Raw genomic sequence first — 288,358 nt, 5'->3', positions numbered from 1 at the left:
AGGAAAACATTGAAAAAGTTACAAAAACAAGACATGTCGTTTTGTATTATGGCGAAATATTGGAATGAGTGACACAGATACGCTACACGACTTAGGGTGGCAATCGATAAGACAAAGGCATTTTTCGTTTTGACAAGGTTTTTCACGAAATATCAGTCACCAACTTTCTCCACTGAATGCGAAAATATTGTGTTGATGCCCACCTAGTTAGGTAGAAATGATCATCACAATAAAATAAGTGACATCAGAGATCTCTCTGAAAGATTTAAGTGATTTTCCTGTGTGCTGGGCAAGACTGGAATGGTAGAGAATCATTCTAAATGTGGTTCGATGCACCCTCTGCCATGCAGTTGCATGAGAATTGTAGAGTAGTCATGTAGCTGTAGATCAGTCTGAAGTCGTTTCAGAGATGTCCATTACGTCCAGTTCGTTTGTTATCCAGCTGCGAACCCTTCTGATGGCTTGGCTCTGCGTTACTGTTATCAGCAGTTGATAATGGCCAAAGTGGCGGAATTGCAGACACGTATTGAAAAGTAAAACATAAGAGTCAAAGAGTCAAAAATGATTTCTTCCAAAAAAGGATTTAATAGTGTGCTCTTCAATCGAGAGGTGACTTTTTCGTTGAAGCCTGTAGTGAATTTAAAAAATCTGTGCTTGGTATATTTTGTCGTGGAGCGGTTACGTCAATGCTGTGAAGAAACTGTCGGGTGGATGTGCGTAGTTTGGGTCTCTTTGGGTCTGCTGCCGTACCCTTCTAATTGGCATAGGTGCGAATCCAGACAGGTAAGAAAATGTCTTACTTGAATTTGTTTGTAGACAGCCCGTACTCAGTCTGCAGCTACCATTTAGGACCGAGTAAATTTTCCTGAGACGTTGTGACTTACACCACACATGCAGAGTTAATTAGTTAATAGAAAACCATGTCGCTAAAGTTGTAATGTTGACAACCGATGATTTAGCTTTCGAGTTGTGCTCACTGCTTTCCACAGTATGATATCTCCGTGGCTGATCTTCAACCTCGAATTGGAACAATGTTTCTAGAAATTTATATCTCGGTCAAAAATAACTCCCGAATAAGAGCGATTTCTAGTTGCTAATATGAAATGCAAGAACGATCATTTTAGTTTTTGAGTGAGCTTTTTCTTTTTTATCGACTCAAAACTACAAATTTACCTGTGAGATTTTGTACCATCCACTCATTTTATGTTCCTTTAGCGTTTATCGCTAAGTTCTCAGTGTAGAAATAGCTGTTTCTATCAGTGAGCGAAGACAGATCGTTAGAGTTGATGTTAAACATAGTAGAGTCTGTTTATGTCTCTTACAGTAATTTTACGGACACCGTAAGCGTAGTGTGACGCACATGCTCGAAGAAGAACACAAAGTAATTAACAGATAGAAAATACCAAACTGCAAATTTACTTATTACTTGCCTAAAGTTACGAATTCGTGTCAAACTTTTTGTAAATTTTCGCAGGCAATGAAAAGTAATGAACAAAATTGAAGGAAGCTTAATACACGACCTATGTGTAGTTGACCACCTATAAGGATATAAAAGAAGTCCGAAACTTCTTTCTTTTACTTACCATTAGTAGAGGGTCAAGTAGGCAACGAAATATCCTTCAAGTGACCTTTGTTGTCATATTACAACTGATGCAGTTGTGCATATCGGCCAGTCGCCTAAACTTGGTGTCATCATGCTGTCTGCCAATCACTGTTGGACCCTGGAACACTGACGTCAGGACCAAAGACGTGCAAACTGAGGCCAACAACCTTTCACAGGTTTTAATTTTTATAATTCTATTGAATGACCATAAGTTGCTCTCTGAACTTCATGTTGTTGAGAGGATATGGGGATCGCAATTCAGTCGTAAAATATCTACTCCATGACAGCTCGGTGCTCTTCACTGAGAGGATTTGGGTGTGGGTATTTCCTACGACAAAGTAGTTTTTTATCATTACTCCAATTACCTTACACTGTAGTGAGAAGAACACGTCATAGCATAGTCTGCCGAGATAATATATAAATGTGTAACAAATGACGTATGACATGTGTAAATACAGTACATAGACTGAAATGTGAATGTGTGCCTTCCTGACGTTAGTATAGGAAATTGATTTTAAACCCACAAAGACAATGAGTTGCAATCCATGTCAGTAAGTATTAGCCCACGTCTAATTATTTATGTGTGACAGAAAATACATCAGAACTAAAAAAAAACCTGCTAAGCTAAGCAGGCAAACACGCAAGAGGTTTAACAGTCTATATATATTTAATTAGGCCTATTCTGGATGTAAGTCACAAAACATCCTTAAGTCAAATGATGCAAGCTTACTGGAGGATATGTACAATCGAAAATTCGAGCAGCAATAACTTAGCTTCATTTCTTCGTCAAACGACTTATGTTTATATATTTAGCCTGTTTCATATCTTTCAATTCACTGGAAGTCTTCAGGACGATTTCTATGTTAAGCAGATTGAATCAGTCCTTCATAGGTAGAAAGCTGCTGTTTTCACAGCAACATACTACAAATTATTTGAATTATGCGTCAAAGCATCTAAACTGCATGAAGAAAATGCCAGTAAGAGCTACTTACGAAATAGGGGGCTTATCGTATGGCACGAAAATATAGATGTTCCCGCCTACTGTGAGCTCTCAGCACTCCATAATGCAAAACAACCATCCTGTGGATATTGCGAGAAAAGCAATATATAATTATCTAATAATAATTTTTTCCCTCTTGCAACGAAGAGTGTGACGGTAACTGACATTCGTCTGGTACTAAGTAGTACTCTAGTTTGTCTAGAAAATGACTGTTATATATGTGTAGTGTTTGCTCCTATCAAACATTTGCGCCAGAGAGTTTCCCGGCCAGACTAGGTTTCTGCCAGCCACTGGGGGATTTGAACTCTCCTCCAACAAGAGTATGTGCAAAGTGTGTAATTCGTCCTCTAATAAAAAAGAAAGATCTACATCATAATCACATATGGATGGCCGACTTTGGTTTTGCCCTGCCTAGCAACGTCATACAGATTGTCGCACTATGTACTGATTTTGCCCGTTGCTCTGCCTATGAGGCACGCGACCGTGGCCTTGGTACATGCCGGTGACATCCGATTCGTGCAAACCACTACTGTTAGCAACTCTCTCAGTTTCAGTACCGTGCGTCGATTGGAAGTGAGAAACCATGCAATGTAAAACCACATAATTTGCTTTAACATGTTCTGTGCAAAACACCCGAATTAATAACGCACTGTGGGGAGGATATCAATGTAATTCGTTAAATAATGCACTGCCGTATTTATATATGTGCCAGCAGTTGGCCACCTTCTGTGCCGCAGCACACACACACACACACACACACACACACACACACACACACACACACAGACCTCACGTGGACGTGGCTGGAGCAGTCGCTCTGTGATACCTGGCACAGGCGGAGAGAAGAGATGGGAGAGTCACAGCACGTCTCTTGGTAGCTGCAGCGAACAGGCTGTACTCAGAAAAATTATTCGACAGTTCACATAAAACTACATATATTCACAAATTATCTCTACATTAATAAAGACACAATTTCTCAGAAGTAAGCCGCCAAAAATAGAGCTCATCTCGCGTGTAGTGCTATCGAAGAGCACTGCTTTCTTTCCTCTTACTGACACTGATGCAAGCCAACAACGCAAGAATTTCTGAACAACAAAGTTAATTTGTATTCGATAGGATTTTTCCTTGATTAAATTCTGTTATGCTAACACTATCAAAGAGAGTGGAGAATTATAATCAGCAATTAATCTACAGGTGTGTTTTAGCGGTCTCCACTATGAAAAATTGTCGAGATAGACGTCGCTTAGCAATATTACACATACAGAACAACGAGATGTGTAGAGGGTTACCTGGAAGTAATTTCTTTATGGGGGCGATTTGTCTATTACAAACATCACCAAATAGCAAATTAGTCTTGTCCATAATCGCATAATGGAGATTCATTAACTGAAAACATTATAACACTAAGGCTAGCCATAGAAATGTTCCAAATTATTAATTGACAAAACAGTTTCTAATTGCAGTGCGTGGTTTTTGGAGATTGTAGAAAGTCGCTTCCACGTTAATCATTTATCTGGAGTTAGAATCTACACTGTGTTACGGATTTCACTGGCAAAAGACCATCAGCTACTTTCCCCCCACCCCCTCCCAGCTTTTATCCTAGGTACTATAATTATGGTTCTTGCTGTGCGTGTCTCTTTATTCACTTGGAAGGAACAGTTGCCAATAAAAAGTCATCCAGCCGACAGTTATTCACCTTATACATCTTGACTTCCTTGGTGAAAAGGTACACAGGTAATTTACGTATGCAAGTAATGAACTTTAACATCCGTTTACATTAACTAGCAAACACAGCAGTACTTCGCATTTACTAAATATATGAAGGAACTGATCATACGTCCTGAAGTCCACCTCTCCTCCTCTCTCTCTATTTCCCCCTCCCTCTCTCTTTTCCCACGGCCTCACCCTCTCCCTCACACTGTCCATCACCTTTTGCCCTCTTTCTTTATCTATCTCCTCCGACCACTTATCTCTCTCCAACGGCCCATCTTCCCCTCTCTCTGTCCACCTCTTCCTTTCCCACCCCTATGCTCATTTCCTCCCCCACCACCCTCTGTCTACCTTCTCTTTGTAAGGTGTCAGGCAAATCCAACACCTTCCATGAAAACCCTGACATTATAAGCAAATCCAGTATTATGTCACATAGGTCCGAACAAATCATGACATTAAATTAACCAAAGTAATACGAGTAACGAGTGAACAAATGGAATACCACAGACTAACGCAAGAATGCCTAAATGCATGTCATACCTTCCCACCGTGAGACAGACGCAGTTCCGAGGGGAGAAACGAGAACAGAAGCCGAGAGCAGAACCGTGTTAAGCTGGAAGGCCCTACGATAAGGGACAGACACCCACGTCGCCAGCTAACCGCTAGGACCACCCCCCAGCCCATGTTAAAATCTAGAGCCCTCCAGAAGAACAGTATAGATCTTACGATAACACTAAAAGGACCACACCAGCTGCAAGTTTTAGCGTGAGACTTTTTCGCGTCTCTGTTACGTTGCAAACTTTAAAAACATTGCCCCACCACGAAAAGTATAACGTTTCTCATTGAATAGACAGAATTTTTGTAGGTGGAGCTTAAGGTTAACATTGAGACCCTGATTGGTCAGATGAAAACACAGCCAGATAGTTTTTTTAAACCAACTTCGGTAAATTGTAGTAAGGAGAAGTTAGGAGAGAGTTGATTCCGAGACGGCGAGGTGAGCGGAGCTGTGCTGCCCGCAGTCCCCTGACGAACACCGACAGGGTAATGAACGCACGCGATGCCGCATAACAGCGCATAAAGCTTCACTCAGAACTGCAGAAGTAACATCTGTTACATCCCCTTTTTGCGTAATACTAGTGTCGATCTTCAATTAAAGCTCATGGTGTTCACATTTGCCACTTGAAGTAAAAATCTGAAACGCGATGATTTTTATGTTATATAGTTATTGAGAAGCCACATCAGCCACTGTAATTTACGACAAGTTAGATAAGTAATTAAAGATAATTGAGGGTCACTGTAGACCATTTTGATAGTTTTCTCTCTTGTGAAACTTAATTTAAACCTAGAATATAGATGTGATATGGCTTAGGTCATCCTTCGATCCATTATAGAACTTGGAAACCCATTCAGGCAATATTCGTTCACATTTTTGTTGAACGCAGTTGGTTTTTACCATCCTGTATTAAAACATTTCCTTTTATCAATAGTGCAATTTATAAACAATGTTTTGTGGGTAGAATAAAATTTCCAATGGTAAACTTAACTGCTTTTTTCGACGTTAGCTTACAAGCTAACTAAAAATGGGAAAGCCTTGAACCCCTTCCACTAAATTTAGTTAGTATTAAGATTCTTTTACAGGGAGTGCAGTGGAGCTGACGCTGAAATCATTAAGTATTTGGTTATATCATCGCTAGTCTCACTGAAGTCTTCTGAACTCTACATGTCATGTGTGGTCTGGCGTCTCCTTACCAGCAACCGGTCCCAGGTTCAAACTAGTCAATTCCCTAAAAAAAAAAAAAAAAAAAAACGCTCAGAGCGTCGTTGCGCGAAAGTGGTAGGGAGACACGATATAGAACAGACACCACGCAGACTGTTAGATCTTCACGCTCGCTCTGACCGTGAGACTTGCTTATCGTTATTGCCAACGAAACAGTGAGTTTCAATTGAAGATGCTTAAAATTAATGGTTAAATCAGCTGGGATTATGGCATATGGGGTATCAAAGAGCTCCATTACTGCTGGATCTGTGAGATACTAAATTCAATGACGCCATTTCGCATATATTTAAATCTGAAATCGATAAATTACAAAGTTTAGGATTCGGTAGTAGCATTCTAATCATAAGCCAATGTGACATAAACACTACTTCCTCGATTTCTGTTAAAACTGACTGTGAGAAAGAAAATAAAACAGCAAGTAGTTATGCATATAGTTTTTGTTTAAAATTACGTGCCATACAGAGAAAAACATAATATATCAGAGAAACAATTTATCTGATGGTTCAAATGCCCAGCTATAGTTGTTAAAACAGATTGTGAAAAAGAAAACAGGAAACCTTTACATTTTTGTTTAATGAAATATGTAGTACATGTCCATATGAACGTTTATTGTTGTACTACCAAAATATTTAATGTAAACTGGTTAAGAGTTTGTGAATATTTTTGCTAACAAGTTTCCTCTTTGTACATACAGAATCTTCTTCTTCTGCTTATGCCTTTGTCCTGCAGTTTTCACAGGGTCGGCGTGGTTAATTTGAAGGGGTGGCCAGTCACCCTACCTGCCACCAACCCGTAGCCCCCAGGACGGAATCAGTGTGCCGCAACTGTCTGCATCTAGTGTAAATCATGAAATGGCGGGACGTGGGGACCAGCCCCATATTCACCTAGTGGGATGTGGAAAACTGCCTAAAAACCACATCCAGGCTGGCCAGCACACTGGCCGCCGTCGTTGATCCGCTGGGCGGATTCGATCTGGGGCTGGTGCGTCTGCCCGAGGTCAGGAAGCAGCGCAATAGCACTCTCAGCGAACCTGACGAACTTTGCACATACAGAGTGAATATTAATAAAACCAAAAAACTTCACGGTCAGACTCCTGACTGAAAATGGAGGAAAAGAGGTCCTATGAACATATGTCGGGAAATGTATCGTTGCCACAAAAGATAGCGCTGTCGAATGACAGTTTCTCTGACCATGTGTCATGTGCTCCTTGTGCGTTGCAGGATGTGTGCTTGATGCAGCATACCGTAAGCAGCAGAATGGTTTAGTATTGACGTTCGGAACACATGGCACATGAGATGGTGTTTCTGTATGGTCAAGCAGATGGAAACAATCGAGAGGCAGCACGGTTATGCCATAACAAGTATCCTCACAGACATCAACCACATAATACAACATTTGAAGGGCTTATTCGGCGTTTTCGTGATCACAGGTCCTTTCAGACAGAAGAACGTGCATGGAGGCAGCAGACTGTGTGTACAGAAGATTTGGAGGACTGAGATCTCCAGGATGTTGAGACAAGCTCCATGCAAGTGGCCCTCCAACATGTTATAAGCCATATTACGAACATATGTACCCTGTATGACAACTGCTACTTTAACTGTCATATGCAGTACCATGTAGGCCACTTTGAACATCTGTTGTGACATGGATGCGATGCTGTTCTGTGCTGTCTTCTGAAATGATTTGTTCTCGTTGCACGCACACTGTCCATTTCTGGGTATATACTCATAGGATCAATTTTCCTTCATTTTCATTCAAGTATCCGTCCCTGCGGTTTGTCGGTTTTATTAGTGTTCAGCCTGTTTGTCTATATGTATAGTTTATTAGCAAATCGTTCAAGCACTTTCCAAGACTTTTGGTAAAAAATTTCCTCTTTCTATATTATTAGATCCATGTTATCAAAATACCATATATTTTTAAAACATATAACTTACGTTCATCCCAATGTTCATTAGAGTATAAGATAAAAATATGAAGTAAATCGGTCAGGAATATATGGAGATTTTGGCAACAGTATTAAATATTATCTTTTTTTTTTACACAGTTTTATAAATTTCTAGCTGTGTTCAGTGAATGGGTGAATGTCTGCCATACAACAATGTCAGAAATACACTACTGGCTATTAAAATTGCTACACCAAGAAGAAATGCAGATGATAAACGGGTATTCATTGGACAAATACATTATACTAAAACTGACATGTGATTACATTTTCACGCAATTTGGGTGCATAGATCCTGAGAAATCAGTACCCAGAACAACCACTTCTGACCATAATAACGGCGTTGATACGCCCGGAGTCAAACAGAGCTTGGATGGCGTGTACGGGTACAGCTGCCCATGCAGCTTCAACACGATAGCACAGTTCATCAAGAGTAGTGACTGGCGTATTGCGAAGAAACCAGTTGCTCGGCCACCATTGAACAGACGTTTTCAATTGGTGAGAGATCTGGAGAATGTGCTGGCCAGGGCAGCAGTCGAGCATTTTCTGTATCCAGAAAGGCCCGTACAGGACCTGCAACATGCGGTCGTGCATTATCCTGCTGAAATGTAGGGTTCCGTAGGGATCGAATGAAGGGTAGAGCCACGAGTCGTAAGACGTCTGAAATGTAACGTCCACTGTTCAAAGTGCCGTCAATGCGAACAAGAGGTGACCGAAACGCGTAACCAATGGGACCCCATACCATCACGCCGGGTGATAGGCCAGTATGGTGTTGACGAATACACGCTTCCAATGTGCGTTCACCGCGATGTCGCCAAACACGGATGGGACCATCAAGATGCTGTAAACACAACCTGGATTCATCTGAAAAAAATACGTTTTGCCATTCGTGCACCCAGGTTCGTCGTTGAGTACACCATCGCAGGCGCTCCTGTCTGTGACGCAGTGTCAAGGGTAACCGGAGCCATGGTCTCCGAGCTGATGGTCCATGCTGCTGCAAACGTCGTCGAAGTGTTCGTGCAGATGTTTGTTCTCTTGCAAACGTCCCCATCTGTTGACTCAGGGATCGAGACGTGGCTGTACGATCCGTTACAGCCATGCAGATAAGCTGCCTGTCATCTCGACTGCTAGTGATAGGAGGCCGTTGGGATGCAGCACCGCGCGGGATTAGCCGAGCGGTCTTAGGTGCTGCAGTCATGGATTGTGCGGCTGATCCCGGCGGAGGTTCGAGTCCTCCCTCGGGCATGGGTGTGTGTCTTTGTCCTTAGGATAATTTTGGTTAAGGAGTGTGTAAGCGTAGGGTGTGATAACCTTTGCAGTGAAGTCCCATAAGATTTCACACACATTTTTTTGGGATCCAGCACGGCGTTCTGTATTACTCTCCTGAACCCACCGATTCCATATTCTGCTAACAGTCATTGGATCTCGACCAACGCGAGCAGCAATGTCGCGATACGATAAACCTCAATCGCGATACGCTACAATCCGACCTTTATCAAAGTAGGAAAAGTGATGATACGCATTTCTCCTCCTTACACGAGGCATCACAGCAACGTTTCACCAGGCAACGCCGGTCAACTGCTGTTTGTGTATGAGAAATCGGTTGGAAACTTTCCTCATGTCAGCACGTTGTAGGTGTCGCAACCAGCGCCAACCTTGTGTGAATGCTCTGAAAAGCTAATCATTTGCATATCACAACATCTTCTTCCTGTCGGTTAAATATCGCGCCTGTAGCACGTCATCTTCGTGGTGTAGCAATTTTAATGGCCAGTAGTGTATGTTTAATCAAATTGTGGTGGTATGGCATCATTAGGATTCAGTCATATATGTCATTTTGGCCATTCGGTAACGAAAGAAATAGCTGAAAATTGTAATATATGAACATGGAACAACGGAGGGCACCACACATCTGTATCACACTTCAGACGTCCTATATAAACATCACGAAGTACATATTACTAGATGATACAAACCAAAATACTTTCAACAGTAGCACATGGCATAAACATCATCTACTTCGCCAAATACAGTTATTATTTTCAGTTCTACGTTCTTAACACTTACATCATAACTCCTCTTTGTCGACCAAAGGTACGAATGGAAAAGCTTCACATGTGTGCTATGTAAGAGCTGTAAGATCTACATAGCACCTGTCGAAGATGGAAATAAGGAACACTATTTGTGAGCTGGTAGTTGATACAAACTCTCAGCTGCTGGCGGTGGTACAACGAAGTTATAAGATTCAGTATCTGACACCTAATGCCACGCTATGGCACATACAGTGCCTAATCCAAAGCACCTGTTGTATGGGCACATCGTATCACTTGTTCGCTTTGTTCCGATCATAATTTAATGACATTAAGACGTTCTCTGTAACCACATCATTGTATGGCCACTTTGCATTGCAATATATGCTATACAAATACTGCAATAGCGTTTCTGACATCGTTTGATGAAATGACGAACTACAGAACCTTGACCATGTAGCTGGTGTGAAAAATACGATACGAGGGTTATTCGGAGAGTAAGGAACGATCTGTCACGAAGTGGAAAATACAGTGAAAATCTGATGAAGCTTTGCACATATGTGTTGGGCACTGTGTCCGTCGATCGCATCATGTCGGCTTTTTCAGTTCTGAGCTCACAGTGAAAACGGAAAGATGGCTAGAAATTATCGTCTCATGCCAAGTGTGACGGTCTGACGAAAGATTTCGCCTGAAGAAATGTAATCCACATAACATAGCTGTCATGCCGTTCGTACTACACAACACTCGCCCGCATTCTGCAGGGGCAATGAAGATGCTCCTGAAGCGTTTTCGATGGGAAGTGTATGATCACCCACAATAAAGCCCGTATTGGGCTACCCCTGAGGTTCATCTCTGCTCAGATGAACCGCTGGTTATGAAGACAATATTTTGACATAGACAACGAGCTGCAGTCCAGAGCAGAAAATTGTCGAAAAGCATGGCCTTGTCTTCTATAATGTGGGAATTGAAAAGTTGGTACAACACTACGACAGATTTCTAAGTCTGAGCGGCGACTGTATAGAGAAGTAGCTGGAAGTTGTAGCTAAGCGTTGCAAATCGAACAGTTTTGATTTTTACTGTGGTTTCCATTTCGCAAACAATCGTTCCTTACTTTCTGAATAGCCCTCGTATTTTGCTGACAACCAAACTTTCAGTGGGAACACACCGCAAGATCTATACAGGGCTCAACATTAATAGAACCGAAAAAGGCAGGGACAGATTCCTGACTGAAACTGAATGACGAAAGGTCCTATGAACATGTGTACAGAAGTTGATGGTGTGTATTCAACAACAACAAATCGTCCCAGAATACAGTACAGAGCTGCATCGCATCCACATCACAACAAATGTTCAAAGTGGCCTCCATGTAAGTGCAGGTGATAGGGATAGTATCGGTTGTCATGCAGAATTCACATTATTGTACTTTTGGTTCACACTATGCCAGGCCAGTTGCCTGGAGATTGTGCTAAGGTTAGTCTCAATATCCTGTAGAACCTCGTCCTCCAAATCTGATGGAAGCACAGTCCATGGCCTCTCGGCAGGTTCGTCTGTCTGAGAGGACCCAAGAACACACAAACGCCCAAAAATGGCTTGAAATGTTGTGTGATGTGATTGACATCTGTGAGTGTACGTGTTTTGGTAACATCGTGCTGCTTCTCGACCGTTTCCATCTGCTTGGCTATGCACAAGCACCATCTCAACTTTTCTCGACATGAATTTCAGACCATTCTGCACACAACGAGCACATGGCGTACGGTTAGAGGAACTATCATTCGTTAGTGCAAGTACTGGAATAAAGTTCGTTCTGGCACACTTTTGATGTGAAATTGATATCAAATTAATTTTGCAACTTAATTAATTTATCTATTAATTTCCCCCCCCCCCCCCCCCCCCCCCGATGACATCATGGGTTTTTCCTGGCCGACATGTGTCTCCTTTCCCCATCACCCCTGTGGGAAATCCCTGGCCTGCCCCTCCCCTCATTCCTTCCCACACCCACTCGGAAAAAAATGGTGGAAACTTCCAATTTTGGCTGGAAAATAGGGCAACAGCTAGAAATGGCGATAAACTGTCAGACCTGTCCAGCTGTAGGAGAGGAACGTTAGGTTAGTGTACTTTATTTATTTATGGTAGGAAGCTGAAGTAGAGATTTATCGTAATTACGTAATTAATCATAAAGATAGTTCCTAATTACACATCTATACGCATAGTGCTGCACAACGTGTGCATAAAATCGCAACACAGCTCAAAATTAAAGATACCATACACTACTGGTGTTGTCCCACTGGAAAAAAATCACAATACCACTCGAAACTGGTAACAAGAAGATTTAAAATAAAAATAGTAACTCTACAGAGGACAACCCCCTTCACCTACAAGTCGAAATAAAGACCTCTCCTTCAGCTACAGGGTGAAATACATCTAAAAATACTCTTACACTCGAAAAACATATCTAAATTCATATCGTAAACCAACTAAAGACATCTGCACATAAGGCAAATGGACTCTAAACCACTTCCACACCCAGTAAAAATACCGTTAAATATGTCACGTAATTAATCTAAATGTTACCTACAAAACCCTTGTTCATAATAAATCCATTCACTGAAGAAAGAGAGCTGTAGTTTGCTTTGCAGATGACGCAAAAACTAGCCTTTTTTTCAGATGTTTGAGATGTGTCATAAGAAATACATCATCTCAATAAGTGCTGGATTTCGGAGCACTGTCAACAGACAGTAAACGTACACTCTTTGACATAAAACTTGACCGGCGGCCGGCCGCTTCAGAGGCTAAGTCCGCGCCGATCGCGACATGGGACAAAAAAACTGGCCAACTCGCTAATTTTCTAAGTCCGGTTATCTGCACAATCTGGCAACACTGTAGACTGCGGCACTTCCTGGAGGAAAACTTGTCCCATGATAGAGAAACTCTAGGCAGATTACGCCTGTGGTCTAGCGGTAGCGTGCGTTGTTTCTGTTCATAATGTCAGTGGATCGAGAGCAGCTGGCATAAAATATTTTTATAGCCTCTTCTGTCTGAATGCTAAAGACGTGAATGTAATGGTAGCGCAGATTCAATCTATTTCGCTTTGTGACACACCGATATCAAAATTTTATCCAGTAACGATTTCGCGGCAGATTTCCTGCAGACTGTCCTCTGGACGCCGTATGCGGCAAAGCTCCGGGATCCATTTGCTGGCTACTGGCAGCGGCCGTGGCGACAGCAGCGGCGCTGCACTCCCCCGTTCTTTATCGAAAGCGCCTGCTACCGCTCATCGCTTTTGATGATTTAAAACGCTTTATTATTAAATGTTGCTCCACAGAAAATTTCTACGATTTCCATTCACGCTCAAAAGCAACGGAGACAGACGCCCTGATTAGTAGGCGGGTATTATATTACATTAATCGGCAAGAGCTGAGTATGGCCCGAAATTAATTTTATAGACTGGGACGAAATTAAACCACCTCACTACATTGGATGAATTTATAAATGCTTCATACCTCGTTTCTTTTCCTTTCAAACTCAATTATTTGTGCAACTTTTGGTCAATGTTTGGATGTTTTCGTCAAGCCAGAGTGAGCGTCTGTGGTGTAAAGTGTATTACAGTTCTTGTTTCATTCCTTATGGTAAGTCTATGCGATAAACTGTGTGAATACCTTGCAATGCATGCTCTGTAGCAGTGCAGGAACACTGCACATTTGGAGTTCCATGTATGGGTTCATGAAGTATTTATTGTTGATCGGAAGTGATAGTTAAGGTCATCAGATTTAAACCAGAAAAATTTGTCGTTTTGAAGGTTTCAGAGAACGGAAAGGAATTGCTAACGCCGGTGTTCGAAAACGTCTACAGTTAAATGCTATTGCAAAAATTTAGAAGAAGGGAACTACATTAATGAACATGTGCACTTCATAAACAACCTTCTGACATGTTAGACCTATATGACGAACAAAGCTCAAATTTATATCGTTGACAGTCGGTTTGAATCTTTTCAGTGTCTATTTTGCAGTGAAGCACCTTGGAATTTGCAAAGCAGAAATCCATGATATTAACTTAATTTACTAAGTCGAAATCGGACGAAGATTGATGTTTAAAGGCATTCTTCAGATTTCGCATAAGAAATTTTTACTAGCAGTTTGCAACTCCATTAATTAAAATGGAAAATAAAAGGTTGTAGTCAGCGGCTTCTACCGTGATTCGAACTGCTATGTCATAGTACAAGCACTGCAACGCACAAGGGAACCTCTGAGCTAACGACACACTGGCGGCCACAGGCGGAATATAGTCACTGCGATGTTGCCTGAGCCTCAAAACGCAACCTTAAACACACGAACAGAGGAGGTGGAGATTATTGTTTTAACGTCCCGTCGACAACGATGTCATTAGAGACGGAGCACAAGCTCGGATTAGGGAAGGATGGGGAAGGAAATCGGCCGTGCCCTTCCTAAGGAACCATCCCGGCATTTGCCTGAAGCGATTTAGGGAAATCATTGAAAACCTAAATCAGGATGGCCGGGCGCGGGATTGCACCGTCGTCCTCCTGAATGCACACACAAACAGGTGTTACTTATGTGAAGAACGCCGTTCTTGGAGTCCAGAAATTAAATATACTTTCTAATTGTGTCATCTTGCAGTGGATTATATCGTACGAGTCTTCGATGTGGAAAACGAATGTCAAGTGAATTTAGCGAGGTAACGCCGACCTACACCCGGAAGTAAATGCACTATCAGAGTGTTGACAAATACTTGCTACGACGCTGCCATTTCTAGGCTCTCTGACGAGGCAGCTCTTCAGCCAAATGCTTGCCGTGATTCTCCGATACGGTTCTTCAGAGTGGAGACGCGCGCGCACGTTTGGTTTTTATGCGGCGTTCTCCCCTGATGGTTTCTGACGTCGCCTTGTGGGCTATGTATACATATGAGACATTCAATTATCATTAATCCAGAATGATACAAGTTTCAGCTTCCGGCGTGGAAGAAGGCTGTTGACGCCGACATTATATCATTTCAACGTAGGGAAAGCAAAACGGATCATTCAATGTTTCTCATTCAACATAAAGCATGTGAGATAATTTTCCGTAACGTTCATAATCATCTAAAAATACAAACGAAGTAAAAATACACCGGAAGCTTATTCGAATTGAATATAACGCTTTGCACCTCGATGTCGAATTTGTCCACTTGCAATCTTTTGCAGCATACACATAGAATGTCATGATTACCACGAGAATGAAGAAATATGTTGGTAAGGATGGAAGCAAGAAGAGACGCAGTCAACAAATATTCTATTCCTCATGGCATTCATTTCATTTGACACGTAAGAAGAGGTAAAGCGGGAATTTACTTTCGTTAACACGAAAGAAATGCCGCACATATTGATAACGAGGAAGTCTGCGTCTTCATACGTTTCCTCCTTGAAATCTGTATGCTCTATTATATACTAAGTAGCCCGATCATTGTTTCAGTAATGTTACCCTCTTGTTTGACCCCGTAACGATGAACAGATTCCAAATGCATCTCTCCCTTCCTGGGTTGTTTTTTGTGTTTTATTGCCTGGAATTCCTGAAGCAGACCACTGTGCCTTCCCCCCTCGTGGGTTAGGTCTCAAAACTAAACCGCTTTGTATCCAATGGCATAATTTATTCAGACAGCATCAGCATAGGACTATCAAACAAAGCCTTCCATTTACAGTTGCAGCACTAACCAGCACTGACCAAAGTGTAATCCACGGTCATGGTCCTAAATTACCAGCTGTCTGCTACTGTGGCAAAGTCCGTACTACACTGTCGATTCCGCAGCACCATTTTATCTGGTAACACTGTGTAGTTGCACAGTTGTGCTACCAGGTCTGTCCTCAGACTGTCAACTTTATGTATCTCACTTCTCCTGTAGCGTAGATCACGAGGAGCCGAAGTAAATGAGTGTATTCTGCATGACGTAACATTCAGTATTCCCTTCTTTCATAGCCACTCTTCATGTGCATCGATACCAAATAGGAATGCGAAAACTCTTGCGAGTGAGAGAATGACAATAACAATCGTAACAAGAACAAGCAAATAATGAATGATGTTTATTCCAACGCAGAACGAGAATGGCTTTAAATATAAAAATCTGTATCTATATCCATATCTATTGATCTTTGAGTTGGCACAATGCAAATATATTCTTAGCATTTAGTTACTGAATTTAGTTCTGGATGTTTGCAGAGAAAAGGAAAAGTCGGTACTTCTCGCTAGTGTAATATAATGTGAACCAGCAACTACCCTTTCTTTAGAACACGACTCAAGCAGGTCCTCAAGTAGGTAGCAAGGCACTGCTGCATTCTGTTCCCTGACATTGCTCTGATGACGGTTAATGCAGATAGTTCCGATTATGAAATACAAAACGTATTGCAGGTTAGTTCCTAGGATAGTAACATTAAATTTGCGTTGTAGACGGCACATGAACGTGACGACTATCCATATTACTCATCAATATAAAAAGACAATATTTTGGGAATTTAGCAGGATTACTCAAAATGAATTCTGAAATTGGGTGACTGACTGCACAGGTGCTAAACGTCGTCAAGAGTATACGATGTCGTAATCGCATTAGGAATATGAAGAACGTCTTCGACAGCTCGCAACTTTCACATTGCTATCTCCACCCTACTCCAGACAGCCCTCGGTGGAGTTGCACTACGTTACCGATGTTATGGAAGGCCTTCAAACCGACAACAGACCACATATTGAAAAATACAAGCGAATTCTCTTGCAGCGTAAGCTTATTGTAACTAATCTAAAAATTATTGGAAAGGAACATTGTCCTATTCAAAAAAAGTAAAATGTTGCACACTGTTGACGTCAAACGGACATTATCTATGTCCTGTCTTGTGTCCTACTCATCTATAATATCAAGTGTACTATGAAAATGATTATATATAATGGATGATAGGGTAATGCATTGATACCAGATGGTGGGTACCGGCCGGTGTGGCCGTGCGGTTCTAGGCGCTTCAGTCTGGAACCGCGTGACCGCTACGGTCGCAGATTTGAATCCTGCCTCGGGCATGGATGTGAGTGATGTCCTTAGGTTAGTTAGGTTTAAGTAGTTCTAAGTTCTAGGGGACTGATGACCTTAGAAGTTAAGTCCCATAGTGCTCAGAGCCATTTGAACCATTTGAACTATTTAACACAAAATGACATTAAAAATTAAAGTTATTCACGAGCAGCTAGTTGAGAATATGTATGAACATTAAATGAACTGAAATAATATGACGAAGAGTTCAGCGCTCACTGGGAATAGAGCCCCACACATATCGTTGTTGACTACACACAAAGAGACGTCAGCTACCGAATTTTTCTCCACCAGCTGCTCAGAATAGCATCTTGAACTTACAGTCATCTCGCAAATAGTTCTGTGTCTCACTGGGAGTTAAAAACGTCAGATATCGTTAGTGTTGACAACGAATGAAAATACATTAAAAATCAAAATTATTATCCACCAGCAGATAGGTGTTCTCATGATAGAGCTTGATAATACATAATTAAATCTTTAGTGCCGGGCCAGGATTCGATCCCATTCACGCGTAATATGTGAAGGTGTTGAGGAATCTGCAGTTTTGAACAAACAACAAATTGTAGCCGAGCTGTATTGCCACGAAGGGATCAAATTCCGCGTTAAGGGCGGTCTGAGTTGCATTCCCAGTTTAGAACCAATTTTATCGACATACAGAAGCTCAAATAAAAGATGGAATAAGTGTCCTGTGACCATACATAGCGTTTGTGTCGTCACTTTAAATAAATAACTAGTATAAGAAAGGTTACTGGTGATAGAGTTTCTACATGTCGCCACTCCAGACTTTATTGTGGTTCAACCTACCGTCTACTTGGTAAAGAAGGAATATAATCTTTAATGTGAATTTTCAGACCACGCAGCCATTATATCTCCTTCACTGGGTGTAGCCAGGAGAGAATGGAATCTGTCTCTCCCTGTCTAAAATCATTGACGGAAGTGGGAATCGAACCCAGACCATAGGTATAACAACTTACCATCCGTCCAACAGACCACGAAATCCTCTTCTCTGCGAGTCATTTTTCTATCGTAACGCAGTTGCGCCACACTGGATGAGAATTCTGACACACAGGCTCCCTGTAGTAATTTGCAGCATGTTCAGTAAATTCATTTGCTTGGTTGACCGAATCACCATGAACTAGCTGCCTCGGCTACCCAGTGCATACATTCGACTATTTTGTAATCACAGAAATAAAATCACGTAACTGCCACCTACACACAACTGCCAACAGTGTAGGATGCAGAAGTTTAAATAGGAAGTGTTCCTTTCCACTTGAGCTGTTCTATTGCGCTATCTGTTACTAGAAAACGTCGTTCAGTCCAAAAGAAAAGCTGTAACTGTTTGTCTCTCAGAAGTCAAGACCTGGCCATTTGCATAATCTCACAGTGCTGTGGAATCCAAAAGTTCTGGAGGAATAGTTGCTGAGCTCTGGAGCTTATGTAGCTACGTGTCAGCTTGTAGCATAGATAAGATGTCGCGAGTTCGAATACATTCAGTGCTACATTTTTTAAAACGCAATTCTGCTCTCTGCTGAAGGTATCAGTCTAATGGAACTTTGAACATAATTCCCTTCACTTCTCAACCCGAAGTAGTCGCATGTGGAAAAAGGGCTAACTACTGTGACATTTTGTTCTATTCAGGTTTAATAGACAGCAGGCAGCAGATGCATCTCGAGGATGTGCAGGGAGAGCGCATCGTGCCATAATATGTCAGAAAAGTATTTTCTACATTAGCCGGCGTGTGGTAGTGATATTTTATTCTTCTTCAAACTTTGTTTGACAGCTTTAACTCAGAACAAGTTTTCTACATGCATGTAATCAATAAACTGCATGTGCATTGTCAGACTGTCATAGGTAACATCTGAGAATTCGCATATATCGTCGATGATTAATTTCTCTCTCATGTTTACTATTGTTTTAACAACACTAAAGGAAACCTTACGAAAATGGTGCACTGTATTATAAGAAATGAAATAAAACTAACCATGATAACCTTACGACGAAAGTATCTGTACACAAGCATGCCTCTATCGACACGAATTAGTAAAATACTACTCACTTAGATTTTGATTGGGTCTGTGTTTAATTGGTATGCTGTGTCATACTCAAGAGGTATGCAAATGTGGCATTTCAGAAATATAGTTACGTATTCCTAGAAACCCAAAATTCGCTTGTCAGCAGCGGAAAGAGGCCTTACCTGTTGTGCAGCATTGTAAGTTTTTCAACATTGCACTATGAGCTGAAAGCATTTTCTTGCGATTTCCTTATTGATGTTTGATCTGACTGCTTGTAGCTCTTTCACAGAAGGGATAAAAACGTTACAGTCAGTGAGACTGGAACTGCGAACCGTAACAGACGCTTTTTCACAGGTCAGCACGTTACCACAGAGCTGGCGAGGAGGTATGGGTCTTACCATCCTATTACGAGGGCAATAGTAACTAGAACTTGTAAACCGCTATTTGAAGGTCGAGATTAGTTGCGGTTTCCACCTGCAACGACTTTCCTGGGCTGAAAACCGTAAATTTTCTATCTTTTGTTACCCTTCAAGCGATAATAACTCAGATTATTCAATGGAAATGACAAGTAAAATCAAGTGAACTTTGAGGCTTAATTCCGTGTACACCAGGAAGTAACTCGTCGATCACAGAGTTGCCAAACATACGTTGCCTTGTTGCCAAATCTCAGTTACAGTACCAGCAGGAAGAAGACGAACCGATGTGATCCTACAGCGGTCTGGGAAGTGACCATAGCTGGTGTCTCCAAGTCACGGCTGCTACGGCCTGGAATACGTAATGCGTCTGATTCGCTTTCTGTAACTAGGTTTAGGGACTGGAGCGTAGTTACTAATAATACTCAGAACTGACTGCAAACTGAGCATCATAAATCAGTAACTCTCATTGTTGTTTTTATATTTCTTTCGTAAGTGTACTCAAAACTAAGAAAGTCATTCACAGGTGTTTTCGTGCCTCGCCGATAGTCGAGCACAACATACAAATAAAAATAAAAAAGAATGTGTGTGTGTGTGTGTGTGTGTGTGTGTGTGTGTGTGTGTGTGTGAGAGAGAGAGAGAGAGAGAGATAAATAAAAAGCAATGAGAGAGTGTGTAAAAAATTGTTGTAAAGAAATTGAATCATGGTATTTAAAGAAATCTTTCATTAAAATGACACGTTCCACATCATTACGAAATGTCGTATTCATGATCTATGGAACAAGAGTTATTCTAATGTAATCTAATCTAATCTAATCACATCATATTGATGATTAGCCATGAAGAGTCATGAATTACCGAAATTTTGGCCAATATCAGTAACCAAATCTAAACTTGAAAATAAAAGACGACAATTTTTGTAATAAACCGTGACTCCTATCAAGACCCTTTCGTCCCTGTTATCTATCCACGAAAGATGTCTGATATACCTCCATTCTGAAGTAACAAAGTGTGCATGCATTTAAAGATGAAGTGCATGATGTGAAGTTCTGTGACGGAGATACGAACCCAACACGTAATCCGATTGTTAACTAAGAAAAATCAAATGTTACGTATCGGTTTTTCTTACGAGCCGCTAGGTGTCTGAATCTAAAATAAGGATACAAACTTTTGTGCCTAAGCGACAATCGAACTGCACACCTACCGTGCATCCACGAATATAGCTTAAGTATCAGTTGCTTACTCATGAACAGTAAGATGTGTGCGTGTTTGACCAGAAATAACGACACCTGTTGCGATTGTTGGAAACACATGAACAGACATTGAAATTGCGCGTTAATTTTCACTAGCAGGTGGGTGTGCACTTGATAAAGCTAGAAATGAAATTATGAATATTTTTGTACTGGATCAGGTTTCAGACCCACATACTTACCTTTGGAGGAGACCTAGAGAAGATTGCAGTCTTGGGAAAAGGAACGAAATGACTGAACTATACTGTTCCGAGAGATTCAGATCCTCGAAAGAGGAGATACGAATTCGAATCACAGTCCAGCACCAAATTTTTAAACATCTCTAGTTCAATTACTTTTGAATGCATTATGGGAACAGCAGTGATCAATGTCTTAGAGTTGTGATTCTCCAACAGAAAGGGGTTCCTACTCAATGGTCTGAAGATGACCACAGTAGTGGTCGAAACCGGTCACCTTGTAAAATAAATCGTGATCAAGACTGTTTTTAATAGTAATTATCTCTAGTTCAATCAAGTACAAGTAAAATAAGAGCCCTGTCCCTTTAAATGGCTATCGGTTCATCAAATAAAATAAAATTTTCTAATGTAAGTAAGCTTACTGGCGACTGTATTTCTGTTTACCATGACTTCCGCTGTGTCATTTCCCAACGTAAACCGGCTCTGCCCAGTTGGTAATGAAGGAACGTGATGTTTAATGCGGATTCTGGATTATAACGTCTTTCTCTTGAGGTTACCAGAGGTAAAATAAATCTGTTTGTGCCTCTTAAAAGTAAATGCCTGAACCCACGCATTGCACCTGTGATAGCTCGTTCCACCATACCATTGTGGCCACATTACCCAGCCCCAAGAGTGTGCTGTAACGGATGATGTGCTTAGCTTACAAAATTAGTCACGGTGGAAAAAATGCGAGTCTATTAAATGGTCAAGTAGAAGCAAGCTTCTGACGCAGAGATTATGCTATTCTCATGTCAGCAGGATGTAAAGACTCTTCTAGGTATCATAGGCTGGATGTGAAGCCATTTTGATTTTTCACAAATTCAGCAAATTTCTTAGTTCGAGAAAATCCACTGTGAAGTGTGAAGTTGCCGGATAATTCGATTATTACTGTTATTATTAATATCATTCTATTCATACCACTGCTGTAACACAAGTGCTTGAACATCATTTAATTCCTTTTGATCACTATAGATGTAGTTTCCCAAGAACAGGTTCTTTTCCTGTCTACGGAATCCTTTTCATGTTAATATCAAACACCAGCAATTACTCGTAGATTACTTTAAAACTAAAGTAATTGACGAAGACGTTACTTGGTAACAAAAACGCACTGCCTTTCTTCATTTCCTTTCGCCTAGAAATGGCTATCGAGTACTGACAAACCAAAAGGCAAGAGATCTTACTGCCTTCCGATATACGTTGCTGTTAGTTCTTCCACATGATTTGGTCGACATGACCTGTTTCAAGTTGTGTATGACAGACAGTGTTTTAGAAAATCTATTGTTTCCCTTTGAAATAAACAGAGGTATTTTCATTCTAAGCTGTCCAAGTACAAAATTTTCGCAATATTAGTTCAAATTTAATATTCGCTTCTATAATGTAGGAAAGTATTTCACAGTCGCAAAACTCGCATCCGAAACGTTGACCTTACACTTAGTCGCTGACCATAAATTCTAGCTCAGAGTGACACCAGTTTAAATAACCTAATGTAGCGAAGACTGTTTGCCAGTGCTCTTTCTCACCGGAAAATACGCAATTCACTCATTTAGCTCCATAAGTACACTGTAACAGTAATTTCTGTGTGAAATTTGTCAGTAAGCTTTTGCCTTCCAACCGGCAAAATACGGCAGAGTACGGCCGGTAAACAATTCACAAACCACGATTTAGTGCCAATAAGACGATTTCTTTAAACATTGTCGAAGCTGAGGGAATTTAGTTTCTGCTTAAATCGTTTTAAGCAGCAACGTTCACAGATATCTCAAATAGGAAAAAGCTGAATATCCAGGTACGAAGGTTGTAAAACAAACTTCCCACAGTTTGTGTCAGGTTGATCTTTTCGTCTGATAACACTGCTTAAGTATTTTGTCTAAGAGGTATCACAAGTAGTATCCCTGTAGCTGTGGGAATCATTGGTTGAAAACGAGTTTAACACCAATGGGTACAGTGCTGCTAAATTTTCACAATTATTATCAACCTAAGTCTGAGTTCATCCACAAACTGAGGCGTATTTATAATATTGGAGCTAGACTGTGTATCCTTGTCTTTCTTGAGTGGTCATTGGAAGGCGTTTACACACACGTATACAATACTATGAATACTTCGAACGCTATGGTTAACGTTGCTCTCATAAACTACTTTTTTTTTAAATTCTTCTGGGTCTTCAGCGTGCAATATGTGTTGTAGATACAGTCTCAGACCAAAAAATTGACCGCCGAGTCGTTCACGTAAGGTGGACAATACAGTCGTGCTCCTCTCAGAATTCTATGTCTGGCAATATGCTCGATCTAGCAACATGTAGACTGCGGCACTTCCCAGAGGAAGTCTTGACTCCTGTCTTAGTACATTACTCTTGACTACGACCGTAGTCTTGAGGTAAAACGCGAGACCAGCTAATATGATATTGTAGATTCGCTTGAATTACACTCATAGCTTCAGCACCGAGAGGAAAGGGGCGACAAATATTTTGTCGATATGTGCTTTCGGTCGCCAGACGTCATATTAGCTGGTCTCGCGTTTTACCTGAAGACTACGCTCGTGTTCCAGCAGCGGTATGAATAAAATGATAGTAATAATAACAGTAATAATCGAATTATCCGGCAACTTCACACTTCACAGTGGATTTTCTCGAACTAAGAAATTTGCTGAATTTGTGAAAAATCAAAATGGCTTCACATCCAGCCTATGATGCCTAGAAGAGTCTTTACATCCTGCTGACATGAGAACAGCATAATCTCTGCGTCAGAAGCTTGCTTCTACTTGACCATTTAATAGACTCGCATTTTTTCCACCGTGACTAATTTTGTAAGCTAAGCACATCATCCGTTACAGCACACTCTTGGGGCTGGGTAACGTGGCCACAATGGTATGGTGGAACGAGCTATCACAGGTGCAATGCGTGGGTTCAGGCATTTACTTTTAAGAGGCACAAACAGATTTATTTTACCTCTGGTAACCTCAAGAGAAAGACGTTATAATCCAGAATCCGCATTAAACATCACGTTCCTTCATTACCAACTGGGCAGAGCCGGTTTACGTTGGGAAATGACACAGCGGAAGTCATGGTAAACAGAAATACAGTCGCCAGTAAGCTTACTTACATTAGAAAATTTTATTTTATTTGATGAACCGATAGCCATTTAAAGGGACAGGGCTCTTATTTTACTTGTACTTGATTGAACTAGAGACGTTTAAAAATTTGGCGCTGGACTGTGATTCGAATTCGTATCTCCTCTTTCGAGGATCTGAATCTCTCGGAACAGTATAGTTCAGTCATTTCGTTCCTTTTCCCAAGACTGCAATCTTCTCTAGGTCTCCTCCAAAGGTAAGTATGTGGGTCTGAAACCTGATCCAGTACAAAAATATTCATAATTTCATTTCTAGCTTTATCAAGTGCACACCCACCTGCTAGTGAAAATTAACGCGCAATTTCAATGTCTGTTCATGTGTTTCCAACAATCGCAACAGGTGTCGTTATTTCTGGTCAAACACGCACACATCTTACTGTTCATGAGTAAGCAACTGATACTTAAGCTATATTCGTGGATGCACGGTAGGTGTGCAGTTCGATTGTCGCTTAGGCACAAAAGTTTGTATCCTTATTTTAGATTCAGACACCTAGCGGCTCGTAAGAAAAACCGATACGTAACATTTGATTTTTCTTAGTTAACAATCGGATTACGTGTTGGGTTCGTATCTCCGTCACAGAACTTCACATCATGCACTTCATCTTTAAATGCATGCACACTTTGTTACTTCAGAATGGAGGTATATCAGACATCTTTCGTGGATAGATAACAGGGACGAAAGGGTCTTGATAGGAGTCACGGTTTATTACAAAAATTGTCGTCTTTTATTTTCAAGTTTAGATTTGGTTACTGATATTGGCCAAAATTTCGGTAATTCATGACTCTTCATGGCTAATCATCAATATGATGTGATTAGATTAGATTAGATTACATTAGAATAACTCTTGTTCCATAGATCATGAATACGACATTTCGTAATGATGTGGAACGTGTCATTTTAATGAAAGATTTCTTTAAATACCATGATTCAATTTCTTTACAACAATTTTTTACACACTCTCTCATTGCTTTTTATTTATCTCTCTCTCTCTCTCTCTCACACACACACACACACACACACACACACACACACACACACACATTCTTTTTTATTTTTATTTGTATGTTGTGCTCGACTATCGGCGAGGCACGAAAACACCTGTGAATGACTTTCTTAGTTTTGAGTACACTTACGAAAGAAATATAAAAACAACAATGAGAGTTACTGATTTATGATGCTCAGTTTGCAGTCAGTTCTGAGTATTATTAGTAACTACGCTCCAGTCCCTAAACCTAGTTACAGAAAGCGAATCAGACGCATTACGTATTCCAGGCCGTAGCAGCCGTGACTTGGAGACACCAGCTATGGTCACTTCCCAGACCGCTGTAGGATCACATCGGTTCGTCTTCTTCCTGCTGGTACTGTAACTGAGATTTGGCAACAAGGCAACGTATGTTTGGCAACTCTGTGATCGACGAGTTACTTCCTGGTGTACACGGAATTAAGCCTCAAAGTTCACTTGATTTTACTTGTCATTTCCATTGAATAATCTGAGTTATTATCGCTTGAAGGGTAACAAAAGATAGAAAATTTACGGTTTTCAGCCCAGGAAAGTCGTTGCAGGTGGAAACCGCAACTAATCTCGACCTTCAAATAGCGGTTTACAAGTTCTAGTTACTATTGCCCTCGTAATAGGATGGTAAGACCCATACCTCCTCGCCAGCTCTGTGGTAACGTGCTGACCTGTGAAAAAGCGTCTGTTACGGTTCGCAGTTCCAGTCTCACTGACTGTAACGTTTTTATCCCTTCTGTGAAAGAGCTACAAGCAGTCAGATCAAACATCAATAAGGAAATCGCAAGAAAATGCTTTCAGCTCATAGTGCAATGTTGAAAAACTTACAATGCTGCACAACAGGTAAGGCCTCTTTCCGCTGCTGACAAGCGAATTTTGGGTTTCTAGGAATACGTAACTATATTTCTGAAATGCCACATTTGCATACCTCTTGAGTATGACACAGCATACCAATTAAACACAGACCCAATCAAAATCTAAGTGAGTAGTATTTTACTAATTCGTGTCGATAGAGGCATGCTTGTGTACAGATACTTTCGTCGTAAGGTTATCATGGTTAGTTTTATTTCATTTCTTATAATACAGTGCACCATTTTCGTAAGGTTTCCTTTAGTGTTGTTAAAACAATAGTAAACATGAGAGAGAAATTAATCATCGACGATATATGCGAATTCTCAGATGTTACCTATGACAGTCTGACAATGCACATGCAGTTTATTGATTACATGCATGTAGAAAACTTGTTCTGAGTTAAAGCTGTCAAACAAAGTTTGAAGAAGAATAAAATATCACTACCACACGCCGGCTAATGTAGAAAATACTTTTCTGACATATTATGGCACGATGCGCTCTCCCTGCACATCCTCGAGATGCATCTGCTGCCTGCTGTCTATTAAACCTGAATAGAACAAAATGTCACAGTAGTTAGCCCTTTTTCCACATGCGACTACTTCGGGTTGAGAATTGAAGGGAATTATGTTCAAAGTTCCATTAGACTGATACCTTCAGCAGAGAGCAGAATTGCGTTTTAAAAAATGTAGCACTGAATGTATTCGAACTCGCGACATCTTATCTATGCTACAAGCTGACACGTAGCTACATAAGCTCCAGAGCTCAGCAACTATTCCTCCAGAACTTTTGGATTCCACAGCACTGTGAGATTATGCAAATGGCCAGGTCTTGACTTCTGAGAGACAAACAGTTACAGCTTTTCTTTTGGACTGAACGACGTTTTCTAGTAACAGATAGCGCAATAGAACAGCTCAAGTGGAAAGGAACACTTCCTATTTAAACTTCTGCATCCTACACTGTTGGCAGTTGTGTGTAGGTGGCAGTTACGTGATTTTATTTCTGTGATTACAAAATAGTCGAATGTATGCACTGGGTAGCCGAGGCAGCTAGTTCATGGTGATTCGGTCAACCAAGCAAATGAATTTACTGAACATGCTGCAAATTACTACAGGGAGCCTGTGTGTCAGAATTCTCATCCAGTGTGGCGCAACTGCGTTACGATAGAAAAATGACTCGCAGAGAAGAGGATTTCGTGGTCTGTTGGACGGATGGTAAGTTGTTATACCTATGGTCTGGGTTCGATTCCCACTTCCGTCAATGATTTTAGACAGGGAGAGACAGATTCCATTCTCTCCTGGCTACACCCAGTGAAGGAGATATAATGGCTGCGTGGTCTGAAAATTCACATTAAAGATTATATTCCTTCTTTACCAAGTAGACGGTAGGTTGAACCACAATAAAGTCTGGAGTGGCGACATGTAGAAACTCTATCACCAGTAACCTTTCTTATACTAGTTATTTATTTAAAGTGACGACACAAACGCTATGTATGGTCACAGGACACTTATTCCATCTTTTATTTGAGCTTCTGTATGTCGATAAAATTGGTTCTAAACTGGGAATGCAACTCAGACCGCCCTTAACGCGGAATTTGATCCCTTCGTGGCAATACAGCTCGGCTACAATTTGTTGTTTGTTCAAAACTGCAGATTCCTCAACACCTTCACATATTACGCGTGAATGGGATCGAATCCTGGCCCGGCACTAAAGATTTAATTATGTATTATCAAGCTCTATCATGAGAACACCTATCTGCTGGTGGATAATAATTTTGATTTTTAATGTATTTTCATTCGTTGTCAACACTAACGATATCTGACGTTTTTAACTCCCAGTGAGACACAGAACTATTTGCGAGATGACTGTAAGTTCAAGATGCTATTCTGAGCAGCTGGTGGAGAAAAATTCGGTAGCTGACGTCTCTTTGTGTGTAGTCAACAACGATATGTGTGGGGCTCTATTCCCAGTGAGCGCTGAACTCTTCGTCATATTATTTCAGTTCATTTAATGTTCATACATATTCTCAACTAGCTGCTCGTGAATAACTTTAATTTTTAATGTCATTTTGTGTTAAATAGTTCAAATGGTTCAAATGGCTCTGAGCACTATGGGACTTAACTTCTAAGGTCATCAGTCCCCTAGAACTTAGAACTACTTAAACCTAACTAACCTAAGGACATCACTCACATCCATGCCCGAGGCAGGATTCAAATCTGCGACCGTAGCGGTCACGCGGTTCCAGACTGAAGCGCCTAGAACCGCACGGCCACACCGGCCGGTACCCACCATCTGGTATCAATGCATTACCCTATCATCCATTATATATAATCATTTTCATAGTACACTTGATATTATAGATGAGTAGGACACAAGACAGGACATAGATAATGTCCGTTTGACGTCAACAGTGTGCAACATTTTACTTTTTTTGAATAGGACAATGTTCCTTTCCAATAATTTTTAGATTAGTTACAATAAGCTTACGCTGCAAGAGAATTCGCTTGTATTTTTCAATATGTGGTCTGTTGTCGGTTTGAAGGCCTTCCATAACATCGGTAACGTAGTGCAACTCCACCGAGGGCTGTCTGGAGTAGGGTGGAGATAGCAATGTGAAAGTTGCGAGCTGTCGAAGACGTTCTTCATATTCCTAATGCGATTACGACATCGTATACTCTTGACGACGTTTAGCACCTGTGCAGTCAGTCACCCAATTTCAGAATTCATTTTGAGTAATCCTGCTAAATTCCCAAAATATTGTCTTTTTATATTGATGAGTAATATGGATAGTCGTCACGTTCATGTGCCGTCTACAACGCAAATTTAATGTTACTATCCTAGGAACTAACCTGCAATACGTTTTGTATTTCATAATCGGAACTATCTGCATTAACCGTCATCAGAGCAATGTCAGGGAACAGAATGCAGCAGTGCCTTGCTACCTACTTGAGGACCTGCTTGAGTCGTGTTCTAAAGAAAGGGTAGTTGCTGGTTCACATTATATTACACTAGCGAGAAGTACCGACTTTTCCTTTTCTCTGCAAACATCCAGAACTAAATTCAGTAACTAAATGCTAAGAATATATTTGCATTGTGCCAACTCAAAGATCAATAGATATGGATATAGATACAGATTTTTATATTTAAAGCCATTCTCGTTCTGCGTTGGAATAAACATCATTCATTATTTGCTTGTTCTTGTTACGATTGTTATTGTCATTCTCTCACTCGCAAGAGTTTTCGCATTCCTATTTGGTATCGATGCACATGAAGAGTGGCTATGAAAGAAGGGAATACTGAATGTTACGTCATGCAGAATACACTCATTTACTTCGGCTCCTCGTGATCTACGCTACAGGAGAAGTGAGATACATAAAGTTGACAGTCTGAGGACAGACCTGGTAGCACAACTGTGCAACTACACAGTGTTACCAGATAAAATGGTGCTGCGGAATCGACAGTGTAGTACGGACTTTGCCACAGTAGCAGACAGCTGGTAATTTAGGACCATGACCGTGGATTACACTTTGGTCAGTGCTGGTTAGTGCTGCAACTGTAAATGGAAGGCTTTGTTTGATAGTCCTATGCTGATGCTGTCTGAATAAATTATGCCATTGGATACAAAGCGGTTTAGTTTTGAGACCTAACCCACGAGGGGGGAAGGCACAGTGGTCTGCTTCAGGAATTCCAGGCAATAAAACACAAAAAACAACCCAGGAAGGGAGAGATGCATTTGGAATCTGTTCATCGTTACGGGGTCAAACAAGAGGGTAACATTACTGAAACAATGATCGGGCTACTTAGTATATAATAGAGCATACAGATTTCAAGGAGGAAACGTATGAAGACGCAGACTTCCTCGTTATCAATATGTGCGGCATTTCTTTCGTGTTAACGAAAGTAAATTCCCGCTTTACCTCTTCTTACGTGTCAAATGAAATGAATGCCATGAGGAATAGAATATTTGTGGACTGCGTCTCTTCTTGCTTCCATCCTTACCAACATATTTCTTCATTCTCGTGGTAATCATGACATTCTATGTGTATGCTGCAAAAGATTGCAAGTGGACAAATTCGACATCGAGGTGCAAAGCGTTATATTCAATTCGAATAAGCTTCCGGTGTATTTTTACTTCGTTTGTATTTTTAGATGATTATGAACGTTACGGAAAATTATCTCACATGCTTTATGTTGAATGAGAAACATTGAATGATCCGTTTTGCTTTCCCTACGTTGAAATGATATAATGTCGGCGTCAACAGCCTTCTTCCACGCCGGAAGCTGAAACTTGTATCATTCTGGATTAATGATAATTGAATGTCTCATATGTATACATAGCCCACAAGGCGACGTCAGAAACCATCAGGGGAGAACGCCGCATAAAAACCAAACGTGCGCGCGCGTCTCCACTCTGAAGAACCGTATCGGAGAATCACGGCAAGCATTTGGCTGAAGAGCTGCCTCGTCAGAGAGCCTAGAAATGGCAGCGTCGTAGCAAGTATTTGTCAACACTCTGATAGTGCATTTACTTCCGGGTGTAGGTCGGCGTTACCTCGCTAAATTCACTTGACATTCGTTTTCCACATCGAAGACTCGTACGATATAATCCACTGCAAGATGACACAATTAGAAAGTATATTTAATTTCTGGACTCCAAGAACGGCGTTCTTCACATAAGTAACACCTGTTTGTGTGTGCATTCAGGAGGACGACGGTGCAATCCCGCGCCCGGCCATCCTGATTTAGGTTTTCAATGATTTCCCTAAATCGCTTCAGGCAAATGCCGGGATGGTTCCTTAGGAAGGGCACGGCCGATTTCCTTCCCCATCCTTCCCTAATCCGAGCTTGTGCTCCGTCTCTAATGACATCGTTGTCGACGGGACGTTAAAACAATAATCTCCACCTCCTCTGTTCGTGTGTTTAAGGTTGCGTTTTGAGGCTCAGGCAACATCGCAGTGACTATATTCCGCCTGTGGCCGCCAGTGTGTCGTTAGCTCAGAGGTTCCCTTGTGCGTTGCAGTGCTTGTACTATGACATAGCAGTTCGAATCACGGTAGAAGCCGCTGACTACAACCTTTTATTTTCCATTTTAATTAATGGAGTTGCAAACTGCTAGTAAAAATTTCTTATGCGAAATCTGAAGAATGCCTTTAAACATCAATCTTCGTCCGATTTCGACTTAGTAAATTAAGTTAATATCATGGATTTCTGCTTTGCAAATTCCAAGGTGCTTCACTGCAAAATAGACCCTGAAAAGATTCAAACCGACTGTCAACGATATAAATTTGAGCTTTGTTCGTCATATAGGTCTAACATGTCAGAAGGTTGTTTATGAAGTGCACATGTTCATTAATGTAGTTCCCTTCTTCTAAATTTTTGCAATAGCATTTAACTGTAGACGTTTTCGAACACCGGCGTTAGCAATTCCTTTCCGTTCTCTGAAACCTTCAAAACGACAAATTTTTCTGGTTTAAATCTGATGACCTTAACTATCACTTCCGATCAACAATAAATACTTCATGAACCCATACATGGAACTCCAAATGTGCAGTGTTCCTGCACTGCTACAGAGCATGCATTGCAAGGTATTCACACAGTTTATCGCATAGACTTACCATAAGGAATGAAACAAGAACTGTAATACACTTTACACCACAGACGCTCACTCTGGCTTGACGAAAACATCCAAACATTGACCAAAAGTTGCACAAATAATTGAGTTTGAAAGGAAAAGAAACGAGGTATGAAGCATTTATAAATTCATCCAATGTAGTGAGGTGGTTTAATTTCGTCCCAGTCTATAAAATTAATTTCGGGCCATACTCAGCTCTTGCCGATTAATGTAATATAATACCCGCCTACTAATCAGGGCGTCTGTCTCCGTTGCTTTTGAGCGTGAATGGAAATCGTAGAAATTTTCTGTGGAGCAACATTTAATAATAAAGCGTTTTAAATCATCAAAAGCGATGAGCGGTAGCAGGCGCTTTCGATAAAGAACGGGGGAGTGCAGCGCCGCTGCTGTCGCCACGGCCGCTGCCAGTAGCCAGCAAATGGATCCCGGAGCTTTGCCGCATACGGCGTCCAGAGGACAGTCTGCAGGAAATCTGCCGCGAAATCGTTACTGGATAAAATTTTGATATCGGTGTGTCACAAAGCGAAATAGATTGAATCTGCGCTACCATTACATTCACGTCTTTAGCATTCAGACAGAAGAGGCTATAAAAATATTTTATGCCAGCTGCTCTCGATCCACTGACATTATGAACAGAAACAACGCACGCTACCGCTAGACCACAGGCGTAATCTGCCTAGAGTTTCTCTATCATGGGACAAGTTTTCCTCCAGGAAGTGCCGCAGTCTACAGTGTTGCCAGATTGTGCAGATAACCGGACTTAGAAAATTAGCGAGTTGGCCAATTTTTTTGTCCCATGTCGCGATCGGCGCGGACTTAGCCTCTGAAGCGGCCGGCCGCCGGTCAAGTTTTATGTCAAAGAGTGTACATGTCTAATAACCACCATGACGCACTGTCATACTCGGAAGGAAAAACACCTACTTCACTATCATGCAGCCTACTGCTGAGCATGCATGCTTTTATGAGGGTTGCCATGCAGCCTGCTTGCTGCCACTGTATGCTCCTGAATTAAGACCTAACCGGAAGTTGAGCCCCAGCCATTGTGACATCACAATCACACCACCCCAACCATCGAACACATCCAGTACAAAGACCTGCTGAACATAGCCCCCAGCACAGAAAAAGAAGTGTGATGTCATGGATTTCTGGAACTTTTGGTCAATGTTGGAATCTCGTTGGCTCCTTAAAAAAAAAAAAAAAAAAAAAACAAAACAAAAAAAACACACAATCTTTGGAACCTTCAACAATAGCCCTTTCCGACAGAGTGCCCAAGTGCCCATTCAAATTGAAGCCCTCCGATTGTCTTCCTGTGGAATGCGGTGAGCCTATATAAGACAACCACCCACCTCCCTCATCCTCACTCTGCTCCTGTCTACTCTGAAGGCTATAGTTCTGCGTCTGTCAGTGTATGTGTGTATTTAAACAAGAAATGCAGCAATAGCATCTCTAACATTGACGGAAGGCACCATAGATTTGTATAAGTCTAACTACCAAGTAAGTACATATTTTGTTTTAGTGGATCTGTGTTTATGGTGATGAAATTGCGAAAATTTCACGTGTCAAATTCTACAGTGAATTTCTCGTCAGTAAATCCGTTTCTTTTCTCTTGTTGCAGCACTGCTCCAGGGTTTCATTCTGGAGTGTTAGGCAGGATTGGGAGAGGAGGAGGCTGGACCATGGCGAACTCTGCCACGTGTTCCTACTGAGGTACAGCGTCTTGTGGGAAATCCACAGCCAGAAATTCCTAGTAAGTATAAGAGAAAACCTCATCGTTGTAGCGTAATTTGTTTTTGTATACTAGCAGTGGTTTGATGTTCAAAATTTCTTATTTTATGCTTGTTCTTGTTACAATTAACATGGTGGAAATGCAGACTAATCTGGTGGCGATGCTGGAGGCTGGAAAAGAAACACCAACAGCAGCAGCAACACACTATGGAACAGCCTCTAACAGTGAATACTCAGAAGCAACAGTCGTATAAATATAAAAAAAAATATCTGCCTAACCTTTCTGTGTGTGTATATATATATATATATGTGTGTGTGTGTGTGTGTGTGTGTGATTCAACATTCAAAGCAATTGTGTCTCATCTTGTTACTCCAACGATTCTAGAAGCACTTGTCCTGGAGGATTGGCAGCTGGAGTCGGTTCACAAGCAACAACAGACGCTAGCACTGCATCCAGCACACAATTAGGTGCTGCAGCAACCTTGCAATTAGAAAAAATTCTGCAGTGCTAAAATATATTTCGTTTGTGTCTTGTAATGTAGGAGGTTCCTCTAACACAACGGAATATATTATATTAGTTGTTGTAGGTGAGACGGATCGGTGGCTTCATGTCGATTCTGATGAGGATGAGATGTCAGAATGGGTCATGGGAATGCTTGCAGAAGTACAGGTGCTAAGATGCCATGACCTGGCCATTTTAGAGGAGGACGACTTCCCTGAAGAGGTGATGGAGATACTTAATGATGTTGATGAGATACTTATCCCATGGACCCAGAACAGGAAAGATAAATACTCATAAAATACTCACTCACTCTGCTTATATCGATGTGTTCGTGTGTACTCTTCTTCTTCTTCTTCTCTAGAACATTGTAATTAATTTTCGTTATTCACTCTTCTACAGCGGTGCTCCCTCTGCAGTTGCAGCACACCGTGCACAGGTGCTGGGGTATTCAAAACAATGGCCACAAAGTGTGACCCAACGAGGCATGCCTCACTGTGCAGGGCCTCTTTAGTAGCTGGCCGGAGAGCTCCGCAGCAGCTGCTCAACCTTCAATCGCTGCCTTAGCATCGCTCTGATCTCTCTGGCGTCTGTGGATAGGGATCAGGACGAGAAACAGCCTCCCACCTCTCAAGATAGTGGGTCATGGCCACATTAACAGCAGCAGCATCGAATCCTGTCACCACAGACAGGCTGCTCCCACTGACAAGATCCAGTAGCACCTCCTCCTCTGTCATCTCATCCTCGACAGAATCGGCGTCAACAAAAGGTATGTATGCTGCAGCACATACACCTTTTCTCCTTCCCAGCGCGATCATCAACCAGATGGACCTCAACTCCTAGTAACAGTAGTACTGGCAGTAACTGTAAGGAAGCTGTGGCTAGCAATAATTCCCTCCCCAAACTTTTCATGAAGGATATCCGGTCAGTGACATCATTTCACCAAAGTATACTCAGCGGCTGCTAAAAGCTTTAAGAGGCGAATCTCTTTCACCAGAGTCGAGATTCCAGCAGGAGGGTACCGCGACCCAACCAGGCTCCTGGAAGCATTCTTTCCTGTGTTGGAAGGAGAACTCCTCAAAGTCCTTAGTGATATATAGTATCCCACCATTAAATTTACCACTGTTGTCTGCTGTGAGTTAACACATTCCCCCAAGCAGAAAGGGGTGTTCAGTAAAAAAGTCTTCAATACATTTGGGGTAATGTGGTTGTTGTTGTGGTGTTCAGTCCAGAGACTGGTTTGATGCAGCTCTCCATGCTACTCTATCCTGTGCAAGCTTCTTCATCTCCCAGTACCTAATGCAACCTACATCCTTCAGAATCCGCTTAGTGTATTCATCTCTTAGTCTCTCTCTACGATTTTTACCCTCCACAATGCCCTCCAATACTAAATTGGTGATCCCTTGATGCCTCAGAACATGTCCTACCAATCGATCCCTTCCTCTAGTCAAGGTGTGCCACAAATTTCTCTTCTCCCTAATTCTATTCAATACCTCCTCATTAGTTATGTGATCTACCCATCTAATCTTCAGCATTCTTCTGTAGCAACACATTTCGAAAGCTTCTATTCTCTTCTTGTCCAAACTATTTATCGTCCACGTTTCACTTCCATACATGGCCACATTCCATACAAATACTTTTAGAAACGACTTCCGAACACATCTATACTCGATGATAACAAATTTCTCTTCTTCAGAAACGCTTTCCTTGCCATTGCCAGTCTACATCTTATATCTTCTCTACTTCGACCATCATCAGTTATTTTGCTCCCCAAATAGCAAAACACATATACTACTTTAAGCGTCTCATTTCCTAATCTAATACCCTCAGCATCACCTGAATTAATCTGACTACATTCCATTATTCTCGATTTGCTTTTGTTGATGTTCATCTTATATCCTCCTTTCAAGACACTGTCCATTCCGTTCAGCTGCTCTTCCAGGTCCTTTGCTGTCTCTGACGGAATGACATTGTCATCGGCGAACCTCAAAGTTTTTGTTTCTTCTCCATGGATTTTAATTCCTACAACGAATTTTTCTTTTGTTTCCTTCACTACTTGTTCATTATACAGATTGAATAACATCGGGGATAGGCTACAACCCTGTCTCACTCACTTCCCAACCACTGATTCCCTTTCATGCCCCTCGACTCTTATAACTCCCATCTGGTTTCTGTACAAATTGTAAATAGCCTTTCGCTCCTGTATTTCACCCCTGCCACCTTTAGAATTTGAAAGAGAGTATTCCAGTCAACATTGTCAAAAGCTTTCTCTGAGTCTACAAATGCTAGAAACGTAGGTTTGCCTTTCCTCAATCTGTTTTCTAAGATAAGTTCAAATGGCTCTGAGTACTATGGGACTTAACATCTGTGGTCATCAGTCCCCTAGAACTTAGAACTACTTAAACCTAACTAACCTAAGGACATCACACACATCCATGCCCGATGCAGGAATCGAACCTGCGACCGTAGTGGTCACGCGGTTCCAGACTGAAGCGCGTAGAACCGCACGGCCACACCGGCCGGCTAAGATAAGTCGTAGGGTCAGTATTGCCTCACGTGTTCCAACATTTCTACGGAACCCAAACTGATCTTCCCCGAGGTTGGGTTCTACCAGTTTTCCCATTCGTCTTTAAAGAATTCGTGTTAATATTTACGAGCTGTGACTTATTAAACTGATAGTTCGGTAATTTTCACATCTGTCAACACCTGCTTTCTTTGGGATTTGCATTATTATATTCTTCTTGAAGTCTGAGGGTATTTCGCCTGTCTCATACATCTTGCTCACCAGATGGTAGAGCTTTGTCAGGGCTGGCTCTCCCAAGGCTATCAGTAGTTCTAACGGAATGTTGTCTACTCCCGGGACCTTGTTTCGACTTAGGTCTTTCAGTGCTCTGTCAAACTCTGCACTCAGTATCGTATCTCCCATTTCATCTTCATCTGCATCCACTTCCATTTCCATAATATTGCCCTCAAGTACATCACACTTGTACAGACCCGCTATAAACTCCTTCCACCTCTCTGCTTTCTCTTCTTTGCTTAGAACTGGGTTTCCATCTGAGCTCCTGATATTCATACAAATGGTTCTCTTTTCTCCAAAAGTCTCTTTAATTTTCCTGTAGGCAGTATCTATCTTACCTCTAGTGAGATATGCCTCTACATCCTTAGATTTGTCCTCTAGCCATTCCTGCTAAGCCATTTTGCGCTTCTTTTCAATCTCTTTTTTTAGACGTTTGCATTCTCTTTCTCCTTCTGCATTTTTATATTTTTCTCCTTTCATCAATTAAATTCAATATATCTTCTGTTACCCAAGGATTTCTACTACCCCTCGTCTTTTTATCTACTTGATCTTCAGATGCCTTCACTATTTCATCCCTCAAAGCTACCCATTCTTCTTCTACTGTATTTGCCGGCCGGAGTGGCCGAGCGGTTAAAGGCGCTACAGTCTGGAACCGCACGACCGCTACGGTCGCAGGTTCGAATCCTGCTTCGGGCATGGATGTGTGTGATGTCCTTAGGTTAGTTAGGTTTAAGTAGTTCTAAGTTCTAGAGGACTTATGACCACAGCAGTTGAGTCCCATAGCGCTCAGAGCCATTTGAACCATCTACTGTATTTCTTTCCCCCATTCCTGTCAATCGTTCCCTAATGTCCTCTCTGAAACTCTCTACAACTTCTGGTTCTGTCAGTTTATCCAGGTCCTATCTTCTTAAATTCCCACCTTTTGCAGTTTCTTTAGTTTTAATCTACAGTTCATAACCAATAGATTGTGGTCAGAGTCCCCATCTGCCCCTAGAAATGTCTTAGAATTTAAAACCTGGTTCCTAAATCTCTGTCTTACCATTATATAATCTATCTGAAACCTTCGAATATCTCCAGGCCTCTTCCATGTACACAACCTTCTTTCATGATTCTTGAATCAAGTGTTAGCTATGATTAAGTTATGCTCTGTGCAAAACTCTACCAGGCGGATTCCTCTTTCATTCCTTACTCCTATACCATATTCACCTACTACGTTTCTTTCTCTTCCTTTTCCTACTGTCGATTTCCAGTCACCCATGACTATTAAATTTTCGTCTGCCTTCACTATCTGAATAGTTTCTTTTATCTCATCATACATTTCATCAGTCTGCGGAGCTACTTGGCATATAAACTTGTACTACTGTAGTAGGCGTGGGTTTCATGTCTATCTTGGTCACAATAATGCATTCACTATGCTGTTTGTAGTATCTTACCAGCACTCCCTTTTTTAAATTTATTATTATTCCTACCCCTGAATTACCCCTATTTGATTCTGTATTTATTACCCTGTATTTACGTGACCAACAGTTTGGTTCCTTCTGCTACCGAACTTCGTTAATTCCCACTATATCTAACTTTAACCTATCCATTTCCCTTTTTAAATTTTCTAATCAGCCTGCCTGATTAAGGGATCTGACATTCCACGCTCTGATACGTAGAACGCCAGTTTTATTTATCCTGTAACGATGTCCTCCTGAGTAGTCCCCACCTCGAGATCCGAATGGGGAACTGTTTTACATCCGGAATATTTTACCCTAGAGGACGCCATCATCATTTAACCATACAGTAAAGCTGCATGCCCTCGGGAAAAATTACGGCTGTAGTTTCCCCTTGCTTTCAGCCGATCGCAGTACCATCTCAGATAGGACGCTTTGGTTAGTGTTACAAAGCCATGTCAGTCAATAATCCAGACTGTTGCCCCTGAAACTATTAAAAAGGCTGCTGCCCCTCTTCAGAAACCACGCGTTTGTCTGGCCTCTCAACAGATACCCCTCCGTTGTGGTTGCACCTACGGTACGGCTGTCTGTATCGCTGGGGCACGCAAGCCTCCCCACCAATGGCAAGGTCCATGGTTCATGGGGTATGAGGGAGGGGGGGGAGATGATGTGATATCAAGGGGCACATCAATCGCTGAGTGCTTTAATAGACTTGTGTCTATGTGGAAATCAGAGGGTGAGCTAAAGCATTCAGCCAAATACTACACCTGAACATCCATATACATGTCTGTGATCCGTTAAGTGAGGGGTCAGCTATATCGAGCTTCCTTAGGATATAGCAACTGAGAAGGCATGCATTAAAATCGATAATTAAGATGGTCAGGCTTGTTTTGCATGGTTAATCCTGTCTCTTGAGAGAACTTGAAAGAAAAATCCGTAGCGTGCAGCTAGATATCACATGCCTGAAGATACTATCCCTGGTGGGAATAACTTTGATGACACCGAGTTCCCGATCAATATCTAGGATATACCTAAATTTGAAGCACAGAATACCGGTATATCGGTTTATGTTTCTGGCCTGGGGAAATGCAAGTCAAATAATCAGAATGAGCAGAATAAACATATAGTTGTTGACCCCCTGCATTTCTTAAAATTTGCCAGTGAGAGTAAGCTGCATGTAAACGTGCCGCTATTCCCCGACGAAAAAAGTAGGGAGGTAGGCAATTATGATTATGTTTGGATCAAAGACATTTCCTGAGTCCTTTCCTCCCAACTGTCAACCAATCATTGTGTGAAATATTTTGCTTAAGGTATCTGAATTCTTTTTTCACAACAGAGTTTTTAGCAAAGCATCAAGTGGATTGTGCATCCAAAGACCCGGTATGTGTTATTAGGCCTACTGAGGGCAAGAAATTCATAAAGTTTAAGAGTTCTCACCATCAGCAGCGTTGCCTGTTTGTGGTGTACACCGACTCTGAATACCTCCTCATTCCTGTGACTCGCTGCGAAGGTAACCCCACAGCCTTACATAACACCTTTATAGAAAAACATGTACAAAATGCAGCTGTGTTCTCAGTTGTATCATACTACGATTCGAATCTTAACCACCACAAATCTTATGTCGGGTATAATCCTGTGGTTTGGCTGCTCAATAAGCTCGAAAAACTTTCATGGGAATTTAATAAGCCTTACAGCACCCACATTGCCATGACCAAGTTGAAGGACATTGAATATTTGTACAAGAGTGCAGTTGACAGTCATGTCAGCGGGTTGCCATTAGAGTGGAAATCGGAAACTCCTCATCAGGATGACTGTCATCTTATGGAGAGGTTCTGCGGTGGAGCTCAAAATACATGCAACTTGAAATACCAGTTACCAAGGCACATACCCGTTTTCTTAAATAATGAAAGTGGGTATTGCACTGACTTTGTTGTTGAGCACTGACAAAGTCGAGATATAAATTTCATTCTCCAAATGAATGACGTCAAGAATTACGATCTGCCTCCTTTATTCACTGCGTTTTATGTAGGCACCGCTCCAGAAACTCTTCGAAACTCTACGTATGGAGGCTATGCATATCACTCAAGCTGCATTTCCTGATAAGGAAAAGTTTCGACTGGTGACTAGGAAGGGGTTTTCCCATACGAGTATTTGGATGATATGGCAAAACTCAACGAAATCAGGCTACCTGACATAACTGTATTCTCCAGCATTCTTATAGGCGATCCCACAGTGGATGCAGAATGTCAGGAAGCCATGAATGTCAGGCGGGAATTGAATTTCATCACTTTACGAGAGTATGCACAGCTATACATGGACACAGATGTGGACTGATGTGCGGATGTTTTCGAGATATTCCTGAGTCTATGCATGACCACATATTCTCTGGGTTACACCTTTTATTTACATGGCACCTGGGTTGTCTTGGGACACAGTGCTCAAAAAATTGTGTGTTGCATTGAATTAGTGACCGATACTGACATGCTCCTTTTTTTTGAAAGGGTTATCTGTGGGGAACTTTGCCAGTGTGTCCATAGGCATGCCAAGGCAAATAACCCATGAGTGGGTGACAGGTTCAATGAGTCCCTTGATTTAATATACGTCATATACTTGGATGTGAATAACTTATAAGGGCACACCATGTGACAATTACTGTCAGTTGCGGATTTTCGATGGGTGCCCAAAGACGAATGCAAAGGATTAGGTGGAAGAATCAAGGGCGTGGCAGCTGATTCTTATTTGGGGAATGTGTCGGCAGCGGAACTCATATACTGTATTAGTTTGCATGATGAAAATGACGATTTGCCACCATCTCCAGAGCAACTAGCTCTGCGAGGAGGCTCCACTCCTAATCAAATGAAAACGCTGAGGAATAAGCAGAGATATATTATTCATTAATGTAATCTCCAGCAGTGTCTCAGCTTGGGGATGGAGCTAGTTAGAATCACCCATGCTATCTCCTTCAAGTAGCCGCCTGGTTGAAGGATTATATTGATTTGAGTAGGAGACAGGGAGCTTCTGCGACGTGTAATTTTGAAAAAGATGTTTACAAATTAATACATAGTTACATTTTCTGCAAAACAGTGTGCCTGTACAGAGGTGTTTGCGGTGCTCCACCCCAGCCGCCGCATATGGTGCAGGAAACTACCATTCGATCAAGAGGGCATGAGGTGAACGCTGCATCGCAGTCTAAAATCGGCCTGTCGCTTCATGACGATTAAAGGGTCATTTGTGACGATGGGATTGAAACTCACTTAGACTTACACTACTTACTTGTTGCGTGAGTAGGGGGGAGGGGGGGGAGACTCTAATTGAGTGAGAGGGAAAGAATGAGGCTGAATGTAAATGTGGCGTAATGAAATAGCCCCTTTATCATAGTGCAAGAAGTGTGTGTCTTTGTGTGTGTGAGTGTATGCGACATGTACATTTGTAAATAGAATAGTTTTTAAGTTTCACCTACAGCCAGCTGTCCAAGTCAGACTAGTTTTTAAGTGTACATAGTTCACAGTCCATCAGAATTACTGTACATCCACGTAATGGGTGCTATTGGGAGTGTGTAATTTAGTTGTAGTAATAGTATCTCTGCATTAGTTTTTATGTATACATAGTTCACATTCCATCAGAGTTGTTATTATATAACGACCATGTGACTGGTGTTATTGGGCCTGTAATTTAGTTATTGTAAAAGTATCTCTGGATTAGTTTTTAGTGTTGCTTTGTGTATATCGCAAACTGTAAATATTTCAAACAGTGAATTTCTTTATTTGCTGTTGTCAAAAGAAAAGTTCTATATGAAAAGAACTGAACTGTATGTTTCGATGCTCCACCCAGTTCTTTTCTCCGTAAGATGACAGACATCCTTATGAGGAGTTTCCGCTTTCTACCCTAATAGCAATCCACAGACATGACAATCAACTGCACTCTTGTACAAATTTTCATTCTCCTTCAACTTTGTCTGGCAATGTAGGTGCTGCAAAGCTTATTAACTTACCATGAAAATTTTTCGAGCTCAGTGAGCTGCTAAACCACAGGATTATACCCGACATACGATTTGGGGAGGTTAAGACTCGAATCGTAGGATGACACAACTGAGAACGAAGCTGCATTTTGTACATGTTTTTCTGTAAATGACCGTGGTTGGCTATCGGATTCGTAATTATAGTGGCGAACACTCGTGTGCAGTAAGACCTCAGTGCTGATTTCACTGATCCCTCTAAGCACTGTGGAGCTAAACTCTTACCCCACAATCTTTAATTTTGAGCAGTTGGAACCGATATAGTAACTTGACAAGCAAACACGCAATACAAGTCATAACCACTTTGAAATAGCGACATACACTGCATATGGACAATATGGATCCTACAATGTATTACTTTCGTTACCGCAGCAAAAGACAGAATAAATCTGTCTTATACTTGAGGCACTTTTATGTAAAATAACACTGAAATGTTGAGTGAAAAGACCCTGATAGGCGTTGAAGATGCATAGCTACTTTGGTGATGTTATTTGTAATTTTTGTAACTAATAAACATCTTTCTTTAACATTATCTTTAGACAAAATTGATCAATGACTGAAAATGAGTTTTTTTACTGATGTTTTCTGATAACTTTCAACGTGAAGAATTTTCTTAACTGATATTACTTCACTGCAACTTAACAAAAACTCTTTGATACACTTTTGTTGAAACATAAATTTTGGTTGTCACACACCATGAGTCAGTAAAATCGTGTGTTCTGAACACCACAGTAATAATCTTTTTTTGTAATAATGATAATTTGTACAATACCGCTTTTTATCTTGTTCTGCGACTGCTTTTATTATGTAATAAAACAGCTGGTACTTTGTTCACCATCTGAAGCTTTCCTTAATAGGGCAATAATAATTTTAAGTATTTTATATAGCCCTACATATATACATAAAAAAGTTCCGCCCTTTTTATTGCTCATGAAAACCACACATTGCATATTGTACCACCATACAGCATGACCTTCAGAGGTAGTGGTCTAGATTGCAGTACACATCAGTACCTCTAATACCAAGTAGCACGTCCTCCTGCATTGATGCGTGCCTGTATTCGTCATGGCATACTATCCACAAGTTCATCAAGGCACTGTTAGTCCAGACTGTCCCACTCTTCAATAGCGATTCGGCATAGATCCCTGAGAGTGGTTGGTGGGTCACGTGGTCCATAAACCGTCATTTCAATCTATCCAGGCATTTTCGATAGGGTTCATGTTGTAGAACATGCTGGCCACTCTAGTCGAGCAATGTCGTTATCCTGAAGGAAGTCATTCAAAAGATGTGCACCATGGGGTGCGAAATGTCGTCCATGAAGACGAATGCCTTGCGAATCTGCCGATATTGTTGCGCTATCGGTCGGAGGATGGCATTCACGTATCGTATAGCCATTACGGCGCCTTCCATGACCACCAGCGGCGTACGTCGGCCCCACATAATGCCACCCCAAAACATCAGGGGAAACTCTACCTTGCTGCACTCGCTGGGCAGTGTGTCTAAGGCATTCGTCCTGACCGGATTGCCTCCATACGCGTCTCTGACGGTTGTCTGGTAGAAGTCATATGCGACACTCTTAGGTGAAGAGAACGTGATGCCAATCCTCAGCGGTCCATTAGGCATGTTGTTGGCCCCACCCCTACCAGGCTGCTTGGTGGCGTGGTTGCAAAGATTGACGTCGCCATGGACGTCGGGAGTGAAGTTGCGCATTATGCAGCCTATTGCGCACTGTTTGAGTCGTAACACGACGTCCTGTGGCTGCACGAAAAGCATTATTCAACATGGTGGCGTTTCTGTCAGTGTTCCTCCGAGACAAAACCCGTAGGTAGCGGTCATCCACTGCAGTGGTAGCCCTTGCGCGGCCTGAGAGAGGCATGTCATTGACAGTTCCTGGAAATTGGAAATTTGTGGTTAGGTCTTATGGGACCCAACTGCTGAAGCCATCAATCCCTAAGCTTACACACTATTTAATCTAACTTAAACTAACTTACGCTAAGGACGACATACACACCCATGTCCCAGGGAGGACTCGAACTTCCGACGGGGGGAGCCGTGTGGACTGTGACAAGACGCCCTAGACCACGTGGCTGGACTGTTACTGTGTCTCTGTATGTGGTCCGTGTCCGAACAACATCGCTTTGGTTCACTCCGAGACGCCTGGACACTTCCCTTGTTGAGAGCCCTTCCTGGCACAAAGTAACATGCGGACGCGATCGAACCGCGGTATTGACCGACTAGGCATGGTTGAACAACAGACAACATGAGCAGTGTACCTCCTTCCTGGTGGAATGACTGGAACTGATCGGATGTCGGACCCGATCCACCTTGTTAACCTTGATCTCATTCTCCTCGTTAGCTCCTTGAATGTATCAGTTATCATCAGTTGCGCTCCGTACCAGAATACGTTCCTGTTTACCATTCATAATAGCTCGTTTAATGTATTCAATGTACTCCATAAACAGTTTTAGAAATATACGTGCAGTAAATCTTCTGTACTCTTCAGCTGCTCTACCTACTGGCATGTATTTTAACCATCCAGCATTTTCTGAATCGTTCAAATCTGAGGGAGATGTTGAAACAAACGTTTTAAGAGTTGACGTTGTGTCTACATAGCGCGTGCGGTGAATCTCGACCCCATTAAGTTCATACTGTATCTCATGAAGCAGGAACGCGAAAGCATTACGTGTAACCTTCGATGCCACTGTGGCAGTATCATTCTTTTCCGTAGATGATCCATCCAAATATAATGCTGTTGAAGCATGAGGTTCGTGGGAGAAGCATTCCTCGAGTATAATAAACTAGTAGTGTTCCGTCAAGTTAGCTGTGTAAAATTATGTCATTGAGAGGTTTCAGACATAGTGATTTAAGGAACTCGTAGATCACGGTTATCATCACCTTGGTGTTTTTTGTGAAGTGCTACGCTGTGGTGTTGCGTGCTGCGGTTTTATCCTTTACACCCGCCCTGTCTTCACTGATAATATATGCAGGCTGCGAGTCTCGACTAGTTGAAGGTCACCGCCACTTCCATCTCGTGAAAGGTCCCGGCTGTCTGAAGGTCCCCGTCGCCACTTCTGGGCCTCGGACGTTCGATGTCATCGCCGGTCTTGCTTTAGATGTTGTCATACAATGATTTCCTCACCGCGGAAGTCGACAAGATGATTATCCTGGTCCAAAATATGCAACTCCAGGATAGTCCAATGTGTGGTCTGTTACTGAGAGGTATATCGCTTTGGTTGGGGTCTCACTAATCTTATACCCATTTCCAACTGATAGGAAGAACCCGTCAATTGTATGAATCTATTTACTGTTGAGATAAGCATTTATTGCAAAGTTACACTCGACACAATTAGTACTGACAGGAAGTATATCTATTGGCTGTTCAGATCTGTAAAATTTATTTGGATCCATCTTCAAAACCTGCCCCTTTGTGAAACCCAGCAGTCATCGTCCTGAACGTTTCTGGTTAAAGTAAATCGTTGCATTCATTGCCTTTATTTCAGATATAAGTGTATTCATGTTCGCACGTAGCGCAATCCATTTTCCTTGGAGGTTCGTTTAAATCGTCTATATCGTATATACCAGGTTCTATTCCATCTATTCGTTTTCGACCATTAATTTCCATATGGATTTGATGGTTAACCTTTGTGATATTCGGAATGTTGTTGTACGTTTCCAGTCCAATAAGTGCAATACTCCATTCTCCATTCCATAAATCAATCGGTGGGAAGTAATTAGCACGTAATACAGACGATCGTTCTTTTAAAGTCAAAGTATAAGACACTGCATCTGAACCTCATGTGATGAGTGGATGCTTAATGCACCTCCCTATAGATATGCTTCTTCGTAAACGGTAGGAGCAACATGATGCATAGATGTCTGAACAGGTAAGTCGTGATAGTGATAAAAATTGTAGGACACATGTCTTCTGTTGTGAAGTATTGTTATAACTTGGATCCAGGTCTCCAAATGAATCTAAATAGTAGATGTTATTTGCATTTTTCTTAACACACGCTATCCAATGGGTTCCAGATCCTCCAGCAACATCTAAATTGTCATTCCACATTCTCTAGATTTCTACATAGTCTTCACTAATGTGTCCCGCATAAACACATCGCGGAATCTTGAAAGGCTGACTTTTTTCCCAAAAACTTAAGCAGATCTGTATATTTAAGCCGTCTATCCCGTAGGATGGCTTATAGGCCTTTTTTTATTTTCGAAGAAACCTGGTATTTTCTTACAGGGCTTCAGGTATGGTACTTTTTCAATCCCTGCAGCTTCCATTATGCGTTAATGTCTTCTTGCGTCCTCTAGCTGCACCTGTGAGTTTTGTACGTTCTTGACTGCTCTGACAACAACAGCAGCACTACCAGTCAGTAAACCCGTCGCTGAGGGACCCGTGAGGGCAGGAATGAGGAAAGAGATAATTCCATCTGATATATTGGGTATTGGCAGAACCCAGGGTGCTTTAACAGGTCTTTTGTGATTCATGGTGCTTTAGCTGCATACATCGCTGACAGGATACTGTATTTAAAAAACCCTTCTTCTTCTTCATCGTTGTCTTCTTCTCCAGCGAATGATGTGCAGAGTTCGTAACTTGCTTCAAATTCACACCGAACATCAAGTTAATTTTTCTGCTCGTGGTTTTATCAACTAAAAATGCTGCGGTGCTCTGCCCTCCTTCGGCATTTTTGTTGCCTTGCCTTAATCAGCTGAAGTTCTATCTGCAGCGTGACGTCCTGGGAGATCTCTATGTTCCGCGTATGCAGTGTGTTGTGTTGGCAGAAGAGCCAACACCGTGTTACTAGAGGAGACCGAAATGCACGCGTTTTAGCTCACGCAGGCTGGCGTGAGGATGGCTCTGAGCACTATGGGACTCAACTGCTGAGGTCATTAGTCCCCTAGAACTTAGAACTAGTTAAACCTAACTAACCTAAGGACATCACAAACGTCCATGCCCGAGGCAGGATTCGAACCTGCGACCGTAGCGGTCTTGCGGTTCCAGACTGCAGCGCCTTTAACCGCACGGCCACTTCGGCCGGCCTGGCGTGAGGATGGTGGTGGTGGTTAGTGTTTAACGTCCCGTCGACAACGAGGTCATTAGAGACGGAGCGCAAGCTCGGGTTAGGGAAGGATTGGGAAGGAAATCGGCAGTGCCCTTTCAAAGGAACCATCCCGGCATTTGCCGGAAACGATTTAGGAAAATCACGGAAAACCTAAATCAGGATGGCCGGAGACGGGATTGAACCGTCGTCCTCCCGAATGCGAGTCCAGTGTGCTAACCACTGCGCCACCTCGCTCGGTTGGCGTGAGGAGGGAAGGACTATACTGACGTGAGGTCTGAAACATGACAAGGAATTAGAATTCAGAGAGCGGACGTAATTATTTTGATACTTAACTTTAATCCATTAATGATGAACGTCGCTCTTGACGGTACATGATTGACAATATCTGTTCAGAATACATTCTTGAAGAATATGGCGCCTTGCTAGGTCGTAGCAAATGCCGTAGCTGAAGGCTGTGCTAAACTGTAGTCTCTGCAAATGAGAGCGTATGTAGACAGTGAACCATCGCTAGCAAAGTCGGATGTACAACTGGGACGAGTGCTAGGGAGTCTCTCGAGACCTGCCGTCTGCGGCGCTCTGTCTGCAATCACTGATAGTGGCGACACGCGGGTCCGACGTATACTAGCGGACCGCGGCCGATTTAAAGGCTACCACCTAGCAAGTGTGGTGTCTGGCGGTGAAAACCACACAGTGTCATGCGCCAAACAAACCTCGCTAAGCGGGTTACTCCCCCTATCACCACGAGCCAAACGTTTTTGAAGATTTGTACCAGGATCTTAGTAATTATACCCTGGAATGTGCAATTTTACTGGAATTTTTTTAATAATACCACCGCTTCCTATAATGTGCCTTCTGTCGTGCTTGATAAGCTGCTTAGCTGGCTGTTTCCTGTGCACTCCATTATATAGCAGATCACCAGCGTCAATCCATCTGTTTTGTTTTGCATTACAAACAAGCCATTTAACTAGTGCTTTAATCCCTCGACGTCTTATGACACGGTCTATGAGGAACATATGCAGTTCTGAGCTCTTTTGCGTTTACTCTGTGTAAGAGCATCCTGAAAGTTCAATGCCACTGCTGCCCTTTAAGATGTAAGTTCAAGGGTTTGTTCTCTGCACTTTGGAACCAGTGAATATCTCACTCGAGTAGTTTGGGAGGTACAACTTTTCAAATGATGTCTTGAGTTTTGAGATACAAAACAAATCACCCACATTAAATTTTCTTTTAAGTGGATCTAGAATTTTTACACGATAATACACTGTAGCCATCGTGACTTTATCACGAACGTCGATTGGTCTCCTTTTATTGTGTTATGTTTTGTTTGATTATGCAGTGCAGTTATTTCAGGTAGCCTATCTGTCCGTCTGTATGAACCACAAAGATGAAAATGTATCCCCATCTGACGTTTTATTGTCCTTTTCAGACGTTCCGCTTCATCACAGTCTCGAAATACCTGTTATAAAAATCCGCAACATGTTCAGTTTGGAGACTGTCCGGACATCGATTCGACCCTGTCTGCAACAAATGTGCAAACATCTCTGTGACATATCTGGCCGTTTTAGTTTTAAGAGATAATGACCTGGCGAATTAGGTGTATCTATCAATAACCATTAAAACATATTTAAATCCATTATACTCATGTGAATATTCCTTCATATCAACAGGATCACCCTGCCATAAATCATCAAAACCTTCAGTGATAATATATCTACGAGGTTATGTATTATGTGCTGGTTTGTTCAGTTCTTGAACTAGCGTCGCCGTTCTTATTCGATTATACCTCTCCCTCTAAGTCCAGAAATTACTGAAACAACGTCATTCAAATAACAGTATTACCACCAGCAGCTGAGGCCATGAGCAGCCGTAGTTGATCTATTAGCTCATAGGGTTGATCATAGTACATAGACTACAGGGGTCGATTGCTGACCCTTTTATGCTGAATATCAATACCTTCACAAGTGTTATACCGACCATATAATAATAATGGTTTTATAATGTCTCTGCATTTCACACTGCGTTGGTCTCCCGCATTCCTGTGTACACTGGTCACTTGTATTATTGTCTGCCCCTGGTAGCTGAGTGGTCAGAGCGACGGAATGTCATACTTACCGGCCCGGATTCGATTCCCGCTGGGTCAGAGATTTTCTCCGCTCAGGGACTGGGTGTTGTGTTGTGCTTAACATCATCATTCCGTTCCCATCGACACGCAAGTCGCCAAAGTGGCGTCAAATCGAAAGACTTGCACCAGGCGAGTGGTCTACAGTACGGGAGGCCCTAGCCACACGGCATTTTTAGTTGTATTATTTCACCTTACATCTACAAATCTATAGATGAATACTTCAAAATTTTTTAGGGTTTTAGGGAGATGAGGTCCAGTAGACCTAGTGTTCTTTGGAATTCCCTATCCCCTAACTCTACTGATTTTTGATTTCAACCAGGCTGCGCGCCCAACTTGTATAGTTTTTCACCATTGACATTATCAGCTTTGTCTATCCTAGTGTCGCTGTGACGGTTAATTTAATCAGCGCAAGCATCATCGTTGTCGTTGTGTAATTTTTCTGAGGGTCGCAGAAAGATTCAGCATATGGTTTAAGGATTTCTCTCAGTGAATGCCCTCGATCCCATTGGCCAAGCTTTAGTGGTCGTAACTTCTCTCAAACAGCCCTCCACGCAGCGATGACCTGATGCTTAGTCGACATCTTGTTATACAGGGTGAGTCACTAACTATTGCCAACAAGAATAACTATGAAAGTATGACAGGAGCTGAAAAGTTAGTGGGACAAAGGTTGCATGGGACAACGGGGCCCTTAATATGACGTTGGTTTTTTGTTGCTAGGTAGGGTCGCTTCAGAGATATAAAGATCAACTTTGTTTTTTTTTTTTTAATGGGATGCCATAGTTTGGTTCTTATTTTCTGATAGCGGCTATCGAGACGAATCCAATTATGTGTAACAGTAAGGTCTTTGATGGTCAAAAGAGGTCACAAAGGGGGCATGAACGTCCTTTTACAGAAGGTGTTCGAAAAGATGACTATTTTTTTTTTCCTTCTAATAATTTCCGGGTATGCAGCCGGATCCCGTCGACATTCTGCCACGATATTTCGGCCCAGAGACGTCCGGCCATCATCAGGTGAGTACACAACTACTGAAGAGCCCAGGTCCAGTCGCGGTATTTATGCCGAATCTCGCGCATGTGAAATGTACTGGCATCCTACAGCGCATGCGTCAGGTGTTGAAATGCGCAGCATAGCCGAGTTGTACGTGCTGCCCTCGGTGGTGGAAATAAAGGTTCATCTAGTCATTAAGTATCGAATGACACTGTCGATTCCGCTGTGATTGTATAATTTTAATAACAGGATTCCAATTTTTATCCAGCTGAAAGCCGTTGTCTCATAATTTTGTTGCTAGGTAGGGTCGCTTCAGAGATTCGGCATAAATACCGCGACTGCACCTGGGCTCTTCAGTAGTTGTGTACTCACCTGATGATGGCCGGACGTCTCTGGGCCGAAATATCGTGGCAGAATGTCGACGGGATCCGGCTGCATACCCGGAAATTATTAGAAGAAGAAATACGTCGGGAAAATTTCAGAAGTCACAAGATGACTATTGGTATCAATGCAGTGCTGACTTCTTCTTATCATGGATTGAGTGGTAATCCTTATCACATCGGCACTTACCGAAGCACATGCTCTGACAGTTCTCTCTCGGATATCTTCAGGTGCAGTTGGAACGTCTTTATAAACAATATCTTCTACGAATCCCCACAAGAAACAATCCAGAGGCGTCAAGTCTGGCGAACGAGCCGGCCACGACACATCTCCTCTGTGTCTAATCCAACGATTTGGGAATTGTCCCCGCAACTCATTTCTAGCTATCATCTAAAAATTTGCCAGACACCCATCGTGGTGATACCAAATTCTGTTCCCTGTTCCAAAAGGTATTTCTGCCAATAACAGACCTAATGTTTCTTGCAGGAATGTGGTGTACTGCCTACCATTAAGATTTCCTTTGATGAAATAGGGGCCTGTAATTCTGTCCTCCAGCATCCCACACCATAAATTCACCAACCAGTGCAACTTGCCGCAGCCAACATGGATTTTCAGTTGCCCAGTAATGCATGTTATGAAAATTAACATTTCCATTGTTCGTGAATGTAGCCTCGTCAGCAAATAAAATCAAATTGATAAATGTGTCATCCTCTGAATCTGAAGTCGAGCCCATCGGCAGAATTCGATGCGATGCATACAATTCGTACCTGTTAATTCTTGGTGGAGGTTGATATCGTGAGGACAATATTTATGGTGATGGAGACGCGAACAACACTACTCTTGCTCATGCCAAATTCTCTTTCAACTTGACATGAACTAACACAAGAATCCCGAAACCCAGTGGCAAGAGTACCAATTTCCGTTTCCTCATTAGCGGATTTCCTTTGCCGGATATGTTTCCAATGCTTTAAAGATCACACATATTTAAATGTACAGGGTAAGTACTTTGAGGATATCTTTCAGTGTATAACTCTCTAGCTCTCACTGAATTTCGCTGGAATACATCATTCACATTCGATTCCACTTGATTCGTCAATACCTGTCTTACCATTCGTATTAGTGTTGTATTGCAAAACCGTCGAATATTGTTTATATATCAATGGTACTTTAGGTTGAGAGATTGCAGGGCACTTTCACTTCTGATTCAGTGTTATGCCGCTTCATGTTCTTAAAGGAATATGACCTTTACTGCGATTTGACTTCATACATTATGATGAAATGGTGCCCAGTAGTTAATGGTCTTGTTTCCGTGCTCTAGGGAAGGAATGATGGTAAGCTTTACCTGCGTTCAGTGGAATAGGGTCCCATTTAAACGACTGCAGTAAAAGCTGCGGCGATGGTGGACCCAGCAAAGCGCATTTTTTCTGCAGAATGTTTGGAGACATTTCCGGACGATCGAGTCTGCCGTCTCATTGTGGAGACACATATAGTTGGCGCCGGACGGGAGGCATGCGCTTCCAGGTATACAGACTAGCGCCGAGAAGTCGATGCTGCACTGGCCAGCGCATTGTAGACCGGCAACAAAGCAGAGGATGGGCCCTTGTTAGGGAGGAAGCCTAGAAAAGAACGGTGAACGTTCTGCGAATTTCTGTGGGACAGGGCGACTGGCGCACAGAATTCCATACTCTGTTTCAAAACACATTTGTGAAAGCACAAGTTTTTTAGCGAGTTTATGGCCGTTCCTTTTAAACTTTGAAATGGATGCAACAGGGCGGATAACAACCTGTTTATGGAGGGCTGTACTTCCATCCTGAGCATTTTGTTAGCAAGAGACATGGCAGACGCATGGGAAAGAGGGTGCATAGCTGATTCTTTGTTTCCTTTTTCTCCCAATTAACTTTAAAGTCTCTAATTGGTCAACTCGGTGTTTGCAGAGCAAAGGCTGCTCTCCCAGCTAAGAATGCCGGGCTCCAGCTCGTGATTGTCTTGTGCGAATGTGGGGGTAGTCTAAACTGTAGATGTGCTTTTGGCGAAAAGCTGAGGAGGAAGCGAGCAGAAAGGAAGAGAACTCTAGTACTAGTGCTTCGCTAGTAAAGAACTGCGGGTCGCTACCTAAAAGGTGAGGCTTGTGTCCTTTGCTAGTGTGCCACTTAGAGACTGTGCCAGTTACCTTCTGACCCATCAGAGGTACTGCTTATATCAACACGCTCACAACGAGTGAAGCGTGGGTCTATTTATTTGTCTCGAGTCGGCCGTATAAACATTTGACATATTCCGTCACGCACAGTCGTGGCACAGAGTCAAATTGGTTTGGCAGACCAGTAAATGGGTCCACCTGCACATTGGAATCCACTGGGGTTTCAGAGGCTCGTAGGAAAGTACCTGCATTCGGAATTAACCGAACGTGCGACCGCATACTTACATTTTTCAGGAATGCGTCTTTAATAACCGACTGGCGCCGTCCACGACTTCAGTAGCCGAACACATCGTGGTGTGCCGCCTTGACCAGCAGGAGGGTAAAATATTCGCTGCTGCGGCGTAGATCTCTAATATATGGCCACGCCGGATTAGCCGAGCGGTCTAGGTGCTGTAGTCATGGACTGTGCGGCTGGTCCCGGCGGAGGTTCGAGTCCTCCCTCGGGCATGGGTGTGTGTGTTTGTCCTTAGGATAATTTAGGTTAAGTAGCGTGTAAGCTTAGGGACTGTTGACCTTAGCAGTTACGTCCCATAAGATTTAACACGCATTTGAACATTTCTAATATATGTTTCTCAGCACCCTGTTCTTTCGAACCATAATTTTCTTTTTTGAGTAGCAGAGTATAGATGCTTGGTAGCGGCATAGTTTTGTGCCATAACCCAGATTCAAGTGTATGAAGTCAGATAAAGCGGTTAGTGTTCTATTTAGTGTCCTGTGTCGATCCCCAGGTGATCACTTTGTACACCATAGACCCCATGTTAGTGAAAGCGTTTGTTAAACAAAAGATGTTTGTGTAATGTTTCTTTCGTAATTTTTGTTGTCTTGTAATGTTAATAATGAATAAATCTAGTGTCATTTAGATCACAGTTTCTGCCTGAGTTCTGACTAACTGTTCCTGCCCATTTCATTATTACGGTCTAGATTAGAAACATAAGAAGAAGCATTTCATCTGGCGTCCCCTGCCAAGATCTCTTAATATATTTACGATTGTCTTGCTTTTGGCGTCCCCTGCCAGGATCTCTTAATGTATTAAGGATAGTCTTTGAAGGTGGATACGCAGTGTTCGGCGAATATTTACTATTTACACAATATATGAGAGAGAATTGTAAGAGCATGTGCTTCGATAAGTGCCGAAGTGATAAGGAGTACCAAATAATCCATAATACCAATGGTCAGCACTTCGAACACCTTCTGTAAAAGGACGTTCATGCCACCTTTTTGACCTTCTTTGACCTTCAAAGATCTTACTGTTACACACCATTACATTCGTTTCGATAGCCGTTATCAGAAAATAAGGTAGAAAAAAAAGTTGACCATCATATCTCTGACGCGACCGCACCTAGCAACGACAAACCAACGTCAAATTATGGCCCCCGTTGCCCCACAAACTTCTCAGTTATTGTCGTACTCTTGGAGTTATTCTAGGTGGTAAACGTTAGTGACTCACCCTGTATACTAAGCGGGCTGTTTCACAGGCTGCACTTTACATACGTTTTGCTCAACTTTTAAAGTTAAGTCATGTACTTTCTTTTACGTTCCATCAACCTTTACAGTTAAGTCATCTACATTCTTTCTCAGAATAATCTGGGTGTATGTTTCTAGTTCCTTAATCATGGCATCTGTTTCGTTGATCAGTCTCAGAAGGGTCTGGGCATATGCCTCTATCTCCTTTATTTTACGTTTGAGAGACGGAAATTTTTCATCTATAAGCAGACGCATTCTCTGTCGAGGCACACCCACCATCTCGAGTGGAGTGTCCAGCATGGGTGCAGACTTGCCCATGGTGTAATGTACACTAACGTGTCCACCTCTTTCATAGCTATATGTATAGAAACTCCAGGAAGCTACGCCTGTACCTACTGCTATTCAGTTTTTTTATTTATCACTAAAGAGAAACCAGTACTATGTTTGATTCCAACGATCTGTGCACATCTTTACAAATTCGTTAAATATTATGTCGATTCCTACATAGGCTTGAGAAATGTGTTTCAGATTAAAACTGTCTTCTTTCACAGGTATAACGAGATTTGCATTACAGCTCACAAACTATTTGGGGATTCTGGAATATATATGACTCAAATAAAATACGTCAACACCAATATGACGACCAAAACCGAAATATCGTAGAAGTTGATCCTAGTTTCCCACAGCAACATTGTCAAATACGAACACTGTTTTTGGCTTTACTTTTTCTGGTGTTTGCATTTGACTCCTTTGACTGAATGTCGTGTATGTTACACTGCTGACACTCTGCATTGTCTTTTGTATAGCTGGTACTTGGGTTGAAACAATGTTTATGGAAATACACACACGTGCTCAAAGTGGACTTGAACCAGGTGTCGTAATAGTGACCCGAGAACATTTGTCTTAACACAGTTGAATGGACCTACAATTGTCGCTCAAATATTATCCGGTATGGGTATCCCATTCTTCTTCTTCTTCTTCTTCTTCTGGTTTTCTTCCACAAAGGACCAGTCTCTCATAACCAAGTCATTATGCTTCAACCACTGTGCCATGATACCGACTCCATCGGGTTTTGGTGTGCAATGGCTTTTATAGAAAAACACTTGTAATAATATATGTAGTCACTATAGCGCAATCAGCACATTACCAACTGAGCTACAATGGCTGCATTACAATGTGAAGGTTATGAAGTAACAAAAGCAGAAGGTTTATGATAGTATATTTTATCCACACTTCAATAATCGTTCATAGGTTGTGCGACATCACCAAAATCCGCTGGTTCTTTCTTCACAACTGCACTTGATCTAGCAAATAAAGGTTTCTTGTATGCACAGAATCCAGAATTTTTTCCCTGAAATTGATGGGTATTACTGTAGCTTCTTCTTTTGGTATCATGTTGATACATTATTCTAAAATGCCTGCATGCACACTATATATATGGAGATAGTTCACAATGTCTTTATACACTCCTGGAAATGGAAAAAAGAACACATTGACACCGGTGTGTCAGACCCACCATACTTGCTCCGGACACTGCGAGAGGGCTGTACAAGCAATGATCACACGCACGGCACAGCGGACACACCAGGAATCGCGGTGTTGGCCGTCGAATGGCGCTAGCTGCGCAGCATTTCTGCACCCCCGCCGTCAGTGTCAGCCAGTTTGCCGTGGCATACGGAGCTCCATCGCAGTCTTAAAGACTGGTAGCATGTCGCGACAGCGTGGACGTGAACCGTACGTGCAGTTGACGGACTTTGAGCGAGGGCGTATAGTGGGCATGCGGGAGGCCGGGTGGACGTACCGCCGAATTGCTCAACACGTGGGGCGTGAGGTCTCCACAGTACATCGATGTTGTCGCCAGTGGTCGGGGGAAGGTGCACGTGCCCGTCGACCTGGGACCGGACCGCAGCGACGCACGAATTCACGCCAAGACCGTAGGATCCTACGCAGTGCCGTAGGGGACCGCACCGCCACGTCCCAGCAAATTTGGGACACTGTTGCTCCTGGGGTATCGGCGAGGACCATTCGCAACCGTCTCCATGAAGCTGGGCTACGGTCCCGCACACCGTTAGGCCGTGTTCCGCTCACGCCCCAACATCGTGCAGCCCGCCTCCAGTGGTGTCGCGACAGGCGTGAATGGAGGGACGAATGGAGACGTGTCGTCTTCAGCGATGAGAGTCGCTTCTGCCTTGGTGCCAATGATGGTTGTATGCGTAATTGGCGCCGTGCAGGTGAGCGCCACAATCAGGACTGCATACGACCGAGGCACACAGGGCCAATACCCGGCATCATGGTGTGGGGAGCGATCTTCTACACTGGTCGTACACCACTGGTGATCGTCGAGGGGACACTGAATAGTGCACGGTACATCCAAACCGTCATCGAACCCATCGTTCTACCATTCCTAGGCCGGCAAGGGAACTTGCTGTTCCAACAGGACAATGCACGTCCGCATGTATCCCGTGCCACCCAACGTGCTCTAGAAGGTGTAAGTCAACTACCCTGGCCAGCAAGATCTCCGGATCTGTCCCCCATTGAGCATGTTTGGGACTGGATGAAGCGTCGTCTCACGCGGTCTGCACGTCCAGCAAGAACGCTGGTCCAGCTGAGGCGCCAGGTGGAAATGGCATGGCAAGCCGTTCCACAGGACTACATCCAGCATCTCTACGATCGTCTCCATGGGAGAATAGCAGCCTGCATTGCTGCGAAAGGTGGATATACACTGTACTAGTGCCGACATTGTGCATGCTCTGTTGCCTGTGTCTATGTGCCTGTGGTTCTGTCAGTGTGATCGTGTGATGTATCTGACCCCAGGAATGTGTCAATAAAGTTTCCCCTTCCTGGGACAATGAATTCACGGTGTTCTTATTTCAATTTCCAGGAGTGTATGTACTTTGAGCATAAGGTAACCATTTGTGCAGTCTTTCCAATACAATGGATAACACAATCCAAGTTTGTAATGGTAGAGTGATGCAAATAAATAGACCGACCACCCTATATCAGCATGAGTGCAGCGCCATTGTGCAGTGATGGTATGGATAGCGTCAGGCTGCCACAGGAAATCTCTGGGGAAGAACGGGATGGATCACACTGGGTGGTCATCTGTTGATCGAATTAGGTTTCTGTATTATACAGATCGTCCCATTCTGACTCTGTAAACTTCGCTTCAACATTTCTCAGTGAATTTTCAGTCTCTAGCACAGCATGCTGTTCACTATCCATGGATGCTGCTTTACCAATATTTAAGGGCTTTGGGGTGCTGGCTGTTACATTGTAATTTGAACTGAATGCCATTAGAGCACAGGGTGAAATTGTCAGTTTCTCATCTAGGATATCTACAACCTATCCTGGCAGTAACACTGGAATGTTCTGGGATGGTGCGTATGTTGGAGATCGGTACTAACATGCACTGTGTGGAGTAGGACCACCAGCACACTTCTCTAGAGGTTCAAGGAGCGGCTTAGTGACACAAATCGATGAGTGGGATGGATAGCAGCAACTCTTTGTTCTTTTCCAACATGCTAGCCAGGTGCACTACAGGAACCCACAGTGCTGCAGGCGCCCACAAGCTGATGACTGCCACTGCTGGTGAGCTGGACACTCTGGTCGCAGCAGGTTCCGATAAGCTGGTGGCTGCCACTCGTGCTGGTGCTGCGGCATGTCCTGACAAACTGGTGGCTGCCGCTGGTGAACAAAGAATGGGAGATTGTACTACACGCTGGAAATGAGAGGTGTAATACTATTGAGAACCACTGGATATTTTCCCCAGCAAATCTACTCAACAGAGAAAGGGAGATTCTATTACATGCAGGAAATAAAAGTTAGATCCCTTTTGAGAAGCACTGAAATTTTGCCCCAGCAACTCTATTCAACAGAGAACAGGGGAAAAAAAGAAACCAATCTTATATCACATGCAGGAAATAATATTGAGGTACTTACACTGCTACTTCTTCCTATTGTTCTGTTAGGGGCAGTGGATGATCTCGGCTGCTGCTGACGCTTCATTGCTATGACCGAGACTGGCAGGCTGCCACACTCACCTTATATCATCCATGCTGTAATGATCACATGACTGGATGTAGTACTCCTGCATTCCTATCGGCTCCCTGCCTGTTTTCAGGTGGGGGAGTGGAGGATGCTGTGTTTCGATTGGCTCACTGAAAGGGAGATATTGGTGGGGCATTTCAAAAAACATAGATAGTTACAGCACAAGCAGCCATCTGCATGGGTTGCAAAATGCTTCAACCTTTCACAATGCATCACCATTATTTGCTGAAAAGTATTCTTCTTAGGCTCCTCCATTATCTTCCTTTCCAATCCTCATGTAGGTAGTTATGGATGCAATCCTCAGCTGCATGCTTACATGTCGTATACTCACTAAAATCCTCCCTGCTTGTCACCAGCGTCTCCTCAATTATGCACATTCTGAACAAGATGACCACACTGTCATGGAAGAGGTTGCACCTCTTGTGCTTTGGAAGGCTGACTGGACTTTTCATGAAAGGTCCATAGATTCAGAACAAGTATCTATTAACATGAGTTGCGAAGTGTAACTTCAGTTCAATCTGCTGCATGTTCATTATTAGATGAAACGTATTCTCATTCTTACACTCATCCAATATTGACACTTCCCATGCATCATGCAGGGAGCTATGGTCACAGGTCTCAGCTGCATGGTCACAACTAATACAGCTGTTGAACTCTTTCTTGTCCGAAACCAGCATCCCCTCCTCTGAGCACATATCATGTAAAATAAAATAAAAACCTATATCCAACTCATCTGGCAGCTTAGTGCCGACTGAGACTACCTCAAGATTGTAGGAGAAGAGGGCAATGTTGGTGTGGTGTGGGTGATGTCATAGGAGTGGGAAGAGGGGTGTGTGAGGCAAATAGTGCCGTCTGGTGGAGGTATTGTGAACTAGTTCAGTCGGTCTCCAAACCTCAGGGTGAATGAGCAAAATTTGATATTCTCACCATTTTCTTAATTTCCTACCATTTTTTTTTAATTTCACACCAAAAATTGAATTTTCCGCCATTTCTTGAATTCTCATGAAAATTTGAATTTCTCACAATTTTTTCTGTGTGGGGTGAGGGAGATGGGAAGGGAGGGGAGGAGCAGGGATTTCCCAGACGGGTTGTAGAGGAAAGGGACACGTGCAGGCTGGGGATAACCCATGATGTCATCAGAGAGGAGGGGGAAGGGAATTAATTAATAAGTTAACTAATTTACATATATAAATATGATATCAAACGTGTGCCAGAACGTACTTTATTCTACTATTGGTGCCATCTATTTTGGCGATGATGTATTTGCCAATACAAGTTGACAGGTCCTTTTCTTGTCGATTTCCGGTCGGGAATCTGCTCCTGCAGTTTGTCGGCTGTATAATATGTGGGAGAGTACCTATGGGGAATTCTCATGGCTTGTTGCCTGTGACACATCACAGAATAACAGAACCATTTTCGTATGTTCTACAGAAGAGCTATTAGCAGCCTTATTCTCCACACTGCCCACTTAAGGAGTATAGTTCAATATTGTAGAGTCAGTGATTTTAATTAGCTGACATGAGAAAGATTATTGGCTTGCTGGAATATAATACATCTAAAATATGTGAAAATCGAGACTAGAGGGAAGAATCCAAGGCTTTCCATTGATACATCTCATATAGTTTTAATCCTATGTAGTTTATGTGACAAGGTTTTAGTTATCCTATAGTTGGCTATGCCATCTGTTGAATGCACCCCACGTTGTAATCAGTGCGAAATCAGAAGAAGAAGAGTTGCTGTATTCTGCATATTGCTGTAGGAATAAATCTCTTAACTTGGGAAGTTCACTGGCTACAGCTTCTGTTGTCTGACAGGAGAGGAACTGTTTTCTTACAGGCATCTAGACATTGATCCTACATTATTGTAATGTGGATGCTACCCTTGTGGTAGCAGCTACACAACTTGAAATTTGGAGTTCTGTTCACATTGTAGTTACTACAAGGCCTTTTGTTGTCACTTTTAAGCTGGTAGTAGACACGCCAGGCGACTAAGTAAGAGAGCGTTTAGATGGGAAAACAAAAATAAATTTATTCATGTAGGTCAGAACTGCATTAAGAACACAAGTCTGCATTTAGAGAACTTCACAACGGCACTCATTAAGTTACCATCGTGATGGAAAATGTAAAACAATTCTACAATATATAAAAACGATCACAACTGAATTAATCAAATGAGCAAAGAGGTTTGGTCGGAAGGATCCTCTGAAATTAAAAAACAACAACACTAATATTAAACAGCATGTCCAAGCTAGTAGATCATGCATTCTCACTTATCGTGTCCTAGCTACAGTACTTGTTTTACAATGGTGCTACCAAACACACACACACACACAAACACACACACACACACACACACACACACACATACAAACAGCTACTGCCACAGAGGAAGACGCTAGCCTCGATGGTATATCTCTGATATCTCACAAGTCGTGGTCATGTGCCGGCTTCTCCTTGACATAGGGCAGCTGTGTAACTGAAGAAAAAATGTCTGATATCGGTTTCCATTTCTTTAGCAGTATGCTAACTACATGACCTATGTATCATCAGAAGTATCCTCGGTATGAGAACTATCTACTGATCGAAGCTGAAGGTTATTTTGCAAGAAAAACCTTAGCAGATGATGCTTTCACTGTATGATATGAAGCACTTACAACTATGTACACACAACACTGTTCTCACTACAGATATTGTATAACAACTGTTTGTTATCAGACACAACAACATAACTGGCAAGTCTCAAGAAAAGGTGTGAGTGTGGGAATCTTTCCTTTATTTATTTATTTATTTTTGTAGGTCTATTGGTCACTATTTCCTCCATGTGAATGGAGATAGAGGCACAGCAGGACTCATAATTATAATAACTAGGGGAGTAACATTGAAGGAACTGATGGCCTATTGACTGTGTTACACACAACACATCACAGAATGCTGACTGGTGGTAAACTCTTTACGAGGAAGCATCATAAGACAACGTCTGAGCTTCAAACAGGGAACCTGGAATATTTCCACTGATATCCTTCATGTATTAATATTTACCGTTACTAGACCTCCATTATAAGGATATTGGACTAGGCTAACTTGGGATATGGAGACGTATTTAATAGGCACATCCACCTCCCCTTCAGAAAACGACTTCCAGGTTTCTGCAGGGAGCACATACGCATAAATCACGCTAAATCTCTACATCTGTTGTTGTTCTATGTGTGTAATATTGTTATGTGATGTATGCATCGACACTTTTCGGAATGCAGACGGCTAAAACTCACATATAGGTTGATTATTGCTATATAATTGCGTGATTGTAGTTTTCCAGTTGCTGTAATAGTGTTAGCATTCTATAAATTAAGCAAAGGGAAAGCCTTTATACTGAAAATGAACTTTGTTACTTACGGATTCCTGTGCAGCTGGCTTACTCCTATATCTGTAAAAGGAAAGAAGGCATTGTTTTTCTGTTGCACTACAGATAAAAGTTAGCTATATATTTTGGGGAGGGGAGGGCATGTGTATGCATGCCTGTGTGTGTGTGTTTGTGTGTGTGTGTATGTGTGTGTGCTACAAGACGGAAGCTGACCCATATGTAAGTACAGCATCGAGTTTGTTAACGAATTACATCGATATTGCCTCTGCCACTCACAGTGAATGGTTTAAAACAACTATTTCAAGTATTTTGGGTGTATCTGTGCAGATTATGTCAAAGTAAATTATGTGGTTTTACATGCAATGATTTCTCTCATCACATTGGCGCACAGCACTAAAGCTCCCTGAAGAGAGAGTTGCTCACAGTAGTAGTCTGCACGAATCAGATGTCACTGGCACATGTCACGGCCACGGATGAGGGCCTGACTTGTGATGCGACTCATAGACAGAGGTGAGTACATCGTCTGAATAAGGAAGTAGTGAAGGAAGAGTGGGTTTAACGTCCTGTCTGCATAGTAGTCATTAGGAGGCGGAGCACAAGCTCCGAATGTGTCAAGGATGGAAAAGAAATAGATTCTGCCCTTTTGAAAGCAACCAAAGTCGATCATCCAAGTGTTGTTGCGGTGTTGACTTTTCTTTTTTATAGAAAGAAAAGTTACACATTTTGTTCATTCTCTGTTTGGAGAAGCTCTCACATTCCCCACCGACTGTCACAGACCTAGACTGGCCAGGGTACTCTCTGATGCTAATTTTTAATAGCAGCTAACCTTACACATATCTAACAGCCATTGCCTCGACTGGTAAGACCAAAATCAATTACCCTCCTTCGCTTCGCAGCAAGAAGGAAACAAATTATTATTGGACATATCTTTCTTCTCAATACCCGTATGATGGTTGCCTTGCATAAAAAATGGTTGAGAGCTCACAGTAGGAGTTGTTGTTGTTGTGGTCTTCAGTCCTGAGACTGGTTTGATGGAGCTCTTCATGCTACTCTATCCACTGCAAACTTCTTCATCTCCCAGTACTTACTGCAACCTACATCCTTCTGAATCTGCTTAGTGTATTCATCTCTTGGTCTCCCTCTACGATTTGTACCCTCCACGCTGCCCTCCAATGCTAAATTTGTGATCCCTTGATGCCTCAGAACATGTCCTACCAACCGGGCCCTTCTTCTTGTCAAGTTGTGCCACAAACTCCTCTTCTCCCCAATTCTATTCAACACCTCCTCATTAGTTATGTGATCTACCCATCTAATCTTCAGCATTCTTCTGTAGCACCACATTTCGAAATCTTCTATTCTCTTCTTGTCCAAACTATTTATCGTCCATGTTTCACTTCCATACATGGCTACACTCCCTACAAATACTTTCAGAAACGACATCCTGACACTTAAATCTATACTCGATGTTTACAAATTTCTCTTCTTCAGAAACGCTTTCCTTGCCATTGCCAGTCTACATTTTATATCCTCTCTACTTCGACTATGGTCAGTTATTTTGCTCCCCAAATAGCAAAACTCTTTTACTACTTTAAGTGTCTCGTTTCCTAATCTAATTCCCTCAGCATCACCCGACTTAATTCGACTACATTCCATTATCCTCGTTTTGCTTTTGTTGATGTTCATCTTATATCCTCCTTTCAAGACACTGTCCATTCCGTTCAACTGCTCTTCCAACAGTAGGTGGGTATGTTTATATTTTAGTACCATTCAATATACTGCTCATTTGTAAAGTATACTTTGCTGCCATTGTTGTTTGCAAATTGAGATGCTATTACATATATTTCGGGTGCTATGTACAGACACAAACGTTGCTCTGAAAGCAACACTTTTGAACTTATCATGGGTTTTTCCAATCTACTTGACACCGGAACTCTGTAGGATTGAAAGACATATCACACGCTAAATACATATAAATATGTTACTTGTGAAACGGATATGAGATAAGTTATTGTTGTTCGAATTTTCCGTTGTAGATAACCTCCAGTAGGCATGTATTATTTGATTCAAGGGTGTATTGTTACTTACATGAAGAGTAGACTTCCAGACTGTCATGTGCTAGCGTGCATATCTTAGCATTTTCTTAGCAGAGATGTATTTCCTGCCATGCATTATTAGAAATGGACTGATACTTACTGACACATACTCCATTATCTTGGAGGACCCAAGATTAATCTGCTGTCTTAATGTCAGGCGCGCACATATTTGTATCTGTGTATGGGCCGGCCGAAGTGGCCGCGCGGTTCTGGCGCTGCAGTCTGGAACCGCGAGAACGCTACGGTCGCAGGTTCGAATCCTGCCTCGGGCATGGATGTGTGTGATGTCCTTAGGTTAGTTAGGTTTAACTAGTTCTAAGTTAACCTAACAGCAGTTGAGTCCCATAGTGCTCAGAGCCATTTTTTTGTATCTGTGTATGTGTATTTACATATGTCATACGCCATTCGTTACGCTTTTACACCTTTCATCGCTGTGTTCGCAAAATACACAGATTGATATTCATACAGATATCGTCAGACAACGTAAAGTTGTAAATTTTGGCGGCCGATGGATGAATGTGTGAGGATGCAGTGTGGTCACTGTGCATCTGGCAAGGATAGAAAAATGGGGACATGTCGATACCGTGCATGAAGTCTTTGTGAATCTAATTCCGTGTGCTCAGTTGGACAATAACTATGCGTCGCAAGCAGATGTCAGCATTTGACAGAAGACGTTTAGCTGGGCTCAAAGAAACCAGTTGGAGTAATTGGCGAATCTCTCGGCATCTGAACAGAAACGATGTCATTATTTTACGACTTTGGCAGGAATTGGTGAACCACGGCCGAACTCAGTGTCAAGAAGGAAGCTGTCAATGTAGAGAGACGACAAAACACGAGGAACGAACAATAGTGAGAGAGGCATTCAGAGTCCCAGACTCATCATTACCATCGATCTGATGTGCTTCAGTAACCACGAGAACCAAACAGACTGCTCACAGTAAGGGGGCTGTGGTAATGGTGACCTTTGCACCGACTACCATTTATTTCTGTACAACTTCATGCATGTCTGCAGTCATGTCCGGCACATTTGGCCTGCAGTCTCTTACAGTGGAGTAATATTGGCTGCCGTGTTATTTACTGCCTCGAACTGAGCCCTGATCAGGCAAAGACGTGGCCTGGAGATCACCTCCCACCTCCGCTCCCTCCCCCCCCCCCCACCCCCACCCCTCAATCTCCTGTGGACTGCAGTGAAACACCGATCTGACTGTCGCCTGCTAAAGGGTCTGCCAACTGGGAGAGAAGGTGTGGGGTGCCATTAATTCATAGCGTGATGCCTTTGGTTGTCATCCATGACACCCTTACAGCACAGCAGGACGTCAACGATATTCTATGCCCCCTTTTGTTGCCTTCCTGGCAAGCCACCCTGGGCTTACATTTTAGGGAAATAATACCAGTCAACAAACTGCGAGAGTCTCTATTGTTTGTCTTCTTGCTTGCCAAACTCTACCGTAGCTAGCACAGTCGCCAGGTCTCTCCACAATTGAAACGTTAGGCATCCACCTACCAAAGGGATTTTGACGATCCAAGGCGCCAATTGGAAAGAATTTGGCGATATCCTTCAGGAGAACACCCAACAACCAAGTCTATCAGTCAGTGATAAGCCTGAAAAGTACTTGTATAAGGACCAGAGGTGGAACAACGTGTTATTAACTTGCTCAGTCTGTGAAGTTCTTGTTGTTGAATCAATCACCCTGTTGTTGTTGTGATCTTAAATTCAAAGACTAGTCTGGTGCAACTCTCCTTGCTCCTGCAACCTATATCTTTCTTAATATGCTTACTGTATTCATCTCCTGGTCTCCTTCTACGATTTTTAACCCCCACACTTCCCCCCAGTACTAAATTGTTGAACCCTTGATATCTCAAAATGTGTCCTACCAAGCGATCCCTTCTTCTAATCAGGTTGTGCCACAAATTTATTTTCCCCACAATTCTTTTCAGTATCTCGTCAATAGTTACGCGATCTACCCATTTAGTCCTCAGAATCACATTTCGAAAGCTTCTATTCTCTTCTTGTCGAAACTGTTCATTGCCCATGTTTCACTTCCATACATGGCTACACTCCGTATAAATACTTTCACAAAAGACTTTCTGACACTTAAATTTATTCTTAATGATAACAAATTTCTCTTCTTCAGAAACGCTTTTTTTGGAATTCACAGTCTATATTTTATATTCCCTCTGTTTCGACCATCATCAGTTATAGTGCTGCTCAAATAGCAAAACTCATCTACTGTTTTAAGTGCCTCATTTCCTAATCTAATTCCCTCAGATTCAAATGACTCTAAGCACTATGGAACTTAAAATCTGAGGTCATCAGTCCCCTAGACTTAGAACTACTTAAACCCAACTAACCTAAGGACATCACACACATCCATGAACGAGGCAGGATTCGAACCTGCGACCGTAGCAGCAGGACGGTTCCGGACTGAAGCGCCTAGAATAGTTCACCCACAGCGGCCTGCTAATTCCCTCAGAATCACCTGATTTAATTTGACTACATTCCATTATCCTCGTTTTGTTTTTGTTAATGTTTATCTTATATTCTCCTTTCAAGTCAATGTCCATTCTGTTCAACTGCTATTCCAAGTCCTCTGCTGTCTCTGACAGAATTATTGTCATCGCAAACCTCAAAGTTTATATTTCTTCTCCTTGGTCTTTAATTCCGACTCCTAATGTTTCTCTTGATTCCGTTACTGCTTGTTTAATATGTAGATTGTATAACATCAGGCATAGGCTACAACACTGTCTCACTGTCCTCTCAACCTCTGCTTCCCTTCCTGCCTCTCGACTCTTACAACTGCCATCTGGTTTCTGTACAAATTGTATCTAGCCTTGCGCTGCCCGTATCTTACACCTGCCGCCTTTAGAATTTGAAAGAGTTTATTCCAGTCAACACTGTCAAAAGCTTTCTCTATATCTACAGATGCTATATGCGTCAGTTTTCCTTTCTGTAACCTTTCTTCTAGGAAAAGTCGTAAGTTCAGTATTTCCCCACATGTTCCTACATTTCTCTGGAATCCAATGTAATCTTCCACAGCGTCAGCTTCTACCAGATTTTTCACTCTTCTGTAAACAATTCCTGTTACTGTCTTGCCACTGTGACTTATTAAACTGATGGTTCAGTAACTTTCACACTGTCAGCACCTGGTTTCTTTGTAAATGGAATTATTATATCCTTCTTGAAGTCCACGAGCATTGCGGCTGTCTTATACATCTTGCCCACCAGATGGAAGAGTTTTGTTGTGGCTGGCTCTCCCAGCCATCAGCAATTCTAACGGAATGTTGTCTAGTTCGGGGCCTTTGTTTGACTTCGGTCTTTCAGTGCTCTGTCAAAATCTTCACGCAGTATCACAACGCCCAGCTCATCTTCATCTAAGTCCTTTTCCATTTCCATAACATTGCTCTCAAGCAGATCTCCATTCTATAGACCCTCTATATACTCCTCCCACCCTTCTGCTTTCCATTCTTTGATTAGGACTATTTTCTCATCTGAGCTCTTGATATTCATAGAGACAGTTCTCTTTTCTCAGAACGTGTCTTTAATTTTCCTGTAGGTGACATATAGCTGCTTCTAAATCGTTACATTTTGTCCTATAGCCATTCCTGCTCAGCCATTTTGCACTTCTTTTCAATCTCATTTTTTAGACGTTTGCATTCTTTTTCTCCTTCTGCATTTTTATATTTTTTCCTTTCATAAATTAAATCCAGTATCTCTTGTGTTACCCAAGGATTTCCACTAGCCCTCGTCTTTTTACCTACCTGATCCTCTGCTGTCTTCACTAGTCGATCTCTCAAAGCTACTCATTCTTCTTCTACTGTATTCCTTCCACCTGTCCTTGTCAGCCGTTCCCTAATGCTCTCTCTAAAACTCTCTAGAACTCTCCTTCGATTTATCCAGGTCCTGTCTCTTCAGTTAAAATCTACAGTGAATGAGCAACAAATTGTGCTCAGAGTCCAAATCTGCGGCTGGAAATGTCTTACAATTCCAAATCTTGTTCCGAAACTCTCTAGAACTCTCCTTCGATTTATCCAGGTCCTGTCTCTTCAGTTAAAATCTACAGTGAATGAGCAACAAATTGTGCTCAGAGTCCAAATCTGCGGCTGGAAATGTCTTACAATTCCAAATCTTGTTCCGAAACCTCTGTCTTACCATCACATAATCAGTCATAAACCTCCTGGTGTCTCCACGTCTCTTCCACGTATACAATCGTCTTTCATTATTCTTATACCAAGTGTTAGCTATGATTGAATTATGCTTTGTGCAAAATTCTACTAGGCGGCTGCCTCTTTCATTCCTTTCCCGCAGTCCACATCCAGCTACTATTTTTCCTTCTCTTCCTTTTCCTATTACTGAATTCCAGTCCCCCATTACTATGAAATTTTCATCTCCCTTCACTATATGAATAATTTGTTTTATTTCATCATACATTTCTTCAATATCTTCATAATCTGCGGAGCTAGTTAGCATACAGAGTTTTACCACTGCTCCGGGCATGGACTTCGGGTACGTCTATTCCACAATAATGTATTCTCTATGCTATTTCTAGTAGTTTATCTGCGTTCCTATTTTATTACTCATTATTAAACCTACTCTTGCATTACCCCGATTTGATTTTGTATTTTTTGCGCTATATTCATCTAACGAGAAATCCTGTTCCTTCTGCCATCGAACTTCACTAACTCCAACTATATCTAACTTTAACTTATCCATCTCCCGTTCTAAATTTTGTAACCTGTCTGCCTGCTTAAGGGATCTGGCATTCCGCACTCCGATCCGTAAAAGGCTAGTTTTCTTTATCTTTATAACGACATCCTCCTGAGTAGTCCCCACGTGGAGATCCGAATGGGGAACTGTTTTACCTCCCGAATATTTTTCTGAAATTTCAGTCATTTGTTTGTTTGTACACGTATATTACATCAACTGATTTCAGTCACATTTGGATAATTCCTTAATGATGTATCTTTTGTTTGTTTGTGTGCGTGTGTGTGTGTGTGTGTGTGTGTGTGTGTGTGTGTGTGTGTGTGTGTGCATGTGTGTGTATATGTGTGTGTGTGAGTGTGTGTCTTTGGGTGTAATAATACACTGCTCAGCCAGCATTCTACAGACATTTTACCTGAGATGTGTGAATACACATACAGTGTGGAAGCAAACCTAATAATCCAATAATATCGTCGTTTTTTCTATAGATAACTCAGGGCGACTTGCCTGACAGCAGGGGGCTCGAATGGAGGGCCACAGCGCCTTTTTGATAAATAATAGTGATACTTTTTGAGCACTAAACTGAATTTGGGCCTCAGCAGTGCATGATGGCGTTGATGTAACATGAGGTCAGTGTGATATTGACGTAACACGGTTTTATGCTTCTGCATACACCGCAACTATGCGATATAGGTCGCATGTGGCGTTGCTGTGCAATCAGATCGTTCGGATACTTTTGCGCACAGTCCCGCTCACTGGATTTGGTGCCACACAGTTTACATTTCTGCAGACTATTCTATAACGTCGTTATTTTATACTCCGAGTTTCTCGCTACAGCACCATGTAATTGAAGTAATAATAAAACAAATTGATTTGTTATTAGAAGTACCTACACTACAATTTTCTCAGTAGGGAGGACAGTGCTAGAATAGAGTTCATATTGTTCGAAACCAGTGGTGAACCTTCTTCCTCTCACCATCGTGGAGTCCAGAGTGCAGATCAAGGCGTTCACGCAATTGAGATGTAAAAATTTAAATTGGTCAAATAGTGGTGGGTTGAGCTTGCATGCCATTTGCCGAGATTTCAACGCCCTGGGGCCCCCAACGACTGGCAGGTAGTTCCATGAAGTCTACGTTACATGACTGACCGAATGTGCCTTCCCCTTCCCTTCTTCTCTCTCCACACCTCTGGATGCCATTGTCACATGTCTCCAGTGACATAGAATATGACATGCACAATTGCATCAGCTGTAATATGATACCAAAGGTCATTGCGATGGTGTCTCGTTCTCTGCTGGAGCCTTTACTACCATCTGTTTACTGTTTCAGTTTAGTAAACGTAAAAAAAAGTGTAAACCAACAGTAGGGGATGATAACTGTACAGAAAGAATTAAAACTGGAGAAAAATGTGACTGTTCAGAGGAAAAACGGGTTACCATACGATTACGTTAGCAGAAGAAATGAGAGGACATAGGAACAGAAATTGAGGGGATTAGGAACGGCAGGAGCGTGTTCACAATGTGCTATTGATACAAGATGATTGTTGGACAGGAGGAAGACAGCAGGGCTACGCCTACGCCCACAGAAAACACTGTAACAACGTCTTGAATGGAATTTCATATCTAGGTCATATATAGTTTGTTCCACAGAAATAAGACGAACGAGCTGGAGAGCTAGGCATAGGTTAAGCGAAGATGTTAAAGGTACCGGAATTTGTTTCCCATTTATTGAAAGTCGGCCGCTGTTTCATAAATAATATTGAGGACAACAGTGACTAAAAACCAATAAAGAAAATAGAGCACCTGTTCTAACAGTCACATCCAACCTGTCTGAGTGATTCGATACTAGGACTGGGTTGAACTAAACCACAGTAATAGAGATTAGTCTTGATTAATGATTAAACTGATTGTGGTCGGGTAAGGACTGGTCTAGTATTACGTTGAGTGATACATCCATTTGCTGTATGAAGCCTCGGTAATTGGGGCACCGTTGCTGTGGAAATACATTAGATTCTTATTCAGAATTAGCCTCTTTCGAAACACAGTCCGGCCATTCTGTCTCAGTTAATAGCTTAATACCGAACTTTTTCCAAATGATGGGTCATGTCAAAGAATAACGCTCGATCGAAAATGACCTACTAGAAGAAACACAAAACACTGTAGATGCATCACTGATTTCGTTCCCCCTATAAACATGACTGAAATATTGTTTCCCACTAAGTGGAATGTCAAATTAAATAAGATTTTCTCAAACAGAGTTCCTCAGCAGAAATATAAAAGCAATGTCCCACGGCGAAGCTTTGGCTGTCACTAACAGGAAACCATGGAATCAGTGATGCCCTTTTTAAGAGCATAGATATCGTAGGTTGGATTTCGCTAAAATTAAAACTAAGGAAATAGCGGAAAAGGCACATGCTTTCTGACATTAGTGCTGATGAATCCAGGACAAATCGGGAATTCCTTTTCACAAATTCAACTTATAAATGTTTATGAGTCATTTGGTTTTATTTCTCTTTCACACAAAGATGCAACTAAAGTAGAGGCGTGCTCGAAATAAATGTCCATTGTAGTTGTCCTGTTTCCACCTGGTTCCATACAGACGCCATATCTTGAATGGAGGTGAGGCTCTTTAATGATGGCAGCGCTCACTTCATGGGGGTATGCGGGCGCTATACACGGGATCTCGCAGGCACGCCAAAGCATACCGTTTTCGGCAGCCACATAAATATTGTTTAGAACAACCAATTACGTCGTCTTCACCTTCACCGATTTCAATAGAGCGCATTCAAAAATAATGGGCTAAGCACTTCTTTATTTGTTTTGAATAACAAATACGAAGTCACTGTACATAATGTTTCACCGTAGTGAGTTTATTTACAGGTACGGTATAAACCGGGAAGCATTTAAAAGAACAAAGTAACAACACAGTGTGCGTTATGCCGTTATGATGTCTTCCGGTTGAGTAAAATGATCAAAAACTAAAATATTCGAATACGGCGAGATTCGAATCAGTCAATAGCTGAGAATCGACAGTATTCGTGATATGCCGTAAGTATTGGACCGTGTTCTTAACAGCTAGAGGTGACAGTCTCTCCATTTTCCTATGAGGTACATCTTGCATTAAGTTCCAGAGTAACAGAAACTACGTTTATAGCTTTCAACCCACCAAAATCAGTTAAGGAATGCGTATTAATAGCAATGAAATTAATATATAATGTTAGGAAATGTACGTTGAGAAACAAATTGTTTTCTGTGTTAATCGATTTCTCTCCTTTGACAGCTTATCACGGTCAACGAATATACGTTAATTAACGTGATTACAGATACACCACTCTTACTGCGAAGTAAATTTTTAGTTGTAAGTGAAATTTGAGGAATGTTCCACATAACATATTCAACTGCGTTTCCTAAAGAACTGTTACTTCCGATTAGATGGAGAGTCTGTAAGGCACTTTTCAGATGCTCTGTTGTCATCGCGCCTGCCTATAAAAGCTTAAACTCAATTTTAACACTGCAGATGGCGAATGCCATTCAACAAAATAAACAAGTTGCCTGATATGATTAATGTTAACTCTGGAAAAAGGCTTTGTTAGGAACTGCAGCCATCCATATTCGTAGTTAGACGTACATAATCCATTATTACAACATAGATTTTACAAAGTGCACAAGGAATATTGCAAATTTCGTTAGTACTAGTGTTCAGAACTTCATTTTCTAGATGGCCTTTTTGTCGCCACCATCTACCTTGTTGATGGACTCTTTCGCAACATCTTTGCACCTGTTGATCACTTTGTGCCATTGCACTAGTTGCTTTTCTTACCACCGTGATGCCAATACCCAGAGTGCTATGAGCTAGATAATTCAGGCGATGTATTTGAAGGCAGTTTCAGCTCTCTGTTTTTCCTCCATATAGCTATGATAACTCACGATATGAGATATTTGTCAGATCGATTGTCCCATTTCTCCCACTATTATATGTAATAAGGTTCTTCATAATCACTTAAAAATGCCTGCAGGCGGAAATAGGTAGTGGAATAAGTCGATTATCGATACCTCAGACAGCCGCCCGGCGAAAATGTTGTTATGCCATAAATGTTTGGAACCAGCTGTTGCCGCTGGACGACCATATTTCAGTCTAACGTTGACTGCACGGACCAGCATAGTATGTACAGAAGTGTCCGAAATGAATCTCATGTTATTTGTTCTCACTCCATGGAGTGTAGATAAAAGAATTTTTCTTAGTGCCTTCGTAATCAGGCTGACAGCCATGACTAGGATGGTGGTCATCTCGGCTATTTGTGTCACAACTGACATTTAAATTGGGGAAGACTATTGCCAGCATCAAAAAGTTACAGTATTACAGCGGGATAAAGAGATAATACTGAATTTATTTGATGTTCTGTCTCCCTCAGTACCCAGGATGTCGTCATGCTTCACTCCACTCCGCCTTGTATCTGGTGATTACTCGGCGTTGCTCAGAATATTTTCCTGTTGATTCTTCTGGAGAGTTTTCTTAACACATACGATGTAGAATTCACTTTGAAAAGGACTTTAAATTAATTTTGTGTATTTCTCCTCATGAAACTACGATTCCAGTACCTATTATGGTCAACATACAGAGCAACATGCTGATCTTTATCTGTTTTGGCCCAAGGAAAGTAGGTATCACATTAACGTCAGTGACTATCATAGAATGGTTACCGAATGTTGAACTCAAGACAGCAAGTTCGCCTCACCACGAGCTTTCCTCAAGGTGAGCAATAATAAAGAACGTCTCATTCTGTTGCAGAAGTATCCGCCAAGCTCCTCTCTCTTGATTTCAACTGGTGTATGATGTAAGTTCACTGGAGGATGTCGTTTAATTAGACAGGGTTCTGTTAGAGAGGATTGCCTGATACGTTGTTTCAGCTATAAGTCGTTTGAGATTTTTAACCTCTTGTCTCATAATTCCATTGACACACGTGTTATCTAGCTCCAGTTTTCCGACACCTGTTGCTGTCGCAATGGCGATTTGGTTGATGTTGAAGTAGGTGTACACTGTCACAGAAGGTTGAGAACATGTATGATGCTGTAAACAGCCACCAGTAATATGTAGTTCATTTCCTCTTACACTTAAAAACTTAAAGAATCGTTTGAGTTACAACCCGCGAGTAGTTATCCATATTTTTCACAGATCTTCGCTTGCAGAGCGCTGTATTTTCATGCTCAACTCTCAAGTCAGTATTGATAGTGTTTTATAATTGTTCTGATTGGGAAAGGAGTGCGACAGTGCTGTAGCCTATACCCAGCGCTCTTAAGTATTGTATTTAGGGTAATCATCAGAGGTAACTAAGGACAAATTTAAAAAAAGGAATTAAAGTTTAGTAAAAAGAAATTAATACTTTTAAATTGGCACACGACACTGTAATTCTAATGGCTCAAATGGCTCTGAGCACTATGGGACTCAACTGCTGAGGTCATTAGTCCCCTAGAACTTATAACTAGTTAAACCTAACTAACCTAAGGACATAACACACATCCATGCCCGAGGCAGGATTCGAACCTGCGAGCGTAGTGGTCTCGCGGTTCCAGACTGCAGCGCCAGAACCGCGCTGCCGCTTCGGCCGGCCTGTAATTCTATTGCAGTTATCGAAGGACTAGAAAAATCAGTTGAATGTAAGTGATGATGTCTTGAAGTGAGATTATAAGATGAACATCAAGAAAAGTAAAACAAGAACGTAGGACTGTCACCAATTTAAGTCATCGATATTCATGGTATTCGTTTACGAAATGGGGTACTAAAACAAGTCGGTGGGATCTGGTATTTGGCCAGCAAAATAAATGACGATGACCGAAAAGGAGAGTATACGAAATACAGATGGGCAGAGCAAGAAAATATCTTCTGAACGAGAGACGTTCATGCAAAAGAAATATCTTTTAACGTCAAATGGTTCAAATGGCTCTGAGCACTATGGGGCCTGAGGTCATGAGTCCCCTAGAACGTAGAACTACTTAAACCTAACTAACCTAAGGACATCACACACAGCCATGCCCGAGGCAGGATGCGAACCTGCGACCGTAGCGGTCGCTCGGTTCCGGACTGAAGCACCTAGAACCGCTCGGCCACCAGTGACATGCTTTTAACGTCGCAGGCAAGTTTAAGTGTTAGGAAGTTTTTTCTGAAGGTATTTGTCTGAAGTGTAGCCTTGTGCAGTGGATGATAAACGGTTCAGACAAGCAGAGAATAACAGCTAGAGTAGCGTGCCGCTACAGAAGAATGCTGACGATTATATGAGTAGATCAGATGACTAATGATAAGGTAATGAATTAAACAAAGGTACAAACGAAGTTTATGACATAACTTGATGTCACAAGCGATAAGATAAGTAGCTACCATATATCAAAAGGCATTTAGGAACAGTTAATTTCTTAATGGAGGGTATGTAAGACATAAGAACTGGATACGCAGGCGACACCTTGAATATCTCAAATAGCTTCAGGTGGATGTAAAATTATAGAGAGATAAAGAGACTTGAAGAGCATAGATTCAGTTGAAGATCTAAATCAAAAGTCTTCGGACTGTCAAATACAAGCGACCAGTCGATAAATGAGCTAAACGATTTTAGAAATCTGTAAAACCGTCGTTGCATGTCACTTACATCTATAGTCATTCTGACCTGCATCCTTCCCGAAACGATTTCTCGTTGGTGTTTTATAGACCTGTGTAATGCGAATGGCGTTCTGCTGATCTTATAGCTGACATTATTCACGTGAAAGAAAGAAAAATCACAGTCCTTGGAGCGACGCTGCAGGCTTGCATGACTGCGGGCAGACGTCGGCAAATGACACGGGCCCGGAGCTCTTTCATCTAGCCGCCGCCTCGGTAGACGCGCCCCCGTCCCGCCCCCGCCACCTCCCACGCCGCGCCCCGCCCACAACGCCCCCAAAAGACACCTGCGTGACGCCTGCCTGCCGGCACAAGTAATAGCTCACGCTATCCTCTTTATAAGCACTCAATTCTCCCGCTGCCGGGAACATGTGGTAGGTGGCGGATTGCTTATTAGGTAATTCTGCCGAGCTCCACGGTCAAAAATTAAATTAAAGACAGGCGATGGGGAACGCGATAGGTTCCACATGGGATAGCAGTTAACACTGTTGAATGATCTTCCTGTTTTATTCCGGGCCCCTCCACGGCATATCACGCAATACGGCCGTAATACGTGTTGCGCACAGATGGTATAGTATCTCGCCCAACCTGTTCGAGCAAGAAGCACGTGTTTTGCCTTCAGTATAGCAAAGCACCGCCGTAGGCAGTAATCGCAGTGCTTTCCAGGAGCTATGATTGCGAAAATTGTAATTAGTCGATAAGCATTGTGCTTAAAAGTCTCTTGTTAACACGAAGATTCTTTATGAATACTTTAACAAAATACCAAGTCGTTTGTCATAAAAGCTACTAAATATAACGCTCTGACAGACTGTATTTCAAAATGTGTGCTGCTTCTGTTACTTCTGTAAGGGAAGATACTTCACCCTACAACCAGTAAATGTGTTTGCTTAGCACACCAGTTTCAAAGCAATATAGCTACACTTTGAGTACAGTCAGTCACTGGTGGTTGCACCAGTAGAGTGTAAACGGCAGGACGGAGCACTGTCCCACCGGCAATCGTCAGAAAAGGTACATGTTACCGTGAAAAATGACACACTTTTTTCAAGTAGTGGGGAGTATTGTGCCTTGGGACACATTTCAAACCTTTGCCTCTAGTGATCTCTGTAACACAGGTTTAATATATTATCTTATTCCGTTTTCAAGTAATGGGTTTCACTTTTTATGATTCACAATGTTTTTCTGAAACTATGAAATTTATTCCGGAACATTAAGGTTTTTACAAGTATAAAATGTGTTCCAAGATACAATCTAGTACAGCTCAGGAACAAATATTTCACAGAAACTTAAGATCGAGAAATTCTTGTCACTGTTGTATTTCGTTTTCTATCTGTTATATTATTACCCTCCTATACACCAATATTCATCAAGTCACTCAAATTAAGCTATATTATGGTCAAAAACCATATACAAGCTAAATAAATTTTAAATACATGCTACTGGAAACTTAAACCAAATTCCATTATCAGGAATGGTAAAATTTATGACATTAAATATACAATTGCAAGTGTCAGGTGTTGCATGGTAAAAGAACTTCTTCTGTTTCAAGACACGAGAGGGTACATGACATTCGATGTAGGGTTTTACTGTCAACACTTTATGTAACTAGTTTCATCAATAAATAGAACTTTACTTATCATGGGTAACAGAAGAATTGACAATATTTCGCAAATAGCGCTATTTAAATGTATGGAACTCAAAATATTTACAAATGTTGCACAAAACACCACCTCATGTCTTGCAACATCGGAAACTGTCGCAAATAGCGGAAACAGCTTATGGCCGTCTCTAGTGCGCATTCCTTAATATGTTTCTGAAATCAGTCACTAGACTGAAGTACCGACTACTAATATCATATGTTCCTAGATACACTGTCCTCTAGGTACAACACTGCCCAGTTTACTAGAAATACTAAAAAAACGCGAAATTAAAATAAATTATTAGGTGAAATCTCCGAGGCTTTAGAGATCGAAGCTGGTTTGAGACAAGGCGATGGAGATTTTCCCCAGTACTGTTCAGTTGTGTACTTCAAGCGGTAATAAGGAAATCGAGGAAAACAAGGAATTTAAGAAATCACAATTGGAAGAAAAGGGGACAATCTGACTACTGACTGTTTGGTTTTTGCAGACGAACTTTCTATCTTAGCTGAACCTATACAAGACGCAGCAGAACAGATAAATATGCTACAAGAGACAGCTTCAAAAGCAGGCCTATGTACACCTTTAGAAAAACAAAGACAGAGTATATGACAGATGAAATGGAGACACCGAAATACCTGGAACCTCATTATACGAAAATAAAAAAGGTTACAAAATTTATATATCTAGGTGATATAATACAACCAGATGCCTTGGACATGAAAGTAATTACCAAGAGAAAGGAAAATGGAAGTGGCTCTTCAACTAACAAAAAACCTGAATAGCAAGAAATCTATTTCCACAAATGCAAAACTCCGGCGATACAACACTCTCATTAGACACGTATATCTTTGTCCTTCATAATGAATTAAGTAAAATACAGCCCGAAAATTAAGTGAAAGAGAAAAGGAGGAAAGGAAAACAGTCAGGGAAATCTTGGGACCAACATATGACAACTGGAAAAGGATATGAAGAAGTAGTAAGAGTTTATGAAAAAGTTAAACGAATGTCAGACACAATGAGGAAGAGAAGAGTTGCATCCATGGACATGTATCAGGCTAGACCAAGAAGGATAAACGAAAAAAAAGTTTTAACTTTTTTGATGGAAACCCAAAAACCTCACTGACGTGGATCAAAGAAGTTAATGGAAACCTGAGGAAAATAAAAATAATGGAGGAAGAAATAAGAGAAACAGAAACGTTCATAGCAAAAGTAAAAAGTTCCAACGGCTTCCACGAGAAAACAAACAAAAGACAGGCTCAATAGAACAGAAGAAAAAAAAAGAAAAACACAGGGAAAGCATGAAAAACTGCGAGAAAGAAAGAAAGGATAAAATAAAGAAGGCTAAGTTGTTTCATGAAATCCTTCATAAGCAAACCAGAAAAAAATGAAAAATGTTAAACGTACTTCACATTGCAAAATTCATACACGAGCACATCTGAAGTACAGATTATGTTAAATGTCTGCAGTGAAGATCGTATGGGCGGACTCACGAAATATTTCATCACTAATTAAAATTAGGAAGTAAATATTACTAACCACACAAACGTATGAGAGTGATCTAATTTGTCAGAACACTAAAATACTCGTTTATTGAAGCATTTAAATATTTAATTTTGTAGAAATAATCTCCTTGTATCCACTGAAATTCTGTCAGAAGAGAAACTGGCTTCAAATCTAAGCCTTTACTGTTGCGGAACCTGTGTAAAACGTATTTAAGAGATTCACAACCCTGAGCAGCTTCCATTTGAATATTCGCTTTTATATTGCTGTAATTTAAAGGCTACGATACTAGCTAGTAATCTGCGGTGCTGACAGAATACTCCATACAGGTGATATACAAGATGCTGTCGATATTCTAATCCTTTTGCTGCTAGAGTTGAGCATATTTCTATAGTAGTAATGTCGTTCAAAAGGCGTTAAACGATACTTTTCTTAGTTAATTAAATTATGTTTCACTAGTAGTATGGCTACTGTCAAAGATAATTTTTATTCAACACCATAACACATCTGTTAAGGTTCTGGACACGCATTAGGAAGAAGCGGGGTTTAAATCCCTGCCAAGCTATTCTAGTTGTTGTGATATAGTTTTTCCTTTGTTTCCTTAAATTGCTTATAATGAATTTCAGAATGTGTCTTTCAAAAAAGGACACGTGCGATTTTTTAGCCATCCCTTATCTAGCCTCTCGTTATACTTCTTTCATAACGTCATCCATTGCATTACAACTAGCCCTAGCCTCCTGTCTCCTCTTTCGTTATTAACTGTGAAGGGCAGTAATGTTTTTCGGAAAAGAAACAAGATTTCGTCGAAGGAGATTAGTGATTGACGTTTCATTAACGTCCTTTTATTTCGGACACAGTGACATTGTGTGACACATTCATAATCGTTTTCGCCCTAGATGGCTACCTTCAAATGCTACAATGGGGAAAAGGAGAAAGCTTAAATTAATATCTTAAAACCTATAAAGAAATAAACACTTCTACTTGTGAGTTAAGTATAGTAAAAATGAAATATGTGGTTCATTCGTATTGACCATGTTGAACAATATATTAATTACACACGTTGTCAGTCTACATTTAATAACAAAAGTCAGAGAAGTATGATCAATTTCCCTAGTTTTTTTTTTTTTTTTGGCCTTGCGGTTCTAGGCGCTGCAGTCTGGAACCGCGAGACCGCTACGGTCGGATGTTCGAATCCTGCCTCGGGCATGGATGTTTGTGACGTCCTTAGGTTAGTTAGGTTTAACTAGTTCTAAGTTCTAGGGGACTAATGACCTCAGAAGTTGAGTCCCATAGTGCTCAGAGCCATTTGAACCATTTGAACCCTAGTTTTTGAGATGGATACATGTATCCTTCGTAAATGTAGAGATCATAAAATGCAAACTGACTAAATGTGATTCATACACTGTTTGAAACTGAGTCTTTCGTCAATTAACCCACATTAGAAATAAATTTTTTGAGAGTGACAATTCAGAAAACAGCAGAAAGCTCGATAACGCTTCCGTCTGTTGGAGGCTTCGGTATAAACTTGGTGTTATGGTTTGAAGAACGAAATTGAACGCCTGAGTGTTACTGGAAGAAAGAGAATGTGAATGAGCTTCGACGACGTTGAAGAGTTGATTTTAAAATTCCACCACCTTAACGGCTAACATTTACAAGAATCCTATAAAAATTTGAAGTCGATGGAATGGCTCATTATGTAGAGAAAGAACATAGCAGGAGAAAGAGACGTTCAATAGACAACGAAAGTGTTGATGCAAACAGTCAGGCGTACACTCAGTGCCTGAAAAAGTCTGTAAGGCAATACTCCTGGTAGCCTGCGACCAGCAAAACAAGTGTTCACAGTATTTTTCAGACTCAGAGGTGCACGGCTTACGTTATGACACTTCTCCACGCTTTGAACGACGGTTATGCAAATAGGCGATCTGAATATCGTTGAATGGTTCATCAACTTTTATCAAGTCGATTAGTGTTTCTTAATATGTGATTGCTTGGACGGATGAAGTGACCCTTAAAGGTAACTGAACTTGATTTGAGACTATATCTCAATGGCGCATTTCCTTCTGTATGGTTAGGACGAAGATGAAATACTGCAGAGTATCCAGATTGATCGCCATATTTAACAGCTTTGGACTTCCGTATACGGGGTACTGTGAAAAATACAGTGTAACTTGGTAAATTACGAACACTGGCTAATACAAGTGCAAGCTCACAAGTCTTCAGTGCCGTTACCTCTATGTCATTGTCGAAAATACATTGCGTCAGTTACACTTTAAAATCGTGTGTTCCAGGAGGAACGGTCTGTATTCAGGGATATGACTGGAACGCTCACTTGAAGCAAAAACTCATATGGACATATGGCCTACTCCGAATAGTTTCCGATATAGAATGTATTTAATATACACTCTTTCACACAGAACCTGGCCAGCCGTAGGCCGCCGCAGATTCTTAAGTACGCACCGATCGCAACATGGGACAAATAATAATGGCCCCACTAATAATATACTTACGTCCGGTTATCTCTATAACCTGGCAACACTGTAGGTTGCAGCATTTCCTGGAGGACATCCTGACATATATATTCAGTATATTACGCTACATGTTTACCCATGGTCTGGCAATGTCTTATGGTCGAAACTGCTCGTAGCTGAAATTTTTATGTCGTGTTTCGTTTGAATTCTGAAAATGGAGTGTAATGCTAGCACAACTACAATATATTTTACTTTCTGACACACCGTCAAAAGCAGTTCTATTACTAACAGTTTTGTGACAGATTACTGGGCACACCATTTGCCTCTGAATGCTGCATCCCAGGACACACATGTTGGTAACAGGCAGCAGCTGCGATGGTGGTAGTGAGCTCCGTCGCCCTTGTGAAAAGCGTCAGCTACTGTTGATCGCTTCAGAGAGTGTGAAATGGCTTAATGATGGTGAGTGATGTTCCACAAAAAGTCTACGTTTTGCATTTCATGCTCGATAGCAGCGTATGCAGATGACGTATGTCCCACAGTTTTGTGCTGTGAACTCACAGATCATGCGAAATAAGATAGTGGTGCTGTTGAAGAAAACAGCTTTGTCTGCAATTGGGGGAGGAATGGTGTAATATTGTGCGGCGAGTCAATCGCAGACAAGTTCGGAAATTTTACTAGCAGTGCTATACCAAGCCATTTTTCCGATATGAAGGAAAGAGTGTGTTGTGAGGTGCTCAGCCATCTATTCTATCTCAACGTATACTCACATGTTTTTGATCCAATTAATGGGAGGTCCAGTTTCATTCCTTTTCCAAATGATATTGCCGCTAAACAAGCATGTATTACTGTCCACAATATTGCTAATGGTGATAGATTTTGATTTGCATGGTCACTACTGGATTGTTTTAGAAATTACGCTTAATATGCAGCAAGTACGTATGCATATAAAACAGTTAATGTCTACAAACATTATATCTTCAGCAGCATCTCATTCTACATATAACTCCAGGACATACCACAATTTCTGAGATGGAACACAGGTTATGCAGTTCACGTTTACTGCTTGGTTGCAGGCAAAACTGTGCCAGAAGGAGATGAAGAACACACTGCGCGAAAGGAAGTAAAGCATAAAATAGTTATATCCCTCTACTTTTACGAAGTAGCCATACGAAGAACCATACATGTAGATTTGTCGCTGTTGTCTGAGGGCGAGCACCAACAAACTGTGTGTGCATCAAAGTCATGTCCCACTTAATTTCAGCTCCACTTGTACCAAAACTGAGTATCTACAAGGTTACATCATTGACTACTTGAGCCAGGAACTAGTATGTGTAGTAACACTTGCCAAGGATAAGAAGTTCTTAAAGTTTCCCACCACTAAGCACAATGACCCTTCATCGTGTACACTGACTTCAAGTGCCTCCTAGCTTCTGAGGTTCTGAAGTGCATTTTGAAGGTGACCCCAACGTCTCTCATATAGCCTCCACAGAATAACATGGACTGGATGTGGCAGCGTATCAAGTTGTGTGCTAATACAACTCCAACATAAACAAATATGAATCACATAGCAGGGATAATCCTGTGAGAAGATTCCTCTCTGAGCTCGAAAAACTTGCGTGGGAAGTTTATTGCATTTATCATATTAACACTCCCATGACCAACTCACCAGCAAATGATGCCTTGTATGAGCTGGTAGTTCACTGTTATACCTGTGGGCTGCCATTAGACAGAGAAGTGGAAGCTCCATGTAGAGACCAGTGTCATCAAATGGTGAAGTTCTGTGGTGCAGCTCACAGTGCATGCAATTTGAAGTACCAACTGCCATGATGTACATCCATCTTCCTCCATAATTTTAACAGCTATAATTCTCACCTCCTGTTTGAGCACTTGAGTGATTTGGACTTGAAAAATGAGAATGTCAGAGTAATACCTGACAACACTGAAAAATACATTTCATTTTCCATGCAACATGACAAAAATAATGCTCCACATCCTATATTCGCTACGTTTCACGCAAGTATCTCCTCAGAGTCTTGCTGAGACATTGTGTTGGGATGATAGGATGTGGTACAGGCATGTGATGAAAATTTCGCAGGAGCTCGGCATGTCGGATTTAGTGGAATATGCAAGAGTGTATAGCGGTGGGGAACTTTGTCAGCGTCTGCATATGAATGTCAATGTGAATAAGCTGCGATTGAGTGAGGAGGAGTACAGGCCATCTTAAAAATTGAGGTATGTCCTTTAGTTGGAAATAAAAATGTCACAACCTCTCCCGTTTGAAGGGTTCTGATGTATGACCAGAGAGGAAATCACCACATTGAAAGAAATGATGCATGATATGGTTGCTGATTCTGCTGCTGACGTATACGGCTTGGAGGCAGAACTGGCGTATCTTACCCCTTTTCATGACACAGTGATTTGCCACTGTGTCCGGAGCACCACAATGACTGCATCTGCAAACTGACAACAACGCTGGTTAATAAAATGCGTTGTATTCGGCACTACAGAAACCTACAGTAAAGTCTCAGTTTGGGAATGAAACTGAGTAGACTCAACTGCAGCACCTCGTTCAGGAAGTATCGCTGGTTGAAGGAGTGCATTGATGTAAACACCGAACAGAAGGCCCTCGCTACGGGTGGATTTGAAAAATATTGTTATAAGTTAATGAAAAATTCAGTTTTCCGCATCACCAAGGGAAATGTTAGACAGTACTGTGAAATTCATTTAGTTTACCGTTGGGAGGGTTGTGTTAGTGCAAGAGATTACATCGCCAGGTCAAATTTTAAGTGGGCCATTTTCCTCAATAAAGAACAGGTCCCTGTGGAAATTATTAATACGTCTGTGTAGTTCACGACGCCTGTCCTCGTCAGTATGTGGATTTTAAACCTATCCAAACTCTACATCTAGTGTCTCCACTAAGAGTTGGCGAAGCCAAACTTGGCTGATCTCAAACTTTTGTATATGGACATAGACAGCGTCATATACTAGGTGAATGACTGCTATTTATATGAAGTAATTGGATACAATTCCAAAACATTCAACATGTCTGGATATGCAGCTGATAATCCTTACGGAATAACAGCATAAAATAAGAAGGTTACCAGGCATATGAAAGACAAATTCTGTGGTTCGCAGACTGTGGAGTCTCTATGATTCATAACAAAAATGTATGCATACCATACACTGATCAGCCAGAACATTCTGAGTACCTATGCAATAGCCGCTGTGTCCACCTTTGCCATGGATAACAGCAGTGACACATCATAGCATGGATGCACTGAGTTATAGGTAGGTCACTGGAGGGAATTAGAACACATCTGCACAAAAGTCATCTAATTCACAGATGTGTTTGACTGGGTCCAGATTTGATGAGTTGGGTGGCCATCACATTGATTCGAATTCACCACTGTGTTCCTCAAACCACTCCGTCACACTACTGGCCTAGTAATATGATTCATTATCTTGCTGAAAAGTACCACTGCCATCACGGAACATGATCGTCATGACGGGATTATGTAGTCTGTTGTGGGTTGGCAGGAGAGCCAACACCGGGTACTAGAGGAAGCCGAAAGGCACGCGTTTTAGCTCACGCAGGCTGGCGTGAGGTCTGGAACAGGACAAGGAAATTAGACTTTAGAAAAATGGACGTAGCTGGTGGAATACTTAACTTTAATCAACAAATGATGAGCGTCGCTCTTGACGGTACATGAATACAGTATCAATAGTAACTGGTACTGGCGCCTTGCTAGGTCGAAGCAATTGACGTAGCTGAAGGCTATGCTAACTATCGTCTTGGCAACTGAGAGCGTATTTGGTCAGTGAACCATCGCTAGCAAAGTCGGTTGTCCAACTGGGGCGAGTGCTAGGAAGTCTCTCTAGACCTGCCGTGTGGCGGCGCTCGGTCAGCAATCACTGATAGTGGCGACACGCGGGTCCGACGTATACTAACGGACCGCGGCCGATTTAAAGGCTACCACCTAGTAAGTGTGGTGTCTGGCGGTGACACCACATAGTCTGTAACGAGTGAATGATACTCTTTGGGCATCATGGTACCTCCACTCCATCCATGGATGCCCATGTGAATGTTTCCCAGAGGATAATGGAGCCACCGCCAACTTGTCTCCGTCTCACTGCACAGGTATCAAAGAGCTGTTCCTCGCCATGCCATGATGAAGATGGTATTGGGATTCATCAGACCATGCATGCTCTATCACTGGGCGAACATCCATTGCCAACGGTCATGTGCTCATTTCAGTCGTAGTTGCCAATGTAGTGGTGTTAACATTGGCAGCCGGCCGCTGTGGCCGAACTGTTCTAGGAGCTTCAGTCCGGAACCACGCTGCTGCTACGGTCGCAGGTTCGAATCCTGCCTCAGGCATGGATGTGTGTGATGTCTTTAGGTTAGTTAGGCTTAAGTAGTTCTAAGTCTAGGAGACAGATGACCTCAGATGTTAAATCCCATAGTCCTTAGAGCCATTTGAACCACATTTTAACATTGGCACATGTATGGGTCATCGGCTGTGTAGGTTCATTGTAAGGAGTGTTCAGTGCACTATGTATTCAGACATACTTGCACTCTGCCCAGTTTGATGTTAGTTCTGCCACAGTTCACCATCTGTCCTGCTTCACAAGTCTCTCCAGTTTACGACGTCCGACATCTCTAATGTGGGCTGGGCTCCCAACGCCACGACATCTGGACGTAGTTTCACCTTGGTTTCGCCACGTATTGAATACACTCACCACAGCACTTCTCGAACATTTGACAAATTGTGCAAGTTCCTAAATGTTCATGTCAAGCACACAGGTCATCAAATTCTGCCCTCGGTCAAACTCAGATAGATCTCATGCCTTCACCATTCTGCACACAAAGAGCTCGCTGAATGATACTACATGCACCATTTGTGTGTCTGACTAGCAGTCATTCCTCATAAGGTGACGCTGCTACCACCTGGATGTGTTTATCTCGATAGCTGATCAATAGTCGTAACGTTCTGGTTGTCAGTATAGAAGCAGATGCCACCAAAACGCGGGCTGGAAGTGTGCATCACGTGGCCTGAAAGACTCCCAGTAGGATGACTGCTACATTACAGAAAGTGCCTGATCAATGGCGATGGCACTGCTCCATATATAGGGCACCAACTAGTTTCTCTATTGAGAGGCTGTCCCATTACAATGACAAACAGTTCATCATCCATGGGGACAGGATAGGGACAGCCTCCACACGTCCTCTCCCCCCCCCCCCATCCACCCCGTACTTACAATATTCGCATATTCGCTTGAGAGTGACTGAGTATGTGGATGGTTATTTATTTGCAAACGATGAATATGTGGAAATGTATGCAGAATAACTGGAAAAAGCGTTTATCAGAGGTGTGTGTATGAGCACGTGTGTCTAACTGCACACTATGTGCGTGCATATATCTGTGTGTGTGTGTGTGTGTGTGTGTGTGTGTGTGTGGATTTTCTTCACCTGCTGTTGTTTGTCCCCATTTCCACATACTGTGTATTTTATGTATGGAAATGATCAGAAAGAAATGGTCAAAGTGTAAATATTGTTTCATAGAGTGACGAGTGTGTATAGGAACTGATAAAAAAGCAGGAATGTAGTATTTAAGTCATCAGAAAAAAATATAAATAACATTGTAAATAAAAACTTAAAGAAAAATTGTTAATAAATAACAATTGCTGAACTGCAAAAAAGTTATTCATAACAAAACATAAGCTAATTTTCTTCATTATTGTTAATATTTCCTGACCGTCTCACTACAGAGTAAAACTAAACCATACAGTGTGTTTAATGAAAGTATCGAACATTTTGAGAGGTTTTAGTACTCACCAAACCAAGAACAAGTGTCTAGGAGACACTGTCTCTAAAATTAGTGCCTTAAGAGCCATGACCACTTGTTCAATAGAAGACAAGTGTCTCACAGTAGAGAAGATGAAAAAGTGCTCATAGCTCTTCAGGTATGCATTTAGAGCCTATGTTTACTGGAGCTGTTTCGTTACTTTGGTCCATACCATCTACTCACAAAATATGGAAAGCAAAGAGTTTGCAGTAGAAGCAAATTGTTTCACAGTATCTAAGATGAGTAAGTATTTATAGCTCTTAAGGTACCCATTTAAGTCCTCATTTATAATGGACTGTTTTTTTTCCTTGTTTTGGTGGGTACTACCAACTCTCAAAATATTCGACACATTTTCAACACCATGTAGAGAAAAAAAATATTTTAAATAATAATTGATTTATAACAAATCATATCCTCTCATTATGGTGCACAGACCTCGAATGAAGCGGCCCACACAACTGCTCTAGCTATAAAGTAAGAGGAGGGGAGGAAAAGCTTAAATCTTATTGGTTAAGATTGTTGGTTTGTGGGACAGAAGGGATCAGACTATAAAGACCATCGGTCCCTATTGGTTAAGAGAAAATGAGGATTACCTTCAAATTCCCACTAATTTTATTTCATAAAATTGCCTAGTATGCATGGGAGGGATATCACATTTTATACTGAACTTGAATAAAACCCAAACAAGTGCCCAGCGACCACGAGATCAGTATCGGGTCATGTCATGACCCTGAATACACCACATCATATGCGTATGTACGTGTGCTGTGCTCTGACATTTCACATCGTTTTTGTGAAGTATACTGAACCTTCAGCGGTTGTCTTTGGCACATAATGTAAAGGGGACGCAAAATCAACTAAGTGGCAAAATCAGTGCAATTTGCGCGGTTATTTACTTATAATTAAGTATATAAGCCCAGCCCTGACATTTCCTTTGTCTTACAAGGGGAGGCCGCCAATTGTGAAATTCAGATTCGATTCATACTGCGCATAATAAAAGCTCATGGCCAGAGGTGTAATGTGGCAAAGCACCAAGATGCACTTCTCAGCCGTTGTCGAGAAAATCGACAGTTAAAAGAAACCGTTGCGGTGAAATACCCTCTACGATTAATGATTTTCTACAGCGTCGTGGCGCAGCGGTAAGCGCTCGGGTTCGTAATCCAAAGGTCGCCGGATCGAATCTCGCGCCATGCAATTTTTTTTTATTATTAGTTTTTTGTAATTCATATATATTAATGAATTGCTTATGCATGTTGGTGAAGGCGGATCGCTCTCCAATTGTTCCGCTTCCATTTTTCCGTTTTTTTTTTAACAGGGTGTACCAAAGCTCTCCCGTCCGCACTGATTTTCGATGATGTTATAAGTTACGCTAGGGACCGCATCTACCTTCTTTCGAAGTTAGCAGGCAACTACGCTGTTATGCGGCGGCTCGTTTCGGCCCATTCAACATCTGTCCTCCAAGTGTAACGAGCGAGTAACGGAGTTTATATTTCATACCTGCCACAGCAAATTTGTGTTCGTGGGGTCTCTATTCTAATTCGAACGTATTCGTTTCGGAATATCGTTTCTACGTCTTCCGTTAACTATACGTGGTTAACATTATGAAGACAATTAATAACATTTGTGATATATATATATATATATATATATTCGATCCGGCGACCTTCGGATTACGAACCCGAGCGCTTACCACTGCGCCACGACGCTGTAGAAAATTGTTAGTCGTAGAGAGTATTTCACCGCAACGGTTTCTTTTAACTCGATTTTCTCGACAACGGCTGAGAAGTGCATCTTGGTGCTTTGCCACATTACACCTCTGGCCATGGGCTTTTATTATGCGCAGTATGAATCGAATCTGAGTTTCACAATTGGCGGCCTCCCCTTGTTAGAGTAAAATCAGATGAGTTACATAAATTCCCTTCGAAAAGTCAGGTACAAAATCTTGACGTAAAATTTAAACGTCTTTATCGTGCTGATTTCACCAGAACTCATGCAGGTGTCGAGATCTATTGTTTCAGGAATCTGTTATATTATGTAGTCTTATATAATCATCTGTAAAGCTAATTGTGCTTTTCAGAAATCTTGGACACAGTGTCATCTTTCACAACTCACAGTTCCAAAATTTTGTTATTTATTTGCGTGAAACTGGTACATTCTGTAAAGTTTCATACGCTTGTGAAGATTTTCACAGTTTACGAGTGTTTTGTGTAAACTATGTCGTAATTAATCGGTGTTTGTGATTTACAGTTACTGCGAGTAAGTAACATATCGTGTCACATTAGTTCTCTCGTTTAATAGGAATATATATTGTATACATTTTGTCGTACAATAACGCTACCGTCGAACTTTTTTAGTAACCACAACCCGGAAAACGCTTCCGAGAAGAGATAAAACTTATACGAAGTTTTCTGTTGTCGGTAGAGATACATTGTTTCTGGCTATAAATTATTTAAATTTCAAATGACCGACGATAATATTTGTAACATATCGAGCCTATAAAGTAAAAGGGTATCAGCAAGCTTAGTATAAAGTTATTTGTTTACTATTCTGTAACAATTGCACCCTACATAAATTGTTTAGTGTTCTGTAAAATATTGCACTAGGCATAATTTAGGCCCACTGTGTTTACTGTTCTCAGGCGGGGGAATAGTTGATTGTCATTCGTAAGTATTTGGAAATCACCCTTACTACTGTGAAGCGATTGGAAGCTGCTGCGAATGGGTAAGTTGGGGGGGGGGGGGGGTAATATCGAGAGTTGTATACCAGAGGTAGCGAAGATAACTCGAGTACTACCCTCTCCTATGGACACTCGGACACTCTCTCCTGCAGGAAACACATGCCCCATCATTACACGTACACATGACTGTGAGTGGCATGTCAGCGTTGGGTCTAGGCTAGGCATCCTTGGGGTAGACCGTGACCAAGGTAAACGCAGGGTGTGATACCGATCCCTGTAACAAGCAAGTTCGAGGTGCTGTCTTTCACTGAAACTGAAACTGAGCCAGTGGGTCTTACTGCACCTGTTTTGGGGAAACATGCTTCGTCTCATGTAAAAAGGAGGCAAGCACAAAAGGGTTGTGATCCACTAGTCGTCAGCAGTTCAAACGTACGGCGAATAATAGTATCCCTTAGGAAAATGGCAGCAGGGAAGGAACATCTTGTAAACTCTGTATGTAAGCTTCGAGATCTAATTTAGTATGGAGAAGAGGCTATACCGGCAGTATCTGAGGGAACAGGATGCAGCCAACTACAGACTGTGACCCATACTGGAACAAACAATGTCTCTCATCTAGGTTCCGTCGTCGTACTTTGATCATTCCAGGGACTAGCACAGAGAGCTGAAATTCCAACCTTGCTCACTGAGTTTCAACGAAGCTCACAGTCCGCCGCATTTTCCGCAGACACGATCGTGGCTCCTTGGTCCATAGTCGAGTGGAAAGCTTGAACCAGAGACCCCGACGGTTCTGGGACAGGCTAGGAAGTGACTTCCTAGATTTGTACCATAGGGCTGAGAGTCGTAGGTCCTCCTAAATATGTCAGGTGTGCAGTACATATGTGAGGCAACCACAGGAGTAGCTGACTGTGAGTAGGGTGCACACAACGGTTTTATAGATTAGGCGTCTCTCCATCGTGTCCAGCTGCGGGAAGCCCGGAAGTATTAGGGTTATATCCGAAGAAATGCCTCCTGCTGATAACAGCATCAAAATCCTAGTAGTTAACTATCAAAGCAATTGCAACAAAGAGCCAGAGTTCAAAGCGTTCCTGAAAATCACTGAACCTCACATAATATTAGGCACAGAAAGCTGGTTAAAACCTGAAGTTGACAGTAGTGAGACTTCTGAGGAAAATTTTAGCATATACCAAAAGGATAGGGACGCGGGAAATGGAGATGGTATATTTGTCACAGTGGACAAGAAACTCAAAAAAAAAAAAAAAAAAAAAAAAACAAAGAGGTTCACATGGCTCCGAGCACTATGAGACTTAACTTCTGAGGTCATCAGTCCCCCAGAACTTAGAACTACATAAACCTAACGACATCACACACATCAATGCCCGAAGCAGGATTAGAACCTGCGACCGTAGCGGTCGCGCGGTTCCAGACTGTAGCGCCTACAACCGCTCGGCCACTCCGGCCGGCCAAGAAACTCAAATCCACCGAGATACAAACTGAGGCTGCACGTGAGACTGTTTGGGCAAGGGTGGACAAAAACTTATATTAGGGTCCTGCAATTGACCACCAGATTCTCCTCCTGATGTAACTGAAAACTTTACAGAAAGCTCATTTCGCTTGTACATAAGTTTGCTAATGATACCGTAATCATATATGACGGTAGTATCTGTTCCCGAAAGAACAGTTACCGTGGATGACCATGCAGCTTTGCTAGAAAATGAAATGATAATTAAATGGACACCCTAGCTGCAAACAGGCGTTGATGTACTTCATTGGGGACATGTTGAAAATGTGTGCCCCGACCGGGACTCGAACCCGGGATCTCCTGCTTACGTGGCAGACGCTCTATCCACGTAAGCAGGAGATCCCGGGTTCGAGTCCCGGTCGGGGCACACATTTTCAACATGTCCCCAATGAAGTACATCAACGCCTGTTTGCAGCTAGGGTGTCCATTTAATTATCATTTCAGATATCGTAATCATTGCGGGAGACTTGAATCATCACACAATCAGCTAAATAATTACAGTTTTGTTAGTGGTGAGCGTTACAAGACATCCTGTGGAACGTTATTAGCCGGCCAGGGTGGCCGAGCGGTTCTAGACGCTACAGTCTGGAACCGGGCGACCGCTACGGTCGCAGGTTCGAATCCTGCCTCGGGCATGGATGTGTGTGATGTCCTTAGGTTAGTTAGGTTTAAGCAGTTCTAAGTTCTAGGGGACTGATTGTTGTGGTTGGCAGGAGAGCCAGCACCGTGTTACTAGAGGAAGCCGAAAGGCACGCGTTTTAGCTCACGCAGGCTGGCGTGAGGTCTGGAACAGGACAAGGAAATTAGAATTTAGAAAAAACGGAAGTAGCTGGTGGAATACTTAACTTAAATCCATTAATGGTGCACGTCGCTCTTGACTGTACATGATTCAGTATCAATAGTAACTGGTAATGGCGCCTTGCTAGGTCGTAGCAAATGACATAGCTGAAGGCTATGCTAACTATCGTCTCGGCAATGGAGAGCGTATTTTGTTAGTGAACCATCGCTAGCAAAGTCGGTTGTACAACTGGGGCGAGTGCTAGGAAGTCTCTCCAGACCTGCCGTGTGGCGGCGCTCGGTCTGCAATCACTGATAGTGGCGACACACTGGTCCGACGTATACTAACGGACCGCAGCCGATTTAAAGGCTACCACCTAGCAAGTGTGGTGTCTGGCGGTGACACCACACTGATGACCTCAGAAGTTAAGTCCGATAGTGCTCAGAGCCATTTGAACCATTTGAACGTTATTAAACGCCTTCTCTGAAAACTACAAATATGGGGTAGGTCGTGATGAAACTATAGTAGCTCTGATGGCAACAAAAAAACCTGACCACTTTGAAAATGTCCACATCGAAACCGGTATCAGTTACCATAATGTAATTATAGCAACAATGAATACGAGAACACAAAGAACAATTAAAACAAGAAGACAGATTTATGTGGCCAGCAAACTAGACAGAGAAAAATAGTGAAGAACTTGAAACTTCAAGCTCGGGACAGGAGTACGTTGAGCAAGTATGCCTCAAGTTTAAGAGAGTGGTTGATCTTGGGCTAGTTACATATGTACCCAGTAGGACAGTTCATAATGAGAGAGATCCTCCATAGTCCACATTCACTGTAAAAAAAAAAAAAAAAAAAAACACTTCTAAAGAAGCAGAGGTTACTGCATAATAGGTAAAGGACAAAGCATAACACTTAGTAGGGACATGAAGTTGAACGATCATAGTGGCCCATTAGTGGGTAAAGCTGGTAGCAGACTTCGGTTTATTGGCAGAATACCAGGGAAATTCAATCAGTCTGCAAAGGAGATCGCTTAGAAGCCACTCATGTAAACTATCCTAGAATACTGCTGAAATGTGTGGGACTCAAACAAATACGACTAGCAGGGGATATTGAACATATACAGAGAAGGGCACCACGAAGGGTCACAATTTTGTTTGACTCGTTGGAAAGTGTCACTGAGATGCCTCAAAGAACGTTTGAAGATATGTGGAAACTACCATAGGAAAGTGCATTAATAAAGTTTCCAGAACCAGATTCAAATGACAACTCTAGGAATACACGGCACCCCTCTACACATTGCTTACCACAGAGATCGTGAGGATAAGATTAAATTAATTACAGAATGTACAGAGATAGTCAAACAATCACTTTTCCCGCGCTCCATTCGTGAATGGAACAGGAAAGTTGGTAATAACAGTTATAGTGGGACGAACCCTCTGCCATGGAATTCACAGTGGTTCGTAGAGTATAGATGTAAATATTACATCTGTCCCAGGTACGAGGGTAGGACGGGCTTTCCCCTGGGTGACCTTGAATGTAACTCGCCCAGTTGCTTCAGGTGTAACCTGACACTGCAAGTCCTTATTAGTCTCCTTGGGATACGATTGTTATTTCTATCTCGTTATTTCCCTGTCATACCACTAACACCATTTCCTAAGAGTGCACAATTGAAGCTTACGGTGGGTTGTTCGAATATATATCGGACATTGTATAACAGCTGTACTGCGACCTGTACCATTATGCTTAGAGGTGAATGTGTTAAAAGACGTATTTATCAATCGATACTTTGTAAAACACGTGTTGTAACGTTTTCAGTTATTGTGCATTTGTAAATTAGTAAACCTGACAGTTTATTTGATAATACACTAAATAAATAGCAATTTCCGATAAATGTGTTCTATCTAGGAAACAATTTGGAATGGAGTATATGACCACCCGAAGATTCTTGCTTCCAATGATCGTTTCTGTCATATCCGTGAATATTGACCATTCCTTCTGGGACATCCTGTAAATACAAGGCCAAAAATTTTTTATTTCTTTTAGTTAAATATTTAGTTTCAACGAATGTGTACATTATTTACAATGGAAGTTCTAACTGTTACGCGTTAAACAGAAATATGGACTGCAAGTCACTAACGCATGAAGACCATATTTACTCTGAAGTGCCAAGGAAACTGATATACGAGTAGGCATGCGTATTCAAATACAGAGATTTGTAAACAGGCAGAGTACCGCGCTCTGGTCGGCAACTACTTTATACGACGATAAGTGTCTAGCGTATTGTTATATCGACTACTGCTGCTGCAATGGTAGGATATCAGGATTTAAGTGAGTTGCAACCTGGTGTTACAGCTTCATGCCTCGCATGTGAATATCAGGAATCCGGTAAAGCATCAGATCTCCGACATGGCTGCGGCCGGAAAGTGATCCTGCAAGAAGGAGTCCAATGACGACTGAAGAGAATCGTTCAGAGTGACAGAAGTGCAACCCTTCCGCAAATTGCTGCAGATTTCAATGCTGGGTCATCAATAACTGGCATCGTGCGAACCACTCAACGAAACACTATCGATGTGGGCATTCGGAGCCGAAGGCCCTCTTGTGTACTCTTGATGACTGCACGACACAAAGCTATACGCCTCGCCTGGGCCCGTCATCCCCGACATTGGACTGTTGATGACTGGAAACATGTTGCCTGGTCGGACGAGTATCGCTTCAAATTGTATCGAGGGGGTGGACGTGTACGGGTATGGAGACAATCTCATGAATCCATGGACGCTGCATGTCAGCAGGGGACTGTTTAAGACAATGGAGACTCTCTAATGGTGTGGGGCATGTGCAGTTCGATTGATACAGGTCCCTGATACCTCTAGGTACGATTGACACGTACTTATGTACCCTGTCTGATCACCTGCATCCGTTCATGTACATTGTGCACTCCGACGAACTTGGCAATTCCTCAAGGACAATGCGACGCCCCACGCATCCAGAACTGCTACAGAGTGGCTCCAGGAACACTCATCTGAGTTTAAACACTTCCGCTGGCCATCATACTCCCCAGACATGAACATAATTGAGCATATATATCTATATATATACAGGGATAGTCACCTAATATTACCAATGGAACAATGGGAACACCTCCTAAACCACAACAAACACTTTATAACTAGTTTCACGTTCCGAAGGTGAGGAGAGTTGCTGGTGTAGTTGGTTAATAAAAACTATTGAGAAATGCACGGAAGTATGATTTGCAACTCATATTTGTGTTTTTTTAAAATGGAGACCTCTTATTATTTTTAGCACGACTGAAAATAGAAAAAAATACTTAATCAGTGCCGTTTCTTACATTGTAAGACGTTAATTACATCCAGAGTAATTTGTAACGTAAAGCTGACGCTTCAGTAACTCCTCATCAGTTCAGTCGTGTGTATCGGAGACAACGGAATTAATTAGGGACACAAAAAGAACAATGATGTAACGTAGGCACAGAAGATACATTGAACAGCACGTTACGTCTACATGCTAAAGCACGTTACGTCTACATGCTAAAGCACGTTACGTCCACATGCTAACATTTTTATTAGTCTTTTTCTCTGAAGAATACTGTACAGCACTGATTTGCTAGAAGAAAATGTACATTAACGTGAGACTGTAGTTATACTCACTAATTTGTTTTTTGTTTTCAATTACAGAATGTAAAAGAGTGTGTCTTGACATTTGAGGCCAATAAATGTTCAAAGTGGTGTCCATCATTTGCTGCACACATTTGCAATCTACCACGCAATAAATGTCTCACACAATGCAGTACATCTGGTGTAATTTTGCCACAGGTTGCGTCAATATGACGTTTCATATCCTTTGGGGTTGTAGGTACATCTCGGCACACCTTCTCCTTTAACGTACCCCACAGAAAGAAGTCTAAAAGTGCAATATCAGGAGAACGTGCTGACCAATTTATGCGTCCGCCGCGTCCTATGAAACGCCGGTCAAACGTTCTGTCAAGGAACAGCCTTGGGTTCATTGCAGAATGTGCTGGAGCACCATCGCGTTGATACCACATACTTCCACGCGTTTCCAGCGGGACATTTTGTAGCAAGGTTCTCAGATCATTTGGTAGAAACTCGATGTATTTTGCAGTTATTTGGGTGCCGTCAATGAAGTGAGGACCATTGAGATGGTCGCTAGTTACTCCACACCATACATTTACATTCCACGGTCGCTGTCGATATACCTTTCGAAGGCAGAGAGGATTGTCCACAGACCAGTAATGCATGTTTAATAAATTCACTGCACCGTGGTTTATGAGCCCTGTTTCATCCGTAAACAGATAGAGCTGTAACGCATTCTCTGTTAATGCCCATTGACAGAAATTCTGTCGATTATTAAAGTCATCTCCATGTAACTGCTGATGCAGTGACACATGATACGGATGAAATTTTTGACGAGGAAGTATGCTCATTACACTGCTTTGACTCATTGCACTGCCTCTAGCAATGTCACGTGAGCCGCGCCGGGTAGCCGCGTGGTCTGGGTCGTCTTGTCACGGTCCGCGCGACTCCCCCCGTCGGAGTTTCGAGTCGATTAGTTTAAGTTAGGTGAAGCAGTGTGCAAGCCTAGGGACCGATGACCACAACAGTTTGGTGCCATAAGCCTTTACCACAAATTTCCACTTATTTCCAAATGTCACGTGAACTCATGTGTCGGATCACGGCATCAGCAACTAACACACCAACTGTACATGCTTCTCCTATGATACATTTTTTACTGACCCATTTGCGTGTTACGACCATATCTCTTGCAAACAACTGTTTGTAGATGTTTTCAGATGTGCGGTATGTTGGATGATCCCTGTCCAGATACCTATCTGCATACAACCTGCAGGCTGCATCTGCAATTTGTCTACACTCGCCATAGACAGGTATCATCTCTGCCTTTTCAGAGTTAGAATAAACCATTTTCAGATTTCTTACAACACAGTACACACTGTTGTACCTGCGACCTTCTTACTTTCCTACTGTTCGTACTTCTGTTCTTAATTGTGTACAGTACACTATCACAGGCGTCCGGTAACACAGTACACTACCGTTATTCTGAGTACAAGGACTAATTCAGCAAGCGCTACGAGCAGACACTGAGACAACCAAACTCATAAATATCGTAGTCTTCGCCGCGCGCAGTGGCCGTGTGGTTTGAGGCGTCATGTCACGGATTGCGCGGCCCCGCACGAGGTTCGAGTTCTCCCTCGGGCATGGGTATGTGTGTTGTTCTTAGCATAAGTTATTTTAAGTTAGTTTTAGTAGTGTGTAAGTCTAGGGACCGATGACCTCTGGAGTACGGTGCCTTAGGAATTCACACACAGTTGAACATTTCCGTAGTCTTCGTAAACATACCCCTACGGAATTTGTTAGTTACATCATGCGACTGAACATCTGAGATTTTAAGCGTCAACTTAACGTTACAAATAACTCCGGATGTACTTAATATCTTACAGTGCAACAAACGGTATTGATTAAGCATTTGTTTCTACTTTCAGTTGTGCTAAAAATAATAACAGGTTTCCATTTAAAAAACATAAGCATGTGTCGAAAATCATACTTCCGTGCATTTCTCAATGATTTGTATTAGCCAGTTCCACCAGCCCCTCTCTTCACTTTCGGTCTGTGGAATTGTTTATTCAGTGTTTGTCGTGATTTAGGAGGTATTTCCAATGGTAATGTTAGGTGACTCACCCTATACACACAAGTACACACACACACACACACACACACACACACACACACACACATATATATATATATATATATATATATATATATATATATATATATATATATATGTATATATATACAGGGTGAGTCACCTAACATTACCGCTGGATGTATTTCGTAAACCACATCAAATACTTACGAATCGTTTCCACAGACCGAACGTGAGGAGAGGGGCTAGTGTAATTGGTTAATACAAACCATTAAAAAAATGCACGGAAGTATGTTTCTTAACACAAACCTACGTTTTTTTAAATGGAACCCCGTTAGTTTTGTTAGCACATCTGAACATATAAACAAATACGTAATCAGTGCCGTTTGTTGCATTGTAAAATGTTAATTACATCCGAGATATTGTAACCTAAATTTGACGCTTGAGTACCACTCCTCCGCTGTTCGATCGTGTTTATCGGAGAGCACCGAGTTACGTAGGGATCCAAAGGGAACGGTGCTGGACCTTAGGTACAGAAGAGACTGGAACAGCACATTACGTCCACATGCTTACACCTTTTTATTGGTCTTGTTCACGGACGCACGTGTACTTTGCCATGAGGGGTGAGGTACACGTACACACGTGGTTTCCATTTTCAATTACGAAGTGGAATAGAGTGTGTCCGACATGTCAGGCCAATAGATGTTCAATGTTGTGGCCATCATTTGCTGCACACAATTGCAATCTCTGGCGTAATGATGAATGTCGTACACGCCGCGCTACATCTGGTGTAATGTCGCCGCAGGCTGCCACAATACGTTTTTTCATATCCTCTGGGGTTGTAGGCACATCACGGTACACATTCTCCTTTAACGTACCCCACAGAAAGAAGTCCAGAGGTGTAGGATCAGGAGAAATGGTTGGCTCTGAGCACTATGGGACTCAACTGCTGTGGTCATCAGTCCCCTAGAACTTAGAACTACTTAAACCTAACTAACCTAAGGACATCACACACACCCATGCCCAGGGCAGGATTCGAACCTGCGACCGTAGCAGCAACGCGGCTCCGGACTGGAGCGCCTAGAGCCGCACGGCCACCGCTGCCGGCAAAGATCAGGAGAACGGGCTGGCCAATTTATGCGTCCTCCACGTCCTGTGAAACGCCCGTCGAACATCGTGTCAAGGGTCAGCCTAGTGTTAATTGCGGAATGTGCAGGTGCACCATCATGCTGATACCACATACGTCGACGCGTTTCCAGTGGGACATTTTCGAGCAACGTTGGCAGATCATTCTGTAGAAACGCGATGTATGTTGCAGCTGTTTGGGCCCCTGCAATGACGTGAGGACCAATGAGGTGGTCGCCAATGATTCCGCACCATACATTTACAGTCCACAGTCGCTGTCGCTCTACCTGTCTGAGCCAGCGAGGATTGTCCACGGACCAGTAATGCATGTTCCGTAGATTCACTGCCCCGTGTTTGTGAAACCCGCTTCATCGGTAAACAGGTACAACTGCAACGCATTCTCTATTAATGCCCATTGACAGAATTGCACTCGATGATTAAAGTCACCACCATGTAATTGCTGATGTAGCGACTCATGAAACTGGTGAAAGCGGGGACGATGTAGTATGCGCATGGCACTACTTTGACTCAGTCCACTGGCTCTCGCAATGTCCCGTGTACTCATGTGTGGGTTCATGGCAACAGCAGCTAACACACCAACAGCACCCGCTTCTCCTGTGACGGGCCTGTTACGGACCAGTTTGCGTGCTACGACCATACCTGTTGCATACAGTTGGCGGTAGATGTTTTGCAATTTGCGGCACGTTGGATGCTCTCTGTCCGGGTACCGTTCTGCATACACCCTGCAGGCTTCAGCTGCATTTCGTCGACACTCGCCATAGATGAGTATCATCTCCGCCTTTTCAGAGTTCGAATACACCATGGTCACAGTTACTACAACACTACACTATCACAGACGTCTGGTAACACGGTGTACTACAGTTGGTCTGAGTGCGGAGACGAATGCAGAACAGCAATAGCAGCAAGTGCTACATGCGGACACTGCGACAGCTAGACCGAACCACAACAGTGCACTACAGCCAAACTCGTAAACACGGTCGTCAACGTAAACATGTTCCTGCAGATGCTGCTTGCCGACCGTGACCCGTGTTTGTTACAACACGCAACTGAACGTCAGAGGTTTCAAGCGTCAACTTTAGGTTACAACATCTCCGGATGTAATTAACATTTTACAATGCAACAAACGGCACTGATTACGTATTTCTTTATGTGTTCAGATGTGCTAGCAAAACTAACGTGGTTCCATTTAAAAAAAACATAGGTTTGTGTTAAAAAACATACTTCCATGCATTTTTGTATGGTTTGTATTAAACAATTGCACTAGCCCCTCTTCTCACGTTCGGTCTGTGGAATCGGTTCGTCAGTATTTGATGTGGTTTATGAAATACATCCAGCGGTAACGTTAGGTGATTCACCCTGATCACCATATTGCACCAACAACTAAACCTCACGAAGTGCCGTACTTATCGTCAAATACGGAAAGACTGTTGCTCAATTACACTGCTCTCCCACTGAGGACAGGAACTTGAATATTAGAGTGTGAAACCGATATCCCAAAAAAAGGGTTCAAATGGCTCTGAGCACTATGAGACTAAACATCTGTGGTCATCAGTCCCCTAGAACTTAGAACTACTTAAACCTAACTAACCTAAGGACATTACACACATCCATGCCCAAGGCAGGATTCGAACCTGCGACCGTAGAAGTCGTGCGGTTCCAGACTGAGCGCCTAGAACTGCTAGACCACCGCGGCCGGCTAAACCGATATCCAACCCAGAAATATATCACCACATACTGTGTCGATGTAGTAAACATACAGTTCATATTCTCCATCATACAAAATCGTCTCTTCTACATCAGAGCACACTCAGCGGACTGAAGCCGCTCTCAGAACTGTTCTGCAAAATCGGGATCGTTACCCCCTGGCACAAACGAGTTACTGTTTCTGCTCCAAACCTGCTTCCTTGCTTTTCTACGGACATCTCCAGACTTGGGGATTACAAGAACATGCGTATTTTCACATGGTTCAGCATAATATTAGACCATTTTCGGGGTACTTTTCGATATCAAGCACTGGGCAGCATCATACCAATAGCTAGCGCAACATAATTCCCAACATATAGGCTGAATATTATTTCTCTACAAACCCTAAACCTTGGGGAGGTGCTGCATGCTGTAAACAACTGTGTAACTAGAAACAGATAGGGGAAAATGATATTTCCACTCTTGAATACCGATGTCGGTGATGTAACAGACTCCAAATCATCCCTATAATTTAAAGTGAACTAAGGTCTTTCCCATGTCTAGAGAACAGGTAAACATGTCTTCCACATGCTAGATGCACACGCCATAATCTGTCTTTTCTCAACTAAATTAAGGCGCGAAATGTGCAGAAGCAGTTAGACGAACAATTTACATGGGCTGGAATACCGGTCGACTGCAAACCCACCTCCAAACACAATCTTCTCAAATTTGCACTTGATCACAAAAGCCGCCCAACTCATACTGAGAATTAGTTCGCTATTCAGTCGTCTAGATGATGACAAAGTTAACTCACATATGTTCCTACACTCCAACAGGCCTCTGCATTTGGATGGCCGCTGCCGTTAATGGGGAACGTGAATCATTCCCACCACAGGCCGTGCATATACGGAATCATTCTAGAAAACTGGTCACATATATGTTTTATCATATTGCTTACAATTAAATGTTATGATTGTGGTCTCAATTGAACTGCATTCGACAATGAGCGAAGTATCGGAAATACAACCTGCTGAAGGCTGTGGCTCTGGAAATGGAATTATCTGTACCTTCCTTACGACTGGACGTAGTTATCTCCTTTACACATATTGGAACACAAACACATACATTATAAGCCTGATGCCCAAATGCGAACATATCACACACGCCCCACTACTACTAAATATAATAATACTTGACCAACAAATGATTGCACACAATGCTAAATAATACTGACTGAAAATCAACGATAGGTGGGCATGTCTCTTAGGTTCTTCTTGTGAGTGCTATCACTGTGTCATAGAAAGAGAGACATAATGTGTCAGATGTTAAAAAAAACCTGATCGCAACAACTACTGAATGTTACCGTCACAAGTGGTCTTGGTTCTACAGCTGTACACAAGTATCCATGTTAAAAGCTATACCCACTTTACAAGTCGAGGTATGACATTGCCTCTGCATGAGAAGGTTTTTTCTGGACCAATACCATGAAGGTGATAGGAATAAGTGCGACTTCAGTCCGCTGAGGGTGCTCTGATGTAAAAGAGACGATTTTGTAAGATGGAGGATATGAACAGTATGTTTACTACATCGACACAGTATGTGGTGATATATTTCTGGGTTGGATATCGGTTTCACACTCTAATATTCAAGTTCCTGTCCTCAGTGAGAGAGCAGTGTAATTGAGAAACAGTCTTTCGATATTTGACGATATGTATGGCACTTTGTGACGTTTAGTTGTTGGTGCAATATGGTGATCAGTGTAAAACAGTTAATTGCCACTGAATGTCACATTTGTAGAAAGAAAGAAAAGGCCAATGGTGCTTCCCTAGGACTTATGAGCATCGTGACATATAACCGGTGTGAGTTTAGGCATACCATAATTTTTTTGGGTGCTGTACAGATATAAAAGATAACTGCACTGTTTGTGTAAAATGTCTATATATTGCATTGTAAAGTTACTGTGGCCTTACATTGTGTAAAATGTGTATATATTGCATCATAAAGTTACTATGCTTTATGTTGTGGCATGACTAGAGAGGATGACTGTGTGTCCTATCATGAAGGACGTATTGCTTAAGCACATCAGTAACCACAAGGGTATGATGGAGATTATTTTATACGGAAAACTGTGTACACTGCAGATACTGAGATTCGTTCCAGAAGCACAAAAATCAAGAGTGTAAATTACATGTACATTAATCGGTGTCAGAGTGTTGTGGCACTCGTAATAATATTTGATTGTAGTTAGACTGGTAAATACGTTCCTGGCTTCCAATATCCTTGTGGGTCTCGTATATATTTAATGATCTGTAGACGACTTTGCGGATTCGACTGCGAGTGCAATTTAGCGATCTGTGCAAAATAATGTTACTGCTGAAAGTCCCGTCTGCACAAAGAAAGAAAAGGTGGATGGTACTTTGATACCAGCGGCATACGTAATTCGGCAGGTAAATTAAAAAGACCCAATCATAATGCGCGATTCGTTCACATCCTTTGTGCTGGGATATAGGAGCCGCTACATAGTGGAGGAAATGTTTGTGCGTGTTGAAAGCAGGATGGATAACACGTCATGTAGTGGGTAACATGTCAGGTCCGCCAGGAAGACTGCATGCTACCTTATTCTGCTTTATTTTCGTAAATAGTTTCTGTTAGATCAAGAATTTTCGTCGATGCAATCTGAGAAAGCGTGCGTTAGCTATTTCTGGGACAATATACAACTTCTGTGAGGTCGACTCGGGTCTTATTTTTTACATGGTCACGTGACATGAGTATAAGTTTGAGAATGCTGTTAGATGGGTTTGCGAAGGTTTGTAGGTACTCTGCTATCAATGGTAAAGACACGTGCTGCTCCGAGGTTGTCTCGCATGTAGGTTCTGCGTGAGGGCGCTTTTGGAGTTTTGTGATGTCAGTACAATAGTCATTGCATACTCGAAAATAGAGACAACTTTCACCGGCATCAGGCGGCGGCTCGCGGCTGTGACTGTGTGCGCATCTGGTGGCGTCATTAACGGCGCCTAGGTGATCATGTATTTCAGGAGGAATTTCTGAGGTGCCAAGTATGAAAGAGTCGCTACCGCCTCATCCGTGTGGGACATTAACGGCCATCAGTGTGTGGTCTGATAGCTGACGGGTGCATTACCTTTTGGAGGCTGCGGATAACCTCCTGTGCAGACCAGTGTACATGTAGGTACTCTGTCATCAATGGTAAAGAAAAGTGCTGTTCCGAGGTGTCTCGCATGTGGGTTCTGCGTTAGGGCGCCTTTGGAGTTCTGTGATGTCAGTATAACAGTCATTGCATACTCAAAATTAGAGACAACTTTCACCGGCATCAGGCGGCGGCTCGCGGCTGTGACTGTGTGCGCATCTGGTGGCGTCATTAACGGCGCCTAGGTGATCATGTATTTCAGGAGGAATTTCTGAGGTGCCAAGTATGAAAGAGTCGTTACCGCCTCATCCGTGTGGGACCTTAACGGCCATCAGTGTGTGGTCTGATAGCTGACGGCTGCATTACCTTTTGGGGGCTGCGGTTAACCTCCTGTGCAGACCAGTGTACACTGGGAGGTTTAGGATGCTTGCAAGAGTCTATTGCATTTTTTTGTGAGCTGTTCTGTAGGCTGTGCTATATTTTACTTGGACAGTTTATGATTTAGTGTCTGCAAATCACTGTGCGGAAGTATTTAGGAGGAGTTTGCACGTCTGCAGACTGTGTATTATGACACCAAGCACATCAGGACGAACGTTTTGTGTCAGTGTGATAAATATACTCCATCTCTAAATAAATTGTTCCAAAATAAATAAAGTACACTCCTTCCTCTCTGCAGCAGCCAGCGCAGGCTGAGTCATGTTTCCAGCAATCCCTAGGAGAAGGTGGCGTTAGGGGGACTTAGGTTAGTGGAGGTGAGCTTTGTTTCCAGCAATATTCTTAGGTCGGTAGAGAAACCCAAAGTGACCTTCCTTTACTGCCAAAATACAGTTCCTAGTATGAGGTGGCATTCGGGTGACTTAGGTTAGTGGAGGTAGTCCAAGTGTCCTTTTCTTCATGATACTTTCTTAGCCTAGTAGAGATACGTGAATTAACCTTTCATTACCACCAAAATTCAATCAGGGAGCCAGTTCCTGGGAAGGGGTGGCGGTCAGGTGACTTAGGTTAGTGGGGGTAGCCTAAGTGACCTATCTTCCCGCGATTTTTCTTAGGTAGTAGAGATAACTGCAGTGTGATGCATTATCCTGTTGGAATTTGAACTTCCTACCATTTTTCTGAGTGAGGGGTGGTTCACTTTCCCGCCAAATGAAGCCATCTTGGATAACGGTAATTGCGTCACCAACTGGCGTCATATACGCCTTCTTCGACGACGTCATCTCCGCCATCTTGGATACATTTGGTAGCAATGGAAAGTGGTTCCGTACGCTGGTTATTCCTTTACTTATTCATATCTTGTGCTACTTCTGCACTGTGTGCTGCCATGTCCATATCGCAAACAATTATAGCACGCTAAGACGGAAAGTACGTACATATCCTCTGGACAGCGAACTCCATGAACATAAACCACTTCTGGGAGCCACTGTGATTTAATAGTAATAACAGAAACTACAGACAACTTCGTTACCTTTTGCCCGCTCACAATTATAGTTTTATTAAATCTCCCAATGGCAAGAACTTCGCAGCAACATATCAAGTCCATTAGTAATTCATTCCACGTCCGGAAGGTTTCAAGATTATTCACGATGCCTTGTTAAATAGAGAAAAACTTCGAATTATTGGTCTCCAAATTTGCTTTGTCTTATAGAGTGTTGAACTAAGGTATTGGGACTGAATCCTGACACAGTCTCAATTTTCACACGGTTTTTTTCCTGTCACCGTAACATTGATCATGTGTTTGAATAACGACTAGCAGTCCCGCCTAATAGGTTTCGCAAAGAGTGATGTCTGCCTATGTTCCTGTCTCCACTTTCAACGAATAATACGAAAGGCCTTTGTCGATAGTTACGTATAAAGCAGCAGTGCAGCTTACATGTTGGTGGGTGTTGGTAGCATCTCAGGAGACTTTGACACCAACTCGTTCCTTCTGTCCTTCTCCAGGTCTCTTGTTTTAGGTGCATTGACAGGTGGACCATGTTGGTGTGTGTCTGCCTTGTGGGAAGCGATGACTGCCTCGCTATTCACTTCAGCAGTGGATGCATGAAGTGCTTCAGTATCTATTGCGACAATGTGCGGGTGTGACGTTTGCGTAGCGCGGGGGGGGGGGGGGGGGGGGGGGGGAACTCCATTGGCCACCGTCCATGATGGTGATTGCAGTGTAACAAAATTCTTAATTATTCGGCAGGGGCTACGAAGTACGGGGGGGTCCGACAGCCGATGAGTTCCAGTCATTCCAACAGGAAGGAGGTACACGGCTCATGGTGTCTGTAGTTCAACCATCCCTAGACGGTCAATACCGCGATTCTATGGCGTCCTCAAGCTGCATGGCGCGCAACTTCACTCCCAACGTCCATGGCGAGGTCCATCTTTGTAACAACAACACTATGCAGCGCGGTACAGATGGGCCCAACAACCTGCCGAGTGGACCGCTCAGGATTAGCATCACGTTCTCTTCACCGATGAGTGTCGCATATGCCTTGAACCAGACGATCGTCGGAGACATATTTGGAGACAACCCGGTGAGGCTGAACGCCGTAGACACACTGTCCAGCGAGTGCAGCAAGAATGTGGGGCCGACGTACGCCGCTGGTGATCATGGAAGGCACCGTAACGCGCCTCATCGTGCACATCTTGTGAATGACTTCCTTCAGGATAACGAAATCGCTCGACTAGAGTGGCCAGCATGTTCTCCAGACATGAACCCTACCGAACATGCCTGATGTGGATTGAAAAGGGCTATTTATGGAAGACGTTACCAACCAACCACTCTGAGGGATCTATGCTGAATCGCCGGTTGGTGAGTAGGACAATCTGGAACAACAGTGCCTTGATGAACTAGTGGATAGTATGTCACGACGAATACAGATATGCAGCAATGAAAGAGCACATGGTACTGGGTATTAGGGGCACCGATGTGTACACCAGTCGGGAGGTTCGAGTCCTCCCTCGGGCATGGGTGTGTGTATTTGTCCTTAGGATAATTTAGGTTAAGTAGTGTGAAAGCTTAGGGACTGATGACCTTAGCAGTTAAGTCCCATAAGATTTCACACACATTTGAACATTTTTGAACCAGTCAGGATCATCACCTCTGAATGTGTCGCTGTTTTATGGTACGTCATGCAATGTGTGCCGGCCGGTGTGGTCGTGCGGTTATAGGCGTTTCAGTCTGGAACCGCGTGACCGCTACGGTCGCAGGTTCGAATCCTGCCTCGGGCATGGATGTGTGTGATGTCCTTAGGTTAGTTAGGTTTAAGTAGTTCTAAGTTCTAGGGGACTGATGACCACGGATGTTAAGTCCGATAGTGCTCAGAGCCATTAGAACCATTGCAATGTGTGATTTTCATGAGCAATAAAAAGGGCGGATATGGTGTTAATGTTGAGTTCTATTCAAATTTTCTGACAGGTTCTGGAACTCTCGGAACCGAGGTGATGCGAAACTGTTTTTGATGTGTGTATTATCTTCCCACTGGGCAAACAATTAGGGGTTAATACTCTGCCAACATCATCGGGCAACTACAGGAAAAGATGCGCGAAATAAGGACAGAGTTTTCAAGGAAGATAGTCATCTTTTAATAAGACAATGCGCGTTCACACACAAGTTCTTTTGCATAGTAAAAATATCTTAAATAAGATTCGGATTGTTGCCACTCCAGTATTATTCATCTCATTTGGCTCTGTCAGACTTCCATCTCTTCGTCAAGCTATAATTTTTTCTTACTGGGCTAAGATTATCTTAAAACGAAGATCTGACAGCCGAAGTTGGTGACTATTTGCAGGCCTGAGGGAATGTAATTTTCGAGGGGGGATCAAAACGCTGAAACGTCAATGGATCAAGTGTGCAGGGAGACTACATTGAAAAATGAAAAAAGTTTCACTGAAGTAACACGTTTCTTGCTGTTCCACTCTGATAATTCTGCGGACCACTCTCATATTGTAACCAACAGCGCCACGAATCAGATAATTCGGCTGTAATGACCTTACCATCTGGGGGATGTTAAACATTGAACATCGTTCCTTCTTTCCAGACTAAGATACTTGGCTTTTTCCCGCTGTACCATCCGATAATGCAAGCTACTAGAGTGCAACCACAAAGTGGAAATAAGAGCTTGTACGGAAAAATGTATATGTTCGTTCTTTCCGCACGCTATACGAGATTGGAATAATAGAGAATTTTGAAAGTGGTTCGATGAACCCTCTGCCAGGCACTTAAATGTGATTTGCAGAGTGTCCATGTAGATGTATATGTAGTAGCGTCTAACATGAAGGTACAGTTTGTAGCACAGGCTAAAACGGTTCTAGTCCAAAAGTTCTTGATGTTGCTCTAAGAATGAGCTTATAGTGTGGAAAAGAAGTAAATAAATAAAACTTTATCAAAATTAAATAAAGCAAAAATTACATATTTGTGTCTCCCGACGCAAATTTTTTTTTCAATATATCATTATTTAGGTTAAGGTTAAGTTTGGAAAAGTTCACTACCTTTTGTAATCTAGAGCACCGCTCACTCACTATATGCACATCACACCAAGCAATATCCAGCACCAGAACAAGATGAGTTTTCTGCCTACGGCTTTTTCCTCTTAATCCACCCAGATTGTAGAAACAGTTAATTATTTCATTTACAGTTCTGACGAAGGTCGCGCTTTATCCTGTTGTTCGGTATATTATTTGATATTCTGTCTCTACTTCTTCCCCACGGCTGTTTCAGTACTCTCAAATACTTACAAACGTGTAAGAGATTTCAAAAATTTCATATTTGGAAGAGGTGTAAACTTATATATCAAATGTATTTTAACATGTAACTATCTGAAAATGAACCAATGCGGGTCCAAACAGCCAACGGCACGATAAATAAAAAAGTCGTAAGATAGCTTTTTCCTCATAAATCATCCACACGCCGTTCCAATTACAGCTCGTTAATGTTACGTTACCGAATAAAATAGTGTTGTAAGTCCGAAAATGTGATTTAAAAGATTAAGATATGATTCCACCGTCATTTAATTTACTAAACACTGCTACATATCTGGGCTGGATCTAGAAACTATACACAGTGTTATTCAGGTTCCCTGATTATTGGTAAATGTAACATTAACATGTGAACTAAACGACTTTCTTGATAATTCCTCTTTCAACAGACAACAGAATAGGTGCCAATGGGGATCTTCGAGCTAGACGAGTTTTTTTTTTTTTTAACATTGAAGTACTTCCTCACGAGTTTCGTCATTGCTGTTGTCGTGGAAAGAGATTGATCAAATTTAAAGAATAGTTCTCTTGAAGAACAGAAATGTTATTTGGAACATGACTTTCCAATTGTAGAAACAGTGATTTATTTCATCTACACTTCTGACGAGGGTCGCGTTTCATCCTGTTATTCGGTATATTATTTGACAAGACTGAGTCTCTATGAAGAAATACCCGCATTCGGTATTCTACCAATTTCTTCTAATGTTGAGAAACAGTTTTTAAAAAATCGGTCAGCAACAGAGTTAGGATGTGGCATTTAGATTTCTTTGTAGGTTCTCGCGAGAGACGAGCAGAGCTAATCGAGATCGCATCTGGGTGAACTAATCAAATGAGCAGGACGCGGCGCAATGAGTGCCCGCCGGAATTGGATAACTCGGAGCGCAGCTGCTGCGAGTCCGCTCTGTCCACTTCCGCCGACAAATAGAATTTCCATGTTTCTGGGCGGCTCCCGAGTCTTTCCACAGACATCTAGTGTTTCCGGTCAAAATCAGACTCATTCCTCTTTTCGGTGGCGTAAAGTATTTTAGGCGCTCGAAACCATGCACCTGAAAATTACTTATTACGTTACGTTACGTAATTAATAACTGTAAAACGAAACTACTTCAAATAAGCACATGGGCAATGTGTACGTACTTGTAAAAAATACAGTTTCAATAGGTGGACGACACTTGACATCTAGAATAACATATCATAGGAAAAGGACCAACGGCACGAGTGCTGACTATGAGATCGTGGCTCTTCAATGAAAAAATTTTAACACATTTAAAAAAAAGACAACGTCTCTCAATGTCAATCGCACTATAAATAAATATGCTGACGGAAAAAAATCGCAACACCAAGAAGGTGTTGTGCGACATAAACGAAAGTTCCTCACCTGAAAGACGATGTCTATTCAGATGTCATGCCAGTCGCATATGGCTGGCGATAAGAACGACCCTACAGGGATGAGAAATCAAGTTTGCTCTAAATACACGCTGTAACGGTCGTGGGCGTTAGTAACATTTGCGATTTGAGGCGATGAGTTGATGTCAGTCAAGAACGCCTTTAGGGCGATGAAGACGCTATTATCAACACCTGAGTTTCATTGAGACCACGTAATAGGGCTTCGAGAGGCTGGATGTTCCATCTGCGCTACTGCAGAAAGAAGGCTGGAATTTAGCCACTGTACGTGACTGTTGGCAGCTGTGGTCACGGGAATGTAAGGTCGCAAGATGATCGGGCACCGGACGGCCACGTGGCGCTATCGAGAGGGAAGACCATCCTGTTTGGTGTATGGCTGTGGGGCATCATATCGCTTCTGTAGGAGCAATATGAGCAGCGGTTGGCACCACAGTGACACAACGAACTGTTACATATCAGTTACTTTAAGGACAACTCCGAGTGAGACGTCCTGTAGTATGTATCCACTGACCCCAAACCACCGCCATTTGCTACTTCAGCGGCGTCAAGCGAGAGCTCATCGGAAGACAGTAAGGAAGGTGGTTCTGCCTTGGAGCCAGTGATGGCCGTGTGTTGGCTAGAAGGCCATCTGAGGGCCTGCCAAATATCTGTCGGCATGCTAGATACACAGGACCTATACCTGGAGTTATGGTCTGGGATGTGATTTCGATAACAGCAGCAACACTCTCGTGGGTATCCCACGCACTCCGACTAGAAATTTGTACATCAGTCTGGTGATTCGACCAGTTGTGCTGCGATTTATGAAGAGCATTCCAGAGGGTATTCTCCAGCTGCATAACGCTCGCCCACATACCGCTGTTGTAACCCAACATTCTCTACAAAACGTTGACGTGTTGCCTTGGGCTGGTGCATCTTCAGATCTGTCTCCAGTCCAGGACACATGGAACGTTATCGGGCGAAACTCCAGCGTCATCCACAAACAGCATTAACCGTTCCTGTATTGACCAACCAACTGCAACAGGTATGAAACTCCATCCCTCAAACTGACATCCGGTACCTGTACAACACAATGCATGGCGTTTGCACGCTTTCATTCATCTTTCTGGCGGTTACACCGGTTATTAATGTACCAGCATTTCACATGTGCAATTGCTTATCTCGCACTTCCGTTAACCTGTGATCTTGCAATGTTAATCACTTAAATATTTTATCTTCAGAATTGCATTCCCGAAAATTCATTACTCTACATTAATTATTTTTTTGATTTTGCGTTTCTTTCCCTCAGTGCATTTGGTGACACGAGCAGGTTACAGTGCAAAATTTTGCGTTTTCTGCCACTTTGCATTCCAAATGTCTTTCAGAGAAGATTTGTAGTGTGTATGCTGAGACAGAGCGGAGACAGGGGTGGGGGTGGGGCGGAGAAGGTGGGGGGGGGGGGGGGGAATTTAGGACGGAAGGAAAGAGTCGTGTGGTACTGTTGGCTGGTAGATCCGTCAGCGTTTTTCAGCCGTCGCCTTCATTACGGCCCTTTGGGTACAAGTTCTCTGCAGGCTACACGTGCAGTTATATAAACATTCTGCCTACAATTTCCTCATGTAAAACCTCAATAAATACACATAGCAAATGTAGTACTATGGAACACTGAGATCATGACCTAAAATGTGAATGTTAATCTACTTGACAATGTTTTTAAAGTGAGAGAGTGGCGTGCCACGTCTCAGTACCTCTCCATTACCCAACAATTTCTGCATGGGAGCGTCACACTTCAATAAAGAGGTTAATGTTACATGAGGCAGAAGAAATTATGATACTTTAACTGGGTCTTTGAGAATGACAGGCTGGGACCACGACAGTTCTGTCAGCCAAAAACGAAATAATACCATACCCTGTCTTGACCTCATTCAATCAGGTGACATATACACGCTCACTGCTGTATGCCTGCAAAAGTTTTGAGATTTGCTGGGTGTCCGAATTGTTCCTGTGGATCCTCAGGTCTCTGATATATACCCCTGACCATAAATACAATGACTGAACAGTTGAAAGGGCATCCTGACATTTAACTAACCTATTCACACTGAGGTTGAGATCTGAGACGATTGGTTTCCCTAACCACGATACAACATCGTTGAGCATTGAACACTGTCTGCCTCAGAGATTTTGCTACCACTGCCCAATCATTCACAATGATAAAATCTTCCATAGAGACAATAACATGACAAAGTCTATATAAGCACTCAGCAAATCTAGCTCTTTTAGCACAACAGAGTAAATGGTGTTAACACAAAATAAACAACATTTAAATGACATGTGAAACATAGTGCGACCTTACACAAATGACAAAGACAGCATAAAAATATACTCACTTTCAAAAATTTGTTAGAATATTAGTGTATTTGTTGTGTGTGTTCTATTTTCAATCTTAGATTTTAGCTGAGAGTGATCTCGTACCCCAGTACACATCTAAAAACTGGGTCATCCCTAATGACAAACACAGTAAGAAAGAAAAGCGCAAAAATGACATTTAGCCTATTAAAATAAATACAGCGAGGTACACAAAAATAAGAATTAAAAAACGCAAACATATTTCGGGTGTCCTACTGCTCCCTCCTCAAGGTTGTTTAGGGAGTCCAAAAATTAACTTTAGACACACAAATAAACACTGCAGTACACTCATGAGGTAGGTATCAGGTCAGATGTGGCGGCTTTGGCGGGTAATTTGGTGCTAGGAGGATGGTAACCCCTTTACTTTACATCATAAGTGGTGACAGCTGTGTCTGTGGCGAGACCTGTCTCCAGTCTATGGCAGCAACAGCTATGCATCTGGACTATTGACAGGCCACGGATGCAACACCAGTCGACAAACTATTGTTCTAGAAGACAGTCCTCCAGCGCAGCTGTCAGTACTGAGGCAAATGTCCAGAGATGTCAATCACTTGGTCCGATGCTCTCTATTCCCACCTTTCTGGTTGGATGAGGCGTTACGTTCAGGTACTCTCACTCGAGACTCTTGCGTCAACAGCGATGACTCCAGGTGGTCATGTGACACCAGGGGGGAGCTTCCATTACCCGCAGGCTTCCTCCCCCGCGCGCAGCCACATCTGCTTCTCACTCGCCGTTAGGAATGCCGTAGCCCTCTGCACAATCATTAGCGCATATTTTAGTCCCTTGTTTTTATAATTAATGTTTACAAAATCATATACATAGAAAATTATAACAAAAATATGAACTGTTTCTAGCTAAACTTTACAATACTATTAATGGAAAAAGTGCCTTACTGTTATCTTTCATTTAAACAATATTATTACTAAAGTTCTTTTGTAGAAAATGGATGATACCATTGATAATTAATCCCTTACCTAAAAGACATAAACTTAATATTTTCTAGTGGTGAAGTCGTTATACTGTAGTGTATGTCAGTGTTTTGTTAGCTTCCCAAAACCATTCATGCACCCCATTGGGCTAAGCCAGTAGAGCCTGCACATTCATACCTCAACCACTCTCATACCATACAACACTCACTTCTAATTACATTCTACCTTTTACCAAGTCTAGCTACCTCTAACCCTTTCTCCTTTACGATAATCTGGACTTCGATACTTCTCCTGATGCTAACTTATTGGATGGTGCTGTTGATGTGGATACCTGGCGCAGTACCTGGATCGAATATCGAAAACCGTCATCTGCTGTCAGGATAGAGTAGACATCATCAAGAATGTACCTTTCCCTCTGAAATTGACCAGTAACTCCCAAAAATCGACATACAGATATCATCAAATAACAGCTGCTGCAAAAACATAAAATACTCTTTTTTTTATAATTTCTAGTGCAGAAAGATTTGTGAGTATCCTCCACTTTCTTTTATTATCTTTATTTTTTATTGGTCCCATTCATCATATCTTTCCGATTCATTTGTTGTAGTTGTTGTGGTCTTCAGTCCTGAGACTGGTTTGATGCAGCTCTCCTCTCTACTCTATCCTGTGCAAGCTTCTTCATCTCCCAGTACCTACTGCAACCTACATCCTTCTGAATCTGTTTAGTGTATTCATCTCCTGGTCTCCCTCTACGATTTTTACCCTCCACAATGCCCTCCAATATTAAATTGCTGATCCCTTGAAGCCTCAGAACATGTCCTACCAACCGATTCTTTCTTCTAGTCAAGTTGTGCCACAAACGTCTCTTCTCCCCAATCCTATTCAATACCTCCTCATTATTTATATGATCTACCCATCTAATCTTCAGCATTCTTCTGTAGCACCACATTTTGAAAGCTTCTATTCTCTTCTTGTGCAAACTAGTTATCGTCCATGTTTCCCTTCCATACATGGCTACGCTCCATACAAATACTTTCAGAAACGACTTCCTGACACTTAAGTCTATACTCGATGTTAACAAATTTCTCTTCTTTAGAAACCCTTCCTTGCCATTGCCAGTCTAAATTTTATATCCTCTCTACTTCGACCATCATCAGTTATTTTGCTCCCCAAATAGCAAAATTCCTTTACTGCTTTAAGTGTCTCAATTCCTAATCTAATTCCCTCAGCAACACCCGACTTAATTCGACTACATTGCATTATCCTCGTTTTGCTTTTGTTGACGTTCATCATATATCTTCCTGTCAAGACACTATCCATTCCGTTCCACTGCTCTTCCAAGACCTTTGCTGTCTCTGACAGAATTACAACGTCATCGGCGAACCTCAAAGTTTTTGTTTCTTCTCCATGGATTTTAATACCTACTCCGAATTTTTCTTTTGTTTCCTTCACTGCTTGCTCAATATACGGATTGAATATCATCGGGCAAAGGCTACAACCCTGTCTCACTCCCTTTCCAACCACTGCTTACCTTTCATGTCCCTCGACTCTTATAACTGCTATCTGGTTTCTGTACAAATTGGAAATAGCCTTTTGCTCCCAGTATTTTACCCCTGCCACCTCCAGAATTTGAAAGAGAGCATTCCAGTCAACATTATCAAAAGCTTTCTCTAAGTCTACAAATGCAAGAAACGTAGGTTTGCCTTTCCTTAATCTAGTTTCTAAGGTAAGTCGTAGGGTCAGTATTGCCTCACGTGTTCCAATATTTCTACGGAATCCAAACTGATCTTCCCCGAGGTCGGCTTCCACCAGTTTTTCCATTCGTCTGTAAAGAATTCGCGTTACTAGTTTGTAGCTGTGACTTATTAAACTGATTGTCTGGTAATTTTCACATCTGTCAGCACCTGCTTTCTTTGGGATTGGAATTATTATATTCTTCTTGAAGTCTGAGGGTATTTCGCCTGTCTCATACTTCTTGCTCACCAGATGGTAGAGTTTTGTCAGGACTGGCTCTCCCAAAGCCGTCAGTAGTTATAATGGAATGTTGTCTACTCCCGGGGCCTTGTTTCGACTCAGGTCTTTCAGTGCTCTGTTAAACTCTTCACGCAGTATCGTATGTCCCATTTCATCTTCATCTACATCCTCTTCCATTTCCATAATATTGTCCTCAAGTACATCGCCCTTGTATAGACCCTCTGTATACTCCTTCCACCTTTCTGCTTTCCCTTCTTTGCTTAGAACTGGGTTTCCATCTGAGCTCTTGGTATTCGTACAAGTGGTTCTCTTTTCTCCAAAGGTCTCTTTAATTTTCCTGTAGGCAGTATCTGTCTTACCCCTAGTGAGATAAGCTTCTACATCCTTACATTTGTCCTCTAGCCATCGCTGCTTAGCCATTTTGCACTTCCTGTCGATCTCATTTTTGAGAGGTTTGTATTCCTTTTTGTCTGCTTCATTTACTGCATTTTTATATTTTCTCCTTTCATCAATTAAATTCAATATCTCTTCTGTTACCCAAGGATTTCTAATAGCCCTCGTCTTTTTACCTACTTGATCCTCTGCTGCCTTCACTACCTCATCTCTCAAAGCTAGCCATTCTTCTTCTACTATATTTCTTTCCCCCATTCCTGTCAATTGTTCCCTTATGCTCTACCTGAAACTCTGGACAACCTCTGGCTTAGTCAGTTTATCCAGGTCCCATCTCCTTAAATTCCCACCTTTTTGCAGTTTCTTCAGTTTTAATCTACAGTTCATAACCAATAGATTGTGGTCGGAGTCCACATCTGCCCCTGCAAATGTCTTACAATTTAAAACCTGGTTCCCAAATCTCTGTCTTACCATTATATAATCTATCTGAAACCTGTCAGTATCTCAAGGCTTCTTACATGTATACAACCTTCTTTTATGATTCTTGAACCAAGTGTTAGCTATGATTAAGTTATGTTCTGTGCAAAATTATACCAGGTGGCTTCCTCTTTCGTTTCTTAGCCCCAATCCATATTCACCTATTACGATTCCTTCTCTCCCTTTTCCTACTACCGAATTCCAGTCACCCATGACTATTAAATTTTCGTCTCCCTTCACTATCTGAATAATTTCTTATATTTCATCATACATTTCTTCAATTTCTTCTTCATCTGAAGAGCTAGTTGGCATATAAATTTGTTCTACTGTAGTAGGCTTAGGCTTCGTGTTTATCTTGGCCACAATAATGCGTTCACTATGCTGTTTGTAGTAGCTTACCCGCACTCCTGTTTTTTTATTCATTATTAAACCGACTCCTGCATTACCCCTATTTGATTTTGTATTTATAACCCTGTGTTCGCCTGACCAAAAATCTTGTTCCTCCTGCCAGCGAACATCACTAATTCCTACTATATCTAACTTTAACCTATCCATTTCCCTTTTTAAATTTTCTAACCTACCTGCTCGATTAAGTTATTCATTTAAAGACGTGTTATCCTGACTCGCACTCCATGAGCCCACGTCACGTAATACAGAACTTAGCCGATGACACACCTCTGGCGCTGGCGATCCACAATCGAAATACCACAATGCTAACATCATCGCGCTACTGCCGCTAGCACACAAGCTATAACCACAGGCAAAAAAGTACCACCAGCAGAAAATATCTCACTATAGGCGATTATCCATAAATATAACCATACTCGAAAACTACCAGCGGGAACCCATCGCTCCATTGGTGATAACCGTTATCGAACCACAGCGAGAAAAAAACATTAGTTAAACGTCGGTACACCTCTGGCGTGGACGGCCCTTGCCCATCTCGCAAGATATCCCCGTCACTATCGATGGCATGACGGAAACCACGCCAGGATCCACTATCTGACTACCAAATTAACTTCTGTGGCACCACTATCGCCTCCTCGCTCCGAATGGTGGAACAGACCGTGATAACGCACCGCTGGCAATGCACACTCAATATCAACGGAAGAAACCAAACCACTACTACGTTCCAAGATGACTTCCGAGAAGAACTGTGTTTCCAAGACTTGTGTAATTATTTCTGAACCAAAAAAGCAATTTTCACGCTGTTCCAACACATACCTTTGCTATGGCTTGACAAGCCGCTAATACAGCAATGTTCAAGTATTAAACCGACCAGTTTTATCATAAACACAAGAAGTTTCCGCAGGGAAATCGGCACATTCCTATCCACGAAATAAATCTGTATGTAAAACATGAGAGGATACAAAAATGATTCAAAATTGTGGAAATTATCGAAGTGCAAATGCTGTACAGAAAACTAAAAACGCGAAACTCATTTCTCAGGTGTCACAGGAGAAGATCTTGTCCTCTAATTATAATAATAAATGATCCAAAAAGTGCAAGTGTAAACAAATAAAGAGCAATACGATAAATGACGACTTACATGAATCGGAAACAAATGAATCTTAATACTACCTTAATGATATAACTGTACAAGCCCTAGTCAAGTTAATGTTACCTGTACCGATATTATGTGAGCCTTTGATTTGGGCTAACGCCGCAGCGGCCGACTGTCAATTCCTACTCCGACTTTTGCAACGGTTTCTGTTTTAGGATCATGTGCTCTGACTTCCACTGCGTCAATTAGGTGATCACGTTGAGGTCTTTGGCTACCAATCCCTCCATCATTTCTTGTTTGCTCAGAGTTCCAGACCGGCTGCATGAAGAGGTTAGAATGTTGCATTTCCCTCCTGTTGCTATTTCTGTTTTCGTGAAAGCTACCGCCATACTTCCCCCCACTATTCCTGTCATTTCACTGAGGCTCATTATTAAATTCGTGGCCTTTATAAAGGTTGCTTGTCGCTCGGATTCTATTTGTGTTTCGCCCGTTATTATTTCCACCAAATGCGTCTTGCGAATCACGTTCATTATGTCTCATTTGGTCCCTGGCGTTTTGTGCTTCCTTGACAATGTCTGACTTTCGTAGAGCGCTTTTGAATGACTCTATTGTGTCATTACATTTGCCAATGAGCTGTTCCTGGTACCTCAATGATATTTTTATGTAGCAGTATCCCATCACCTCCTTATTACTACTCGGTGGTCCTGGTAACGGTACTTGTTGACAAGTGTCTCGAAAAAATTCACCGAGTTACGGCACCCCGCTGCTTCGTAATCCTTCCCTAACATAATCCTTCCATGTGTGTCCTGTGACCAAGAGGTATTTAGGAAACCCTCCCTGAACTCGCCGTAATTGTGGGAGTTTGATGCAACGCTACGCATATGTTCCGCTATTGAACCTTCCAGGTATCCACAGACAAATTCCAATTAGTATACTAGTGGCATTGACTCAGTAGTACTCTATCATACTAACTTGTGATGTGATGAATTGAGGTTCTCTTTGAAAACTTGAAATTTTTGAATTGAGAGAGAATGTTGTAAGTCGAAATACTCATAATTTTGCAGTCCTGTACTTTCTCTAACTTGAGCCATGCGTGCGCCGAGCGATTCCTGAATGCTGTTGTACCTCCGTCTCGTGTCATCAGAGTCATTTAGTAATGTTTCCGTACGTCTGAGTCGTGCGCAGTTGTGGTCCGGCTCGGTACTGCGTGCACTACGCGCCACTGACTGCTCGCGGTCCGCCGAGCGTCGTACCCCGTTAAGCGGGCGTTTCTGCCGATATCGACCTGTGCCGGGGATGTGGCTCCAAGTTGGGTTGCAAAATTTTGTCTTTGACGTTCCTGGTGACTAACGAACTGTCGGCTACGTTGCGGATGAATTTCTAGACGAGCGACACGTTCGCACATTTGTCTCATCTTATCCGCCAGATCATCCTTCTGCGTCGTCTTGATTTCTAACATTTCTTCCTGTATCTTTTCAGTTACTCTCCGTCCGTTTTTTGATAGCATAAATAGCCTTCTTGGCTGCGCTGCCTGATCTCGCGCAATTTGGACCTGATTTACGTTTTCGACAAACTCATCAGCCCACATTTCAATTTCCTTAATTTATTTCATGACTTCGTTCTGTCTCTTTCCCTCTTGTCTTGTCGCTTCTGAATTTTCCTTGTTTAGTTAATGAAGATCTCCTGTTTTTGGTCTTCTTCCTGCTGTCTCTCTTCTTCCCAATTCTTCCTTCGTTTTTCCTTCTCCTGTCGTCTCTTCTCTTCCCTTTCCTGTCGTCTCTTCTCTGTTTCTTACATGGATTGAACGATCGATTCTAATTGCGCACATCCAGTAACGTACCCTGGGCTACACGCACGCTACTCATCTGCTGTCTTACCCCTTGTCCGTGAAATCGGATTGTTAGTTTCCCTGATTGTACGTCTTTCCGTATTTACAGAATCTACGTGACCTGCCGCCTCTGAATCGTTTTCACTTTTATTTTCTGAGTGAACTGAACCCTCACCATCGGAGTAGTCTGCATTTGACATTTGCATCCTGTTTACAGACTGATTGAAATGAACTTCTTTCACCGTTCTATCTTCTTATGCATCATGGCTGACTCGTCTTCCTTTCGGAAGACATCACACTACACACACGAGCTTCGCTTCCCGTAAGCATCCAAATCGACTGCTACTTCCGCAAGTTTCCGATTTCAAAACATCACGCGCCACAACTCTACTCTCATCTTCTTTTAAATAATGCACACGTTTGTACCTAAGCACATGAAACAAAACCTACTCTAAAATACAGTACACATCCCCAAACACAAATTTCTTCCACAAAAGCTTTCACAACGCTGTTCGCAACGACGTAACGTTAGACAAGAAGTGATGCGGAAGTCACTGACAGGACGCAGCGAGAAATAAATAAATAAATGATACAAACAACACATCCACTGAAATAATATGACTACAACATACTAAAAATTGCTGAGGTACAACGCATAGCGCCAAACCCGAGTCGAAATGTTCTCAGAGCAACATACTCGACATTGAAAAAAAGGAAAACACTAGCTTAGTTCTCAAAATAATGAGCTCACTACCTCACAAAAGTGCCGTAATTCGAGACCGTGGTCAAGGGACGCCAATTGCAAGACGTCACTTGCTTTAACCATAAATTCATAACTGAAAGATGCTGAATGTTTTTATTTTTACCCATAGAAAACTACTATCTTCTCAATAATCTTCAAATCGTGAGCTACGCTCATAATATTCGTGTATGTATTTAACAATATTTAACCTTAAATTGCTGGTGTGCCCATCTAACACCACAATACAATAAAAACAGTGAATTGTTGAAGAACTAACATGAAAACAGTGGCGTATTTAAGTTTACTAAATAATGACAAGTTTTATTAATGGAAGGGAAGAATTTCTCAATGGAATCAATATTGTAGTTGTTTTCCATAAAATGTCATAAATGTGGAACGTCATGAAAACTGTGCGTAACTATTTAGCTGGGCGTTCGAATGGTGAAATGAAGAAAACAATGGACGATATCGAACAATTTGTCGAAAATGTGATGCTGAAAAAGATGTTTCAAACAGCAATGGTAATTTTTTTCCACAAACCAGTAACAAACTGTACACAAACTGTCAGTGTACAGCAGCTATCTACAAGAGCAATATTTAGCAGTAAATCGAGTTCTTGCACTGTACGGTAATCTAATTTGACGAGATGGAAATTACATTACTTCTTTCGCTTGTTTCGTGTACTACGAAGTTCTCTTAATATAAAATAGTATTTCAATTCCCTCAGTTTCGTGTTGAAAGTTTTCCACTGTGTTTCTATTAAGTAGAAAATAACCGTCATGTTCCCAACACTTTAGATATCGAGCAGGAAAATTTCTTCAAACCTTCTACAGATACTACAGAGGAAGGCTGCATACGGCAAAACTGCAGCTGATTTTCTCCCTCTTTCTCAGTCATACGATGAACAAATATTTTGAGCCTGTGCATCAGACCAGAGACTCCTTTGTCCACGGCCAACATTTAACTTATGCTCACAATTACCTCACCCTTTCTTTATTCACTGCGGTAGGGCCATATGTTTTCATACAAACTGCGATGACCTCCTTCAGCGTTATGTCCTTTTCCGTTTAGATGAAAGAGGGCGTGCCGAAAACTAATACCTCCAATTCTTTAATGCAAAAATTCTTAAATCTTTTCAAATAAAACATACGTTATTAACAATCTGTATTTTTATTCTACGGGTCTACATATTTATTTCCCAACATGGTCAACCTGGTGACGAACACATTTCTCCCAACGAAAGACCAGTTTGTAGACGCCGTCACTGCAGAATGTCTGACCGTTTTGACGGAGTCTCAACCTCACATGTTCTTATACCACTTCGTCACTGACAAAGTGAAGTTCTCGAAGGAATCCTTTACTTATTGAGAAGAGTGTATAATTGGATGGGGCCAAATCGGGATTGTATGGAGGATGATCGGTGACAGTGCATCGAATGCGTCGGATTGTCGCAGTGATTGTTTGCGTCCTGTCAGTGTCATGTTGCAGGAGAGGGTGCTCACGTTCGGAAGAACTCTCGACTAAAGCAGGTTATTTTTCACGTACTGGCATTGTTAGGTTACACACCGCCGTGTTACACGATACAGTTCAGAGCTCTCTTGCGGCAGAGGGAAGCAAACACGTATACATGAAGAGTAATCACGAAAAATGTTAATAACGTTTGTTTAATTTCAAAAGCTTTAAAACTTTTCACATAAAATATTTGAAAGCATTACTTTCAGCATGACGTCGTTTATTCATTACTGGTGAAATTTCTAATTTCCCTACACATTTTAACACACTCCCTTCGAAGGCAAGCTAGTGGACAACATCTAGCCTCGTATCACAGGTCCTGATGAATGTTAAAAAACTGTCCATGAGGCTAGTCACTGACTCAGCTGAAACCTCTGAACATTTTTTTGGGTAAGGTCTGTTTTGTCACCTTCTTTTTTGGAAAGCTGTTCACTTGCTGAAATATTTCTCTTAATATGATCTTCGTGCCTACTAACCAGTGACAGAGTTCCGTCCTCCAGAATGAATGCTTTTTTCTCTGCTGTCTACAGCATATCTGTGCTATAAACTGCGCAAGAGCTGCTGTGCCAGCATAGGACTCGCGAAGCGATTTTCTCCTGAAGGAAAGGCGGCTTTGGGTTGCTGCTCTCGTACCCTATACTTCTGCGAAAGCCTGTATGCCCTCAGCTCCCTGGAGGCCATTTTCTTGAGCCTTACTACAAGTCACCAGTCTCATATTCATAGCACTCCTCACTTCCAAAGCTCGCCCATAAAGCAAATTGATATATCAAGGACCACGTTATACTGCAGAATGTTAAAAAGAGGAAATGGAATGATCTCATATAATCACTGTAATCTCATGAAACTAACTCAATTCCCCTTCAGTCCCATTATTAAAGATAAATAAATGAAATGAGAGAAGCCGAAGGGTTTATCACTTTGCATCCTTACACATCCTCCACTTAGTCTCGATCCCAACCCTGCAGCGATTTCCGTATATCGCGTCCGCTGATTTGCTTCGGACGAAGATGTGTGTGCCTGGGTACAATCACGCTTCCTTGTTCCACAGCAAAAAATTTCCTAGGAAGACACTGACCATCTTGTTTCACAGTGTGATAATGTATTAACAAGTATGGCGATTGCTTTTGAAATAATAAAGAGTTTACTTACCTTTTTCCATCTGTCTCGTTTTCATTACATTGCCCCTTATATGTTCGTAAAAGATATGTTGATGGTATTATGACAGGGCGAATTAACCAGTATTGCTCACTGTTTTTTTTACGTGATCAGCAGTTAATGATTAACCATGTCTCGCATTAGACTTTCCACGTTGATTGTTAAAGCATAAAATTAAAAAAAGTCAAAACCCCGATGGTAATGAGTGAGAAAAATTTTGAATGAATAGACACACTGAGCACCAATGAAGTCATACACACATCTTTCTCTTTTTATATATTTCAATTGATGCTGTCTGCTTATCCAAGCACATACCTTCGGCGTATTTTTCACTAGAAGGAACTTCGAGGTTCCCGAAATGTTCGGTTGAAGAAAGAGTGTGTCTGCGTTTTTATTGCCTCTTCGGAGAACGCATCATGAGACTACATGTCAGCAAGAAGTGCTTAACTGCGACAAGAACGGTCGACGAATGGTACAGGCAGCTCGCACAAAAGAGGACGAAACGAGTTCTTAACATCAGCTTCGTATCGTACAATCGTCACAAGCTTTTACTGCCGAGATGTGCTCAGAGACGAACAGAGTTGGGTCCATAACTACTGTAAATTATTGTTTCATCTCTTTTGCACTAGTCGTTGGAGCTGGCGTCAAATAATCACAGATAGCTATAACAGCGATAATTGTGAAAATAAACGTATAATGGCTCAGTAGTCACGACCGCCTTATTGCAAGCGCTATCTCGAATGCATCTCTCAGTTGATTGCCAAGCAATTTAGCAGTATGAGGATAAAACGCAACATTAAAACCAAACAATCAGTTTGGAGCAGCTCTATGTGCTAAATAAGAGTCTGCGAAATGCCTGCTTCCTTTTTCATTTCGAGCGAACAGTTCGATGTTATATGGCACTTCGTTGACTGCAACAACGTGGCCAAGCATTTGTGTCACAAACACTGACATAAGCAATAATATTTGAAAAGGGTCACATTAATAACACAGTCATTTCTCGTACGATGGATATAGCTTCCGTTACGGAACTGTTTATTTAATTAAGGATGCCAAAACAAGCCTGGTGTCTAGTCACCAAGTTGTTTGGCATTTCGATGTACCGCTGCATATACAGGAATAAAATAACTTGGAAACTCGTCGAAACGTGCAGGAAAGCAAGATATCGTACTGATTTGGAAGATAGCTTCCAGGAAAATCCAAGATAATGGCACCGCCGGTTAGCTGTGCTAGTAGGACTTTGAGATGACGAGTTAGATCATTACCAAAACCCACATGCATATTTATCCTCACAAATTTTTTGTTGCGTGAGTTAAGGCTTCCACACCAACATGCGCATGTTCATTTGTAGCAATGCTTTTGGAATGAAGCTCGTCCGGATATTTCGGTCCTGAGTTGCTCATTTCTTCAGGTGAGTAGAGTTCTGGTAATTAAATACACACTATTATATAACAGAAAATCTTCAAAAGTATGTTAAACAGAAAATTCATAGTTTTCGAATTGTATTTGATGCGTAATGTCGGGTTGTGAGACCATAAAAAGATTCCTTCATTCACCTGTTAAGTCTGACATTATGCCAGGAATCTGTCTTACCCATTTTTGGATCATCTAACAGAAGCTGAATGATTATGAATGGTTTCAACAAGATGGACATCAGCATATAACAAACACGTAAACGTATCACAACTTCATGAGGTATTCGGTGAGAAGAGGACAGCCACAAAATACCTGTGTGATTATTAGCTGTGACACAAGTTGAAGAGCCAGTGTATTCAAATAATCCGCACTGTCTGGAAGAGGTGAAGCAGAACAAATGTAATTCTGTCCTCGGACAGAGCTGCTACTCGTGGCTGAGCTGTTTTCCTTTTCGTTTACTAGCGTATCTTGCTTTGTACAAGATTTACGAATATTTACAGGACCAGTTTTATTTTGGCCGCACTATATTGCTCCCGATCTAGATTGACATGCGCCCAACTTATCTCACTTGCAAGTCACAGTGGCAGCAGCATCTTTCACACAATTCAGTCTCTAACCTAGGAAGTAATAATAAAATCATTCACGAGGAAGAAATGAAGTAAAGATAACAAACAGAACTTCTGAAGCTAGAAAAACATTTAGTGTGAAAAAAGAATGTTTTAACGCCCCTTTGTATTATACCTAGGAAAAACCATTAATAATAATCACATACAAGTGTTTCGACTATATGACGTAAAATACGCCGTTTTTGGGAAGACGAAATTAAACTCGTTCGAAATATGGCGCTAGACACGAATGATGAAGATAGAATGGACTGAAAATATAACAAATGAGGTATTTTCTCGAAGAGCACTTTGAAGGAGAAAGATGTGGAAATTAATTTCAAGAGACATTAGGGACTTCTACAAACAAACACAAAATAAAGCAGGAAAAGATCATAGGGGACATCAAGACTGTTCCATTTGGATGAAATTATGAATTTTTCCGTACGGTAGTTACGAGGGGAAATTGGAAAACTGATAAGAGTGAAGAGCTCCCATCAAACGAACTTCGAAATGATCATTACTGACGCTGAGTGCGATCTTTAGTGAATAACCTACAGCTAAAGAACGGAACATACAGTTTTAATTTTGGCCTTTTTCCTAGAGTGAAATCTAGAAAGTATGAAACAAGATGAGAATGGCCGGAAACAGATTTCTCCCTCTTACCAGCCCGCCTTTGACTGAATAACTACCGACATTTTCATAAACTGCAGTCAATTACTGTAGTCTTTTTGTAAGATTATCCGGAATAGCTACAGAATAATACATGGAACGGCAACAAAATTCAGAGAGTGAAGACTAGCTGATGTAAGGCGTCCTCGAGGATTCATTTCTATGAAGTACATAACCTCAAAGAGTGATTCAGGTTGTTGTGGGTTCACAAAATTAGTGTGACGGTCACTAAGGATTCTATATCCTTTGTACAAGTAGAGATTTTTTCACGTTTATGGAACGGGTGCTGAGGCATGAAAAAGCTTTAAAATGTTAGGAACCACGAGTAATAATTTCAACAAACGAGGTATGCACATCAACGACGAAGCAAAAACATCCACATAATTTACAACTCTAATTAACAATCCAAAATTATGATCACGAACGGTAACTGAAGACTGGCGATAGTTCTTCGTGTCCGGCTGGTATGTGGCTTTCTGGACATTTCAGCAATGTTGCTCATTAACAGCACTCACATGATAGGACGACTCTGATTTCTTAACGCGTAGCTCTGGCTGTATTATCGAATTCTTACACATAATGTCATAAGAATTCGAGCGGTCGGCGCTTTGGTGCCGAGGCCAGGGATGCCGCCGACCCGCAAGAATCTCCAGCCGACCGCATTCCTGCTGCCACCGAAATGGAATCCGGTGGCCACTCGCTGGAATCTCTCTGCCACTAATAGCCTGTTTCCTCTATTCGCCACAAGATAGCCAGCTGCGAAAAAAAGATCACTGTTGGCCTCTTGGGTTACATAATAGCCATTGTTTACATTTAATGAATTACAAGCACGTCCATTCTTTCCAAGCTTGCGTCAGTCACGGTCACAACTATAGCCTAGCATGTGGCGATAAACACTTAGTGAGTTTTGGAAGCACTTAATTCATATTTGCGTTAGTTGTATGATGTACGAATGTGATTTTTTAACTTTTTTACAGTTACCTAAGATACAACTTACATTACGATATATTTGATTGCACAACAATATTTATCTGTCACAGTGGTTTTACATAATTCAGTTACTGCAAGAAATGTGGAATGAACAATTTGGCTAGGAGCTATACTTTATTGCTAAATCAATACTCTTTAACATACTCTTTTTATGTCGTAACATCCTTCAGAAGTGTGGCTTCAGGTTTGCAACAACAGCTCTCCTATGACCTCAGCTACAGAAATATTTATAACTTGGAGCAGTAGCACAAGCATGAGGTACCCTGCGCATTTCCAGACTGTTTATTGAAGATCACAGAAGCTACGAAGTTTTCCATACGTTTGATCAAAGCTGTAAATCAATCTTGTTTCCAAGGGTGGTCGTCAGAAAGATGAAAGTAAGCAGAGCCTATGTTACCGAGGTGAAACTAAGAAAGAAATGAGAAATACGTTTTATTGTAGCTCATTACGGCCGTTTTTTAAGCCAAAAATGTTCCCGAAGAGAGTCGTCACGGGTACTGCAAGCAGAGACCTTGTGAAATTCAACTCTTGCATCGAAGGGATGTAACGCTTCAGTACAGTTCCACGTTGACTCCTAGTGATAAAGAATACGGGTATACGGATTATAGAATCTACTATATGATCGGATTGAGGACTTCCTGGCAAATGGAACACACTACACCAGAAGGAAATGTTACACGACAGCCCCCGAGCCTTCGACTTCTTAAGGAAATACAGGAAGACTGGTATAGGGTCGATGCATCATGCAATGAATGACAGTAACTATGAGCATAAACACATTCAACTTATAAATAGGAAGAAAGGACTATTATTGTTGATTATAAGATTGGGCTTAGACACAGGAAATCGTCACAACTATAAGATACTCAGGTTTTAAGGTGAGAAGAGCACATTGAGTGAGTTGTACTAAGTAAGAGTAGCATTCGCAGGAAGATCCCTGAAGATATATGTTTCTCACACGAAGAAAGTAGTTTAGAGAACCCTCTTTTGGCGCGGCCCCCCGACAGAGGTTCGAATCCTTACTGGGGCATGGGTGTGAGTGTCGTCCTTAGCATAAGTTAGTTTAAGTTAGGTTAAGTAGTGTGTAAGCTTATGGACCGATAACCTCAGCAGTTTGGTCCCATAAGCCCTTACCATAAATTTCCAAACCCTCTTTTGACGGATTCATGATTATGTTTTGTCGGTCTGAGACACTTTTCAGATAAGATTAATAGCTGCGAAAGAGAATATTCACATGTGAACAGCGCAGTTTGTCAAGGATTCCTTCAATAAGCTCGTGAGCGTCACGGTAATGCTCATACAACTACAATGGCTACCAGAAAGGCGTTGTACATCCCGACAAATTAACCGTTGTCGTTCCTACAATGCATCTAGCAACCAAAAGAAATACAAGTATCTTATAAAAAAACTACATTCATCTACATCTACATATATACTCCGCTAGCCACCATGCGCTGTGTGGCGGATGGCACAATTCGCGCATAAGTCATATTCCTCCCCCCCCCCCCCTCCCCCCTTTGTTCCACTCGTGGATCGCGTGATGGAAAAACGACTGTCTGAACGCCTCAATACGAGCTGTAATTTCCCTTATCTTTGAATGGTGATCATTGCACGATTTGAAAGTTGGTGGTAATAATATATGCACTACATCCTCGGAGAAGATCGGATTTCGGAATTTAGTGAGCAGCCTCTCCCTTGACGGTAAAGTGAGAGACATTCGAGTTCAGACGCAAAAATTTACTTTCCTGCCTGTTAATCGCGAATTGGCCAAGAAATGGGGGAAAACACATCGGTACACGAAGTGCCTTCCACCACACATTGTAAAGTGACCAAGGTGTGTAGACTTACATGTTCATTTTATGCAGATAGCAAATAACGGAACATTCAGTAATGTTTCATAGTACCTGAAAGAGAAGCTAACGAGGTTAGCATTGTCTCCAGCTTTATGAAAAACTGTCTCACAAACAAATTAACAAAAGATTCTGAAAGGTGATGCACTGTCAGAAATTAATAAAATAGTTGCCACACATCAGTATAATGATGTTCAGGATTTCTACGCGTGGCACTGTATGGTCTGTGGCTGAGAAACATGGTTTGCTGTTGTTATTTTCCCACCTTCTTGTTCAACCCCCAAAGTTAGTGGTATGACAGACCATCGTTGTGCTTCCAAAAAAACTTACATTTCACTACTGTTTATCGTAAAGGCCACTAGTAAAAATGCATATGGGTGAATACAATAAAGATTTCGATGCCTCTTAGACCGTCCGCCCTCGGAGTCAGAGTCTGAGTGATGCACAGTATATACTTATGGAAAGGGCGAAAATGGTCGGCTGTTCTCATGTTTCCGTTGTGAGCATCTACAGGGAGTGGTCCACGGACATTGAAACCATGCTTACTCGACTAGGTGTTGGACGTCACGCCTCGTTGCATAACGTGGAAGTCGTCAGTATGGCAGTATATCTTTGTGGCAGATATGAGGACAGAGTACAATGCTGGTGGAGGCACAAGTCATTCAGAGCACACCGTTCAGTACACATTGTTGAACACGGGGCTCCGCAGCAGACGAGTCCTATGTGATCGAATGTTGAGCCAATGACATTAAGATTGTAGTGGGACGGGATCATTGAGATAGGACAGCTCATCAGTCCAAAAGTGTCATCTGGTCGTATGACTCATGATTATTCTTATACCACTTAGATGATGGTGTTCGGATAGGCCATGATCCTGGCTGCTCGGAATATGCACCACGCCACGGATGCTGGCTGGTGAGGGCAGCAGTGAGCTGTGATAAATATTTCTCTAAGTATACGTGGGACCTCTGGTAGTAATCGAAGGCGCCATGACAGCTGTGGACTACGCGAACAGTGTAGCGGAACACCTACATCTCTTTATGCACAACGTCTTCACGATGGCAATGCCAACTTATAGCAAGATAACAGTTCTTGTCACAAGGCCAGAATCGTAATACATGGTTTTAGGATCATGACAGTGAACTCACGTTGATGTCTTGGCGCATCTATTGACAGTGAACTCACGTTGATGTCTTGGCGCGTCGTATTTGCCTGGTCTCAACTCGATGGGAGAGATCTGGGACGCTATCGGGCGCCAGCTCTTCGTTCACAATGCATCGGCCCGTAATTTGCTGAATTGCGTGACTTGAGCGTAGACATGTGCTTCCACATACCTCCGGAAACCTACTAAGGACTTGTCGAATCGATGCTGTGTGGAATCGCTACTATATTGTGGCCCAACGCGCTATTAAGCAGGTGCTCATAATATTTTGGCTCATCAGTGTATTTTTCGTGGCTCCCCCCATTGGACTTTGCTGAGCAATTCTACGCCCCTCTCCTCTAAATAAGGAAATCAGAGACTAATGCCACTGCTTTTGTCTCAATTTCCTTTCATCTGTGTTAACAAAGCCTAACATGTGTCGAAGCCCAATGAACAGTTTTCGAAATGTGGTGGAACGGAAGTTATGTAAGCTACGTCCTTTGTGAGTGATTTTTTTCACTTTCTTGGGGCGTCTGTTCACATACTAACATTTGTGTGCTGTGATTCACGCTATTCAATGATACTATTGCTGGTCTCTGACTTCTGTACTCTCAAGTAAGGTCGTAGGTGGTACTGCTGTCAAACAACCGATAAAATAAGGGGAGGGGGTGTGGGTGGGAGATGCAACGTCACTCTTCTTGCCACTGTTCCAAACGGAGTTAACGCGACGCCTTCTATAAACAACTCTTATTCCCTGGCATTTGAAGTTTTACGCGAAATGGATACTCATAGTAGTCCTTACACATAGTAACCAGTGAAAAGCGCAGACTTTGCACGACTTCTGACATGGAGGGTCCTGTGAACAGAACCGAAACTTCTGAGGTCTCTTTTCTTGACAATCCTGATCGTGAATGTCACTCAGAAATCCAGTAGCATATTTACTTCGTTTACTGTCGTTGGGGCATCATAAGACGTAAACCGGAATCCAGATAATTCTCACAAGGCAGGTTTGGTTTCGATCTAATACCATTTTGTGGAATTGTTCCAGCCACTACGTACGAAGTGATTGGTTGTGAATTTTTAAGGGGAGGTGGGAGACAGAACAATATGGGAACTGCAGGATCTCACATACGTCTAAATTTACGCATAATGAGGAACATTTTTAAGTTACAACATAAACCGGGACCAGTCATTTTATTAACTCATCATAGGATTCGGTTTTACATCCCTCCGCTATTGTGTATTTGCACTTTCCAAATATAAAACATTTATCATCAATAGGTTCTCATTTTGCAAATGGCATTAAGTGTGAGGAAACACAGATTGTAACAGTTTGGTGATATGTAAGGCCAATATGGAAGAAAATGTATTGTAGCACACCATCGTACAAGTAGCAACAACAAAAAGTAAAGCTAATGTCATTGTGTATCCCTTCGTATGTTACGTCTTCTTCACTAAAATACCCCCTGATGATGGCGAAATCATTAGTGAAGGAAGTTTTGTATCAAAGTGATCTCCGTCAAGGTGAAGCTATAAAACCCATTTCTTTCTGCGAACATGATCCAACCAGGAGTAAAATGTACACTCAAGATATATAATCATAAAATGTGACTGAAGGGCGATGAAGTAGTTAAAGATTTCAGGGAAATTGCCAAGATATGGTTGGTGGAGTTGTCGTTAGTACTTCGACGTCCATGGAAACAATAACACTCGCGAGGAACACTAACGGCTCATTTGGAAACACTATCCAGACCTATACAAGTTGAACCTTCTGTCCACAGAGTCTTTCACAGACACACGTGGGTTGAACATAACGGCGTCCAAGTGGATGCCGTTTCGGGAAAGCATTCCATGATGTTCCTCGCTGGCACCTTGTGGCAAATTAACGAGCCTACAGGATACTGCCACAGTTTTATGCCTAGATTCAGGGCTTTCTAGAACATCGAAGTCAACACGGAGCACCCAGTGGGACTGCAATGTGGCCGTTATTACAAATGAAACAGTTTCTGCGTGTGTCATTTGTTTATTTTGTCAGAACGTATTTCGATGGTTGACACCATCATGTTCAGGTAGAGAAGGTTTCATTTACGTAGCTGGTGTTGGGGAACAGTACAGACGTCTTTTCACAGTACTCTTCACGAATACCACCTATGTAAATAAACAGTTCTCCACCTGAAGACTGTGGTGTCAACGATCGAAATGCGTAATGGCAAAATAAACAAATGGCTGATGCAAAACCTGTTTTATTTGTATTTATCAAGTCATAGTCATTATGAAATGCCGTCCCTTACGGAGGACATATTGATTTGTACGGCCATTATTTTCGCGACATATAACAAAGAAGTGGTAAGTAAAGGAAGCTTGCTGAGACTCCTGTACACACATTGTAATACATACGCTGTTGTGTGCATTCATGAGTCAAAACATAATGACCACCTGCTGAACAGCTCGTTGCGGAACACGTAGTCGCTGTCTGCTGCGGATCCCCATGTTCAGCCACGTTCGCTGAACGATGTGCTCTGAAACAGTCGTTCCTGCGCCAACACTGTACTGTGTCGCCATATCTGCCACAGTTAGCCGCCTATCCTGCTTTAATGAGCTAGCAAGGTGCAGACGTCCAACACCTTCTCACCAACCTGTGGTTTTACCGTCCTTCAATCACCTCCCATAAATGCTCACTATATTGGCACGTGCCAACCGGCCAACCGGCTTCTTCTTTTCCACTATGCTCGTTCCTATGCCTTGCACCATAACAATATGCCCTTTACCCAAGCTGCTTTTCTTATGTATGCGTTACTGGAGCTAGACTAACTGCCCTTCGTTCCTGCTCCGCCCACATACCTTCCTTTTCACGTCACGGGACCCTAACGCTACCAGGTGGCGTTCATTCTCGCGGTGGGCAGTGACCACGATGTTCTGGCGCATCGTTGTCAGTAGAAACTGCAATGTAAAAGAACTAAAGCGAATTGCAAGAAGACACCTAGTGCAGCATGAGACAGTTGACCATCGACATAAAAATTTAACATGTTGTGCATAAACAGGAGGAAAGATACTTACTGTACAATGAAACGTTTGGAAATAAATCACCATGAAAAGTAACAACCGTGAAACAGTGAGTCGTCGAAGCGAGCGTCCTTATTGGAATGACTACGTAGCAGTGGTTGTAGGAAAAGCGGCTGCATTGTTAAGATTCTTTGGAAGAATCTTAGGGAAATGCAGCTTGCTCGCAAAATAAGTAGTTTGGCAAACACTCCTTCGACTAATTCTTGAGTATTGTTCATCAGGCTGGAACTCTTAGCTAAAAGAATTGACAAAGAAAATAAAGAACCGAAGGAAGCTGGGTGCTTTGTCTCGGGATAATTATTTGGTAAACACGAGAGCGTTACGGAGATGTCCACTAAACTCCAATGGCAGACGTTTCAAGATAGGCATTTAGTGTAACAGGGAGCATTATTATTGGAATTCCACGTTAGGCCACTTGTTACTTCTTTCAAGATGTTTGCAAGTATTAATCACCGCAAAAAAACTGAAATGTAATAGGTCATACAGAGGCTTACAGACCGTTGTCATTACCGCTCGCCATTTCTAATGGAGAAGGGCAGCCGGAGGTGACTGAGGGTGAGTTGGTGGGGAGGGATGATAGTGGTTTCAGAAGCACTCTGCATCATTCATCATAGGTAGACATACGGAATTGAAGACCGTATTTCCGAAGTATTTTTTAGGTCTCCGATGCCTCGTTACTGAATATTTCGTTTACTGTAGTAATTTCCTCTCCTTTCCTTTGTGACTATACAGCACTGTGAATACTTGCACATTGCGCACCAGTGCATATTCGTGAAAAATGTGTGTCGTACTTGTAAAAGAAAAAAAAGAAGAAAGATAGAGTGATTCCATAATTCAGTCACTGAGCTGATTCTTTACGGGAGCTGTTTAAAATGTGACCGAACATGACGACGACGATGGTAACGAACGGAACTAATCACTCTAAAATTAGTCACCACAGGCAAAGGGTGTCGTCTGCGATAATACTCAGTCTAAAATCCTGACGATACTGCCAGTTTTTCGGAGTGTTGCAGACTCATCCTATGTAGATTTGAAACAAATATCGAATTCAAAGTGTATTTCTCTTATTAGTTTAAATCCGTGTTCGAACCATGGCACACTTAATTTTAAATGACTGGCCATTAAGCAAAATATATTTTTGACCATAAATGTTGCGCTTTCATAAGATCTGTGAATTAGTTTGGCCACTTCTGGCAGGTTACCAACGGCAGTGTAGAGAAAATAAATCGTGAGCGTACTGAGAATAGAAAGTATGACGAAAAAAGAAAAGCCTGCATCTCGTGGTCGTGCGGTAGCGTTCTCGCTTCCCACGCCCGGGTTTCCGGGTTCGATTCCCGGCGGGGTCAGGGATTTTCTCTGCCTCGTGATGGCTGGGTGTTGTGTGCTGTCCTTAGGTTAGTTAGGTTTAAGTAGTTCTAAGTTCTAGGGGACTGATGACCATAGATGTTAAGTCCCATAGTGCTCAGAGCCATTTGAACCATTTGAACGAAAAAAGAAAAACCTGTGTTATGCAGTATTCTGAATCTAACTTGTTGATCGCTGTATACAGGGAATTTGCACCAAGTCCTAAATCCCACCATATGTTTAATAATTTGGTAACAAACTTTTCAGACAAAAGAAAGCTTCGGAATTTATTTACCTCCAAACTGTCCTTCTAGACATTCCCCAGTAAGCGTTTGAAATAGTATTGAACAGAATAATTTCGAACGATAAGTTATCTCAAGCGACTTGGTTGTCGTTGCAATATACCCCCTACTTAATGATTTAATGATGAAGTAGGTCTTTCGTATCCGTCAACAATAAGTTTTGCAAGTGTTTGTCTAAGCGACTCGAAGAGAGGCATATCATTCTTGTACGAGGGCTGTTCGGAAAGTAAGGTCCGATCGGTCGCGAAATGGAAACCACTGTGAAAATCAAAAATGTTTTACTTGGAACATTTAGGTACACCTTCCAGCTGCTTCTCTACGTAGTCGCCGCTTCGACCTAGACACTTATTGTAGCTCTGTACCAACTTTCCAATATCCTCGTTATAAAAAAGCAGCTGCCTGTGCTTTCCGCCAATTCTGAACGCTGGTCTACAACTCCCTGTATGTGCCAAAAGTTATCGTCATAGATAGCGGTTCATGTGCGCAAAAATGAAACACAGGGGGAGCCAATTACGGGCTCTATTGTGTGTGGTCAGACACTTCCCATCGAAAACGCTGTGGGAGCATCTTCATTGCCCCTGAGAGTGCGGACGGGAATTGTCATGAATACGGTAAGGCATGACTGTTACTTTATGTGGGCTGCATGATGTCAGTCGAAATCTCTCACCCGGCCCTCATACTCTGCGAGAGACACTATTTTCTAGGCATCTTTAGGTTGTCACTGTGCGTTCAGAATTGAAAAGAGAGATGTGACGTGATCGACGGACATACTAGAGACACTGTCCAATACTTCCATGGAAAGTTTCGTTGGATTTTCACTGTGGTTTCCATTTCGCGACCGATCAGACCTTAGTTTCCGAACAGCCCTCATATTACGCTTACTTCATGTAAACGCAAACAAAACTGTATATGAATCGTAGCTGAAGATAAGAAATTTGCAGCAGAGCTAATGTTTTCCGCCCTGCTTGAGAAATGAAAATCACGTAAATCACCTAAACGGATAGCAGAAATAAAGTAAAAAGTGTACATATTTCAAAATACATTACCGTCACCAGAAATAAAACTGTTACAGCTAACACGCAATTTACTGCCATTAACATCTCAGAATGCTATTCACAAAACAAAAAGTTTCCTATTACGTCGCTAATGCTATTGAAATAATGTTAGAACGACCGCAAGTACCATTTAGTGGTTTCATGCTTCATTGGCAGTACTGTAATTAGTAGTTCAGAAACACTGCGATAAAAATTGGAGTTCACTGCATATCGAACAAGGTACATAGGCAAGTTTTTCGTGTGTAGGCGATGGTAATGAACCAGAATGAAACAGGGCTGACATTCTCTGGTTTCCTGATTATAACGGCGCTTTTCTACGGTTCAGTCATTCGACTGTAATTAAAGATTCATCGTGAATTTTACTGAAGGTCAGGTGAATACGACCAAAATGTTCTCTCGTCCTCTTAACAATTCAACAAAATAGTACTGTTAACTCAGAGGGCTCACGAAAACAATCACTCAAACATGAACTAATTTCGCTGCATTGATAGTACGTCTCGCTGATAGTGGACGAGTCTTAATAATACAGCAAATGGTGTGCTGTTATTTTGGAGAAAGAATTTTTTTCCGTTAGTGGAGCCTAAGAGCCAATGCTCCAAGTAAAGAAAAAGCTAGATACAAAAGCGATATTAAACTTCATAAGAACTTTTTTCCGTGTTTACATATTGGAAAAGTGGGATTTTTAGATTACTCTCCGTTCTGACCTTTTCCATGCTCTTTTATACTCAATGCCAGAGACTGTTGGTATTAAGATCTCTCTTAGTGGTGAAATGCTCCTGCACAGAGATAAGATTCGAAAGGGTGTTATGAAATATAATACAAGCTTATAAAGTTTTCGGCACGTTCCATTCATCTACATCTACATGATACTCCGCAAGCCAACTGACGGTGTGTGGCGGAGGGTACCTTGAGTACCTCTATCGGTTCTCCCTTCTATCCCAGTCTCATATTGTTCGTGGAAAGAAGGATTGTCGGTATGCCTCTGTGTGGGTTCTAATCTCTCTGATTTTATCCTCATGGTCTCTTCGCGAGATATACGTAGGAGGGAGCAATATACTGCTTGACTCCTCGGTGAAGGTATGTTTTCGAAACTTCAACAAAAGCCCGTACCGAGCTACTGAGTGTCTCTCCTGCAGAGTCTTCCACTGGAGTTTATCTATCATCTCCGTAACGCTTTCGCGATTAGTAAATGATCCTGTAACGAAGCGCGCTGCTCTCCGTTGGATCTTCTCTAACTCTTCTATCGACCCTATATGGTACGGATCCCACACTGCTGAGCAGTATTCAAGCACTGTGTGAACTAGCGTACTGTAACCTACTTGGCACTGTTTAGAGCTAAATGTGTAATATCTCTTACCAGATGCTGTCTTTTAAGGCTATAATGCCGAGTACTCGTTATTAGAAGATTTTACACTGCCGTGACAAAAGTCATGGAATGCTTCCTAACGTCGTGTCGGCCCTCCTTTTTCCCGGTGTAGGGCAGCCAGCACCTCGTGTTGTATGGGCTTAACAAGTCGTTGGCAGTCTCCTGCAAAAATCTTGAGCCATGCTGCATATATAGCCCCTGTAACTGCGAAAATGTTGCCGGCGCAGATATTTGTGCACGAACTGACCTCTCGATTAAATTCCATAAATGTTCGATAGGGTTCATGTCGTGCGGTCTGGGTTGCCAAACCATCCGCTTCAGCTGTCCACATTGCTCTTCAAACAAATTGCAAATAAAAGCTATCTGGTGACATATTTGGAAACATAAAGTCTCTGAATAGCTGCACATGGTCTTCAACTCACCCCACACCATTAGGGAGCCACCACCAGCTTGCTGTGCCTTGTTGACAACCTCAGTCCATGGCTTCGCCTGCTCCACACTCGAACCCTACCATCAGCTCTTACCAAAAGAAATCGGGACTCATCTCACAAGGCCACGGTTTTCCAGTCATCCAGGGTCCAACCGATATGTTCACTAGCCCAGGAAAGGCAGTGCTAGCGATCTTGTGCTGGTAGCAAAGACACCCGCGTTGTTCGTCTGCTGCCATAACCCATTATCGTCAAATTTCGCCGCACTGGTATAACGGATACGTCTTACATCGATTTCTACGGCTATTTCCCGAAATGTTGCTTGTATGTTAGCACTGACATCTCTACACAAACGTGGCTACTGTCGGTCGTTAAGTGAACGCCATCGGCCACTACGTTGCTCGTAGTGAGAGGTAATGCCTGAAATTTTGTTTTCTCCGCACACTCTTGACAATGTGGATCACTACAGGATCCCGATTTTTGAAATGAAATGCCCATGCGTCTAGTTACAACTACCTTCCACGTTCACATGAGGCCATAATCACGTCAAAAATATTTTCACATGAATCACCTGAGAACAAATGACACTGCCATCAATGCACTGTCCTTTTATACCTTGTGTATACGATGCTGCTGCCATCTGTACATGTGCATATTGCTATCCCATGACTTCGTCACCTCAATGTGTTTAATTATTTATCTTTACTAATAGTTCATCGCCAAGGCAACTATTATAGACTGCATTTTTAAGGTAACATTGTTAAACAAACTGTAATGAATTCCCATACATCGTAACTGTTCTTTCTTAAAATGTCCACGACAGTCTTGTCACTACGCGTATATTCCCTGTCGGCAGACAGGTGTTCCGGCAGTGTGTGTGCTTTTGCACTTGCCTCTTCTAAGAAATCTATGGCATTTCGAAAGAAAAGTTTATAAGAAGAAGAAATTGAGTATTGAAGCTCGTTGTATATTCTTGAGAAAGTGAATTAGAAATAGCTGATATGTTGCAGAGGAGTGCTCGCGTCGTCGACGCAGATGGCAACGTTGGTCATGCCTCGTGCCTTGGTAGTCGTCAGATACTACACTGGCCATCACAGTGACAGTGGCGTGCCCAGGGTCCAACCAATGTTACATCTACATCTACATCTACATCCATACTCCGCAAGCCACCTGACGGTGTGTGGCGGAGGGTACTTTGAGTACCTCTATCGGTTCTCCCATCTATTCCATTCTCGTATTGTTCGTGGAAAGAAGGATTGTCGGTATGCCTCTGTGTGGGCTCTAATCTCTCTGATTTTATCCTCATGGTCTCTTCGCGAGATATACGTAGGAGGGAGCAATATACTGCTTATGGAATGTTAAGCAACATTCCACGCTGTATACAATACTGACTTAGCTCCTATCCTGACTCGCATTTGTAGAGAATCTCTTGCACAGTGATTAGTATCTCGTCATAGGAAAGAAGCACAGGTCACTCCTATTTACAGATTTACAAAATAACAGACACATATTGCTGACCTCCCTTTGTTGCAGGCTCATAGGGCATATTCTAAGCTAAAATATTGTGGCGTTCCTGGAGGAAAACAACCTTATCTCAATGAATTAGCACAAACTCAAAAAATAATGCGTAAGACAATGTACTTTACTATCGATTACTAAGCAAGATACAATCAACTGAATATCTTCGCAGGTATACAGGGTGGTAGGGGTATAAGTGCAGATATTTTTATTAGTGACTGAGGACAATGTGCTTAACAACGTTACATCAATATTTACTTCGTTCGCAGAATAATAATTATAGCTATTAGGAGTAGTATGTTTTCAGTCTGGTTAGTATCTCCAAGTAGGCGTGGCAAGCACAAGCCATTAATGGTTGTTTTCCCCTGGGGAGCTTGTCAGATGTTGAAGTGTGGACTCGTGGACCCAGAACAGTTTATACATACTGGCAGGTGTAGTCGATTTAGTGATACAGTTACGACCGGTGCTCCTTCCACTTCCAGCCTACTTGGTTGCTTCATTTGCCACACAAACACTTCCTGAGGACCCTACATGCAATAACATCGCATCTTATCGGCTTAATTACATGATACTACTGAATTTAAGAGCGATGCAGGAAACATCAGGTAGTAAATTATGTAAATCGTTTGCGCTAAGACTGGAAGATGCAGAGAAGAAGAACAACTAATACAGTGAAGTGGGTACATACTACGGTACAAGTGATCACAATGTCTGCACTTATACCCCTAATACCCTGTATTATAGTCTCCTTGAATACTTGATTTTTAGGCGCTCAGTCCGGAACCGCGCGACTGCTACGGTCGCAGGTTCGAATCCTGCCTCGGGCCTGGATGTGTGTGATGTCCTTTGGTTAGTTAGGTTTAAGTAGTTCTAAGTTCTAGGGGACTGATGACCACAGATGTTAAGTCCCATATTGCTCAGAGCCATTTTTGAACCAATACTTGATTTACAGAACCCAGTACATTGTAGTGCATGCAGAAAGTTTTATAGAAACGTAAACTGCGTCTGCCTCACGGAAGACTAATGGCGTCTCTAATTTTCAATTTACATAAACTGTTTATCAGGTAGGATCAGCAGCACTTTAAGGTTGTTGGTGACGATGCTACAGAAAGACCTGAACAAAATTTCCACTTAGTTTAATAAATGGCACCTGTCATCAAATGTTGATAGGTGTTAGATATTTCCAAAACAAAGGGAAAACATGTGATAGTCCGATTGCATTACTCATAATAGGTCGGTATAGCTAATACGAAAAAGTAATGTAAATACTTGAGGAACTTAATTGGGCATCCGTGAAAGAAAGACGACGTAGTTCTCTTTATTTCCTATTGAGGAAATCTAGAGCAGCTTTGTTAGAAGGCGATATTGTGACATTTCTGGTGCCACGATACTATACCCCATCTGGGGATCATGAAATAAGGATTAAGGAGATTACGTTGCGTACAGTGACTTATAGATTGCCATTTTCCCTCGTTCAATAAGAAAATGGAATTGGCCATAAAACTGATAATATTGTGACGAATTACCCTCCTCATGCACTGTAAAGAGTCTTCTGGATTATGCTCGTATACTTAAATCCAGATGAATGGCTGACAAGACACGACGTCAACGCAACTGATCACAACCGGATGCTCGAGGCATGTGGGTCGTACAGGCGCCAGACTATTCGCGTGCCACCTTGTCGCGGGTTTAATACGAATATCTTGATCCGTCAAAATACACTGTCGCCACAGTCACAGTGGAGTACAACGTGTTGATGACAGAGGCCACCGTCTACTATTGTCATCTAGAGTATATACGTGTATAGACTGACTACAGTGCAGCATATCACTCGTCAACTCAATGCTGATCATACTTGGCATCATTATGGAGCACAGAAACCACGGTTCTACTAGTGTTACTTCGCCCACTGCATACCGCAGTATACAGTTATTGTGACTGGTACTGGAACACCGCAGTTGGATGCTCTATGGACGGAAGAGTGTTACATGGGCGTATAAGCCACGGCATACATTGGTTCGTGCCGGTAGCAAGACCGAAAACCACGCAGCCTACAAGTCCTGCTTGCTAACAGGGCACCAATCTCGTAGTTCCTGGATTTATATTGGTGTGAGGGAGGACTAAATAATCTGAATGGCGTTTCCTAATTCTCTGTTTTGCAAGCTACCTGTGGTTTCAGAAAGACAGCGTGCCAACCAGTTTCTCGCAGATGGTGTCAGAATGAATTGAGGGACACGGCATTGCCATAAGGATGATTGCCTGACGTCCCAGGTCATCTTTCATCATTACTGATGAGCACATTCAAGTCGCCTTCAAGAAATATGCCCAGACTTTTGTACAAGGTCTAACGAATCTCGATAAAATATTGGTGGTTGAGTGGCCATGGATGAGAATAGCTTCACAATACTCTCGGTGTCATCTGCACTCCCAAACACGGAGTGCCGTCACCGTCATCTCTACGTAATGTCTCTAATTATGTTGCTCATAAAAGTAAATCAATAGTTGTATCTGAGAATTCAGTATAACGGTTGCAGAACTTAGTTTACAACATAACGTTAATAAACATCTCCATGCAGTTAAAATTCGTATTTAGTGGGAACGGAGCAATGAGAAAGCATTTCAGTGGGAAATCAGATTGTGAGGCCATGGCAACTGAAATTTTTTCAACTTGTCTCATCAGTACGTTTTCACAGAATGTAAAATAAAGTAAATAAACTGAAGTGCATACCTGGCTCGAATCTTGCTCATAAACCGGCAAATTTTCCGTTACAATCAAAAAGCAGGTTTCAGATCACTTCCGATTGGTCAGACCTCACGACTACACTGTTTGGATTGGATTCTTACTCTCGCTAGCAACTTCATGCTTGAAAACAAATTGTTTGTGCCAAGAAATTGACCTGCAGAATTTTGGTCGTGAGTCCCCACATGCGCCAGCACATATTATAAACGGAAAGTTAGTTGGAAGTCATTGTTCATAAACCCTCTGAATGCGCAGTTGGTTATTAAATATTTGGCTACATTAATGTCTAAAGGCCAACAAACAGATTCGGTCTTTTAAAATTTGGCTACGCTAATGTCTAGGGGCCGACCAAAAGCAATTGTCACACCTACACAGAAAATATAGTCGCTAAGTTCAAAAATATGCTGTCAGGGATTTTCGGCGAGAAATAATGCTCACAACTCACGGTATTGACTGATTTAACTAAAACTGAATTTATTGTATGTCCTCTATCATCGTAATAGCTTAATAATTCTTTATCGCAGCATAACAGTACGACGGTTCGAGAGCTTAAACCAAATCAGAACAGCATCTCAGCCTAAATTTCGCATCGGAAAATAAATCAAAGTTAATTTGACGTACATTCCGAATGAAAATTCCATGACTGCGAACTAGTTAAAATTATAAATTCAGTTCACTCACAAATAATAACCGTAAAGTTTCAGATTTCAGACTAGTTCGCCTGACGCAAATTATTCAAAGTTCACGAACCGAACTATTTTCAAAGTATTCGCTATCATCATATGCTAATATACACGTTTCAACACACAGAATATATCGGTCACTATCTAGACACGATCTTCTCGTCACTCATACACATTTTTAGCTATCAGTGCCGAATGATCGCCTGGAAGGTGGCTGTCGGTTATTTAAGCTCTCGGGTTGTTGCGAGTCAAGTTCATACAACACCGTCTTTCATAACATATGTAAAGACCATTAATCTTATGTGGTACAAATGTATCATACATCACATTGTGCGTAAATTTCATCAACTTTCTGTTGTTTTTCTTGGTATCATCCTAAATTAAATGATTTGTTCAATAACAGACTTCATGTTACGGTAGACGTTGGTTTACACTGTGTTGTTGTTAATAAATATAAAAAAGTAAAACTATGTACATTCATACATCCGTATGTATGTTTATTTCGTAATGCTGTCGCTACTTTGTATGTTTTCTTTACTCTTTAGGTGTAAATTTTTGTCGACTCCGATATTATGATAGTGCTCAATGAGGCTTATCCACAGACACTTCGCTTAGGCATCGTCAAGACTTAAATTTTCAAAGTTCATTGTAGACACGAAACGTTTGACGATGCATATTTTAAGAAGCACTTTTCGTATCGAGGGCTCAATTTTACCAACGCCATCATCTTACATCCGTATTGATAACTATTTTATTGGCTTCTCAGTAACTATTCAGGTTCAGTTTTTATAAAATCAAGTCTTGTTTCACAGTTATTCTGCTCACTCAGTTCAGCTATGTCCGTTACCTTTTGCTAACGGTTGGAGAGCATGGGGTTTTCCCCATCAGGCGCCTAATATGACTGTATTTGCTCGCTGTTTTGAGGACGCTGAATTGCTCACAGTCAGAGTGTGCGTCAGCCATAGAGACACAAAGGTGCACCCGACTGTTATGACACCGCCATACTCTTGCTGCTCCTCTGAGCTCAGTCCCAGCGTGGTCTCCTAGCCTGCCTTAGCTGTCAAATCACGCATCCCAGCCCAGCCGCCCACGGTCCTCCGTCACAACAAAGTGCGCTCTCATAGCCGCCTATGCTAGTTTTTTAGCTTGTGATCAATTTAGTTCGTTGTATTTCAGGAGCTTCCATGCTTTGTGCCCCATCTTCATTCTACAAACATCAATGAACCATACTGAAGTTTTGATCTCAGTTCCCGTGCGTGCAGAAAAATAGTAATGCGTGAAATATGTGTCCGCCTTTTTGCAAGTGCACAAATCATTATTTTGTTTCATCACCCAAATATATTTCACAACAGTTGTGACATCCTGAGCGCCTTTTTCATTATTTTACTTTTGTTTTCCATGTGTGTGTCCGGAGGCCGCTAGCCCAAATCAGCCACGGGTGTAAATTAGTACACCATGTCATCTGCAAGCATAAGGAATCTTAGACAATCGTCTGTGAACTTTTGTTTATTATCCAATTTTTAATTTGTATGTTCTTTTAAAATTTGTGTCATATGCCGTTTGTGGCCTTACTATTGGATTATTTTTCTATTTATTAGCTCTGACAAGTTTGTTTTTATGTACGAAACGTGTTTTAGTAACGATGAGCCGACCGTTTTCTCCCACTCGTTTGTAAATATTGCGTCCTGTTATATTTCTGTGGCTTGGACACACATTTCACTACACAGATTTACGTCTCTGATCAGAGACATAAATATGTGTAGTGAGAAAGTGCCCAAGTCACAGCAATATAACAGGACACAGTACTCGTAGAAACGAGGAGGAGAAAACGTTCAGCTAACCTACACTTAAAATTGGTTGAACGTAATGATATTACTAATAGGGAACATTTATTTTAAACGTAAATGTCCCATAAGAACAACACAGAGGCAAGTTTGTTATATAGGTGGGATTTTATGAATAATTTTTAGTCTTTCCTTTGAGCTTAGCCCGCATTCATTAACTAGGTTGCTGAAAATAAAGCCACTAGTAGATATCCAAATAGCTGCGTGATAAAACAGGCATGGCCTAGCAGACGATTACCTGATGTGACTGAGGCGGTCAATTTACAGCTCTAAATTGGAATGTAAGGCCGGAACATGAAATTGGTTACTTTAGTATACGCCTCCAGTGCCACATATTGTTTCAAGAAGGCAATAGGCAGCAGTTGAGTATTGTAATGAAATGTCTTGACAAATTAAAACAAAGAGCTACACCGAGACTCAAACTCACTGTTCGCTACCAAGAAGTAAGATAATGGGCAGACTGATACTTCGTGGCGGGTCATTATTAAGAGCATTGCTCACAATAGGTAAAAGTCCCCTACACATTCATATTTTTTCATCAAGAGTTTCTCCAGCGTAAACTTCAATGCAGATGCGAAGATTCCTTGTGGGTATATTCATCGAGTTGCTACTAAACCATTCCACATGAAATGGCTAGGTTTGGACCACTTTTCAGTACGACACGCAATCGTGTCATTTCCATTGCATCGTTAACTCTGCTGCTGAATTGTGAGTCCATAACAAAATATTGTAAACCATGTTACCTGTGTTGTCAAAGATGCGTCGATGAACACAGTTCTTCTTCCGAGAGCCTTGTCACCATTCCAAAAGTCTGACTGTAACATGGAACTCATGGGCATTGCCATCAAAAGGACAACATGTCACTTTCTGGCTGGCCGGTAGGATCGTCCACGTAATGGTATAAATAAGAAAAGATTCGGACATACATATGCTGCTCTATACATTGTCATTGTTTCAACAAATTTCGCAGACTATTTCTGGAGCATTCTCGTTTTTGTGGCCTTTTGTCGTTTTGCCAGTAATCACAGTAGCCCATGATTAAAAACCAGTATGGACTTCTACACTTTGCAGCTTTGTAGTTTGATCGAATAATGTAGCATTTTTGAAGGGATCATGTCCGAAAGTAAACCTTTTACCGTCTACAGGAATATATGTTAAAATAATGTATTCCGTTTTAACGGGAGTGGTTATTAAAAGAGTGATAGTAATTTACTTGCCACGTAGTACACTCGGTATCTATTTATTCACTAGTTATTCCCTTTCTGTTCCACTGATAGAAAACCAGCTACTCTCGGCACTGGGAATTTGGAGCTGGAACACATTTAAAGAAAGCGGAAGAGCAGTAGTTCTATGTGATGACCGATTTACCGGTATGTTCGCGGATCAACGCGTTGAGATTATATGATAACCTCTGGTCTTTGAAAGGCGCTATGCCTGTCGGGTTCAAATGATCACAGTTCTTACCTACCCTATGTAAGTTTTGGATTTAGGAAAGTAAACAATTGATCTCTGTTCATAGTCCGACTTGGAAGAGGCTGCGTATAGGTCAGACTGCTACGGCGTAGATGATAGACCGGACGCTCTCCATTGAGATGAGAGTGCAGTGTGGACAGTGTTGCGGTAGCAGTCTGTCAACCATCTGGACTTACGCAGGGAATAGATATCCCTAGAAGGCGTGACTGTATCATTGCAGTTTTGGATTTAGGAAAGTAACGCGTTCAGATTATATGATAACCTCTGGTCTTTGAAAGGCGCTATGCCTGTCGGGTTCAAATGATCACAGTTCTTACCTACCCTATGTAAGTTTTGGATTTAGGAAAGTAAACAATTGATCTCTGTTCATAGTCCGACTTGGAAGAGGCTGCGTATAGGTCGGACTGATGATGAGAAGAATCTGCACACGGCATAATCATCCGACTTAACTTTCATTGAAACCACTTGGTCGACGATTCTAAGACCACATCCACAGCAGAAGTTATCATTTTCCGGGAGTTTTGGAAAACATTAATATAATAAACCTGAGCGTAACCGACATGTTCTCAAACCTTTCATGTGGTATTCTTACACTCAAGGATTTTTGTTGACTTGACGTTAGCTAATAACCAACCGCCTTTAACTGCCAGCCTCTTCAACCACTGTCACATTAAGATTCCAGGAGATTGCTCATGGTTAGCATCCACTGAGACAGAAGAAAAGCCATTACGTCCACTTTGAGTATGTACGTGTTTTTTTTTTTTTAAAAAAAAAGAATAGGCCACCTGAAAAGTAAGTAACGGTAATGAATTACGGTGACATGGCCGTTTGGCTGGCTGTAGTCTTGCACCGTGAAAGGTTGTTGTTTTTCTTATGTTCATACGGGATTTTCCATTAGTTGACAGCTTTATACGGCTGGTGACAGGTATTTAGAAAAATCAACCGAATGGAAATGGTCCGGCACGTAGTATTGAAAATCTTGGAATACGCCAAGTGTTACAGCAACAGGCGTTCAGAGGAAAAGCTTCAAAGCCTATAGGGCAAAACAATAACTGAACCGCAACAGTTATTGGTAGGTGACGACGTCCAAGTTCAAAGCATGAGCATTTTCTGACTAAGAGAGATAACAGCAGCCGTTAAAAATAACAGTGGAGTTGTTGGAAAGAGCTAACGCGACGATTCAGCGACAAGGTGTTTCACGTTGATTAGAAATACGATTTTATTATAACGACCAAATGAAAGAAATTTCAACCAGGTACTAAGGAACGAAGGGAGGTTACAGTTAAACGGGCCGTCTGCGTTGAGGTTGAGGATTACCTTAGCTCTGTAGCACTATATATTGCCTTTACTGGAAGAACTGCCCAGAAAATTGGCCTCTGGTGGTTTAGGAAAACAACTGGAACCCAAAAATCGGTGTAACTTGTCGGTTATTCGACTTATGCCTTAACCAGTGCGCCACCTCTCTCGCTCTGACTGTAATAAAAGAAGTTATGTAGAGAAACAGTGATAGGCACATACTGAAATGTGTAATGAACAATCTTGCGATTGCTCGATAAATGTGTTTCACATATCACTTACCTTTGAAACATACTTCCCTGATGACAGTTTCAGTTGTTTTAACAGTGGAATCAAGCAATCTGCTAGGAATTACTAATCGCCCGACCCGAGAATTCCTCATGTATGCACAATTTACTGTGGCGACTTCCGGTGTAATGCAAAACATGGACTTAGTGGTCGACAGGTCTGTCTCGCAAGGCGGAGAAGCCATGTTCAAATCCCTGTCTGGCCATTGAAATTAGGTATTCCGTGGTTGACCTTTCCCGACGCGTGATGCACGACTGGTCACAGGCTCTAGCCCAAATATCTGAGCTGATATGTACGAGAGATCAAAAGACACGCTGGAAATATTCGCCACACATTACCGGCACCAACGCATCAATTCAGACAAGAAGAATACCTATAGCTTTAACAATAGTAATCTGATAAATAAGACTGAAATTTTTAAAGGTGATATAAATTAAAATCTTACGCTTATTTGTATATAATGGTCAACACAGGGAAATGCGTAGATTAGAAAGGTATGTTTGGACGTACGATGGACTTAGTTACGTTTTGTATGGGCTTGACAAATATCGAGCACTTCCGATGTGTCCTGAAATCATTTATTTCAGAACCAATGAACCAATTATAGAACGTGAAAGTCGTTTATTTACAGTCTTTCAAAATATTTGGCTTTAGATCTTGTTTAGAATTCAGATGTGTGTGAAATCTTATGGGACTTAAACTTACACACTACTTAACCTAAATTATCCTAAGGACGAACACACACACCCGTATCCGAGTGAGGACTCGAACCTCCGCCGTCTCGTTCAGAAATTAATAACATTTACATTAAATGTAGTTTATATCGGGTACGAAGTATGAAATAGGATCATTACAAATTGACATTGATTGTAAAGCTTAGGGTCTGTTTTATAGTTTTCAGGTAATAGTTTCAGAATTTATGGCAGTAAAATAAAATGAAACATATGTGCCTAAATAGTTCAAGAAGAATGCCAGGTTTGTTCCCTTTGAAAAGAGCACGTGTGATACTTTCCCTACCCATGAAGTATCCGAGGCTATTCTCCGTCTCTTATGAACTCGTCGTCGACGGATCGTTAAACACTACTCTCTCTTCCTCCATGCGTTGAAGTTGAGAGTGAAAGCAGTACTTTGAAGCCTGTAAGCATATGAAATTGTATGACAAGAAAGCAAACGACAGTTTTCTTAACATAAAGATGTTTTGTGCTAACAGCAACCACAATGCACAAGGTATACAGATAATATTATGTTGCGTTATGTGTCTTAGCTGTTTCATTTATACACCTTAGTTAAAGCTAATGTTCTTTTTTATCTGCGCGAAAACGAACGAGCTCTTGTAGCTGGAAAGCGACAGGCGCAATGGGCGTTGATGCATAGAATATCCCGGATTCCGTACTAAATGTGGTATACGGAGCAACAGCTTCGAAAGTGACTGAGCAGTTCAGGTGTTATGACGCTAGTACGTTGGTTAACGTCCAATGTGGCAATGGCTGATATATTCTGCGCACTGTAAGAAAATTCTCTAGATTACTGACAGAATGATATCTTTACATGTTTACATTCTTGTTAACTTTACATGAAGTGAAATATGCTTAGCAACGGAGCAAACACGACAGATTTGTACAATTGTCTCATCGTGAAATACAAGGAATACCTTGTGATCTTTCTGCTAGATCCAGTTGTTATGTGTAATATAAATATGAAGGCGCACACCTCCTACGCACATTACAAGAGGGCAACTGCCGTATCCGATCACAAACGACAGCCGTATCAGATTTACTAGTTGAAGCAGCTGTTGTTCCCCGACACACACGCCGTTACCGCCGTCTCCTCCACACCGTGTCACTGCGTTATTTATGATACTTGTTTGAGATTTTTAAAACAGGGTGGAAAGGTTCGGGCCAAGAGGAATGTTAGTCGGGAGGACGATTTTACTCCGTCCGGTATCCTTTTCGGAAGGTAACCGTCTGGTGGACGCCAGTGTTATCTCGGAACGAGATTTGTCTTTGTTCGGGTTGATAACGGTTGCTTAACATGCCTTGGATTCTACAGCGGCCCGCACCCTACTCTGCTTCGTGTAAGAGTAACGATGCTTCTCGCATTCAGATTTACATGAGTCCGTTTTAAAAGCCGCTTTATTGATACAAGGGAGAAAAAGTGAAAGACATTTACTACGAGGCTGATATTTCCTTATTTACATGTAGTTTCCAGTTAAACTGCCATCGGACAAGCACGAGCCTAGCTCGAAGAATGTGTGAGATGTGTTTCGTGAGAAGGTAACGTGATACGGAGCAGGTAGCATCTCCTCGACCAACTGTTGTATCATTAATTATTGTCCTAGTGAACAGCGTCGCATTCGAGTCTACATCAGTTACTCTGCCTCTTCCTCCATCGTGTGCTTCAAACACGGGCCGTTCCAAGTATATATAACTATCGTCGAGCAGCAAGAAAAGTATTTAGTGTGTCTAACAACTAAATGTAATTTTTACACATACATGAGAATACTTGTAACGTTACCTAAGTATATCGAGAAAAGAACTCGTAAAAATTGTAGCGCTGGCGCGGACTGGAGGCAACGTACTCAACATTATCTTCTAATAAAATTTTTAAGAAATCAGGTTTAAAATATGTAGACTTAATGTTACTGAAATGACACACCAAAATCATATACCTGATCTCAGCATAATTTCTATCAGGTAACAAATGAAACCATACACACATTCTTCCCTTTTTCTAAAGTAAGAGGACGGCTTTGATTGTCAGTGACGGTGTACTACAGTATTACTGATATGGATAAGAATTATACGATTATTTTATTTGGTCGCTGTGAAACTATATAAATACGATGTATACGTTGTTCTTTCTTTTCCCGGCTACTAAACAACATTTACCCAAAAACTTGACATGTCAAATAAGACAATACTCCACAAGTCATAGAAAAAACAACGAAATCGTATTATTTATTAAAACTCTCTTCATGAGATGACGTGCTCCTTGCATTTAAGCAGAGAATGATTGGCATTCACAAGAATCGTATGTTGTATGGAACAAGCAGCGTGTCAAATGTGATATAAATCAAAAGATTATGTAAAGCGGTCGCTCTTTGCTGGAAATGCCTGACCACTTTCCTTGGTAACAAATGTACGATTATTATTGTTTATACACCTGGCCTTACTCCCGCAGTTGCAGTTTAATACAGTATAAACATCTGGTTTATAGAAACTTTTTTAAAAATGACGATATCCGTGAAGAAATGGTTCAAATGTCTTTGAGCACTGTGGGACTTAACATCTGAGGTCATCAGTCCCTTGAACTTAGAACTACTTAAATCTAACTAACCTAAGGATGTCACACACATCCATGCCTGAGGCAGGATTCGAACTTGCGGACGCAGCGGTCGTGCAGTTCCAGATTGAAGCGCCTAGAACCGCTCGGCCACAGTGGCCGGCCATGCGTGTAAAATGCAGTGATAACTGTAGCTGAAACTTTTGTTATTTTCGTGTTGACCACAAAAAATAGGCACAGTTATCGATTTAAATAATGAATTAGTATTCCTAGATTTGATAACTATGCCAGGGTGGGATCGCATATATATAAAAAGTCCAGTAGTGCATGTACGTGTAAAGTCAGCAACTGATACTAGAGTTTCACTGTGTAAGCAAAACTGCATGTGAATGTTATTGTGTCAGTATATTCTGAACTATTTCCAGTGTGTATTTAAGTTCATTTTAATACACGAAACGTCCTCCAAAAGCGTTTTCGTGTCCTTTGTTTATCTCAAAAATCATCTTCGCATCACTTTGTTGGCCTCTACAGTAAACCTAAGAGTAACCTCACAAGGGCCTAAGGTCCTGCGTCCTTCATTTATACACAGCACCGTAATCTCATAAGCTGATTGATCCCTTGACGTCTTTAAGAAGTCGGCCGTCGGTAAGCTGCACAGGCTGGGACGTAGGTACACACAATCTCCCCCGAGGAATCACAGAGTGCAAGACCTTCGATAAAAGGAGAACGGATTGGGGTCACTTGAGATGCATGTCGGGAACAGGGTGTGGGAGACCGAGCAGACGCCACCTATCAATTTACAACATTCACAAGATAGAATTGGTCCGCCTGATAATGAACAAAGATGCCGACCCTATCACTGAGGGAAATTAGGAGTATTAAATCTCGGCTAATGATTTCCTGTACTGGGCTCGGCTGTGACATTTGTTTCCAACTGGAACTAGGGTAAAAAAAAGGACTTGAGTGTTTCGTTAATCAAAGAACCGAATACTGGTTCACGACACCGATATCTTTGGGACTCACAATTATTCATGAAAACTGATTACATAAACTAAATAATGAGCTAACCTCTCTAAAATTTGCAACAGCGTCAGACTAGCGTCATGTAGCTGGACGCGAAATAAGTTGGACTCTGTTACAATCACGAGACGATTCCACTTATATTGTTCGTCTCTCATTATCATACGATAAAAGAGTTTGTAGTTGTACGTGTATATCAGGTCTTCATCTTTCGTGAAAAGCTCTAATCACCGGTGATTTTCATATAATGCAATTCTTCGAATTATTGTGGCGGAACTGCTTCGGGTATTGAATTGTTAGCATCGTCGGCCGAGATATAGGAACATTGACATTGGCCGGCCGAAGTGGCCGTGCGGTTAAAGGCGCTGCAGTCTGGAACCGCAAGACCGATACGGTCGCAGGTTCGAAACCTGCCTCGGGCATGGATGTTTGTGATGTCCTTAGGTTAGTTAGGTTTAACTAGTTCTAAGTTCTAGGGGACTAATGATCTCAGCAGTTGAGTCCCATAGTGCTCAGAGCCATTTGAACCATTGACACTGTGTCGGGGGGTTACAGTGCTGCTAATTCAAAATTTATGTCGCCTGCTCTGGAACTTCGAATTTATGATACACGTTATAAAATTTTCCTATTTGAATAGGGTTTCATACTTTTTGCATCACCTGTCAAGCATATTCAGAAAAAACACATTTTTTATGTAGTACAAGTAAATATCTGGGACGTTCTAAACGTTGGCACTGCGCTTTACGGATAAATCATCCGGACACCAAGCTATAGTTTCAGAACACATTTGCTCATTAGCTGATCTCGCACAGTGCACAGTGACGTATCGAAAACGTTCTACCTATTTCCCATTATTGCACCCTTCGGTCTCACAGATATAGTAGTCATTAGATGGATGAGATTAGGAATGTGTTATTATGTCAAATTTAATCTCACAAAACACAGTTAAAGTTGTGTACGATGGAAATCAATATTCCGAACAATCCAGTAGGTAAGATGTAAGCTTAAGTAGCTGAAAACCAAGATCGTATCCTTCGAGATAAATAATCATTATGTCAAAAATACATAATCATGGTTTCGTTGTGATCTCGATATAATGTCATTGTCAAACGCTTCTTTTAGTGCTACTTTTGGGAACGATAGAAGTTAATCTGTATGGTATTCAGAAATCTTTCATGCATCGTATTATACTCTGTGTATGAAACAAATGGAATAATTATAATTCTCTGAAGGAAGTTATGCCTTAGAAGAAACACTTAAATTGTATACACACAGTAAGAGGTGGAAAGTAGGGGAGACATCGCTGTTCGACTGTGGTTTACTTCCGGTGTAACGCACCTTAATACACCCTATGACAAACGCGGAAGTCGCTAGATGTGACGTGCATGTATACGCAAACAAATGGTTATAGTTTCAGAGAAACTGGATGATTTATTCAGGAGAACCGGAACAAGTCAATAACGCGTCCGTCAACTTCTGACTCTTATGCAAACAATTTTTCGACTTGGCATTGATTGATAGAGTTGTTAGATGTCCTACTCACGGATATCGTGCCAAACTCTGTCCGACTGGCGGTTTAGATTGCCCTGATCCCGAGATGACTGGAGGGCCCTGCCAATAACGCTCCAAATGTTCTCAACTGGGGAGAGATCCGGCGACCTTGCTGGCCAAAGTAGCGTTTGGCAACCACGAAGACGAGCAATAGAAGCTCTCGCCGTGTGCGAGCGGGCATCATCTTGCTGAAATGTAAACCCATGACAGCTTACTATGAAGGACAACAAAAAGGGGTGTATCGTCGACGCTGTAAGAGTATCGCTGATGAAACAGAAAGGGTCCTGCTACGAAAAGAAACGGTGTATCAGACCATCACTTCCGGTCGTCAGGCCATATGGCGGGCGACGATCAGGTTAGTATCCCACCCTGGTCGGGGGCTTCTCCTGACATGTCTTCGGCCTGGAACCTCGTTGATTAGAGTATAATTGTATTCAGTGAGGATCCCGCATGGAACTGAGCCCTGATGAACAGCAAAGATGCGTCTGGAGACGCCCCAGACAGCATTAAACCCAGTAGTCCTTCCTTTTCCTTTCGCCCAGACAGCGTTAAACCTAGTAATCCTTCCTTTTCCTTTCGCCCCAGGCAGCGGCGGGATTCCATGACTACTGTCGCCTGCCACTCTGCCCGACAACCAGCAGTGATAGTCTGGGGTGCCATTTTATTTCATAGAAGGACCCCTTTGGTTGTCATCCGCGTTAACCTTACAGCGCAGCGGTACGTGGACGATATTCTACAGCCCGTTTTGTTGCCCTTCATAGCAAGCACTCCTGGGCTTGCGTTTCAGCAAGGTAATGCTCACCTGGCCACGGCGAGAGTTTCTATTGTTGGTCTTCGTGCTTGCCAAATCCTACCTAGGCCAGCAAGCCAGATTTCTTCCCAATTCAGAGCGTTTGTAGCATTATGAGTAGAGCCCTCTAACCAACTCAGCGTTTTGACGATCTACCGCGCCAATAGAACAGAATTTGGCACGAAAGCCCTCATGTGGGCATTTAACAACTCAATCAGCCAGTACCACGCCGAATAATATCTTGCATAAGCGCCAGAGATGTAACAACACGATATTGACTTGCTAATTTGTGAACTTTTGGAAAGTTATACTGGATGCATCTGTATTAGAACAAGATCATACTTGTCAATATATCGAACAAAAGTAAACAGAGATGGTTAATGAATGGAGCGTAAGTGGCAAAATTTTTTTTTTTATATTTCGTGACAGCTCACCAAATATAGTTTACACAATGCGTGGGCAATATGCCTCTATACGTTGTGTGCCACATACGCTGCAGTTGGTGATAAAACACTCCCTGTTTTCAAATGAAGAAACCAAAGCCATAATAAAAAAGTGCAGGAAAATCGTGGATCACTTCCAACACAGTAATCAAGCTTCCAGAAATCTAACAGACACCAGAATCCGTGTGGTATGCCAAAACATGATTTGATACAAGATGTCGATGTGACAGTGAACAGCACATACTTCATGTTGCAAAGACGTTTGTAACATAAACGCTCAGAATACCTGTAGAGTGTTGAACGCTGTGGAATTACCACACTTTCCCGTTCTGAGTGAAATGTTATAAAATATTTCATAGGTGTCCTGAAATTTTTCTACGAAGCTACATTGTACTTACTTTTCAGCGAAGCATGTATGTATGTAATAATACCTCTGTTATCCTTGTTGAACCACAAATTGCAAGTTCGATGCGAAAATGAATATGAGACAGCGGGAAATATGAAAAATACACTGCATGAATGTTTAAACAAGTGCGGGCAAGGGAGCTGAGTGTGCTTGGTCAGAGAGCTGACTGTTAACTGTAATAATAATAATAATAATAAAAACTGAGTGAATGGATCAACAACGAACTTCTACGGATGTCGTGCGACGTCCGCTACGGCCAAACACAAAGAAAGACATGTTCTAATGTTAAAGGACATCCCTCACTGAATACTGCGACATTATTCGATCCAAGGTTTTATTCTAACTACGGCATTTCCGACGAAACGCACACTGCATTGTCAAAAATAATTGGATTCGTGGAGGGGCACAACGATAGTGTACTGGCGGACAGAGGCTATGAGCCTTCAACTTCTGCAGAACAGAGCCAGTCTGCAATCAGTATTCGGCCGGGAGAAGGAAGTCCATGGGATTCACACTAGCACGTCTCTGATCAGATGCAGTCACGCACAAGCACAACTGTGTTGTAGAGTCAAACTTCGATGTTCCAGCAGACCATCCAGTGTTACCTTTCGGAACTACTGCTACAACACAACGCTGACATATAAGCACACTGGAACTCTAGTCATATTCCACTCTAAGAAACACGGTCTTGAAATACCTTTCTGCTCGATGTAATAGCGTTCCTAATGACCAGCTGTTCAGTGCCGCTGGACAGTTGTATGGAGATCGTAGAAGTAATTTGCTCGGCGTCAATGTGGAGAAACCTCTTTCCATAGCTTACAATATAAGACTTTCTAAACACAATATCAGAACTGATAAATTAGATAAACGTTTAAAGCGTTTCTGATGTTAGTTCTGTCTATAAATAATTGTTATTTTTCTGTTTTTTTGGTAATAATTTTGTTTTGTGTGTTAATTTATTTTTCTTTGTCTCGAAGATTGACCATATCGTTATCTTGAGTCTGATACTACAGAAGTGTCAAATGCAAGATCTCAGTGATTTAATTAATCAGCTGATATTGACTTAAGGAAAGAATAATGTTACAGGAGACTACTAAATATAATAAAATTATAAAATATATTACAGAACAAGCACTTAGCTATCAACCTGTTCGTAACAAAAAGCTTCTGTGAACACTAGTTGACTGTGGTCGACAACAAGAGATTTTAAACTTAATGTGAATTGTGGTTCAACAGTTCTCTTTCTTTATCTACATTGTATTCTAAACATAAAGTGATTTACTTATAAATCGAACACTTTTATTTTACATTAGTCGGAAAAAGTTGGGAAAAATCAGTGCTTGGGTTATAATGCAAATTAAGCGAAAGTTTCCGGTTTTGGTTGCGCTTCCAGCCGAAACTAGAAGAAGAGCCGAGTATTTGGTTACGGTTTCGGTTACGGCCACAAATTATGTTTACTGATTAATGGGTAACAGTGATCATATATTATCTAAATGTCCTTTATCTTTACATCTAGGAATTTTATGTAATGTCATATATCAATAACGGTGGTCGGAAGCTTACGGTGTGTTTTTATCAATGTTAGCAATTTATGAAGTTAGAGCTTCGATGCAGATCTAAGTATGAGTAGTGGTTAATTTTAGTGTCGTATGCAAGGGAAGGTAGAACAAACAGTCGCTTTATGAAGAAAGTGAAGAGAAGAGCGACGCTCCTTAAGAAGAAACCCTCTGCCGCACCTCGGGAACCACAGGCCTCCTGAAATATATATTTCTGGAAAAACGCCTGCGACTTCACCATGTGGTTCTAATTAAAAGGCCAACGACGGCAAGCTGTAAAAGCATCGCAAGAAAAATGAAGGCACTGCGATATTCGTTCACGAATTATATACGGCCTGAATAATTAGATGAAGCTTTCAGTGTTTTTGTGGAAGGTGTGCCCGGGAAGGGACAGAAGGCGTTTCACATTAACGCTCGTTTTCTGACTGGAATATATTACCGCTGTATGATGAGTTGACGACAGCAGAATAGTGGAATGAATGCCAGGCGGTGGGCGAGTTTCGATGGTTGGTGGTGGTGGTGGAGAGGGAAAAGTTGGGAGTGGCGTGAAGAATGCCTTCTCCGGCTCCGCTTTGTTCTCGCCGAAAGCCTGCGGCGAAGGGACGAGCTCTGACCTCGGGCAAGGAGAACATATTGGCCGGCTGACTCACCAATTTACTAGAATCTCTTTTCGTCAAGAGGAATTTCCTCTTTACGAATAGGAATTAATAATAATGAGAAACAATTGTAAAAAAAAAAATTGGAATACTTTCCCTATCTTTACAGTTGTATTAGTTTATTAGTTACCCTATGGTGAGAAACGAATTTATCATTAAGCTTTAAAATTTCTGTATTGCGTGTTATCCGGCGGTAACCAAAAAAAGGGGGAAATATTGAAACACACAGTGTACAATCGCGTTGTACTCTGCTATTATTTTAGTATTTCGAACCAGCTGACACAAGCTCTGAGTTATGTGTAGTGCATGAGTTACGTCTTTGTCAATTTTAATAATTGTTTCCTTAAGGTTTGTAGCACCCTCAACTTAATATATTTTCAGTACCTACATTTACGAGTTGGTATAGTAATGAGCTAAGAACAACAATGGGCACAAATCTGGGCAATTGTGTATCTTTACGCTTACAAAATCAACACATATTTGTTATTTAAACTTCAATAATCGTAACTGTTTGTGGCTTTATTATATAGGTGCAGAATATTTTCATTTGCTTCCTGTAACTGTAGCAAAATAAGCTGTCAAATGTCTTATGGTAGAAGAGGAGAGATGTTTTTGCACTAACTTTGTTTTTGATCTACTTTGTAACTATCCTTGTATGCCAGCGATTCTTCAGCGATTTTATTCAGGAACTTCGAAGGAAATCTCATATCGTATCTAAAGATTCACGCCATACTGCAGTTAATGCGTGAACACTAGTTTAGTACCACCATTCTGCTAGATCGCTGCCGCCAGTGTGATGGTCTCCATTCATTCTTCTGCCTAAGCGTCGTTTTCTTGCAATATTGATCGGATAGTTCTTATCCAAACTTTAATTACAGTGCGATCATTATTTCTGTTGTGTTTTGAGATAATCTTGAATCGAGTGCAGTCATTGTAGATTTCCATAATATAACATCAAATCTATAATGAAAATATGTAAAGAACAGTGATTTTGCACAGAGATTGGGTTCCAAACTGACACTGTGTCGAGCATTGACAGAGTTTTGTGTTAATGAAACAGTGAAACGACAGTCAAAACTGTTTTTCAAACGCTCTAACAAGTACTTCCGTAGAATTAGCTTGTTACTACTAGGGATGGTCGTTATCCTTGAAACAACCGGTTTTCGGTTACATGGTTTTTTGTTTTTTTTTTGCACCTGTTTAGCTTGACTGTTGAAACTGCTCAAAATAACCGGTTCCTGAAATAACGATTTACGTTTTTTTCCTACTATTTCCGATAGTGAACATAATATTGAATAAATACTGCAAAATTTGGCCCTAAATTTCAGAAGACGTTGAATCAAAATATTAAATTAAATCGGCCAATATAAGAAAATTTAGTATGTCCACGGTTGGCTGATTTTTTTGAAGGTCTGTTCTAAAATCGTGTTGTAATCGGGGATTACGAATAGCCAGTGCTAAAGTGTGAAAAAAGATTTAACAACTCTTTTTTTAGTGTTAATTCGTCCGTTTTCAGGGGTTATAAGTAGCTAAAGGCATATGATGAAGACACATGCTGCAGATCAGCTACTGTCTATTTTTATTGGATATTATGAACGAGTTGTTAAGTTTTTAAATTAACATTGTTACCATAACTTCCTTCCTCGTTTATTATTTCATAGGAATGACACATAAGTCTTTAATCTTATCTACATCTACATCTATACATGAACTCCGCTAGTCACCAAGCGATGTGTGGCAGAGGGCACAATTCGCACCAAAGTCATATTTCTCCCCCTCTGTTCCACTCGCGGATCGCGCTGAGGAAAAACGACTATCTGAACGCCCCAGTACGAGCTCTAATTTTACTTATCTTTGAATGGTGATCATTGCGCGATTTTAAAGTTGGTGGTAATAATATATGGTCTACATCCTCGGCGAAGATCGGATTTCTTAATTTAGTGATCAGGCCTTTTCGTTTAGCGCGTCGTCTATCTGCAAGTGTGTCCCACTTCAGACTTTCTATGAGATTTGTAACGCTCTCGCGATGGCTAAATGTACCACTCACGAATCTTGCCGCTCTTCTTTGGATCTTCTCAATTTCTTGAATCAGACCCAACTGGTAAGGGTCCCATACAGACGAACAATACTCTAAGACTGGATGAACTAACGTACTGTAAGCAAATTCCTTTGTTGAAGGACTGCATCGCTTCACGATTCTACCACTATACTGCAATCTAGAGTTCGCCTTACCCGCTACGTGTGTAATCCGATCGTTCCATTTGAGATCATTCCAAATAGTCACACCCAGAAACTTGACGGATGTTACCGCTTCCAAGGACTGGGCATTTATTTTGTACTCACGCATTAATGGGGATTTTCCCTTTGTTATATGCAGTGAGTTACCCATACTAATATTGAGAGATAACTGCAAGTCATTACAAGGCATAATGACAAAGGTCATTATGCCTGAACACCAAATATGTTCCATGATTCTACAACAAATCGATGTCAGTCAAACTGGCTGATAATTATGTGCATCTTATTTTCGACCCTTTTTATAGGTTGCTATGACCTGGGCCTTCTTCCAGTCCCATGGCACTTTCCACTGTTCCAATAATCTCTGATAGATGATGGATACGAATGGTGCTGTATTTGTAGCATACTCAACATCTTACGGTGATACCGTCTGGGCCAGTTGCCTTCCTATCGTCTAAGTATAACCGTTTTACAATTCCAGATACACTAAAAACTATGTCAGCCATCCTTGCGTTTGTTCGATGATTGAAGGGGGGATTGGTGCTGCAGTCCTCTACCGTAAACGAGTTTTTGAAAGCTAGGTTTAGAATTTTGGCCTTCTCTTTATCATCATCCGTTACATTACCCGTACTGTCAGCAAGAGAAGGTATTGAATTATTTCTTGCGTTCATAGATTTTACGCACGACCAAAATTTTTTGGGGTTATTTTTAGAATCTGTAGATAAAATATTACTTTCACATTCGTTAAAAGAATTTCTCAATGACGTTTTGACAGCTGCTTTCATTTCGTATTATTTCTGTTTGTCAGTGGGGCAGTGACTACGTTTAAAACTACTAAGCAAAATTCTCTGCTTTCTCAGCAACTTCCTAAAATGTTTGTTGTACCAAGGTGGATCCTTTTCCTCCCCTACATTTTTGCTAGGCTCTTTGTGTCCCGCGGTGAATACTTGGAGCTGACTGTGAAGATATTCATTAATGACACTTTCATTTGCTTTCCCAAACAAGAAAACTCTACGCTGTTTCTTTGGTGTTTTTGCAACTTCCAACTTCCACTGATATAAAAGCCACAACGACATTATGGTCGCTTATACCTTCTTCTAGATTAACTTCCTCAAAAAGATCAGGTCTGTTTGTCGCCAAGATATCTACAATGTTCCCATCGCGAGTTGGTTTTCTAACCAATTGCTCAAGGTTGTATACTGATAGCGCTCCTAGAATAACTTCACACTAGTCTTTACTTCTGTCCCCTGTGATAAACTTGTAATTTTCCCAGTCAGTGGATGCCAGATTAAAGTCTCCACCTATAACTAATGGATAATTTGGATATTTATTTCTTATGTACTCAAGACTTTCCCTGAATCGTTCTGCGACGTTTGTTGCTGATGCTGGTGGTCTTATGAAGCAAATGAAACAATTGTACTTCATTGCTACGTCACTTCGTAAAAATATTTCTAGCCAAGCGTTGGTGTCATTCTGCAATATAACTGAAGTCCGGCGACGACAGCGAGAAACTATCGTATAGACCAGTTGGGGGCAAGTGTTGTACTCTACACATACACACGTACTTCAAGACACGACTCATGGCAACAGGGACATTATTGTCTCAGCAATGCTGTACCAATTCTTATGCCATATGTTTGTTGCTCGTGGCTGTAGGTATTGTTATTAACCTTTAACTGGGGAGGTGAGCATTCATAACATAACCAGGAAGGTGAGGTGTTCAGAACAGCCTACATACATGTCATACTGAGATTAAGTATTTTAAAAAGAATTTTTATTATACATTGGGCATTGTATACAATCTTTTACTAATTCCGCTAATTACAGTTTTAATCACTAAGTAACTCTGATAATTATTCTTAATCGATAAATCAATAATATGTGTAAAATGGGTTCAAGTGTTAGGTTACAACTATTTCACAGATTAATAAAATAAGAAAGCTGAAACAATTTTGAAATTATACAGGCTTGTTATCAGATGAAGGAACAGATATATTGGAATCACTGAAATCAGTCATTCCGGTCATAAGTGTGGTGGAAAAGCAAATTTTAACACTGATCATTTTCATCATCACTAGAAGAGGATTCTGAATAGATACATTTCCTGAATATGCTTTTCTTATGGTTTAAACAGATAAACTGTTTACACTTGCAAACAGAAGAAGGTGGTTTTTTTTTTTTTTTTTTTGTCTGGCGTTCTTGGGCAAACTGTGCATTTTGCTGATTTGCGTATATCGCTTTGAAATGCTGAAAGAACCTCTTCCGTGTTCGACCTCATAGCTGCCTACATCTGGATAGATCTTTATACGGCTGTGTTTGAAGCGCTTTTTAACACGCGAGGACGCACAAGTTCCTGCCCCAGCTGCCTTATAAATTGCCTTCCATCCACAGCAAAAGTGGATTTGTGACACTTCGATATTATTGTGCATTAACGCAAGCAATATCTGACGTTCTAAAGAACACCACTAGTGGTCATCGTTTTGTTCTCCTTGTTAAGGTTGCACACAGTTTGTCAACCGTGTCATCTGCACCTCGTGTAAGGTTATAGAAGGTAATCATCTCAGATACTATCCCTTCACCTCTTGTAGTATCAATACTCTTGGAATTTGGATGCATTGTTGACAGTACCGTAACATTTTTACTTCTTTAACCACATGTAATAGGCAAGTGATGTTCCCTATGTAAGCGAAAGTTGTATTTGTAGTTTCTCTGCCTCTTACGGCCGTCAGTTCTTTAGAAAGCTGAGGCTTACTTTTTTCCTCACTGTGCCAACAAATTTTAATCGTTTCTTCATAAATTCTTCAGCAAGCAAGATAGTAGTGCACCAGTTATCTGTAGTGATGTTTCGGCCAGTTCCCTGAATCTCCTCAGTAAATCTCAAAGCAGTATCTCTGCCTCAATTAAAAACTTGGAAAAGCCGTTCAGGCTCATTTCCTTTATACCCTTCCATTTGAGATATATACCAAGCCTTGCATCACATAATGTCTGTATCTTGATTCCGTATTTAGCAGGGTTGCTTGGAATATACACCAAAAAGGGACATTCACTTTTGAAGACCACGAACTGTTCATCAGTTGTAGTACAAATTCCAAGGCTGTATGCATTTCTGCAGTTCCCATTGAACAAGGTTAATACTCCCCGTACTGCAGCCACTTTGTCCAATTCCTTATATTGTGCCCTATTACGAACACTGTCAAATCTCAAACGCCTCATAACAAACAAAAATCTGTCCAGTCAAATAGTAGTGTGATTTCTACTCGTAGTTCCTGTGAAGAAAACAGATCTTGTAAATTCGTTTTAGCTGCTCTGTAAGAACCAGCAATTATAACTAATTCAATGAAGGTATTTATTTCTGTTACGTCTGTTTTTCGGCATCTGTTTTGTTTTTATAATAGGGCTCAATGCGATCAATATAAAGGTTCGTGCACTCGACTATTGAAGGAATTATTTGAATATTTATGAGCACCTCAAAGCATTCTACGGCAGTCTTGCAGTTTTTACCAATTAATTTGGTACCAGGAAGCGGGTACTATATTTTCCTTCGAGTTTCTGATGTTATTAGGTTTAGCTGTAGTCATCCATTTAGTTATTTTGTCCTTATCAACGATAATTTGTCTGGTGTTGTTAAAAAGGAGGGTGCCATATATCCCCCAGTATCGTCATAAGACAGATCACTTGCAGTTGCATCAAAACCTTCTTCACTGTGCATTATCGTCTTCATTTAAAATTCATCCAACAGCCTTCTAAGACCCTTTTACTGCTCCTCATATGACATCATGATATACACTGATCACAGCAGAATATCGGACTAGTAGGTAGGTGGGATGTTATCTGCACACCAGTGATTAAAGGTTGTGGTGTACGTTCTTGCGTATATTTAAAAACACAAACAACGGTTTCGCAACAATGTGCAGCCATTTGAATGAAGGTAACAAGCCGCTCAATTGTGTGAGCAACATACTTCCCTAATTATAAGTCAACTTTTACATCTAGGGTGCTGTGAGCATCTCAGTCCCCAATTAAATTTAAAATAGCCCTAATCAGTTTCACCATTTTCTATAATAACACATCATTTCAAATCAATGCAAATTTTAAGGATAGTAATTACTCTTTTTTAAAGAAGATATATTTGAAAATGAAAAATTTTAGCTCTAATCCTATGCATAATTGAAATTTCGTTTTTTACTCAGTTGTTAGCAGAAAATGAAAAACGTCTCTTATAAGAGAGACCAAAGACATGCAAAAAATACCAGTTAATCAGAAGTAAAATTCCGGTATCGGTTTGAACAGGTCGGTTTTTTCCATCCCAAGTTACTAACAGTGTGCTCGAGATAGATTGGAGTTTTAGCTTTCAAAAAAAAAAAATGTTAAGTACAGACTTATTTATTTTCTGTGCGATCGCAGTGATGCTGTCGTTCCCCTTCGTCCGTTATTTTTATTTTGGTCTCATTGCAGTACTGGTGTGTCTGCACCACATTAGTAACATTTAAGAATGGCATGAAGAGCCCGAGTTTACTGTTGCGTAAATTAGGAGGAAAATCTGTGACTTTTCGCGTACACCTGTGTAATTATTTGGAGAAATATGCGTTTGTAAACAACCAAATACACTCCTGCAAGAAGAAAAATGGATTTGATTCGTCTGTTTAATGTCACAGCGCCTTTCGTCACAAATTACAGACCCCTGATCCGTCTAAACGATCCTAAGTGATATTTTCCGTAATTTAATTCTATCTACTACAGATCGACAGGTCTCGACAATCAATCGGAATCACTCTTTTCGCCGTTTTTACACCCCTAAAGTCGCCCAGGAGTAAAAATCGAGATATGCAGCGCACTGACACCGTATGAAGGCCTTAAATTCAATTAGAGATTCTTGCGATGCTGATCGACAGAACATCTTCCCCCATTTCTTGCACGCCAAAGGAAGCGCGCTCGTGCAACAATTTAAAGCCTTCCTTTTGATGAGATACCCACTTCACCTCTTTCTGAACTTTCGTTTTTCCTTGCGTCGTCTCCCCGAATGCCCTCCTTGGACCTGAAAAGAAAAAAAGAAAGACGTGAGGGAAAGATAAAAACCCCTTGAAATGGCCGGCTCGCTTCCTCATCAGAAGGCTGTAGCGTGGCAGTTAAAGTTTAAAAGGTCTACAAGCAATCCATTAGGAGCGTGGGCCATACGCAGACTGTGTCGTTCCTTTGTCTAACCGCGCGCGCCGACGCCGGCCTCCATACATAATGCAAATAGTTCCAGCACCAGACAAGCATATGTGCCTACCGACACTGCTTATCTAATCCATCAAGCAATACCGAACGACAAAAACGGGCTCACGTTTTATTACTATATTCAGCATTTCCTGGCAGTTACGCGATACGTAACAGTTTCATAGTATTATTCAGTTTAATCCGGGTTAGATATATGGAGCCTCTAAAAAATTCGAAACGAAGTGTCACTCCATTGCCGCAAGAAATGTATGTTTACGTCAGGCGTCCACGTCGTTAATTTATGAAGCGAAGGTCGTTTTGTCTCATGTTTCTAACACAGTATTTGGGAAGTGCCGTTTTTGCTAATGATTCCTAGAAAATTTCCCAGATATGTATTTATATGTACGTTTGTTCATGTCTGCTGCAGCTTTATGTCATATACTAGAGTTTATACGAATAGCGATCCACTCTCCTCTCATTAATAAGACGTAATGCTTTCTAGCTATACACTGAGAGATGCCAGATCACTGAAGTTAAGCACCGTCGGGTTTGGCTAACTTTTGAATGAGTGTCTGGGTCTGTTGAGAGCTGTTTGCAAGTGAGTGGCACTCAGTCCTTGTGAGGCCAATTGAGAAGCTGCTTGACTGAGAAGTGGCGACTCCGGTCAAGAAAACTGACAACGGCTGAGAGAGCGCTGCGCTGGCCACATGCCGCTCCATATCCATGTCCAGTGATATCGGCTAAGAAAGACACTGAGGGTGCATAACTTCTAAAGACTAGCCACATATTAAGCTGAAGTTAATGTCGTTTTGGTTCCACTTGACATCACCCCACTTAACAGGTAGTTCATGTCTAAGAAATTATTCCATGAATGTCTTATATTAGAAGAAAAATATTCAGTTCGACTTTCTCCGGCACTTCCGTCCATACGAGAGATCTCTTGTTCTATTATATCTTCACTATTATACCGGTACCACAAAAGTAAGTTGTAACAAATGAATTTAAAGTACTCGAGTAACAGTTTACGTAAGTAGGCATCACTGCACGTATTGCATTAAAACAGTACTCATGATTCAAATGCGTTGGATATCTCCTTTGACTTCCTTGTTAGTCGGGAGATTGACGCGCCCTCGACTGCGCTATTATTAATGACGGATTACTTCTTCAAATTAGAGACGTTCGGGCCGATGCATTATTCATGGCCTTGCTTGAGTAACATCCCAGGGTTAGAAAAATGACAAAGGGGCTCACAGAGGACTTCAATGAGGCCAGCTTGAGAAGAAATCGAACAATGAGATTCCAAGGAAGATGTCGGTCAACCCACAGAGTTGTGGCATTGCCTCCAGTATCCACTCGTCGCTTCTTACGATCGTCTTCTATCCACTTGTCCAAAAACATACTTCAATTTCAAAGCAGTATACCTTGCAGAAACTGAATTATTATGGTATTACGAACCCACTTCCTAGAGACTGAACGCTTCGAGACATGCTTTCACATTTCCGCTTCGTTTGATGACCCTTCGCTGAAAAAATTAAACCTAGTAGTGACCTTTCCAGTCACTCAGGGCACATAAGGGCACAGTTGGGCGAATCCGTGTTCTATATTTCCGCAACAAGGATTCCTTCCACTTCAGAACTTTTACAAACGTTAGTGGACATCAAATGGTTCAAATGGCTCTGAGCACTATGGGACTTAAAATTTGAAATCATAAGTCTCCTAGAACTTAGAACTACTTAAACCTAACTAACCTAAGGACATAACACACATACATGCCCGAGGCAGGATTCGAACCTGCGACCGTAGCAGCAGCGCGGTTCCGGACTGAAGCGCCTAGAACCACTCGGCCACAGCGACCAGATAGTGGACATCCAGGAATGCAAGTAATTCAGGCACATGCCAAACGTCGCGTCTAAGAGACAAACCTTTCGTATGAAATGCAATACTGTGTAATTTCTTGCATATGTTAACCTGATCCAGATTTAAGGAGCAGATAAAATTCGTAGATTAACGAGCACTGCTAGCGACAGGTAACTGATTTAGATTTCACCCAGTAGATATGCCGTGTGTTCATTGACAGCACATCACTTATAGTTTTTACAAAAAAGCAAGTGATTCTGTAGCTCATAGCTGACGTTGAGAGAGTGAAATAAGGAAGCAGCGTTCATGATAACGTCAAGTGACCTGAAGAAGTGATTTCGATGATCTTCTACATAATACCACAAACAAATATCTGCAGTACATCGGTCAGAATCCATTAGTCTTATGAAGTGGATTTAGAGCTATTTTCCTAGTTCGCTAACTGAGTGATAGCTTAGAGTCTACTCTGAAACACATACACTAAACCGGTAGCTCTACATAAAAATGAAGAGTTGCTCGCGTATGTCGTTGCGAACGCAGGGGACACATGTTGCTTTCCTTTCGGTACACATAGAAGTTTGTGAATCCAAGAAATGAAGGTTGCGTTTTAGCCTCTCACCTAATCAGAGTCATTAGAGGCTGAAGGCAATCCCTCACTTAAAACATACGAAATGGGAAATAGGTTATTGTCTTCCAGAAGGAGCCATCCCGGCTTTTACCTACAGTGGTTTGGGAAATTACAGAAAAAATACGTATGGGCTGCTGAATGCTGGAACTTCAATACTGATTTACTGCCGTAACGACTGCATCCCTTGCTCGGTTTCTATAACTTCATCATGGGTGTGTACATATTGCTATTAATATTGCACAAGTATGTGTGGCTCTACTCTCAAAACGTGAAGAAGATGGAACAAAAGGACCAGGAAGACATGGCTGCTAAAAGCGAATCGCTGGTCATTCCTGTCTTCGTGTCTGCAGTTCCGTGCCTGCTGTCTTACGTAGCAGATATCCTTGTTACAAGATCTCGGGCCTTGTCATTATTCTTGCCTGACTCATTTGGATCCCAATAAAAAGAACCTCCTGTGATAATATTTTGGTCCATTGCTGACAGCTACCTAATACATTACGATTGCTAACAGTTAGTTATTCATACTTATTAACATAAGATTTACGATACCATCAAATTAAAACACGTCCTACACTTCTTGTGTGAAATGAATTTGAAATTACAATGAAGCTGACGGACAAAATGATGCGTTGATCCTCCTACTAGACCTCCAATGTACTTCACCACAGAGTTGCGATATATATCAGTGAAGCTATTTGAGTAGTGACGCTGAGTTGTGCATATTCAATTTTAAATTCTTAGACACTTTTCAGTTATTTTGCCAGATAACGTGTCTAGTTTGTAGAAAATGTTTAACGCAATTCGCACATCATAACAATTAACCTGTTATCTTTCGTTGGAAAATTAGCAAATTGTTTGTGTAGTGTACCTAAAAATCACGGACTTGACCCATCGATGAGTTTCAGTTCGATAGCACGTAAACTTTAAATAGTGCTGAACAACGTAATTTTAATACTTAACTAAGTTAAGAATCGTTAATAATTTAAGTAACACTCATTCACACAGGCGCACATTGTACAGGTGGTACACAAAAATATCGAAACACCAAAAGTGCAAGACACTACCGTGCCTAAAACCGTGTAGGAAACCAGTTGGCATTCAAAATAACTTCCAGGCATCTCGGGATTTATATATACAGATTCGGCATGGTTTTCGAGGGAATCTTATATCATTATTCCGGCAAGATAGTGGCAACCTCAGGTAACGATGATGGAAGTGGTTAGCGATCATGCACCCTTATCTCTAAAGTAGGTTACAAGCACTCAAACAGAGCCGGCCGGTGTGGCCGAACGGTTCTAGGCCCTACAGTCTGGAACCACGAGACCGCTACGGTCGCCGATTCGAATCCTGCCTCGGGCATGGATTTGTGTGATGTCCTTAGGTTAGTTAGGTTTAAGTAGTTCTAAGTTCTAGGGGACTGATGACGTCAGAAGTTAAGTCCCATAGTGCTCAGAGCCATTTGAACCATTTGAACTCAAGTAGACTGAGATCTGTTGACTGCCGTGGTCAGGGGAGTTGCGACAATTAATCCCTGAGCTCACAAAACCAGTCCTGGACGATGCGAGCTGTGTAGACAGAGTCCCTGTCGTCTTGGAACACAGTATCACCATTGGGGAACAGATACAGTAATATGGAATGGATCTGTTCATCCAAAGTTGTCACATAATCCTTGGCAGTGAAGCGATCTTGGAGAGTAACCCTGGGCCTCTTGGAACACCACGACATGGCTGTCCAAATCACCAAGGAATGCCCGCCATTTTCATTCTTGGGACGTAAACTCTGCCAGAAGTTGGGAACAGTGTGAAACCATACTTATTCGGCCAAATAACGTTCTTCAATTCCTCCATAGTTCTGGTTGCATTGGTTCGACACCACGTTTTCCTGTTACGGGCATTTGCATCACTAATGAGTGATTTTGGAATTTCAGGTCACGCTCAAATCATCAGATTATGGAGCTCCCTTCGTGTTGTGGTGCTGACAGGGTTCGGGAGAGCGACACTCAGTTCTGCAGTGACCCTTAGAGCTGACGTTCCCTTACTTTTTGCCACAGCTTTCTTTAATTACAGTTTATCGCGATCACTCAACCTGTGTCCTCGATTAGCATCTGCATTTACAATAAAGCATGCGTTTTTCGTGGTGTTTCCTATTATTTATTTATTTACATTTTTTTGTCCAGCTCCTGATCCCCTGCACTTTTTTTCCTCCCATTATGGTAAAACCGCTCTTCTCGCGTGTTAGTGGGGACTATATTGTATGTACTTAAACTGCGTCCTTACGCCGAAACAAGATCAAACAACATCGTCGCCATGTTAGTGTAGTTTATATCCGACGGGTTCGGTGTTCGAAATCTCACTTAAAAGAACGAATATGGTGCTGCACATTTGTGGGTACTTACTACACACACACACACACACACACACACACACACACACACACACACGTATGTTCTGAAAAATAACTGATGAGAAAAAGTTCGATGCGTTTCGTGGTTTCCTAGTTAAATACACGTTTGGTGACACCGAATCCGGCGGGCTGCATGAATTTGCGCAAGTAATGGTCTGATTGGCTAATTTAAATACTAATTAATTCCCTAACGGTTCAACGTATCGAAGTTTTTTCTTATAAAATCATATCTCAGAATAACCTAAACTGCAACACACTGCCGTGCGGTTCTAGGCGCTACAGTCTGGAACCGAACAACCGCTACGCTTGCAGGTTCAAATCCTGCCTCGGGCATGGATGAGAGTGATGTCCTTAGGTTAGTTAGGTTTCATTAGTTCTAAGTTCTAGGCGACTGATGACCTGAGAAGTTAAGTCGCATAGTGCTCAGAGCCATTTGAACCATTTTGCGACACACTGAACAAGCTTATCAGACTGTTTCTGACCACCGTGTATAAATGTAAATACACTAAAGCGCCAAAGAAACTGGTATAGGCATGCGTGTCCAGATACACCGAGCGGTCTAGGGCGCTGCAGTCATGGACTGTGCGGCTGGTCCCGGCGGGGGTTCGAGTCCTCCCTCGGGCATGGGTGTGTGTGTTTGCCCTTAGGATAATTTAGATTAAGTAGCGTGTAAGCTTAGGAACTAATGACCTTAGCAGTTTAGCCCCTTAAGAGTTTACACACATTTGAACATTTTATTCAGATGCAGAGATATGTAAACAGGCAGAATACGGCGCAGCGGTAGGCATCACCTATATAAGACAACAAGTGTATGGCGTAGTTGTTAGATCGATTACTGCTGCTACAATGGCAGGTTATCGAGATTTAAATGAGTTCGAATGTGGTGTTACACTCAGTGCACGAGGGATAGGACAAGCATCTCCGAGGCAGCGATGAAGTAGGGATTTTCCCACACGACCATTTCACGAGTGCACCGTGAATATCAGGAATCCGGTAAAACACCAAATCTCTGACGTCGCTGCGGCCGGGGAAAGATCCTGCAATAACGGGACAAACTACAACTGAACAGACTCGTTCAACGTGACAGAAGTGCAACCCTTCCGTAAACTGCTGCAGATTTCAATGCTGGGCTATCAACAAGTATCAGCATGCGAGGCACTCAACGAAACATCATCGATATGGGCTTTCGGAGCCGAAGGCGCACTCGTGTACCCTTGATGACTGCTCTACATAAAGCTTTAAACCTCGCCTGGGCCCGTCATCACCGACTTTGGACTGCTGATGACTGGAAACATGTTGCCTGGTCGGAGGAGTCTCGTTTCAAATTGTATCGAGAGGATGGACGTGTACGAGTATGGAGGCAACATCATGAATCCATAGACCCTGCATGTCAGTAGGAGACTGTTCAAGCAGGTGGCGGCTCAGTAATTGTGTGGGGCGTTTGCAGTGGGAATGATATGGCACCCCTGATACGTCTAGATACGAATCTGACAGGTGACACGAACGTACGCATCCTGTACGATCACCTACATCCATTCATGTCCATTGAGCATTCCGGCGGACTTGGGCAATTCCAGCAGGACAATGTAACACCATACACGTCGAGAGTTGCTACAGAGTGGCTCCAGAAACACTCTTTTGAGTTTGAACACTTCCTCTGGCCACCAAACTCCACAGACATGAATATTGTTGAGCAGGGATGCCCTGCAACGTGCTATTCCGAAGAGATCTCCACCTCCTCGTACTCTCACGGATTTATGGCTAGCCCTGCAGCATTCAAGGCGTCAATTCCCTCCAGCTCTACTTCAGATAATAGTCGAGTCCATGACCAGTCGAACTGCGGCTGTTCTGCGTGCTCGCGGGGGCCATACACGATATTACGCAGGTGTGCCAGTTTCTTTGGCTCTTCAGTGTATATGTACCGATAATAAATTGATTACATTTTTGTACCAATTTTAAATGAACCATGTTAGAAACCGGTACAATAAATAAAGAAGATATAAAAAAGCGGATCTGGTGACTTTCGTTACGATGCGTTGTATACAATTTGTGGCTGCAGAACAGCATATAAAAGATATATTCAAAATATACTTTACTTTGTCAAATTACCGTCTTGGTTCCTTTTCTTCAGTTTATTGTAACGCTTCCCGAGATGTTGCTCCCTGAGTAATGCGTTATATACTGATTGCATCTATCCCATTATTGAGCAACAATGGTTTAAATACTACGAAATATGCATGGTACTTTCTTCACCTTTATGCTGCCTTCTTTGAATGTGCTTGATATTGCGTTAATTCAGTTTAATTTATCGTAATTTCTCAAAGTTTGTGGTAGAATCATGCTGAATTCTCCATTATTTTCGTCCGCAGCTCGTGGTCTAGTGACTAGTGTTGCTTCCTCTGGATCACGGGGTACAGGGTTCGATTCCCGCTGAGTTGGGGAATTTGTCTGCCGAGGAATGGGTGTTTGTGTTGTGCTCATCACTTCGTCATCATTATCATTCGTGACAGTTTCTCGATTGGATTGCGTGAAAAATCAGACTGTGTAAAAATTGGGACTTCGTGCGGGTGCTGATGACCGAGATGTTGAGTGCCCCACAAACCAAATATCATAATCATCAATTATTTTCCTACATTAAAGCTCAGTAGTGGACACTCGATAAATATCTACATGACTGCGTAGGAAAAAGGGCTTTCCTTCATCACAAAGCAAATTTTCACAAAATTAAAGTTGATTCTGGAGTAACATTACAGACACTTTGCTCTATTACAGGAAATTGTTGAAATTTTCCGTCACTCTCGGTACCGATCATTTTACTTTTATTTGCGTTCTCAGCATTCTTTGCGCAATTAATGTTTCGGTATGTGGTTTTCATTTTTCAAATTATCTCCAGCGGTACTAACATTTATTGGAAGGATGAACTACTTGTTATTCGCATATTCGCCGTGACATAATGGGTTTTGTTAGGATAGCGTCCTTAAAATAATCTAGCAAAGCCCGATAAGAGAGCACCGTGTAATTTACTTTTCTGCTCTACTTAAAAGGTATTCTGAAGCGAATGAAGTATCACGCTCGGTACACAAGGTTGAAGTAATTAATTAATGAAGAAATGTTGAAATGTCGCCTTTGAAAAATTATACAGGACTGTGCTTAAACTGACACACAATATTTTGTTAGCGCAACGCAATCTGACTTTCAAAAATCCCTACAAAAGAATGGCCCTGACTAACATTAAACTATACCTTCCAGATATCACTTACATCACAAAAATCTTCATTACTCGAACTACTGCAATACAGCGAGCGCCACTACTGCAAGCTAAATAAAAGATTCAAACTAGGGAAGGCACTAACTACTGATAGGGATAGTTAGCAAATGAAAGATATTAATAGAGAACAAACAATGTATTTACCTTGATATCATCATATATAAATACAGCAGTTCATGACAAATTTCAAAACTCCGCCATCTCTCTCCCCACATCCACCACTGCTGGCGGCTCACCTCCAACTGCGCAACGCTATGCGCTGTTCACAGCCAGCTGCCTAACACTACAATGGGGAGTATTACAACAATGCAAAGCAGACACAGACTGCACACAGCACAGCCAGTGATTTTCATACAGAGGTGGCGTTACCAATAAAAAAACCTAAACAGCCTACTTACATAGCCCCCATGCTCCCCACAAAAAAATTTACAAATTGGTTTTGGGCAGTGGCCAATACAGATTTGAAAAAATTTTTCATAATTACAATAACAAAGATATCAAATGCACACACTTATTGATACAATGTTGGTCAAAAGCTCAAATTTTCTCACAGTCCATAAAGACAGTCCTGATCATTCTTCACAGTGAAATTGCCATTGCTTTTCTCAAAGTCTGAGCAGTAAAAGAAATTGCACACAGAAGTAGTGGATTTCCATGCAGTCTTGAAGAAGTAGTGTTGTCCTTCCAACGGAAAGACAGTGCTGACTCTTGACATGCTGACATGTAATGGGCCACAATGGAGCAAACCCACAGCAGAGTCATTCGAAGTTTTGAAGAATATTGGTAGGTAGGTCATCACAGAGCAGACCCACTGGAGTCCTGGTAGAGATTGTGGTATTGGTGGGCCACCAGAGGTGCAGACCCACTGCAGTCCTTGTAGAAATAATGGTATTGGTGGGTCATCAAAGATGCAGACCCACTGTAGTCCTTGTAGAAATGGCCAGCAGCCATCTGTTGCGATTGTGCAGGTGCACATTCACCATCGAAGAGTCTTGCGGAGAATATAGCAAGTCCATAAACCACCACTTGTGCACTCACAAAGTTTTTTTTTAATTGTCCTTAGAACCAGCAATGCTGTTATCCAGTCCCTTGCTGAATTAGTAACACACGTGCAAACACTTAACAGTCCCAACTTCTCACATATTGTCCATATACTATGACCAACAGAAACGTGTGCAGTGAAATGTAACTAACAAGTTAATAATATCATGAACTGGTGACAATTACAATTTTATAACGTAAGTATACAATAACAAAGGTACAAAATATATCATTAAAAACATAACAATACAGATAACATTTGTAGTACAGGCTTTACAAAAAAATCGAAATAACATATACATCAGTGTTACAGGAATTATGACATGAGTACATACGTAAAAGATCAGAATAACTTTTGAAACACCAACTTCACACATGAACATGAAACAGAACAGAATTAATAATGTCTAACATCTTTACATAGTAAATAACATATTATGAATGCCAATTATATTCGAGGATAACAGTATTCCTCATCATAGTGAATGTAGCTTAATATTAAAAGAAGAAGAAATTCTATGAAACTACACAGAGACAGGAAGAAAACAAATACACAAGGGTACACAAACACATAGAGGGATGACACAAGAGGAAAGGGCAGGGTTTGTTTTACTGCAGTATTTTGCAAACAAAACTTTCTTTACTTCTCGGAGATCTCCCTTCATTCGTCATTATTCCCAAAAGTCCTATCTATACCTGCTTTCTGTACTTTTCTCGTATAGCCTCTCAGTGCATTTCTTCAAATTCATCACAACTCATTCTCTTATAGGCTACCCCCTCTTAAGCTAACTTAAATCTACTGAGCTCAGATGCTAAACGAAGGGACGAGGCACTGCAGCAGCACAGAACAATTAACACAAACAGCAATAAAAAAATGGAAATTTGCAAAGCAAGCTACAGTAAATCTAAATTACCAAGCAATTCAACATTACAACTAATATGAGGCAATGCGGAGGAAACAAGAAAAATAAATCAGTAGTAAAACTGGCTCAACAGAGTAATGTAAAGTGAAATTTAGTAGCACTATGCCTGGCAAACAGCAGAAGCAAAAGCAAAAACTTATCCCTATACATGACAAAACTCAAGCAGAAAAAATAGTACACTAAAGAGAACAATGCAGATAAGGGAAATGTCTATTCACATCTTAATATCTATGTCATTAAAGTGGTGCACCACAAGAAGTTATTTTACCAAAAAAATTACCAAGCAGTTGAAAAGAAAATTCCGTATGCAATTCCTGTGAAGGGAAATGTCTTTTTACGCTCCCTCATTTTTTTGAAAAAATTATTATTTACTCGATCTGTAGACAGAAAATATTTATATTAATACATCTATAAAATTTTATTTTAACCAATGCTGCAGTGCAGCTAGAAACTAGATATCAAATGAAATAAGCAACTATGTACAAAGCAAAGCATAAGAACATCGTTCAATAGCCATGTGGCATTTCATAAGTAGTAAAAAAATCTCTCATCTAGAAAGACAGTAGTCATAGTCAGGTGTGTAGACAAACTATTTCTTGTCATTTCATTAGGCATTTCAGTAAATATCAGAAAGTACGATATGTTTCCAAGTAATTAGCGTGTCGTATTTGTGATGCTTTCTACAAAGGAATTTCGATAGCGAGGATAATGGCCTCCCCTTTTTTTTTTTCTACCACCTAATGGCTTTTTTTCAAGGCGGCTGGCACACCTGGCCGCTCACAACGAATTACGTCATGGTCACTTACCTTTCTTACTGAAATATTTACGACAGCAGTTTCCGCTACAGTGACAGTCTCATATAAAAATATTTCACAGGTCAAGAATTTGGGTTACAAATCTGTAGAAACAAAATCCTATAAATATAACAGCGTCCAAAAAATTTTCGCCAGCATTGTGATACATTCACGCATTTACACACATTTCATAACTCTTAAAGTACGATTCTTGGTTTCCAACAACCTTTTCCACAAATCAGAGTCCCTAAACACTACTCATTATTCCTTACCTCATTATACATATACATATTCGTCGACACTTCTTCAATATTTCATCATAACAGCTATGTGGCTTAATCAAATAACTCATATAGCATCAGCCTATTAATCATAAACATACCGCAACAGCATAATACACATGGTCATCGTAATAATAACATCATAACACCTCAGTCAACTCTCAAAATCGTCGTAGCTTCCTCCAATAATTTCAAAACCTAAAAAGAATTCTCTGCTCATTTAAATAGTGTCACCTACCTCAAACGTACTTTAAAAATCATGATCTCATACCCAATACATCATTCAAAGCTCTCATAGTATCACAATGGGTCCGAAAAATATGAGCAGTTCACAAAGTACAGGCAAAATACAATTTCATAAGTGTGTAGTTACCAAACTGTGTAATTGTGTAAACATGTGTCACTGATGTAGCAAAAACAAATGTTTATCTCTCAGTTAAATGATCAGATAGCTGTGTAATTCTGTGTTAGAGAAATATGGTACCGATGTGTAAAGTTGTATAAGCAAATACCATATTAGCTAGGGCTCCTTGTGCTTGCCAAACACATGATACACAAAGTAAGCGTGTACCCCCCTGAGGATTAATGTAATTATACCCTCAGGTGTTACAGATTACAGCAATGGAATGACATGTATCACTGAAAACCTTTGTATCATTGTACTTCAAATATCTTTAAAAATAAATGTTTTAAGTACAAAATTAATCACTCAAATGCGTGTCCTGTAGCGCTAAATGTGCGTCTTGCTGTAAGATAATTCTGTGGAAGTGTCGTACTTATCGTCCTCCGAAAGCTAAGTTCTGCAGAAGTCAATGTACTTACCTCATGATAAACAAAAGTGAAATGCTTTGTGTATAGATATCGTAGTTATTACGCTTATTGTTGTGATGAAGAAAGTACTGTACTGTAACGTATTGTTGTGCTATGGAAAACCCTGTCTCATTGTAGCTATACTACAAAAGTTACTACTAAAACATGTTTTACTTTCCAGAATAAAACATAAAACTGTGCAGATATAAAACAGAAACACTGCAAAAGCAACATTGTAAATTGTCACTCATTAGTAGCGTCGTGATAAAATCGTGTAGCTGTCACATAAACTAACCACTTTGCCATCTGGTATCTCACTGAAAGTACTTTAAATCCAGAATATACACTCCTGGAAATGGAAAAAAGAACACATTGACACCGGTGTGTCAGACCCACCATACTTGCTCCGGACACTGCGAGAGGGCTGTACAAGCAATGATCACACGCACAGCACAGCGGACACACCAGGAACCGCGGTGTTGGCCGTCGAATGGCGCTAGCTGCGCAGCATTTGTGCACCGCCGCCGTCAGTGTCAGCCAGTTTGCCGTGGCATACGAAGCTGCATCGCAGTCTTTAACACTGGTAGCATGCCGCGACAGCGTGGACGTGAACCGTATGTGCAGTTGACGGACTTTGAGCGAGGGCGTATAGTGGGCATGCGGGAGGCCGGGTGGACGTACCGCCGAATTGCTCAACACGTGGGGCGTGAGGTCTCCACAGTACATCGATGTTGTCGCCAGTGGTCGGCGGAAGGTGCACGTGCCCGTCGACCTGGGACCGGACCGCAGCGACGCACGGATGCACGCCAAGACCGTAGGATCCTACGCAGTGCCGTAGGGGACCGCACCGCCACTTCCCAACAAATTAGGGACACTGTTGCTCCTGGGGTATCGGCGAGGACCATTCGCAACCGTCTCCATGAAGCTAGGCTACGGTCCCGCACACCGTTAGGCCGTCTTCCGCCCACGCCCCAACATCGTGCAGCCTGCCTCCAGTGGTGTCGCGACAGGCGTGAATGGAGGGACGAATGGAGACATGTCGTCTTCAGCGATGAGAGTCGCTTCTGCCTTGGTGCCAATGATGGTCGTATGCGTGTTTGGCGCCGTGCAGGTGAGCGCCACAATCAGGACTGCATACGACCGAGGCACACAGGGCCAACACCCGGCATCATGGTGTGGGGCGCGATCTCCTACACTGGCCGTACACCACTGGTGATCGTCGAGGGGACACTGAATAGTGCACGGTACATCCAAACCGTCATCGAACCCATCGTTCTACCATTCCTAGACCGGCAAGGGAACTTGCTGTTCCAACAGGACAATGCACGTCCGCATGTATCCCGTGCCACCCAACGTGCTCTAGAAGGTGTAAGTCAACTACCCTGGCCAGCAAGATCTCCGGATCTGTCCCCCATTGAGCATGTTTGGGACTGGATGAAGCGTCGTCTCACGCGGTCTGCACGTCCAGCACGAACGCTGGTCCAACTGAGGCGCCAGGTGGAAATGGCATGGCAAGCCGTTCCAAAGGACTGCATCCAGAATCTCTACGATCGTCTCCATGGGAGAATAGCAGCCTGCATTGCTGCGAAAGGTGGATATACACTGTACTAGTGCCGACATTGTGCACGCTCTGTTGCCTGTGTCCATGTGCCTGTGGTTCTGTCAGTGTGATAATGTGATGTATCTGACCCCAGGAATGTGTCAATAAAGTTTCCCCTTCCTGGGACAATGAATTCACGGTGTTCATATTTCAATTTCCAGGAGTGTACATAGACGTGCTCAGTGTGTCTGGCGAAGCCCGAGGTAACGGGACAGCTGCTAGCAGGCTATATGACTAAAGTTTTCTGCAACACAGAACATCGCACAAACTTTTTGCCGCAGTTATGCAGCGGCGCCAAGAAGCAGGTATATACATCGTGAGGAGGCAGGACTGCGGTCCCGCACAGCAACGCCGCACGCCCGAATTTGAAGATGTACTGCATCGCGTTGAAGAGAACCCAACAACGAGTACTCGAACAATTGTGCGTGCAATAGGTGTTAGTCATAGTATTGACTGCGCCGTTCTGTGTAAGCAACAATTACACTACTGGCCATTAAAATTGTTACACCAAGAATAAATGCAGATGATAAACGGGTATTCATTGGACAAGTATATTATACTAGAACTAACATGTGACTACACTTTCACGCAATTTGGGTGCATAGATCCTTAGAAATCAGTACCGAGAAGAACCACCTCTGGCCGTAATAACGGCCTTGATACGCCTGGGCATTGAGTCAAACACAGCTTGGATGGCGTGTACAGGTACAGATGCCCATGCAGCTTCAGCACTATACCACAGTTCATCAAGAGTAAAGACTGGCGTATTGTGACGAGCCAGTTGCTCGGCCACCATTGACCAGACGTTTTAAATTGGTGAGAGATCTGGAGAATGTGCTGGCCAGGGCAGCGGTCGAGCATTTTCTGTCTCCAGAAAGGCCCGTACAGGACCTGCAACATGCGGTCGTGCGTTATCCTGCTGAAATGTAGGGTTTCGCAGGGATCGAATGAGGGGTAGAGCCACGGCTCGTAATACATCTGAAATGTAGCGTCCACTGTTCAAAGTGTCGTCAGTGCCAACAAGAGGTGAGCGAGACGTGTGACCAATGACACTCCATACCATCACACTGGGTGATACGCCAGTATGGCGATGACGATTACACGCTTCCAATGTGCGTTCACCGCGATGACGCCAAACACGGATGCGACCATCATGATGCTGTAAACAGAACCTGGATCCATCCGAAAAAATGACGTTTTGCCATTCGTGCACCCAGGTTCGTTGTTGAGTACACTATTGCAGGCGTTCCTGTCTGTGATGCAGCGTCAAGGGTAGCCTTGGTCTCCGAGCTGATAGTTCATCCTACTGCAAACGTCGTCGAACTGTTCGGGCAGATGGTTGTTGTCTTGCAAACCTCCCCATCTGTTGACTCAGGGATCGAGACGTGGCTGCACGATCAGTTACAGCCGTGAGGATAAGATGCCTGTCATCTCGACTGCTAGTGATACGAGGCCGTTGGGATCCAGCACGGCGTTCCGTATTACCCTCTTGAACCCACCGATTCCGTATTCTGCTAAGAGTTATTGGATCTCGACCAGGGCGAGCAGCAATGTCGCGATGCGATAAACCACAATCGCAATAGGGTACTATCCGACCTTTATCAAAGCCGGAAACGTGATGGTACGGATTTCTCCTCCTTACACGAGACATCACTACAACGTTTCACCAGGCAACGCTGGTCAACTGCTGTTTGTGTATGAAAAATCAGTGAGAAATTTTCCTCATGTCAGCACGTTGTAGGTGTCGCCACCGGCGCCAACCCTGTTTGAATGCTCTGAGAAGCTAATCTTCTGCGTATCACAACATCTTATTCCCGTCGGTTACATTTCGCGTCTGTAGCACGTCATCTTCGTAGCGTGGATATTTTAATGGCCAGTAGTGTACATCCGTACCACTTACAAGGCCAGGCGGAGTGGCCACTCTGTTTGAGGCGCCATGTCACGGATTGCGTAGCCCCTCCCGCCGGAGGTTCGAGTCCTCCCTTGGGAATGGGCGCGTGTGTTGTTCTTAGCATAAGTTAGTTTAAGTAGTGTGTAAGTCTAGGGACCTATGACCTCAGCAGTTTAATCCCTTGGGAATTCACACATACACACACGCACACACACACACACACACACTCACACACACACACACACACACACACACACACACCGCTTACAAAGGGTACATGCTGTGGGTCCAGCTGACTTTCCACAAGGCGTTGTCCCCTGAACATGGTTCCTGCACCGCTGCATTAGTACACTCCTGTTTCCGAGTTGAGTTCTGTTCATAGATGAATGTAAGTAGACTAGGGAATGCGTACTGAATTCGTGAAACAGCCTTGTACGAAAATCCTTGTGCCACACGTGTTCAGGGATTTCAGCACTGGTTTGGTATTAACATGTCAACAGATATACTGGACTGTCAAGTGACTGGACCGTCCCTTCTTCCACTCAAGCTAACTGGTCCTGCGCGATTGATGTTCGTACAAAACAAAATGGACCCGTTCTTGGAAGCTGTTCCGCTAAATTTGGGTCAGGAAATGAGGTTTCAGCATGATGGTGCTCCAACTCAGCTCTCACGTGGGGTTGGGAGACACCACAACAGACGATATAGTGAAATATGGATAGGCCCAGGTGGTCCAACTGCGTGGCTGCCGTGATCACTAGATTTAATTCCTACGGATTACTACACTCCTGGAAATGGAAAAAAGAACACATTGACACCGGTGTGTCAGACCCACCATACTTGCTCCGGACACTGCGAGAGGGCTGTACAAGCAATGATCACACGCACGGCACAGCGGACACACCAGGAACCGCGGTGTTGGCCGTCGAATGGCGCTAGCTGCGCAGCATTTGTGCACCGCCGCCGTCAGTGTCAGCCAGTTTACCGTGGCATACGGAGCTCCATCGCAGTCTTTAACATTGGTAGCATGCCGCGACAGCGTGGACGTGAACCGTATGTGCAGTTGACGGACTTTGAGCGAGGGCGTATAGTGGGCATGCGGGAGGCCGGGTGGACGCACCGCCGAATTGCTCAACACGTGGGGCGTGAGGTCTCCACAGTACATCGATGTTGTCGCCAGTGGTCGGCGGAAGGTGCACGTGCCCGTCGACCTGGGACCGGACCGCAGCGACGCACGGATGCACGCCAAGACCGTAGGATCCTACGCAGTGCCGTAGGGGACCGCACCGCCACTTCCCAGCAAATTAGGGACACTGTGGCTCCTGGGGTATCGGCGAGGACCATTCGCAACCGTCTCCATGAAGCTGGGCTACGGTCCCGCACACCGTTAGGCCGTCTTCCGCTCACGCCCCAACATCGTGCAGCCCGCCTCCAGTGGTGTCGCGACAGGCGTGAATGGAGGGACGAATGGAGACGTGTCGTCTTCAGCGATGAGAGTCGCTTCTGCCTTGGTGCCAATGATGGTCGTATGCGTGTTTGGCGCCGTGCAGGTGAGCGCCACAATCAGGACTGCATACGACCGAGGCACACAGGGCCAACACCCGGCATCATGGTGTGGGGAGCGATCTCCTACACTGGCCGTACACCACTGGTGATCGTCGAGGGGACACTGAATAGTGCACGGTACATCCAAACCGTCATCGAACCCATCGTTCTACCATTCCTAGACCGGCAAGGGAACTTGCTGTTCCAACAGGACAATGCACGTCCGCATGTATCCCGTGCCACCCAACGTGCTCTAGAAGGTGTAAGTCAACTACCCTGGCCAGCAAGATCTCCGGATCTGTCCCCCATTGAGCATGTTTGGGACTGGATGAAGCGTCGTCTCACGCGGTCTGCACGTCCAGCACGAACGCTGGAGTGTACTTGTGAATGCGTATGCAAAGTTTAATTTGCGACTCTCTAGTAGAAACGGAGGAAGATTTGCTTACACGAGTCCTGGCCGCTGCACTATAAATTTAAGAGACAGCAGGTGGCAATGGATATTGTGTACCAGAACATGCTTCGTAGCTACAGGGTGTTTCAAAAATGACCGGTATATTTGAAACGGCAATAAAAACTAAACGAGCAGCGATAGAAATACACCGTTTGTTGCAATATGCTTGGGACAACAGTACATTTTCAGGCAGACAAACTTTCGAAATTACAGTAATTACAATTTTCAACAACAGATGGCGCTGCGGTCTGGGAAACTCTATAGTACGATATTTTCCACATATCCACCATGCGTAGCAATAATATGGCGTAGTCTCTGAATGAAATTACCCGAAACCTTTGACAACGTGTCTGGCGGAATGGCTTCACATGCAGATGAGATGTACTGCTTCAGCTGTTCAATTGTTTCTGGATTCTGGCGGTACACCTGGTCTTTCAAGTGTCCCCACAGAAAGAAGTCACAGGGGTTCATGTCTGGCGAATAGGGAGGCCAATCCACGCCACCTCCTGTACGTTTCGGATAGCCCAAAGCAATCACACGATCATCGAAATATTCATTCAGGAAATTAAAGACGTCGGCCGTGCGATGTGGCCGGGCACCATCTTGCATAAACCACGAGGTGTTCGCAGTGTCGTCTAAGGCAGTTTGTACCGCCACAAATTCATGAAGAATGTCCAGATAGCGTGATGCAGTAATCGTTTCGGATCTGAAAAATGAGCCAATGATTCCTTTGGAAGAAATGGCGGCCCAGACCAGTACTTTTTGAGGATGCAGGTACGATGGGACTGCAACATGGGGCTTTTCGGTTCCCCATATGCGCCAGTTCTGTTTATTGACGAAGCCGTCCAGGTAAAAATAAGCTTCGTCAGTAAACCAAATGCTGCCCACATGCACATCGCCGTCATCAATTCTGTGCACTATATCGTTAGCGAATGTCTCTCGTGCAGTAATGGTAGCGGCGCTGAGGGGTTGCCGCGTTTGAATTTTGTATGGATAGAGGTGTAAACTCTGGCGCATGAGACGATACGTGGACGTTGGTGTCATTTGGACCGCAGCTTCAACACGGCGAACGGAAACCCGAGGCCACTGTTGGATCACCTGCTGCACTAGCTGCGCGTTGCCCTCTGGTGTTGCCGTACGTGGTCGCCCTACCTTTCCAGCACGTTCATCCGTCACGTTCCCAGTCCATTGAAATTTTTCAAACAGATCCTTTATTGTATCGCTTTTCGGTCCTTTGGTTACATTAAACCTCCGTTGAAAACTTCGTCTTGTTGCAACAACACTGTGTTCTAGGCGGTGGAATTCCAACACCAGAAAAATCCTCTGTTCTAAGGAATAAACCATGTTGTCTACAGCACACTTGCACGTTGTGAACAGCACACGCTTACAGCAGAAAGACGACGTACAGAATGGCGCACCCACAGACTGCGTTGTCTTCTATATCTTTCACATCACTTGCAGCGCCATCTGTTGTTGAAAATTGTAACTACTGTAAGTTCGAAAGTTTGTCCGCCTGAAAATGTGCTGTTGTCCCAAGCATATTGCAACAAACGGTGTATTTCTATCGCTGCTCGTTTAGTTTTTATTGCCGTTTCAAATATACCGGTCATTTTTGAAACACCCTGTACATTGTATGTACAGTCGTGCTCAAAAGTATCCGAACGACCTGAATTGCATTTCGCCTGATTCGCATGCAACCCACGTAACACAGCTGCCTAGCAGAGCCTCTAATCGCTTCTCAGTACAGTCGTTTGACTATCGAAAATGGTTCCAAGTCACCACTAGAAAACACTGCTCTGTATCGCAATAACTCAAGATGTAAAGTTATACCACGATACTACAAATGTCAGGGAACACCTTATCTCAGATAAGACCCCCTTAAGGCTTGTAAGCTCACATTTACTACAATAAATGACATACTTGAAATGCTACCACTCTCATTATTACGTCAGATAAGTTATGCACGTCGTAAGTTCGTCGTATTCACGATTTACTCTTCAAAGTAACATAACGTACTTATTATTTAACGCAAAATGACATTGAAAATTTAAGTTATTTACGAGCAGCTAATTGAGAATGTGAATGAACTTCAAATGACACGACGAACCGTCTCGTTCTGCATATGGATTCAAATCCAGGTCATGCAGACCAAGCAAGGATTTCGTGACTGATGGAACCTAACAGTCATTCCTGACTATGCATACAGAGAGTGATATACCTCGATTGTAGATAGTTTCGGTTGGCAAGTATCAACTTTAAATTACATAACGTAAACATTTTTAACGGACGGGAATCCCTACCCCGCATCCATTTTCCCTGTTAACGAACTACGAAAGATGTTAAATATTGCTTCTTAACAAGTAACTTACTTGAAATGCCTTTAGGTAAATCTCTGTGTTGAACAGGGATTCGAACCCAGAACCTACTCAGATTGTTATCGAAGCACAGTCAACTGTGCATATCGGATTTTCTCGGCAGTAGCAAGATGTTTTAACTGAAATTACGAGGCGAAACATTAATTTTTTCCTTCCCAGGACTCCAACCCGACACCTATCGCTCTTATAGTCTACAGAAAACGAACGTTAAATATGGGTTTGTTACACCAGACAGCGACATGTAAGCATCTTTGAACTAGAAATAATACGACGAAGAGTTCAGTGCTGACTGGGAATCGAACCCCACACATATCGTTGTTGACTACACACAAAGAGACGTCAGCTACAGAATTTTTCCCCACCAGCATCCTTGAACTTACAGTGATCTCGCAAATAGTTCTGTGTCTCACAGGGAGTCAAAAACGTCAGATATCGTTAGTGTTGAGAACGAACGAAAATACATTAAAAATCAAAATTGTTATCCACCAGCAGATAGGTGTTCCCATGCTAGAGCTTGATAATACATAATGAAAACTTTAGTACTGGGCCAGGATTCGAACCATTCACGCGCAATAAGTGGAGATGTTGAAGAATCTGTAGTTTTGAACAAACAACAAATTGTAGTCGAGCTGCGTTGTCACGAAGGGATGAAATTCCGCGTTAAGGGTGGTCTGAGTTGCATTTCCAGTTCAGAACCAATTTTGTCGACATACAGAAGCTCAAATAGATATCGTTTATTTCGTCACCAGAAGTAAATAACTAGTATAATAAAGGTTAATGGTAATAGAGTTTCTACATGCCGCCACACCTGACTTTTTTGTGGTTCAACCTAACGTCTACTTGGTAGAGAAGGAATATCATGATTAATGTGAATTTCAGACCACAATGCCATTACAACTTCTTCACTTGGCGTAGCCAGAAAAGAATAGAATCTGTCTCTCCCTATCAAAAATTGTAAGCAGAAGTTAGAATCGTACCCACAGCATAAGTATATGAAACTACTACCAATCCAACAGACCACCGAATCCTCTGCCAAATCGTCACACTGGATCAGAATTCTGACACAGAGGCTCCATGTATTGATTTGCAGCATGTTTCGTACATTCATTTACTTGGTTGACTGAATCGCCAAGAACTAGCTGCCACAGCTACCCAGTGCATACATTCGACACTATTTTTTAATCACCGAAATAAAATCACGTAACTACCACCTACGCAGAACGGCCTACTGTGTAGGATGCAGAAATTTAAATAGGAAGTGTTCCTTTCAACTTGAGCTACTCTATTGCGCTATCTGTTTGTTGAAAGTATCATGCAGTGCAAAAGAAAAACTATAACTGCCTGTCTCTCAGAAGTCTAGATCCGGCGATATACTTTATCTTACATCACTGATGAATGCGGGTTTCCTGGAGGAATTGTTGTTGACTTATGAAGCGGCTGTAACGTGTCCGCTGGTAGCGTAATGGTAAATATTGCGTTCCGCAGATAAGATGTCGCGAGTTCGAATACATTCCCTGCTACATTTTTAAAAACGCAGTTCTGATGTATGCTGAAGTTATCGATCTAATGGAACTTTGAGCTTAATTCCCTTCACTTCTCAACCCAAAATAGTCGCATGTGGAAAAAGGACTAACTTCTGCGACATTTTGTTCTTTTCAGGTTTAATAGATGGCCAGGCAGCAGATGCATCTCAAAACTTTTGTATTATGTATGCGGAGAGGGCATCGTGCCAAAATACGTCACAAAAAAATTTTCTACATTAGCTGTCGAGTGGTAGTGGCATTTTATTCTTCTTCGAACCTTGTTTGACAGCTTTAACTCAGAACAAGTTTTCTACATGCATGTAATCAATAAACTGCATGTGCATTGTCAGACTGTTATAAAGAACATCATAGAATTCGCATATAACGTTGATGATTAATTTCTCTCTCATGTTTACTATTGTTTTAACAACACTGAAAGAAACCTTACCAAAATTGTGCACTGTACTATAAAAATGAAATAAAACTACTCATGAGAACCTTACGACGGAAGTCTCTTTTAATAAAACTGAGTATCTGTACACTAGTGTGCCTGTATTGGCACGAATTTCTAAAACACTTATCACTTAGATTTCGATTGAGTCTGTGCTTAATTGGTGTGCTGTATCATACTCAAGAGGTATGCTAATGTAGCATTTCATAAACAAAGTTATGTACTCCTAGAAAACCAAAATTTGACAAGGTATGTTTGGCAACTCTGTGATCGACTAGTTACTTCCTGGTGTGCACGGAATTAAGCCTCAAAGTTCACTTGATTTTTCCTGTCATTTCCATTGAATAATCTGAGTTATTATCGCTTGAAGTGTAACAAATGATTGTAAATTACGATTTTCAGCCCAGGAAAGTCGTTGCACGTGGAAATCGCAATTAATCTCGTCCTTTAAGTAGCTATTTACGAGTTCTAGCCAGTACTGGCCACGTAGGAGGAAACCAAAATACATACCTCTTCCCTATATCTGTGGTTACGTACTAATTTGTGAAGAAGCGTTCGTTATGGTTCGCGGTTCTAGTTTCGCTGACAACAACGTTTTTATGCCTTCTGTGACAGAGCTACAAGCAGTCAGGTCAAACATCGATAAGGAAGTCGCAAGAAAATATTTTTCGCTCATACTGCACTGGTGAAAAACTTACAATGCTGCACTACAGGGAACGCCTCTTTCCGCAGCTGACAAGCAAATTTTGGTTTTCTAGGAGTACATAAGCACGACGAAAGTGGCGGCAGAGCACACGATCATCACCAAACGACGCGCGCAAGAGATCTTTCAGTGGTCTACCAATACTTTGTTTTTTTTTGTTCTAATAAAACCCCATGTCATTCCAAGCATGTGTGTCAATTTTTACCTATCTACATTAGTCCGTGGTTTATTAAGTTTTCAAATTTATACTGACTTTTTGATCACCCGGTACATTATGTCTCCCCGGAGAGTTGAAAGGTCTCTGTTGGATTCCTTTCATGTTTGATTTCTTAAATCTGTTGTCATTTATGGAATAAATTCCTCTTCTAAATTTACTGTGGCGTTTCTGACTATCTGGGAGGAGACTGAGTAGTGGAATGTGTTACCTTTACACGTAAACAACTACTACACTTTAAAACACAGTTTATATGTAATTCATGTCACACAGTCTCATACGGAACCTACATCCGCTTTCTGTTATATACTGTATATGATAAGATACTGTCATCCCCCTTCCCTTCTGTGTGAGAGGATGAATGATCAAATGTGTTTGTAGTTGCATGCTTGAGGGTAGCAGACAAGGCTGTCTGCTAGAGAACAGTAGGACCAACGTCGGAACAGGTAGCTACGCTTTCTTAAAGCAGAGAGGTTTCTATCCTTAGTATGGTTCTGTCCGTCCGTTGTCATGTTGGTATAGGAAGCTGCCCCTCTGGCCCCTTCCGTTTGTCTTTGTGAGCCACCCTCAGGAAGCACGCTCGGCAGTAGGCAGTTGCTGTGGGACCGTGGCGAGCGTCTGAAGTGGTAAGATCTCCGGCTAAGCGCGTGTCTGATAAGTCCATAGGACAATGGATTTGTTAAGTTCAGCCTAACTGAAAATTTAATCATCTTTATTTCGGGTTTAGCTCTAAAATATCTAAGGTTATCTTAAATTGCAGCGTAGTGTAATTCTCGTGTGAAGTTCATATTATTTTCCGGTTGTTGCTTTGTTACTACTTTGTGAGTAAAGTGGAACCACGTGTTGATCAGTAACTCTAACTAAGTTCATCAATCTTAAATGTGAATGCTTGAGTGATTATAACGTCACGTCTTGACAATATTTTACAATATAGCAACTTTACGTTCAACCCACGTTTCTTTACGTTCAACCCACGTGGAGTGTACTTTGCGAGACCAGTACCACGTGCTTATATAACTGTTTGACCCATCAGGTTAATTGTAAGACGTTAGTAACCAGTTCAAGGTTTTTCTTTTGTCAATTGCTTTTCGATCGAATTTATTTTAATTATCAAAATTACTGTGGAGTTATACGCTTTCTGTAAACCAAGTTGACCACGTGGAGCATGTGGTGTAATCATCAAAGTAGCCTTCAGCTATTCCTTTTGGGAAGATTTTACAAAGAGTTAATATGAATTTAGTATACCAGTGTGTGGTAATTACATGACGGACAGAATTGTGTTACGAACGTAATTTCTTTGGGTGAAAACTGAATCCGTTGGTTGTGGTTAATTTCTCCTTGCTTATGTTTCAACGTTCTTTGGGTGTTGTTTTGTGAATGCAGGGTTGTATGCAGTCTCCCAATCTTGGCTCCATATTTGATGTGTTCCGTAAGATTAAAATCTCACATTTTTACAATCCTTAAACAAGGCACCAGCTCAGTTATAACTCACGTATAATATGCTGAAATTTCAATGAACAATCTTAAAATAAATTTCCAAATATAAACTGATTTCTTTCTTTTTATTTAAATTCTCCTTTTTATATATAGATATATTACCGGTTGTTGTATGACTGTAAAAGATTATAATCAATGTTAGTCTGTTTGGGAATTTGGTAAACTTAGACTAGGTACCTGATGAAACAGTTGCTTAGTAATACAAGATTAACCTCCCCAGACAGCTCACAGCTTTTAACCCGCTTTTATTCTACTATTAGCACCCGATTTCGGCATAGCAAATTCATGTAGCAATATTACAGAGTCATCAGGGAAATTTTCTCTGGTGTTTCAGCATATATGTGCAATTTCCCTTTCGCACTGTGTAGCTGGAGGCACCCCAAACAAACAGCGCTATTCACGTTTTTCATGCGATGCCCACCGTCGACAGAAAGCGCCGGTTTGATTTCCGTTGCAAATAAAATTATTTTTAAAGGCAAATTTTACGTGCCTATTTGATGCATCGGTCCGGATTAATCTAGTGGTATATATTTTCTTATCGATATGTATTAACAGGGACGTAATACGCGAAGAACAACCAGTACTCCAGGAGAGATAGCATTACACTGGCCCACGCTGAGTGCTACTGCCATGCATGCAGTGCTGCTGAATCGCTGCAGCAGTACAAGTAATTCTTCGTGCCTTATTGACCCTGTGAATACATAGCGATAAAACGAATATCAGACTAGAATAATTTGGAAGCGCTCTGTCGAACGAGGACATTAATGCGTGATTAAAAATTATTTTGTTTCTAATGGTAAACAACGGACCATTTCTGATGACACTAGGCATCGCATGAAAGGCGTGACGAGCAGTAATTATTTGGGCTGACTTCAGCTACACAAGACGAAAATGAAACTGAATTTATCTGCTGAAACACCAGAGACAATGCACCTGACGTCTCTTAGGAGACACACGCGGTATATAAAGGGTGTTTTTTCGACTTGAGACAACTAAATATCTCGAAAACGACACATCTTACCGAAAAAAGTTCTAGATGAAAAGTAAGTATTAGTAAAAGGGACATCTGTCTGTGCTAGAACTGCCCACCTCCTAACCACCACCCCACCTGCGTGGGCAGGGTCAGCCTCAGATTTTCAAATGGGAACAGCCCCATCCATTCTTATTGTACATTCGGATTTTACGCCAAAAAATACGTACGGTTTACTCAGACCATTGTTTTATATTCGCAGTAGATGACATTGTAATCTACAAATATCAAGTTTGCATGTTTTTGCAATTAAGCACCGACGCATTTACAATGTAAAGGTAAACATGTGTGTTCTAATGATTGGTATTTGTGTTCGAAATTTGTTTTAGTGTTACAGATTTGATTGCACAGTACAATACGGTTACCGTTTCAGTGTCTGTTAATGAACTACGCTGAACGTCAGCCGGGAACAACGGCGTGGGTATAATAGTTTCCTGTTCCTATCGCGATGCTTGCTATCGGTGAGTCCCCATGCTCTCACCATTGCGATATTCGATTTCGGTGAGCCCCTTTGCCTGTCACCATTAAGGTGCTTGATTTCGGTTAGTATCCATGGCAGGTGCGCCAGTCACTACCACTTCATGGGCATTTTACCTTATTATAATTGTTGTGGTTTGTATTCAGACGGTAACCGTGTAGCTGCCAGCGCGAGTTTTATGGCGACTGGATGGAAACATACTCGTACACTAAAATCAGTCACCCTGATGGCCGAAGTCGAGACGAACACCGAAATCAAACATTCCGATGGCCTGGGGACTCACCACTATCAACCCTGTACGAAATGGACAACTACGTTACTATACAAGTAGCTTATGTGCTAGAACTGTCAGTGTCGAGTCATATTATTTGAACTGTACAATGACATCTGCTACACTCAAGTAACGTGAACATCAAAATCAAGCTTTACAACACAAAGGTTTCCATTTCAGTGTAAATGAAATGTAATATCAAACACGTCGTGTCTTCATTACAAAAACAGGCACATTTAGCATTTGTCGATTACGACTCCATCTATCACGAATGGGAAAGCAATGGTTTGATTAAACCGTACGTATTTTTTGGTGTAGACCTCGAAGATACAATAAAAATATGGAGGGGGTTTTCCATTTGCAAATACAAAGATGACTCCGCCCACGAAAGAGCGATCTTTAGGAGGTGGCCGGTTGTAGAACAAAAAAAAGTCCCAATTGCTAATTACAGCTTTTCACTTATAACATTTGTTACGTACGACGCGTTGTTTTTGACATATTTAACTGTATTAATGTATGTAAATATTATACATAAAGTGTGAGGAAAGTTCTGAGACTGGTTATTTATCTAAAAAAAATTATTTTTTTCGAACAACAATATTGTCCCCTTCAAAATACTTTCCTTCGGCAGCTATACAACGGCGGAGTCGTTATTCTCAGTCTCAGTAGTTGCGCTGAAAGGCTTCAACTGTTAGGGCTTTTAACACGTCGGTCACATTCTTTTGAATGTCCTCCAGAGTCCCAAAATGACGTCCTTTTAAGACATTTTTCAGTTCTTGGAAAAGAAAAAAGTCACAAGGACTCAGACCAGGTGAACAGGGTGACTGTGGAATAGCAGGAAAGCCTTTTGAGGTAAAAAAATTCCGTGCTGGAAGTGGTTGTGTGACACTGGACGTTGTCATGATGTGGCAACCAATTGTCTGCAGTGTCCGGTCTCTCTCAATTCACCCTTTCCCTGAGCCTTTTCAGGGCATCTTTCTAAAACACTTGGTAGACAGTTTGTTCTGGAGGAACAATCACCCAAGAGCAAGCACAAGTTTAACGTTTACGTTGGTTTTTCAAGTTGAAGGTCTCCGTCAACGAGGTTTATCTTCAACGTGTTCTGGGCCTTCCACAAATGAATTGTGCCAGCGAAAAACGTGTGCTCTTGATAAGCAGTGTTTCCCATGAGACAGTTTGAACTTTTCAGAGGTCACAGTCATGGATTCTCCAAGTGTAACACGAAAATTGATGGCATAGCGTTGCTCTAAATTTCGCTTTTCCATTTTCGTAACAAATAACAAAAATACAACTTCATTCATCGCTCTCTCAAAATTCACGTGATAGCTGTATGGAGCTGAAACTCAGCCTGGGCATATGGAAGGGATGAACACACCGGTTTACACGAGCAGAACAACAGAGCGTTGCCAGATTCCTCGTACTGCTGTCAGTCCCAATTCTTTACTCAAATACTCTTTATTTGCGTGATTTTAAATCTCCAAACCTGTTCAATCGATGTGTTATAAACATGATTTGTATACAAATGGAACCATCAGTTTGTAAGTTACCCTAATTATATTTCGATTTGCTAAATCTTATCAAAAATTGGTCTGCAGCGTCTTTGTAAATGGCGGAAATAAGTTTTTGTTATCACAAGACATTTCATAATTCCGACTTAGAACTTGGCTGCCAGTATAAGAATGGAGTCATTAACGTGCATGACAAAAGGAATTTTCTCAGCTGAAAGGTGGACAAAACGCTCAGTTCTGAGTAGTCTCAGGTGAGTTAGACCAGTCACTATTACAATGTGAGGAGCGCCAGTTTCAGATTATTCGACTCCAATAGATAGTATCGTTAAAAGATAGACGACGCTATGTCGAAGTGGAGCATTACGTTCATGTTTGGTGCTAAATGATAATAAACAAACTTTATGCGAAGTCTTTATAGGTGTACCTTTGCAAATCAGATTAGACATATGGAGCCGTGAACATGTAACCCTGGACAAAATGAATCAAGGAAGTTGCACTGTGACAACTGCCTCTTATACTGAAACAACCAAGTGTAAGTAGGTCGCAAGATGTTACCAACGAGTTGGTGTGGTTGTTGAGACATGATGTGGAAAAAGATACAGAGATGAAGAAGAATCTCTGTTAACGGGTATGAGTGCAGAATTAAATGTAAATCCTGTTACTAGTAAATGCAGTTAATAGCGTTATTTGATGTTTTGCTTTCTTTCGGTATTCATCTTCCTATTCTTCCTAACCACTGTTTGTCCATTATCAAATGGGAAATTGTAACATCATATTGCGAGTATGTTTCCAGAGGTTCAGCAGTTTCTTCCGTTAAAAGAGCTTTAATAGTAAAATGTTAATTGCTTTTTTATACATTAATACAATAAATATTTTCGTTCTTGAACTGTTTCGCAACACTATTTCAACTGTTGAAGATCAAAGCTTTTCTGTGAGACTACGTGATGTTACACAGCGTAGAAAATGAGACATTTCAGGCAGTGAACTACCTCATTTAAGAAATGACTTCTGAAGAAAAAGGATTGGCCACATCGTATGAATCATTGGGACTTTCACCTGGACTGTTTGACGCAAATTATGGACAAATGCAGTGAATATGCTTGGAGAAGTATTTGAACAAGCAAAGCGTGAGTCCTCAATAGGTAGAGAGGAATGAATCATCTAAACGACTGTTAATGGGTTAGCAAGGCAAACACTTTTTAACGGCGGCCACAACAAATTGGCCGACATTGCCAAAGATTATCTAGTAGTTTAAGAAGACTTGACATTTTCATCTACTACAGCAATAAACAGTCTTTTCAAACGTATAACGTTACCCTCTGCAATTAGAGACGATGATTCGTTCAGCTTTTTCTTGCTGTGAGACGTGGCTAAGTTCTCTGTGTGTCCAAATAGATTTAGGTTTTTAATAGTTTCAATGACTGAGTAGCGGAGAAATTAGAGTTTTATATAAACAAAGTCACAGAATGCAAAAGAAACTGTGTTCGTATCGCAGCCGCCTGTAAGGCAAAAAAATGGCTCTGAGCACTATGGGACTTAACATCCAAAGTCATGAGTCCCCTAGACTTAGAGCTACCTAAACCTAACTAACCTAAGGACATAACACACGTCTATGCCCGAGGCAGGACTCGAAAAGCGACCGTAGCAGCATAGCGGTTCCGGACTGAAGCACCTTAAAGGCAATTAGCGCCTTGTGTTCATCGCAACCACTGCACTTCAGGCCACTCATCGAAAAAGGCTTGCTGAGATTACGCTGTAACGTTCCGACAACCACATTTTGGTCATGATCTCTTCGTACGGGGTCAGATTCCATGTATGTTAAGAAACTCAACACGTAAAACTGTGTAACGTGAGGGAATAAAACTCCGAATGCTCAAATTGAGTGTGACCGTGGTTTGAATACTTAAGGCTGTTACAGAGTCTATGGTCAGCTGTCAAACATAACTAGATGTGCTGCAAAATTACGCCGTTCTATAGATGTCTCAATAAACAATGTATTATTAAGAGAGGGTGGGCAGAAATTTCGGTGATTCGTTGATAATACTGTGGTCTATAGAAAGGTGTCCAAGATAAGTGACTGTAGGTTGATACAAGATGACCTAGACAAAATTTATAGTTGGTGTGATGAATGGTAGCTAGCTCTAAATGTGTAAAAATGTTAGTTAATGAGAATGAGTAGGAAGAACAAACCTATAATGTTCGGACACAGTATTGCGAGTGTCCTGCTTGACATAGTCAAGTCGTTTAATTATCTGGGCGTAACGTTGCGGAGCGATATGAAATAGAACGAGCATGTGAGAACTGTGGTTGGGAAGGTGAATGGTCAGCTTGGGTTTATTGGGAGAATTTTGGGGAAGAGTGGTTCACCTGTAAAGGAGACCACACATAGGACGTTGGTGCGACCTATTCTTGAGTACTGCTCGAGTGATTGAAATCAGCACAAAGTCAGATTGTAGGAAAACACCCAAGCAATACAGAGGCGGGCTGTTAGATTTGTTACCGGTAGGTTAGAACAACACGTAAGAGATACGAAGATGCTTCAGGAACACAAATGGGAATCCATGGAGTTACAGTGACTTTTTTTCGAAAAACACTATTGAGAAAACTTATATCTGAAGCTGACAGCCGAACGAGTCTATTGCTGCCAACACACATTTGGGGTGTGGACGCTGAGGATAAGATACGAGAAATTATGGCTCAAACGGGGGTGTGTAGATAGTCGTTTTTCCCTCGCTCTTTCTGGGAGTGGAACAGGAAGGGAAACGACTAGTTGTGGTAAAGGATACCCTCCGCCACGCACCACACGGTGGATTCCAGAGAATGTATGTAGATGCAGATGTAGATGTAGAACACCTCCACATAGTATAGCGGGTACCTTACGCAAGAATTAACAATCCCCTGATCTGAGCACAATAGTTTTATTTCATTGACGTTTTATTAATTAAAAAGTATTTCACATTCATGGAGCTGATCTTGCGGATATTTGTGGTCGAATTAAGATTCTGGTGAACTTCTCAGGCCAAAAAATCTTACGTCTCTGTTACAGACCATGGGTACTGCCTACACAAAGTCCGCAGTACAAGTGACTGGCACCCACTGCATCTACTTAAGCTCTGAAACACTTCTCTTTATCTATGTAGAGCCCAAAGAAACAAAGACAATGTTTTCTTTTCCATTAGATAATTACTGGACACAGAGTACATGACAAGTTATTTTTAAGCTGTAGAAAGGAGAGACCGGTGCATCTTTATTAAATTATATGGCACAATGCTAATGGGGATCAACGAATTAAGAAAAGAATGAAGAATAAATGAGTAGAGTGGCGAATTTAGTTATTACATTAGTAATGCTTTCTCTAAATTTCTGACAAAAATACGCTGTAAGCGAGGTAAGAAAAAAAAAGAAAAGACGCACCGCGAAGGAATTATTCGAATAAGCGGGAAATCGGTAGATGTGATGCACATGTGCAGACGAACAACTAATTACAGTTTCAGAAAAATTTTATGATTTATTCAAGTGAAAGTGGTTCACAGACTGAATAAGTCAATAACGTGTTGGTCCACCTCTGGCCGTTATGCAAGCAATTATTCGCTTTGACATTGATTGACAAAGTAGATGGATGTACTCCTGAGCTAATCGTACCAAATTATGTCCGACTAGCGCGTTAGTTCATCAAAATCGCGAGTTGGTTGAAGGGCCCTGCTCATAATGCTCCAAATGTTCTCAGTCGGGGGGAATCCGGCGAACTTGCTGGCCAGGGTGGAGTTTGGAAACCACGAAAACGAGCAGCAGAAACACTCGCCACACGCGGGCGGGTATTTTCGTGCTGAAAGGTAGCCCAAGATGACTTGCCAAGAAGGGCAACAAAACGGGGCGTCAGCGCACCGCTGTGCTGTAATGATGTAGCACATGAAATCCAAAGGGATTTTGCCATGAAATGAAATGGCAACTCAGACCATCACTCCTGGCTTTCAGGCCGTATTGCCAACGACAGTCAGGTTGTTAACCCACCGCTGGCCGGGACGTCTCTGCTGGTCATGAGGGCTCAGTTCCGAGCGGAACTCATCATTGAAGGCAATTATACTGCAGTCAGTGAGGTTCCAAATCAAAGAAATGTCTCGCAACGTCCGGGTAGGAAATGGGATACCACCATGACTGTCGCCCGCCATATAGTCCATCAGTCAGGACGGATGGTCTGGCGTGCCATTTCTTTTCATAGCAGCACAACTTTGGTTTTCATCTACGTCGAAGATATTCTATGTGCCGTTTTGTTGCCATTCATGGCAAACCCTCCTGGGCTTACATTTCAGCAAGATAATGCCCACTCTAACACGGCGAGAGTTTCTACTGCTTGTCTTCGAGCTTTCAAGACCCTGCCTTGGTCGCCAGCTCGCCGGATCTCTCCCGAGTTGAGAAAGTTAGGAATATTATGGGCAGGGCGCTCCATCCACCCCGGGATTTAGACGATCTGAAGCACCAATTGGGCAGAATATGGCACGATATCACCGTGGAAGACACACAACAGTTCTATCAGTCAAGGCCAAGCCAAATAACTGCTTGAATAGGGACCGGAAGTGTAACAATGCGTTGTTGACTTTCTCAATTCATGAAGCACTTTTTCTTGAGTATATAAATTTTTGTGAAATTGTAATAATTTGTTAATCTGTACATGTAAATCGCATCTACCAATTTCCATTCCATTCGGCTGATTTCTTCGTGGTGCTTTGCTTTTTTCTTCTCTTACAGTGTACATATGATTCCCAACATGTGCGTCACCTGTTATCGTCTAGGTTATGCCTTTGTTGTGCCGGACACGATGCATTTGCTTTTCTACGCTACAGATTGTAGTGATATGAGCAGTTTGATCCGTCACCACAAAGAATTAGACTAGCAGAGGCGTATTGTCAGAAGACGACTGACACAATAGGAATTAATGGTATAGGAATTTCGAATTGCCGTTGCAAGCTTGCAAAATGCAAGTAAAAAGAACGAAAAATACAAAATTAGAACAGTACCACTGAATATCTTGCTTTGCATTACAGTGAAGGTTTGTATCAACCTCGTCATAAAAATAGTAGCGGCTAGCTCGGAGCTCTCAGGCAGTGAAGTTTCAGCCAGGAAAGGCAGGAATCTCCGGATTTAATCTAAATCCGATACAGAACTTCGGTCTGTCAGAAAAATTGCAAGGAAATGTAATCATGTCCTAGAAAGAATGGAATACACACCGTTGCTACACCTAATTTGTGTCGAAGCACGCCAGGCCTTCGCCCTAGTATGTTAGACACGGTGACAACGAATTACTGGAAGATTGGTATGTTGGTATTTTCATCGATACAGAATCGTGACGGTGCGGAAGTGCTATAACATATATGTGCATGGAAAGGCCGTGAGCAGAATCACTGTAAGGTGTCCGGGGGGGATGTCTTGATGCTCGGTTCGTATTTGTTCTAGGAGCATGGGGTAAAAAACCCAGACCAGTGATCCAGTGATCATTTGTATAGCCATTCGAATATCTGTTTTACTGTAGCTATGCTATGGTACTTCAACTTTTGAGTTTTGTCTTAAGGCAGGTCTTGGGGGAAGCCTCGTCAGAGAGGCCGACCGCATGAGCGTCTAGGGAAGTGATTCCAGTGGTGGTTTCCCGTTGCCTTCCACTGATGATGCTGGAATGGTAATGAGGACAACACAACACCCAGTCCCTCAGCGGAGAATATCCACGACCCAGCCGGGAATCGAACCCGGGTCCCTTGGCGTGACAGACTGCCATGCTGACCACTCAGCTATCGGGGCGGACATGGTACATTAAACAATGTTTGAAAGATGAACCAGAGGAGCTGGCACCCAGCAAATGTGCGAAACGATTTATTTCTTTTGCAAAAGATTTTAACTGGTCTGAAATTAACGCTCAGCTAATGGAACCATTTGTTTGTGGAACATTCGGATTTTACGTGGAAAAGCAGTCACACTCGTTCCGATTTCACATGTAAAAAAAGACGCCCTTAAATAATTCCGGACTGGAGGGACACTCATGGTTCCAATCTGTTCCAACGGTGTATCAGACCTTAAGATAGATTTTAATCGTTTGAAAAAATCTTGCTTCGTTTGGATTTTACGAGCAGAAACGCGTTTTTCTGGTAGGTTTGTGAAGCGCGCCAGTACTATACTTTAAACTTGAACGAACCGGTTATTAACTTTGGACGAAGGTAGAGACACGAATAAAGTCACAATGAAATTTGCTTTATCCAATAATTTTTATTGGTTGTCGAGATACGGTGATTTAAAATCGAGCTAAATGTAGCACATTAAATACATTCTTTCACGAATAGAATGCGTGGACAAAGTTTAAAGTGAGTCAAATACGTAAAAAATGCATTCCTACAATCAAATTGAAAATTTGTTTTCAAAATTTAGCTTCATTCGGATTTTATGTAAGAAAAAATAATAATATAAAACACGTTTCTTGTGAGTTTTTCTTTATGCGCAAAACTTACAGGTTTCAAACTTGTTCGAATCGGTTCAAAGTATGAAAGAAGGTAGACAATTACATTTAACTGATGGTCGTCCAGTTGTTTTGTGAAAGCTTCATCCATTGCCACGATACAGCGGGCTAAAGCTGCCAATAAAATGCACGTGAAACGCGGTTTTATGCTAAACGCACGTGCTGAGACAGTTTAAAGTGATATAGATGATAATAAAAAAATATTCTTACGGTAACTACACGAATGGTGTGAAAAAAATCTTTCATAGTTCGGGTTTTAAGTGCGAAGAATCACGCATGAAATTGCATTTCGTAGAAATGCTTCGCATTCTTAAGCGCTGCATTTGGAAATAATTTAAAAACAATTGACTATCGTTTTGTTGTTTATACGTTATAGATTTTATTTATCAGTGGCTTCAAATTATCGAAAAATCGTTGGATGTGCAAAACTATGCGTGCGCGAAACCAAATTATATCGAGATTTGTACAAAATGATATATTGTTTGATCGAGCATTTAAAGCATTATCGATGATCAACACGCAGAAAATTAAACTAACTCAAAAATTGCTATAATGTTGATAGAAAAAAGGTCACTTTATTTCTAACCAATAGAAAATGTTTTACTGCATTTTTTCGAGAAACTAATACGCTATCTTGTATAAAATTTATTTTCGGACGAAACAGTCTTAAATTCGCCAATTTTCATGTAGGATTGAAAAGCTGATAGTATCTTGTCGTGCATATATCGTTTCGCAATTCTACAATGCCTCAGCCACTCATACTAATTTTTCATTCGAACTGGTTGTTGCAACATTTAGCACCAAAGTAATTCACATGAGTTCTTCTAGTGGTGGTTTCTTAATTTTCAGAACGACAAGAATTTTAAAACAAGAGGTAATAGAAAGATGTATGGTTTTCAATAGTTTATTATTTGTTGCGCGAATCATCCAACCTGTGCACACAGTAAGCATTAGAGTATGTTTGTCTATGTAAATATGCTCGTATCTTAAGTTCATCTACATAATATAAACTATTCACATACATTATTATTGTAAACTGCAGTGCTCTGCATCGAACTATCGTACCCCCTAAAAGTTGATTCTGGTGTTGAAGTGACAACTCTTCATTATCTTTTGGGGGAGAAATGGCTGTGCTAACACGGAGAAAATCAACCTCCGAGGGGTTTCGTAAACCCACATTGAGTGCTATACTGACCAGATTTTCCGACATGGAAGTCAGAGGGTCAGCTAAAGCTCTCAGCCAAATACTACACCTCGACATCCATATACATGTCTATGATCCGGTAAATAGACGTTCAAGCTTTATCAAGCTCCCTAAAGTCATAACTAATAATCAAGTGTGCATTAATGATGAAAATAGAAAGGATCAGGCTTGTTTTGCATGGGCAATCCTAGCTTGTGAAAGAAATTACAATTACAGAGATCATCCTGAGTATCCCAATACATACCATGCAGGTGATAATATTCGTGGGTGCTATAACTTTTATGGTACCGTGTTTCACATCAAGATACAGGACATGCCTTAATTTGAGGTGCAGAATACGGGGATATCGGTTCATGTTTGTGGCCTATAGAAGAAAAGCAGAGTCAGATGAGCAAGACAACCATATTGTGATTGGCCCGCTCCATCACTCAAACTTTGCCAGTGAGCGTGAGTTGCATGTAAACATCCTTCTCTTCTCTGAAGGTGATAATTGGCTCTGAGCACTATGGAATTTAACACCTAAGGTCATCAGTCCCCTAGAGCTTAGAACTACTTAAACCTAACTAACCTAAGGATTCGAACCTGCGACAGTAGCGGTCACGCGGTTCCAGACTGGAGCGCCTAGAACCGCTCGGCCACACCAGCCGGCAAAGGTGATAATTATAACTACGTTTGGATGAAAGACATGTCCAGACTCCTTTCCACCCAGATGAATAAACATGGACATAAAAAGTAAATTTGCTTAAGATGCCTCAATTATTTCTCCTCAGACAAGTCATTAGCGGTGCATCTAGCAGATTGCGCTTCCAAGGACCCAGTACATGTTATTATTCCTACTGAGGAAATTAAATTCATAAAGCTTAAGAATGCTCACCACTAGGAGCGATGCTCGCTTCTCGTTTCTAGTGTATTCCGACTTTGAATGGTTCCTCGCTCCTGTGACAAACTATGAAGGTCATCCTGCAGCCTCACGTACTACCTTTACACAAAAACAAGTACCATAGGCAGAAGCGGACCAAATTGTATTGTCCTATGATTCCTGTCATAACCGCCACAAATCTTATGTTGAGGATAAACCTGTGGTTTGGCTGTTCACTGAGCTCGAAAACATTTCGTGGGACGTTGATAAGCTTTACAGCAATAACGTTCCCATGATCAAATCGAAGTAGAATGAAGATTTGTGTAGTAACGCAGTTAATTGTCATATTTGTGGGCTGCCATTAGACAGAAAAGTGGGAACTCCTCGTAGGAACCACTGCCATCTTACGTGGAAGTTCCGTGGCATGACTCACAATGCTTCCAATTTCAATTACCAGCTACCAAGGCACATACCAATTTTCTTCCATAATTTAAGCGAGTATGAGGCTCAGCTCTAGTTGAGCACTTGGCTGATTTCGGTTGGGAGAAAAATTAGGTTAGTGTCCTACCTGGGAGCATGGAGACATATGTTTCATTCTCCAAGAATTATGCTCCTCTTCCTTGACGTGCTACGTTTTATGCACGCGCCACTCCAGAAACTCGTTGAAACTCAAGCTGCATTTCCCGACGAGGAAAAGTTTCAACTTGTGACTAGGAAGAGGGTTTTCCCATATGAGTATGTTGATAGTATGACAAAGCTCAATGTAACTAGGCTACTCGACGTAATTGCATCCTCCAGCAACCTTACAGGCGATGCCATAATGGATACAAGGCATGAGCATGCCTTGTACGTCTGGCAGGAACTCAACATCTCCAATTTAGGGGAGTATGCACGGCACTACGTGGACACAGATGTGCGCTTGCTTGTGGACGTTTTCGAGAAGTTCTGGAGTCTGTGCATGGCTACATACTCTCTGGAACCCGCCCATTATTACACAGCACCTGGGTTGTCTTGGGACAAAATGCTTAAGAAAATGAAATACGGCATTGAATTATTGACCGATGCTGACATGCTTCTTCTTTTTGAGAGAGGGTTCTGTGGTGGACTTTGACAACGTGTCCATAGAGCTATCTCTGTGGAAGACTGTTTGCAGTGCATACACTGTGGTGTTCGTGATGCTGCACCACAGCTGCCACATATGATACGCCAGACCGGTATTCGACTGAGAAGACATGAGGCGTACTCTGTGCTGCAGTCTAAAATCGGCCTGTCGCCTCTTGACGATAAGAGTGTAATTTTTGATGACGGGATTGAAACTCTTCCGTTCTCACACTACTCATTTGTAGCGAGGAAGAGGTGGGGGACTGTGACAGAGTGAGACTGAGAGAATGAGAGAGAGAGGGCCAGAGAGAGTGTGTGTTTTATCATAGTGTAAGTAATTGTGTGTGTGTGTGTGTGTGTGTGTGTGTGTGTGTGTGTGTGTGAGTCTAATGTAAATATTTATGTGTACTATGTATGCATGTATATACATGTACATACACCATGTATGGAAAATAGGAACATACATATATCTTTACCCGGGGTTTTAGGAGGTTCTTGGTCGGTAATGTCTTCAGTATCTGAATAGTCTGAAGAGGAAACAGCAGCACTAATTTTATTATTGGACATGGTTTTAGATCCAAATAATTGGTTTTGATTTGGACGAAAAAAATAAATATCTTCTTATCCTGTTTTCAGTAACCTAAAACATTTCAAAATTACACTTTAGTCTGTATTTGTGACACATCATGATAAATATATTTATCAAAAAAATTTTTATGTATTCTTTCTCCAAATGTTGCTTTTAAACATACATTGCAAAACAGAATTGAACTCATTTGCAATATTGTTCCCAACATATTAGTAATACCTTTACACCTAATTTCCATTGTCTGAAAAGCATAATGATCTTGACTTGGAGAATAAGTTGCATAGATATAAGGTCTGCTGCCAACATATGCATGTACATTAGTTAATTCTTTAAGTTCTTCATTATCTTTCTTATTAACAATTTCATTAATATAATATTCAGGACATAATGCTGATAATAATTGTGGTTTATAAACATTACTCTTATGTAAATTACAAAAACATGTAGTTTTCCAATACTACACACACAGTATATACAATTGACCAAAATAATTTCTGTAATTGGAAACTTATATTGATTTGGTCATGACCATTTTACACAACATATATCTGGTATTACAGACAAATACCACATAAAATAATCATATCTTCTAAATTATTTTAATTTCCAGTCAAAAGACCACTGAAAATTATTATCATTGGGATATATATCATAAGTTGTTTTTTCAGTAACGTGACAAATGCATTAATTAAAAACACATTTAGGCCACGTTCATTCAAAAGAATATACATCAGGTCGAGATGTAGTTCTATAGTTCAATGGATTTATACTTCGTATACTATTTGTACATTTGAAAGAAATATGTTTCAAACGTTCTTTATTTGTAAATCAGAGATAGTTCTATTTGATTCTTCGTCTTGATATGTAATAATATCATCAGATTCGTCTGAATCCCATTCTAACATTGCCCTTGCATCTGATATAGATGGAAGAGAATCACTAGAATTGGTGTCCAAAGTCTCTACAGCTTCAAAGGATGGATCGTGTGACATTTCCAGAAATAAAATTAATAAATAAGTTAAGTATAGTAATAAATACCTGTTGGTGCTTTTACATAACATAAGACTACTTGCCAGAAGAGATGGAGATCAAATTACTCCGTGTTAGTAGTACTGACCATCTGCCGTGTACTGCAGTCCTTTTACACCTATATCTGTTTGGATAGCCTTGACTGATCACTTGCCAACAGCAACCAACGTCCCCCCCCCCCCCCCCCCTGCGGTTTCTGACGTCAGAAAATGTTCGAAGAACGCGCAAATTTTTTTATCGTAAATCCTCAACATCCTTTTCACCTAAAATAGGTGATCTACTACGATCACGATTCCTACCTTTTTTCTTTATTTTTTAATACATTTAAATTACTAGAAACACGTGCAGAAGATCCACGTAATATATCAGTGCCGTACATTGCATTAGAATCAAAACAAACACCTCTAAAATCATCTACGAATGATTTAGTAGAAGAAGTCATCCACATTTAGTCAGTATGACTTAATGTAGGTGTTTTAGAATTATATGTCTCATAATTAGTACCTATAGTAATTCTAGTTGTCATCTGAATTACCATTTTAGCATTTACTAATGAATTTCCTTCTGTAGGAGTATTATTTGGTACAGGATTAATACCTAAACTGAAACTAGGTATTTGAGGTGCTTGATGAATTTCATTTAATTTACCTATTTCCTAACCTTTTTCAATATACTGGTCATACACAAATAATGTTATATTATTAGATATTGGTTTTAATTTTTCGTTTCCTTCTTGCACTGCAAAACCAGATGGACTCTCATTTATCATTACAGTTGAGAAAGGAGGTCTATTCATTGAACCTAACATATATGTATCATATGCTAAACCATTACCATGAGCACGCCATGCTGTTTTAATTATACCTATTTGTGGCTTGTAATTCCATGAAACACTTTCTGAATTATCAACTGCACGACTTGCTATACGTTGTGAATATATTTTATTTAATAATACTGGTCCTCTTACTTCATTTTGTATACTCCACATATTCTTTTTTCCTGAACCATTATTATCAAAGGGTACAATCCATGAATCATAATTAGGCGAATGACGTACTACTGTTGTACAAGGACAATCGTTATATCCGTCTCCTCACATATTTTTTGATACATCTTTCTTTCCCTTAATACCACTACTTAACATTGGATTAGTAGATGTGCTATTTATTTCAACTATTTCATGAGCAACAGCTAAATTTCCACCTTTATTATAAATAATAAATGGTACATGTGTTATAGATCCTGATCCACTTAATGTACTACTTGTGGAAAATGAAGCTTCTAATTCAACAGGAATTAAATCAATAGATATAGATTTAACATAACAATAATCAGGTAAACTATGAAATTGAGCTTTAGATAAAAATTGACTTAATTGATTAGAATACCATTGGTCCACAGACGTTACATAACGTTTACCATAAATATTACCTTGAGCACCTTTAATATCTTGCCATCTATGTCCATAGCCCCATACTTGGAACAAATGAGTATTAATAAAATGTATATCACCATTATTAATAGCATCTACACTTTTCCACATAAAAAACTTTGATGACTGATCCACACTATTAGTACCACCATCAGTATTTACAGAACGAATTTGTGCAGAATATTCTTCAGCCATTTCAATTTCGTTACCTGAAGTTTCTTCACATGGTTGCCTATGTTCTGCTGAATCAGACCAAAGATCTTCTTCAGCTTTCCGTTTTATTCCAATAGGTGGAGTGTTTAATTCGCTACTATCAGACGGTTCTTGAATAACATCTCGTGGCACTTGTGGTTCGTCGTCTAAATTAGAAAACAAATCAACGATGGCGCCAAGCACCTCAGCTGTATCAGTAGCAGCACGTGTCGCAGATGTAGCTGCTCTTGAAGCATTAATTCTTCTTATTGCATCCCATGGTAAAGAACGAGTTGCACCTGTCTTTTTGTCCTTCCATGTTTTCGACTTAGGCATTATGTTCCCATTGTCACTGCAATACAACTTAACATCTGCCGTGTACTGCAGTCCTTTTATACCTATATCTGTTTGGATAGCCTTGGCTGATCACTTGCCAAAAGCAACCCACGAGCCCCCCCCCCCCCCACCCCCCCGCGGTTTCTGACGTCAGCAAGTGAGCTTTGCGCGTTCTTCGAACACTTGCTGGCTAGTAGTCATTAGACATCGTGAGAGAGCAGAGTGGGACGCTCCGCGGAACTCACAGACTTCGAACGTAGTCTTCCACACACCCAAACACCCCTAGGACCACTGTTTCCGATGTGATAGTGCAGTGAAAATGTGAAGCACAATAGCGTACAGGCCGACCTTGTCTGTTGACTAACAGAGACCGCCGACACTTGAAGAGAGTAGTAATGTGTAATAGGCAGACATCTATCCAGACCAGCACAGAGGAATTCCAAATTGCATTAGGATCCACTGCAATTACTACGACAGTTAGGCGGGAGGTGAGAAAACTTGGATTTCATAGTCGAGCGGCTGCTGATAAGCCACACATCACGTCGATAAATAACAAACAGCGCCTCGATTTGTGTAAGGAGCTTAAAAAAATGGCTCTGAGCACTATGAGACTTAACTTCTGAGGTCATCAGACCCCTATAACTTAGAACTACTTAAACCTAACTAACCTAAGGACACCACACACATCCATGCCCGAGGCAGAATTCTAATATGCGCCCGTAGCGGTCGCGCGGTTCCAGACTGTAGCGCCTAGAACAGGTCGGCCACTCCGGCGGCGTAAGGAGCTTAAACATCGGACGATTGAAGTGTGGGAAAATGTTGTGTGGAGTGACGAATCACGGTACACAATGTGGTGATCCGATGGCAGGGTGTGGGTATGTCGAATGCCCGGTGAACGTCATACCTCAGAGTGTGTAGTGCCAACAATAAAATTCGGAGGCGGCGGTGTTATGGTGTGGTCGTATTTTTCATGGAGGGGGCTTGCAGCACAGACCTACATTGATGTTTTAAGCACCTTCCTACTTCCCACCGTTGAAGAGCAATTCGGTGATGGGGACTGCATCTTTCAACACTATCGAGCCCCTGCTCATAATGCGCGGCCTATGGCGGAGTGGTTACACAACAATAACATCCCTGTAATGATCTAGCCTGCACAGAGTCTTGACCTGAGCACTATACAAAACCTTTGGGATGTTTTGAACGCCGACATCGTGCCAGGCCTCAGCGACCGACATCGATACCTCTCCTCAGTACAGCTCTCCGTGAAGAAGGGGTTGCCATTTCCAAGAAACCTTCTAGCACGTGATTGAACGTATGCCTGCGAGAGTGGAAGCTGTCATCAAGGCTAAGAGTGGGCCTTTGCCATACTGAATTCCAGCGTTACAGATGGAGGATGCCACGAACTTGTAAGTCATTTTCAGCCAGGTGTCCGGATACTTTTGATCACATAGTGTGCCTCGCTGTACTACGATGCTCGAATCTACTTGTGAAATCGGAATTGCTACGGACTGGAATCCGTTACGGAGGAGGGAAGTCCTTGGGCATCGCATGACGCTTCACTTTCATTTAACGGCCCTTAGAGTGTTGATAGTTCATCTCTGATCGAGGGAATGGTTGGCCAGCATGCGTAGAATTCAGTTCCACCTTTTGGAATTAACGATACGACGAATGGCAAGTGTCTTGGTGAGGGCAAGTGTGACCGACCCCGCCGTTACCGAAACCCCCTCGACGCATCGTGTCCTTCGAGAACACTGACATGGCCATAGAATTTTGATCAGGGTGGTCGACAGTCACGGCGGCCGGCGTAGCGCAACACAGCGTGTCTTTACGTGAGTATTAACAGATCGGTTCCATTAGTTTGAGGCAGCGTAATGCTGGACCACGAGACAGTGCACGAAGAACTCTCCAAATTGCTGGACAGAGGGCAGCCGCTGGAGGGGAAACCTTTCCTCACAACGTTCAAATGGTTCAAATGGCTCTGAGCACTATGGGACTTAACATCTGTGGTCATCAGTCCCCTAGAACTTAGAACTACTTAAACCTAACTAACCTAAGGACATCACATACATCCATGCCCGAGGCAGGATTCGAACCTGCGACCGTAGCAGTCTCGCGGTTCCGGACTGCGCGCCTAGAACCGCTAGACCACCGCGGCCGGCTTCACAACGTTCATGCAGGATGCACTAACGGAGGCCATTAGCCAGAGAGCACCGAATAAATCTCCTGGACAGGACGGTTTATCGATGGAATTTTATTGTGCCTTGGTCTTGTCATGGCCTTCACATCGATTGCTATGTACAATGGTCTTCCAGAAGGTAATGCCTCCTATTTTTCTTCGTGGAAACTACAGGAGACACATAAATCACAACAGCATAGCAAAATAAAGCTCTATTTCGGCTACAGAGTGTCATTTTTCGTGTAGTCACCACCAGTTTTTATGCACTTTGGGCAGCGATGATCCAGAGCATACATTCCTCGCTTGTAAAAATCGTAAACAACTGAGGCTGACCACTTCCTTACAGCTTTGACAACAGCATCAGAGTCCTGAAAATGTTCGTCTCATACTCTTTCAGAGGCCCAAAAAGATGAAAGCCTGAAGGCCCTAAACCGGGACTGCACGGTGGATGGGGTAAGTCTAGCGGAATTTTGCGATGAGATGCATGGTCACAAAACTGGTGTGGGGACTGACCGTATCATGTTGCTGGTGAAAGTTGGTGTTCTTCTCTGGCCGTACCCTGGAATTTTGGGGTTTTAGCTTAGTCAGTGTCGTCTTGTAGCATGCAGAATTGACACTTTCTCCAGGCTCCAGGACATCCAAAAGAGACACCCTGACGATACCAGAAGACTGTACACATCACTTTGCCTGCAGGCGGTTGTGTCTTGAAATTCTTCTTTGACAAAGAATTCACATGCCGCCATTCCATGTGTGTTTTGTATTCCGACTCGTTGAGTTGACACCACGTCTCATCTCCAATGACGATGCTATTCAGAAAATGTCACTTTCAGTTTCTTATTTGTCAAGCAGGTCCCGACAAATTTCCATTCTATGAGTTATTTTCTCTCTGTAAGCATCCACAGGACCAATCTGGCAGAGGCTTTGTGATAACCAAGATGTTCTAACATTGTTTCCTAGGCATTACAGCTGACAATCAGCTTTGCACACAAATCTCAGGTCGTTATCCGCCAATCAGCACGGATGAGTTGGTCAAGCCGTTCTTCATTGAGAGGGATGACAGCTGTGCAGGGTCAACGAGGCCGTGGCTCATCACAAGTAGTCAGGCTATGCCGATGCGGCTCCACATTACATTGTTGCCAAATTTATTCAAGATGGCGGCGATGAGGTCATCCAAGATGGCGGACTGTTGACTTGGCAACAGCACACAACGTCATTCAAGATGGCGTATTTTGGCAGGAAGTTTGAATTTTGGCAGGAAGATAGATCAATTGGGCTACCTCCACCAACCTAACCCTCCAGAAAAAAACTGGCGGGAAATTCAAATTCCAGCAGTATAATGCATCACACCTAGGAAAACAGGCCAATTGGGCTATGTCCACTAACCTAACCCTCCACAAAAACGTTGGTCACAAGTTCGAATTCCAATACGATAATCGGTCACACATACGAAAAATGGTCTGAAATAGGCCAATTGGGTCACATCCACTAACCTAAGTCCACCTCATTCTACGAATTCTCGCCAAGTTTGAATGTTGGCGGTCACTTATGTTTTCGCTGCTAGGTTATGAAAATCTTGCAGTCGTTAACGGTAACCATGTCAGTTATCAGAGGACTTCCAGCTCATGTGTGAAGAAACTTGACACAGTCCTCCAAAGGAGCTTTCATTAATCCGATCGCCCTGCTAGCACACTGGACTTGCATTCGGTAGGACGACGGTTCAATCCTGCGTCCGGCCATCCTGATTTAGGTTTTCCGTGATTTCCCTAAATCGTTCCAGGCAAATGCTGGGATGGTTCCTTTGAAAGAGCACGGCCGATTTCCTTCCCTGTCCTTCCCTCATCCGATGAGACCGATGACCTCCCTGTCTGGTCTCCCTCCACAAACAACACAGCGCGATCGCCCCTGTCGCATCTTGGGTGTAAAATCGAGACTTCAGGGTCATAAGTAACTTAGCGGTAAGAGCTTGTCATGAACTGCAATCGCTGTGTACACATTTGCCCGACTAATTCGCTTTTTACAGAGTTAGTGACGGAATTACTTTTAATTTTCACATGTCGAACGCTGCTGCTTAGTGTTTATCTGTTTCCTTGTAGGATGTATCCCCCGCTAGTAACTATCGTTTTATGTAGGCCTTATACAGGCATCGTGTAATTTCTGAACAGTGATCGGGTGTGAACGGTGAACACTATACGTCTCGGCAAAGCTATATTCAGCTCGTATCATGCAAAGCAAATGTTTTACCATTCGATAAGGTAGTTCAGCGTAGAGAAACTGTGAAGAAGGATGTATGTCCGATAGGTGGGAAAGGTATTTTATCTAACATTATAGCCAGTTTTTTAAGTGCAGGAAGTTGTACTCTTAGGAGTGTGTGTTTTTATGTTCTCTGTCCTACCAATACCTTCCAAGTATAGATCCTAGACTTTACAACTATAATTTAGAGTTGATATATTGTTTGATTTATGTAAAAATGTGTCAAACTCAATTCGTTTCGAACTCCATCGCGTGCAAAAATAAGTCTTTTCTTGTCCTTCTGAACTGTATGTTATTATATTAAGGTACTTTAAAATCTGTTACTATACATCGATAAGTAGTGCTAGGCTCCTCGACATGCTCACATCTCGAGAAACCTCATGCACTTGGCCGGGGTTGGGACTTGGAGAGCTATATTCATTCGCGAGACGTGGCGTGAAGCGCTCTTCTTCTGATCGCTTGGAGATTAATTTTCTAACGGTGCTGCAGGGTGTTTTGGTCAATGACTGTGTGAGGTTGGTCTTTTACCGTAAGATGGAGAAAATGCTCTGTGACTCCCATACGCTGATAGATAGATCGTAAATTAAACACTATGCTCGAAGTGTTACAAATATGTACAGCGTTGTATGATGTACTTTGATCATGTATGTGTTCGAGAATTAACAATGAAAGGACGTACTGCACAGTAATCTACCCACATTCCTAATCATACTCGCGAAGTGATGTAAAAGGGGTGGTTTAGCTGTGATACTGGAATTGGGGGCCATGCTGTCACATCAATGGCCGGTGCTGAACGTAGTATAAAATTCTTCTCACTATCAAGTCTGTTGCTTAATATTACAGTACATCGAATGTGTAATTTCAATCACATCCGCGCATCGGTTACCACATAATGATTGAATGACAATGCTTGTTGGAGTTGGAGGGAGAGTTTTAGCGGCTGGGCTATACCACGTGGGGTGGTTAGCACTGGAACAGTGATCGCCTACATGAATGCAGTATGATGAAAGAGTCGAAACGGAACGTAGGGTTATCAGCTGTTACGTCAGTGTGAGAGATGAGTGTAAATGTAGAGCTCCTGAATCACATTCGGACTGTAATTTGGAGACTACTCAACGCGAGCATCCTCTTCCGGTTTCCTTATGTTGTAGCTGTCTTTTATTTAAAATCACCCGGTGTGTGTCATGTTATGGTATCAGCCCTAAGAACATGATTTACACCGTGCAACGTCTAGTTTCCTGCGAAAGCCCATCGATCAGAACTTCTTAATGTCAGTTTAGAACCTGGCGCAGGCCTCGAAATCGTGGAAGAAAAGGAAATGTTTGGTGTTGTACAAAAGCGTGTTAGAAAACGGTCTTTGAAACATGAGCAGAGGGACCGTCTCATACGATAATTCGCTTAGAGTGTAGGTGATGAAAGTTTAAAGTGGTCTATGCAGTGTTTTTATATTTAATATGATCGTCTCCACATAGGCAGCTGCGGTTTGGTGTGTCGGACTTGGTGAACCGTTAGGAATGCCGTGGTGGCGGCACGCTACACTATTTTAGGGAAGTACTGTGAAATTTCTTTCTCCGCGCTGGAGGCCCACCGCAGCTGTAAGTAACTGCAGCCGCATCAGTGCCTAGGTGACTTGTAAATAGGATGAGCTTTTATAGTTGGTAATTTTTCTATATTGGAGGGGTGGAGAATAATGATGATATGATGTCTGGCTGATTGATTTGAATGGACGCGGATGTGTAGTACTTGTATCTAGTTTGAAGTCGTAGGGCTTTGGGCGCAATTCCTTTAAATAGACCAGTTGCAGTAACTCTGGTCGTTCTGTTTCTACATGGAGTGGGAATGTCTTGGGTATGTGTTTCTCAGACTTCTGCTCACTTACGACTTAAATTGGAACTAACACTTGCGGAATGCTGTAGAAATGGAAGCAACTGCAAGATGCGTAGGGTGTAACTAAAGGAGGTTGTAACTTTACTGTAGCAGACAGGTTCGAGGAAGCTGACTCGTTTAGAGATATGAGAGTGAGTGAAATATGATTGACATGTGGGTGTGAGGCTACGCAAGTATGTGCTTGAATGGAGAGACCTCATTCCAAATGATGGATATAATTTCTAACGTATAGCGTAACACTATAGATCTGAGTAGCTGGTGTACATTTTTCCCTTTAGGACCTCAATCGACACATCATCTACTACTACTGTTTGTGGTCCTTGTCAATCAGTCATCGACTATAGCTCAGTGGATGTATAGTGGATCGTCTGATATGGTCTCGAGACAGAATGCGATGGAAATATTAGACAGAATGCGATGGAAATAGTATAGAATTATATGTTTGAGGGAGTCGAAAATACCTGTTACATACCACGTTCCTTAGCCAAATCACTTCCAAAGAAAGTTCATTGATTTTATCACAAGGTTGAACCGTCGGTTGATAATACGTATTCGTACGATCAATGTCACGCTATTTGCCCGGAAAACACCACCACATTCAGAGGTAATGTCGTACCTCGATTTGTAAAGCGGGTATAGCATGTAACATGGATACTTATGTGCACTTGTAGAACGAAGACCGCTTGTGACAGTAACATGCGGTAGCAGTTGGGATAGAGTTTTTTTGCCTTATCATCTGGTCGATTACGTCTATGACATAGTGGTGGGACTCGCAAGAAGAACGTAAGACACATGCACACGAACTGTTGATTTTGGGTCAGTATTATGTCGTATCATAGGCAAACACTTATTCACGAAATAGACAATTTTTTCGAGTGCTGTGCAGGTATAAAAGATAACTGCACTGTTTCTGTAAAATGTGTATATATTGTATTTTAAAGTTGTTGTTGCTTAGTAGTCTATACATTGCATTGTAAAGTTAATATGATTTACCTTAAGGCCTGACTAGAGAGGACGACTGTGTGTCCTATTGTGAGAGATGTATAGATTGAACACATCGATAAAGACTACGGTATGAGAATGAGCTTTTATGTGGAAAATTATAAGCGCTATAGATACAGAAGCACAGTCGTCAAGAGGACACATTACGTGTACAATGATTGGTGCCTGACTGTAGCAGAAATGGTGGTATTTAATTGTAGTTACATTGGTAAATATATTCCGGGCTTTGATTATTCTTGTCATTCTGATATGTACTTGATAAAGTGGAGACAATTTAGCGGATTTAACTGTCAATGCAATTTAGCGACCTGTGTAAAATAATGGCTGGAAGTCCAAGAAAGAATAGGTGGATGGTTCTTCGATACCTGCGGCATAAGTAATTCGGCGTGTAAATTCAGTAAGAGCCAATCAGAATGCTCTATTCTTCGACATCGTTTGTGCTGTGATATACGAGTCTTTACATAGCGGAGTGACCGTTTGCGTATGTTGAAATCTGGAAGGGTAAGACGTTAGGTTCGCTGGGGAGACTGCATTCGGCGTTATTTGCGTAAACAGGTTGTGATAGGATAATAATTTTCGTGCATACAAGCTGAGGCATCAAGACGCGTCGGGGGAGATTCCACTCTCCAGCAAAACAACTTTGGCGCCGTCCGACAGAGGGCTGTGACGTGAGCGGCTGCTGGGCCAGTGGCGCGCGCGGGTTAGCGCTGGCCGGTGGCGCCAGGGGTAGCCTCCTCTGCTGGCGACGATTTCAACTAAGTCAGTTGGAGTCTGGACCTAGTGGCGAACGCACTGGGTGTTGCCATCTCGAAGATGTGTACTAAGTCTGTTGGAGCATAAGTGATGACCGTACTGCTTGAAATAAAGACTTCAGTCCTTTTCCCGCCAATTGACAGGAGGTGACTCAGGGTAGTACAAGTGTAGTAATCTGATGTGATTTTCATAGCCTAGCAGCGAAAACATAAGTGACCCCAAAACTCAAACTTGGCGAGAATTCGTAGGATGAGGCAGACTTAGGTTAGTGGATGTGACCCAATTGGCCTATTTCATACCATTTTTTCGTAGGTGTGACCGATTATCATTCGATTATCATTCGAACTTGTGACCAATTTTTTATGGGGGGTTAGGTTAGTGGACGTAGCCCAATTGGCCTATTTTCTTAGGTGTGATGCATTACCATGTTGGAATGTGAATTTCCTGCCAATTTTTTCTGGAGGGTTAGGTTAGTGGATGTAGCCCAATTGACCTATCTTCCAGCCAAAATTCAAACATCGTGTCAAAATCCGACATCATGAATGATGTCCTCTGCTGGTGGCTATGTGTACTATGCCAGTTGGACTCTGAACCTCATGGCGAACACACCTGCAATATATTGTTTAAATAATAATAAAGACAAGTCAGTTTTTGAAGCCATTATCGTAGATGAGCCACATTATCATGTTGGAATTTAAACTTTCCGCGAGTTTTATTGGGGAGGGGGTTAGGTTAGTGGATGTAGGCCAAGTGTACAATCTTACACCATGTGGGTGATACACTGGGTGCAGCCATCTTGAATGACATCGTGGTCGCCATATTGGATGACATCGGTCGTTTCGCGGTTCTAGGCGTGCAGTACGGAACCGAGTGACTGCTACGGTCGCAGGTTCGAATCCTGCCTCGGGCACGGATGTGTGTGATGTCTTTAGGTTAGTTAGGTTTAAGTAGTTCTAAGTTCTAGGGGACTGATGACCACAGCTGTTAAGTCCCATAGTGCTCAGAGCCATCTGAACCATTTGAATTTGGATGACATCACAGTTGCGTCCTCTAGCGGTGGCGCTGTGTACTAAGTCAGTTAGAGTCCAGACCTCATGGTGAATATACTGGGTGTCGCCATTTTGGATTTTGTCACGGATGAGAGAACCCTCTGGTGGTGGCGATGTGTACTAAGTCAGTTGGAGTCCTGATCTTGTGGTGAACGCACCTGCATGGAATTTTTTAAATCAAGTCTAGTGTCCAAGTCCTTTTCCCACGAATCCTTAGGAGATGGTGACTGAGGTTAGTGAAGTGTCTTTTGTTTCACACCATTTTGTTAGCTTAGTAGACATATGGGAACTGAATTTTGTTTACCACAAAAATTAATAGTTGGTGGCAGTTTGTAGGAAGAGGTGGCGGTCGGGTGACTTAGGTTAGTGGAGGTAGGCCAAGTGAGCTATTTGCCTGCGATTTTCTTTGCTTAGTAGAGATAAGAGCGGTGTGGTGCATTATCCTGTTGGAATTTGAACTTGCCGCCCTTTTCTAGGGGATTGGGGGTAAGGTTAGTGGATGTAGCCCAATTGGTCTATTTTCGCGCCATTTTCATGGTGTGATGCATTATCCTGCTGGAATTTTAATTTCCCACAAGTGTTTTTCTGGAGGGTTAGGTTGGTGTAGGTAACCCAATCGGCCTATTTTCCCACCAAAATTCAAACTTCTTGCCAGAATCCGCCATGTTAGATGATGTCGTGTGCTGTTGCCAAGTCTACAGGCCGCCATATTGGATGACGTCGTCACCGTCAATTTGAATAAATTTGGCAACAGTGGAATGTGGGGTCCCATCGGCGTAGCCCCACTACTGTCGTGCACTTCCCACCATATTCAAAATGTTGTACACAAGTGTTGATGGATTTCAACTGGCGCATTTTATTCACCAGTAAGGAATTCAGTCACACATCGCTATTTCATACGAGCGTCCCTATCAGACTCCACTTTGGAACACTCCTCTGCACGCGCCAACAACCGCAGTACAATAGAACCACCTGAAAATGAAAGAGGAATGTTTAAGCGTTAGAACTACTTGTACGACATCTGGCGCGGACATCCAAAGTCTTCCCAAAAAATGGGAGGCATTACTTTCGGAACGACCCTGATATGATCTTCTGTCACCAGCGTTTGAGATACCTGCGGAATGTACGGACGATGTAATCATACCCATCCCAGAGCCGAGCAATGAATGGAGGCTGGAGGACTACCGGTTGTTAACGCTCTTGAACTCTGACTACAAAATCTTCACGTGCGTTCTTTGAGCCCGTATCAAGGTACTGGTTTCAGATCGCCTGGTGACTCATCAGACTTGTCTCAGAGGTAGGAGTACTATTCGTACTGCGCTGGTCGATAGCCGGTAGTTCATCGCCTTGGCGGCGACCTAAGGACTACGTGCACGGTTGATCGCGGTCGATTTTGACCACACATTTGATATGATGGATCACATGTCCTTGGTCTCAGTAATCTAAAGATTGGCAGTCTCACATGAATTTGTTGCGCTGACTATGGGACTATTGTGTTGTGTCACGATAGTTGCGACGGGGCTGGCCCCTGACGGTCCTGTTATACACCATGGCGTTGGAGCCCTACCTCTATGATTTTGGAAGGCGGCTGGAGAGAGAGATGATGCGACACTTGACCTAACAATGCCACCCTTGTGTAGATGATGTGTTCTTATCAACGTGGAAGAACGATGAAGAACACATGGTAATGACTTTCATACAGCAATACAGTATTGTGATGAGAAATGTCTTAAAGCTCCGGAAGTCACCCTGCGGAATGTTGGTGGGGGCTTTTGACAGGTAGAGGAGGGACTGCTCATATTGGTGCCAACGATGAAATCCTCAACTTTCACGTTCCATGAAGACGTTCAGAGAACGGCAGCACACAGTTAACGGCGCGTTTTGAAAGTGACACAGACTTTGGTACATTGCAACGTTTACGAACGATATACATTGAACAGAAGGTCGCTAACGTAAATGTGAGCTTGGCATCAAGATTCACACACGCATCTCACGTTCTGCCCTTAACACGTACAATGGCTACGAGACTGCTATCGACGTTAGACGCGAGTGTGAGTGCGTTCCATCTCTTTTAAAATTCAATACGCAATACTCACACTATCACCGGGCGAGAGTGGCCTCGGACTGGCGAACGTGACTGACAAGACCCGGCTGTTTCAGTTCTACATGGTGTCCCGACTGTGACGCAGGCGCAGGGAATGTCACAGTCTTACTAGACTGCAGACCAAAACACAGGCACTCACATAAGTGGCACCACCAATTAATGTGCGTCATATATCACCAACAGCGTCACACTACGTAACGTTTTTATTTGGAGCTGATCTACGTTACAGCGGGCTCCCCAACGATTCTATCACCGACGTTATGTACTGTGTACCACATCCAGCAGCGATGGCGCCTGATGAAAGTCATAGAAAGGAAATAGACGGGTAAGAGCTGGAAACAGATATGGTGTGTATCACAAAACAACTATCTCTCGTCAAGAGTTCGGTCGCGGTGGTACGAGACGGTTAATCGAAAATTCGCCACGAACCATCGACGCCATGCCATTCATCTGCCGAATTTCCTGTTATGTCTAAACTGCATGACGGTCGACAATGATAAATACTCCGTAGTGTCCGGTGAGGCGACCGAGGTGTGGCACGGAAGATTATAACTATCTTATTATTTACTTCCACCCCCCCCCCCCCCTCCACCCATGAGATATAACCGGATACTCCCTACTTTCCTCAGGAGACGTACTTCCCGGTGTCTAAGACAAATGCAGTGACTTGTAAAAGGGAGGTGGTAGTCGGTTACCTATATAATGAGTTGGTCAAGGATAAGATGACCTTTTGGACTTTTCTTCCGGGGGCACACGCGCAGATACAGCTGCGCTGACAATGAAAGTAAGAGTTTCATAATTACTTTATATTCACATTTTCTGACCCACGGGACGCAGATTGTGTACCAAGCGCGAGATGAACAAAGAGAAAATATGAACTACGTTTCTTTTTCCATCCCACACACGGAACCCGAGATTTTTCATAGAGTAAAGATAACCCTGCCCCGCGCCACTTTTGTCGAATGGGTCGGTACAGGGTTCTTTACTTCACTGGAATACAGGGCTGAACGGCCCCGATATGAGTTTTGCTTGCTGGAAGTCCTATTACCTCGTTTTGTTGTACGTCCATGTTTCTTCTTTTTACGTTGTTTCGCCCCCACCAGAAGTTTACTGGAAAACTACACACATCAAGAAAAGTTTTGCATCATCTCGGTTCCGAGAGTTCCGGACCCTGTACAGAAAATAGGAACAGAGGTCAACATAAACATCATTTCGGCCCTTTTTATTTCCTCATGAAAGCCACACATTGCATGTTATACCACCAGATAGTGAGATCTTCAGACGTGATGGTCCAGATTGCTGTACACACCGGTATCTCTAATACTCAGCAGCACGTCCTCTTGCATTGATGCATGCCTATATTTGTCGTGGCATACTATCCTCAAGTTCATCAAGGCACAGTAGGTCAACATTGTCCCACTCCTCAAAGGCGATTTTGTCTAGTTCCCTCAGAGTGATTGGTGGGTAACTTTTTCCATAAACAGCCCTTTTCAATCTACCCCAGACGTGCTCAATAGGGTTCATGTCTGGAGAATATGCTGGCCACTCTAGTCGAGCGATGTCGTTATCCGGCCGAGCGGTTCCAGGCGCTACAGTCTGGAAGCGTGCGACCGCTACGGTCGCAGGTTCGAATCCTGCCTCGGGCATGGATGTGTGTGATGTCCTTAGGTTAGTTAGGTTTAAGTAGTTCTAAGTTCTAGGGGACTGATGACCTCAGAAGTTAAGTCCCATAGTACTCAGAGCCGTTTTTTGGAGGATGGCTTCACGTATGGTACAGCCGTTAAGGTACTTTCCATGACAACCTGCGGCATACGTCGGCCCCACATAATGCAACCCCAAAACAACATTGAACCAGCACCTTGCTGCACTCGCTGGACAGTGTGTCTAAGGCGTTCAGCGTAACCGGGTTGCCTCCAAACACGTCTTCGACGATTGTCTGGTTGAAGGCATATGCGACATTCATCGGTGAAGAGAACGTGACGCCAGTCCTGAGCGGTCCATTCACCACATTGTGGTTGCAAAGATGGACCTCACCATGGACGTCGGGAGTGAAGTTGCTCATCATGCAGCCTACTGCGCACAGTTTGAGTCGTAACACGACGTCCTGTGGATGGACGAAAAGCATTATTCAACATGACGGGGTTGCTGTCAGGGTTCCTCCGAGCCATAATCCGTAGGTAGTCGTCATCCACTGCAGTAGTAGCCCTTGGGCGGCCTGAGCGAGGCATGTCGTTGACAGTTCCTGTCTCGCTGTATCTCCTCCATGTCTGAACAACATCGCATTGGTTCACTCCGAGACGACTGGATACTTCCCTTATTGAGAGCTCTTCCTAGCACAAAGCAACAATGCGGACGCGATCGAACTGCGGTATTGACCGTCTAGGCATGGTTGAACTACAGACAACACGAGCCGTGTATCTGCTTCCTGGTGGAATGACTGGAACTCATCGGCTGTCGGACCCCCTCCGTATAATAGGCGCTACTCATGGATGGTTGTTTACATCTTTGGGTGGGTTTAGTGACATCTCTGAACAGTCGAAGGGACTGTGTCTGTGATACAATATCCTCAGTCAATGTCTATCTTTAGGGGTTATGGGAAGCGGGGTGACACAAAACATTTTTTGATGTGTGTATATCCAATTTCACATTTTATGAAAAGAACACACTAAACATCTACTGAAAATGGTTCAAATGCCTCTAAACACTATGGGACTTAATATTTGAGGTCATCAGCCCCTAGACTTAGAACTACTTAAACTTAACTAACCTAAGGACACCACACATATCCATGCCCGAGGCGGGATTCGAACCTGCGACCGTAGCAGCGTCGCGTTTCCGGACTGAAGTGCCTAGAGCTGCTCGCTCACAGCGGTCGGCCAAACATCTACTGAAATAGCAACACTGTGATAAGGCTTGTTGGTTTTGAATGCTTAACTTATATTAACTTGTAAAAGAGGACGACGAATCATGATTCTTATAATATGTTCGTCACTATGAAAAATTAGAATGTACTAAACTTCACCATAGAAATAAATACTGCCACAACAAGTCCGTGACATGCCGATTTAATTCATCCTATGTAGCGACAGAAACACACCAACCGCAATACAAAAGCTGCTCCCTATAAACTGGTCACGAATAATAAAACTCAACATCACCACCAATTCCAAGTGACAAGTGAAAAGTTTCGATATTGACATTTGACCGGATACGATGTCAAGTGGGAAACGAGTCCGTTATTGTTATTCGTTGATAGTGTAGCGTGACTGATGCCATTTGGCTTAGGTGGCGTTCTAGGCGTCATAGTCTGTCTGCATATTAGTACTTCGGTGGTAAGCAAAATTTCGCAACAATGCAAAGTACGTGACATAAGGATAAGGGAAAATAACGATGCGATTAACGAACTTGGTGAAAGTTTCATAATAAACACAGAGAAACCAGCGCAGAAAGTGAGAGTGATTCTCAAGAAGTAACTGCAGTAGATACAATACACATTGGTGTACAAACTGCACATAGTGAGGAGACAGGCATTGAATGAGAATTCTGCGTCAGTTGTCAAACAGGATGAGCGTTTCCCAGATTAAATGATTCTGAATGACGAATAGGTATTTCAGTTATCTGGAAATTTCACTAGGTACTTATGACATTAGAGAAACATTGCGCTGTTATTCATATTGAATGTGACTTTTTAAAACGATTGTGTTTAGGCAGTTTTCCTTCACGCAAAGAGCTGTGATTGCACATTTAGAAAAATTGATTACTACGACAATAGGGAAGGAGCAAGCGATTATTCTCCATCAATCATGGCAACACCACTTTGGAAATGAAGATCTAGGATTAAATGTCAGCCGGCCGTGGTGGCCGTGCGGTTCTAGGCGCTGCAGTCCGGAACCGCGTGACCGCTACGGTCGCAGGTTCGAATCCTGCCTCGAGCATGGATGTGTGTGATGTCCTTAGGTTAGTTAGGTTTAAGTAGTTCTAAGTTCTAGGGGACTGATGACCTAAGATGTTAAGTCCCATAGTGCTCTGAGCCATTTGAACCATTTTATTAAATGTCACGACATCTTCCAGATTGATAGAATTGTCATACATAAACTACACATAGAAACACCGGCACGTGGTCGTACCGTTGGATCTCTCCTTCAGTGACTTATTCCAGTGGAACCAACTTACAGCCTTCCAATTTGAGTTACACAGCTTCAGATGAGAAAGTGCATCACCACCTCAAACGGAAAGGTCGCACTTTACGTGCTTCGGACGATTTCCCGGGAATGAGCCAATCTCTTGAATGTCTGCTGTAACACATTTGGCTGTTACACTATGCTACATTAATATTCAGTCTTGCTGATTATGGAAATTTATGGTAAGTTCCTACGGGACCAAACTCCTGAGGTCATCGGTCCCTAGGCTTACACACTAATTAACCAAACTTAAACTAACTTACGTTAACGACAACACACACATTCATGCCCGAGGGAGGACTCGAACATCCGACTGGGGCAGCCGTGCAAACCGTGGCAAGACTCGCGAGACCGCGCGGCTATCCCGAGAGGATAATCTTGCTGATGACCGACAAAAATTAATAAAATGCTCGCATTACGAACGGAGTAGTTGTCACGGCACCGTACTGTGCGACTGCGTTCCGACCTTGATCTGCAAGCTTATAATGTGTTAAAATACGTTAAAAGCAGTCAACGTAGTGACAGTATATCAACAATTTACAGCAGACGCACTCTCACGTATCGTCGAAAAATGTGTAAGAATTCTGAAACGAAAGAAGAAGACTAGTACCGGACATCTGCGTACCAAATTTCCCAATTTATGGCATTCGTCTTCAAAGCACGACTCATCTGAGTTTACAAAAAATGGTTCAAATGGCTCTGAGCACTATGGGACTTAAATTCTGAGGTCATCAGTCCCCTAGAACTTAGAGCTACTTAAACCTTAATAACCTAAGGACATCACACACGTCCATGCCCGAGACAGGATTGGAACCTGCGACCGTAGCGGTCGCACGGTTCCAGACTGAAGCGCCTAGAACCGCTCGGCCACTCCGGCCGGCTGAGTTTACAGACGTCTGCAGTGGTTACTTTTCCTGTGGGAAAATTTTCTGCTTTTTGTGGTACTGATGAGGAGCTGCAAAATTTCTTTCCGTCGAAGCGCAAGAACGTGTGAACTCCTCGTCACTGGGCTGATTGATTTTGAATAAATTTGTCACAGAGTAACAAAATAGTTCAAGGTTGACCATCAATCGTGGATTAATATGCCACGACAATTAATAATAATACATACAGTCTTGATAAATCTTTCAGTATGGCCACAGCCTTATGAAACAGTCCAGAAGTTTGCAATTATTCCTTATTACGCTCTACATCTACAGCAACGTACACGTTCCCCAATCTACTACAGATTGCATGACGAATTGCACTTCTTAGAAACTTTAGAGAGTTTCTGCCTGTTTCCATTCGCACATTTTTGCACAAGCGCGATAAATACATCTGATGGCTAGCATATCAAGAGCGATACCCACTTAGTAAAAATTATAGGTTAACTATCAATTTGGCACTAATGGCGCAATAAATTGATTATGAGAAAGACTTGTTTTTTGTGGTGGCCCATACATTAACATAATAGGCCAACGCAGGTAAACGAGAAAGAAATTCGCTGCTGGGTTTGCTTAAACTGAAAGCGGTAGCGTTAAAATGGCAGAGCTGAGCGCTCGACACATGCGTTGAGACATGAGGCGAGACGCGCGCCACCGCATATCACGCCGCACCATCTTAAGCTTTTAATTAATTTTCGGCAGAGAGAAGATGCTCGGTAGTAAGGCGCGGCGGCTAATGTGATGATCTCCGCCACCTATTAGGAAAACGTGGTTGTGCTGCGCTACGGGGATGCTAGGATGCCGAATTTCCGCCGGATGGCTTCGCACTTTGTCTTTCTTTTGTCTCTCTTAATAACAACAGGTAGTAAACCTTCATAAGCTACTGATCAATCCTAGCCGCCTTTTGTCTCCTCTTAAGTAGAAAATTATCTCCGCACTTATCGCTGTAAAGAAACTCCAAGCGCTCTGCTGCGGCAGTTTCTCTAACAAAACAGTGTACACGAAAAATGCAAATTTTGTAAAGGTTATTTTGGCAGGTAAAGCAATGAGAAGGTTTACTAAGTCTTCCTCCAGTGTTTGTGGAAAACAGACATGGCTGTTTTAACGAATGAAAATTTCTTACGGAACTACTTGCCGAGTTTCTCAAAAGAACAGAAATATCTTGCCTTAGTTTTCTGAACTTCTCTCCTGAGTACACACGCGAAGCTCCATAACCGTTTCGCCTGCCTCATTTTTCATGGAATGGTGTTTAAGTCCTTCATTACTGTTAGAGGGATGGACCGGTTATGATTCCCAACCCGCCGTCTGTAGGTGCCAAAATCTGTGCTATAAGTTCAATAATATCCATCTGCACAGTTATTAGTTATTACATACCTTGTCTCGTCTGCTTTCATCTCAGTGTGGTGGGTTTTGAACGTGCATGATATGCACAAATTCGCTATCGTAGATATTACACGGTCCAATCGATTAATCTGACCATTCCCTACGTTCGACATCAACATGCAATAACTATTCACTGACGCCAGGTGGCAGCACTAACAGCGCAGGGATTTTAAAGCCCATAGCGTGGGATGGGGGGGGGGAGAGGGGGGAGGAGTGATGGGAAGGGGGGAGGTGGAGGCCCCGACAGCACGGTGCAGTCGTTGTCTAATGCGGAAACGGAGCCATTTATCTCACGTCCAAAAAGGGCATGAACACTGGTTTGGGAAATCCTACGCCGAGGCAACTGTGGTGCACGACGGGCCATAGATGACAAGGGTGAAAGACGACTACGCTGATGTGTACGTGCGAATAGATGTGTAACAGTTGAGCAACTGACTGCCCATGTAAACCAAATGGTTACTACCAGTCCCCTCAACGAGCGTTCAGCGAACGGTGCAGCGTATGAGCTTCCTCAGCAGGTGCCCAGTTCAAGCACACGTGCTGATTGTCGTTCATCAGTGACAAAGTCTAGAGTTTTCACGCCAGTACCGTAACTGGACGTTCACTGTGTGGCAACAGGTGGCTATATCATATGAATCACCTTTCACGGTCCATCAGACAGATGGCTGTTGACGTGTAAGGCGTGAAACGTTTGGAGGCAAATACCATACACATATTATGGTCTCGGGAATGCATTCCCTGGGTGCTCCCGCCGTTCTGGAAGGCACAATCGATCACCTCAAGTACCAGTATGCATCTGTTCTTGGGGAACATGTCAACCCCTACATACACTTTGATTTTCCTGGGCACGATGGTATCTACCCAGCAGGATAGTGCAACGTGTCACACAGCTCACAGTGTACGTGCATGGTTCGAAGAGCACTGTGATGAGTTTACCCATACTCCCCTGGTCATAAAACTCCCCGGATTTAAACTCAATTGAGAATCTGTGGGACAACCACAATCTGGCTGTTTGCAACATGGACCCTAACCCGAGAATCGTGGTGCAGCTGACCATGGCTCCACTTCCCTGCCGGTACCTTCCAGAACCCCACTAACTCTCGTCCTGCACGTCTCTGTCTCTAGGTGCATAAAGTGATTATTCAGGCATTTGACAGGTGGTCACATTAACGTGAAAGGACATTGTGTATACCTGTACATGTCATGGTATTCGAGCCATTTGAATGCAGCGATTACAGTCCAGTATTGTTGCCGGTTGCCATATTACCTTCAGTATTTACAATACAACAGCAACACAGGTACTTGCCTGATTGCATATGCCCCACAAATCGCCTCTTTTCATGCTGGCAGCTGCTTTCAACGCTATTCTCACAACTCGCGAACTTAAGAAGTTTTGTGATACTAGATAGTACAGCAGCCTTTAGAATTTTAGTGATGTGGTAGTTAGCCCAATTTAAGTCAATTTATGGGGTGATAAATTTCGTAACATCCCATTTTGCGTATTTATTTCATGCAGCGATCAGTTGTGATTAAGCATACACATTGGGCGTCGTTTAGTGTAATGATCAATCAATTATGCCCCACTTTATGAAAATAATTACCGTTAGCTGTATTTATTAGTTATAAAATAACTGCTCTACAGGGCAGAATTTGAAATTAATAACAGATAAAAAACTGTGTGTCCAAATCACACGAGCTTTCAACAGTACATACCACTAATTTTTTTCTGCAAAGTATGTCTCATTAGTAGCATGAGTAGACTGATTGCTCTTACAACGAAACAATATTTTATTACAAACCAATTACCATCTTCCCTTCGCACACTAAGACTAAAATCAAAACATCAATATGGGCGCTCTCAGTCCTTGTGAGGGAAATTGAGGAGCTACTCGACTGAGAAGCAGAGGCTCCGGTCACGAAATTCTGACAGCGTCCGGGAGAGCGGTGTGCTGACCACACGCCCCTCCATAACTGCATCCAGTGACGCCTACAAGCTGAGGATGACACGGCGGTTGAACAGTACCGTTACGGTCTTCCGAGACCTGTTCGGACGGAGTTTAGTTGGGTATACTAATCGAAATCTCATGATCGCTGTCCCTGTAATTATTTATTAATGTGAGACAAAGCGAACATTGGCAAATGAACATTTTTACGGGAGTACTGTTCTTCATTTCATTTACTGGCCAATATGTCGTGTGTTGTTGGCAAGGGCATTTGCCAAGTGGCACTAAGGGCAGCAGAATTTACGGGAGGCAGAAGCGAAGGTGAAGTGCCATGTGTGCCTTGCAGCTACACAAAGTGATCAAAAGTATCCGGACACCTGGCTGAAAATGACTCACAAGTTCGTGGCGTCCTCCATCGGTAACGGTGAAATTAAATATGGTGTTGGCCCACCCTTAGCCTTGATGACAGCCTACACTCCAGCAGGCACACGTTCAATCAGATGCTGGAAGGTTTCTTGGGAAATAGAGTGCTGCACTATGGAGAGGTATCGATGTCGGTCGGTGAGGCCTGGCACGTAGTCGGCGTTCCAAAACATCCCAAAGGTTTTGTATAGGATTCAGGTCAGGAGTCATCAGGAGAGCCCATTACAGGGATGTTATTGTCGTATAACCACTCCGACACAGGCCTTGTATTATGAGCAGGGGCTCGACGCTGTTGAAAGATGCAATCGCCATCACCGAATTGCTCACGAACAATGGGAAGTAAGAAGATGCTTAAAACATCAATGTAGGCCTGTGCTGTGATAGTTCCACGCAAAACAACATGGGCTGCAAGCCTCCTTCATGAAAAACGAGACCACACCATAAAACCACAGCCTCCTAATGTTACTGTTGGCACTATACACGCTGAGGGATGACGTTCACCGGGCATTCGACATACCCACACCCTGCCATCTGATAGCCACATTGTGTGCTGTGATTTGTCACTCCACACAACATTCTACCACTGTTCAATCGTCCGTTGTTTAAGCTCCTTAACCAAGTAAGGCGCTGTTTGGTATTTACCGACGTCATGTGTGGCTTATGAACAGTCACTCGACCATGAAATCGAAGTATTCTCACCTCCCGTGTAACTGTCATAGTACTTGCAGTGGATCCTGATGCAGTTTGGAATTCCTCTGCGCTGGTCTTGATGTCTGCCTATTACACATTACGACCCTCTTCAACTGTAGGCGGTCTCTCTCAGTCAACAGACGAGGTCGGCCTGTACGCTATTGTGCTGTATGTGTCCATTCACGTTTCCACTACACTGTCACATCGGAAACAGTGGACCTAGGGATATTTATAAGTGTGGAAATCTCGCTTACAGATGTATGACACAAGTGACACCCAATCACCTGACCACGTTCGAAGTCCGTGAGTTCCGCGGAGCTCTCCATTCTGCTCTCTAGCGATGTCTAATGACTACTGAAGTCGCTGACATGGAGTACCTGGCAGTAGATGGCAGCACAATCCACCTAATATAAAAAACGTAAGTTTTTGGGGGTGTCTAGATACTTTTGATTACATAGTGTACGTGTAAGGTTAAAGTAGTGCAACCATCTACGAACTATAACTAAGTGACAGGTATTTTGCTGAAAAACAAAGCAGTGAGCAGCCTGTGAGGAGCAGCTGGGCTACTTCACACGTAGCAATGTAGCCTGGTAGATAAGGTTTCCAAACTAGAAGGATACCTAGCCAAATTTTCTACGAGCGTATTTATAAATACTTTTATATCGCCAACATGATTATTTAGAAGTTGCTTGCAGTTGCATTAAGCCATTTTCCCCTAATGAAAAGACGCCAACACTTCCAAGAATCTTCCCCTGGAAAGATATCTTGAGAAAGGTTTAGGATCCAGATATCTGCAAAACTGTGAGTCCCATCGAGTCGCAGAGCCTTCAAGTGTCTGTATTGTTCTTTTATCGTACCTATGACGCCACAAAACTCCTTGGATTTCGTCCCTTTGACCTGTATTTATGTTTGCCTAGAGGAAGGTAGTGGAAGTGTTACTCTCAAGTCATATGATTCACCTTCTGTCTCTGCCTGTTACTGCAAGTAGCTCAGATTCCCTCAAGCACGAATATCACAGAATGAATTTAAATTGAGTTAATATATTTGTAATATTTGTAAAATAATGAGATTATGTGACATAACTTGAAAATTTGTTACGTTGACGCAGTTTTCTCAACATTGTGTAAATTTTTTTTGACAAAGTTTCGTTAAAATAGCTCTTATAAACATTTACAGAGCGCACAGATTCATACACAGACAGCCTGTGTCTACCCTTCAATAGGGAATGCTCACAGCTAGAAGGCTGAGTGTGGTGCTAACGTGTGAAGCAAGCAGGCAACCATGCCACAGAGATGCTATCCTGCTTCCTCCAGCCCAGTGGGACACTTTTAAAGGGGTGAAATTGTGGCATCCCTAGTGTCAGAATGATACTTTCGGAGTAATGATACACAAGCTCGATGTGCCACGTCGGTTGTGCAACGTTGCTGATTCCAGTGGTCGCGTGGAGATTCTCACACCCGCAGAAGAGATTCTGGACGTCTGCGCAGCACACATGCCCGCCTGGGTCGTCAGATTGTAAGGTCAAAAGTGGCAGATCGTACAACTATCACAGTACAGATACGAGAGCTTGTGAGCCCAGATGTGTCGACACGAACTGTTGCTAACTGGTTATTAGCAGTGGAATACAGGCACACACAGCTTTGAACCATCTTCCATTCATGATACTCGACTGGTGTTGTCAGAGGATCACTTGGAAAGTTGAATGGCGCGCCGAGGTCTTCAACTATGAAATCAGATTCTGCCTGCTCGAAAGTGATAGTCGTTTGCACGTGCGACGTAGAATTGGTGAGCAGTTCCTCACAGTACGCATTTGTCGAAGTCACACTAGGCCCCCTCAGGCCTTATAGTTTGTGGTTTAATAAGCGACAAATTTTGTTCACGTTTCGGATTTCTGTAGGTGACGTTAACCAGCGCACAGAATGTATAGAGTGATGTCTCATAGGTTCTTTTGCCTTTCTCGCAACAGGAAGTTGATTATTGTGTGAGGATGCGAGCCGAGTTGTTGACACTTCCCCCTCAGTTCCAGGCTGTGATGGCTTCGATTACACCAATTGAGGCTGTTGTGGAAGGGCACCAGTATTGTGGGCCGGCCCTGGGGATCCAATGGACGTCCAGAACGTCTGAGTCCTCTGATCAGTCCTCACCAGTGGCCAGCCCAGTTACCGCTCGCAATGAGGTCGACCCCTCACCTGTGGTCGAGTGGGAAGTCGCCCTGGGTCGTAGCAGGCAGCGAAAGACTTCCCAAGACTTTCTAGGGCGACGCACATAAGGCATCCCTGGGTGGTCTGACAAACAGGTTCCTGGTGCTGTCTGCTGCTGACACTGTCACTGAGCCAGATGCTGTCGCCTGTCCTTTTTCCGAGGAAACCTCTCAACCTGCAAGATCTGGAAGCCACAGACGGTGGGATTATTGATAGTTGAGAACTCCAACTTTAGTTACGTTATGGGACCCCTTACAGACATGGCAGCCAAGAAGGGTAAGGAAGCAAATGTGCACTCTGTGTGCATTCCAGGAGGAGTCATTTCAGGTGTGGAATGTGTCCTTCTGGATGCCATGAAGAGGTTCAAATGGTTCTGAGCACTATGGGACTTAACATCTGAGGTCATCAGTCCCCTACAACCTAGAACTACTTAAACCTAACTAACCTAAGGACATAACACACATCCATGCCCGAGGCAGGATTCGAACCTGCGACTGTAGCGGTCGCGCGGTTTTAGACTGAAACGCCTAGAACCGCTCGGCCACTTCGGCCGGCGCCATGAAGAGGACCGGATGAAGCCAACTGCAGGTGGTTGCTCACGTCGTTACCAATGATGTGTGTCACTTTGGAACAGAAGAGATTCTCTCCGGTTTCGAGCGGCTGACAGATGTAGTAAATGGCGCCTATCTTGCTTGCGAAATGAAAGAAGAGCTGACCAATTGTAGCAAAATAGTAGACAAGAACGATTGCGGACCTCTGGTACAGAGCCGAGTGGAGGGCCTGAAACACAGGCTCATACCATTCTGCGACCGTGTAGGCTGCAGATTGCTTGACTTGCATCAAAGTGTGGTTGGGTTTCGGGTTCTGCTGAATAGGTCAGGAGTCCACTATACACTGGAGGCACCTACAAGCGCAGCAGGGGTTGTGTGGCGTGGACTGGGCGGGTCTTTAGGTTAGAGGGTCTCGGGGAAACACAAAAAAGGCCTCCGTAACAAAGGGTACAGACCGAACACAGGAAGAACGTACATAAAGGAACCACCGGTATAACAGTTGTAAACAGTCGTAGCTGTGTTGGGGAAGTATCAGAGCTCCAAACGCTAATAGAGAGTACTGATCCTGAAAGCTGGCTAAAGCTGGAGATAAGCCCAGAGGAACTTTTTGCGAAGAGCCTAACGGTGTTCCGAAAGGATAGGCTAAACACGGCTGGCAGTGGCGGGTGCCGCGAAATTGCAGTAGATTGATCCTGTTAGTTAGTATTGCCAGACGTCGTTGTTGGTAAGCAGAATAAAATAATAATTGGATCCTTTTACCTACTTCCCAATTGAGATGATACAGTTACTGAAGGGTTCAAAGAAAACTTGAGTTTTATTGTGAACACATACTCGACTTACGCGATTATAGTGTATGGTGACTTTAATTTAGCCTCGATATGTTCGTGAAAATTCATGTTTAATTGTGGAGGTACGCATAAAACATCATCCGAAATTGTGCTAAATGCATTATCTGAAAATTTTTTCGAGCAGCTGGTTCATGAGCCCACATGAGTAGTCAACGGCTGTGAAAGTACACTTGACCTCATAGCTACAAATAATCCTGAGTTAATAACGCGCATCAAAATGGATACAGGGATTAGTGAACACAGGGTTGTCGTAGCGAGACTGATTATTGTAACCCTCAAATCCTCAAAAAATTAACGAAAAATTTACCTGTTCAAAAAAACAGATAAAATTTCACTTGATACCTTCCTGAGATCAATCTCCACTCCTTCAAAGTTAACAATATAAGTGTAGACCAGTTGTGGCTTGAATTCAAAGATGGAATCCAAACGATTGAGCTGATCCTCCTTGGTACACAAAACGCATCAGGACACTGTTGCAAAAACAACGAAACAAACATTCCAAATTTAAACTGACGCCAAATCCCCAAGATTAGCCATCTTTTACAGAAGCTCGAAATTTAGCGCAGACTTCAATGCGAGATGCTTATAATAGTTTCTACAACGAAATTTTGTCTCGAAACTTGGCAGAAAATCCAAAGAGATTCTGGCGTATGTAGAGTATGGTAGTGGCAAGACAGATTCAATGCCATCTCTGCGCGATAGCAATGGAGATACTATCGAGGACAGTGCTGCGAAAGCAGAGTTACTGAACACAGCCTTCTGAAATGCCTTCACAAAAGAAGACGAAGTCTGTATTCCTAAATTCGAATGAAGAACAGCTGCCAACATGAGTAAGGGGGAAGTAAATATCCACGGATTATTGAAGCACCTTCTATCACTTAATATGCGGGTTGTCCTGAAAGTATGATCCGATCGGTCTCGAAATGGGAACCACAGTGAGAACCATAAACTTTTTATTCGCAACAGTTAGGTACAACTCCCACCTTTTTCTGTACATAGCCACCGCTCAAACTTCGAGTTTTGTCGTAGTGTTGTATCAACTTTCCAATATCCTCGTCATAGAAAGCAGCCGCCTGTGATTTCGGCCAGTTATCTGCACTGGTCTGCAGCTGTTTGTCTATGGAAAAAGTTTGTCTTCATAGCCAGTGGTTCTTGTGAGTAGAGATGAGACTCAAGGGGAGCCAATTACGGACTTCATTGTGGGTGATCAAACACTTCCCATCAGAAATGCTGCAGGAGCATCTTCATTGCCCCTGCAGCGTGCGGCCGAGAATTGTCATGAAGACGTAACTGCTCGACAGTTGTGTTATGTGGACTGCATGACACAGGCGAAGTCTCTAACCAGGCCCTCATACTTGGCGGGAGACGCTATTCCCTAGGCATCTTTACGTGCTCACTGTTCACTCAAAACTGAAAAGAACGACGCGACATGTTCGACGGCATACTAGAGACAGTGCCCAACACATCTGTGCAAAACTTTACAGGAGTTTTCCAGTGATTTCCATTTCGAGACCGATCGGAACTTACTCTCTGGACAACCCTCGTAGAAGCAAGTCTTCTGGTCCAGACTCTATAATAATTAGGTTCCTTTCAGTGTATGCTGATGCAATGGCTCCATACTTAACAATCATATACAACCCTTCTCTCGACGAAGGATCCGTGCCCAAAGACTAGAAAGTTGCAAAAAAAAAAAAAAAAAAAAAAAAAAAACACTCTACTTAAGCTAAATTATCCTAAGGACAAACACACACAGCCATGCCCGAGGGAGGACTCGAACCTCCACGGGGCCCAGCCGAACGTTGCAAAAGTCACACCAATATTCAAGAAACGTAGTAGGAGTAATCCACTAAATTACAGGCCCATATCAGCAACGTTGATATGTAGCAGGATTTTGGAACATTAATTGTGTTCGAATATTAGGAATTACCTCGAAGAAAACGGTCTATAGACACACTGCCAACATGGATTTAGAAATCATCGTTCTTGCGAAACACAACTAGCTCTTCAGTCTAATGAGGCTTTGAGTGCTATTGACAAGGGATTTCAGATTGATTCCTTATTTCTGGATTTCCGGAAGGCTTTTGACACTGTACCACACAAGAGACTTGCAGAAAAATTGTGTGCTTATGGAATGTCGTCTCAGTTATGTGACTGGATTCGTGATATCCTGTCAAAAAGCTTCGTAGTAATTGTCGAAAAGTCATCGAGTAAAACAGAAGTGGTTTCTAGCTTTCCCCAAGACAGTGTTATAGGCCCTTTGGAGTTCCTCATGTATATAAGCGATTTGGGAGACAATCTGAGCAGCCCTCGTAGGTCGTTAGCAGATGACGCTGTCGTTTTACGACTAATAAAGTCATCAGAAGATCAAAACAAACTGCAAAACGATTTAGAAAAGATATCTGTATGGTGCGAAAATTGGCAATTAACCCTAAATGACGAAAAGTGTGAGGTCTTCCAAGTGAATGCTAAAAGGAGCCAGTTAAACTTCGGTTACACGATAAATTAGTCAAATTAAAGGGCAGTAAATTCAACTAAATACTTAGGAATTACAATCGCGAACAACTTAAATTGGAAGGAACACATAGAAAATTTTGTGGGGAAGGCTAACCAAAGACTTCGTTTTATTGGCAGGACACTTACAAAATGTAACCAATCTACTAAGAAGACTACCTACACTAAGCTTGTCCGTCCTCTTTTAGAATAGTGCTGCGCGCAGTGGGATCCTTACCAGATACGATTGACGGAGTACATAAAAAAAAAAAGTTCTGAACTGTCGCGAGAAAGGTGAGAGAGTGTCACTGAACTGATATAGGATTTGGGGTGGTCGTCATTAAAACAAAGGCATATTTCGTTGCGGCGGAATCTTCTTACGAAATTCCAATCACCAGCTTTCTCCTCCGATTGCGAAAATATTTTTGACACCGACCTACGTAGGGAGACACGATCACTATGATAAAATAAGGGAAATCAGGGTTCATATGGAATGATGTGGGTGCTCGTTCTTTCCGCGTGCTATACGAGATTGGAACAATAGAGAATTGTGCAGGTAGTTCGATGAACCCTCTGCCAGGCACTTAAATGTCATTTACGGAGTATTCATGTAGATGTACTGTTTCAACAGGATAATGCTCACACACGCACTGCCTATGAAACTCAACGTGCTCTGCAAGGCGTGCAGGAATTTCCCTCTCTAGCACGAACTCCAATCGAGTATCTGTGGAATAAGTAGTGACAAAAGTGACTCGTGCTATTTGCAACCAACAACTCTTAGAAACCTACGTGAACAGGTCGATTAGGGGGAGCATAACGTATCCCATGACAGTATCCACCATCAATTGGATGTAAGAGTTCAGTGCCTGCATTGCTGATTGCCGAGGCACGTAGTAATATGGGTGTTTCGGCAGAGGTCAAGACCTGGTATCTCAGAAACGGTCATGCTATTGATCTGTAAATGTAAATAAATATTTCATATACTCCATATATTCTGCAGCAATAATATTTATTGAGTGAACTGCAAAACCTCAAAAATTATTGTCCTAATTTTCCCCCATATATATATATATATATATATATATATATATATATATATATATATATATTTATCTTAATTGGGTTATCACCTCAAAAATTATTGTCCTAATTTTCCCCCATATATATATATATATATATATATATATATATATATATATATATATATATATATATATATATATTACGACCAGGGAACGTTTTTCTAGTCATCGACAGTCCAATGTTGGTCTTGTGGTCCTGACGGGCCCAGGCGAGGCGTAAAGCTTTGTATTGTACAGTTATCAAGGGTACACAAGTTCACCTTCGGCTCCGAAAGCCCATATCGATGACGTTTCTCTGAATGACTCGCACGCGGACGCTTGTTGGTATCTCAGCACAGAAATATTCAGCAATTTGCGGAAGAGTTGCACTTATGTCTCGCTGAACGGTTCTCTTCAGTCGTCGCTGGTCCAGTTCCTGCATGACCTTTTTTCGGCCGCAGCGATGTCGGAGATTTGATGTTTTATCGAATTCCTGATATTCACTTTACACTAGTGAAATAGTAGTACGGGAAAATCTCCACTTCATCACTACCACGGAGATGCTGTGTCCTATCGCTCGTGCGCCGACTCTAACACCACATTCAGACTCACTTAAGACTTGATAACCTAATGTTGTAGCAGCAGTAATCAATCTAACTACTGCGCCAGACACTTGTTGTCTTATATAGGCGTGGACGACCGCAGCACCGTATTCTACCTGTTTACATATCTCTGTATTTGAATACACATGCCTGTACAAGATTTTTTGGCGCTTTAATGCATTTACATATACATACGCTGGTCAGAAACAGTCTGAAAAGCTTGTTAAACTGCAACACATTAACAAGCATTTCAGACTGTTTCTAACCACCGTATAATAAAATATGTGTATTAGTGCGAAAATGAAGAACATAATGTCTTCTTCCCTATCAAGTCAGTTCACTTAAAATAATAAAATGTAATTAAACGATTACAAAAACATGGTTCAAATGGCTATAAGCACTATGGGGAGGGGTTCAGTGGGTCCTGGATGTCATGAGAGCTCAAAACAATTACTGTTTTAAATAATAAAATTTTTCAGGTTCTTCCTGATTCTAAAAATATACACTTCATGTACAGTACCTCGTCATTCTCGTCCTTAAATGTCATTTTGTTTAATTTCGGCGCCACAGTTTCCGTAGAACCTCGTTTATGTAATATCTTTGAGGAACCTGTCGACTGTCGTATGTGCAGGAAAAATGTTTACGTGGCATAAAACAAAATCAAAATGCGTTTCAACCGTTGCAATATGTTTTAATGGTGGAGTAAAAATGGCTCCAATGGCTCTGAGCACTATGGGACTTAACTTCTGAGGTCATCAGCCCCCTAGACTTAGAACTACTTAAACCTAACTAATCTAACAACATCACACACATACATGCTCGAGTCAGGATTCGAACCGGCGACCGTAGCTGAAGAGCTGTTCGGACTGAACCACTCGGCCACAGCGGCCGGCAAACGATTACAAATTTGAATATATACATTAATAAAATAATTTAGATATTGGGTTTATCTTAATTGGGTTATCACCTACGAACATATTCGTGTTTTTTGTAGTGTCCCTCACCGGCCGCTGTGGTCAAGCTGTTCCAGGCGCTTCAGTCCAGTTCCGCGGTGCTGCTACGGTCGCAGGTTCGAATCCTGCCTCGGGCATGGACGTGTATGATGTCCTTAGGTTAGTTATGTTTAAGTAGTTCTAAGTCTAGGGGACTGGTGACCTCAGATGTTAAGTCCCATAGCGCTTAGAGCCATTTGAACAATTTGTAGCGTTCCTCAAAAAGTAAATCAATAAATAGGCTTAAAAACGATGACAGATTTGTATTTTTGGGCTGTATCAGATCTCGTGTAGTACGATGTTCCCTTTGAAGTCTGTTACATGAGTCGGTTGATACCGATTATGTTAGGTACGTAATGTAGGAATAAGGATGTCAACAAATCGAAGTTGTAATTGAATGTACGACTTCCTAGATCAGTATATGTTTACTGTTTTGTATGTTTTGTATTGCTATACTTATTTTTCAAGATAGTTTTCTCTTTTAGTTTTATACTTTTAGAATTGCAAGTGTTTGCAGTTTTCAATGTGGCTATGGTAAAAGGTTATACCTTCGTCTGGACACCTAAAACATCTACTCAGAATAATTGTAAATTATTATGGACTCTATTAGATAGTTCTTTCTAGTTGGCTTTAATATCCCAATGACTTGCATAATTTTTGTAATTTAGTGCCTAAGAGCACCATCGTAACGCATAAATGTTGCTTAACGACTACGCCGGTTAATGTAAGAAAACAGCTGTTACCATGAAGCTTTGTAAATTCCTTGTATGCGTGGACAAAAAATTCGTTTCTCATTTAAATTGCAAGTCCCCAATGAAAACACCAGCCGGTTCTAATGTCAGAGAAAGACGAAGGTATACCACATTCAACATGAAAACTTACGCTCTCAGGTACTATTGACATGTGTAAATATTTAACAGGGGTTGTAAAAACGAAGCCATAAGATCTAACTGGGCTACCAAAATTATTGGTTTTCATAACTGTACAATGTGGATGATCTGGAAAGCTCACTAAACAGTTTTAATGACACATGAAAATTTATTTTTATCCAGGTACTTTGGAAATAGTTCTGCACAACAATAATAACGAATCATGAAAAAGTCTTGTATTCCCATTCAGTCGTGGGGAGGTGTAGCTTCCGTTTTCCAGAGAAATGGAGCGTGGCAGCATTTTCAGTTTTTACAAGTTCTTGCAGTGAGAGCAGAGAGATCTGTTTGGGTATCTAGTTTCGACAGTCTTTTCCACTGTTCATTTATCTGGAGAACACTGATACAGCGCCGCCTTGTGCTGCAGTTCAGAATTCAACACAGTTGTCAGACTAACAATGGGCGACATGTTTGGCGTACGGTGATGTTGAACAGTGCTGAAGGGAGACGATCACTGTGTTCCACTTAGCGCAGGAGAGAAGAGCGCCGTCACCTTTATTCAGCGCATCAGCAGATGCTGTCGATTGTAGACACAAATGAGATATATCTGAGACGAGCGGCTCGTTTTAACTTTCGACGACGGCGCATGTTAAGAGCGTTCCAGTGGTGGCCTAGCAAGCAGAAGAGAGAGGGTAAGAAGAAGGAAGGTTAGTGGTTAATGTCGTGTGTTAGAGGCAGAGGACAAGCTCGGGTTGCTGAAGGATTCGGAAACAAACCGACCGTCTCCTTTCACATGAGACATCATGGAATTTCCCTTCAGAGATTTAGTGAAAACCTTCTTGTGGATGGCTAGATGGGGATTTGAACCGCCGTCCTTCCAAATGCGAGTTCTGTGTGCTCTCTCGCTTCTTAAGAGGACAGTCGTCGTCTCTTACGCTCTGTCTACGGCCAGTAGAGAGAGTGATGCCGTGCCGTTGCTTATGCCATGCAGTAGCATTAGGAAAGTTCTCACCTGGCCATCTAAGGCTTTCCGTGGTTTCGCAATTTCTTTTAAGGCTCCCACCTCCCCAATTGAGAGATGAGGGCAGAAATATTTCATCTGAAACTTCTGACCAAGCCAATAACAATAGAAAACTAGTTACTTGACAATTGTGACTGATTACAATGACTGACAGCCAATCGCACAGTGAAATGATATTGATTACTTTTGCCTGTTTACACAGGTGCGAGTTCTTGCACCAGACGTTGATTATCTGCAAGTATCGTAAAGTTTCTAATTATGTAGTCTGCTATCAATCGCACAGTGCTACAACCTTTAAATGCTACACTCTGTTCTTGAGATTCTAGTATTTTTACTTTCTATTTCATTATTTTTTGGGTATTAGGTTGTTAAGTAAGTGTTCCTAAATAACAATATTTATTTAATTCGAGAAACAACTATGGGTATAATTCCTATATACGCATCACGTTCATTACAAAAAACATTCATAAATTTACTACTTACTTCAGGAATTCCATACAGGCTTACCAAATACCACAGTGATTCTCGGTGTGTACTGTCAAATGCTTTTTTAAAATCAGCGAAGTTTGCGTGCCGTGGACAACTGAATTGAATGCATTGTTCTATTACGTTTCGCAGAACAAATATTTGTGGAGCAGAATCTCCTCTCCTCGCGCTAGACACTCCGTTACTTCTCGTATCCTTTTTAGAAGAACAAGAGTGAAGGCTTTGCCTGGCACCGAGAGAAACTTGATATCTCCTCAACCTGAACATTCGGATAGATTTCCTTTCTTCTGTAATTGGAAAGTGATGTCATGCCTCGAGTGATCTGGAAATTACCTCGTTTAATAACAAATATTACACAGTTCAGTAAGGCGATGAATTTAGTTCGGAGTTCCACATTTCAGAATGTCGGCTGAGATTTCATCCAAACCAGCTGCTTTATCATTTTCAGGTGTTCTGATTGCTGCGTCCATCTCTGCTTTCGTGATATCGCCAGAGTGATCAAAGCTGCTGCGACCACAGAAAAGTAGATTATGGTATGCATATGTGACACTCAGAACTATTACTGGAATCATAAGAAAGAATTCTAGTGATAGACGCATCGTGGTGGCCTTAATATACTCCTGCAACCTACGCCTAAAACAACCTACGAACCTACAGCTCCCTGCAGTACACGTATGACGGTCGAATTAGAGATACCCTGGCTTGAAAAGTCGACAGTCTTTCCTCCAGCGTACAAGCCGAGAGTCGAGAGAAAGAGGGCGGAAATGGGGGCCTGGTGGGCTATGCACAGTCTAGAAGCATCGTGAGGCTGCTTGCGGATTACAGATGTGAATGTGTAAGAAATGAGGCACCCATCTCTTTCGTTTTTTTATTTAAAAAATAGAGTTGGAGACCCTCTACGCCCACAATGACGTGATGACCATTACAACAAATGTATTGTCATCTCCGTGTTGTTAATTTCAACCGAGGAAATCACGAGCCGGCCGAAGTGGCCGTGCGGTTAAAGGCGCTGCAGTCTGGAACCGCAAGACCGCTAAGGTCGCAGGTTCGAATCCTGCCTCGGGCATGGATGTTTGTGATGTCCTTAGGTTAGTTAGGTTTAACTAGTTCTAAGTTCTAGGGGACTAATGACCTCAGCAGTTGAGTCCCATAGTGCTCAGAGCCATTTGAAATCACATGCCGGCTTTCAAATAAAAATGTTATGAGCGGCCCTCAACTACGTACCCTCTGACTCAAAGCTGAAATATCGAAAGTTTTGGCTGGTTTCGTTGTCTAGCGGCTGGGATACGTAGTTGCCGCATTACAAGACAAATACTGCTGAGTCTACAGTATACAATATGAATATACAAATGAGTCGAATGGTCGAAGGTTCCTATCACTTGGCAACTGCGAATTTTGAATGTGACATAGAAATTCATAAATGAAAGATTGCAATTAAATAATACCTACCGGTACTATTTTTAACGACTTTAAATGACGAGTATGCTAGCAGAACTACCTTTAAGAACGCCGTTTACTACTGCAAAACACTTATTGGTGTCGATGGTCCAGCCATTAAATGAAATATAAGTTGTATAAAAGGGAAACAATAGATTCCTACTTCACGTAATTAGTTATGAGCAGCAACATAGCTTGCGAGATATTCACTTCTAAGCGCATACTCCGTATTCACTGCAGAAGCCATGGAAGTCTCACAAGTGCACAAGCCGGTACAACGACCACGTGCAAACTGCTCCACTCTCCACATAGTTCCTGCGACTGCCCGTTGCGCCTCCTCGTCCAGTAGTGTCTAGCGTCCTCTACGACCCGATGCTTATCCCCCACTTCCATACAGTTTCCCCCTTAACGAGCGTTGTGATTGGCTAGAGTGTTCCCGCCATTTCTCCAAGCAAACACACACTCACAAACCTATTGAAACACATACGAAATACTGGATTTACATTTAAACAACTTGAAATTAAATAAATATTCCTATGGCAGGACCATAAACACTGTCTGACAAAAATTATCATATAAGGATATATCAAAGGAATGGAAACCAAAAGTAGGCCAGTAGCCTAATGTGTCTGTGCTTTCTAAAACACAGTAAATTTTTGACCAAATTCTTCATGAATAGTATATATCGGTTATAAACAAAGACATAGACGAATAAATATATTTATAAGCGTGCTGCTACCGTTTTTTCATGTCACTGTGGAGTACTTATGGACTGACACGATTAATAGTAATCGGCCACTTTGACCTCCAACAATTCATGTACTATTCAAGTTACATGTCTGTCATTCATACCAATTTAGGTTTACACTAACAGCTTTCTAAAGAAACGTCGATCGACAAAATCGGAAGAACCGTTTAGATTTTGGAAATTGATTGCTGAGTGTTACTTGTATAATTTACAGTCAGATACTAAGCTTTAAACTAATAAAGATATTGAAAATCTGATCACACCATCAGAATCATTGGGAAAATAGTGGTAACGTACATGTTTCTTTTATATGGTATCATGATTCCTCTCTCTATTATTAATTTCTACATGAACTGTTAAATGTCTACCATTATGGTTTCACAAAGTCCGCCATTTTTGGCACTCCCGGCATGAATATCTCCTTCATCGACACAAAGCACACTCCTCGTCACAGCGTCAAAATGAAATTCCCAGCCATGCAGTCGGCCTGGACCATGCACTGGGGCAACCCCTCTTGCTCCGGCCGATGTTCGGCACCACCAGTATTACTAGTGAAAATGAATTTAAAAAACAAATGCCACAGATAAAAAGTTATTTCAATTCGTTAGCCTCCTAACAGAAAACGCCGGTTATAAATATCCCTTGGGCAAATACCGGACCTGTAAAATGTTACACAGACGATGGAAGATATGTCCCATTATATTTCTTGGCTGTGTGTAATGACTCTTTTGTTCACGGCATGTCGGAGGAAGCGAAAATAAAATACGTTAAACGGAATATGTGAGGAGACCCACAGTATTGGGCAAATGTTAAATGTAGTTCGTACGAAACGTACGAAAAGTTCGAAAAGTGTTTTTTGAATAATTTTGGAGTGAGGCAGAACAGGTGGCGATCCAAAATGATTTTTTAAATGGGACGAGCTACATGTACGGTAATGGGCCGATGAGAAATTTTTGCAAGCGTGAACTTGGCAAGCTTATGCATGTGAAACGTCCGTTGGAGGTTTTAACGGAAATCACCACATTAAAAAGGCGATTACCCGAAAATTTGCAGTGGGATCTTGTTCACAGTCCATGTGATTCCGTGGACCAAGTTCTAGAATTTGTAGAAAAGTTAGAGAGGGCTCTGACGTTCAAACCTCAGAGAAAACGGGGTGGTAGTCATCAAAATGGGAATCCAAATAATCATCACCAAAATAAAAATCGTGATAGAAATCAAAGGAATTCTCAAGGAGATATAAGCTGGAATGGGAAGAATGGTCAGAGAACGAACGGGAGTGATAACTTCCGTGAACGGGACCCCAGTAAAGAACACAGATTTGATGGGGGAAATTCGCATGAAGTGCAGTCGTGAAACAACCGATCGGGAAACTGATGTTCGCCATATCCCAGGTCAGGGGATGGCGATCTGAACAGCTATGAAAAGGACTGTTGATAATGGTAGTGGTAGAAATGTTGATAGGCTTGGAGAAAGACAACAAATACGTAATATGTAGTATGTTAAAGAGGAAGGCTATATAGGTGGCTCTTTCAGCAAAAGCAGGTGCGAAGGGTGGAAGCATAGATTTGTGAGAGATTTAAGTAAAAGTAATGGGAATAAATTTGCTGGGAATGATGTAAGTTATGAACGTGTAATGAATGAGTGTGTGGATTGTGATGAATGGAAAGGTTCAGTAGTTCAAAAAGAAGTTAAAGGGGACATGAATTTTGTGAAAGCAAATTGTGTGGAGAGTTCTGAAGAGGTATTAGCAAATAGAGGGAATTCCAGTAACGAAGGTGTTGTAATACCAAGTATTTGTGAGTCAGGGAAAATCGTCGATGTTAGTGAAGGCAGCGTAGCTTTGGTCTCGCCAGCTGCAAGTGAGGATGATTGTGTTTCAGTGGAAAGCGTCAGTTTTGCTAAGGGAGCCGTAGCAATGGTCTTGCCAGCAGTTGAAGTTAAAAATGTATTGGCGAAGGCTGATGATTCCTGTTTGAAGGAACAGAGTAATAGTAATTTATGTAATGATGTAAGAGCTACTGGTGTTGATGATTCAGAGGAAGGAATTTAAACGTTTACAGTCACGAATGGAGGCAAAACGAAACCTATTGATGAATGTGTGGATCTAAAACGTTTGTCAGAGCATGAATGTGAGAATATGTAAAGTAGGAACTGGGGTTAATCTGGATGAAAAGTGTGTAGAAATGGCACAGTGTGCTGATTTTTGTCCGATCACAGAGGAATGTAGGAAGTGTGCAAGCCCCTAAATGGTACAAGGTAGCAGCAATTTGTGTAACGTAGAGGCGGAGGATAAAGTTGTGTATAGTTTACGTAAAGTTAGTTTGCCGACAGATCAAAGTAAGGTTTCTGATGTGAATTTATGTAGTGATTCAAATTGTGTATCAACTTATAAGATTGCCAAGAAGAATATTTAAGGTGATGATGGCTTAGGCATCGATGTATCATTTCAGGAAGATGAAGTGTTTAACAGTGAATTGATGTGTAATTTTATTGAAGCTGCAAGTGTCGGTATCTTGGAGGGAAGAAACACTGAAGTTATGCATGCTGTGGGTAGTGAATCGGCGAATTGTGAGGAAGAACTAATAGAAAATGTAGAGAGCGCTGAAGTAAACAGTTTGGATGAAAATAGTTTGTGTAATGAAGTTCGTACGAATTAGAATATGAAGGAGGAGTGTGATTTTAGTGTGACTGATTGGCGTTGGTACGGTAGAACGTTACGGTCGTTACTGCCGCATATGTGGAAACGAGATAAGTTTAAAGTTTCTAGGGATTTAGAAAATTGAAGGAAGGCCGGCCAGTGTGGCCACGCGGTTAAAGGCGCTTCAGTCTGGAACCGCGCGACCGCTACGGTCGCAGGATCGAATCCTGCCTCGGGCATGGATGTGTGTGATGTCCTTAGGTTAGTTAGGTTTAAGTAGTTCAAAGTTCTAGGGGACTGATGACCTCAGATGTTAAGTCCCATAGTGCTCAGAGCCATTTGAACCAAATAGAAGGAAGGAATTTTTGGCGAAGGAAATATTTAATGAATTATTTTTGGATGAACATGAAATTGAGGAATGGATAGAACAGGATGATGTGTGTATGCTAGAAATGGAAGAGAAGGGACGAGAAGTAGAAAATGATTTATTAAGGGAGAAATATTTAGAACGAAAGGAAACGGTAAATGTACAAACAATTATTGAAATTAATGTTGGCAAAGAAATGGTAGCGGCACTGCTAGATTGGGGTAGTAATGAGTCAGCTGTGTCAGAAAGTTTTATGAACTTGATCAAAAACAGGAGACTAGTAATCTTCCCAGTCACTAGCGTGCAGATTAAAACGGCAGTTGGTGGTATGAGTAAGGAAATAAGACAACAAAAACTTTTAGAATTTAAATGTAAAGAAAATAAATTCGAGATAGATTGTTTTGTAGTGAGTGGTCTAGTAAAGGAGGTTAGTTTTAGATACTGACTTCCTGTGAAAATACAATACTTCACTTAACTGTATAGGGAAATGCCTAGAATTTGAATTTTAGAATGAAAAAATGCAAGCAAAATTTAAAAGTCTTTTAACAGATGGAAATCAGATTGCTCATACCACAGTTACTGAGGTTGGTTTGAGGAAGTTGATATACATAACAGAATTAAGGAACTGATTGTTGCAGTCAAGAGTATATAGAGAAAGGGGAGAAATGAAAAGCTGTTCTAATTTGTAATTAGTGGGTGTAATTTTGGAGAGATGATTTTATGTGTCTTACTTAGGGATTCATTAGTAATTTGGTAGTTTATTGTGGCACTGTAGGTGTGTAAGAGGGGGAAGTTTAGGCACTGAGAGTGCATGGAGGGCAGTGACCTCGTGGATTTAAATAAAATATGCATTGATTTATGGTTTGTATAAGAAGGTGGCCAAGAATTCAGTGGTCAATTTGAAGGGCAATAAAATTGTAATTGTATGTGCATGCATTTTTTGGTGCATGTGGGTAGGAAGGATTTATTGAAGTCAATTAAATAGAACTTGTAGGAATTTGAGGTTGTGGTCGTTCAAACGTATGCCTCGCTTTGTTCCTAAATTATCGTTTACCGCTGGTGGAAATCTTTAGTGAGGATCCTGGTTGGGTTTCGGAAATGATTTGTTGACGGCTTTCTACTTTTGGACTTCCTTGTAGACAGATTTGTCACGATAAACGGTGGAGATCGGAATTCAGAGGCAGACACGATTTCTGCGTCCGCAGTCCGGTGTCCAAATGTGCGGCCCTCGCTTTGCGATGTCTCCGACGTGTGTTGGAAGCCATGACGCATGCCCGTGGTAGCAAGCTGTGGAGTGACCCGCCGCTGGCTGGGTATGGACCCTGCATTGGCCTCAGAGGGTCGAACCAGTGGCCTGCCGTGGACTGCAACGCTGGCGCCCCATCTGCTGCTGCGTGTAGCTGCTGGTGTGACACGCTCCGCCATCCAGGAGAGCTGCCACACTTGAATGAATCTCGTTAGAAACCTGCAGCTATTTATAAGTGACTGTGCTCCCCTGTTATGTAATACGCGCCGCTTCGCGTCACGTAATCATAACATGCTAGGTTGGCCAGTGGGCCGCTTCTGCCTGTGATTTGGGACATGCAAATCCACCACGTATACTCTTTCAGCAATTTGACGGTCCTGTGGCCTCTATTCTACTTTGAAACTGTTGGTATGCGTAACTCACTGCAATCCGGCCCACACCTGGCTTTAACTTGTGCTCAGAATATTGCACAAAACTAACTTTCCCTATCCTAAACGGTGGTGCCGCTACATTATTCCCCTCTTCGGAAAGACGCAGTCCCCGGGTCGACCCTTAATTACCTCTTAACTTGTTTGGGTCGGCACCTACTCTGGCCAGCACATTCTCCAGATCTCTCACCAATTAAAAACGTCTGGTCAATGGTAGCCGAGCAACTGGCTCGTGACAATACGCCAGTCACTACTGTTGATGAACTGTGGTATCGCGTTGAAGCAGCATGGGCAGCTGTACCTGTACACGCCATCCAAGCTCTGTTTGACTCAATGCCCAGGCGTATCAAGGACGATATTACGGCCGCAGGTGGTTGTCTGGGTACTGATTTCTCAGGATCTATGCACCCAAATTGCATGAAAATGTAATCACATGTCAGTTCTCGTATAATATATTTGTCCAATGAATATCCATTTATCATCTGCATTTATTCTTGGTGTAGCAATTTTAATGGCCAGTAGTGTCGTACTGGACAGACGATGTCCGCTATTCTGACACCAAATGTAGTGGCATCTTCTGCCACCGAATGTATCAAGATGACCCAATGTAGCGGGAAGAGGTAGAAGGCATCGTATTAACATTTGTCCAAGCTTTCCAAGTGATTTATTGTCTACAACTACAGTGCCGTGATGCTCTCGGTCTGCATCACCGGGTCCCGTAACGCTGAGAACACCACTTCACTGTCTGCGAAACGGCTTAGCGCGGAATGGATGCCTCAGTGACCCATGCGTGCACTGTGTGTCGACCTTGTACCCCAGAGGAGTTACAGCATCGTCAGGGTGATGGCAGTTGACACAGTGATCTGCATCCCCGCCAAACCAGCGCCCCTCAGTGTGAGCCGCAGGAAGCCAGCTGCGTGCTTCTCGCCGGCGTGGCTGAGATCGCGGCAACAACAAGCTTTTGCCATCCAGCGTCCGAATCTGTGGCCCTCTCCTCGGGACGCCTCTGGCGTGTACTGGAAGCCAGGACGCCTGCCTTCGTTAGCGAGCCATGGAGTGGCCCGCTGCTGGCTGGCTATAGACCCCCCAGAGGGTCGAACCAGCGAACTGCCATGGACTGGAACGCTGGCGCTCCTTCTGCTGCTGCGTTTAGGTAGTGGTGTGACACGCCCCACCATCCAGGAGAGCTGCCACACTTGAATGAATCTCGTTAGAAACCTGCACTTATTTATACGTGGCTGTGCGCCTCTGTTTTGCCATATGCATCACTTCACGTCACGTAATCATAACATGCTAGGGTTGGCCAGTGGACCCCTTCTGCCTGTGATTTGCGACATGCAAAACCGCTATGTATACTCTTTCACCAATTTGATGGCTCTGTGGTCTCTATTCTACTTCACATCTGTTGGTATGTGTAACTCACTGCAATCCGACTTGAACCTCGCTGTGACTTGTGCTCAGAATATTGCACAAAACTAACTTCCCCTATTCTAAATGGTGGTGCCACTACAGCCGCCTTCCAAAAGGCAGGATAGTGCTGGTGTCGTAAGATGGCATTTGTGATGTGTGTGGGATATTCTACTGCTGTTTCGGTCAATTCCTGGTGGACACGGGTTCGAATGCAACTGAGACTGCGAAGTTTCCTAGCTGTGGTGTGCTTAATAGCCCACAACATTTCGCACATGGCCTGGGCTATTATAAGTCGTGTAACCTCCTGGTCCATTTCTAGTGTGAATACTGTATCGGAAGGAGCCAGATACGGTATGAATGATGCCGCTAGTGTGCTGGCCGTCAGTTCTGCATTCTCCTACACGGAGTATGCAGGTCCATCAGGCCCTTGTAAAGTAGAGGTGTAGTGTTTCTCACTGGTGAAGTGGCGAGCTAGCTTCCAGACTCCAGGTCTGCTATCTTTTTCTCCTACTGTGTGGTTTCAAATGTTTGAACTTTTCTCTGTATGATCCCCTGGAGGCTATTAATGTGTTGTTTCTACAGCAGGCACCTCGTATGCTGCTAGTATCTCATGAGACGGTTTCTGATTCAGATCATACCCTAGGTTTCAGGGGACAGGGCTGCTGAGTGTTGTTTTGGAATGAGTACTGGCAGAGTGCCAGATATTGCACCCTGAACAGCGGTGGTCAGGGCTCTTACAGCTTCATCAATTTGTGCAGTGTGCTTAATTTCGTGTACTTGTGGGATATGACTATCAAGTGTTTCCTTGAACAGGGCCCAATTCACGCTTATTTAGTATCTTGCGTGGTTCATTGTGCTGTAGTGATGCAGCCATGTAAAGTATTACATGTCTGTAGCAAGAGGGCACATTGTCTACAACTTTAACATTGAGTGTAACTGTTATGCCTCGAAGAGGGGCATGTCTAGCACTTGTGACCTGGGTCCCTTGAGCAGTAGGGCAAAGCAGTTACTGCCACATTTTGTTAGTGTGGGTTGCATACATACAGGGGCAAGCAAATATTCATAGGCAACACTGTTGTTCTGTTAACTGATTTATGACCCCCTGGGGATTGATTTATGACTCCCTGGAGACAATATATCCTTCCGAGGAATACCCACCATTGCACAACATCTCCTCTTTTTCACGCCTCTGGGAAATCCCCAACACCCCTCCTACCCCCCACACCCTTGCCAATAAAATCATATTTTTATATCAAAATAATTGACTAGTTAATCAAATCGATAAATTAATAATGTATCCCTCTCTGAGAAAACCTCCAGCCCATCCCTACCTTCCCCACTACTCCCTCCCCATCTTGAAGGAAATAGGTGAGAATATCGCTCAGTCTCTGCAGAGCTGTTGGTGTGGAAGATTCAGTTATTATCCTATCCAGCAACTACATTCTCTCATTATATAATCACGCTGATGCAGATTGGAGGTGGTGTCTTGCTACAAAATTTTCGTGTGTGTTCTCACATTGATGTGCAGGGATCGACTGAGCCAGTGCACATTGAAACACTGTTAATACTCCAATTCAGGAAATATATTTCCAACTCCTGATGTACTTTCTCTCTGCGAATTGTCTGCCCCTCTATGGTTCTAGGTCACACAAAGAACACGCAATTGTATACGCGTCGAAGGCACGTCATTTAGCACACATTTACTCATATTTTGCTGGTGTTCTCTCGGCGGTGTATAAGTTGTGTGGTATACATACATCGCAAGAGAGGATCGTGGTAATATCTTATAGAGTTGTCCACCAGGTGACGTTAGCGAAGTTTTTAAACTTCATAGTTTTACTCTGCTGGATGTTGTAAAAACAACAAAGAGAGAGAGAGAGAGAGAGAGAGAGAGAGAGAGAAAGAGACAGAGAGAGAGAGAGAGAGAGAGAGAGAGAGACTGTAATGTTAGCGACGTCTCATATACCATTACACTGTCGTATTTGTAACGTAGGAATCATAGGAATACGATAGAAGTGATCAGGACATGTAGATGGCTATATTTGTAGACCGTCATTCGACATCGACATCGACAAACTGTAGGTGTTATGCTTCTTAATTTCTTTGTGCAGTCCGCGTATACTCTGCATCGTTGTGAATTTCCTACCGTACGTTAGTGTGCTATTTTTCTCGTTGTGATTGCTATCTACGTTGTCTGTGACGGATGGAGGACTAGAGAGCCTTCTGACCAATGGAACAGAGCTGTCGGAACGTGATCGGATTTCGAGACAATTAGCAGGGGTCTGTGACTTGGCGGGTGGCATCTTTTATTCAAGGAAATCATGTGGATTCAAACGCTATATATATAGAAGACTTGAAGATTCATGAGAATACAGAAGGTAATCGACTCTGAGAGGTGAGCTCTATACCGCTTTTTCTAAGTGTTGTGGGCAAACATATTACAGCCTCTCACAAACATCTCACAAAGTGACTGCAATTAGAAAATTAGGTGCTAATACGAAGATTTTTACCAAGAGACGAACAGTTGCAGAAATTCCGCCTTTTATTTTCTCGATAAATAAGTGACAATATTCTTCCGTGAATTTTTTGTGTACGTATAAATGTATGGAATGACATCTTAACACGTAGACTAAATTTACATTTACACCTATATGCTCACTTCGCATGCCAGGGCACGATGTGTGATGGAAGATACCCTGTATCACTACCACTCATTCCCTTTCCTATCTCACCCGCAAACAGAGCGAGGAAAAACAACTGACTATATGCGTCTTTTTGAGCCCTAATATCTCGTATCTTATCTTCGTGGTTCTTGTGCGACAAGTATGTTGGCGGTGGCAGAATCCTTCTGCAGTCAGCTTCAAATGTCGGTTCTCTGTAGTGTTCCTCGAAAAGAACTTCGTCTTCCCTCTAGGGATACCCATTTGTGCTACCTGGTGAGTGTAATCCAATTACTGGAAAAATTACTACCAAATCAAAGTCACTCTCATGATCAATTTAATTAAGTAGCTTATTTATTTGAAATCAATGACGTACCGCCAGGCTCTCGGGTGGAAGCGAGAGCCAGACAACCAGGAATATGTTTCGGCAGTTGAGGAGGTGATCAGGTGTTTCTTGGTTGCGGCGAGATCTTTTCACGAAGTTTTCTCTCCTACACAGGGAGTGATGACCATCGTAATAAAATCAGCTATATGCCGAATTTATAAAGTGATACGTAATATAAACCTGATATTTACAACTTCTCTGTGCTGTTATCATAAGAGACATCGTATGTTACGAAGCATTTGGTCACTTTAAAAGAGTTCGTAATTGAGGATACCTCCTGTCACAAAGGTGGAACATACTCTTAGCATTCCGTCATGTGACTGAAATGAGTTTAATATTCTATTAATGTGACGCAGATGGTAACAGAAATTAAGCTGATTAGAACAGATTTTTTTATCTGATGAGAGAATTTTAAGGGGAAACTCACCTTCGCAGCCACGTCAGATTTAGTGTTAAAGTGGCCTAGTGGATAGTCGGTCAAAAAACAAACACAGATGAAGCATGAAAACAGGAACATGGTGTGCTGAATTGTGGAAAAAGAAGCAAAATAGAAACAGTGAACGGTCTAAGGCAAGAAGTGCAACATCAGTATCTTGCACGAATTCCAGCGTGGTGGTTGTGTAGTCACGGTCTTGGATTGCAACGTGGGATGTCCGTGTACAAACCTCCTCCTTGCTCCACTCTTTTTTTCACAAAATTATGAACTTCCCGGCCGGTCATTGAAGTGTCTCTTATCGTTCAGTAGTCTTGGCAATTGTGAAACTATACACTGGTTGTGGAATATGATGAATAATGAGAGAAGGCAAAGTGGTACATAGACTTCTCATGGAAATAAAAACAACAAATATACGGGTGTGAACTATCATAAAAGAAAGGAATTCAAGAGTGAAAACGAAATGAAAGAGTCAGAACATGTGGTACTTATATAGAATAGATAGGATGCATGTGCGTCTGAGGGGGCCGCTTCCTTACACCTCGCTGTGGCAAACGGCCGTTGCACATCGACAAAGACACAGATTTGGATACAGCGATCAGACACGCCCATGACCGGACGGACAGTTCATAATTCTGTGAAAAAGTGAAAGAGAATGAGTGTGTGTGTGTGTGTGTGTGTGTGAGAGAGAGAGAGAGAGAGAGAGAGAGAGAGAGAGAGAGAGAGAGAGAGAGAGGTATGGGGGAGATTTGAATACGGATCTCCCCCTTCGCTAAGTTCAGCTTCGACCGTTCTCTGTTTCTATTTTGCTTCATTTTGCTTTAGTTTTTGACGGAATACCCACTTGGCCGCATTATCCTAAATCTGATGGGGCGTTTCCTTTGCTAGAGGAGATATAGCCTATGCATCACTGGTGCACTGTTTTCACAACAAGTAACCCTACTTTAGCTATGTGAAAAGGCGTGTATTGCCCCGATTTCTTCGAAAATAGCTCATATAAATGGGAGATACCTACATTTCACGTGATAAATTCGAGGTATATGGTTAACAGGATCCCTGGCTTGGATGGGTTAAATGGGAAGAGTCTATGTCCGGGTGCAATTTGCAATTACACTTATACGTCCAAGCTGCACCTGCTTATCTCACAGTGCACTACGGCAGGCGGCAGGAGTGGGCATGAGGCTTCAGTCGATCCCAAGCTGAGGATTAGTTACAAAAACTGCTCCGACCTGTCAGCTTTTGCCCGCGGCAGCGCAGACAAGTCCGAGTGACGGCTGGCTACGCCTAGCAATGTAACTAGTATTCTGGGTGAGCAGTGACAGAAATAGACGTGTGTGCTGCGTGAGAAGATTCAATATGACAGGTTGTTTGTGCTGTATGGTTACTCCCCCGTGTAAACTGATCGGGTGACTGCTTGGTGACGGGCTCTCCGGCCCCAGAGCGTTCGATAGTGCCGGCGTGTGGATGCTGGAGAATGGGCATGCCGCTGCCGGCACGGCCAATGTGCAGCAGCGTCTTACGGCGTTTCCGTGAATTCTGACATGTAATCGCGGGAACTACTATGGAATGGATCATGGCTTAATTGCACATGTTTACAAAGTGCCTTGTCCATGTGCTGAGGACTGCTGTATGTGTCCTTGAGTGCTTCTCACTAGCTTCCAGCGGACTCGGTCTTGTAGTGGAAAGGTTGAGTGGTATTTGTTTAAGTAAATGTGTATTTGTTGTTGTTACTGTCCTGTCACGCAGTACGCCGTTTCCCCTCCTTCTTGGTCCTGGTGTAGCAGAGAGAACCAACTTGGAAATTTTACAGTGCTTCAACAAATACACTTAGCAGACCTGTTGGTGGTCAGGAATTATACAACTTTGACGGATTAAACTCTAGCCTAAATTGGAAGTTACAACTATAATTGTACACAGCACTACTGCAAATCACTGTGTCAGGTTGCTCATTGATCAACTTATTGTTTCCAATCTAGGTATTGCAAAGACACTTCAGTCACACCCCTGCCATGTCTCCTGCAAATTGTTTAAGGACATAACATTGCTGAACTGAACTGTGAAATTATCACTACCGTTTTCAGCTATCTCCAAAGTAATGGATTTCCCACCAAACGACACACCTGCGACATTATCCACCAAGAGGACGCAAGGAAAATATCTGGAAGGGGAAGAGTAGGGTCTGGAAACCGGCCAGTTGCGGGATAGAATCCAGAAATTTCCCAGCGAACATTCCAGTCCTAGTGTCCACCAATAAGAAGCAAGGAAAGACTGTCCCACTCAGAGGGCCTCGATTTAATTAAGATGCGAAACAGTTTGATTGAACTGGGGAAGCGCAAATGGACTGTTTCCAAGATATCCAAAGCCCATCATTCTGGGGGAGGAGGGGGGGGGTCTGAGGTTTCCTAGGTATGCACTAGTTTGTCAGGACCAAAGAGAGTTTAGTGCAGTGTACAACAGACGTTCTCTGGGTAGCAAGTAGCCACTCGAGAGAAAAAGAGAGAGAGAGAGAGAGAGAGCACGTGTTTCGATATGAATTTCTCAGGTATGAATATAAAAGAGTTACCGCTTCCTGATACTTTGTGTGACACTAGGTAACGGGGGGGAGGGGGGCATGAAAGGGGGAGGGTAATGGAGGGAGGAGAGATGGGGAGGTTTCTTCTCCCAGTTTCCTCTGATCGTGGTATTGTGAAGTGACTCAGCATCTGCACAGCAGGACGAGCACATAGTGCAGACGCTTCCACTAACCTTGTATGGAAGGCGTGTGTTTGTGAGCCAAACAAGAAGTGAGTCTGGTATCAAAGGGGCGCTGGCACCTGATGCTTTGTTGGGAACTAAGTGACAGGTGACTGGAGGCTGCTACCGATGGCGGGCCAGCACTCCCACAGCCGCCACCCGCTGGTCAAAATACATATGGCCACAACCCCATCATTGACCGGTAGTCTGCTGATGGTGTGCACGAAGAAGTAAGTGTGTGCAATCCGTAAGGTGTTTTTTCGCCAGATCTGTTTAGCGCAATCTGTAGCAATGTAATTACGTGCAGTGAGTGTCGTATGTTCATGATTTTCCTCGCGCAATCGGAAAAAAGCGATTTGTTTACGGCTTTAAACACCTTTTTCGATGTAATTTATAAGATCTGCATCTTCCAAAACAACAAAGAATGATGAGATTCTTCTGCCAAATATGAGAGAGATTCAAGCCATGCAAATTGAACTTTACAGAAAAAAATATTATTATAATTATTGTTATTATTATTTATTGTTATATCCTCTTCACTGTAATTGATATTACTGTTGTGGGACCCTTCCAATCCACCAGCTCTGTGATTTTTTCCACTAATTTTTAGTGAAGTTCAGGGATAGGGGCAATGGGTTGGTGGGGGTGCGATGTCTTCCAGTAGTGGCATTGTGCACTAGCTCAGTCGATCCCTGCACATCAAAGTGAGTTGAATTTTTCAAACAAAGCAACACTTCCCATCTGCATAAATGTAACTGTGTAATTGAGGCATATGGTTGCTGGACAGGATAATACTTGCAGCTTCTACGCCAACAGCTCTGCACAGACTCAGTGATTTTCCGGCTAATTTTTTTCTTGGTGCTGATGGAGGGAGTGTGAGAGAGTAGGGGTGGGTGGAGGGATTTTCCAGAGGGGGAGAGGGTAATTAATTTATCAATTTGATTCATTAGTCAATTTATTTAATGTCAATAATATGCTTGTATCGGCGAAGGCTTTGGTGGGGGGGAGGGGGCAGGGTTGGGGATTTCCCAGAGGGGAGGCTGAAATAAATTCATCAATCTTATTACTTAGCTAATTTGATATGAAAAGTGTGCTTGTATCGGCGAGGTGAATAGTGAGGCTTGATAAGGGGTGGTGGAGGAGTAAGGGGAACGGGAGGGTTGGGCGTTTCTCACAAGGAAAACTCCCTATCCCACCCACCTCAGATTCAGTGGTGACATGACCTAGTGAATACCCCATCAAAAACTAAACATACATCAAACATGAAATCAGGAAGAAGGTGCTCTGAACTGTGAAAAACATGCAAAATAGAAATAGTGAACAGTCCTAGAACAAGAAGTGCAATAAAGAGCAGCCTGACACAGCAACAGTGTCATGGTCAAGTGGTCAGTCAAGCTTGAGAAGCTGTGCAGTGAGGACATGTTCCTTACTTCCTAGCCGTGGCAAACAGTGTAGAGGAAGCGGCAAGTGTTGTGACAGCAGCGAAACGTTTAGAGTACACAGACGACTCTTACATGGCAAACTCTTTACGCAAATCGACAGTAAAGTTGACATTCGAGAACCGTTTTGCCTAACCAGAAGAAGTTCAATGGTTTTTGAGAGCAGTGGTGGAACTCGATCCTGACGAACTGATTGGCATTCATCTTTGAATAGTGGGAAGTGTCGTATATTTAAAACTAATCAATGACGATTGCTGTGACCGGCTCCTTCGGACGTCAGGCAATTGGAATAAGAACGATGCATGTTTTTGAATTACCATTTGAGGTGACAGTACAAGTAACATCGGTACTGCAGCAATACAGGATGATCCTCGCCCATACAGAGGAAAAGTGGTTAAGCTTTGAGACAAATCCCATTCTCGATGGTGAACGACAAGTCAGAATCGAGCTTCAGAAACACATTCCCTCTTATGTACACATTTGTGCCTGCTGTGCGATCGTTATGTATGAGGGGCAATCTCGTATATGCTCCAGTTGTGGAAAAAGAAGATCACTTGCAGTCAGAGTGCCTACAACGACGAATTGCGTTATTGCCGGTGGGAGAGAATCTTGAATCGCAACGATTCCAAGCATGGCCCCTCACTTATGTCCCGGCTGCGCTAGGAACTACTGCATCACTCCGTGTTGCACAAGCACTTCCTGATTAACCACAGTAGACACCAGTGATGCAGGATGGACTAGTGGTGGATCAACCAGTGAGACTGGTGGAAGGAGCTCCAAGTCACGCTGTCTCGTCGAGTGTTGTTCTCATATGAGTGGAACAGATGGATGTGGTCACTGACATTCGGTGTGAGATAGGATGGGTGTCAGAAACGCCAAGCATGGGACAGTCTCAAACATCAGACATGAAGGAAGGATTCACGTCCCTGCACCAACAAAAGAAGTGCAAGAAACAAAGTATCACGCCCCTGATGCTGACAAGGCAGCTCACCCTTACCGAGAAAAGGGCAAATTGATAGTACAAATGGAGCTCAGAAACCTGGTTACATGTCATGCAAAAGAACAGAAACCCATACACCAAGAGACAATCCAAGGTTACTACGGTGGTGAAGACAGTGGTGCGACACCCATGGATGTGGGCATGACGCGACAACCCGAACCACACAGTGGTCCAGATCGACAAATTCCGACCTCGAACCGAGCCACCCTGTGCCCAGTCTTGTGAATTTGGTGGATGATTTTCAGTGTGACACCCAGGATGTAGGAATGACAGACACACAGACAACACCACAGGATACAGCCGACAACCAGGGTACCATGGACAACACGATACGAGGAGGTGCAATGAGTCAGGCGATGTCTCGGAGAGACACAGAATATGAGGTGGAGTTGTGTAGCATGAACCGTCATCAAGCATATCGAATAGCGACGGTAAACATTAACAATATGAGCAGAGGGCGTAAATTACAGCTTCTAAGTGAGATGTTACGGGCAGCAGAAGCCGATATAACCTTGTTACAGGAGGTAAGGGAGTCGGATCTCCACTCCTTGCGCGCTTATAACGTTCGTATCCATCCTGGTACTGCACACGAACTGGGCACCGCAATCCTAACCAAGGAGGGCATCGAAGTTACGGATGTCGAGTTTCTACCTTCGGCGGTAGGAACAGCACTCACGCACGTCTACGTCCGAATTATCAATTTATATTCCCCGTCTGTCTCCAGCATATGATGGCCCGGACTGAGATGATGCCCCTGTTTGCGGGCAGGTACAATCATGTAGTTCTCGGTGGTGACTTCAATTGCTTGCTGTCCCTCCGCGATCAGACACTGAATTGCAACATGTACCCAGAGCTCTCCACCATTGTATGTGACATGGCCTTGCTGGATATATGGACCCGCTTACACGGGGACACGTCAGGGTTCACGTTCTTTACGGCTACGTCAGCGAGCTGCCTGGACCACATATATAAGTCGCGCGAGCTTCGTACCAAACTTCAGCAGTCGGAACTCTGGATGACGATCACTTCAGACCACTTGGCATACGTCTGCACCATTACCCTGGCGCGTTAGGCACACCTATCGCGGCAGAGTGTTCTGAAAACTGAAAGAAGCTGTTCTGAAGGGTCGAGGTTGACGTGCAGTAGTCATCGAAACCTGGAAGAAATGCTTACGGCGCAAATATGCATATGATTCTCTACTTCTGTGGTAGATACATAGGGTCAAATTGGCTTTCAAAACGGTTCAAATGGCTCTGAACACTATGGGACTTAACATCTGAGGTTATCAGTCCCCTAAAACTTAAAACTACTTCAACCTAACTAACCTAAGGACATCACACACACATCCATGTCTGAGGCAGGATTCGAACCTGCGACAGTAGCGGTTGCGTGGTTCCAGACTGAAGCGCCTAGAACCGCTCGCCCACAGCAGCCGACAAAATTAGCTTTGAGGTGGACACTGATGAACTGTAACACCCCACCCATCACTTAGCTGGTTTTGGCGTGTGTTCACCCCAACTAATTGACTAACAGATCAACAGAGAGTGCAAAACTGCCGCAATAGCGGATAACGCAAAAAAGGAATATGGCCCTGTGACTCCTGATTGAACTGCAGTGGCAGTGTTGACATTAATTTATTCAGAATTGATCACTTTTAATTAAAAAGAGGTGCACATTGATGTTATATTCCGCTATTGAACACCAGATGCAAATTTTGAACATACAATTAATTGAGAAAGTGACTTGAGTTTTCAACTACTTGATTGAAAACAGATGCAGTCGACTAGCACAAATTTATTTTAACTCCCGACCTTCAATCATCACATTACAAGACTGTCCTATCAGGCAGTGGTAATAAATAGCGTTTGCGTGGAGTAAAGCGTGTTAACTCAAAAGTAATTCCTACCGACTGACCCAGGCGAAATACAAAGTGCGAGAAGAATTCTACAATACACGGCCCATGAAACCCTCGTGGAAACTTCGCCGATGTGGTCCAATAAATTAATCAGTGGCCGGAGCGGGCGCAATATCACCGAGTACAGAATGGCGGAGTGGCGTCGTTGTGTGGACGTCGGCTGACCTCGTGGTGTTGCAAGGCTGTGCTCGTCTTTTCACTCCTAGCTATCTTGCTCAGTACATAGCTGAACCAAAACTTCCTATCTCCAAGCTCAATCGTTCCATTTGCTATGTCCTAAACTGCAGAGATGCTCACTTTTCCCAGGCAACCTGAGTAAAGAACACCACGTCCACACTCTAGGCAAGCTGGGAACGGAAGACCTCTACAGAGACTTCTCACAGTCCACTCTTTGCCTCGCTTTCCCCTCCAGCAAAGTCACTTACGCCAATTGCAGCGCAAGTCGCGTTAATTATGCGTCGCTTCCCAGTGCTGACCAATGCCTGCTCTGGGAAGTGAGCAGATTCCCACAAATTTTCCTTTCTTCTCAAATTCTGCTATATAGCTCCTCCCAGGCCACCCATCAAGGTTAGCATCTCCACAAACACCAAGTTTTCCGGAATTCTGACTCCCAGGAGAGTACTTCAAATTCCTTGGTCCTACGTTCCCATCGGTGGCCGGCGTATTACATGCTGTCGGTCTTCACCTGATTTACTTCAGGCTCTGCGGACCGTGAATTCACCGTGAAGTTGCTACATTCACAAACATGCATATTTTGACCTCTGTTGACTGCTCCACCATAGCTATATGTGGCTTTCTCGCATGTTTCACAGAAAACGGGACAACAGACATTTATCAACAGGCGTAAAGTTCTCCGTCTGTTTCCTGGTACATCAGTATGTGGTCAGGGTCAACCACCTATGCTGTCACTCATCTTAAGGCGGCTGGAGGCCTCGCCACGTTACCGCTTTCTCAGAGCTTGAGCCTCCCTAAGCTGCCTATTGTCACTTCCCTTCGCCGTTCCCCATCCGGCCACAGTCAATTCTAAATACTTCCCTGGGGTATACTAGAGTCCAGTAAATTGACTCGTTTCCACAAAGTTTTCATGTCATGTGAATTACTTTAAAACCGTCACCCGACATTAATTATTCCACCATGTCCATACTATACGCTCTACAAGATGCATTGTGCCTTGTCAGTCATTTTGTTCAGCCCTACTGTTCGCTCAACATAAGTTAGGTGATCTTTAATGACTTCATGTAAGGGGCATAATTCTTGCCATCTTACATAGCCCCTCTCTTCAAATCAATTTTGTAGTACAGGTGATGACTCCTATGGTGTTACCACCTGTGGTACAAAATTAATATCTTTATAACTAGTATGTTTAATCTGTTCGCGTGAGTAGTTATGGGCGATTGGTTACCACTGCCTCCTCTCTGACGCAAACTCCCACTCATTCCTAGGGTACCTGCCTTCCGTGACTGGATTTACTGTTAAAGACGTAGTCATTATTTAGTCTAATTTTAGTTTAATCTCTGCCAATTCCTGAGACAATTATTGGTCAGGGTACTCAAAAGAAAACTACAATTATATTACAAGGACACACGTTGCAAAGGGCAAATACACATGTTTAAGCACCTCTGTGCTTGTCATTTGAATGGCAAGACCCACAATTATAACTTAAGGTCCATTCACTCTCAGTTATCCATCCCGACTCGACTTAAATTACTAGAAACGTACGTGAACAATATTCGCATAAAATTTTGTGAAGATGATAGTAGTTGGTCTCATTAAATTATATGTGAATCCCCCTTCGACATTTTATAAATAAAGGTTTTTTTTCGTGTCTGTCTCTGGATGTTTATATTGTGCATGATGTAAGTGTTATCTTTACACAATTCAACAAGGTCTGGCCCAGTGCAGGGTCTGGATTGTGTATGTAGTGGACTGGCCAGACAGCCAATCTACTATGACCGGTAGCCGAAAGGCACGCGTTTAGCTCAAGCAGACTGGCATGAGGTCTGGAACAGTTAAGGGAATTAATAGTAGCAAATAAAGGATGTAGTTGATGTAATACTTAACTTTAATCCATAATTGGAGAACATCGCTCTTGTTGATACATCAATAATAATCTCAATATAAACTGGTAATGGCGCCTTGCTAGGTCATAGCAAATGACGTAGCTGAAGGCTGTGCTAACTATCGTCTCGGCAAATGAGAGCGTATTTGTCAGTGTAGCATCGCTAGCAAAGTCGGCTTTACAACTGGGGCGAGTGCTAGGAAGTCTCTCTAGACCTGCCATGTGGCGGCGCCCGGTCTGCAATCACTGACAGTGGCGACACGCGGGTCCGACGTATACTAACGGACCGCGGCTGGGGGCGAGTGCTAGGAAGTCTCTCTAGAACTGCCGTGTGGCGGCGCTCGGTCTGCAATCACTGACAGTGGCGACACGCGGGTCCGACGTATACTAATGGACCGCGGCCGATTTAAAGGCTACCACCTAGCAAGTGTGGTGTCTGGCGGTGACACCACATTCATCCCCCACAAATCGGCGTACAGTTGTGTTATAAGGCTTCCGCCCGCCGTGGGGAGGACCCCATGTCGACGTATGCGACGAGGTGGGGAGCCTAACAGGCGAGGCTGTGCCACCTGCACCCTGCCATTCGGTCCAAGGGGAGCTAGGAAACGCCTGAAAACCTAGTCCAGGTTGCACGCCAACATGCGGTGTATGCGCCTGTAGAGAGACAGGAGGGGCCGAAGTGTCGACCTCCATTGGGGCAGTGCACCCGACGGGCGAAGACGACATCTGGTCTGGAGCAGGCAAGAGTTCCATGTCGCCGGACAGCTGGTCACGGGAAGCGATCGGCGGCGCGTGACCCAGGGAGGCGCCCGGCGGCTGCAGCGACGCGTCCACTGCGGGCGGCACCGGCAGGAGGACCAGCGGCGGCGGCGTCGCGTCGCCATGGGGCAAAATGGAAGGCAGCGTCGGTATCACCTGGGGATGAGGCGAGCCAGTAGATGGGTCCCCAGAGCGCTGACCGGACGGCACTGTCGCTGAAAGCAGACGGGGAGCGGCAGAACCCGTGCGACGACAGAGGCGCAGCTGATTGAGATGCCGATGCACCTCACCAGAGGCCCCCAAAACCAGATACATAGCGCGGCCGTGGCAGCGAAGAATGGGCCCTAAAAGCCAATGCTGTGAACCTCGATAGTTGCGATAATATACAACGGCACCTGGAGCAAAAGTAGGTGGCTGCCGCTGCACAGGAACCTGATGCGGTGGATGTAACAAAGACATCAAGGTTCGATGAGGACGACCATGGAGCAACTCAGCTGGCGAGCGACCATCTCGGGGCTGAGAGCAATATGAAGAAGAAAAGAGCAATAACGCGTCCTCCCGAGAATGCGACTCTTTGAACTTCAACATCTGTGACTTGAAAGTCCGGACCAATCGTTCAGCGGCACCGTTTGACTGAGGCAAAAACGGCGCGGACGTCAGATGTTGAATACCATTGGCCTTGCCGAATGACTGAAATTCTGCGGACATGAATTGTGGGCCATTGTCGGAAACAATAGTCTGTGGAAGACCCTCAATGCAAAAGATAGCAGATAACATTTGGATAGTGGCAGATGACGTCGTGGAAGACATCCGGACAACAAACGGAAAATTACTGAATGAATCGACCAGAACCAACCATCGAGCATTCCAGAATGGACCAGCAAAATCGATGTGTAAGCGTTGCCAAGGGGAAGTGGCTTTTGACCATGCAAAGAATTTCCGCGGCGGTGCAGATTGTTGTTCGGCACACGCCATGCAAGAAGAGCACATATTCGTAATTGCAGCATCGATTCCGAACCAAGTACAGTGCTGACGAGCAAGTTGTTTCGTTCGCACAATACCCCAATGTCCATGGTGGAGAAGCCGTAAGACAGAGGACTGTAACGAACGTGGGACCACGACCCGGGACTGATCATTATCAGAACGCAACAGCAAAACACCACGTCGTACAAAAAGTCTCTCCTTGTGAGCAAAAAATCGGCGAACCAACGGATCCTCGATCCGTGACTATGACAAGGGCCAGTGCGTAGCAACAAAACGTAAAACTGTAGCAAGGACAGGGTCAGCAGCTGTGGCTGTAGCTACACGACGAAAATCAATCGGAAACGATTCGACCACGTCATCGGTTTCCGCATCAATGAACATGCAAGCAAGTTCGGAAGAATCGAATTCGCTATCCTCAGCAACAGGCAAACGGGACAACGCATCGGCATTTCCGTGCATAGCAGTGGACCGATACAAGATATCGTAGCGGTACTGCGAGAGGAAAATAGACCAGCGAATGAATTTCTGCACTGTACGTGGAGGTAGAGGCTTGTTTGGATGAAAAAGCGACGTCAAGGGTTTATGGTCTGTGATGATGGTAAAGTGACGACCATACAAGAAATCATGAAACTTAGTAGCACCAAATACGAGAGCCAAAGCTTCTTTCTCTATCTGTGACTAATTTCGTTGCGCGGACGAGAACAATTTGGACGCAAAGGCAATAGGGCGATCATGCGATCCATCTTTGTGCGCAAACACAGCACCGATCCCGAAATCCGATGCATCTACCATCAACAAATGGGGTTTCTGGGGATCGAATGGCGTAAGGCAAGCAGTCGAAAGCAACGCCGATTTTAACTGGCGAAAGGCGCGTTCGCATTCCGTTGACCAGACGAACGGAACACCTTTACGGCGTAAGCGATGAAGCGGAGCTGAAATGGAAGAGGCGTTGCGCACATATTTATGATAATAATTTAGTTTTCCCAGCACACTCTGTAGCTGCGTCAAATTCTGCGGCGAAGGCTAGTCTTGTTTGGCACGGAGGTGCTCTGGACTGGGATGTATGCCCTGGGCATTGATTACATGTCCCAGATAGGCTAAGTCCCGAGCAAAAAACACACATTTGTCCTTCCGCAAGCGGAGACCATTTTGTCGCAAGACCTGAAATAATGTTCTGAGATTGACTAAATGTTCTTCTTCCGTCTTTCAGGAGATCACAATATCGTCCAGCTAGTTTGCTGCAGTAGGGACCGACGCACAAACGGATTTCAGATATTGCTGAAACAATGCAGGGGCGGATGCACACCCTAATGGCAGTCTTTTGAATCGATACAAATCAAGATGCGTGTTAACCACCAAGACGCGCTGGGATTCGTCGTCCACTGGTATTTGCAAGTACGCATCTGCTAGGTCCAACTTCGAAAAATATTTACCCGGGCACAGTTTGTCAAAAAGATTTTCCGAGCGGGGTAAAGGATAAGTTGCAATCACTAATTGTGGATTCACTGTTGCCTTGAAGTCTACACAAAGTCTCAATTTTCCAGAAGGTTTTGGCAAAATTACTAATGGTGATGCCCAGAGAGAAGCCTGCATACGGTCAATTACACCTTGTGATTCCAAATCGTGTAATGTTTTTGCGAGCTCATCACGCAATGCGTGGGGAACAGTGCACGCTCTGAAAAATTTCGGTTGCGCGTGTACTTTGAGTTCCAAATGTGCTTTATAGTTCGTAGCGCAACCGAGGCCCGGTGCAAAAATGTCCGCAAACTCTTCACATAGACGAGAAACACTGGCTGAAGGCACAGTTTGCTTCACTGATAGGACCTGTTTTACTATAGACAAGTTAAACAACTGAAATAAATCTAAACCAAACAAGTTCACAGCAAAAGAAGAACGAAGAACGTAAAATGACACAAGTTTTGTTTGTCCCTTGCATGTTGCAAGAAGGCTGCACTATCCTAACACAGGGATATTCTGACCGGAATAGCTAGTTAACTTAATATTTGCGGCACGCAACGGAGGTGTGCCCAGCTGTTTGTACGTGTCGTGATTGATCAGAGAAACTGCAGCTCCGGTATCGATCTGGAATAGTGTCACGCTGCCATGAATGTCCAAGTCTACAAAAAGTTTATTGTACTGCTGACGACAAGAGCGACTGTCTCTTGCAACGTGAACTGACACTGGTACAGAATCACTTGCTACTTGACGGGATTTCCTGCGATGTCGACACACACTATTGTGGGACGAACACAGTCACCGTTAGAGAGAGTGGCACTGGGCGGAGTGGAATGAACTGCATGAATTTCTATGGGCGACGGTTCATGAGCCTGAGTATTCTTGGTTCGATTCCGATTCCGGCGCGAAGCAGAGGGCCTGGAATGGTTGTGAGTGTACAATCTGAGCTTTTTTTGGCAAACACTCTGAACATGTCCTTTTTTATTACAGAAAAAGCAAATAGCTTGGCGTGACAGGCAATTCTCACGCGAATGTCTAGTAGCACACTGCGGGCATGATTTTAGCACTGCATATGCTTGCTTGCGCGGCACTCGTAGCGGAGAGCTTGGCGGCAGCTGCGCGGACGGGCGCGAGGGCTGTTTACCGTTCCGTGCAGCGCGCCCGGCGGGCCGATTAATGTGACACACAGCTGGCATAGTTCCAAATGTTTCCTGAGCAAAGTCAAGTGTGTCCTGCCGATCCAATATGTCTATCACTTGTTGAAGGGAGGGATTGACTAGTTTCAAAATCTATTCCCTTATACGAACATCAGAAACGTTCTGTGCAATTGCATCACGTACCATAGTGTCTGAATAAGGGAGGCCACATTCACACTCAAAAGCACAATCCCTAGTAAGGTCTTGCAAGGTTGCAACCCACTCCCGATTAGTTTGACCGGCCGTATGTTTGGTACGAAAGAACGTATACCGTTTGGCAACTACATTGATTGAGTCTTTGAAATATGCATCTAATGCAGACAAAATTTCTTCATAGGACAGTCTTGCTACATCACGTCGGGGAAATAATTTCACTATCACACGGTACGTCTGGACGCCTACACACGAAAGCAAAAAAGTCTGCCGCTCAATACCTTGAATTCTGTAGGCGGCGAGATGGAATCCAAATTGGCGTGACACTCCATCCAGCTTTCCAGTGCTGCATCAAAAGGACGAAAAGGTGGTGCAACTGCGTGTTGTGGCCGCGGTAGCGGTGGAGCGGCGGCGGCTGCATCGTTTTGCATTGCACGTTGACCCTGGACAAGCTGTCCAAGGGCATCCAATAAGGCCTGCGTCTGCTGATTCTGCAAGCGATAAAATTCGGACAGTACATCTGGAGATTGTGGCGAAGCCATGACACAAGTAAATTAGTGCTATAGAAAGAAGAAGACCGGTTTTATACTCGTCGCCAACTGTAGTGGACTGGCCAGACAGCCAATCCACTATGACCGGTAGCCGAAAGGCACACGTTTAGCTCACGCAGACTGGCGTGAGGTCTGGAACAGTTAAGGGAATTAATAGTAGCAAATAAAGGACGTAGTGGATGTTATACTTAACTTTAATCCATAATTGGAGAACATCGCTCTTGTTGATACATGAATAATAATCTCAATATAAACAGGTAATGGCGCCTTGCTAGGTCGTAGCAAATGACGTAGCTGAAGGCTATGCTAACTATCGTCTCGGCAAATGAGAGCGTATTTGTCAGTGTAGCATCGCTAGCAAAGTCGGCTGTACAACTGGGGCGAGTGCTAGGAAGTCTCTCTAGACCTGCCGTGTGGCGGCGCTCGGTCTGCAATCACTGACAGTGGCGACACGCGGGTCCGACGTATACTAACGGACCGCGGCCGATTTAAAGGCTACGACCTAGCAAGTGTGGTGTCTGGCGGTGACACCACAGTGCACATACATGTACTTCTCACCTAAGAGCTCGTAGTTGACATCTTGGCCGACAGGCACAAAACTCCATCGGTGCATCTATGATCGGTGACCTCTCGCGGCTCTGCCACAGGTCATTGCTCGTTCTATAGACGTTTTAGGGCAAGGGAGGGACCGTGATTAGTCAAGAGCCTATTCTTTTTGCTCAGGCCCTCAAAGTTGGTGTCATTAGGCACAAAAGGTCAGCTGGGCTGTCGCTCCACCTGATTTGGCGAGCAACAAATATAGAAACCTAGTTGGACCTCTTCAATGCTGCCCCCGATCTGCACTGTGTACAGAGACCAGGACCGACCTCTTTGTCGTACACAGAGGTGCTGGATCTCACCTCTCCTTGGCTGCTGAGTTGACCACCGGCCCGTCGATTCAGGGCGTGGTCTGCATGCCATCATCATCGTCAGCTGTGTGCTCCCCTCATTGCTGTCGTCCTCGTTCCTTCTCAGCTCGTGTGTGGTGTGCCAGGTGTCGTCGCATCATCTCCCTCTCGCTCAGTTACGCCACCTTAACAAACTAAGACAACTAATTTTAGTACATGGAAAGTGCTGATGTTTAACCATCAGTACCGTACTTTTTTTTATACATAAACATAAAGAATGTAAAAGACAACTTGCTTCACAGTCATTCACACTCACACAATCTAGGGATAGGGAATCAAGACTATCTGGACATGATTCCATCACCATTTCTAACTACCAATTCCTACAACGAACACGGTGTTGGCCAACCCGACTACATATTTACTATTTACTACTTTTTATCTCTAATCTTGTTTTTTCTTTTGAGTTCCCTATGTGGCAGACGTCCCTCTTATTGTGCCTGCCAACATGTATAAAACACAAAAAACTTAGACATGTGTCAGTCTTACCAAGATTTTTGTTGGAAGTTTGGATAGCGTCCTTTATCGTGTGCTATTGTGACATTTCTTCTCTCCTCTACTTTCTTCCCGTTTTCTCCTTTTGTCACGAATGGTTTTATAAGGCCTGTGAACATGTTTCGGATTAGCAATGTCACAATGGCACAACACAAATATAGCTCACTGCTCACACTCGCAGTTGTTACACTATCTTGGTATCAACAGGTATTCCTGGTGTATCAATGCTGCTGTTCACTCTGTTGATGATTACTTCCGGTTCTTTTTAACATGCACTGGGTGCGCTAATTCACGCAACTGCGCGTAGCTGTCCACCTCTTACGTATTTAGGGGCTTACGAGATGCGTCGGTGCGTCCTCGTAACGACCTACGGGACTCGCACCTTAAATATGTTCTCCAATGACGGAGATACAACTACGGGGAACTTTTCTGTAATTTACAGAGTTCCTAATCTATCTTCTTTTTAGGGGTACACCCAGAAATACTTGTTTTTCCATTCTTTAATCATATTTCTAGTGCACTTTACTTTCACCACATCGAGAGGCGAGATATCATTATTAATAATTAAAACGCAAAATATCGGTGCATGTAAACGAGACACTCTACCACTAAGATCAGTATATACACAAACAAACAAGACACTTTAACAAAAATCCTTATTCTAAGCCTATATTTACTACAATTCCATGTACAAAGTCTGCAGTTCATCATCCCACAAATGCCTTTACATGTGGTATCGGATGCACTCCCAGCGATTTACCTGTTTTTATGGATTCTACTTCCAAAGCGTTGGCATGCGCTGTTCTCCGCACTCGCACAGGCCCACTATACGCGGCGAAGAATTTGTGGCACAACTTCCTTTGCTTGTTTGACCGTCGGTGTGTCTTAATGAGTACCTTTTCCCCAACCACACATTGTCGCACTCGCGCCCCTTTATCCGCTCGTGCTTCGCACTTCTCGCCTGCACGTCGGATATTTTGTAGGGCTTTCTCCACGACGGTCCCATGTCGCTGCCGTGTTCTTAGAGGAAACTCCACTGACTGACAGAGCCTGCCCGGCGGATCCCGGTTCTTTAGTACCGTGATTGGAGCTAACAGGGTGGTGCTGTGGGGTATCTCATTAATTACTTCCTGGAAATCTTTGATGAAGATGTCCCATGTGGCGTGCTTCTTACTGCAGTACAATCTGCAAAGGTTTCGTAAATCCTTCATTGTTCTTTCAGAAGGCTTAGAACTGGGGTGGAAGCGGGATATGAAAACTGGTTTAATTCCATGACTTTCAAGTGTTCTCTTCCATACCTCCGACCTGTACTGTGGCCCATTGTCTGACAAAATGTATTCTACTGACCCTACCTGTGCCAGGAAATCTCTACGTAGCGCCCTGCTCACCGTTGTCCCGGTTGCTCTTTTCAATGGTGTCAGGGTGCCATACTTAGACGTTAATTCTAAGATCACCATGATGTATCTATAACCCCTTTGTGTGGTTGGTAACGGACCCATCAAGTCCGTCGCCGCTGTTTCTCTTAATTTCTCCGGAATAATGGCGTACAGAGGCGGCTCCATGGCTACAGTACTTGTTTTCGCCTTCTGACACTTCTTACATACCGCAAGAACCTTGCGTATTCGTCTCTCCATGTTTTTGAAGTGACAGACGCTTTTTAGTTTCAAGAAGCACTTCCTGGGTCCGGAGTGGGCATAACTGAGATGTGTATACCAGATGAGTTTGTTTATTACTTCCTCTGGCACACACACGACCCACAACGTCTCACCCGGATTTCTTCTGTAAAACAGGACCCCCTTTCTTAACAGATAATGCTGCCTAAGCCTGGCTTGCGTTCTATCTTTCCACTTTTCTTTTATTCCTCTCAGCACAGATCTTTGTTTGTTCTCACCCAGTTTCACGCATTGTCACTGTGATATAATTTTCAAATGCCACTTTTCGTAGATAGAACAAGGAGAAATATTCTTGTTTCAGTTCTTCAGCCTGATAATCGCTTATCCCCAGAGGGGAACGGGATAGCGCATTCGCTATTACATTTGTGGGTCCCGGTACGTAGACTATTGTGAAATTGAATTCCTGGAGGACAGCAACCCATCTCGCAAGCCTCCCATGCGTTAATTTGGCCGTAAGTAAGAACTCCAGAGCTCTATGATCGGTATAGACATGTGTCTTACGTCCGAATAAAAAGTACTTGAACTTCTGGAACCCCCAGACTATCGCGAGGGCCTCCAGTTCGGTTACTGAGTAGTTCCTTTCGCTTTTACTCAGCACCCGACTCCCGAACGCGATCGTTTTGTGTATCTTTACTCCATCTTCTCCATATTCTCGGAAGACCATTACGCCTAGCCCAGTTTTCGCGCTATCCGTGGCCATACAGAAGTCATGCGCCAGATCCGGATGTGAGAGAATCGGAGCCTTTACCAGAGCTGATTATAGCATACTGAATTCGCTTTCTGCATCATCGTCCCATACCCACGCCGCATTCTTTCCGGTTAATTGACACAGTCGTGGTTGTCGCCAATGCTATATATATGAATTTTTTGTAAAAATTCGCGACACCGAGAAATTCTCTCAGCTGTTTCCTTGTGGTAGGCGCTGCAAATTCTGCGATTGCCCTCATCTTCTATGGGTCTGGCATAATTCCTTCCCCTGAGATGACATGACCCAAGAAATGTACTTGTCTTCCTCCAAAACAGGACTTTTTTATATTTACCGTCACCCCATGTTTTTTTAATTTGGAGATCACTTCTCCTAGAAGATTGTTGTGAGATTCCCATGTATTTTCCGCAATGAGGATATCATCAACGTAACATGCTATTCTCTCCCTTAACCCCTCATCCAAAATTGTTCCTGATCCTCATATAAATGCTGCAGACGAAATATTAAGGCCAAAGGGGAGTCTCTTAAATTGATAGCATCTACCAAATGCGATGAACGCCGTGTATCTTCTACATTCTGGTTCCAACTCGATTTGCCAGAAGCTGGATTTCAAATCCAGAGAGGAAAACACCGAAACTCCATGGAATTTCTGCAGCAACTCATCGAGCCTCTCGGGTCTGTCGGTTTCCAGACTATGATCGTATTGATCTACCGGGAATCTAACACAAGTCGAATTTCCCCGTTCCTTTTGTCTACGATCCTGAGGGGGCTGTTGTATTGTGACTTTGCTGGCTCTATCACATCCTCCCTCTGCATCCGCTGGAGTTCGTTAAAAACAAGATCTCGGTACGACCACGGAATCGGGTACGGCGGTACTCGAAACGGTTTGTGCCTCTTTACGTCAAATTTATATTGATAGCCCTTTATGGAGCCCGTCTTGGGGAGAAAAACTTCAATATTCCTTCTTAGCACATTGTCTAATCCTTCTTTGTCTGCGTCTCTTATGACCTTTATGCACTGCAATTTCTCTCTTATTTCCTTATGTATTTCTACTAACTGTGTTTGTTTCGAAGAACTATCTCGATTGTCCTGTCTGCCGTCGGCTTCACTTGTTCACTCCTCCTGGTTTGGAAACTATAGTCTGAGACAGCTCTTTTGTACCTGCCCTGGGATTGTCTGTTCATCGAAACGAAGATGGATTTTGTCACCCGCTCCTAATGTGACTTCTCCTCGACCCAAATCGATTATGGCTTTCTTCGTTGACAGGAAATCCATACCAATAATCATATCGGTGGACAGTTTAGGAATGGCAAAAAGATAAGCAGTCAACTGATGTCCCTGACATTCGAATTCTAAACGTGTCTGTTGAGATATTTCTATAGTCTTTCCAAGTAATGCACTCCTGACCTTCGTCTTTTGTGTGGCAAGAGTCGGTGGGTCAGCACATTCTTACATGTCTTAAATACCTCTCCTGAGATCGCTGAAAGCTGGCTTCCACTATCAAGTATAGCGGCCACCGTTAAGTCACCTACTTTGATTTTGACTACTGGGTATATTTCTTTATTTTGTTGCCCTTCCTTTTCTTCGAGGAGTAACTCGGTGACATCCTCGTATTCGATAATTTTTATGTTACTGACTAGTTCCGAGGTTATGGACGTTTTGCAACTCCTGTCCGCGCTCTGGTCTAGTCATTCGTAATCCTGCCCGTTAAGGTGGGATGGACCAGGCTTCGGAGGGCGGACTTCGACCTCTTCCTGGTTGTTATTTTGGTAAATATTATTCCTGTTCCTTCCCGATCGCTGATTACCGCCCCAAGTCCTTTGTGATTTATTATGTTGCACCGGAGAGTGTCGCTCATCTTCCGTGTACCTTCTTTTCGAGTTGCCATTACTCTTATCTTGATTATGGCCGTTGTAGTTCGGCACTGGCCTACTATCCCACTGAGGTCCATTATTGCGTCGGTTGTTATTTCGTTCACGCTGTCGGCGTTTCTTCCGCGCCTGTTCCTCTTGAAATGCGAATTCCAGTTCGCGCAAAATGCCCTTAAATACCTCAGTATCGCTCCCACAACGACCGGCAAGTGATTGTTGATACGAAATGGGAGGTTTCATGTAGCATAATCTGATGATTTCCGCACCGCTACATGGGTTGTCTAGGTTCTGGTTCCTTTTTGTCATATTTTCAAAAAATTTTACCGGACTCCGGTACCCCGCCCCTTCCATATCTCTGGACATGATAATTTCTTGTTTGATCCTTTCTTGGGTTTCTTTAGACCAATACTTGCCCAAGAAGGCATTTTTGAATTCTTCGAACGAGACGCTCGTCTTCGCTACATTTCTCATGTACTCAGCGGTCGCGCCCTCCATATGGGAGCACACAAAATCCAGCTGGTACATCAATGGCCAGTGTGGGGGCAAAGATAACTCGAATTGTCCCATAAAAGTTTTTGGATGCAAGCTATTACCCTCGTCCTTGTAGTGATGGAACTTTCGGACTGATACAAAATGCTTGTAGTCAAACTGGTCATCATTCCAGTTATCATTTCGACCATTCTTACGATTCGTGTAAACTTCGGGACGTGGACTAATTCGTTCCGACACGCTATCGTCATCTCTCCCCCTCTGTATTTTCGACAGTTGTTCGGTACAGCTAATCAGCTGACAGCAGTTGTCCTCACTGGACTGCTGCGCGCTGTCCGTGTTTACCTCGGTCGTTGCCTCAGAGCTGTGAATGAAGGCGTGGCTCCCGTTGCTTATAGTGTCAACTTTGTCACACCGTGAAGCGGTTATTTGTGTTCCGGTAAGTGACGGTTCAGTCGACGCAGTAATTACACCCTTCTCCTTCCCTGATGAGACGTTTTACCTCGTCCTCCAAATTTCTTTTTAATATCGCCACCTCCTCTTTCAACATCTCGTTAGGCCCTATGTCCGCTTGCTCTTGTTGCTTTTCTTCAACACGTTTTATCAGGTTTTGTAGCCTTGATAACATGACCTTTCCTACATTTGCCGTGCTCTGCGTGGAGTCCCGACTTTCTCTCGCTATTTTCCTTGCACCTTTCGCAATTATTTTGGCTTCAATTGCCGTTCGTTTGATGATGGCAATCTCTTTCTCTGTTTTGACGCCGAGATTCTTTACCTCCTCTTTTACTTCCCCATGAACTTCTGTGAGCTTATAGCTCCGCTCCGAATTCGCCTTTTTAATTTCGGCATTAAGGTTGTCTTTCAGCTCCGAATTCGCCTTTTTAATTTCGGCATTAAGGTTGGTGCTCTGCTCTTTCAGCTCCGTATTCACGTTTTTAATTTCGGCGTTAAGGTTGGCGCTCTGCTCTAAGTTCACCGTTTGCATCTGTTGCTACAGCTCCATAATAGTTTTGAGAGTAGCACATTTTGATCCTCGTCCTTTTGTGGTTGAAAATGCGACTCCTCTCCTCTGTTCTGAGGAACCCTTCGATATCTAGACAAGTACCGTCTCCGCGCCCCCATCGGATCACTTGTGAATGAATCGTTTGATAATCGTCGGACACCGTTTTGTTCCAACACACTCTGGCTTCTTAGGCTGGATCTTCCATACTTATGGATTAATCCTGTACTCCCTGCGTCCCCCGAGCCCTCAGTATCACGGCCTGAATCAACGTCCTTGCTATTCAGCGGACTAAACCAGTCATGAGATGCAGTTTCAGGAAGTTGCAACTCGCGTTCGTCACGCTCATCGGTAGAGCTTTCCCTACTATCACCCATGTTCTCCCGAGTAACAGTCTGATTATATTCTGCCGTTGTTTTGGCTTTTCCCCTCGTTATCATTTGCACTTTTATGTTACACGAAAACTCAAAACCCAGGTCCCCTTACACTCAATAATTAGATAACACAAAACATATAGCAGGACACAAATTGATACACTGGGTGTGAGCAATGACCCGACAAACAGTTCATAAAGGATTCCCCCAAAAAGGCTAGTATCAATGATTGTGTTCTGTGAGCTCAGCATCGGCTGATTACGGCACTGCACATCATAAGTACTCCAATAACTCACAAATACAATGCAGAAGCACCTATAAATGTCAATTTGAAAGGACAGCACATGAAGAACACAATGTAACTTATCATAACCAATGCTACCCATTTTCAATTAAAACTGTCCACGCAATGGATCACATGGGAAATATCCTTTTTCTTTAAGACTACGTCCTAGCAAACCCCAAAGTATCATATCCTGGCAGGGTCACCATATGTAACACCCTGCTGTCACTTAGCTGGTTTTGGCGTGTGTTCACCCCAACCAATTGACTAACAGATCAACAGAGAGTGCAAAACTGCCGCAATAGCGGATAACGCAAAAAAGGAATATGGCCCTGTGACTCCTGATTGAACTGCAGTGGCAGTGTTGACATTAATTTATTCAGAATTAATCACTTTTAATTAAAAATGGGTGCATATTGATGTTATATTCTGCTATTGAACACCAGATGCAAATGTTGAACATAAAATTAATTAAGAAAGTGACTTGAGTTTTCAACTACTTGATTGAAAACAGATGCAGTCGATTAGCACAGATTTATTTTAACTCCTGACCTTCAACCATCACATTACAAGACTGTCCTATTAGGCAGTGTTAATAAATTGCGTTTGCGTGGAGTAAAGCACGATAACTCAAAAGTAGTTCCTACCGACTGACCCAGGCATAATGCGAAGTGCGAGAAGAATTCTACAATACACAGCCCATGAAACCCTCGTGGAAACTTAGCCGACGTAATCAAACAAATTAATCAGCGGCCGAAGCGGGCGCAATATCACCGAATACAGCGTGGCGGAGCGTCGTCGTTGTGTGGATGTCGACCGACCTTGTGGTGCTGCAAGGCTGCACTCGTCTTTTCACTCCTAGCTATCTTGCTCAGTACATAGCTGAACCAAAACTTCCTATCTCCAAGCTCAATCGTTCCATTTGCTAATCCATAAACTGCAGAGATGCTCACTTTTCTCAGGCAACCTGAGTAAAGAACGCCACGTCCGCACTCTAGGCAAGCTGGGAACGGAAGACCTCTACAGAGACTTCTCACAGTCAGCTCTTCGCCTCGGTTTCCCCTCCAGCAAAGTCACTTACGCCAATTGCAGCACAAGTCGCGTTAATTATGTGTCGCTTCCCAGCGCCGACCAATGCCTGCTCTGGGAAGTGAACAAATTCCCTCAAAATTTCCCTTCTTCTCAACTTCTGCTATATAGCTCCTCCCAGGCCACCCATCAAGGTTAGCGTCTGTTTGCAAGTGTTCTGGAATTCTGACTCCCAGGTGAGTACTTCAAATTCCTTGGTCCTACATTCCCATCGAAGGCCGGCGTATTTTATGCTGTCGCTCTTCACCTGATTTACTTCAGGCTCTGCGGACCGTGAATTCACCGTGAAGTTGCTATAGTCACAAACACGCATATTTTGACCTCTGTTGACCGCTTCACCATAGCTTTGCGCGGCTTTCTCGCATGTTTCACAGAAAATGGGACAACGGACGTTTATCAACAGGCATAAAGTTCTCCGTCTGTTTCCTGGTACATCAGCATGTGGTCGGGGTCAACCATGCATGCTGTCACTCATCTTAAGGCGGCTGGAGGCCTCGCCATGTTACCGCTTTCTCAGAGCTTGAGCCGCCCTACGCTCCTATTGTCACTTCCCTTCGCCATTCCCCATCCGGCCACGGTCAATTCGAAATACTTCCCTGGGGTATACTAGCGTCCAGTAAACCGTCTCGTTTCCACAAAGTTTTCATGTTGTGTAAATTACTTTAAAACTATCACCCGACATTAATTATTCCACTACGTCCATATTGTACTCTCTACAAGATGCATTGTGCCTTGTCAGTCATTTTGTACAGCCCTACTGTTCGCTCAACATGAGTTAGGTGATCTTTAATGACTTCATGTAAGGGGCATAATTCTTGCCATCTTACAGAACTATTCCCGCAGTAGAATGCGGTGGTACAAAGACTCAGTGGAATTTTACTTTAGTATCCTCAGTGATATGTACAACAATCCAGCACAGCAACTGGTTCGTCTTGTGAAAATCAACCACATCAAAGCTAAACTGTTACAACTCATGTGCCGAAAGATGGATGGTACAGTCATTAGAGCAGAGGAGGGATAGGGGTTCATGCATGAACCACCCTCCATGCACCACACAATACGAAAAAAGAGGCTGTCCAAAAGGAAATTCATAACGACACTTCGGACAGACAATGATCAGCTGTTAACAATTCAGGTAGAGATTGCAGATTACTACTCACAGTTGTACTCGCAGAAGACACTGGCTGGAGTGGCACTAAGCGAAATGCTTACACCACTGCAGTGCCAACTGGAGCACGAGACTGCTGATGAGATGCAATAAGATGTGATGGAAGAGGTGGTGACGATGGCTTTGGAAAGGGGTCGCAAATATAAATCCTCTGGACCTGATGGCCTGTCCATAGAGTTCTATAGACTGTATCAAGATATAATAACTTCGACGTTGTGACCGTTGTTCCAGGAGTTACTGTCCTCTGAAGTGACTGTCTTTCGACTTTACGCAAGATCTGATCATCCCTGTTCCGAAGACATCGTCAGGATACTATTTCGGCCAATAACACTCCTTAACAGCTATTACAAACTTCTTTCAAGACTTCTAGCACTTCGTTTAAAACCAGCCATTATAAAGTTGATGGGAAAATATGAGACAGAAGTCGGTGACAACCGCACTGTTCACATGGCATTATGTGACCACTGTCATTTTATAGCCATCGTAGATGCATTCAAAATTCAAGGCACCATGCCTGCGGTCGACTTAGAGGAAGCCTTTGATGCAGTCGGCCATGACTTCTGCGCGCAACGATGACGGCAATGAATATTCCACAATGTTTCATCACGACGGTAATGCAACTTCTTCACGGACCACAATCAATGGCCTTAGTGAGCAGAGATTCAGCAAGACCAGTACAGATACAATGCTTTGTCGGACACGGTTGTCCCTTCTCCATGGGCCTCAATGCACTCGCAATTGAGCCGGTGTTAATTCAACTCCACAAAACGCCATGAGGCATCAATATGCGAGGAGGTAAATTTGTGCACCGGGCTTACACTGATGATATAGTCCTTTTAGAACGTTCAAACGAAGAGAATGATATGGCACTAGCGCTCATTAAGACATACAGAAAAGCGGCCGGTGCATGATTGAACAGGCGAAAATCGGGAATTATGAACGTTGGTTGCAGGTTAGCTGCACAACCAGAAGGGTGCATTAAACTCTTTAATGAGACGAAATGTTTGAGGATGGTGTACTTCAAGACAACGCGTCACACTATGTGTGCCTGTACCTCCCTACACTCTGTATGATCCCTAGACGCACTGCAAACGGTCGAATTAGTTCATGGTCACTTGATGTCGAATATTATATATTTGGCAATAATATTTCCCATGCCACAAGCGACAGCGGATGGACTCCAGGCAGCCTTCTGACATTACGTGAACCAATGACATCTCTTCAAAGTAAGTTACAGAACACTGGTGGCAGCCTCAGACTCACCAATGGGTACATCAAGGCTTTGGCGTTATTTGTGTGACTGACGCTATGGCAAAGGAAATGCGACCTTAGCTGTGTGATTTTACTATCTCAATCCTCCTTATGGAAATTGTGCCACCCAACCTGGACCCACTGATAGATATTCACCACGTCTCTGCAACATTGTCACACTGCTACTGCTAGACTACAGTTACCTGAGGAGGATGCTGCGCATTGACAGTGTGCCTGCAGTCCGCAGGGTGTACTGCGCCCTCATGTTGGGACAGTGGCGGAACGTGCTCAAAAGCAAATATCCTACAGTACACTGGTGTACAGTGTGGCATAATATACACACCTACCCCCCCCCCCCCCATCTTATCGACGGTGGCATGGACTATATGGTACTATTATATTAATGGTAGACACCCGCCACAGTCACGTCGGCACAATATCCATCCCGCAGCAATGTCATTGAGCAAGACCATCCATATGCATAATACATTCATCCACCAGCTAGCTTGTGGGGCAACAAAGAAATTGTGGCAATTGTTCTGCCGCCTATTGACGTTCATCCAATGCACCATGCCGCAAGCAGTTTCTATGATTTCCTTTCATTACTCTGATGACATCCTTCCATACCTGAGAATGAAGTGAAATGGCGTACACTGGCTATTGGGAGTCACCGTGTATTACATATTAACCATATGCCTGGACAACCAACATTCAATACTGAGGTGAACTCCAGCCTACCATAAAATTTATGATGATTTTCTTCTGACAGTGTTTGAAGACTTTCTGGTGATCTGCTGGTGATGGGCATAAGCAGTAATTACAACACACCATCCGATATCCGATTTCACCGGTCCCAAATAAGCATCAAGAAGGTGGCCATGAGCTCAGAAAGTCTGGAAGTCTCCATACCTTCTGTCTCCATGTACAGTAATGTGTTCCAGTAGGGTATCATATGTCTTATAGCCTGAGAGGTTCCATTTTTGTGAAGAATCTTTTACGTGAAGTGAAAGAATGTTAATATTGTGTAAATGGAATTAAAAAACATGTAGTTGTAGAACAAAAAAGCAGTGGTTAACAGTAATAATAAAGAAGTCGGTAGAGCTTCTGTTTTCATCATTCCCATAGGAGTGATCGCGTATGAACACCTATATCAGGCAATGAGGTCTGTCTCACTCACTTAGCAGTCATACTAATTAAGTGCATTGATATGAGATTCCTATCATATGACACACATACCGACACATGCCATGAATGATACTCCAGACATGTTTTCCAGTGGAGGACTCAGTTGACTTGTATTCTTGTCATTAAACGTTTGTGGTTCCCATTCGAAAGTCACTTCCTTTTGGCTGCTAATAGAGTAGTTGCACAGAATCAGCAATCATTGTAGGTCCATATCTTACATCTCCCTGTTGCAAAAGGATGTATACCATGACACCTGCTCAGCAGGCCAACAGTGTAACAACTTCACCATGATGCCATTTCCCTTTCTACATGCTCTATATTGAAATTCTTGGTCTTGGACAGTGCAGTGTTACTTTTTTGCTGTTTTTACAGTCCACTACACCTTCTTCCTGTTTCATGCTTGACCTGTGTTCAGTTTCTCATGGGTTGTCCACTGGGCCCTCTTACGACTAAATCTGAGAGAGGTGTGATGGGGAATTTCCATTATCAGGAGGACACAGTATCCTCAGGGGTCGTAAATCAATCCCTAGGGGGTTATAAATTAATTAACTGAATAGTAGTTTTGCCCTTGAAATTATACTTGCCCTTGAATGTATGCTGCCTGCACTAACAAAATGCTCCGGAAATCTCTTTGCCCTACTATGCTCCTGCCGTATGGTATGATCATTGGCTTGGTCAACGCTAGTGTGATGTAGTTTTGACCTAGTCCATTTTCAGAAACTTATTTTTTTTTTCATTTGAATGCCATCTTTGTGAGCTACAACTTGGGTTTTTAGCATTAAGAACTCCAGCACTAATGAGATCACGGTACTGTGTTGAGTATTGTGGTGATAACACATGTAATGATGTTACCAGGTTGGTTGTATATCAATATCAGTGCAGTTTTTGCTCTGTTGAACTCGACTGAGATGTCTGCGACGTCTGATCTTTCAAGATCACAGAGATTGATGTCTGTATTCTCTATGCTTTAATGTATGATGGTTGCTGTTCCACCTGCAACGGTGCAAATCAGTCAGTCTGTACAATAGACATAAGAGCCTGCGACGCATAGTTGTTTGGGTGACTGGAGTTTAATTTCATTCGCGAGAGAGACCAGGATTTGCTTCTGCTCCATGAGCCTCTCAATTGAGCCATGTTGTTGGCGATCCCGTCTGTTTTACAGGACAGGATCTGTGTCAGAGTTGTGTCGTTTGCGTGTGAGGGTGGTTGTCATGTATTATCCATGGAAGAGATTAGGTAGTACGGTGGTTGCAGTTTGTACAACAGCCATGAGATTGCCGGGTTCAGCTGCCAAGAGCTGTGTGCCTTGTGTAATGATGAAGTTTAAGATTCTCAAACGGGTCTTAAGTCACGTGTAATTGGGAATAATAACTCCACTATCCCCTGTCTGTTGTGAGTGTGTTGGTTATGTGGGCCAAAGTGCAGGTGGTAGTGTTGTTGCCCTCTGGTTCTGGTGTTGGCCTTCCGGTTGGGCTTGCTTGTGAGTTGGTGGAATACGTTTCCTCTTGCATCACCTGAGTAGTTGCTGTGGTGGGGAGTGGGGAATAGTGTGGGTCTAGGTTTCATGGTCTCTTTGACTGTGGGCCTGTGTGTCTCAGATCTGTTGTTGGTGTATTTGTTGTGGTGTGGCAGACAGTTTCTGGAGTTATCTGTTCAGCTTGCGGTTCTGTTGATGGGGCTTTGCACTGTGTGTTTGTAGAGCTATGAGTATACTCTGCCCTCCCCCTGCAACTGAAAATGCCAGCAAAAGAGATTCCATTCCTTAACGGGCACTGGGGATTTTGGAGTTGTTCTTGTGACTGCTTGTGTGTCTTTGGTGCTTTCACGCGTCAGGGCTTCCTTTTATGCAGGGTAACCCCTGAAGTCTTCCACATGGGGATCACCAGGGTCGTCGCACTTGCGTGTTTCAGGACCGTGTAGACACTGTTGCACAGATTCGTTGGCAGCATATTTGTGGCATTGGAGTGTCAGACGACATCGAGCGTCTTCATGGCCACACTGCTGACAGCGGTGGCATTGTTGGGGGACTCGCGGTGTTGTGTATATTTCGACTAGGTTACGACCATGTGAAGCAGGACTGTTAGCTTCAAAAAGTCATGGAAATTGGCTGAGCCGGCCAGCTCTACAATGTAGGCTATGGTCTGCATGTTCTGAATCCCAGAACTCGACTCACGGTTTCACAGTCCCAGCCGAGAACGGAGATCTCAGCTTTTAAGGTGTCCTTTCACGACATATATTTGTGATTCCTCATCACTGGTTTTGTACTTGTGGTAATCGATCTGCTCAGCTCTAAGAAAGCTTTTGTTTGCAACATACAGTTAGACGTGGTCCGAGAGAGTTTTCTATTGTATGTGGTGGGGGATCGATGTACTACAAATTTTTTGTTGAAGTCGCTGAGGCAACTATAGTTTCGTATTATGATCCATGGGAAACCTGTCGGTATTGTGTTCTCGGTAGCGGCTGGTGAGGTTTTGAGTTGTTGGGATGCTGCAGGTCTGTTTGTTTGGTCCCTCATGTTGCTGTTGCTAGGAACCGGTGCTGACAGTGTTGGCAAAATCACTCGGCCTTTTTCCTGTGACTTTGTGAGCTCTCTTGTTTGTGTGTGTAGTTACTGTTGGCTTCTTGAACATGCCAGCTGCCAAGGTCCGTTTTCCTCGTTTGGAGTTCTTCTGCAGTCTCCGGAGCCAGCAATCCCGGCTGAGGGGGCCGCAGCGTTGATAAAGATGGCATATCTAGTTTTGTGGCTGGTGGTGTGTTTGGTGCTACTATGGCTGTTTGTGTAGCCATCCGTCAGCTGGGCAATAAGCTCCTCCTCCCTCTGATCCCATGTCTCCAGACTGAAGGCAGTGAGGCCCAGCTGCGCCTGGTCTACTACCTCCTGATGGATGGCGAGCAGGACAGAGATGTCAAAGGGCATAGCCGTAATATCGTCTCATGTTCCGCAGGCATCATTCTGCGGGTCATACAATGAGCTTTATTAGGGTTAGGGAACACAATTTTGCTTTTGTGTGAAATAGAGATCAATCACGTGCACGTGTAATTATCTATCTACCTCCTTCCGTCTTCGTACAGCGAGGGAGTATTATTTCAGCAAACTTAAGGCTTTTATCTATCTCGCAGGATCGAAGTTCGGTTACGGGAACAGACTAGTCGTTAAGCTGTTTCCTGCTGAAAGTATTGTTCATGTCCATAGAGAACGGATGACGACAGGCTGCCATCTCAGCCCAGTAGGAGTGTAGAGGAGGGTGGGTGGTGTGCCATAATACCACAACGTGCGAGAAGCACAAGGAGCCCTTTGCAGCAGAGATGAGAGTCAGGAAGGCAGGCGAGCGCACCAGCCCACAGAACATGAGAGCAGTCATTAAGACCAGATGTAGCCTGATCAATGCTTGTTCAAATTTTAGTAAGGGATTCTCTGGTTGGCTCATAGTAGTTATTTCCTTAGCTGGGGCAATCCCGTTTGTGCGTAAATGCACGTCTTTTGGTTGGTCAGGACTGCAAATCTGTCTTGTAGTGGGAGCTGTTTTCTGCTTTCTGTACCGTGGCATGAGAGAAACGAATCTTGCTGAGTAACCACGACAATATCCGGTGGAGTAGGAAATTGTTAAACGTGCTTATTAAACTATCATTGCTCGGAACTCGGAAAGTCTCCTGCAACTGGCGAACAAGATTCCGATGTATGTGGAGCCTGCTAAGTTTCGTAGTGTAAAGCTAGAATACAATGGCTTCGAGGCAGCTGTAGAAAATATTTGTTCCAGTTGCAGAGCACTCCGGAGAGAGATGGCTGCACTTAGCATTTTCAGCCGTAGCTACAAGTGTTTTGTACCCTTACACATCTTAAGAGTGGTGAGCTTGAGCCATCATTGCACCCACCAACAAGAGGCTAGCATGAAGTCAGTTAATCTGCATCAGTTTTTCTTTCCACAGATATAATTTTCATGGCCAGCTACTGGCACCTATCATGTATTTAGGCTAGAGTTTTGATTTTCTTTCATGCTTTTCCACAGACCTTTCTTTATATCATTATTCGTTTTACGCAGTCATTGGTCATATTTGCAACACTGATTTATAGCGTGCTTTTATGTATTCACCCACCAGTACCCAGTTAATATTTCGTTTTTGCAATCGCTTTTCCACTTATTAAACATTTGTATTCTTCTTCCAGTGGGTAAGTCATTTTTATGTCTTTTGGCAATCAACCAGATTGTTACAATGACCATTAGCTTCCTTTCGTAGTCTGATGGATCCCTTCATTAATATGTCTGTGCAAGCTATGTAACCCATACTCCCATACTTACATGGACCCCATGGTATAGTGCCAGAGCAGAGGATGCCGTTAGAAACCAACATGCAGAGTTGGGAAACCTTGGTGCCAATTATGAAGCAAGAACCACAGAACATTTTACAAAAATCCAAGAAACTTCTCAGGAACATGGGAAGCAAATAGCGGGATGCCTCACTGAATTTCAAAGAGAAAGTATTAAACGATGCCACCAGGTTAAATAGACAGTATTTGCAAGACTAGACAAGTAACTGCAGAAGGTAAAATAGAAATTGGTAGTTGCACAGATGTACCGCAGCGTCATTGCAGACCTGCAAAGCGAAGTGCTCAATGCTAAGAGTGAAATTAAGACATTGACGACGATGTTGGATGAACTGAAAGAAGAAATGAATCTGATCAAAGAGATCTGCAACAGTCGGAATCATGAAATACATATCCTGCATAATATGGAATCAAATCTAAGAAAGAAATGTAATAAGAACTGGGCAGAATTTACATGTGAGAGGGATGAGAACAGTAATGGCAGTCGTCGCACTACAGAGATGTGTGAGTCAAACGATTACAACAGAGAATGCATTAAAAATATATAGGCATCCAGAAGATAACTTATTTTTCGACCCAGTCCAGCGACCTCCACCAAAAATTTTTATCACTCAATTCGACAGCTTACTGCCAGTGTCATTGTCGCATACTCAAATCATTAATTAAATGTGTGCACACCTTCATGTTTCTACTCTTGATCCATTGGGTAAATAATTTTTTTTTGTCCCTTGCCAGTACACCAGTTTGTTATATCGGTCGTTAGTTTCCTTCGGCAGTTTGATGGATCCCTTCATAAATAAGTCGGTGTGTGATTGGGTACCCATTCTTTATGCTTAACTGGGCAACCTACTGTAATTTTGACTTAATAAGACTTTATCCATTGCGCAACGCTGTTCTTTTCAATCTTGCATGATCTCATGGGGAGATTTCCATGTATGCAGGTCATCAGGCATGGTATGTGCACCATCTGCGAGGTATGCTAAACAGCTCAAGTGCCACCACACAGTACATCATATAATATCATGCTTTCTCGTACCCTTCCTCATCGGAAACAAATTTCTTTCATTATATGAATTGAATGTTGATGATATCATAGGCGTAGTTCATGTGGCTCTGCCTACGTAATTGGTAAACCTTTCATCCACACAATGAGGTTACACAAGTCGTGGCATACCTCCTAATAGTGTGTTAGACTTCCTTTTGCCGAGCATAGTGCAGAAGCTCGACGTGACACGGATTCAAAAAGTCGCCGGAAGCCTGCTGCAGAAATATTGGGCCATGCTCCCCTTGTAGCAGCAGCAATTGCGAAAGTATTGCCATTGCAGAAACTTGTGTACAAATTGACCTGTCTACTATGTCCCGTAAATGTTTGATGGGATTCATGCCAAGGGATCTGGGTGGTCAGATCATTTGCTCGAACTGTTCAGAACTCTCTTCTAACCTGTCGCGAACAATTGTGGCGCAGTGATATGGCGCATTGTCATCCATAGAAATTCCATCTTTGTTTGCGAACTAGAAGTCTACGAATGGCTACAAATAGTCTCCAGGTAGCCGTACATAACTATCTTCCTACAGTGATCGGTTCAGTTAGACCAGAGAACACAATTCATTCCATGGACACACACTCCATAGCATTATGGAGCCACCACAAGCTGGCACAGTGCTTTGTTGATAACTTGGGTCCATGGCTTCGTGTGGCCTGCGCCACATTCCAACCCCATCATCACTTCTTACCAGTCGAAATCGGGACCCATCTGAGTAGGCCACTATTTTCAAGTCGTCCAGTGTCCGACGAATATGGTCATAGGTCCAGGAGACACGCTGCAGGCGCTGTCGTGCTGTTAGCAAAGGCACTCGCATCGGTCGTCTCCTGGTATAGCCCATTACCGCCAAAGCCCAGTGACTTTTTGACTACTTGGGCCCATGTCTTAGTGTGGTCTGCGCTACATTCCACCCCTATTGTCAGGTCTTACCAATTGAAATCGTGACCCATTTGATCAGGCTACTGTTTTGCAGTCGTCCAGTGTTTGACCGATATGGTCATAGGTTCAGGAGACTCGCTGCACGCCATGTCGTGCTGTTGGCAAAGGCACCTGCGTCGGTCGTCTGCTGCCGTCACCCATTAACGCCAAATTTCAGAGCGCTTTCCTAACTGATACCTTCATCGTACGTCCCACATTGCTTTTTGCGGGTTTTTCACGCACTTTTGTTTGTCTGTTAGCACTGACAACTTCAAGCAAACGCCGCTACATTCGGTCCTTAAGAGATAGCCGTCGGCCACTGCGTTGTCCGTGGTGAGAGGTAATTCCTGAAATTTGGTATTTTCGGTGCACTTTTGACACTGGGGTCTCGTAATACTGAATTTCCTAACGATTTCCGAAATGGAATGCCGCATGGGTCTAGCTCCAACTACCACTTTTCGTTCAAATCTTTTAATTCCGACGTGCGGCCATAATCACATTGAACAGATGGAGAAGGAAAACAGTGGTGCGCCTTCGAAGAAACCATCCGAACATCTACTTTAAGCGACTTAGGGGAATCGCGAAAAACCTAAATCCTAATGGCCGGACGTGTGCTTGAACTGTCGTCCTCACGAAAGCGATGCCTGTGAGCTAACCACTGCACTACTCCGTTCGGTCAAAAAGGGAAAAAAAACTTTTGTTCGTGTTTGGTTATTAGTTTTATTTTTATTTTGTTTACTAGTTTTTAGGAGACAGACGAATCAGACGATGAGCTAACAGATTGAAACTGGTAATTTAATAAAGTAAAAATATGCGATCAAAGACCGGTTGGATTCCGTGTTAAATCATTTGGTCGCTGTAAGCTTCAACGCGATCATGTCACGCTTCCTCTTGTAACTGCAGACTGCTTGTTGTACAAGTTGTAAATAACCTTTTTCCCCTTGTATTGTATCCTTGATAACTTAAAAATTTCAGAGTGTTTTCCAGTCAACGTTGTCAAAAGATATCTTTTAAATGTACAAATGACAAAATCTATGTTTGCCCCCTCGTTAGTCTAAACAAAGTCGTAGTGTGAGTAGTGCCTCGTGTGTTCTCACATTTCACCGTAAGCCAGATAGAACCTCCTCCAATTCAGCTTTTGCCATTGTTTCCATTTTTCTGTCAATAATTCATGTCAGCACTTTAGGACGGTGAAGTATTAATTTGACAGTTCTACAATATTCACAGCACCTGTCTTCTTTGGATTTGCTGTTATTCCACAGTTTTTGATGTCTGATGGTAATTCGCCTGTCTCATATGCCTTGCACACCTGGTGGAATATTTTTGTCATGCCTAGCTCCACAAGGATATCATTAATCAGAAGGAATGACGTATACTCCATGGGCCTTGTTTCCGTGTAGGTCTCTCAGTAATCCGCCAAATTCTTTGGGACGTATCATATTTCCTACCTCATGTTCACCAACTTCTCCGTCTGTAACATTGTCCACAATTTTGCTTCCATTATAATCATCGACTAATATATTCCATCCAATTCTAGCTTTCTCTTCTTTGTCTGGAACTGCCTTGTCATTTGAGCTCTTGATGTTCATATGTCTGTTTTTTTCTCTCAGAGGATGTTTTTAATTTTCTTGTAGGCATCATCTACCATTTCCCTTAGTTATGCTTTCTCCCACAGGCTTGCATTTGTGCTCTAGGCATTCCTCCTTTACTATTCTGCACTTCCTGGCAGTCTTACTTTTTAGACGTTTTTATTTCTTTTCCCTCTTTCATTTGAAACATTTTCATATTTTCTCCTTTTGCGATTGAAATTCGGAATTTACCATGTTATCAAAGTATTTCTACTGTGTCTAGTATTTTTATGTACTTGATCGTCTGCTGCGTTCACTATTTCTTCTTTCAAAGTTACCCGTTCGTCTTCAGTTATAATTCTTTCCACTGTTTCAGTCAATAGTTGTCTAATGCTTCCCCTAAAACTCCCCACAACCTCTTTCTGTCTTGGAGACTACCTGTGCGTCGCTAAACACAAATTTGCTTGGACGTCGGTTAACACTGCCGCGAAAATAGATCTCTTCAGCTTCCTCCAACTAGGTTCTATACAGTAAAACTGAATTTTCAGAATTTGCTTAAAAAAATAATCTGTTCCATTTGCAAATTCGGTGACGGCACATATACATTTTGTTTAAAATACCCTGCCGCATCACAACACGCATCACCTACCTATCGATTAGGCGGTCGATAGAGGTTTCCCTTGGATCGCAAAGTAAAATATTTCTTACCGATATTGCTACTAAACATCGGTTTAGGTGAGTCCACTGTTCCTTCCAGGGAAAAGGCCGTTACGCAGCTCTGTGAGCCATTACGACGCACTTAGCTGACCGGAACACCGAGCTCAATGATTGAAAATAAGCGGTACGGACGCCGTACCATACGGTAACGTTGGTTTAAACTTGGATAATAGGCCCTGGTGAGAACTATCATTAGAGAATTATTACAAGCATTTTCTTCCACCGTATCTGTTAAGTCACGGGACATAATTGCATCTACGCAACGTATTGCAAGTGCAAATTATAGACTGTGTGGTCATTGGTCTACATGTATGACTATATGTGTATTAACGTTATTCGTAAACCTTAAGGAATCTCCCGTAATGCACGCAACAGAATATACTAAAGTGTAACATACATTTTCTTTCAAACACGACAACTGAAATACTCTCCAGTAATTTGTTTTTGTTAATTCAAATAACATACTTAGTGGCTCTTACAAAGATACTGCACCAGCACAAAATCCGGTATGTTCCCATCCATAAGACAATATACGAAAGGAGAGAATGGCGTAACGTGGAGAAATGACGTACAGCGGGAACGGCATATATCTTTCGTTCTACCGACCAGGCAATCTAGTCGTGGCAGTCCGAGGAACTGTAAAAAATAAATAAATAAATAAATAAAAAGAGAGAGAGACAATGACGAGGTACCACTCAAGTGGAAACCTTAATTTACGTATCCCCTGCTTAGAAGAAACAGACTCATACCGTCGAAATATCAAAGATATTTTTGTATTGTTACAACTCCGCTACTGCACGCCACAACATGGTTCCTGATCACTGAGATTTCACTTAGGATATAACTTCAAATGAACCGTAAGGTCATAGTTGCTCGAAGTAGTATACTTCCTAACGTCCTATACTTGTCTTAGGCACTGTGGTGCGTCCGTTCAACAAAGTATGCCTAACGAAATCGTTGCACCTTTCTCGTGTAACGGTCTGACCGGATATGAAACACATCTTACTTAAGTTCTAGAATAAAAGAAATTTTTGAATATCAAGGTATCGATCTCAAAATAACTTAGTGCTTGGAGCGCTCTGTAGGCTAAATTACTTTCCGTATTATTTATTTAAGTACACCCTAGCACAATAAAATATCTCTTCTGTTAATATTGAATTTATGGGCATAGTTGCGCCCCATGAATAACTAAAAGAACCGATATAAGCGAGAAGAAAAAGAAGATCCTTATTAGATTTACGCTAGTTACAAGCACACAATTGCGTAATAGCTAAATCGTAGAAATTTGTCTGTAATGAAACTAAACATTGAGGAACGTTTTCTATCAACGACCAGGGAAACTGTACATATTCAGACTACTTGCCAAAATTAACCTTGAATAGGGTTTTCTGTATCGATGTGACGTCATTCGTGTTACTCGTTTCCTAGAAATGTTGTGCATGTCAATTTCTATTTCTCCGATGCATATAGGGAACGTCACTTAGAAACGAGTGTCTTTGTGATTACTGGTAGCCGTATCTATAGTAACATTACGTGTAATTTTCCACGTGGCATGGAGTTTATTCTCTTAGAATTCGGCGGTGTACTCAAATTCTGGAGAATATCTTAAAATATCTAGTCTGTTCCGCAAAACTTATCGAAATTTCCTCTTCAGGAAGCAACGATAAAATGTTTTAACGGTCTGTCACCGGAAAAAGTAACATTTTTGTTATAGAGAAAATCTCTTCATATATACTACGCACTTCTTTTTATTTGCTTCAGTTCCAATCGAGAAAAAAACAGAAACAACGTTTTCAGTCGTCATCGGCTTCAGGCAAAAATTCGCCACCTTCGTAATTGACATTAAAGAAATGTGGACCTTTTCTAGATTTCTATTGTTGATTCTGAAGAAGACCAATATACACTATGCACCAGAAGAGATTACCTGATCATCTTTCAGTTAATCATATTGAGGTTGAAGCTCTTTTGTCCGTGTTGGCTTACAAATACATTTCTTTATTTTTTATTTATTTATTTTTTTTGTAAGTGGTCCGCCTTTTCTTTTATTACCCAGACAGGTTTCGCTGAAGTTTCAGCATCATCAGTAAACTTTTCATGTGTTTGTATTAAACAATAGGCACAATGCTCTTTACTACTTGTACGCAGCTAATATTCGAGTTTTTAAGAAAGTATTTACAGATTTCAAAAGCGGACTAGGTTTTGTATACAAACTTTTTTACCACATTCTGTAGTTTCCTTTTCTTTACGTTTCGCATTGCAGTTGTTTTCCTTTCACAATCTTGCAACTGCAGCCATACAAAAATTAATGTAGAAAAGTTATTCACTTCGAATTATTACGCCTAGGAATATTCTGATTAGCCCCAACATAATTAATTCTATGTGGAAGATTGTGTGTGTGTGTGTGTGTTTATGGATTAGTGCTGTTAGTTCTTGATATTTCTTTAAGGCACGCAGGCACACACACACACACACATACACACACACACACACACACACACACACACGGAATGGGGGCACACCATACGTTGGGCTTAATCAATATATTCCTAGGTGTAAAATTTTATGGAAAATAACTTTTTTACATTAAGTACCGTACGGTTGCAGCTGAAAGATAGTAAAAGAAAAACAAGTGTAACGCAAAAATTAGGAAACTAGGGAAATCAAAGAATTTGGTAACAAAGGTTTATATACAAAACGTAGTCTGTTTTTCAAATATGTAAAAACTTTCTTAAAAATTCGACTTTATATGTGTACAAGTAGTAAAGAGCATTTTTTTCTAATGCTTAACCGAAAGTAAATATATGCCCAATGATGGTGTTCAGTCTTAAAAGAAACCTGTTTGGGCAATTTAACATAAGAAATAACTGCATTTTGCTCAAGGCGAGTCCCTTACAAAAACAAATTAATATTTTTATTCCTTGTTTAAAAAAAAAAACTAGATTTTCTTTTCTTTGCTAGTATTCTTCGAGTAATTAACATTTTCAGAACATGAGTGTGATTGAAACTAGGACAGAACCGTAAATAACAACACTATATATCGTTTAAGTTAAGGATGGTACTCATGAAACTGGGTTTGATGCAGTAAAAGGTTCATTGGATAGTGGCATGGGGTGATAAAGTAGGACGCAATCAGCGAATGTCTCCCAGGAAATCTAAACGAAGTCGCAGAGGCACCTAACGTCATGCGACACCGCCTTCATTCCGTCTCCAGGGTCTCAGGTCTCTGATTCCTATTAGAAGCATCGATCGCGGTTGAGGAGATTGTAAGCCAATCCAGGACACTTACATTAACGACGGTTGCGCTCGAGTTTGATTTGCACCGAGCGGTGGAGTTTGTGACCGCAGAGCTATCTCCCTATTACTTACACTTGCCTCCGTAAGGTGGTGGAACATGAATCCCCTATCGTTAGTGAAACTTGAGGAATATCGTCAGACGGCTGTGGAAATTCAAACAGCTAAGGCCTCTCACACATTGCTTGTTACGATGGTCAACCTCGAGTAAAATGTATGCAGATTTTTTCCAGTACTGCTTGAAGAAATAGAGGAAGCAGACAATTTTTCTATGGCTTTATTTACGTCAAGTATCGTTTAGGGTTTCCACCCTTCTTCAGTCAGCGTAACACATTTATATCTTTATCAGTGGAATATATTTGTTGTTTGTATTTGGAACTCTGCACTTGGCCTTTAACCGTAACTTATAGCCACGTATTTCCTTTATTTAGATTCGTAACATACTAACGTTTAGTTCGCTAATGCAGCTTAGTGTTTGCAGTGTGCCTGCTGGAAGAAAGAAAGGTGACATAAATTTATCGTATTGTCAAATACAAGACTGTTATGGACGGAGCACATGCCTGGATTGGATAAAGATTGGAACAGAAACATACCTGTGGCTGTTCTAGAAGAACCATTGTACTATAACGTGAGGAGATTTATAGCAATCACTAAATACCTAGACCAGTGGAGACATATACTGACGTAATATTCGCTCTAATCGGATACAAAGATACTGTACAATCGAAGCGCTTTCGAGCAACCGGAAACATTGGAAATTGTTCAGGGTAGGATCTACTCTTGTTCACAGCCCGTCGGCGTGAAGGGTTCACATACCTTTTGGGGCTCTTGATTCAGGTTTTCTATGGTTTATCTACATCACTTCAGTCACGTATTCGAATGGTCTTTTCAAATCAATCGTGGACAATAATTTTGCAGTCTTTGGTCAACTGTGCTTTAACTCCTTTTCCAGAGAAGACGAGGGTTAAATATCAACGTTTCTTCTTTCGAACGAATCTGTGGTTTCCTTTTCCTTGGCGAGGACGTTAATGTTTGTGATATTACCTTCATATTTTGTGGTTGCGTAGCGACGAGTCCAGTATTAAAATGAAATATATGCAACGACACCCGTTGTCAATCAACTTTTGTTGATAAAGATAGTTTATAGGGGTGGTTGCCGTTTTGTCAAAACTGGTCATCAAACCGTATACAGTGACTGTTCTGCACAATTGAAAAACCTCTAACTTCATACCTTTGAAGATGGAGTGTGTTACACGTCTGTGACCTCCTGTATCCTGCACACCGTATGTAACTGTCCCTGAGGCTTATTGTACAAGATCTGGTTACTTCGCCTAAGTAAAATGCGGAACTATTACGTTTACTGAGCCGACAAGTAGGTTCTGTCTCCAAAGCCTTTCATTCGTTTTTTCACTATATGGGATCCGCTTACACCATCCCTACAAAGAGTTTAGACACTGGATTAATAAAAAGGGGAGAAAAGTTAAAATGGTGGTTTCAGTGCTTCAGGTGAAGCCCTCCTCACTTGAGTATAACGCACAGAACGTCCATACAATCATTTGAAACTGATGGAAAACTCTTCTTTCGGATGTTGTTCACCACATGCATCACTTCGTCTTGACCGATTATGTCGTCAAGGTGTTTGCCCTTTACGTGAGTTTCCGCTCTTTTTTGTTTTATGGTAACTTCGTATTGATTGAACCTAGTCTCGTCACCCGTGATGAATTTTTCCAGAAAAAAAGTCTGCGTGTTGCATTTCATGGAACTGTAACAGGCTCCCAACTTCGTCACTTTCCTTCGGAAGTCAAGGCATGCGGTACAAACT

The sequence above is a fragment of the Schistocerca serialis genome, chromosome 3 (assembly GCF_023864345.2).
Source record: "Schistocerca serialis cubense isolate TAMUIC-IGC-003099 chromosome 3, iqSchSeri2.2, whole genome shotgun sequence".
NCBI classification, from domain to species: domain Eukaryota; kingdom Metazoa; phylum Arthropoda; class Insecta; order Orthoptera; family Acrididae; genus Schistocerca; species Schistocerca serialis.
This window is presented reverse-complemented; position numbering follows the sequence as displayed.